Source organism: Venturia canescens, chromosome 8 (assembly GCF_019457755.1).
Source record: "Venturia canescens isolate UGA chromosome 8, ASM1945775v1, whole genome shotgun sequence".
In the NCBI taxonomy this organism is placed as follows: domain Eukaryota; kingdom Metazoa; phylum Arthropoda; class Insecta; order Hymenoptera; family Ichneumonidae; genus Venturia; species Venturia canescens.
In genome coordinates this window covers 10,718,061-10,967,851 of record NC_057428.1, presented here as the reverse complement: position 1 = coordinate 10,967,851, position 249,791 = coordinate 10,718,061, and the positions used below count along the sequence as shown (strand labels likewise).

At 39.2% G+C, this 249,791-nt stretch overlaps 12 protein-coding genes, 3 long non-coding RNA genes and 2 pseudogenes across 29 annotated transcripts; 9 read left to right on the top strand and 8 right to left on the bottom strand.

Moving 5' to 3' along the window:
• Window positions 1-20,474: 20,474 nt before the first annotated feature.
• Window positions 20,475-25,200, bottom strand: LOC122415012 (uncharacterized). Its single transcript, XR_006261846.1, has 2 exons — window positions 21,990-25,200; window positions 20,475-21,063 (listed from the first exon to the last, which is right to left on the bottom strand). It is a non-coding gene; the product is annotated as an uncharacterized lncRNA (long non-coding RNA).
• A 1,711-nt stretch (window positions 25,201-26,911) lies between these two features.
• On the top strand, window positions 26,912-29,633 carry LOC122415234 (uncharacterized; annotated as a pseudogene).
• A 13,781-nt stretch (window positions 29,634-43,414) lies between these two features.
• On the top strand, window positions 43,415-45,335 carry LOC122415003 (odorant receptor 67a-like). Its single transcript, XM_043426751.1, has 5 exons — window positions 43,415-43,674; window positions 43,739-43,838; window positions 43,924-44,034; window positions 44,735-44,890; window positions 44,954-45,335. Exons 1-5 carry the CDS (start codon window positions 43,532-43,534, stop codon window positions 45,017-45,019), a joined length of 576 nt encoding a protein of 191 aa, XP_043282686.1. The 5' UTR covers window positions 43,415-43,531; the 3' UTR covers window positions 45,020-45,335.
• A 13,023-nt stretch (window positions 45,336-58,358) lies between these two features.
• LOC122414933 (odorant receptor 49a-like) lies at window positions 58,359-60,247 on the top strand. Its single transcript, XM_043426607.1, is given in 5 exon segments — window positions 58,359-58,693; window positions 58,956-59,055; window positions 59,333-59,443; window positions 59,894-60,049; window positions 60,111-60,247. Coding segments are annotated over 5 exon segments (753 nt in total). The 3' UTR covers window positions 60,162-60,247.
• A 1,893-nt stretch (window positions 60,248-62,140) lies between these two features.
• Window positions 62,141-65,817, top strand: LOC122414932 (uncharacterized; annotated as a pseudogene).
• An 18,657-nt stretch (window positions 65,818-84,474) lies between these two features.
• On the bottom strand, window positions 84,475-87,959 carry LOC122415451 (uncharacterized). Of its 2 annotated transcripts, none has more exons than XR_006261925.1 (3): window positions 85,765-87,959; window positions 85,451-85,655; window positions 84,475-85,046 (listed from the first exon to the last, which is right to left on the bottom strand). It is a non-coding gene; the product is annotated as an uncharacterized lncRNA (long non-coding RNA). The 2 variants fall into 2 exon arrangements; XR_006261924.1 differs by having other exon boundaries at window positions 85,451-85,648; window positions 85,765-87,955.
• Window positions 87,960-89,474: 1,515 nt separating this feature from the next.
• EDTP (Egg-derived tyrosine phosphatase) lies at window positions 89,475-95,114 on the top strand. Its single transcript, XM_043427578.1, has 6 exons — window positions 89,475-90,995; window positions 91,901-92,457; window positions 92,740-93,059; window positions 93,216-93,678; window positions 93,967-94,308; window positions 94,475-95,114. Exons 1-6 carry the CDS (start codon window positions 90,909-90,911, stop codon window positions 94,641-94,643), a joined length of 1,938 nt encoding a protein of 645 aa, XP_043283513.1. The 5' UTR covers window positions 89,475-90,908; the 3' UTR covers window positions 94,644-95,114.
• Window positions 95,089-96,840, bottom strand: Pex10 (peroxin 10). The gene is made up of 3 exons (XM_043427581.1): window positions 96,144-96,840; window positions 95,801-96,052; window positions 95,089-95,520 (listed from the first exon to the last, which is right to left on the bottom strand). The coding sequence occupies exons 1-3, from the start codon at window positions 96,438-96,440 to the stop codon at window positions 95,203-95,205; spliced, it is 867 nt and encodes a 288-aa protein (XP_043283516.1). The 5' UTR covers window positions 96,441-96,840; the 3' UTR covers window positions 95,089-95,202.
• Window positions 96,841-97,571: 731 nt separating this feature from the next.
• On the top strand, window positions 97,572-141,928 carry Rap1 (RAS oncogene family member Rap1). The gene is made up of 4 exons (XM_043427582.1): window positions 97,572-99,043; window positions 139,352-139,657; window positions 140,205-140,486; window positions 141,077-141,928. Exons 2-4 carry the CDS (start codon window positions 139,475-139,477, stop codon window positions 141,164-141,166), a joined length of 555 nt encoding a protein of 184 aa, XP_043283517.1. The 5' UTR covers window positions 97,572-99,043; window positions 139,352-139,474; the 3' UTR covers window positions 141,167-141,928.
• Window positions 141,929-142,538: 610 nt separating this feature from the next.
• Window positions 142,539-154,805, bottom strand: LOC122415448 (carboxylesterase 5A-like). The gene is made up of 4 exons (XM_043427579.1): window positions 154,584-154,805; window positions 152,743-153,016; window positions 146,085-146,194; window positions 142,539-144,766 (listed from the first exon to the last, which is right to left on the bottom strand). Exons 1-4 carry the CDS (start codon window positions 154,746-154,748, stop codon window positions 143,429-143,431), a joined length of 1,887 nt encoding a protein of 628 aa, XP_043283514.1. The 5' UTR covers window positions 154,749-154,805; the 3' UTR covers window positions 142,539-143,428.
• Window positions 154,806-156,308: 1,503 nt separating this feature from the next.
• Window positions 156,309-161,356, top strand: Wsck (tyrosine-protein kinase Wsck). The gene is made up of 4 exons (XM_043426071.1): window positions 156,309-156,866; window positions 157,017-157,171; window positions 157,635-159,367; window positions 160,042-161,356. The coding sequence occupies exons 1-4, from the start codon at window positions 156,688-156,690 to the stop codon at window positions 160,108-160,110; spliced, it is 2,136 nt and encodes a 711-aa protein (XP_043282006.1). The 5' UTR covers window positions 156,309-156,687; the 3' UTR covers window positions 160,111-161,356.
• Tre1 (Trapped in endoderm 1) lies at window positions 159,789-166,884 on the bottom strand. The gene is made up of 3 exons (XM_043426072.1): window positions 165,023-166,884; window positions 163,711-163,957; window positions 159,789-162,260 (listed from the first exon to the last, which is right to left on the bottom strand). The coding sequence occupies exons 1-3, from the start codon at window positions 165,153-165,155 to the stop codon at window positions 161,615-161,617; spliced, it is 1,026 nt and encodes a 341-aa protein (XP_043282007.1). The 5' UTR covers window positions 165,156-166,884; the 3' UTR covers window positions 159,789-161,614.
• A 4,052-nt stretch (window positions 166,885-170,936) lies between these two features.
• On the bottom strand, window positions 170,937-189,224 carry LanB1 (laminin subunit beta-1). The gene is made up of 13 exons (XM_043426114.1): window positions 188,809-189,224; window positions 187,992-188,141; window positions 185,933-185,980; window positions 185,628-185,844; window positions 184,619-185,496; window positions 184,057-184,236; window positions 183,591-183,916; window positions 181,317-181,727; window positions 180,497-181,139; window positions 179,304-179,811; window positions 177,173-178,256; window positions 173,308-173,697; window positions 170,937-172,552 (listed from the first exon to the last, which is right to left on the bottom strand). The coding sequence occupies exons 2-13, from the start codon at window positions 188,053-188,055 to the stop codon at window positions 171,971-171,973; spliced, it is 5,331 nt and encodes a 1,776-aa protein (XP_043282049.1). The 5' UTR covers window positions 188,056-188,141; window positions 188,809-189,224; the 3' UTR covers window positions 170,937-171,970.
• Window positions 189,225-195,462: 6,238 nt separating this feature from the next.
• On the bottom strand, window positions 195,463-202,735 carry ort (ora transientless). Of its 5 annotated transcripts, none has more exons than XM_043426330.1 (9): window positions 202,232-202,735; window positions 201,562-201,706; window positions 201,391-201,473; window positions 201,170-201,313; window positions 200,963-201,045; window positions 199,384-199,518; window positions 198,998-199,098; window positions 198,394-198,717; window positions 195,463-197,003 (listed from the first exon to the last, which is right to left on the bottom strand). In XM_043426330.1, the coding sequence occupies exons 1-9, from the start codon at window positions 202,372-202,374 to the stop codon at window positions 196,851-196,853; spliced, it is 1,311 nt and encodes a 436-aa protein (XP_043282265.1). In that variant the 5' UTR covers window positions 202,375-202,735; the 3' UTR covers window positions 195,463-196,850. The 5 variants fall into 5 exon arrangements, with proteins under 5 accessions (XP_043282265.1, XP_043282263.1, XP_043282264.1 ...); XM_043426328.1 differs by having other exon boundaries at window positions 195,463-197,036; window positions 202,232-202,734; XM_043426329.1 differs by having other exon boundaries at window positions 195,463-197,036; window positions 202,241-202,734.
• Window positions 202,736-209,880: 7,145 nt separating this feature from the next.
• LOC122415328 (uncharacterized) lies at window positions 209,881-226,021 on the top strand. The gene is made up of 3 exons (XR_006261899.1): window positions 209,881-209,994; window positions 210,114-210,193; window positions 225,648-226,021. It is a non-coding gene; the product is annotated as an uncharacterized lncRNA (long non-coding RNA).
• Window positions 213,282-238,147, bottom strand: Ssdp (Sequence-specific single-stranded DNA-binding protein). 5 transcript variants are annotated; one of them, XM_043427354.1, is made up of 14 exons: window positions 237,656-238,147; window positions 234,558-234,630; window positions 233,692-233,753; window positions 233,364-233,448; window positions 233,158-233,199; window positions 232,081-232,167; window positions 229,888-229,995; window positions 228,467-228,541; window positions 228,295-228,343; window positions 227,468-227,497; window positions 225,039-225,250; window positions 224,465-224,635; window positions 223,921-224,121; window positions 213,282-216,302 (listed from the first exon to the last, which is right to left on the bottom strand). In XM_043427354.1, exons 1-14 carry the CDS (start codon window positions 237,709-237,711, stop codon window positions 216,198-216,200), a joined length of 1,356 nt encoding a protein of 451 aa, XP_043283289.1. In that variant the 5' UTR covers window positions 237,712-238,147; the 3' UTR covers window positions 213,282-216,197. The 5 variants fall into 5 exon arrangements, with proteins under 5 accessions (XP_043283289.1, XP_043283290.1, XP_043283292.1 ...); XM_043427356.1 differs by lacking the exon at window positions 213,282-216,302 and adding an exon at window positions 217,439-218,456; XM_043427355.1 differs by lacking the exon at window positions 227,468-227,497.
• Atg10 (Autophagy-related 10) lies at window positions 236,355-248,408 on the top strand. 6 transcript variants are annotated; one of them, XM_043427365.1, is made up of 5 exons: window positions 236,355-236,372; window positions 242,011-242,198; window positions 242,321-242,579; window positions 247,570-247,738; window positions 247,942-248,408. In XM_043427365.1, exons 2-5 carry the CDS (start codon window positions 242,091-242,093, stop codon window positions 248,066-248,068), a joined length of 663 nt encoding a protein of 220 aa, XP_043283300.1. In that variant the 5' UTR covers window positions 236,355-236,372; window positions 242,011-242,090; the 3' UTR covers window positions 248,069-248,408. The 6 variants fall into 6 exon arrangements, with proteins under 6 accessions (XP_043283300.1, XP_043283295.1, XP_043283296.1 ...); XM_043427360.1 differs by lacking the exon at window positions 236,355-236,372 and adding an exon at window positions 238,329-238,467; XM_043427361.1 differs by lacking the exon at window positions 236,355-236,372 and adding an exon at window positions 239,091-239,210.
• Window positions 248,409-249,791: the final 1,383 nt, after the last annotated feature.

Genomic DNA, 249,791 nt, shown 5'->3' with positions numbered 1-249,791 from the left:
GGGTTCTTACAGTCACACAGTGTCTTCAAATGGCACTCGAGTGATAAATGACGATCAGGTGGTTTGTACAAGCAGAGAACATAGATTTACATGGAAAAACAGGGCCCGTGTTCATTTTCGAATAATCTTTCACTTTTTGCAAGCTATTTTGATAGTAAAAAAATGCTGCAAATTAAAATTTGCAAAATGCTTCCTTAAGATGGTCAAGATGCACGGTGCTCAAGATGCACGATGCTCAAAGCTTACTCTATGAGGTGCTATATTTTTCATTTTGGCTTCCTCATAGAGGAAGCTTTGAGCATCGTGCATCTTGAGCACCGTGCATCTTGACCATCTTGAGGAAGCAATTTGCAAATTTTAATTTGCAGAATTTTTTTATATACAAGGAAATAATGTAATTTCTCTACCTTCTTTTACGAACTTTAATGTATCTCTTTGTTTAAATTCATAAAAAAAAAATTAAATGACGAGCCATCAGAAAAAACAGTTTGCAACTTTCAATTTTCATCGTTTTTCTATTTACATTGAAATTAAAGAAAATTCCGACAATTTTGCTGGAAAGTATAGAGGAAGTACAGACGTATACACTAGGGTGTGTCGAAAAAAATCGATATTTTTTTTTTCGGGCTCCACAAGCATTTTTCTTCTTATTATGCCAAACGATGAAGCTAGCCGAAAGGACAGCTCGAAATAAAATTATTTCGGCCGGCCCACCGCATACTTCAATTCTCCATAAGAATAACACGTGAAAAAAAAACTTCGGTGAACATTGTTCCATATCATCTTTAAAAAAAAATGCACAGATATTCTACTTACGTATTTTTGTAGAGAATTGAATTCCCTACAAAAAAAGTCCGTAGAGTCATTGGCCTAGAACCAACCGTTCAATGGCTACAGCAGTTTGAAGTTTCTGGCGTCACCTAACCAGATTTCGCATGTATCATTTCCTATTTTCGAGGTCGCTCCCTTTAACGGTGCTGTTTAAATTGGGCTAAAGCCTATGTTTTTTTATATTTAAAAAAAATTAAGATTGAAGCAGTTCGGCATTACGCCAACGTGTGCGCTTACAGCGCTCAAACGGTTCGTATTACGCCAACATGTAATTATAATAAGTTAATCAATTCAATAGTAAGCACGGGAAATAAATTGAACTGTTTTCTCTCTCTCTCTCTCTCTCTCTTTCTATGTATGTTTGTATCTGTGCATTTGGTTTGGTTATTTGAATTTCATAATTTATTCAAACAAATAGTGGAAAGACAAACAATTTATGTCGTTCGTTCAAACAAATGAGAACAGTATATGCCCGATATTTTTGCCTAGATAACGATCCTAGAAGCTATTTTTGAAAAACTATACTTAAAAATAGTTTTCAGTCCAATTTAAACAATACCATTAAAAGGAGCGACCTCGAAAATAGGGAATGATACATGCGAAATCTGGCTAGGTGACGTTAGAAACTTCAAACTGCTGTAATCGTTGAACGATTGGTTCTAGGCCAATGACTCTAAGGACTTTTTTTGTAGGGAATTCAATTTTCTATAAAAATACGTCAGTAGAATATCTGTGCAATTTTTTTTACAGATGATATGGAACAATGTTCACCGAAGTTTTTTTTTCACGTGTTATTCTTATGGAAAATTGAAGTATGCGGTGGACCGGCCGAAATAATTTTATTTTGAGCTGTCCTTTTGGCTAGCTTCATCGTTTGGCATAACAAGAAGAAAAATGCTTGTGAAGCCCGAAAAAAAAAATATCGATTTTTTTCGCCACACCCTAGTATACACAATATCTTACAAAATTTCCAAAAATTGAAGCGCGGTGGTCAGACGATTTTTTGAAAAACTCATGTTTTCGTAAAATTCAAAAAATCATAAAATTTAAACCGCTCAACCGATATTCCCCAAATTCAATACCAAACTTCCTATTATGATAGTCTATTTATAAAAAAAAAAATTATTAATAAATCTTAAAATTTTCGAAAGTTAGAGCGTCGACACCCTTTTTATGAAAATTTCAAAACGTCATAAGATTCGTAATTTTTTACAAATTCTGATAAAATTATCAGAGAATGAAGAGCTTGTATAGATTGACATCTGTGCAAAACGGTAGCCCTGTATCTCAAACCGTTTCCGAGTTATAATCGTTTGAATTTTGCAGTGCCATGACATACACACACACATACATCCGGACATTTTTTCTAGATATGATTTTTCGATGTTTTGGGACATTTTGAGCGCGTTGACATTGAAAACTAGAAGAAAAAAAATTTCTTCATCACAAAGCTTTCTCTATGAGGAAGCAAAATGAATGAAAATGATATACATTTATATTTGTATGGTTTTATACGATGCTGAAAGTTGCAACGTTGGCATCCAACGAAATTAACGAAAATAACATTTGTGGTTTTATTTCAGTGTCATGGTTTTATTTGAAAATAAAAATTGAAATGACTGATCTACAAAAATATCGATCAAACGTTCTCCCGGATACAAGAGCAAACTCTTTCATGCCATGTCATTTTTTCGTTCAAATATCATCCAATCTACCAAAATTTCATACTTAAATATCAATCTCAAATTTATTGTTGATCCGTGTAATTCGTCTGGGTAAATTGGAAAAAAAGTTCTTCAGAACCGTTTTATCGGATCTGGAATGCAGTTTTTTGAACGATGGGAAAACAGTTATATAAAGTAAGTAGAGTTCTGAATAAAAACTTGACGCTGGTCACATTTTAGTAGCTCCCACGAAAAAAAGAGGCAACAGAGAAGTCGGCGAAGGTTCCTGCATATTTTCAGCTTTTCATGCGCCCTCGCAGTGCCGCAGATACTCACACACGCGCATGTCATTTTCTCACAGACGCAGGCGCATTATTAATCGCTGTGTATGGAATGCACAAAATCGGAAAATATTTGAGCGCGGTCATAAGAGTGGAAGGCCCGCTCAAAGTCTATGGACGGTTGAACCTAACGGCGTTAGATTCACGCGAACTGCGCTTGCAGCGAAGAAAAAATTCTCTGGTTGAGGACTGTGTGCTTGTCGGCGACGAAGCTGGACCGACGCCGCGGGAGTGTATGACGTGAAATATATAGCGTGCATGAGGAACAACAATCACAGAATGGGGTGGAAAGTGGAGAGAAAGAAAAGGAGAATCGAAGTAAAAGACGGGGAAAAAAGTGGAGAGAAAATAGCGAAGAAAAAGGAAAGAGAAACGACGAAATTCGCGCTCGTACGTGAGACATAGTTCGCGAAACAAAAAGACGGATACGAGAGGAGTGCAATGGGAGGGAGGCAGCTCGAAAAATCCGTGTCCTCCGTCTCGTTCTCGTCGTTGGTCTCCCGTTTCCGAGGACATCGTCCCGATAAACCGGATTTCAAATCCGTGCATGGACGTGCACGGATTTTCCGAGAGAGATCAGCTCCATCGTGGCTAGCAACCATGCCAGCGCAGATTTTCGTGGGAGGAGAAATGTTTTCTTCGTCCTTTTCGACCCCCCTCCAACCTCTTCATATTCCCATCACCCTGGCTCTTATTGGACTTGGCTCAACCAAAGAGAGCACGTTAGAACTCTTGATGCAGTCTAACAATTGAGTTTTGCCTTCGTCCATCCCCCTCCCTATTTCATCTTCACTCTTCCACGGTGATACACATTCAGCAACCTCAAAGGAAACTACCATTCTCGAGTATGCATCCATTCGATATTTTCGTTGTTCGAACGAAATTTATTTTTCATGTTCAACAGCATGTTTGTGCTCACGGAAATCGTATCCGCACTGAGGCTTCAAAACAGCATGCAATTTACAGGAACAACACGACTCTCGGAACGGTAATCAAACCAAATTATTGACGTTCATTGAACGGTTAACGTTCTCAAATAAACAACAGTGACGTTTCTATTAGTGACTGAACGAACGGTGGATTCGGTGGATCAGGATTCCGGCTCGAACGTCAGAGCTCCGCAGAGTACGAATCTGCAACGAAGTTAATCGAAAACTGTAAATCGAAAAAATAAATCAAGCGTTTCGATACCTAAGGCTCAGATGGTAAGTCAACCTTCGTTAATCGAGGCCCAAAACTCACGCCGAAGTGCCTTAAAAATGCTGGCGAGGTTTTCTGCAGTTTCCCTTCGCCCAAACCAAATTCGGGACAAAAAAATGGTTGCGAATTACTCCCATTGGCAAAAATTTCTTTCGCAAAAAGATTTTCAGTATTTTTGTGATCGCATTTAAGGTAACTCCTGTACTGCATTGCTAGTCAAATGAGTGCTAAATTTTCAAAACGCTTTTAGACCAAGTTCAACGTACCGATTAAACTTATTGTTAGTAGATATGTATTCAAGCATATTTTATTAACGTGAAAAGATATTTAAAATGATAGTTTTGCAAAACTATCAACTGATAGATGCAAATTTCCATGATGACCCATTTTCACAGGTATTTTTCAAAGAATCATCTGTATTTTTTAACCGATTTTATTGCACCAGGTCTCATTTTGTTCCTCAACTGATCCTCTATGAATTCACCACGTAGATTTTCCTTTAAACTCATTCCTTCAGAAATTATGAATGAAAAAGTTTTTTCACTCAATGAACAATTAGCTGCAACAGTGAAACGATCAAGTTAAAAAAACAACTACATGGTGGATTCATAGAGGACCGGTTGACGGACAAAATGAGACTTGTTGCAATAAAATCGATGAAAAAACGCAGATAATTCTTTTAAAAATACCAGTGAAAATGTGTCAGCGTGGAAATTTGCATTTATCAGTTGATGGTTTTGCAAAACTAGCGTTTTTAATATTTTTACATGTTAATAAGATATGCTGTAATACAAATGCACTAACAATACATTTAATCGGTACGTTAAACTTGGTCTAAAAGCGTTTTGAAAATTTAAAAATAGTTTATTTTCAATTGGAGTGTATTTTGAATGAATTGCCTTTGAAAATAGATTCTTGTATTTGGAAATGAATAAATGGAATAAAACAAGTTTGCACAGCTTTTCTGACATGTTGCCTGATAATACAATTGCTTCGATGGTAACCATGAATTTCATAACAGTTTCTTCTCATGGCTGCTCGCGGTTTTCTTATTCTCACACTCTGTTTCAAGCTCTCGCCACACGCGCCAAATGAAATATAAAAGCCGTATTTTTGGAAGCTCGAAACTCTCTGCCGAGCTCGCTCGGAAACTCTACCATAGTTGAATTATCTTCGCGTATTCTGGATTCCCTTCTCTTTGCACCATGAGCTTCGTTTCCACTTTGGAAGCTGGAAGCACCCTTTTTACCGGACGGACCAAAAGCAACGAGGGAAAAAGTGAGATCTTATCTGGCAACAATATGTGCGTCTGTCTCGAACGTGCATACAGAAAATCCAATTTACGGCTCTGTAAAACATTTACGTTGAGGAAAATCAGGGCAAAAAGGATCGCCCGTTGCTGCGCTGCTTCTCCGGGCAACGCGATTAATTTCGTACTTTCTAAACTTGAACTTTCGTGTCAGCAACACGGATAGCACAATTATTCCGGATTTCGAGGTTTTTCGGTTCGGATAACTCTCTGTCGAAGTTGTCGAAATAAACCGTTGATTGCCAAGACAAAAAGTGGCTGACGTTTCACCTATTTCATGAGTTCTACAGAGACCTTTCAGAAAAATTTATTCAAAAAAGTAAATTACATTTTTTCCATCAATTTCAATCAATTTTCCATTATTTCTAATCGTTTTCATGCAATAAATCAGAATTTTTTTATCAGCCCCGATTTTGTATCGTTTCACACCACACTCAGAATATTCGTTGATCACGAGAACGAATTTTTTCCATAAAAATAATCTTTATCTTTTCGCATATATCAAAAATTCCAAAAGTATCCAAATTTCCCGAATTTTTCCAAACGATTAGCGATCCACGGTATCGACAGAAAAGCTCAAAAAAACATACGCGAATTCCCATTTCATAATGCCCCACAAATCCCATGAAAATCCAGCCCCTTCCTGGGGCGATTACTAAAACAAAGTAAAAACGTTGCTTAGTGAAATTTGAGAGAATCCTGTCTCGTATGAAAAAACATTTTCATTAGTGACTGGAGGTATTTACACATGCGTATATATAGAGCATCGGTAAGAGCACTGTTTATGAGGATATTACTTGACAATGGTACGCTCTGTATAGGATACAGTGTAATATTCACGATTTAATATCCGTCTGCGTACTTACCCAAGTTCAATCTCGACACGTTTCAGCCGAAAATACTAAAACACACAAGAGCCCGACGACTACCTTACTAGGCAGTATTTGCAATGCAATATATTTTACGTTAAGCACTTGTACGTGGTCTTTGAAAGGCGAGGGAATAAGAACATTCTTATGCATACACAAACACGCGCATTTATTCAGGTACACACAAGTATTTTTTATATTTATTTATTTATTTATATAGACGTAGCCAGCACGTGGCTGAGTAATAAAAATTCTACGAGGGGATAAACTACACTTTATTCCTCCGTATCTTTTCGCGCCCCTTTGGCAATGCAGCATTTTTTTCTTCGTCCTCTCCCCTCCCCCATATAATCGCACAATGCTTCACGACGTTGCGGGAGTATAACTTTGATCCCTCCTTGCTCTCCATCAGCCCTCGCTGCGAAGCCACATTCCCACACTCTTACTGCTGCATCAGGTAAGACACAATATGTATCGCGTATATGATATATAACAACATGCGGAAGCACATAACGCTCATCCGGCGGCGGGAAAAAAACAAAGCATAAAAGTAAAAAGGCTGTGCCAGAGAGCGAGGGAGAAACGAGGACGAGGGGAAAAACTATTTCGTGAAAGTGCAGGCGATATCACGAAGATCGCCATTCCGCACATTGGCTCGAGGGATATCCTGCGAACAACAGAGCCAATGGGAATTTCGAGATCCTGGGGAAAAACGAATCTCGGGAAAATTGTCATTACCGGATAGAGGCGAGCCTACATGCTCGCCTGCTACGAGGAGGAAACGAGTCGTCGAACACATTCCCCCAACTCGATCGGTTCGAAATTTTTCTTATTTTCTGATGGCGAGGAACGAACACATTTTGAGGATCGCACACGCTTGTTTCACCTTCCGAAAGCGACACTTTCGATGCGGGAATATCGATGACGATTTTCCGCACGTAAAATAAAGCGGCCACGTATTTTTGAGTCTCGCTATCGCCATTTTCACAGCTCATCGAATTTCCTGCTTCCCCCAATTCGAACCGTGACAGCTCCCGCATCATTCGAACTGGCAACATTTTCCCCTCGTCCCGCAAAACTATATTCCCGAACCAGCGCAATTTTCCGATGAGCTCGGAGCCCTCGATGACTGTATTTTCCGAGGAAAACTGTCGGGAAAAGGGCTCGCGCACGATATCACACGCTCTTGTTTTTTCTTTTCACCTGTACACGGACCGCCTCGTGTTTCACAGTCATGAGTATCAGCACGAAAAATGAGATGAGATAGGGCATGGGAATGAAGGGAGCAGGAAAAATACGCCTTCGGCAACAGAGTAAAACGCGAATTTATACTCATGGAGTTAAGAAAAGAGAAGACACACGCTGGCCCAAGATCGCGTCCCCACCCCTGCGCCAGTCTCTCTTCTTTCCTTCCTCAAATATGTATACAAGCACATACATACAGATATGAAGCAACGTATGTTTCGTAATAGAACTTTGTACGTCCGTGTACCGTGTAAGTGTGCGTGTCTATGTGTGTGCGAATAAGAAAATTCTCGTTCGCCAGAGTGCTCTTTGTTATACAATCTTTGGATAGAGAAAAAAATCCTTAAAAAAAAATAAGCCCGTAAGAAATTCTTCCTCAATATGTGCTCCCTCGTTCGAGAGCGGAGAAACGAATATTTTTGACGAATTACGACAGCGATTCTCATGAACGAAAAGTGAGAACGTTTGGCACTTTGAGAGAACAATGATGAGTTTGGAAAAAAAAAATGGAAATGAGTTCAAACGTATTATTTTGTTCTCTGGAAAAAGGACTCGGTAAATTTGTGAAATAAAAATGAGTGTGCACCGCGTCAGTCGCACGTTTTTCGATACCCCGTGCTTTTCATAATGTGTTTCATTGTCCGAATATTTGATAGCGTCGTAGATTAAGCGATGTTGGCAAACACCTGGAACTATTCGTTCTCGGGATTTTCGGAGGAGCGGAGGCTTTCTGATAGACGTGACGGGAAATTGGACGTTAGCCAACGTTCGATCGTTGTCTCAATTAACGCACCATCGGATTTCCGCGTATTATCATCGCAATTTCTCTATGAATACGAGCCAAATGATAAACCACCGGGTTTCACTTGTCAATGTTTATCGAGGGCTCAGACGAAACGTGGATACGGTTATAAATCAAAGAGAAAGTAACGAGACCGTGAACGAGCTTTTTTCAAGAAATTTGGCGAGCAGGCTGACTCGATACTTGGAAACTTCGAGTGGCAAAATTCTCTTCTCCGATTGCTTCTCACCGATGGCGCGAAAATCATTCAATTTTGAATATTTCAGAGTTTAAAAATTCTTCAATTCCTTCAAATTTCAAAATGTCGATGTTTTTTTTCCTCGCCGAAAAATATCGCGAAAAAGCCTCGAAAATTCCGGCTGCCACACGAGGATTCCCTATAATTAATTCCCCACAACTGTTATTAGGGGAAAATGGAGTAATTCCGAACAATAACTGACCACATAATGAAATTTCAAAATAAATTTTCGATGTATTTTACTCTCTGATATCTTGTTTACGATTTCCAAAATAAATTTTAGCAAATACATAACAAAATTGCTAGATATTTAACAAAAAACAACACTTTGTAAATTCGGATTTACCCCATACCTCCGGGGTAATTCCGGACGGCCCTTGGGCTGAATCTAGATTGGATTAGAAATTGCTACACATATCGCAAACATATTTTCGACTCGTACTTTCGCTTATGCAACTTTGTGAGCTCACGTTTCACACTCGATTCACATAATCCAGTCTTCGGATGGCGAATTTTCATATTTTTCAAAACAAAAATAACTCTTTTGTTTTCACATCGTTTACTGCTACACTTATGCACTCAATATCATACGTTGGTCTTTTCTTTCATATGTATTTACGACGTCACTGAAATTTGAAAAATTCAACCGATATGGAGTAAGAGCAGAACGTCCTGAATTCCCCCAAACAAGTCGTCCGAAATTACCCCAAACTGCAAAATTTGACAAATTAATTAATAATCCAAAAACCCAAGTTTGAGCTGCGTTAATGATTCGTATATGGAATAAGGATGTTAAATTCATTTTTTTAATAACATTGAAACCGTTTATCCCGTAGTTTTATCAATTTAATGTATAAGCAAAAATTAGATCAAAATGCACGAAATTTTATGATCGGTCTTACCCTCGAAGAAAATAAATCACTTCACGCCTTGAATAATGTGATAAAACTAAACATCGATAGGGCTATCGCATGAGTTCAAGTGCGTGAAAGTGGGGGTTTCAGAATATAAAGATATTGCAGTGTCCGTATTTACCCAACGTCCGATATTACCCCACTCTCCCCTATAACATAAAAAAAAATATATTTCCGATTTGAATTGCGAGAAATGATGTCAAATTTAACTTTTATTTGCAGTCCCACAATTTGTTGTGTTAATAAAATGCCTATTGTAATTTGATTTGAATTTCAAACGTTATTAATTTCCTGTGGTCATTTGGAGTTTCATTTCACTTTAATGACCAGTGAAATAACAAATCTGAACTGGCAACTTGGATCACATGAAATTGTTATAAATGTTCGAAAATTCATTCGTTTTCTACAACTTTCGTTATGAGAAGATATCTACGAACAGTATTTCTCATATTTTTTATACTTGATGACATTTTGTGATTTTACAAAACTCTGTATTCAAAATTGTTGTTCCTCTTATGAATCTAAAGCTGCAAGTACACGAGGCCTCGTTACCGTGCCCAAGTACGTGAAAGTGTAACAAAAATCATAAATCATTTATGCCACAATGATACAGCTTTACACCGTAATGTGAAGCCACGCCTTTGAACTCAACCAGTACTTTTGCTCCAAGTATAGAAAACCCTTCGTGTTTCACCTAACAGTAAAGTCTCGAACAACGATCACCGAAGAGTACTTGTTCGAAACTTACCAGCGTGTTTTATAAACGTTATGTATACATATTTATATCGATATACACGGAAATGTACGTGTATGAGGAAGGGTATAGCTCGGAGCACGATATAGCGATAGAGTTAAGTGGGACAGAAATGATCCGTCGGTCGGAAGTTTCCCGCCAGACCAGGTGGAAATCAATTTCGTTGGAATAACTTGGAAGTTGGCTACATCATCCTCCCTCATCGTCCCTTTTCACGCTCCCCTCTCCCTTCCTGTCGCTCCTTTTCCCTCGTGTTCCTCTCAGCTCATTCGTTAAGTTTACGAAGCCGCGCACTCACTATTTCGCAACAATCCAACCTTTAATGAAATCATGCTAATATATCTGGACAGAATATTCTGGCGTCCTTGGGAAATGCCTCGAATTATTCCTCTTGGGAAAACTGTGCATTTGCCTTTGTTCCTTTATCTATTATCCAAGCGGTTATGATCTGAGGCTCTGGAACACTTAACGGTTATATTAGTTGGGCAATAATTACTCATTTGCTTGATATGATTTACTTCCAGTTTTCGGCGTGCCACTGACGAGGCTTTTCACCATTTTAATTCATCGCGAAATAGCGATTAATAAACCCTTCTAATTTCAAATGCAGTTTGTCTTTTTCATAAGCGCAAAGAAATTGCGAGAAAACTCTTAAAAAATCGGGGTGCCACACGGGCTGACCCCCTTAAAAAGGGAGAAAAGAAATTTATCGTCGCTTTCATCAGGAAATCGCATCTCCTTAAATCTCGAGAAAACATACAATGATTCGACTTCAATTGCTCTACTTTGACCCCCTCCGTGTATCGTACTTACGTGCGGAGGAAGCAAATAAACGACTTTACACCGTGGCCGAAGGATATGCCATGCGGAATAATCTGTGAGTTTGTATTGCAATAACCCACCGTTCGGTCAGTTTTTACTGATGCCAATGGAAATGCCTCTGGCCAATATAGAAAAAAAAATCATTCGAGAAAAAATTGTTCAGCCGTTGCTAGTTCAGTGAATCCATCAGGGTTGTAAAAAATTCTTTTGAAGTCCATTTCATTTCGAGGCGCCAGTAAAAGGGTACGATCGTCACAATATCAAAAATATTCATCCAGAATGTTGGATTTTGATCATCCAACGGAACATTTATTCTGACCAAATGAGAAATTTTTTTCTCATTTTATACAAAATGTAATTAGGCCTGCTAACGAGTGATTTAAGGGGTTTGCCCTAATTATAGACGGGCGAAAAAAAAGACTATTTTCATGATTTTTTTTCACCGGTATAAATTATAAATATGGATATAAAAAGTGTTAGACCTAAAAAATACACTCTTAAAATACACAAAAAAACGAGTGTGCATTGCTGATATGGATAATCGAAGAAAAAAAATAAAAATGATTTGAGATTCAATAGGTAAATGTCTATAGCGCATATCACACGATTTTTAATTTTTTCAAAAATCACAAAATCGCGGCCATTTTTCCAAAAACTACGAAAAAGCACGTTTTTTTCATCGTTTTTTGCAAAAAAAAAATAGTTCCGCTCAAAATTTCAAATATAAAGAACATGTGATGAAATTTTGGTAAGGATCGGTTGAATTGTTTCGGAGATTTTATCAACGAAAAGGGCTAAATATGTATAGTTTCGAAAAATGCAGTTAAAAAAAATCGATTTTTTGAAAATTCTAATTAAGGTAGACCCCTTAATATAATTATACATTAGGCTGGATCTATGAATGCAAGAACAGACGTGATAGCACGAGAATGAAAGTTTGAGGAATGCATAAATCTACAACTTTTTGCTTCCTCTTCTTTCCACCCCGCAAGCCATGCAACGTGATCGCTTATTGTGAAATAATACGGATGATAAAGATGGATAGGGCGAACGGCTTATGGACGACCAGGCTCGGCGCATCTTTATAACGCGACGACCACACCAGGTTCCTGTAAAAATAAAACAAAGGTACAAATCCACGTAAATGCTCAGATACGATGATAAATGCGTCGCCACACCGATTCAATGCGACGAGAAAGCTCACATGTTAGCTCACAATAGTTCCATGCGCTCAGAAATAAAAATCTGTAAACTCGTGCGCTTACGACAATCCTCATTTGTCCTACAAATGTGGGATTTTTTCATTCCTTCGTTTGTTCGACAATGTCGTGTTAAAATTTTTCCACCTGTCGATAAATCCTCACGAAATTTCGCATAGAATTCAAGGAATTTCATGCATTACCGAAGAAAATAAAAAAATTTCGAGTTTTACTCTAGATTGTCTATCTCTGTAATGCAAATTCCAGATTTTCACATGAAATTTATTTCAATCGTATCTACGAAATAATATAATTCACAGCTCTGTTTCAAGAGACATTGTAGAGCTTCAAATTCGCTATAAAAAAATTCGTCCAAAAAGTATAACAGGATCGAAAATCGGAGCAAAGTGAGCGAGGCAGTGAGAGAAAAAAACTGTCACCGTATCGATTAAGGAAGTTGAGGCATTAAAATGAAAATGATGTCATCGCTTTTAAACCGATTGCATCTCATAAAGTGAAGTGTAAAAAAAAATCAGTTAAATTTTCAGACAGTTTAGGAGCGTCGTTGCTGAGAAAAATCAATAACAATTTCGGCCAAATAACATGTAACCTTATGGAAGTCAAGATACATTCGGTGATATCTCCGTTAAAAATGATGCTAAAAATGTTAAATTTTTTGGGCAACATGAGCAAGGCTTGCTGAATAATGTCAATTTTTTCAAATTTATTAGGAGATTTGCTGAGATTATATTAATAATCTGTTTCCCGTGCAGTTTTTTGAGGCTAGGATCGTCACCATTCGTGTTTTCGTCCTCTTTTCCCCAACTCTTCTTTAAGGAAGTTGAGGCTGTACAGTCATTTTTTTTACCCAAAAGTGATGACCTGTACCTTTCAAAAATTAGGCCAGTTTACAGTTTGGCAATGTTGCATACACTTTAAAGAAAAGTTGGGGAAAAAAAAGACAAAAAACTGGTGAAAGCTCAGTCGAAAACACGAACAGTGACGATCCTAGCCTCAAAAAACTGCACGGAAAACAGATTATTATTAATATAATCTCAGCAAATCTCCTAATAAATCTGAAAAAAATTGACATAATTCGGCAAGCCTCGTTCATGTTGCCCAAAAAATTTCATATTTTTAGCATCATTTTTAACGGAGATATCACCGAATGTGTCTTGACTTCCATAAGATTGCATGTTATTTGGCTCAAATTGTTATTGATTTTTCTCAGCAACGACGCTCCTAAACTGTCTGAAAATGTAACTGATTTTTTTTTACACTTCACTTTATAAGATGCAATCGGTTTAAAAGCGGTGACCTCATTTTTTCATTCTAATGCCTCAACTTCCTTAAAGTGTATGCAACATTGTCAACCCGTAAACTGGCCTAACTTTTCAAAGGTACAGGTAATGACTTTCGGCTAAAAAAATGACTGTACAGCCTCAACTTTCTTAAACAAAACTGCAGCACCGCTGTGCGAGTCTCAAATATTTATCGAGAGAACGTTCCGCAACGTGGAAACTGAAGATTTCTGGGGTGTGTAAGAAGCAGGGTTGGGCTGGACCGACAAAAGTGTAAGATAAAACGTGCTCATTAGTTACAGTGACGTGTAAGTTCCCCCGGATAATAAATTTTCTTCGACTCGGCAACGTGTGTACAGCGAAAGACGACTTCAACACGTCGAATAATCCGAGTCTATGATTCCTGTTTACTCGGTAGGTTGTCCGCAGGTTTACAGTGTAGATATACGTAGCAAAATGAGAGATACCGAAGTGCCTCTGCTTTGTTCCTGAGTGTAGGGAAACCGTGGGGTACCAACCAACCGGAAGTATCTATCAGTCCGTGCAAAGTGAGCCCATTACCACGGGGACGTATCCGACCGTTTTGTCGGGGATTTGCCGCTTTAAAGCGGAGCGATCCTCCGGCTGTTTAGGACGAGAAAGGAAGGACGAGCTATATACACCGGCGTATACATACGCGCAGAAACTCTTACGAGTTTGTACTTTCGTGTCTGTATACAGACACTGAAAACAAGCCACGAGCAGTATCTTCTGTTATCTTTCTCTCTCTCTTTCTCTTTCTTCCTCCCACGAGTCTGTTCGTCTATAGATCCACATTCAAGATTCCGAGAGAAATTCCTGAAGGGATTCCTCTCCGTTCGCGTGAGAAGTTCATATCTCTAGGCGAGAAACCCTGGGCGTCAGAGAATTCCTGTTCCGCGTCACGGCGGGTCGTGGGAGGGGCAGGGGAGGGAAGAGGGAAACGGTGAGAGATTGAACGAGACGAGGGAGAACGTGGCAGAAAGATCTCTCGCGTATCTCCCAACAAAACCGGATGGAACTCTTTGAATTTTATTTTTTATTTCGTCCGGATGCTGGTGGAAAAATGCATGGAGATAAAAAATCGCTGTCCTTGATTTTGCCCACCGATTTGTACAGGAGCCCGTGCTAAATGTCGACAATGAATCACAAGAGCGCGAGGAACGTCGCGTGATGCAGCTTTTTAAAAAAACTTGTTCGTTTCGATTTTTTATTGATGTAAAGTACCTGCCTGTTGTCGCCCTGCTCCCTTGTCTCGGAGGCTCTTCTTTCACCCTCTTTCTCTCCTCCTTTTGTATCGGCGTCCCCCGTCCCTTGGAGTAGAGAACACTGACACCGGGTCGCTTTCTCTTTTTTTCCCATTGCTTGGAAATATACGCGGAATGAAAATGCGGAAAGAAATAGCGACGGGGAGAAAAGGAGTCCCTGGTGTGCCGTGGTGAGTTTCGAGAAGTATGTATTTATTTTGCCAGCGGGGCGAATGAATTATTTATTTGTAAATGCCTAACGAGCCGTTCCCGACGTTCTACCCTTGGCGTTCGCTGCTCTTATAGCAAACGTCGCAATTGTCCCTCTCTCTCTCTCTCTCTCTTTTCTCGTTTGCCTAAACCTCTCCCCTAATTCTCTTTCCACTAGGTTCTCGTCGCGTAATTTACTTGCGCTGAGGGTTTATGGTGGAGAGAGTACACTCGAAAATGAGGGAGGAAGAGGAAAAAAGACGCTGAACGATGAAGAGAGACAACGGAGAGTGTAAGAAGTTGGGCGCACTAGCATAACACGCGATGTACCAAACCTCCCTTGGCGTTCGAGTCTCACTAGTAAAACTGACAAAGAAAAATAGAGATGGAGAGAGAAACTGAATCCAACTTTGATACTCATCTCTCTGCCCTGTCTCTCTCTCTCTCTCTCTTCGCTTCTTTTGTTCCTTGTCTCACTTCTGCAAATTCGCGCATCAGTGTTCTTCTTTCCTGTCTTGTTTTCATCTCCTGTAAGGTCAAAAGCTCTCGTTATCCAGGCCACCTAATCATCCGGGTTTGCACAATCACTGCACCCACGACGGGGAATGGTCCGATTATTTGGAGCGCTCTTGGAATCTCACTTTAACTATAAAAATACTTTTTTAGTCTCTCCATCTACAAGTATACGTGGTCGGACCTCAGATATGCAATGGGAACGTTTTTTCACTGACATTATGATAGAATTGTGAGGATAAAAATGCTCCTGAAAACGACCTAATTTCATTGATTCGGGCGTAGGCTTCAATGTGTCGAGTAGCCAAATTGTAAACCCGTCGATATTTCGAAATTTTTGAAGTTGTTTTATCATATTGGAGAAAAATAAGTTCGAAATTCTTATTTATGATCGACTATTTAGCAGACTACGTGTTTAACCGAATATTCCTTCTTCGAATTCGTATTTACTCGATAGTTTTCATTTCGAGTGCAATTCTAACGGACCGTACGAATGTCAAAAGTTCATATTTTCGAATTCAAAATGGAGAGTAGTTATTTTACAGAAAGACCAGAAAATAGAGTAGGAAAAAATCGAAAGTGAATTTTTCGAGCTTATAAAACTCGGATACGCAGAATAGCGATGGCTCGAAAAGGCGAAAGTCAAAATGGCGATGTTTTAAATCGGAGATCACCGGTCTGAGTAAGTGAGTGAGTGAGACGCGTGTATTTTGAGTTTTGCTGCATTTCTTTATTTCGACCTTTTGGTGTTTCAGTATTTCGACCTCAGTAATATTTAGTCTTTCGTTATTATATTTTCGAAATTGTAAATATTCACAGTACTGCTGATTCTAGTAACTTGTGAATCGAAAGAGTGATAATCGAATTTTCGGAAAACCGATATTTTAGTCATCGTTCTATGGGCGATTGTTACATTCCATTTTCCATGTAAACATCCTTCGAACCTTGAACTTACTACTTTATTTATTTTCGACATTGAAAGCTCTAGTCGAATTGATCTCTCTCCATATCATTATCCCCGGACTTTACAAACTCGAGATTGTAGCTGTTCGAAATCTTAGTCGTTCTGACATTTTATCCCCACCCGGGACGAAAGACAATTCCACGAAGATCGTCCAAAGTCCTTCGACTCATTAGATAGTCGTTTCTATTCATACGAGAAATCTCTTCATCCCAATCTGCCCCGTTGAATTAAGTCCAGAGAGAGAGGAAAACCAGGGAAATGGCTTTACGCAAAATTTCTTTTTCGTTTCATTCCCTCGATCTCCCTCTTCGTGTGTGTCTCAATAAATCTAATCACGTATCGTCCGGTCACATCAGTCGATAATTGCATTCAGATCGCGTGCAATCAGTTCTCTGTTTGCCATTACAGATGTAATGTACGACGAGATCTCCGCTCAAACGATATTAAGGACAGGAGCGAGAGAACAGGACGGAACGTTTTCGGTAGAAGGAAGGAGAAAGAACGAGATGAGATACCGATTTCAGGGGTATTTGTACCAAAACGCAGTATACGCATCAACACCTGGATCGAAATGGCGTAACGCTGAATATTCGTGAGCCAGAGAAATACGAGTTACGCCCTTCGCTCATCGCGAGCCGCTGATATTCCGGCTCCATTCATGCACATCCATGTACACAGAGAATCCGTGAAATTTGTCTCCCGTTGACATTGGGACCGCAAACCGGCGTCCACACGCCTCCAGCGTCAGTTGCGAGAGCCACGCGCGTTATCGACCCTCGTCTGACTACGCATTGCCTTTGCTACTGTAATTACCATTCCATATTTCCCTTTCTCTGTCTCCCTCGCATCTTTCGGGCTACGTTACATTTTGGAACGAGTGCCTGCTCCCGACGAGACGTTAACGGACTCGAACATGGAGGGCGACAAACGAAAGCTTACAAACGGGAGTGACTTCGTCGTGTTCCCAACGTTCTAAGACTCTCGAGACTCTTCGCATTGATTTTATCAATCGATCAGAAGGTCGAAGATTTTGCCAAAGGGTTTTCATCGATTTCCGTTGAACCCAGCACCCAGTTTTCGAAGTTTCAACCCCTGGAAATTTTGAGCATGTTCGTTAACAGAGTAATAGCAGGATTTTCGAGTACGCTCAACAGAAACTGAGAGAGTTATGGCGACGAGTGTTCCCCTAGTGCTCGCAGCACACCCAAACCAGTGATTATGGCCAGTAAATAATCAGACGCATTTCTCGGTAGCGAGTTTATGGCTTACCATCCTCGTACATAGCTATCGCTTATTTGTACGTGAGAGATAAGAGCAACAGAGGAACAAGACAGGAGGGCGATAATGGAAAAGTGGGAGGAAGAAAAGGAAGGAGAACATTCATCTCTCAGCGTGGCGAAAATCGTCAAGCGAAAACGTTGAATTCCCAGCGACTGGAGAGTGTGCAAAGCTCTCATTGTCAAGCTGAATTTCACCGGGTACACGTACGATCAAGGTTGGTAAATGACGATGACGTCTTCGTGCGAGAAGAGACGGAAATGGTGCGAGTTCAGCGAGTTACCAAACGCTCATATTTGCTACGTCACGTCTTGACGTCTTGCGTTGCTACAAAATATGTGCAACATAATACACACACAAATGTACGTATAGTAATAATATAAAGGACCCACGGAAAGTGAGAAATGCGGAAACGTGTAAACGTCACTCCTGCTCGCGCGAATATTTGCGCGAGGAGATTGACGAAATCGAATTTGTCGAGAGTGTTTTTCCTAACACGTTGTAAACGAGAATACCTGAATTTATCTTCAGATACATTGACCTCTACTGGGCTTGATACTTTCAAAACTTGTAGAGTGATTATTAGTACTGGTTTCATTGAAGAGAAATTTTAATTCTTATGATTTGTTGTGAATTATAACGTCAGTGCTGCAATGCCTCATTTTGGGGTGGACAGAGAGCGATGAATTTATTTTTGAGCCTTTTTTTGGAGTATTCATTTTACAAAATAATGTTGGAAAAGCTTTTGAATTCTCAGCGAGAACTCGAAAAGCATTAGAACTTGAATTTTTTCTTAATTGTAATATTCAATTTCGTAATAACTAAATTTTGTTAATTAAGTATTTTCAAATATTTTTTAGCTAACGAGAACCAGTTTAAAAGACCAGCAACGAAGAAAACCCGTTTTAATTACCGTTATATTTTGTGAAAAAAAAAGAAATTTAGACGAAAAGCCACGTCTGATGATAACCACGTATAAATATTGAAACTTTTCGGTTTTGTATGTAGAATAAAACTTCACCGGAATTTCGACGAGGCTATAAAAAGGACTTTTTTTAACGTCACACTGAAGCATATAACGTCGAAAATATTTAATATCATCCTGTGGAAATTAGTTTCGCAATGGTCGGATGACAATCTCAATGAATTTCCGTGGCCCGACCTTTAACCGATTAGTTATAATTGTAAAATAAATTCTGAAAATGAAAAGTCCGGTGACCCATCGCAGTTGCGTGTCTATTCAATATAATCAAAGAGAATCCAATTTTGAGTATTAAAAACGAGTACTAAAGTGTGCATTATTGTTCATATTTAATCGTGGTTCCATCAATGGAATAAGACAATTTGGAAGCTGAGCAGAAACAATGAAATAAGGCTTCGTACGTGGAGCGAGAATAACGAATATCTCGTGAATATCACTCTTTCGTAATTTTCTATGGGGCATTCCAGAGCAAATCGATTTTTTCTAATTTTTTGGAAAAACCTGAAATTTTTCCAATGATTACCGATTTTTATTTTTATAATTGTCATTGTTTTTCAACTTTTAAGGTTCTCGGTACATCTTAGAAGATTTTCAAAGTAGTGTGATGAGAAATAAGCTGGATGGAAATTTTTTTTTTTTTTTTGTAATAGAAAAAAAGAATACAAAGCTTGAAAATTTCACAGAACTTGTAAAAAATATCAAAGTTTCTTATGGCGAAAAGAAGAAACAATTAAAAATGGCAAACATTCCAAAATTTTCGTTTTTTATCTAAATTCTCGAAAAAAAAAAAAGTGTTGAAGATGGATTTGTATGACCTTTTGATATTTTTTTTTCCCCCGAAAAGTACATTCGAAGACAAAACTCTGAAAAAGAAACGTCCCAATAAGTCTTTGAATAAACATAACGCCATTTTTTTGAAAACTTCATAACTATTTTTGGGTCGGGAAAAAAAATTTGAAAAAATTCTTTGCTACAGTAGAGAAAAATTAAAAAATTCCGCCAAATCGAAAGGGGTCGGATTGAAAAGTGGTCGATTTGGCCTGAAATGCCCCATATAGAGGCACTAAATATATAGATATATGGAAAGAAATCGAAAGGAAGAAGGGAGTGAGGCAAAAGCATGGGTAGACTGAACGGAAGAGTTGATGAAATTAACAGAGCGGTATTTTCGCCGACATGAATATGAAACACACGACGAAGGGATTTCTACCTGGGACGTTTTGCTAAAATTAAAATCTTCGTCCTGCTCGGCACACATAAACCGAATATCGTTGTCGGATATGCGCATGGATGTGTGAACGATTGTCTGACAGTGTACAGAACCCAAAAAATATGTTACACTAGTGCGAGGAATATTGCGGAGAACGAAAATGACGCTGGTGCGTACGGGAGGGAAAAAATATCCACAATGACCGCAATTAAAAATAATTTCATCGTCTACATTTTATTCGATGAAAATTCAAATAAAAATAACCACGTTTCACGCTCGGAATAACATCAATGGATTTGCATTCGCTGGGACAAAAAGTGCGGGATTCTGATGAACTGTGATTTTCCGCTCCGACGAATGAGCTCGAGTGAGAATTTACAGAAACGTTGAAACGTCATGGACGTGCGATGGGGGGGGGGGGGGGGGGTTAAACGATGAAAAAAATTCATGATGGAACATCGTACAACGATTACCGACTCTCAACAATCCCATAATTAATTGTTGGCAAATGTTGTTGAACGAAGCGAACAAATAGTCCGGAGAACCGGAATGAATTTTCCTAATTAATAATCCAGTTACCAATACGTTTATACATACAAATATCGTGTTTTTACATTTGTGTGAGGCAAAAGAACACTCAGGAAAATTGGAATTCCGCCTCAAAAAGAGAGTGATATATTCCATTTGCTGTTTCACTTTCAATACAATTCTTATATCCATTTTTTCATGATTATTTTCGCAAAACTTTTCGCTCCATAAAGAGTTTTGCATGGTAAATCACGAGCGCGGGGAGTAAATAAGCCGCCCAGAAAAAGTCTATTCTTAATTTTCCACCTCGTCACTCGTTCAGGGAGTAACTGCGCTATGATCCCCGAGACGAGCCCGCCCGCGGGTCTTCGCTCCGCCGTTGTGTTGCCTTTTTGCCACGTTTTTTTCTTCCTCAACCACGTGGCTCCTACCTAATTTTCCAAGCCATCAATCACCCCCACTCCGAGGGTCGGGAAATCCTACCCACTCGAATACCTTCCCTTCAACCTTACCCCGTCGTCCTCTGTCGACATAGAAATAGGCCGGGGTATAGAAAAGTCGTCACGATGAAAAGACGAGGGACAAAACTCCGATAAACGTTAAATATCTCATGCTCCTCTGCAACTAAAAAAAAATATTAATTTTTAATTAATGACGTTTGAAGTCTGGTTATTAATGACACGAGAGTTTCGGAGCCCATTTTTAAGCTTGTTGCTAAATATTTTTAGACGGTGGGACTATGAGACGAAGCTTCTATGCTGATACACTGAGTGACGTCAGCAATTATAGATACTGAATAATTACTATTCGTTCGGATGAACAATGCGAACGTTTCCACGTGTGTGAATAATAATATTAACCCTTAATAGTCACACGGGGTATATTGGACCCCAGCCGTTTTTCGACCGACGATACCAAATAAAAATTTCGAGAAAATGGGACTTGTGGTGCCCTCGGTCGATAGTCCGAACCTTTGAGAAGAGAGCCTCATCGTTATTATTTGGAAGGGCCCGTTAGTTTAGTTTTGGTACTCGATCAAGTCAGACCGTGCGAAGATCTGGGGTCCGATCCACCCCAGCGTGACAAATTTAACAAATACTACCTGAAAGCGTGATTTCTCAGGTTTATAGAACGAGTTGATTTTTTTTTTTTATTGAAAATTACGATTTCTACATCAATTTTTGTGAAAAAGTCATTTTTCCTGCATTATTTTCTTTGAAATTTTTTTAAATATTAAAAATAACACGAATAGAATAAAAACGTCATTTCGTCGTCGTTTCTTAAAGGTCCAAAATACATTGCAGTATTTTTATTTTATTTTTTTTTTAACAGTTTTTCAATTATTTATCGTCCCGCAAGTTGAGTGGGGTACTTTGAACCCCGTGTGACTATTACGCCAGAAACTTGAGGTGTGACTAGTAAGGGTTAATTATTATTCGGAAATATGTTTATTTTAATCGCTTAAGGTTGATAGAAAATTTATTCTCGGTAATTGAAAATTGCGTTAGAATAAAGACAAAGTTTAACAACGTTGCGTAATTTCTTCGTACTCAGCTGTTGGATTGGATGCCTCTGTGTACGTGTTACTTGTTTCGCCCGACGTTTTAGGAGGTTATTATGTCAACGACTGCCTGTCAAGGAACTGCTCCCGTTGGTGTCGTAGTTGCAAAGTTGTCGCATTTCTACGCCGCAGTCTCAGTTAGCCCGATATGATCGTGATGCAGTCACATATATCTTCGGTGATTTCTGGTCATTCAAGTCGGTAAACTATCTGTTCTTTTTAGTGAAATCATTCTATATATCGTGCTGTTCCGAACTGTCGTTTTTCAAATGAATTTCTTCGATAATAAGAGTGATATAAGCAAAAAAGTGTGAAGGTAACGACTTCGGCTCATTCAATCGATGCAATGAAATGGCATTTTTACTCAACTTTGACATTGAATTTCTCCAAAATTCTCCGAAACTCAGGAGATATTATCAACAAATAGAAACATTTTTATAGACATCCATTCACCTCAAAAATGTTGAGCAACAACCTTAAGATTTATTTTGCAGTCGCGCTTCCTTTTTAGGGGGGACAAAATTTCAGCCTAATCTCGTGCAATGATGAAACAACGCTCAGCAATTTACGGGTGCACACTCCAATTAGCATATTTTTTGTTCCCAAATCGTTTATTCAAAAGGAAGAGTAAAATCAGCAAAAACTATGAAGAAGTAAAAAATTCCTGAAGAAAAATTTCTGAAAACGAAGCAATTCTTTCAGCCCCGAAGCAGCAATTATTTCGCATATTCCCGAAGGAATTGAAATGATTTTCTTTCCAAGGCATCCATTTTAATGTTTTTTCTAAATCATATGCCATAATGAAATTTATTTTAAGATTAAATTTAAGATTATTTAACGCGAAAGTAACGGAATCTAGAAATACGATCGAGATAGATCGTAACCGTGAAAATGGTTAAACACAAACACGAGACTGTCGGCGAAGGCGTGAATAAAAGGGAGGGGGGTGAAAAAACCATCCCCTTGCCGCAATTTCGCATAAGCACGACAGCATTGCCTTGATTTCCCCGTAGGGCAGTAGAGCCTTCTGTGAGCCCTGTCTCTTCTCTTCTAACCTCACTCCCCCGCTTTTCAACGCTCTCTTATTGTTCTTGTAGCCGCTGAACAGTGGCAACTTTTTTTCCATCGCACGGTGCCGCGGAGCAGCGTTTTGTGAGGAGCGTTAGCCAGACAAGCACAGGAAAGGGGGTGGAAGAATCCTCTAGGAAACCCAGAGACCCCTCCAAAAAACAGACTCAATTGCCGGAAGAATTCAAGGTCAAGGGAAACGACCAGCTTTTTCCGCCTAAATTTTCCGCGGCATTCGCAACAAATTACCCGATGAAAATCAATCCGACACCAATTATTCGTGTACATCAGTTTTTAGCTTCGTAATCGTTGAGAAACGTGGCTAAATCCGACGCGAATAATCGGAAATCAATTTTGGGATTTCAACCCACTATTATTTCTGAAATTATAACTTCCGGTGCGAGCTCAAACTCGATGTCACGCGAAAACGCGAATGTTACGATAGCACTCGAAATCGAAAATCGTACTAAAAAACACGCTTTCTATGACTAGAAAAACGTTGGATAATTGAAAATCACTTTTTACATGTTCACACTTGGAAATAAAGAAAAATTAGACGAACGTGAAGTAAAGCGGCGTAAACGATTATGGAGGAGCTGCAAACGTCGATTATTTCATCCTTTTTTCCAAAAATATTTCGACAACGACTCGTCATTTGTTCAAAATCGAATATGGCTATTCACGTATTAAGGGGCCCCAGATTCTGGTTGGAGGATCACTATTGCCATCGAAAAATATTAATATCGAGCATTTTGACGTGGAATTTTATTAATTTACTTGCGTATTGTCAAAACTTTTTCCAATATTGAAATTTTTGCTTTGTGACATTTCTTTTCAAGCTGCTGCTTTACAGCTACAAACCACTTTAAAAAAAAAACGCTCGTTGAAGTTTTTTTCAAGGTGCGTTTTTAATCGCAGGTAGCTTCGTCCAGTTGGTCGAAAAGTTTCGTAAAAACAACATTTTCCCAATAAAACATTTTTCACTGGTCGTTTTGTGAGCACCAGATCGATCCGAAATTCCCAAATTATTGACATAACTTTTAAATCATGCAAGCATGATTTTACACAACTGTATTTCGATTATTTCTTATTGTTTTTCGATCACTGAGGCGAAAAAAAAATATTAATTGAAAAAAATCAATTCGTGATAATTTTTTTTTTCTTTTAATACTGACAACAAATTTAACCGCCGGAACTTTGTAACACAAAAATTCAGTACCAGTTCGAACTTTCTAGCTCACTTCGCCGGTTGATCAAAGTTTCATAAATTTGGGACGAGCTGAGTAACTTCGATTCGGGAAAGTCTCTAAATTAATTCTGAATAAAACCCGCCCTGAGGCTGATTCGGCGTGTACGTTCAACAAGAACTTATTGAATGAAACACAGTTTTGTGGCGAGCTGCAGAATAAAATTTGGATGTTTCCTGCCGCAAAGAAAGCAAAAAAAAATTGCTCATTTCTCTAAAAAGTGAATGCCAACTGTCAATCAATCAACCGACCAACAGCGGTTATGCTCACTCCGAATTTATCAAATTCTCCATAATCACTCCAATCATTCGTAATGTTTGTGAAAAAGTTAGGATTTGGTTCGTAGTTTCAAACGGTATCAGGCTCAAGGTAAACAGCCAAAGGCAAGCAGCAGAAGGCTCCATCGATCAAATTTTTATGAGAAAAGATTGGAAATCGAAGCTCATCCGCGAGCAAAAGTTCAGAAGTGAAAGAGTGAAAGAAAAAGTTGTTATTTTTGTTAAAAGTACCGAGTGAACCGTGATGAGATATGTCATTGCAGTTTCGAGGTTGCGAGTCCGCGGGTTAATTTAGGCTCACCGACTCCAGCAGGATGAGCAGAGTCGTGGCTCGCTTTTCCTTTGCTACGTTCCTCCCTGTTTTTTCCTCGTTCACGCTTCCCACGAGGAACTTATATTTCTCAACATTACTCTTCCACGATCAGCGATAGCGATGAGTAAGAATGCGATTTATAAAACGGCTCGAAATAAAAGACTTCAAATTTATGAGGACACTCTGCTGCTTAAGGTATGCAGACTGAGAAAGAACTTGACAATGAAACTACACTCAGCTGCGTTAACTGTGCGATTCTGACGATGATGCAGAGCGAAAAAGCTCGGTGCGAAGCGATAATGCAACTGCGACTGACCATGTAAGACTTTTCGCGTCCTTTCCCCCTCCCCTCGCTCCCACCGAAGCCCCGGACTTAGGTGGACGATAAAAAAAGAATTGAGACATCTGCTCACCTCCCGAGTAATAATAATTCTTCGGTTCCGTGAGCTTCTACCCAGTCATTAAAATCTCCAGTGTCTATACTTTTAATCGTTTGATCCCTCGGCGATCGGTGAAAAAGTTTTTCTGTTCGGAAGAATATTATATTTTTTGAAAAAAAAAAAAAAAATATCAAATGAAACATATGACCGGTCAATGCCCGTGGAATAATAAACGACTAAAATAGAATGAGGGAACAAAAGAATATTATTTTATCTTCATACGAGTGAAAAACGATGAATTTATTACGCAGTGAAAATGCAAAAATGCTCGCATAAAATATCACATCGCCAAGGGAAGCGTCCCAGCTGTATAATTACTTCATACATTCGCAATAATGTCCAGGCGACGAACGATATTTTTTCTGCGATTCAAAACTTTACGAACCTGCGCAATACAAAATACTGTTCAATGACACTTCACACATTCGTAATAATGCCTCGGCGACGAACGATATTTTTTTCTACGATTAAAAACTTTACGAACCTGCGCAATACAAAATACTGTTCGACGATACGTGCTCGGTCTGTCAGTTCTACACGTACGATCATACGAGAGCCAGGAAACCTCGCAATGGCAGTTAGTATCATTGGACATTTGTTCAGACTCTAAGAAACCAATCATAATAAAATCGTTGTGAATTTTTTTCGGAAATTGTTGAAATTGAGCGCGCAGTATAATACGACAGTCGAGAATATCGCGCGGTCACAAAGTTTTCTTGAAACAAAAACATTGGAAGGAGCTTAAGGGAACTCCTGTACTGCATGCTAGTCAAATGAGTGCTAAATTTTGAAAACGCTTTTAGACCAAGTTCAACGTACCGATTAAACTCATTGTTCGTAGATATGTATTCAAGCATATCTTATTAACGTGAAAAAATATTTAAAATGATAGCTTTGCAAAATTATCAAGTGATAGATGCAAATTTCCATGATGAAACATTGTCACAGGTATTTTTCAAAGAATCATCTGTATTTTTTAACCGATTTTATTGCACCAAGTCTCATTTTGTTCCTCAACTGATCCTCTACGAATTCACCACGTAGATTTTCCTTTGAACTCATTCCTTAAGAAATTATGAATGAAAAAGTTTTTTCACTCAATGAACAATTAGCTGCAACAGTGAAACGATCGAGTTAAAAAAACAACTGCATGGTGGATTCATAGAGGACCGGTTGACGAACAAAATGAGACTTGCTGCAATAAAATCGATGAAAAAACGCAGATAATTCTTTGAAAAATACCAGTGAAAATTTGTCAGCGTGGAAATTTGCATTTATCAGTTGATGGTTTTGCAAAACTAGCGTTTTTAATATTTTTACATGTTAATAAGATATGCTGTAATACAAATCCACTGACAATACATTTAATCGGTACGTTAAACTTGGTCTAACAGCGTTTTGAAAATTTAGCACTCATTTGACTAGCATGCAGTACAAGAGTTACCTTAAAACATTAAAGTTCAATTTTTAAATTACAATTTTTCGTAGCAGTTCTGCTCGCTTAACTCAGAGCAGATTCTTTTTCCTGAAACTTAATGAAAGCATGCAGAGGTTGAAATATTTCAATGACGGTAATTCTTGTGGAAAAAAAAATTGTATTCAGGATTCTCATCGATTGGTAGTGTGTACTGAAAGAATTAAATGACTTTTGAAATAATCATTTTTTGACGCTTCCTATAATTCAGAATGAATACAAAGAGGCGAGAGAACTCTACGTGTGGGCAAAACATTTCTTTGTTGCTATGGGGAATTGGCCATTACGAGTGACGAACATCGGGTTCACCTTGTGAATTACTTATATGCCAATTCATTTATTTTTCTCGCAAGTCTATCTGTATTACGCGTTTGGTGACCTGCGAGCGATGGTTATAAATCTTGCGGACACCGGCTTGATGTTGATGGTGGCTTTCAGGCTGTTTAAATTGAAATTTTCACGACAACTAGGAAAAACGATACTACAAACAATCGATTTCATTGACGCCAAGCATTTTAGACATGAAGAAGAATGAAAATTGTATCTTCGCTACAACCATATTGCTAAAATTTATTTCAAAATTGTTGTCCCCATTGCACTATTCAGTATACAATTATGTTCTGGATGAAACCAATTCAGCTGCGACTTTTAGCCGGTACATGAATTTATAGTCATTAAAAAACGTTAAACGGTGTGCTCTAAATTCGATCATTTTCGTTGTATTGATTTTAGAGAATTTAAACAAACCACAATATGAAAATAATAGCAAAAAATTGTCTAAAGTGCGGACTTTTGGGAGTAACCATAGACGACATTTATCGAGATTTTTCACCTAACTGAACTATAATTTTTCGGTGATTCACTACTCAATTTATTAGCGCGGTTGGAAGTTTTAAGACAGGGACGTATTCAACTTCACTCGTGTACTGACTAACCGCAGCTATGCAAAACGAGACGAAGCCTTATCTTCTGGCGTACACGACGAATTACTTCATCTCGAAATCACCGATGATAGAACATTTTATCTCATTTGGTTTTATAATTTTCCAATGGTATTCTTCGCTCCATCGTTCACGGCATCAATCGAATTGGAAGTGTCTTTGGTATATATCTACTCCGGTGAGATATTCAATCCCCAATATCTCTACTCATGATGATTTCAGAACATAGCTCATGATGAGTAAAGATATATTGAAGATCATGGATTACAGATGAGGAGACATAGAGTTGTTATGAACTTCGGAGTGAAGATTTTAGAAGTAGAATTGTTTTCGAGTAGAGGCGTAAAGAGGATGGTTGTTTTTCTATTCCTTCGAGCAAAATAGCAAAAGACGTCAACTCGGTGTTCGGACCTCTTCTATTAAATGAACTTTGCATATCCACCATTACCATTGGTTTGGTAATTTATGCGACAATGACGGTACATAAAACGCGGACTATTTTCATTTATTTACTCAGTTCCAGTGACCTTGAATTTTTGTAAATTACAGAACATCGATGGCGACAATGCTGTCGAGATATTTTCATAATTCTCTTACGGTTTTTCGATGCTTTTGCTGATATACAGCAGCTGCGCTGCTGGCGAACATGTCGTTACTCAAGTACGCTGTGTTTTAGTGATTCTTCATTAATTTTCGTACATTTGGATTATTCGTATTCGGTGGATTTTTTACTCAGCTGAGCGCATGCAAAACTTGTTACGATGCAATTTGAATGAATCAATGAGATCGAACTTTGATCTTATTCCATTTTTTTTCTGAAGACAATTTAATTGAGACTTCAACAATTACGGCTGAGTAATCACTCACTCAATCGATGGTTAATCGAACGCTATCAGCTTTTTTTCGTGTCCAAATTCCTCGACAAAGTCAATTTTTTTTTTTAATTTAAAAATAAAAATATAATTTAAAAAAAAATAAACTCGTTTATCTACAAAATTGCAATTTGAATTTTTTTTTTTTTTAACTCAATACTCTGAACGCTACAGTCATTTGAACACAATTTTGTACACGAAATTAATTTCAAATTGATGTAAGAAGCCAAAAGGGTCAAGAAAATAGCGAGAAAAATATTTTTTTTTGTATCATTTAAACAAGAAACTTTAATTCTTGGAGCAATCTCGAAATAGTTTTTCACAAGACCCTCCGCTTCATTTTTTGGGGGCCAACTGACGATTTTTAGATTGGCATTATAAAAAATGTTCCCCGCAGAAATGCCATACCTTAAGACTTAATCAGTTTAACAACAAAACGAAAAATCACAATCAAAATACGGTTGTGAACTCTCTCGACGTGTCGATGTCGTCCGTCGAGAAGGCAAACCTTCACTGCCAGGCTTCCAACATTTCTGATCTCTCAAGATTATTGAAACGGCACTCTTGAGTAACCGCATCTTCGATAACTGATGCCTCTTTGAGCTTGCCAATATAGAATCAGAGTCAACTACCAAAGTTGTAGCGTCGGTCAAACCAATGAGCTTTTTTTCAACATTCTCACAGACTAAAAAATACATCGGATCACCCAAATTTTCATCGCGAATATGCCAGAAAACTTTTCAGGAGGTTGACATTAAGCATAAAATTTTATTTTTCATTGTGCTCAGAGTTCGAATCTTTACGCAGCACATTATGAGTACTTATGGTACGATAATATGTCAAGCTACTGCAAAAAACTGTTGATCATATGTATGATTGGTGCGAAAAAACCTATCCAATTGTCAGCGGCTAGCTTCAATAATTACTCGCGGGCTCTCTTCATCAATGTAAGTACGAGCATCGCGTCATACTGCCGGAACGGATGAAATTTCCAATCCATTTTTCCAAATGATCAAAACCGCAGGCGGCTATATAGCTCTGTTACGAACAATGAACGAGCAAGATGAATGAACGACATTCGGCCAGGACCAACATTGAAACAATTTTAGATTTTCCAAATGTAGCTTTCTGCATTTTTTTTGACACTCCACGATGGCAACTGTCTGTTTTATAAACGTGTGCAATAATTATTCAGGCAAAATAATTTATGTCTTGATTCATTTATATGCAAAACTGCCTAACATTATTCGTCAAATATTCAACTCCTTAATTATTTATTAACGTGAAATGAATCGAGGCCAATTTGCAAGCGAATGATTGATAATGTGTGACAAGAAAAATCACTTCGTGTATGAACTTTCTAGTTTGGTTTAGGTGCATGCATGAGTTTTATAAATTTACGGCGACGAATGTAACTTCAATTCCGTTTCCTATGGAACAGTGGCATGGAAAATTCAGCGTGTGCTTTTAACAAAACTTGGCTGAATGGACCACGATTCAATGCGAAATTGTAGAAAGAAAATTTCAAGGAAAATTCACTGCTGGGAGGAGAAATTTTTATTTTCAAGATTCAAATGCTTAGTGTGAAACGAAAAAAATAGGACCGAAAGCTTTCGCTCTCTCGAAACTTTTCCAAGTCTCGATAACTACTGCTAGCGTTGAAATGTCATGGAAGGTAGAATGAAATTTGTCGTTGCTTGAGGATTTCAAGAGAAAGGAGGAGATTATTATTTCAAAGAATTTTGTACTCTTATTTCCATGCGGAAGATCAGAGCGCAAAGAAGTGCCAGTTCGTAAGAAGGCCAAGTCATAGCCAGCGGTCTTAGCAAATCTTCTCAAAATTGAAGCTTATATCAGGAGAAAAGTTTAGAGATAAAAAGAGAAAGGTTTGCTGCAAAGTAAAAGTTTTCGCTGGAGGAGAAGTGAACGGGAACGATTAACTCGTTACGGTTTGGAAAATGAGATACGAAAGTTTTTATTTTCGTTAGAAGGAATGGGTAAACCAAAATGAGGTGTCGTCGAGGCCCGAGGGCTTCAAGTCCGCAGGCTAATGTAGGGTCAACACCTCTGCTCGGATGAACAAGGTCCCCAGCCATCTTGGCTTTTCCACTTCGTTTTTCTCAACGTTTTTTTCACCGGAGTTTCTTCAAAGTAACCAATTTCTTAACGACCCTTTTACGATTTACAACAAACGATAAATCTACGATGAGATTCATCATGAACTCGAAATTTTTTCCTGATTCGATAATGAGAAACCATGATTCATCATTTCGAGCTGATGATTTCTGTCGGTTTTCGCGCAAGCTGAATACGCGGTTTGAAATATTTCAATTCCGGCTTGACTCTTTTGAAGGAAAATACAATTTTATTGATACTAATTTTGGTAAATTTTGTATAACTTTCCTTCATCAAAAATATAGAATGGAAGTATTATATGAGCTTTCTGTTAAACTTGAAAAATATTTTGTCTCAGTATCTAAAGAAACTTATGTTTCAGGACAGATACGAGCAGGCGAAAAATATCTACGGCTGGATGGAGCGTTACTTTGATGTGCTCGGGACATGGCCATTGAAACGGACAACCGTCAGGTTCACCTTATGGATGATTTATTTGGCCATCCATTTTACTTTCGCTCAAGTCGATTTGTATTACGTGATTGGTGACCTCCAGCTGATGGTGCAAAATGTGACGGAAACCGGACTGTTATACGTGATGGTTTTTAGGCTCTTTTCAGCAAGATTTTCACGGAAATTACCAATGATTATTGAACGGGCAATGAATTATATCGATGCAAAACACTTCAGAGATGAAAAAGAATGGGAACTGTACCTGAGTTACAATCGAAAGGCTAAAAGCTTTTTCAGAGTTGTCGTTCCAATTGCTTTCGCGGTAACGATACTGTTTTGGTTCAAACCGATGCAACTGCGTATACTGGCTGGTATATGAGTTAGTCATAGATTCACGATAAGTTCCGTGCATTATTCCGACTGGAAGTTTTCATCAGGACTCGGTGAAGGCCAAATCGGAACCAGATCAGGTTGGCAAAATGATTAGCACCACAGGAACTGATCACGTTTTTGAGAAAGTTCATCTGGTACCGAGTTAGTCAAAAGAAAAATTATCGCGACTAGCGCAATCGGTCCAGTGAGTTTGGCCTTTGGTTTGGCAAACGCCGCGACCTCGTAGTCTGTATACTGTCTATTAGAAGGCTTAAAAAAAATCGAATTTTTTTTCGGGGGTGAAGAGGAAAGTTAGTAAATGAAAGTAAAAAAAGTAACTTTTCCAAAATTTGAGATGAAAAAAAAATATTTAGCGGTTCCTCAAACGACTTTTCTATGTTTTGTCCTATTTTGAGAAAAGTCATCGCGAAAACATTCTAAAAAAGTCATGAAACGTTATGCAAACATAAAATGCACGCAGACCATGTTTTTTCCATTGGAAATCTGCGAAATTTTGTTATTCGGCTGAGATCATGCTTCGAAATCTTAAAATTAAAAAAAAAAAATTTTTTTTTTGAAAATTGAATTTTTTTCTTAATCAACAAATTGATCCATCAGCCCAAGACCCGTGAAATAGTTATTATCCTTGAAAATATGGATATTTCCAACATATGTGATATTTATACAATTTTATCTCTTAAAAGAACGTGGGGCAAAAGGCATAAACAATTAAGGTAATTCACGGCTCTTGAGCTGATGGGTCAATTTATTGACTGAAAAAAAAAAAATTCAGTATTCAAAAAAAATTTTTTTTTAATTATGAGATTTGGGGATATTACGATATCTGTGGCCCCAAGTTTTGGCCATGTAGTCTTCATATTTGGCCGAATTTCGATTTTTGTCACTCTTGAAAAAAGTCTTATTTTGGGCCAAATATAAAGACTGCATAGTCAAAACTTGGGGCCACAGATATCGTAATACTGCCTGAGATTTTGAAGCACGATCTCAGCCGAATAACAAAATTTCGCAGATGTTCAATGGAAAAACATGGTCTGAATTTTGGGGGGGGGGGGGGGTCGCTTTGCCCGGCTGTTCCACCTTGCCCTACTCTCTCCTATTCAAGATAGAAAGTGCATTTCATGACTTTTTTAGAATTTTTCCGGAAAATAGGAAAAAAACAGAAAAGTCGTTTGAGGGACCACTAAATATTTTTTTTTTTAATCTCAAATTTTGGGAAAGTCACTTTTTTACATATACTAACATCCCCCTTCGGCCCACAAAAAAAGAAAAAAATTCGATTTTTTTAAGCACCCTCTTGTCTGTACGGCTGTTATTGACAGAATTGTTCACGCGCGTTCATGTCATAATCAGTGTTCAAACGATTGGCTTTATTAAAACATGGCAGAAATGTCGAAAAAAAAACAAGTTTTTATTAATTACATGAATATTTTCTCACCCTTTCTTCATATTTTATTGGAAGTCCTTCGTGTGAGTTGCGTCGAACGGAAAACGTAGTTTCCGGTTTCAAAAAACGCGCAGTTGGAACGTTGCCACCATCAAAGTAACGCATGGGTTAACCTTCCAACAATCACCATTTTTCGTAAAAAAAATCATTAACTGCGAACTTTATAAGTATTGAATGGATTTTAAGAAACTGTAAACATATTCTTCAGATATTTTTCTATCACTTATCTAAGTTTCCGTAAGACCTGTTTGCAATGCCTGCAAATTTCATATATGTGACAGGAAATCAGTCGAGAAATGCTCTTCCTCGACGTCAACACAGGCACCAATTCCTCGGGCGCGAAAACAAGAGACAGCGCGTATATAAATTTTAGTACTAAACGGGAAGGGATAATCCTTCTCCGTTGCGGCCTGATTACCCGGAGGACCGATACGAAAGGACACTTTTGCCCCGGATCTCGACTCGAATTATTGTTTGTAAAGACCGAGGGTAGGGTCCGCGAGCGAGGAATTGTGCTCTTGATAAGTAGTGATTATTGTCAGCAACTGTCGCGTCTTGTGCAGTTAACATTGTGAAAAAATAGTGCATTCCGGAATAAAGTGGGTTAACAGGAAATACATGTAAGTCTGTCAGCGAGTATTTTCTCTCCTTTCCGTGTGGCTTATATTTTGCTTCTCTTGGACCCCTTATTCCCGCTAAGTTACATTAATTAATAGGGTCGTTTCAATCGAACCTCCCCTCTTTCTACCGGGGCTAGCTTCTTTAACATATTACATATAGAGTACTCGTTCTCTCAAACGAGTTGGCGCCCTAAAATTAAATCGAAAGTACTAGTATATCTGGATGAGCCCTGGCAGCCTCTGACCCTGGCCGCGCCGGGTGACGGCTTAAAAAAGAAAAAAAAGAAAAATTTAAGGAAGCCTTTCTCATTTGGCGCCCGACGTGGGGCAAGTTGAAAATTTTGTTTAAATAAAACATGAAATCTTCGGGAATGAACCGTCGATGATATGAAAGTATCGAGAGGGCCATAAAACCTATTGTGCCCGTGACTGACCATCATAAATGAAAACAGCGTGTTCGCGAGTCCGATGTAAACCGGAGCTTGGTCAAGACATGCTATACCGCATACTCTTACACATAACACTTATACTTCACAGATAAGGTGGTGAGCTCTTGAAAATATATTCATTACCTGAGATGATTCATTCCATCATTATACGTTCGTCAAATATCTTCGTTTTCGTGAACGTTTATCGCCGTACATTTATACACGTTACAAACTATTCATAAGAGGTAGCCGGTCGTTTCGTAAAGATATTTAATCGACTGCCCGATATTTACTTACTTATCTAGTTATTTATCTCGTCCTGTTAGTGTATAATCGTTTGAATGTCATATGTGAAAATATACATATCCGAGTGATTTTGGCACGACCCCGCGCTAGATCTTAGCTCCTATGGTTCTCCCAACACAACAAAAAATGGTGACGAGGAGCGATAGTAAAAACAAACCAAAAACGACAAATCCGCCTGTCACTGGCGGTTCGGCCGTCCCGTTAAATATTCCGGGAGATCAAGGGGTGGGTGATTCTTTAACCGGTGTACAATTTCTTGAACCGGTTGGTCCGCGAACCGCGATTGATTTGGGGGATTCGCGAGAAGAGGTGGAGATATCGGGCCCTCAAACCTCCGTGGCTCATTCTGTGTCGACATTGCGTACAGATACAATAGTAACGCCTTCACCGGGTGGAACAATTATGTGGAGGGGAAGAGGCAGGCGATCAACACCAACTCCGACTCACCCGGGAGGGATAGAGTCGGAAATTGAAAAGAAACTCGATCACTTGATCCAGGCATTCGATAACATAAATACGAGATTAGCTAGAGTCGAAGCCCTCGAAGGAACAATTGAACAATTAACGCAAAGTAAAGAGAAAACCCCCCCTACACAAGGTAGTCAGGGTATCAATATTAGCACCGTCACGTCTCAGGTAGACCCAGCGTCTGAAGGGAGAAACCGAGCGGGACTTAATACTGGTGTTATAAACATAGAGAATACCGATGAGATGGGCGCTGAATCCCTAAATCGTCGGGTACCGGATAATCAGACATCAAGTCAATTCACTATACCCAACGAGGTGACGGAAAATCCTCAAGAGTTAACGAGCCAGCTCCGAGCATTTAGGCCACACTGTGAACGGGACAGAAGCGAATTACTCAATAACCGCTTAACATTGGAACCGGTACGACCGTCTGTTGTTGCACCGGAACAATTCCTGAATCGAAGTGCTAGGACGAATTTCCGAGCAGACCCCATAAATCAAATCGCTTTATTTAACTCAACCAGGCCGTCTGATGGCAGTGAAATGAATCTTTTTCCAGAAAGGATCCAAGAGCGAGCGTACGCTGGCCTTGGGGACCCCTCTGAACGTAGTATAGAAAATAGGAACCGGCAAGTAGATTCGAGATCGACCGAAACAATAGGACACCCGTTATATAGAGAGGGTTCAGTAGAAAGGGAAGTTCGTAGGGTCCATTTCGACAGAGTAAACGTAGATAATCGCGATACAATTCGTCGGGATACCTTCTGGAATGAAAATCGGTATTATCAGCCGAACAATGACTTCAATCGGAACCTACAATCAAACTCAACAGAAAAAAAAACTGATGATCTTCAGAATCAGCCATACGAAATAACAATAACGCACCGTTTGCCAGACGGTAGAATAGTCACAGAAAATAAAAATGTATCGCATGACTTATATTGCCAAATTGTGACCGGTAGTAATGAGTTAGAACAGAATACAGACCACACACAACAAATCCAGCATCAGGGATATATTCGCAAGGGGAATACACGCGCGGATCAAGGCGAATTTAGCTCCACCTCTAATGAGTACAATCGGAAATTATATAGAGATCGACGCGAGGAAAGACCTGTGACACCAAGGCGAGGGGCATTGTCGCGAAATAGCAGTGATTCAAGTGAAGACGAAGACTACGAACGATACCGAAATAGCAATCGCCATTTCCACTACCAAGATAGATGGGAACCGTATAGAAGCGATAGTGATCTAGTTATTAATCCCAGGGTAAACATCGGTCGAATCGTCAACACTTGGAAACTCAACTTCCCCAAATCGGAAAAGGATCCAGACCAATTCTTGATAATCCTGGAAGATAAATTAAGCACGTGCGGGATTGAAAAAAATTTATTTGTCCCATATTTGTCTGTAATCTTTGAAGGACCATACAAAGCTTGGTATTTACTTAACAAACAGTATTGGCGAACGTGGAAAGACTTCACCAGAAATTTTCGATTTCAATGGGGGGTACGTAAGAGTGACGGTGACCTCTATGTCGAGGCCCACGATCTAAAACTCGAAAAGGGCGAAACTTTGGCCGAATTCACTTGTCGGGCACGACTAATTTTCGAAAGAATGTTACACCCCCCCAAATTCAAACAACAACTCAGACAAATCCTGGTGAAGTTAAATCCCCGTTTAACTTGTGAGCTAGAGAATTTACGAATACAAAATTACGATGATTTCCTTCATTATATCAATAAGAGAAGCTACTTGTATAGTAGAACGACCGAAGCTCGAAAAGATCTACGGTACAAACCGAAGAGTACGGGACTAAATTTTATAGAGAACGAACTTTCTTCTTCTAACGACGAGGAAGAAGAGAGATCAATCCCGGACGAGGATAGCAAACCAGCAGAATTAGACGTAATGCAAAATAGAACCGCACGAACGGAAAAGAATGAATCAAAAAAGTCAAGCAACTCCAAACCACTAACAAAACAACGATTAGAGCAAAACCTCACAAAATACGAAAAAAAAGAAAGTCAACAAAAAAATAATAGTCAAAACCGAGACTGGAGTAATTATTTTTGCTTCAATTGTGGCGAGAGAGGACACAGTTCCCGTTCCTGCATCGCTCCCCGCCAAGATGTTTGCCATTTGTGTTTCAAAAAGGGCCACGTAAACGAGAATTGCCCAGATCGTTCGGGAAACGAGAAAAGCCCGCAGTAGCTTCGCTTCCAGTTACTGCCATGGAGGGCAAAGACGAAGAACTAAAAAAGAACAAAAACAATAGGTTACCCGAGGATAGTGGAAAATTTAAAATCGCACAAGTACTTGATTTAGATAAACCCTCTTCTAGTACACATAATACCCCTTTTTCTCAACTAGATGCCGATTTAACGACCGACGGGACCGTTTCCTCCTTCAAACTGGATGTCGTCGATGAAACTGACGATGAATTCGAGATGTCAGACGATGAAATAGGTGACCCCCTACAATCCTTAGCCTCAGAGAGCCTCCCTGGATTAAACATGATAAGCAGCAATACATCAAACAATGCCAGTAAAGTTGGACAAGACGACTTAGATAACGAAGCATTGAGGAATTGGCAGCCAGTTTCTATCCCTCCATGCTTCGTCCACCGGCTAACACGACGTCGGGTTTATTGCCCGGGTAATGGAGCTAAAGAACCAGAAAAATTCTCTAGAATACCAATCGAAATTTGTATTTTTGGGCAACGAATTCAGGGAATAATAGATAGCGGAAGCGAAAGATCCTACCTGAGCGAATCAGCTTACGAACGCGTCAGAGAACTGCAAATACGAGACTTGATACCAGATTCTTCGACGAGGAATGGGGTACGATTGGGTGACAGGTCTATCGTGAAGAGTTTAGGCGGGACGTGTTTTATAATAGATATCGGGGAAGTCTATGGACCGCAATGGTTTAGTATCTTTCCGGGTCTATCAAGCGAAGTAATCCTCGGTATGGACTTCTGGTTAGCTTTTAAGGTAAAAGTCGACCCCATTTCTGGGACGTGGAGTCTGGCGAACAGCAGAGAGTCGTACCCATGTTCACATAGATTTGTTCTCCCGAGCGAATTGAGAGCTCTGTCAATAGATCAATCTGAAAAGCTGAGGAAATTCTTGGACGAAGAATTTGCAAAACTAGATCGGGATTCTTCAGGCATGACAGACCGGATTAGACACATAATAGAACTAGACGACCCAACCCCCCACCGCCAAAAACCATACCGGCGTAGTGAGGCGGTTCGTGAATTCATCAATGAAGAAGTAGAGCGTTTATTAAAAAAAAAATACGTCACCTGGAGCAATAGCGAGTGGGCAAGTTCGCCCGTAGTTGCACCAAAGGCGAATGGAGGCCTGCGGTTCTGTATCGACTATCGGGTAGTCAATAAAAAAACTAAGAAACCAGCTTACCCGTTGCCACAAATGGGTTCGATTTTGTCTCAGCTCGGTCAAGCGAAAATAATATCAACCTTAGATATGAGCGAGGCATTCCACCAAATCCCCATGGACGAAAAGAGTAGGAAGTTTACAGCGTTTGTCGTGGAGGGGAAAGGGCTGCTGGAGTGGCTCAGAATGCCTTACGGGCTAACGGGAGCTCCCTCTACATTCCAGCGTCTGATGGACTCGTTGAAACGGAGAATAAACGAACTACTCATTGAACGAAAGTTGCCTAATAAATGGATTGATCAGGTTTTTGTCTATTTGGATGACTGGATCGTCGTAAGCCAGGATCTAGACGAACACCTATCTATTTTAATGCTACTATTCGAAGTACTACGTGAAGCAAAATTAATCATTAACCGTGAAAAAAGTCACTTCGCTTGCAAGGAGGTCAAATTTCTGGGATACATAATAGATGAAAAGGGAATGCGACCCAACCCCGAAAAAATTGAGCCTATTCTAAATTATCCAGTCCCAAAAGATAGAAGTCAGTTACGACAGTTCAATGGACTGGTGAATTGGTACCACCGCCATCTAAAAAATGTCGCTAGAATACAGGGTCCCTTGAACAAGCTGACGAGCGTAAAAGTCCCGTGGCGATGGACCGAGATTGAACAAGAGGCATTTGAAAAAGTAAAAACTGCGCTGGCTGACGCACCACGGTTATACACCCCGATACCGAAACAACCATTTGTTCTCTATACTGACGCGAGTGATTTCGGTCTTGGAGCGATCTTAGTCCAAAAAGATCCCTATTCGGATAAGGAACACTTGATAGAAGCCCTCAGTCGCCCGCTCAGAGGAGCGGAGTTATATTACACAACTACAGAGAAAGAGTGTCTCGCAGTCGTTTGGTCGGTCGAAAAATTACGATGTTACCTAGAAGGCATGCCGTTTACCGTCGTCACCGACCACCAAGCTCTACGTTGGTTACATGGTCTGAAAAACCCGGTAGGACGCCTCGCGAGGTGGGCTATCTATTTACTACAACATAATGTAACCGTAGAGCATAGGCGAGGAACACAAAATGAAGCACCCGATGCGTTGTCGAGAATGTTCGACGTAGATGTCGACCCCCTCGGGTGGGAAAAAACAATAGAAGAGGCGATCCAAAGCCGAATCCAACTGAATACAATTTGTGACTCAGATTGGTATAGTAAGAAGTACGAGCTCGTAAAGAAAAACCCGGAGAGATTCGAAGAATGGAAGATAGAGGGTGGCGAATTATTCTATTTTAGACCAGATTACGCGAAAGCATTAATTGACGACGAAAACCCCTGGAAAAAGGTAGTTAGACCCGAAGAGATCATGGAAATTATCACTGAAAACCATGAATCCCCAGCAGCCGGTCATTTAGGTAGAGATAAAACGTACGATCGTATCCGTCAGAACTACTATTGGCTCGGTATGTCACAAGACATAAAATCTTTCGTTGAAGACTGCGAAATCTGCGTGAAAGTTAAATACAACCAACGACCGTTAAAGGGACCAATGTCAAGTAGACTACTCATACGACCTTGGGCACAACTGTCGGTAGACACAATAGGCCCGTTCGCGCGCTCGAAAAGGGGTAATACTCACGCGATCATAATTCAGGATCTATACACAAAATATATTGAAATATTCCCAGTAAAAAAACAAACAGGTAGACTAGTTGCCGGAAGCCTCGATCAAGTCTTCGATAGATGGGGAGCGGCGAAATCAATCGTTACAGATAATGGAACTGAGTACATTAATAAAGATGTCAAAAGTCTCCTGACTGCAAGAAATATTACGCATATCACCACCCCGCTCGCGCATCCCCAGGCTAATCCGGTCGAACGGACCAATAGAACTATAAAGCCTATGATAGCCTCATTTATTAATGATAAACATAATGAATGGGATAAAAATTTATCAAAGCTTCAATTAGCGTACAACACCGTGCCGCATGCCGGTAGTAGGATTTCTCCATTCTTTTTAAATCATGGCAGAGAAGCGATCTTTAAAAATATTTCACGGGGTTACGGCGGAACTGAAACGGTGACACAGGATGAAGCGTTAAACGATTGGATAAAGCGGATTGATCAAATTATCGAACTACGTCATGAGGTAGAAAAACGCCTACAGAGGTACTCGTCAAATCGTCTTGCCAAAGTCAATGCGGATAAACCCCACCAAGTCGAAATTGAAATAGGCACAGAAGTTTACTACCCGAATAAAAAATTAAGCAAAAAATCCGAAGGTTATTCAGCTAAGCTAGGTCACCGTTATCTAGGCCCAGCCTTTGTAAAAAAAACCCATGGGCCAATGGTTGTAGAACTAGCGGATAAAAATAACAAAACTGTCGGAAAATATTATATCACCGATCTCAAAATACCACGAAGAAGCCTTAGATGTAAGTAACCCAAGCACAACGCCAGAACTGTACAAAACGCAATCCGCATCCCTGTTCAAACGCTAACTGAAGAAGAATGCATCAACGCGAAGCCGGACATACACAACAAGCTAAATACTTCCTAACACATACGAAGGCCCGGGGATTAAATCTGGATCTTAGTCTCAATAATATAAAAATATCAACGGAGGGAATGAAAAATACATCGAGCATCCCCCGGTGACAACGACGTTGTCTGACACGTAGCAACTATTATTCATCTTCAGAAACTATCATCCTGCCCGCTTCGCAGCTGGTGTTGTCAATGCGAACACAGTCACAACAACGCAGGTCTATGGTCTACGCAGAAAAAGTCGGAAACACTACTGGTTCACTAAGCAATTCTGGAGCACAAATAAAATGAAGTCAGCAGACGACTCGAAGAAACACCAACCCGCCCCAGCGCACTTTGTTCTAGGTCTTCCTCCAGTTAAGAATTCTTAAACCCGTCGATTTTGGAAGACCTGTATCAGAACAATTACGAGACGATCCATCCAATTAGATAAGCAAGATTGTTACTCTCGCCAAACTCGGAGGGAAACTCATTAATCCCACCGTGTGTATGTGGTAGGAAGTAAGACGAAAACCAAGCTCAAGGCCCGAGAACGAAAACAACAGTCCAGTTCAACCAAACGCACATTTCCGCCATCACCAGACTACAGTGATACCACCGCATGTTAATTGCGAACCACCGAGAGCTATAGTCGAACTTTCTTACAAAAATGTGTTAACTTGTGAAGCGGACTTTCATGAATTCGTTCCTACTCATACTTATATATATATATGCATGTAAAAGCAGTGAATATATATATAATAACAATAATAATAATAATAATAAATAAATGAATTAACAAATAAATAAACAGAATTGATAATAACAACAGTTATAATAGTAATAAGTAATAATAATGAGAAGAAAAGGAGAATCAAGAAACCCCCACGAGCATGACCTCGCGAGAATTATGCATGTACAAAATTTAGCTTAGGTAGTAAAATTAGGCGTGCAATAGCTTGAGTACGCCAGCGGAGTACCTTTTTTGGCGTACATATTTGATTTATTAATCACAAAGGATAGCGAGTAACTACACACAAGTCTTACCCCTGGCCGCTCACCTTTGAATCCAAGAGAAGCATAAATATGCCATGTTCATGTAAAATTTATTTAAGCAATTTCCCGGGGGAGAGACTATCAGCTGACAGGTAACGTATCAAAATCTACTCATGCATTACTGTTGACGTCAAGGCCAGAAGGGGGAGAATGTGACAGGAAATCAGTCGAGAAATGCTCTTCCTCGACGTCAACACAGGCACCAATTCCTCGGGCGCGAAAACAAGAGACAGCGCGTATATAAATTTTAGTACTAAACGGGAAGGGATAATCCTTCTCCGTTGCGGCCTGATTACCCGGAGGACCGATACGAAAGGACACTTTTGCCCCGGATCTCGACTCGAATTATTGTTTGTAAAGACCGAGGGTAGGGTCCGCGAGCGAGGAATTGTGCTCTTGATAAGTAGTGATTATTGTCAGCAACTGTCGCGTCTTGTGCAGTTAACATTGTGAAAAAATAGTGCATTCCGGAATAAAGTGGGTTAACAGGAAATACATGTAAGTCTGTCAGCGAGTATTTTCTCTCCTTTCCGTGTGGCTTATATTTTGCTTCTCTTGGACCCCTTATTCCCGCTAAGTTACATTAATTAATAGGGTCGTTTCAATCGAACCTCCCCTCTTTCTACCGGGGCTAGCTTCTTTAACATATTACATATAGAGTACTCGTTCTCTCAAACGAGTTGGCGCCCTAAAATTAAATCGAAAGTACTAGTATATCTGGATGAGCCCTGGCAGCCTCTGACCCTGGCCGCGCCGGGTGACGGCTTAAAAAAGAAAAAAAAGAAAAATTTAAGGAAGCCTTTCTCATATATAAAGACGGAAAAGCCACTGAAACCCGTAAAAGTTCATTTGGAGAATCCATTTCAATTTTTGGGCACGAACAAAGTATCCTCGGGCCTTAAAATTTTGACAGGACACTTTTTTATTATTCATAACTGTATTCAAAATATTTTCCCAAATAATCCCAAATTTTCCCAAAGAAAAAATCTTCACCAAAAATCGTTCCAGTGCGGTCCGCTTCATCGAGCGCCATCCAGATCTGATCTCGATCGAATCTCGATCACTGATACTCGAATATTTAAGATCCACGGTTACCTGGACCTGATTACAGATCGATGTTGATAAGAAAAATCTTGTAATTCGTCAAAGTTTGTAATCTTAGGTTAATCCAACTGAGTCCTGATCGAGTCTTGAGTAGAAAACCTTCTCGGATATGCTTTACTTTTATCTAGAGTCATGACATTCGAAGTAGTTTGACCACGTTACATAAACAAAATTTAAGTTTGTCTAGACAGAATATGTAAACACAAAAGTTGGAGATTTTATTAGACTGAATGCTCAAAAGTGAAAGTTCTTTCAAGTGGAACTCCATCCTAACAAAATTGCCAGTCACTAACTTCGTTCTTACACCGACCATTGATTGACAGACTGACTATTTGGTCATAACTTTTGGTGTTTTTCTGCACTATCCATTGCCTAACTTCGAGTCTTCACCGCTAAAATGTCTTCATCAATATACTGACTAAATAAAGGTCTACAGCTTTGCGGAATGAGACGAAGCCTTATACAATGGCCTATCGAGTTAACTATTTTATCGAAGTCAATGACGATAAAACGTTTTACTTCTTCTGGTTTTATCACGCTCCTCAAGTGTATTTCGCTCCATGGTATGTCGTGTCTGCTGGATTGTTAATGACCTTGGTGTACCACATGAGCGGACAGATGTCCGTTCTCTCTTTCAGAATAAGGAATCTGAGCATTGATGATCTTCAAAATGAGCTTGCTATCAAATTGATTTTCCAAGACCTGGCTCAGACACATCGTGACATTCTCGAGTACGGTTAACGATTCTTACATAATGTGCCTACAAAATGCTGATTTTTTTCTTTTTACAAACAGATTGTCGAAGAATGTAAATAGTGTGTTTGGACTTCTCCTGTTGAACGAACTTCTAATATTCACTATTCTCGTCGGTCTTACGATTTACACAACTATAGAGGTACTTAAATTTCGTAATTTTCAATCCCTACCATTCCTGTGCTTATTTTACGAAAATTCTGTTACATCGTTGTCCAATTTTTCAGAACTATGATATCACAGGCGCTGAGGATGTTTTCTCATCCTTTTCATACGGTATGTCGGTGCTGATGCTGGTATACATCAGCTGCTCTGCGGGCCAATATTTGTTCAACGAAGTACGCTCATTTTAGTATACTTCAATGATTCCCATAAATCTAGGTACTCTTTGTACCCTGTTAATAACTAACAGAAGCATCCTTCGTAATCGACATAACCGCCGATAAAGATTTTGTGTCAATTCATTTATTGGTTGCTAAATATGAACATATTAGACGAAAGTGTGAAGGGGGCCGAAGGTCACACACTGAGGTTTGTCGTGCTAAAAACCCTGCCAATTTTGAACTACAAATTCCAAAGTGACGGATCTTTGCAATAAGCTCCAGAAACCATTCGAACCAAAATCGAATACAACTTACAAATTCTTGGGAACAGTCTGTAGATTAGATTTTGGAATACCTTCGTATCGATACGAACAATAATGGCTGAAAAAATGAGTAAATATTTATAAACTAAAACTATCACGGGGCACAATTAAATCAATTGATGGATTCAAATTCAATACAACATGGTCACTAAAAGCACTGCTATGACGAAAAACACATACAATTAGTGAGAAGAGAATTTCAGTAGAAAAATATCACAAAAAAACCTCAAAATTATGCTTCATCTTTCTGTGGTATTATTGAAAAAATTATTAACGAAATTATTCAAAAATTCTGGTGACCACCAATGACCCTGACATCCAGCACAAACATGCTAGAATTAACTCCTCAAGCTTCGGATTGAAAACATGTAATTTTTTCGCTTTTCACCCAGAGTATGAACGTTTCTGAAGCATACTATGACTGTCTATGGTATGATATGCCAGCGTCGTGCAAGAAACAGTTGATAATATGTATGATAGGAACGAGCAAACCCATTTCCTTGTCAGCAGCTGGCTTCTACGATTATACGTTGCCGCTCTTCATCAGTGTAAGTACAACCGTATAATGTGATATTTTGAGAACAATTTGAAAGTTTAATTCATTTTTCTAGATAACTAAAACTGCAGGGGGCTACATATCCCTGTTACAAACGATGACAGAAAAACAAAATGAATGAAGGACCTTCAGCCATTGTAAATTCGGAATGTCCAATAGATATTTGTAGATTATAGTTTTGCATCATTATATTCTCTTCAGGCACGATAATGACGTCACTTTTTTTCCTGAATGTGTAACAGTCCGGCCTAAATAACCTCGCTCATCTATATCAACGAAAATAACCACACTGAGAAAAAAATTTCTTTCAATGGACTAAATCCATTTGGTTGAAAGGAAATTTAGTATGTTCAACTATTTTTTTTGTTGAATAGCGAATTGCGCAGTTGATTCAACTGAATTAGAAAAATGTCTTGCAGTTGAATCGACTAAAATACTCTAAGGATATCATTTAGTTGAAACAACTAATACCATTCATTTGCAATAATATGCTTTTTATTTGCTTCAAATAAAAATGTTCCTTTATATATACCATTCCGAATTGATTAAACAGTATCATTGTGATAAATAAATGAATTTGTGTATTCAAAGAAATGGTGAATCAATACAAAAAAAAAAATTGCTGAACGAAAACGATAAATTTGATTCATTTAAATTGCAAAAGCAACAAAAACTTTGGTTATATAAACAAATATTTGTTTATCTCAACAAATATTAACGAAGTTACATTTTGTCGATTGAATAAATATGGAAGTTTATTCGCTATCATGTGGCAGATCAACATTCATATAACTTTTGTTCATCAACAACTGAAAACATGTTTCAAATCACCGTTCGTTGAGTTATTTCAATTATCCCATTTGTTTCTTCAACTAAACGAAGATTTTATGTCTGTTTTTTGATTCTCAATCCTTAAGCCTTATTCCCTGACACGATTTTTGGTGCGCCAAAAATCAGCCAGAGGGCGACGGATAAAACGCTCTCACGCCAACAGAGCACCACCTATACGCCTATAAAACTCCCAATTTTTCCATTCAACTCCGTCCTATTAACGGGGCACATACAAATTATTTCTCGATTATCGAGAAGATTTGAGTACTAGATACTCACAAACCGTACGGGCGGGAGTATCCGTTCTCGAGGATCCAGTTCAAGATTCGAATAACAATTTGTTTACCACATTGACAAATTATTTTGTCTAAAATAATGAATATTTAGTTTAACGTATTGAACTAAATAATTTTCGTTCAACCAAATTTATTTTCAGTGCGGAGAAAATTTTAGTTGCTCCAACAGAATTCTAAACCGCCCAGAATAAAATGTTTTGTTCAACGAAGTACATCATGTATTGTTTGAATAAAATATTTTCCATAGACAGCAATGTGTTTGAGCGTCTCAATCACGAAAAATATTCGACGAATGACATCAATGAGTATACAATATGAGAAATCAGTTTACTTAACGAAATTTTTATTAGAATCAAGAGAATTTTTTGTTATTTCTACTTCCACTTTTGATACCGGATTTCACGTAACTTTGGTCAGAAATAAATTTTTGGATTTATTTAGTAAATGAGCCTACAATCAAAGAACTAAATTGCCATAGAAAATAAATATTTTGTTTGATAAACGATCATTTCTTTGAATTCACTGTAGTTTTTTTGAGATGAATAATTATTTGGTTGTCCCATTTACAAATTATTTTGTCTAAAATAATGAATATTTAGTTGAACGTATTCAACCAAATTTTTTTCTCAGTGCAACGAACAAAATAACTATGAACAAAAAAACCGATGAAAAACCATGAACAGATGTGACACGAACATTCAAATTTGCCCCCCCCCCCCCCGGATGGTGGAAAATAGATTTTGGAATTGAACCCGATGGTCACTCTATGACGTAGATATTTTTCTCCCACCTCGGTGAGGAGATCCGTGCTCACGTTGACTCGTCCTCTTTCGCTTCGGGACCATCATCCGATCAACAACTCAGAAATACGATAATATCTTTGGATTGGTCAACCAGTTTATTCATCAATACCGAGATTACAGTGCTCCGACTACAAACGTCGCAAGGAGATTGGAGGTCTCGGAGCAACGAAAGAGCCAACGAGAGACACATCATCGCACCTAAGATAAGTCGGCTCAGAATTAACATAATTATCGAGTGTCCCAATGTCCCAAGAACGTATGTAACTACGAAATAACGTTCTAGAAAAATTGTTATGAATGAGAGGTGAAATACTGAATACCGAAACTGACCGTTTATAATTAAATCTATATGTCCGAAAAATATAAATTGCGTAACATACCAAGAATAAATCAGTTTTGTTACACAGAATAACCACGAGAATAATAATCGTCATTTAAAATGACCTTTAAGTTCGTAATCACTGGAATATGAAGATTAATTGAAATATTCATTTGAAATATCGATTGCGGATAAATACGAAAGCCTATGCTGTATTTTCATTACTAGATTAGAAATGTTTGATTATAAATTTATTGTTTATTGTTTTTAATACGATTAACATCTAGAGATGTCTCGAGAACACCCTGCAATTTTTTTTTCTTTCGAATTGGTACGTTCGTGTGTGTGTATGTGTGTGTGCGAATTTTCTTTTGTTTGTGTGCCTCTGTTTTTATTTAGGTTTGTGTGTGTGTGTGTGCGTTTTTGTTTGCTTTAGGATATTAGAATTATTTTAAATATCGGTTATATCTATTCTGTTCATGGGTTACGTCGTTCGTCGGTTTTTCGTTCACGGTTATTTTGTTCGTTGATTACTTTGAGCGAGGTGATTTAGGATGAAAACCCGATCACGAATTCAAAAGACTTCAATCTTCACTTGATTCTTGAACTCACTCATTCAACAAACTCACCTCTCTACGACAATCTCCAACCCCAATGCGAATCCAAAGTGCCGTAACACAGTTGAAAGGACTTCAGTCATGCAAATTATTGGTTCGCTCACCCCTCTTCTGTGCACTGACGTTTTATAATGATGCTGACGCAACGTCACGTATTTGCGTCTCCATTCCTCAAGTAAGCACTGTAGTTTTGATGACGGTTTTGTTGCGACTGAGCGCAAATACAAAGGCACTGATTCCCTCCCCCATTGCTCCCCTGCCCTCGAGTTTTCTCGGATCACAAATGAAGACCTTCGGTCTTCCGCGTGCAGTAAACTTCAGCAAACTTTTTAAGAGCTCTTCTGTCTTCGCCTCCAATCACAGCTCAGCACGTGCTAATCGTAGCTGTTCGATTTTCAACAAAGTTGGAATTTCAACAAAGCTTTACTTTGACGGACGAAAGCATCTCAACTGCGCGATGATTTCATTCGTTTTTAGTGATAAATCAGTGCACATGGCGATCTCCCTTGAGATTTTAAATTCTCATGCAAACCTACACAATGCAAAATTTCAGATCACAGTAGATCCTTCCAGTGGATTGGTCATTAGATTTTTCCCTTTTGGAGCGAACTTTTTGCTCGGGTTTCACAACGGATTTGGTAATTTGATTAGTTCACGAGGAAAACAGAGCAGAAAAACTTTTCATCTTATAACCGTGAAGTTTGCCACGAACCCAATGCACTCTCTTCAGAGGTTTACAAACCACCTTGAGAAAGCAATCATTCCCATGACACAGCGACAAAGCTAGTCGCGAGTCTTCACGGTTAGTTTATCAACAATTCGGCAAGCAAACTCACGTGAATTCGTTAGCAGCAATCGTCACGATCACTCGTTCCATCCGACGTGAGTTCGAATTCTTCGAAATAATCGGATTGTTCAAAATTAAATTCGTTTGTTTACAGATTCTTCAAGGTATTCGTGGCCACGACTATTCAATCACTTCCACAATTTTCTTAGTCGCTACTCGTTCTGAATTATTTCGAACCCGTAGAATGGTTGCGCATACAAAAAAAATGTTCACCTCCATTTTATGAAAATTGACTTTTCAGTGGTTTCAACTTGGCACAAGAGCTTAAATTACCAATCGCAGTGATCCAATCAAAATAAATTGAAAAACCCAGGGCAGCGATCAATTGAACTGAGAAATGACAACCAGCAAGTGAATTTCTGCACAAACTGCATCACACGAAAACAATAATGCTCAACAAAATGTCTCGACGAGACTAATTTATCTCGTTCCCTTTCTCCAACCCTCGCTAATGTGCCACCACCAACAACAAGCAGGAACACAACACAAAGTTACACATACGAATGAATTTATTGGTCACCTGTTCATTGAGATATTTCCCCCAACAACGTCGAGTCGATCAGGAGTTTCTCAACTCGTGCATCCAATCAAAATTACGAAACAAAGTTGAAGACACACATCGAGAACGTTTAGGTCAATACCTGATCATCACGAATGTCAGGATGGCCATTTTCTTTGCTTGCTCGACCCATTTTTTCGATAGAATGGAATTATAAGCTCCCATCACTTTGTGCATTGTATTTGCATCGTGGAGATGGAAAGTTGTGTCTCACCGCGATGGTCGAACCGTGTCTGACCATAAGATCAAGAGTTGCTCGACTCCCCCCTCTCCCCGTACTCGATCTACCTGTGTTGATACGAATGAAGACTTCACGAGGGGTATACTCGTCCCCAACGCGAGGACGAGCGACCACTCAATCATTACGATCCCCCGGGGCTATTTTTTTAATTCTATTTAATTATGTGCCGATGCTGGTACCGCCGAGGAGAAGGATCGATCCGACGTTGTACAGCTGTTTGTATTCCATGAAACGTAATTTCACTGAGAAGAAGAAATGTAACATAAAGTAAGGGGGGGAAATATGCTTCATAGTTCGTACATTGAAAGCGGTGACTTTGGAACATCGCCGTATGAGGAAAAAGCGCATGGGAAAAAGTTCGTTGTCTACCTCATGAGCTCATACATTTACAATTACATGCTTGCTCACCGGCGATTTTTCTCTGGTAATTCGATAGAAATTTTACGATTTTGCGCAATGAATCGTCAGAGGAGCTTTGTACGCTCAGTTCCTCATGAACCGTCGAAGCGAAATCAGGCTTTTGTCATGGTAGTGAGTATAGCTGAGAACTCGATAAGGCTATGCGAGAAGCGACAAGGCAAGCAGAACGTTTTACTTTGTTTTAACTTTTTGGTAATGCATCGCAGGACGAAGAATTCAATAGGGCTAAAGATCTGCTCAAATGGAACGAGCGCTTTTTCGCTGTTGTCGGTGTTTGGCCACTCGAACGAAAATACGGAATATTTTCTGTGTGGGCAATTTATTACTTCATTCATATTGTTCTTCAAAGCGCTGATCTTATTTACGTTTTTGGAAATTTAGAACTCGTCATTCAAAACCTTTCAGAGAGCTCGTTACAAGTAATGATATTCATTAAATTGGTAGCTTTGAAATTTTCGCGAAAATCTAAAAGCCTTTTGAAACGAGTGATCGAGGATATCGATGCCAAGTGCCTGGACAACCGAGAGGAAAAACAAATTTATTTAAACTATAATCGAATTGCTAAAACTTTTTTCAAACTCTGGGTCTCGATGGGCATCACTTCGGCGGTTGGTTATTACTTGAAGCCCCTGCAACTTCGCATCGAAGGCGGTGAGCCTCCTCCGTGTACCAAAAGCACGATAAGATTTTCGTTGTTTCAAATAAAATCGCTTTATTTATGAACTCATCGTTTTCCGCGTTTCACTTCTGTTTTTTTCTTCACTTTAAGGTAGATCATGCCCGAAGGATCGCATTTAATGGGTATCTAAATTGGACCGAATTTTGCTTCCTAATTAAAGATATTGTAACAATTTTATTTATTTTTCGGTATTTCTTCAGCATAAAATTTGAAAAGAAACTAAGGATGGCGAATGACAGTTTTGATTCAATTATATTTTCGTATTGTCCTCGATCAAATATTCCAAGCGATCTCACATAAGTTAACCGTCGCGCTCACACTCTCACTCTCACTCCTCACACACACATATAGACACGCCTCACAATATTCGTGTTCGGGATCAAGTTTACAATTCGGAGAGAAACTTATCTTAATGTATCGCTCTCGGTGAATCGTTGGCTCCTTCCACTCCGGGACTCGGAAAAACCTCGATGACAGTAAAAATAGGCAGGATCTCGGAAGGATCGATCTCAGTTGATTTTATAGGCTGGCCACACCCGATATTTTACGTCTTGGATATTTCGTCCTTCGTCAGACAATCCTGTATTGTACACGTTAGTCCGATGACGGTCCCGGAGCGAAAGAGGACGAACGCTCGCTTATTCTCATTTTCTCGATGGGAGAGGAGCGCTAGCTTCCCCACTCTCATCTCAATGACGAGAACAAGATCAATACGATCGATGTCACAAACATCGATCAAGTTCAATGGGTCGAAACGTCGTCTGGCGCGAATACAAAATTTTCACATCTCACAATTTCCCCCCTTTTCGAGAGAGGGTCTCCCAGATAAGAACGAGAAAACTTGCAACGTATTTCGTTATTCAATTACATCAATTCATTACACCTTAATATCGAACTTCGGACGGTCCGAACCGGACGGGTCACTCGTCATTCATTGTCACACTCAACCACACACATACACACATAAAATCACAATGCTTAAACAAACTTTGAATCGCATACTTTTCACGTCATTCTTCACGAAATAATACAATAAACTTTCGTCGTAGGAGATCATCCATCATGAAACCCAGAGTGGAACCATCTTTAAAAGAAAAACTAAAACTTATGATTCAGATCATTGCACATCAACATCAATCATGGAGAATGTTCACGATACTTACGAAGATTCCACCGATTATAAGTTCCAATTTCTTGTAAATTTCTTTTTGGATCAGCGAGAATAAATGCATTCTCACCGATCTTTCGAATAATTTTATATGGCCCCTCATAGAGATGGAAAAATTTCTTCGTGACGCGATCTAAGGCGTTAGACAAATGTCGAACACGCAGTAGGACAAGGTCCCCTACGTTTAATACGATTTTGGACACGGGTCCTTGTTGCTTTGACCTGTTTCGGAAGGCCTTCGTCAAATTTTCCCTAGCTAACGTAATTAAATATTCGTAAGAGTGCTCAGGAGAGTCAGGAAAACCTACGATTTTTGCAATTCTGTCTTGCACCGGTCTTCCGAAGTGCAATTCAAGAGGAGAAATTCCGGTACTCTGATGAACCGTTACGTTAAGAATTTCTTCGATTTTTGGAATAAATTCTACCCATTTTGTGTGTTTCTCGGAACACCACGTACGAAAGAGCCGGCCTAACTCCCTCATGACTCTCTCCGTGGGATTCGATTGTGGGTGACGAATCGAACTGTACAAAACTTTAATTCCTGCCTGTTCAAGATCCCTCATCCAAATTCCGGAAGTAAATTGGGTACCGTGATCCGAGAGAATTCGATCCGGAGCCCCGACTTTCGGGACGAAATCTTTCAAAATTTTGTTTACGCACGTTTTAGCTGTTGCTTTTCGAATCGGATAAAGTTTGACATATTTAGAAAAAACATCCAGCGCAACAAAAACGTATTGCAACCCTCCTCGTCCAGTGGGAAGGGGACCATAAATATCCACGCTGATTAAATCCAGCACACCTTTGGAAACAACGCATTTATGCTCTCCTTCCATGGAAAACGTCAAATATTTGACGCGTTGACATAGGTCACATTCCATAACAAATTTTTTTATATGAATTCGCATTTTTTTCCAATAAAAGAATTGCTTTATATACGACAACGTTTTGAAGACTCCCGGATGTCCTAGCCTTACATGAATCTCCTCGAGGAGCATTTGCTGAACCTCCTTCGGGATCACGATCCTCCACGACGTCTTTTCATTCTCACGGTGAAACAATATATTATGGTACATAAGAAAATTGGATGAAGGAGCTCCAGAACGACATTTCTCAATAATTTTCACCAGAGCGTGATCTTTGACCTGCCATTCGCTCATTTTTTTGAAAATACGAACGAGACCCGAATCGTAGTCCAGCATGGCAACTGTGACTAGCAATGTCGCTTCGTCGTTTTTCTCAGGCAACAAATATTGAGATAAACTCGCAACAGTGAGCTTTCGCTCCTCTTCTTCATGGAAAGATCCATCCGGATTTCTACTGAAAAAATCCGCGACTACGTTATCCACCCCGCGACAGTGAGATATTGTAAATGAAAATTGCTGTAGAAATAAACACCATCGAGCGATACGTGAATTGCTAAAAGATATGGAATTTAGAAATGTCAGACACTGATGGTCTGTTATAATTTGAAAACTAGTTCCAATAAGATAAACGCGAAATTTGTTTACAGCGTAGACGATAGCAAGGAGCTCCTTCTCTGTCGTGGTGTAGTTCACTTCACATTTTGTAAGGCAACGCGAAACTACACTCACAACATTATGATTTCCTGCATCGTCAAGCTGATAAAGAATGCCGCTAATACCACGATCACTTGCATCTGTCTGAACTCGAAAAGACGAGTTCGGAAGGACATGTTTAAGCGCAATACATTTCGTAAAATCCGCTTTTAAATTCTCAAATGCGTTCGCATGAGAAGGGGTCCAATTCCACTCGACATCCTTCTTTAGCAATTCTCGCAACGGAGCGAGGGATTCACTGTGGCGAGGGTTGAACTGGCGGTAATAATTACAAACACCTAAAAATTGTTGTAAATGACGTTTGTTTTTCGGTTCCGAAAATTGAAAAATGGCAGACAATCGCGATGGATCAGGAACTACCCCACGTTCCGATAATATAAAACCCAAAAATGGAATTGATTCACAAAAAAATTGACATTTTGACATTTTCAACGTAAAATTATACTTCAACAACCGCGTGAAAATCTCTTTTAGTACTTCGAGATGTTTTTGTACCGTTTTAGTTCCTATCAGAATGTCGTCGATATAACACGAAATATTTTGATCCAAGTCTTTACCCAACGCGAAACTTAGCGATCGAATAAATCCACTTCCCGCCGTCTTAAGACCGAATGGAATTCTACAAAATTGATACAGGTTTGATTCAAATAAAAACGCGGTATAGGGCCGAGATTCCACATGCAACGGCACCTGCCAATAGCCATGTGTGAGATCAATTTTTGAAAAATACTTTGACCCATGGAATTTTTGTAACAATTCTGAAACTAGTGGCGGAGACTCTTGATCGTCGTTTATTACTCTGTTTAAATGTCGTGCATCAAGACAAATCCTCACTGACCCGTTGTCTTTTTTGACAATTCTAAGCGGGTTACAAAATTGACTCGCCGTCCTTTCAATAACGTTATTTTTCAGCATTTCGTCGATTTCTTTTGCGACCGCAGGACGTAATTGATGAGGGATCGGATATGTAAATCGAATCTTTGGTGACATACAATTTAGTTGAATTCTGTGCTCATATCCCCGAGCGCAGCCCGGTTTGTCCGAAAATAAAGGTCTATATTTTTCCAATAAGTTAACGAAACATCTCCTATCCTCATCTTCTAGTGATACAAGTTTACACGCGAACGAAACGGGGGCCTCGGAAACGTCGTTTGTACCCACGGAACTTACTCCAAAATCACCTGTCGGTTCTAATACATTACTATCATTTTTCGGAATATTTTTCGGCTCGATTTCGTTCAAATTCCCGACTATGTAATTCTCATCATTACCGAGATCCTCGACGTTTATAACATAAATGTGAGTTTTTTCGTTCGTCCGTGAGCACACCAACGCCTCCGGTGCTCCCCTCTCGAATATCACCGTCGACGGAGACAAGAGATTCCCGCCAACTTCGATTTGCACATTTTTATAATCTATAATTACGTCATTCCGTGACATCCAATCATGCCCGAGTATTATGTCAGAAGTTAAGAACGGGATTACCAGAAACAAAGATCCGATTATTTTATTTTCCAGGCGCAATGGTACATAAATTTGTTTTTTAATAACCGTTGCTTTTTTCCTAATCGCTGTCGAGACAATTATATTTGAGACCGGGAGTTCTTCGATTTTATGATGTTTCGTTAATCGTTGATATAGATTTTCTGAAATAGCGGTGACTTGACTACCCGTATCAAACATTGCCACAACATCGGTATTCAATATTCTCGTTTTTGCATGTGGGCTTTTCGCTATTGCCGTTCCCCCCTTGACTTGTAATTCCGCTCCTTTTTCAATACCCTCCTCCAGATCCTCGACGAAATCGAAATGTTTATGGCACGGTGCCGGACCGGAATACAACGCACCATTTCTCAGTTTAAAGGATTCGTGATATTTGTGTTATTATTCTGGTTATATGAATTTGGAAAATTATTTAGCGGTGGTGGGAATCGAGTGTCCGGTAGCGCGAACCCGTGTGGAGGTCTGGGCTCTAGACCGCCTGTATTTGTTGTCCAATAAGGATTATCGCGTCGCCGACTACGTCGCCTGTATCTTTCCTCTCTTGTTTTTCTGTCTTGGAATCTATTCGAACATTCGTTTGTATTGATGCTGTTTACTTTAATTTCGCCGTTTGGCCTGTGATAATAATTATTTCCCGCTCTTTTATTCTCACGATCTCTATCCCTACGTAAGACATCGAGATTTCCTAGAGTTTGTATAATCATATTAGTATCTGTAAAGTTTAGCGTTGCCAACGTTTCTTTTACCCACGGAGGATACTGTTGGACGATGTTATAATTAATCTCAAATTCTGAAAGTTTCGGGATGAAAAAGCGAGTTTCGGCCAGCTGTTCGTAGAAATAGGCTTGCAAAGATTTTATACTACTATCGCATCTTTTTTCAGACCACTGCTTTTTGAATCGTACTCGGATCGGAATTGAATAAAATTCCTCCAAAAATTTAGCTTTAAATTCATCAAAGTCTTGAAAACTCTCCTGCAATCTGAACCACGAGGCCGCCTTTCCCTCCAACGCATGCTCCACGAATACCATTTTTCGCCCTACTGGGACATTTTTTACCTTTAGAAATTTTTCCATATCCTCTAAAAATTGTACCGGGTGCACTTCTATTTCATTATCGAATTTGGGAATTTTCATATCAACTTGTATACTGTGAACATTACTCACGATCGCGCTGATGCCTTCCGTCATGCTTCGTGCGTTATTTTGAACTTGTTCTTCGTTTCTGACGGGAGTCGTTTGTTGTTGTTTTTGAGCCTCTAGGGTCGCCTTTAACTGTTCCAATCTTAACCTTTCTTGATGGATTTTCTCCCATTCGATCTCAATCTCATTTGGTTGAGATGAGTCATCTCGCCGTTCTCTGTCTTCACGCATTTTCTTATTAGCTGTAAAGTTCAATGAATTAAATTTTCTTTTCGACGCACGACCGGAATTTGTTATATAAATCGTGTCCGACGTATCTTCCATCAACTAAGATACTACTTTGTCGGTCTGTAACACTGTACTCTCATTACCAAAAGAAACCAAAAAGGAAACGAACGACGTAACGAACTATCTACTACATAAATTGACTTTTTACTGATTACTTGAACTGGTGTTTTATTATTAATTTCGTGAGGATTCAGGCCTCATTGTTGGGCGCCAATTGTAACAATTTTATTTATTTTTCGGTATTTCTTCAGCATAAAATTTGAAAAGAAACTAAGGATGGCGAATGACAGTTTTGATTCAATTATATTTTCGTATTGTCCTCGATCAAATATTCCAAGCGATCTCACATAAGTTAACCGTCGCGCTCACACTCTCACTCTCACTCCTCACACACACATATAGACACGCCTCACAATATTCGTGTTCGGGATCAAGTTTACAATTCGGAGAGAAACTTATCTTAATGTATCGCTCTCGGTGAATCGTTGGCTCCTTCCACTCCGGGACTCGGAAAAACCTCGATGACAGTAAAAATAGGCAGGATCTCGGAAGGATCGATCTCAGTTGATTTTATAGGCTGGCCACACCCGATATTTTACGTCTTGGATATTTCGTCCTTCGTCAGACAATCCTGTATTGTACACGTTAGTCCGATGACGGTCCCGGAGCGAAAGAGGACGAACGCTCGCTTATTCTCATTTTCTCGATGGGAGAGGAGCGCTAGCTTCCCCACTCTCATCTCAATGACGAGAACAAGATCAATACGATCGATGTCACAAACATCGATCAAGTTCAATGGGTCGAAACGTCGTCTGGCGCGAATACAAAATTTTCACATCTCACAATATTATTACTTTAATTAATGTCAGAGTTATTAATTTGAAATTGTAAATAGATTTTTTCAACTTGTCTTTTGGCGAATGAAATTACAAGCCGTTAATTAATCGGGGATTCATCAGTGACCGAACCCCAAATTTTATTCGTCCCTGGCTAAAATACTACAATTTTTTATGCGAAAAATCACTTTAAGGAGCGCGAAGGGAAAACACGAAGGGGAATGTATCAAGAAAAAAGTATTAATAAAAAGACAAGACTGTGACAGGAATGGCCCAAGCGAAGGAGAAATAAAATGCCGAAATATGCAAATGTGAAAATATTAGAGTGCTCATTACCAATTTCGTTCAATCTTTAAGGTAATATATCTTTATTACTAGTAAGACAATCGTCTCGAATTTTTTCCCAAACCTTCGTTATATATTTCAATGTTATTGTGTACTTTTTCATGAACTTCGTAAGAAGCGTTCATTCGTTATATGGAAAGATAAACGATTTTTTACACACAGTCCCCATAACCCTGTGTATTTTTCTTCATATGATAATGAGTTTGTTTGCATTGAGGCGTTTAGCCTATTACAAATTACCAAACTATTTATACAGCATTTATACAGCATTATGAGGTTTTACCACATTTTCCAATGTTTTACATATTTTGTTCTGTAACATTTTAAGGAGTTTCGGTACAGAAGTCTAAATATTAAGTAATTGATCAAATTTGGTGATAATATTCTTCAACATCAAGTGCGAAAACACAATTTTTTTCAAAATTTTCTTCTACTTAGTTATCGAGTAATTACGCATTAAAGCAGATTTCTTATGCCCGGAATGTATAACTATATACATGGAAACGCTATGCTTATACACGTGAACTTTAGTGATCGATTACTCGATAACTGTGTAGAAGAAGAATCTTTAAAAACTTGTATTGTCAAATTTGGCACTAAAGAATTAGTTCACCAAATTTTATAAAATTCTGAACTTTATGAATTTTTTTATGTTTTTAGCATGGTTTAGCATAGCAACATTGTATCGCCTGTATCGAAACTCCTTAAGCTTACGGTTACGAATAAAAATTGAACTTGAAATTAGAAGTGAAAATACAATTGTGTTTCGCTTATCGATTTTTTTGCAATATTTAAACACCTTTATCTCAATAACCAATAAGACGAGCACTTCAAAATTTGATGTGCGGGTAAGTCGACTATTTATTGAAACGCTGTGTAAATTTCAAGACTTTCTTAATAAAATCGTTTCGTGCATGAACTACCTTAAATAAAACAAGAATAATCGTTTTTTTTATTTGCTATTTTTACTGAAAAACTACGTTTAAGGAATGTGCCCATTCTTTTAATACATCTATCGAAGATCGACAGCTTTTCAAAACGAAACGGTGCCTTTTATTCTGGCCTATCGAGTGCATCTTTTCTTCGAAGTTAACGACACCACAACCTTTTATCTCGTGTGGATATACCAAGCTCCTGTTTTATACATGAGCATATGGCACACGGCAGCCATCGGCTTCCTATTTTCTCTGGTACTTCACGTTTGCGGCCAATTATCGGTCCTCTCGTTCAAAATAAGAAATCTTAATTTGGACGATCGGGGAAACAATGAAGCTTTCAGATCAATCTTCCAGGATATAGTTGTAAGGCATCGCAAAATTCTTGAGTAGGTTTTCAATTTGTCACACTCATTGAATTAAAAATTTTTGACTCGTACTTCATTCAATTCAATATTCAATTTCTTTTCTTCAATTTTTATCTTCGATTACTCTTTTTGTTTTTTTTTTCTGATTATTTATTTGATTTAACTTTTTTTAAATTAATTTGATAAAATAATTGATTAAAAAAATAATAAGATATTAAAACAATGTTTTTTTCAATTACTCAACTGCTTGCCTCGTTCTCATCTTGGTCTTCCTCAATGATAGATTAGCGAGGGATATAAACCATGTGTTCGGGTTGATTCTCCTGGAAGAACTTTTCTTGTCCACTATTCTCATCGGATTAACCTGTTACGCTGTCTTAGTGGTATACAGCACAGAATTATTAAGGTTCCATACTAAGAATAGGAATTCTTACTATTTCGCTGGGCTATTTTCAAACTCTTGAAACGTATTGATGAAATGACTCAGCATCGCAAAATTGGTTTTTTGTTCTCTATGAGAGTTGGATTAATTTTTTTTATTTGTTTGGATGTTGTACGAAAACGTAAGGATCCTTAATTCTGACGTCTGACTAGGCATTTTTCTTCATTGAATAAAAAATTATTTTCATTCATTATTGTGCATGACTGATTTTTTTTTAGAGCATCGACACTGCTGACAGCGCGCAGGTTTTCTCATTTTTACTTTACGGTTCAACGATGCTCTTACTGGTTTATGGCTATTGCGCTGCTGGTGAATATCTCGTAACCGAAGTACGCTAAATTTTTCTCGCCTCAAATTAATTCTTCATTTTGCTTTTAATTCCCATTTCACAATCCAATTTTCACCATCATGTTTCATGAACTATGACGGATTAATATTTTTTTGACCCGGAATACGAGTGCTCGTTGGTAAAAATCGATCTAGGAAGGACGAAATTGTGGGGAAAAATTAGTCAAAAGAAAAATTTGCATCTTAACTAGTTGATTTGTGGGAACAATTCTGAAGAAATTCGCACCCTGCTCACTTTTTCACTCACCCGTTGAAATCGAATGCCAAAATGGGAATTTCTGGATTGTTTTTGCAGAAAATATTTGGGATTTCATTAGAAAATAGTTTAGAAAATAGGAAACTATTCGTTGCGTGAGTTTATTTCATTTGTTTCATTTTAATCGAGAATCAAAAGTATTTTTTAATCGAAGCTACATTTTGACTGTGTTCAGAGTACGAATCTGTACACGGCGTATTATCAATGCTTATGGTACGACATGCCAGATTCCTTCAAAAAACAATTGATCATTTGTATGATCGGTGCGAGCAAACCGATACAACTGACAGCGGGTGGTGTCTACATTTTCTCGTTGTTCAACTTCATGAGTGTAAGTATACAATAACCCTATAACGATGAGAGAAAAAATCGAATGATTTTCGTTTTTTCAGATCGTCAAAACGGCAGCAGGTTACATATCTATGTTACGAAAGATGATTTAGAACTTGGTTTTCGTATGGTGCGATCTCGAACGATGTCGAAGAAAAAAACTATTGTTGACAAATAAAATAATCTTTGAATAACCTGATCAAATGCATGCTTCAAATTATTTTTTTTAAAGTATTCATTGATTAGTGATAAGTTTATCCAAAGGTAAGTTCCTAGTTTAATTTTTCAAAGTACAAAAGCTGAGTATCAATAAGACCACGCGAATCTAATGGAAATCAAAAATCCCAACTCTAAAAGTTGACATTTGGAAATATGCTAGAAATATACAGCATGCATCCATTCCCCGAATTATTATAGGATTTACCGTCTAGTTGTCCATTAAATCCTCCCAACTTTAGAGAGCCAAAAACGAGAATAAGAAAATAGAATGTTTTTAGATATCAATGATGTCTTGAGAATAAATTTAAATCGTTTCTTTAATCATGAAAAGAGCAAAAAAAATTTTTCGATCTTATAAAATTGATATTCTCGAAGAAAGAAAACGACAACGACTCTTAGCATTTCAAAGTTCGTAGCCCATTCTTTACGAACAGCTTCTTTAGACTTTTATTTGTTTCATTAATTTCGGTATTACATTCAAAGTTTGTGTCTTTTTCGTTACTTCAACGTTTGACAATACTTTTTTGCGTTCATTTACGACATGGTTTTTCAAACGTGGTGATAAGAAATCAACAGATTTTCGAAACCATAAAAAGTATTGAAAACAGACCAGTGCAAAGCAAACCAGAGAATCTACGATTCATGACGTGATTTCTTATCATTTTCAGAAAGAAAAAATTAGTAGCTAAAACGAATAGCCCACAAGAGTGTAAAATTTTTTGTTTACTTTTTTCACTTATTCATCAAACACTGATGATAATAAACGGAGTAGCTAACGAAATCTTAAATCAAGTCAAACTTTGATGCACAGCGTCTTACTCCTTTTTACATACGATCGAGAAGCTCATACTTTTTTAACATGAAAAAATCGAAAAAATGGGGAAAAATCTTAGCTTTTCCTATACTCCATTTTGTCCTGGTTCCCCCTAAATTCATGACAAAAAAATATCGTCAGAGTTCTTCATGAGTATTTTCTCTGATTTACCAAACAAATCACTCATAAATACTAACTCGTACTGAGATTTTTTCCAACGCGACGAATTTCAGTTCAGTGATCAACAGTTTCATAATCTTCAATGATATTCCGGCAGTTTCTTCAATAGTAAAAGAACACGGTAAAAGAATCGCTAAAAATTAACATTCCAATAATCCCTCGAAGCGATCAGATCATTCGAGTTTCCGGTTCTACCGTCAACATCATTACAACTTTACACAACGGAGACGTCAACCCGCCCAACAATGACACCACCAACAAGAAAATGACGAATTCACCTGCTTATTAAAATTATTGTCCCTTCGATGAGCCAACGAATAAGACTTCTACGTCGATTTGTCGTTACGTGACAATACTGGAAGCGGTGCCCCGATGATGATCTACTTGTGACTGAGTGTAAGCGCAAGAACGTGCGCCCTTTCCGTCCCCCCGACCTCCCCGTGCTCGGGCGCATTATGCACTTGCATCTGCGATATTAAGGATAAAGACTTTGCGAACCAGCGATCACGATCCCTTATGGCTTTGTTTTTAATTATATCTAATCATATGCCAGTCGAATCCACGGGGAAAGAGCACCGAGAAGCAACGTCTCGTAGGTGTGCATTTTTAACGAAGTGAAATAACGCGTAATTTGAAATAAGGGAAAGTGGACGTTCCATTGTTCGTACGGGGAAAGCGAGGACTCTGGGACACCGCCCGTGAAGAAAACGCGGATGGAAGAAACTTCGAGATGTGTTATTATTTTAAACGTTTTGCTTTACGTGCACAACGGCGATTTTCCTCTTTTAAATCGATTTAAAATTTCACGGTCTTGCGCAAAGAGCCGAGACACGAGGTCAGTTCTCTCAGTTCCTCATGAACCTTCGAAGTGGAGAAAACCTTTTGGTATGGCGGTAAGTATTATATGAAGGGAGTTCTGCGAAGGAAATCTCCAGGAGCGACGACAAGTGATTCGTGTGAATTTTATAGATATTTTTGCACTTTTTTTTTTTGGTAACGCGCCAGGACGAATTCGATAAGGCCAAAGATCTTTTCAAGTGGAACGAACGTTTCTTCTCCATCGTCGGCGTATGGCCACTCCAAACGTCACACGGAAAATTCTCTGTGTGGGTCACTTACTATCTGCTTCATATCATCCAGCAAATGGCTGATCTCATTCATGTCTCTAGTAATTTTGAGCTCGTAGTTACAAACCTATCGGAGAGCTCGTTACAAGTTATAATATTCGTCAAATTGGTAGTTTTGAAATTTTCAAGTAAATCGAAAACCCTCGTACGACGAGTCACCGAAGAAATTGATGCCAAGTCCCACTATAGTCCAGAGGAAAAAAAAATTTACCTCAGTTACAATCGCATGGCTAAAACTTTTTTCAAAATTTGGGTTACTATGGGCATTGCTTCAGCGACTGGTTATTACTTCAAGCCTCTGCAAGTTCGATTTGGAAGCGGTAAGTTCTCACTGTTCTCATAGCGTGAGCCCGAATTCTAAAATTATTCGGACGTTCCATTTGAACTGTGACAATCAAAATCGAATGATTGGCCTCCTGATTCAAATACTTTTTCTTCAAATGTAAAAGAGAAAACTTTGAAGAAATTTTCGCTCCACGATGACAAGATTTGACACAGTAATAAATCCAAATTTTTCTTTGAAAAATAGAATTTCATTGATTGAGTGTGGCAAAAAAACTAGATAATTAAAAAAAGCTCATCTTAGCTTCAATTAAAATTAGACCTTTGGAACTTCTTTTTGTTTCCAGTAGTGTCCAGTGATATCTGAATCCAGGACCCTTTCACTTGAGCTCCCTTCAACTCCTATTCTGCTCTCCAACATCTTCAACTTACCTCCATTTCACCAGCCCGAATTTGTTGTAGTGACTTGCACATTCTCAATGGAAACTTGACGTGAAAATGAATATTCAAGCGTCGCTTTTGCATTATCCCAATCATTCGGCTTTATCATTATAGCAGTAGAAAAAGTTGTAACATTTTTTTTTTTTTGTAAATATTCGGAAGTGCAGCTTTTCCCAAAAATGGTGATAAATTTTTTTTTTTCGTCTGGACTGCTTCAATTGGTCACCGCTAATGATATTCCGTCGGGGGAGGCTAACATTTTCCATAAAAACCATGAGTTGTGGGGTTTTGTATTTACCTTTTTTTTTAATTTCTTTTGAGAAACATATATTTGAATACTGATATTTTATCATAAATATAAATATAGATGAATTCTTTTTCGCTTAAACCATTCATCTAGCCCCTCTCATCATCGATGTTATATCGCACATCTCACACTTACGTACACACTCACGCATTCAACAGTTTTAGAGGCTACGTTTATAAATATATCGATAAAAAAAGAAAAAATTGCTTATCTCAATAATTAACGGTGTATCCCTCGTTGGCTCATTCATACGTTCCGGGGCTTGCTCACAGCTCTCAGATTTCTGAAATAAATGGCTCGGGGGTGGCCACACCGATGATGCCAGTTATTCAGGACGTCCTTGTAGTTTTTGGAACAGAGACGAGCGATATCGGAGGTGACCAGCATTTTGCTGACCAGCTCGTTTTTTGGTTCAATGTGTATGCATTTGAAGTTTTTTCAATCGAATTGCATGCCATTATTAGGGATTGCTATTATTCACCTTCACACGGTATTTCCTAAGCACGCTGCGTCTGAACGTGCCACAAAAAATGTGAATTTTTCTTAAATCCACCGATAAAACATCCACAGCTTCTGAAAACGAAACGATACCTTTCACTCTGGCCTATCGGGTGCGTCTTTTCTTCGAGATTAACGACACTACGACGTTTTATCTCATGTGGCTGTATCAGGCTCCGGTCATGTACATGGGCATATGGCACACTGCAGCGATTGGATTCCTTTTTTCTTTGGTACTCCACGTGTGCGGACAGTTGTCGATTCTTTCATTCAGGATTAAAAATCTCGATTTAGAGGGTGCTACAAATGATGAAACGCTAAAAACAATATTTCGAGATATTCTCTCGAAGCATTGCGGAATACTTGAGTGGGTCTGAACTTCTCACCGCATTCTTTATTCGTCCTGTTGTAGTCCTAACATTTTCGTTTTCATATTTAGATTAGCGAAGGATATCAACGAACTATTTGGATTAATTCTTGCAGAAGAACTCATCGTGTCCACTGTTCTCATCGGACTTACCGGTTACGCTGCTTTGATGGTACGTAACCCAAGATTATTGGAGTACAGATAAGATAAGACAGGACCAAAACTGCGTCATTCGATGAGATGCGATGAAGCACGGACTGCTCGTGCAGAGTCGAGTCGCTATGCGAATACTTTTTATGGTCATAAAATTGACTTTTCTTCTAATCTGGCTCATTAATTTTTTTCAGAGTCTCGATTCCGCCGCCGCTGCAGAAATTTTTTCTTTTTTCGTTTACGCCGCAACAATGCTCTTTTTGGTTTACGGCTATTGTGCTGCTGGCGAACATCTTGTTACTGAAGTACGCCGGATTTCAATTGTCCTTTAAATATTTCAATGTCGCTTCGAAATTACAGCTTTTTGAGTAAGATTTTCATTGGTGTTCAGTTTTTCATTTTTATCAGGTAAATCCGAATCTGAAAACATGGAAAGTTTCGGAAACTTTCAGAATCAAGTTCAAAGTAAAAAAAAAAAAACACATTTTTTGGAGAAATGGCACTCGGTTAAGGAAGCGAACGAAAGGAACGGAAAAACGAAGTTTGTGTAATTTTCAGTTTTAACAAATGCCAAATCAGCCCCTTGCTTAAACAATCGAATTTACAACGTTATTGCAATATAACATCGCGAATTAGTACTCCAAAGAGTACAAAAATATAGAAAAACCTTTTAGCGAGGCTTCCCATTTGAGTAGCAATTGAAAAAAGCCAGGAACTACCCTTCTTGCTCCGGACATTTTGATTCAACATTTCTCCGTCCAAGAACGTTTTTCCACTCAAACATTCAAGAGCAAAAATTGTGCATAATTTCTCCGTTTTTCAAAGCATACTCCCCAGAAGCTTGTGATCCGGACCCGAGTGAGTGGAACGTAAACTCAAAAGCTAGAAACTGCACAAAACTGAAGAGTAGTTTTATAAAAAAGCTCTAAATACTGATCTGCTTGTTTCTCTCACGAAAAAATATTCAAAAATAAAAATAGGCATGCAAAACCCAATTCGCAAAGCATCGATGACTGCAAGTACCAAAGTTACGTTCTTTTTGTATTCAGAGTACGAATCTCTACACAGCGTATTATCAATGCCTATGGTACGACATGCCAGATTCCTTTAAAAAACAACTGATCATTTGCATGATCGGTGCGAGCAAACCAATACAATTGACAGCGGCAGGTATCTACATTTTCTCGTTGGTCAACTTCATGGGTGTAAGTACACTATCACTCTGCAAAAGAGCACGAGGGAGCAATGGAACTAATTCCATTTTTACAGGTCGTCAAAACAGCAGCAGGCTACTTATCCATGTTGAGAACGATGATCTGAGTCTTGTGTTCCATTTCTATATTTCGAAGCAATGTCAAAAAAAACTTTTCTTCAATAAAACTTAACATTTTCTGCATTTCGTTACGAGTGCTGCTCTCGTATCGAGTTCTCATTTCGTACCTGGTGAAACTACCCAAAAGCCAATGACGAAAATGCAGCTCACGAGGCTGGCATTGAATATAAATTGATCGAATCGAAGCATTTTTTCGTATATTCTCTGACATTCATTGTGCATACGCATTTTTGTGTATCGATTGAAAGATTTTTATAAATTTCATCCCTCCACGTCGATTATGCATAATGCGGAATGCCAAAAACGTTGAGTAAAGTACCCTAATTTTTGGCTTCGCTGAGGTTCAGTAAAAATTGATTATTTTCCACCAAGTTTCATTGTTACCCTCGAAATCGTTTTGTACTTGCCAGTTTCAAATTTGTGTGCAGTCGTGGAGGAAGAATAATAATGAGTGTGAGCAAAGGGATGCGTAACTCGTCGGCGATTTGCTCGGCTGTATATCATATTCCCTTCACCAACATTATACACCGAGATTATATTTATTCCGGTCGACGATTTGAATTATCTCGTGGCCTGAGGGCGCTTGCGAAAGAGCGTAAAAAGGACGCTCTTTCTCCTTCTCTCATCTCCGCCCTTCCGTATAACACGACTTTCATCAGCCTGATATTCGTGATTGTTTCAGCATAATTAATATCCTGGAACTTTAATCTTGGAGCATTCGTTACTGTCGGACATTCAAATGAGTTTTGTGTTCAATTTATTCCGAACTTTTTCGACATTCATTCGCGGGGTTTACAAACATTTTGTGAACGGGAAAAGCACGTGCGATTACGAAGAATTGCGGAGTCCCTAAAAATACTCGAAGCACGACGAACACTCGATCGTAGTTCAAGAAAATGTGGAAAATTGATGAATCCAGCATGGCGATCTTTTTCAAATATTCGCTCCTTTGATCGATGAATCCAGATTAAAGTTGCTTTTCACAGGGTTCGTTTAAGGTACAGTAAAATCTATCGAAGTACATGCACCCCAAAAAATGGAAAATCATTGTCAGAATTCAATCGTACGCGATTGAGGGCAGTTCGGTGTGGTAAATACAACTCCAAAGCCAACAATTTTATCGAATTTTGCACTCTTAAATGAACTTGTAGCACTTGGAGAGCTTGTAGAACTTGTTATTCCGTTATTTCAGCTTTCTTTTTCAATATTCTTTAGCCAGCAGACGACGGGGCTGTCAATGTACTTGTCCCGAGACTCTACCGTATCTCTTGATAGTCGTGAATTTTTGGCACACGATCCTTGGCCGATTCTGCGATACTCTACCGACTCATATCGAAAAGTATCGCTTGCCAATCATTAAGGTATTCCTTTTGCATGAGCGTATTCTTTGGTGGCGCAAACCAGGGCTCTCTCGAAATTTGGGCGGATTCCTAACTTCTGAGCAGTCGTGTTTATATGGGAAAAGCTTCTGCTTTTACCATTTTTCCAAGTTCTATCCTTATCGACTAACCTGACTTGGAATTTAAGAGTATGGAGTATCGACTAACCTGACTTGGAATTTTCGAAATCGAAATTCTTTTACACGGTTTGACTGATTAAAAAAAGGCTCTGTCAGCCTACGCAGAACGATGGCAAAAATCGACTGACAGGGTCTGTTTTTAATCGGTTAAACTGTGTCAAAGAATTTCGATTTCGAAATTTGCAGCTATCTCTCTCGCACTCACGGTTCCGATATACCGACTGATCCATCCTCTTAACATCTCTTTCAAAGATTCGGTAACCCCTTATTTTTATCGTCACTATGGATGCTTTAGATTTTTTTCTATCTGTGAGGCAGTTTGTATCACAGTATGTTGCGTATCACGCTGAATGGACTTGCGTAAAATAGGATTTAAATTAGTAGTTCTCGAATGTCATCCCCAAATGCACTGGCTCAGATCAAAGGATCGATCTTCGGTGTGAGTGAGCGACGGATGGGGTTCGAGAGCCATCATGCTGACTGTCCACTACGTGGCGACCGCATGTATGGCTCATAATTTACTTTTTTTGTGTTGTATTCTTCTAAATCTTAAGAAATATGAATTTGCTGTGTACAATGACGAAAACCAAATGGCCTCCACTTGAAGGACCAAGCTTTCTTTACAGTTTTGCTAAAAGATGTTTAAATTTTTCATAATTCTCCCTCCTTCGGCTAAAGCAGTTGTTTGCTGGGCAAGAAGAAGTCAGTTAAAAATTGAATCTCTAAGAAGGCGGACATCCTCGACACGACAATTGAGTCCTGAATCGAGGTTGATTCTGCACAAATTTGATTGTAACATATGGTAGATTCCTAACTCACCAATTCACTCTATCAATAAAAGTACCGAAGTTTATTAATTCATAAATTGTCGATTGTTTATTTAAAAACGACGAAAAAACACTATTGCGAGTACCTGCGTCGTGAGAGTAGTACGAGTAAAGATCACCCCTACCTGAGATTTACAACCCCAGCTAAAAGGTCAGCTGCAAAAATTAAGCATCTCACCGTACATCAGGAATTTAGAATTCTTTAGTGCGTGAATTATTGAATAAAAATGTGGTGATGATGGAATCTCCAGAAGCTCCAGTATAAATTTTACGATTTTTGGAGTTTTAATTCTTTATTAATGAGATCATGGCCACTATTTAAAAATCTGCAGAAAAATCTGATTTTTTTACACAGCATAGAAAAATGTTCGAAAATTACGGTAAAAAAAATTGAGGGGAGGTTACCGAACATTTAAACAAGAAAATAAGTATTAAAAATTGGACATCGTAGTGGCAGTAAATGGATCGTGATTTTTCAATCAAATTTAAGGGATTGTAAATGCTGGAAAAAAAAAAATTAAATCATATACGTATTCGTTGAACATTTATCTTGTTAATGGCGTTATAAAAATATCAGGTCACCGAAACTTTAAGAATGAAATCATAAATTAACTACGATTATCGCTCACGATGAATCGTTGAATACTAGGTTCGGTACGACATCGGCAACACCGCTCTATCAGCTGTTTATATATATGTATATCGACGTATATCGTGTTTAGTTGTGACGTGCTTACATTAGTGTATCGGTACTGTACAGGCGTGTATACTTTCTCGGTATAATTAATAGAAAAATGTTTTTTGTTCATATTTATACAAATATTGTAATAACATAAATATTTGTAATCATAAATAATGACGTAACCTCAAATTCAAATAAATTGTTGGTTATGTGTATCAAGTCATATGTGAGTGATAAGCTATCAGTTTACCGTTGGCAAGGTAGATATATCTCTCCACCAACAACAAAGTTGCCAAATCAAAAAGTTAACTAGTCAAATTTTCACTAATAATGATATTTTTTTTATATAATTGATAATTACAACGGACTAATTGATTAGTTATGTTAATTTTTAAATCTATAAATTTTGAGAGAATATAATAGCACCAATCCCTTATCATGACAAAAAATTCAGTTGTTCAACGCTCGTGTGGTGGGCATGATCTCATTAAATGTTCGATAACCTGACCTGAAATTTCGCCAATCTATTCGCGTGCACTTTTACTTTACTGTAATTTAAATCATTAAAGCAGCTAAAATTAAACACTTTTGACCAATACCAATGATCGTAAACATTTTATAAAATGATAAAGGCTGGAACTCTTCAGGATTTTATACAGAGAAACTATTCTCATTATTTAGAACTCTTTTGCAGGCGAGAATTCGTCACAGTGTGACAGTGTCTCACTATCGTAAGGATTTTTCATTTACAATACTTTTTTTGTCCTCAGGCCGCAAAATGAATTTTTGCGGCTCGTATAGAGGCCGCGAAATGGTAAATGTAAAGCCTGAGCCACGAAAGAAGAAAGAGACCGAAACAAAACAAAAGAAAGCTCGCTTGCTTCTCTCACATAAGGCTATCTCTTTCTTACGCTCGCACTGCGCTATGAAAACTGCTGTATATTTATTTGATTAAACGAACTTACCTTAAGTGAAGTTCTATCAAAATTGTATGTAGCACCTCTTCCGAAGAGATTAGAGTGTAGTACCACCTATTTTATGCCGATATGTTCACATTCTTCAAAGTAAAATAAAAGATTTTACCTTAGCAACCGCTGTTACGTTGTTCATATATACGTCATTACTTCCAAGTTATGCCGTAACATTTCCACGGGTGTCCTTATTATTAAATATAATTTTAAGAAGAAGGATAATTGGGATTATGATAGGGCGAGAGTCTGATCTCTTCGGAAGAGGCGCTACATACAATTTTGATAGAACTTCACTTAAGGTAAGTTCGTTTAATCAAATAATTGTATTTCGCGCCTCTTCCTCGAGATCAGAGTGTAGTTGTGCAAAGTATGTCACGGCTATAAAGAAATAAATAACAGTCAACAGTTATTAACAGTAATTAAGCAACGTATGAACTATTAATCAGAATACAATAATCAACCGTACAAATTAAAATTTACGATCGATCATATGTGAATATTGTCTCTGTTATCCACGTAGAATAGAAAAAGCGAATTCATTATCGCTTGTAACAATCTCTCGCTGATAAAAACGTGCAAATGTTTTCGACTTCGATGTCCAGCCAGCAGTTTTCCGAATATAGTCTACACTAACACCTTTCTTGTAAGCTGACGATGTTGATGCATGTCTAGTGCTATACGCAGTAAATTTATTAGTATCAACGCCACTCTCGCCTAAAACATTTTTTATCCAGCGACTTAAACTTTGTGAAGAGACTGCTTTATGGGGTTTTTTCCACGAAATGAAGAGATTCTTTTCCTCGTTCCTTAAATTTCTAGTCTTTTCTATATAAATTTCCAACGTTGATGCAGGACAAATGATTTTTTCACTCTTCCAAAATGGTAACACAAGTAAAGGTTGAGCCCTGTTAATGCCTGATGTTTTAATTCATCAGGAATCATTATGTTAATAACATCCTGTGTTATATTTATATTTCTAATGTCTATCAACGACAAAGTTTGCATTCGATGGCCTGTTGTTATAGCCATAAGCGTGACTAATTTCAAAGAAATTTTTTCCAGCGTTAGCTCCTCACTTTGCCCCCATTTTCTGAAACAATCTAGAACCAATGATGGGTCCCATGTATAATTATATTTAGGTTTTTGAGGTCTGAGTCGAACCACTCCTTTAAAAAATCGCTTAATCTTTGGGTCTTCACCAATCTCTGGTCCACAAATTAGTGAAATAGCTGAACGAAAGCTGTTAATAGATCCATGAGACGCACCTTTGTTGAATTCTTCAGTAAGAAAAGAAAGTATATTTGAGATGCACCCCTCAAGAGGATTCAATTGGCGATCCTTGCAAAATAACCACCACTTTTTAAGTCCAACATCATACTGCTTTTTTGATGTTTCACTTAAAGATGAAATTATAATATCCATGGTCTCTGCGGAGACTTCTTTGTCTTGGAGAGCTATCCTGATAAGATTCCCGCAACCAGGGTAATCCTTTCCCACATTGAATGATTTTGACTATTCGAAGACAACATTAGGTCAATTTTAGGTTCGAAATATATTGGCTCTGACTCTAATATGGACATATAAATTGGATACCAAACTTGAGCTGGCCAGAGTGGTACCACCATAATTCCTCTACTGTTTTCTATCCTGATTTTTTCTAATACCCGCAGAATAATAGAGAAAGGAGGAAATGCGTAAAAGAAAAAAGGTTTCCAATCCTCTGTGAAAGCATCTACTTTCAATGCCCCTGGGTCTTTTTTCCAAGAAAAATATAATTCGCATTTCGCATTTGTACGTGATGCGAATAAATCTATATCTGGATTTCCCAATTTTCTCATAATGTAATTGAATGCTACTTCTGATAAAGAATACTCCGTTTCAGGTTCAAGACGACAAGATTCGAAGTCTGCTTCAATATTATCTTTAGAAGCAATGTACGAAGCAAAAATCCATAAATTCCTCATTTCACACCAGTTCCAAATCTTTTGCGCAATATCATTCAATCTTGGAAAACTTACACCACCCATCTTATTTACATATACAATTGCTGTAGTGTTATCTACTCTCAGCAATACATCTACGTTTTTTGAATTTTTTGTAAAGCACTTAAGAGCTAAAAGGACTGCTAATAACTCTTTTTCGTTAATGTGTAATTCTTGTTCACTTATGCTCCAATAACCATGGGTCCGACTGTTATTGCATACTGCCCCCCAGCCTGTCTGAGATGCATCGGAAAATATTTCCATAGAGGGTTTAAATGATTGAATTTTATTCGCTGCGAATTCTACATTTTTTACCCACCAATTAATGTCATCGTTGATTGATGCTGGGAAATCCATATATTTGTCGAAATCGTCATTATTAGATTTTAGGGCTAGCATTCGAGTCCTTTCAAATGATCTCATATGTGCTCGGCTATATTTTAGCGTTGCACAACACGATTCTAATGTCCCAATAATTGACGCAAAAGCTCTTATTCTGCATCTTTTTGTGTGTCTCATCTTGTGCACTAAACTCAATACTCTTCTTTTTTTATCATCAGGAAGCTCAACTGTCATTTTTGATGAGTCATAAATAAGTCCCAGAAATTTTTGTCTTAAATTTGGGAATAACTTACTCTTCTCGTAATTAATTAAAAAGCCTAATTTTTCCAATAGATTTTTAGTTCTGTCGATATTTTTTTTACAACTTTCGAATGATTTTCCAAGTAGAAGTATATCATCGAGATAAATGACTGACATGAATCCTCGTGATCTCAAAAAAGCTATCACTGGCTTCATCAGTTTCGTAAAAAAATAAGGAGCGATATTTAATCCAAATGGAAGACAAGTGAATTGGAATAGTTTTTTTCCGAAATAAAATCTGAGAAATATCCAATGATGCCATCAAACACCCTGGGAATAAAAGACGTCGTACCGTTTTTTGATCTTCTAACTTGAAATGGTCTGTATCGATGAATTTATTGAGGTTTTTAAGATTGATGATTAATCTATTACCTCCGTCCGGTTTTGGTACCGTAAAAATATTCGAAATAAATTGTCCCTCAACTGATTCAACTTCTTCAATTACCCCTTTTTGCATAAGTTTTGCCAGCTGATCAGAAATTATGTCCTTTTCTTTTGCAGTCCAGTGAGGTTTTTGTACCTGAATTGATTGAATTAGTGGTTCTCTAAAAGGAATTTTAACCCCACTAATCCAGCGACACACACACACACACACACACACGCGCGCGCACGCACACACTCATTGAAAGGGTTCTGAACCGACCCAACGATTTCGTACACATATCGGAAGTGTACTGAACCCACCCAACGATTTCGCAAACACGTCGATATACCCTATTACATTACACTTCTCCAATTTGTGCGCGCGCGCGTGTGTGTGTGTGTGTGTGTGTGTCCACTTGTCCTATCATGAATTCCAAAGTATTCAAATATACCCTATTTTATTACTTTTTTCTAATGACTTAAAAACCCCATAACTCATGGTTTTTATGGGAAATGTCAGCCTTCCTTGACGGAATTTCATTAATAGTGACTAATTGAAGCAATTCATGCTAAAAAAAAATTCGCAGCATCGATTTTCGCAAAAGTAAACAAACTGCATATTTACATTGTATTATCGCGATCCACCCTCCTTAAATATAAAATTCACATTAGCAGCCTTCAAACAAAAAAATAGTATATGCAACCGCGGACGCAATGTATCATTCGCGCTCATGCGACTTTGGCGCCTCGCTACGTTCGGCGGCCAAAGCTCGCACTCACCGCGAATTTTGCGTTCTTGGTGCAAAATGTACTATTTTTTAATTTTTTAAAAAGAGTTACAGATTGGAACTCTTAAGGAGTTTGTGCATAAGTATCTTCGACATTGGGTAATTGAATTTCCACAGCACTTCTAGGATCCGAGCATCAGAACCTAATCAGACCTAAAATTGAGGTTTTAAACAACGTTCTATCGTCAGAAATTAAAGATCCTTGTAACCAACGACTGAGACCACTTTGTAGCGTCAACCTTCGACACGCAGCTGATTAGCACTCGCGCTAGACTCCTGTCGTAGCTGAACGCCCTTGTCCAGTATTCGTTGTATCCATTACGACAGCGAGTGAGGTGGCAATCTAATGGAACATCGTTTCCAAATTTCACCCTCTCCTGGCATTGCATTCCTAGCATAATCTTTAAGACACCAGTTTCGGTGACCTCTAACGAAACTAGGCAGATGAATCTTGACAAAGGCACGTAATTAGTGCCTTCCAGTTTTTTTACAGAGACTCAGAAACCGCGGTATGAAGTACGTTGCAATTGTTGCCATTTGCTCCGAGGAATGGGAAGCAGTCGCCACGATGATGGCGACGGATGCATCCTGCCTCGAAATCATTTTTTATTTCGATTTTTGTCCACCCCCCGCAAGTCATTTCTTCTTCTCCTGAATATGATTATAAAAAAAAAATGCAAAAATACCAGTGTATATATTTTCTTTGTTAAATGCAAGTGTACGTCGATGTTTAAGCAGAGGCATCTCGAGTCCCCCAGTCTGCAATGTACACACGATGTTTTGAGCTGAGGAGCAAAGCTCAACGAATAGATTCGAATACTCGAGCAAACTGAATTCCTATTTGCATAGAATACCAAAGAGTTTCTGGTGATGGTGCTGGTGCTGCTGCTACGTCCAATTCGTGTTGCACGCCGAGACCGATCCTGGCCAACGAACGAGGGTGTCTTCGAATCCCCATAGTTCGCAACGTCCCATAGCTCTCTTTCTCCGTCTACCTTGATGCAGTAAATACCGAACTTTCTCTCTCTCCTCCTTCTCCTCTTCGTCTTTTATCCTCCATCTAACTAAGCGTCCTCGTCATTCGTCTCAGTCCTGATCCTCCTCCCCTCTGTTGAATTTCCAGCTTATCCCGTGTTCCTTAGTCCGCACGACTACACGCACACGGAAATACCTAAGTACATATCTGTGTATATTACGTTTGGAATCCCAAAACGAGAGAGGCACTTTCCTACGACCTCGAAGTTGCAATCAGGCGTGCGTAAAACACGATCCTTACCAAAGAGACTATAAAAAGGGAACTTCCAGCAGGGATTTTTACTATGAAACGTACGTACTTTCTTCTTAGTTCTGTTGGAAGAATTCCAACGTTTTTTTTAATACACTAATTATGAAAAATGTTGTTCAACCGAACGAATTATACGAAAATACCTAGCGAAGAACCCAACGAATGATGGATCGTGGGTGAGATTGAAAATCTTTGGAATCACAAAATCTTAAGGGGAGGCTACTGGTACTTGATTGCTTAGTGACACACTCGATTGCTATTGATTGTTGAGCCGAAATATCACATTTTCCAAATTTCTGGTTATTCGGAAGCAACCATCACAGTCGGTGAATGAGGTGAAAAAATGAACCCATTGGGGTGAAAAAATCAATGTGTGATCGTGACGATTTGACGACAACGAAGACGAAAAGTAAACAAGCACCATTTTTTCTGGGTCGTATGAACTGCAATTTCGAATTTCTAAGTATGAGTTCTTGAAGGATTTTACCTAACATGGTTTCCAACTACGTTGAAATCGGCTGAACGTTTTACTGTCAAATAATTGTTACCAAGTTCCTTCAATCCTGCAAATAGAAGCCGAAAGACAAATATTTTTTGCGTGATAATGTCTAATTCGATTGCTCTGCACCGATTTATTAGTATAAGAAGAATTTTTTAAGATAGAGGAATACAAATTTAGCAGAATAAGAACCGCTCTCTTTACGGCTCTACTCAATAACAACGCTGCTCCAAACAGCCCTATACTCTCAAATTTGCAAAATCAATTAAATCCAATATGTCTCCTCTTTTGTCATTAAGGAAGTTGAGGCCGTACACTCATTTTTTTACCCAAAAGTTATGACCTGTACCTTTCAAAAGTTAGGCCAGTTTACAGTTTGGCAATTTTACGTACACTTTAAAGAAGAGTTAGGAAAAAAAAGACGAAAAACTGGTGAAAGCTCAGTTAAAAACACGGACGGTGACGATCCTAGCTTCAAAAAACTGCACGGGAAACAGATTATTATTAATATAATTTCAGTAAATCTCCTAATAAATCTGAAAAAAATGACATTATTCAGCAAGCCTTGCTCATATTGCCCAAAAAATTTCATATTTTTAGCATCATTTTTAACGGAGATATCACCGAATGTGTCTTGACTTCCATAAGGTTACATGTTATTTGGCCCAAATTGTTATTGATTTTTCTCAGTAACGACGCTCCTAAACTTTCTAAAAATGTAACCGATTTTTTTTACACTTCACTATATAAGATGCGATCGGTTTAAAAGCGATGACATCATTTTCATTCTAACGCCTCAACTTCCTTAATAAATCTGTGTTATCCACCTATAGACATGTTAAAGAGTACAGACATTATTCATGCATAAAATAAAAATCTTTAAAGTGGAAATGTTATCGAATAGATTTATTAGAGTCGAGTTATGTTGCAGTGAGTCAACAATTCTACTCTCAGCAAACATATTCAACAACAGTTCTCCTCTAAATACATGTTTGAAGAGCGGAGTGTTATCGAGTAGAATTGTGATGAGTTTAGTTATAAATAGCTGCTCGTTAACAACTCTATCGGTCGCCATTCTCGATAATAACTCCGCTCCTTAATAACTGCGGATCTACGTAGAGAACGTCTACCCTGGTCTACCCTCCTTAACATATCTGCTTCGGTGTGGTATTTAATCCCCACTATCTCTATATACTCATGATGATTTCAGAACATATCTCATGATGAGTAGAGATATTGAAGATCATGGATTGTGCATGAGTAGACGTAGAGATGTTATGAATTGTGGAGTAAAGATTTTAGAAGCAGAGTTGTTTTCGAGTAGATGCGTAAAGAGGATGGTTGTTATTCTGCCAAAAATTTAAGCGCTTGATGCGGTAATTATCAACTGATCTCCTTAATCTCAAAGTAAAAAGACAAAATTTTTTCGGGACACTGTGTCCAATTTTGACAACTTTTGATCAACTTCATTAGGGATTGGGCTTTTTCTAGTTGGACACCTAATGATTCAGGTATAGATTAAAAATTGGAGCATCGCACACTCAAATAAGCAGCCAGCAAAGTCCAATGTACAGGAACACTACGCGATGGTTGATGCATAAAATGTTTTAAAACGTGCAAAGTCTTTCATTTCGACCGAAAATTTTTAACGGAAAAGTTTGTTCTAATACCGAGCTAATGAACCGAAGAATTTCGAAGCCAGGCCAAAAGATCAACGTTAGTTGTATTTTGTCAAGTTTCTATTAAGATGGATGCGCGTTTGTCGTTTTTTTCCATTTTTTTCGTTAGATATTTCGATATTTTTATTACCTGTTAAAAATTCGTTGTTACAAATCCCATTTTGTGAACAAATGTAAAAAAATATTTTGTCCCAGTAATGCGTCCCAGTTTCATCACTAAATTCGAGTGAAAAAGAACTGCTCTGAAAAGCTTAATTCTCGTGATTTCTCCTCTTTGCCAAGAGAATACGGCGAAAAAGCGTGTAAGACACGGAGCTAATTAGCGTTCACCGCGTCACTGAAATAGAACGTTAGATATTTCCCATTTAAATTTGCATATCACTCTGTGATCAGCCCTCGGATGAAGGGAAACTCTCGTTATCCGAACCAATATATCCCCTCGTACAACAACCTCCGTACTCTTGGGGCAAGAATAATGGAAGGCTGTCGAGCAATCTCAATCCAATTAAAAATAAATGAATATTTTTCTGCTTCCTTTGAAATTAATCAATCAGCCCAAAATTTCATTAGCCATTTTATTCATTTTCGAATCTTCTTAATACCGCCTTGTTAATTTCCATTCCCCATGCAAAATTTCACGTTTAATTTTTCATATCGTTCGAGCTTATAGGAGTGTACGAAATTTTTAATGAATTTTCATACCTCCAGGTACTCTGAAATGATGAGGTTTGCTCGTGGCAGCATTGGATAAGCGTCAGCATTCGCCTTCGGCGATTCCTCCGTCATAGGTTCGAAAACTTTCGTGCAAATCCGACAGCGGGACGCTGCAGGAAATGGTTTTGGCTACCGATCATGAAGTTGCCGCTACAGTCCAATGAAAATGGACGAAATTAAAAAACAAATAATCTTATAAAATGGCGAAAGTCAAAAAATTAAAAAAAAAATTTAAAAACTCAAAAAACCAAATGTTCTGAAACGATAAATATTGAAAAAAAGATCAAAAAAAGTCCGAAATCGTAGAATCAAAAATGTATGTTAATGAAATGTTCTGATCTGAACAATCCGGGAAAGCACTTTCGAAGAGCTATTCAAGATCGAAGGCCGGATAAACACACAAAAATGTAAGAAAGGAAGAGAACGCCTGGAGTTTTGAGCGAACCGAAAACGTCTGAGCAGCGGTAGCCATCAGGCCATTCCTGCGCGAGTTTATTGTCCGCAGTAATTTCGGAAACGGTTTTCTCGCTTCGCGTCTGAAGAATGCAGCGGCCATTGAGCACCATACAGGAATAGTTTTAGTGAGGGTAACTGCCGTTGTACGTAACTTTATCTGTAACAACGCTCGTATATCAGGTGAGGCGATGTACTGTGGTACACGTGCGTCACTTTCCATTCAAGATACCAGCCGGTTCAGAAAAAATTGCTCCGATCACACTTCTTCATTCGACCGACGTTACAAAATTTTTTAACGAATCCCTTAATTCCTCCCTTGAGAAATCGCTGAAGTAACCACAAATTTTGCAACTCCATTGCAGACTCGAGGTTCCCATTCGCTTTGTTCCCGAACTCAAATAAAAATTTATTTCGAAAACGATAATTTTTCGTTGTTCGTTTTCTATCGAAATTCATTTTATTTATATTTTTTTTAATTTAAAAATGTTTAAAATTTTTTTATTCATTTCGTGTTTCGTAGAGGAAAGGAAGCTAATTTGGAATACAAAAAAACGTGTATAATGCTATCCCAAATTAGCTGCACTTACTCTACTATAATTTTTCTCAATCGACGTTCTAGTATTCAGGCATTCACTGGTAATCAGTGCGGTAGAAAATTATTTGACAAAAACATGAGAGCTGAAGCGTGAAAAATCGAAAGTTCATTAGACGAGATTCAGATGAAAAAAAAAAACGGAAAACTTGAGCTTCTGGAAATGGTTAATCATGCAGTTAAATTCCACGTGAAAAAACTTTTCTGCGTTACGTTCGATTTTTATGCTTCGAGGCTTTCATCATTAATCGCAATGTTCTCTTGAACAAGCCTGTACAATAGAGCAGCATGTAAACTTAAAAGTAATACCCACTGCACACTCCATACTCTTAGTTTTTTATTTTCGTAGTCTTCGTACAAGGAAGAAACATTACCGTTGTGTTCACAACACATATTTGGAAGCACGTTATTTTACAGGTCCATTTCTCGTACACTCTGCCAATACGACTTTCCAAGTAGACACTCAAGACTATCCAGGGTAAGGGCGTCTCCGTGTATTCTTTTCCTTCGACGAGCAAGATTTTGAAATCCCAAAATAAAATTATTCATGAAAAAGTAATGTCATAATTACAAATTCTACTGAATTGAGAGGACGTAAGAAAATTGAAAGCTGAGAAAAAAAGGTCCCTATTTTAGTACGTTGAGAGAGAATGAGTCTAATTTCAGGACTTAGCACAAGAACACACGAACAGTCACAACAATGATGAAAATGCTCAATGCACTGAAAGAATCGAGGCTCTTCGAACGATATTCTCTTCTGAAGGGCACGAGGTTCAATCTCAACAAAATGGAGAATAATTGGAAAAAAGTTCATCGTAGATCTGGAGCTTTAAAAGCTCGAAGGCACAATTTTTCAGGGATGTGTACCGTACGAGCATTGACATACCACTCGTTTCCATCGCACGGTCGAAAGTTTGTTTTTTCCTCGATGTTTCACTTCTCGACTGTTCAACATCGTTGCTTCTCCCTCATGTATATATATAAATAATCCACATAATGTGCTCCCCTTTTTTCTTCTTCTCAGGTATACGCACGTACAAACTCCAGGTTATTTTCAGGCCAAGTTTACCTACGGAGAGGAAAAGAGAGAGAGAGAGAGAGAGAGAGCAGGTTCGTTTCAGTGACGAAGGAGAGCTGTACGTGATCTGTGAACCCTGCGAGAAAAGGCAACGAGAGCCTTCTGTTGCGAGGGTGAGAGCATCCGGACTCAAAGTAGTAACGTCGACTAACATGCCAGACGAGAAAATAAAGAAGGCGAACTTCTTTGTGAGAATCCCGACGGTTCTTTTACCGTTCGAAGGATAAGAAAAGAAATTTCCTCCGCTGCACCAGCAGATCTTGACTTTTCTCTAGATTGTACTTTTCTCATATGCTTCATTCTTGCCACTCTTCTTATTTCATCTTTACTATTTTGCATACATTTCAATCTTCGATCCATCCGATCCAAGGCCTTGAATAAACTCGTGTTCCTCCCGATTCGAGACTTTCAATCCTCGGCTCTCTCACATCATTTTCAATTTTTTTTTATCTTTCTTTTTTTATTCTACCAACGACTTTCTTCTCGTCGCACTCAACGCATAAGCTCTTTTAATGAGCAATTGAAAAGTTTTTGGGCATCGTTTTTTTTCAATATCGTGAACATTTTTAACAATAAATTCACACACTTTTTCACTTTTATTGGCAAACTCGATATAAAGTATCGAGAAAATAATTTGTTTTTTTAATTTATCGTCGTCGGTATGTCGTCGGATGGGAAAAAAATCCTCAAATCTTAAGAATTTTTTTGCACAACGAAATTTCTGGTCGTCACCGAGTCGTGAGGGAGTTTTGGCATGAGATTTATCTGAATCCCTCGCGGAGGAAGCGAACGAAAAAGAGAAAAAATGAGATTTTTTGAATTTTTTTCCCCCTCGAGAAAATTTGAATCTGAAATCGAATTTTTGTATCAAAATATTATTAATAAATCGAAGATTTTTCTGTCATGCAACGTTCGATCTCTGTTTGTCGACAAACCTCTCTCCGAAATGACTCCTACTCTGTAAAAAAGTACGTTGACGAAAAATTGTAAGATCGTACACTGAGATGAAGACCTAGTCAGCAGGTTTGTTGGTCGGGGAAACTCGCATTGTCATGGAACGCCAGTGAGAGAAAAAGATCGAGAAAAATGTTCTTTTTCCTTCATAGCTTTTTACTGCACTTATATCCCGTCTACTCGCGACTACTTGTTCATTTCTTTCTCCTTTTTCTCCTGACGGATATATATCACAGTAGAATAGACGATGTCCACAAACTTGGCCCGGTCGCGAGTCTATCTCGTTTTTCACGAAAAATTTATCTCCTCCTTTCGCCTCAATCAATGGGCAAGAGAGTTCAAAAGTTCGCTTCCCTCGTCGAATACAATTTTAATCTTCGTTTCAGAACCGGATAATCTCTTTGCGATCGATCAATCAGAAATAATCTAATAATCATAGACGCTGTAGAGAAACCTTAAAAGTGTGCACGTAACTTCATATGAAATTTTTAAAATTCAAATTTTTCGACACGGTTTAATCGGGTACAGAAAAGCTTTGATAACCCACGCAGCAGGATAGCAAAAAGTGAGTTGACGGAGGAGTGAATTCACACGAAAATTTCTGATAAAGAAGTTTGGGTTCTGAAATAACCGCATTTCTCTTCAAAATCCAAGTTACTTTCCCTCGCAACATCTCTCGAACTGGATTCTCAAAATTCTTGTAATTATCCGAAAAACTTGGTCACAGATTTCTCTATAAATGACGTATGTAAAAAAAAGTCTGTACGGAATTTCGGACCACGACCAAAGAGAGCAAAAAATGTTCAGTCATTCGCATTCTCAGAGACAAACAAAATATTTTGTTATTTTACAATGTTTCGTAAGAAACATACAAAACTTTAGTCTGAACAATAGAACGAAACTGATAAAAAGTTCAGTACAGTTAGTTCTGACTTATTTTGCTTCCTCATAGAGAAAGCTTTGTGACGATGAAAATTTTTTTTTTCCAGTTTTCAATGTCAATGTGCTCAAAATGTCCCAAAACATCGAAAAATCATATCTACAAAAAATGTCCGGATGTGCGTGCGTGTGCGTGTGTGTTATGGCACTGCAAAATTAAAACGCTTATAACTCGGAAACGGTTTGAAATACAGGGCTACCGTTTTGCACAAATGTTAATCTATACAAGCTCTTCATTCTCTGATAATTTTATCAGAATTTGTAAAAAATTACGAATCCTACGACGTTTTGAAATTTTCATAAAAAGGGTGTCGACGCTCTAACTTTCGAAAATTTCAAGATTTATTAATAATTTTTTTTTTTTATAAATAGACTATCATAATAGGAAGGTTGGTATTGAATTTGGGGAATGTCGGTTGAGCGGTTTAAATTTTATGAGTTTTTGAATTTTACGAAAATATGAGTTTTTCAAAAAATCGTCTAACCGCTTCAATTTTTGGAAATTTTGTCAGATATTGTGTACAAGTCTGTACTTCCTCTATACTTTCCAGTAAAGTTGTCAGAATTATTTAATTTCATTGTAAATAGAAAAACGATAAAAATTGAAAGTTGCAAACTGTTTTTTCTGATGGCTCGTCATTTAGTTTTTTTTTATGGATTTAAACAAAGAGATAAATTAAAGTTCGTAAAAGAAGGTAGAGAAAATACATTATTTCCTTGTATACAAAAAAAAATGCTGCAAATAAAAATTTGCAAATTGCTTCCTCAAGATGGTCAAGATGCACGATGCTCAAAGCTTCCTCTACGAGGAAGCCAAAATGAAAAATATAGCACCTCATAGAGTAAGCTTTGAGCATCGTGCATCTTGAGCACCGTGGATCTTGACCATCTTGAGAAAGCAATTTGCAAATTTTTTCTTTGGCAATTATTCAGTAGAACAGAAAAATGAATTTCAAACCGCATTTAGTTCAACGAAACATTTCATCGTAAAGTCGTATGCAATAATCGATGTGTTCATTTTATAATAAAATATAACGCAAATAAAACTTTGTCGCGCGAACTTCTCGCAATAATTTTGACCGTTCACCGGAAACGGAATTTTCAGTGAGCTCTCTTTGGAATCATTCGGAACCCAAACATTTGTATTTCGCGCGGACAATGCTTTTTTATAGTTGAATCAAGAGTTGTGCAGAAAACTGCAATGATCGTATCGAGAGCAGCTAATTGTTCAATGAAAGCACAGCAGCAGCAGAGAATAAACCGTGATTCCGAACGTCATTTGTCAAGATTTAAGAGGAAAACGAAGAGAGAACAATCGTCAGGAGCAAACGACAGGATCGTAAAAGTCTGAGGAGATTACACACGTATCTCATTGCTTCATATTCGAGGAAGTATGTGTACGTATCTGAATGATACGTGCGGGGTGAAGTGACCTGTTAAGCAGTGGAGTACCGATGCCGAAGATGCCCCGGGAGCGTGTACAGTTTTTCGTCGATTCTCTCTCCTCCTCCTGGTCCTTTTTCGTCGTAAGACTTCTGACGCGAATACATGCGGAGTGCAGTCGAAGCAAAAAATTCTGAAGAATGTCATTAAAGTAGATTGCAAGAGGGGTACAAAGATCGAATAAAATTGGAGTTAATCAAACTGCAAGAAAGAGGCAATCGACTCCGGATAATCCTGTCAAAGGGGTTCGCAGTGGATGAAGCGGACGTGAAAAATGACGAGGAGAAGCAGTCCCGAAAGCTTTTTTCATCGATGAACAAAATACGAATGGAAAATATCGGCTGCGCGAAGAGTATTTCGTCCCGGCGACGACAGATGTCGATAACACAAGCTGGCGACTCGGAGTCAAAATGCCCCCAGCGTTTCCCCGAGGGGTTTCCTCCTCACGAATGTGCCCAACGTCCTCATTGGCTTCCTCGGGTATCAGAACTGCCTCTACGAGCTTTCGACTAACGCCGCAGACCACCGGAAGCAGATAAGGAACGGGACGCTGGAGAGAAACCGAGCGCGCTCACGAGGGAGAGAAACAAACCCGAATGAAACTGTGTTCCCACTCCCGCTTCCTGCTACTCCCTTCCTTGTCTAGTCGGAGATATAATGCCACGGCACAGATGCCCCGGTAGCCAAAATCACCCCGCTCCCACGCTCCACACTGCAGCAATCCTTGCTCTCACTCTTCTGACCTCCATCCTGCCAGCAGGCCACCAAATTAATTACGAATAAGAAGCCACGGAACACGGAACCCACATTATACGTGCCTAGTCTCTCCCTCTCGCCGGCCCGCTAATTTCGGCCAACTTTTAAATACTGTTTACTACTTGGTGCTCTCTCTCTCTCTCCGCATCGGGAAGAAACCACTGCCGCGAGCAGAGTATCTACATGATGCATTCGTGCCAGCGATTATTCACTGTACATATAAATAAACGCGTGGCGCACCTATAAATATATAGAGGCGCAAATAAATATTTGGATTTTCGCCTTATGTGTATACACGCGATGGGAAACCGACTAAAAAAGCTCGACGTTCTGTAGTTCTTCCCGAGTTACATACCACGTTATATAAAACTGCGAGAAAAACGAGATTCTCGGCTGATTTATGGTTTTCGGAAGATGAAGAAAAAGGGAGTGCTCTCAAGCGCTCTCTGTGCCTCCTCTTCCCCGCAGCCTTCTCCCAAATTTATATCCTTCGAAGAGATGAGAATCTCCGCACTGAAATAACGACCAGCCTCGAGGACGAGCTTGATGTTTTAATAACACATCCATTTTTGAACGCAGTTCGTTACAATTTTGCAACTTTGAATCCCACCATAACCCATAATCATTCCTCCTCCCCGCCGCTTGCTTCTTCTGGCCTTTCGGATCTTTTGCACTTCGAATTCGAAGGAACGCCGGACAACGGTTCCAGTCGCTTTTTCTTAGCCTGCTAAACACGAAGGTTCCAGGCCGAATTACCACTTGCGCTCTATCTCGCCGGATCTTTGACGAACTTCATATCTTTCCGGAAGCCAAGAAGACAGTACCGCCCTATATATTAGCTGTACTACTGGCATGTTCGAGGAACGAGGAAACTTTGCTCCCTCGATAGGGTCTGTCTGCCATTGGTGAACTCCTGTCTTCAGAACATCGAGCCTCTTGCGTATAGGTATTCAGACATGCTCCTGTGGGCACAAGGGACTCGGAGAGTCGAACTCGCTGGTGCAAATGTTTCAGAAATATACTGAAAAGCTCATTAGTTCCTCCGTCTTTGGAAAATCGAATCGAATCTGCAGTCTTCCAATGTGCTTCTTGGTCAACCTGACGCAAACTGAGGAAAACAAAATTATTGATTCAATTAAAATTGATGTTACTGCAAGAGTTTTCTTCGTTCAAGTGCAATGTTTTCGGAGATAATTAATCTGCAGTTTGATCTTAAACTATTTTATTCGTTTAATCATGTTTAACCTTGTAACAATTCTGTTTGGTGTTCGGGAAAAATGACGATTTAAAGATCGAACAAAATTTATTCATTTATTCAATTATTTATATCACTCACAACACAATTCAAAAAAAAAAAAGACAGAAAACTTTTTCTTCGTTTCGAATAGTCGCTTTCAAGTTCTGTTCGTTTCATTGGACCTGTTCGTTCGATCGTTTGATCGCTACTCAAATGAATTCACAGATCTGACCGAAATGACGTTTTCCATTTCAAATGAATTAATGAATTCTTACCTTTTTGTAAAGCACGTAAAGAATCGACGAAAAGCTAAATCCGGTTCGTCGAAGAGATTCCATGCAGCCTTGGAGAGTGGGCGAAATGAAAACGATCGGGACATCGATGAAGTTTGAATTTTGCTATTTTTGAAAACTCCTTAAAATCCTGCTGGACCACTCCGAATCGATTGGCCCAACTTGGAAGGTGCCAAAACTCTGGAAACTCAAGTCGGTACGTACTTAAAGTATTCAGAAGACACGTATGTAAATGCAGACTCATAACACATGCATAAAACGCATATGCATTTATATGCGAAGTTTAAACAACGTACATTCGAGAAAGTGGTAAAGACAGTCGTCGTGAATTGGGCGACAGCGCAGAGTAGCTCGGAGCTGCTGGAATGCACTTCGCATTTGCTGGTTTTGCAAAAAGCCTCTTCGCCCAACACGTTGTTACGTGAACCCGTTAAGCGGAAACGAGGAAGCCCATTCGCGAAAACGTAACGTGCACATGTTGTCGGTTAATTGCTCCGTGCTTCTACCATTCAGTGATATATCTGTGTTTAGACTGTCCCAGCAGGGCCGAATCAACAATATCATTCGACCAGATGAGTCATTTTTATTTTTCTTTCATGATATGCGTCGCACGCTGAACTTTTGTGATCTTCAGCTCGAAAAGTGTCGAGCACCCAATTAAAACGATTGTTTCACTCGTTTCCGGCTTCGCAGTTTATTATTTTTTTTCTCAATTACCAATAAGCACATTTGAAGATTAAAACAACACTTTTAGAGGACCTGTTGCTTCTGTACATTCCAAAAATCCATTAAATTTCATAAATCATCAAAATTGTAAACTAATTTCACATTTTTTAACAATTTTTCGTCTATAAGAACACTTTTTATAATGGAATAATAAACTTTTCGTCTGTAATACTATTTTCGTGTATATTAAAATTATTTTCAAAACATATTAATAAACTGCTGATGAAAAACACGCGATCTACTTCTCAGTATAATAGCTGCACCAAAAATGATCAAAACTGTAGAAAAAAGAAAAAAATTTGAGATAAATTTCCTCTTTTTTAAATAAATAAAGTACGATGCTTCAGGCCTCGTTGTTAATTCAGTTTTGAAGAAAAATTAGTTCGATAATTGAGAAGAAATTGTCGATACAAAAAATTGAAAAAACATTTCGATAGGCTGTGGAAAAAATCTTCAAAATAAGAAAAATTGACTGAGCCATCGTGCTAACACTGTTTAAAAACGCAGCTCCTGAAAAGGAAGTGTGAAATTATTTCAAGATTTTATTTTTTGAATTTCCACAAGTACGAAAAATCGGGATCTTTTAAAAAATTGGATTTTTTCTAAATATCAAGAGAACGCGGCCCTTAAGCCGAGTCGTCTGCGAAACGACCTTAAAACTGCGTGACATGGACGCCCAATGTGCGTGAAAATGTAAAATGTGTGGTTTTGACCGAAATTCGCGGAGACCTTGAGGAATAAAATTTCAAGGAAATTAAAAAAAAATAACGCGGCCTGTTATCACGTGCTAATGAGATTCTGATGGATGCTGTCGGAAGTTGCGAATGACGAAATATGAGATCAAATTTAACCGGAGCTGTGCTTGTGTGTTCAACGAGGAACTGTCATTATTTACCGACGTTTTACTCGTTACATAATTTGTAGTCAGAAAGCCAGACGAGCACCTTCCTAATTACAGTTCTAATCAAGATTCTGTTACAATATCCGGTTGTAACGAAAGCAGGAAGAGAGGAAGGGAAACAACCACGGCGAGAATTTGCAGCAGCAAAGTCGAGGCAAATCCGTGTCCGTGTTTCGAGCACGGGGCAAGAACACTTGATTTTTTTGCAATTAGCTCTGCCGTCATGCTGAAAATCTCACGTATAAACGAGGGAGGGCGCGAGCAAGCGAATAAGCTTTTCTCTATCGTGTTTATATATGAGAAGGGGGAAGCTGAGTCTTGGAGCAGCTCAACAAAAATTCGTCTCATGCTAATTTCCCGGCACTCGCGATCAACGTTTACGAAACTTTGATTCGAAGACGCTTCCACGACTCACCATTTTCGGATCCATCCCATGAGAAAATGGTTAAAAATTATTTCCTCAAATCAACTCGTTTGGACGGTTCACGTACAATCGAACAATGAATTTTTAGGTTATTGCGATTCCGATCATGATGGAAAAACAATGATGAAAGGACCAAAGTTCGACCAAAAATCAAATTTCAATTTTGCAGCAGATCGTAAAACTGGTGATGATCAGTGATTGATACAAATTACAATTGAAAAAAAAGGAAATGAAAAATATATGACTGCAAATAAAAGATCACAGCCGATTGTTTCATTCGACCATACAAATAATTCATGACAAAAACATGAATTTCTAGCACGTATATAATTTCATGTTTACACAAACTAAAAAAAAAACTCAAAGAATCACTATAAAAAATTCTAGGCAAATTTCTACTTGAAAATGATCGACAATATTACTTGAAATCCATATTTCTAACCACAAAAGCCTGCATCCAACCGCTTGAGTCTTTATATACCTACAAAATTTCACTAACCTTTTTCATCCAAAGACAAAAAGTCCTTTTCGAAGCACCAAAATAAAAGTACATTATGGAATTTTCTGAAGAAAAGTCCTCGGATAAAAATCACTTCGATGCACGGTTAAAGAAATGTTGAGCATAATTAAAAACAGAAAATAGCCAAAGCGAACAGGGCGAACAGCATCCCCGAAGCGCCAACGCCTTTCGTGAGCTTCTATAGGCTTCCCCCACTATACCCGCTACTCGTTTTTCTGCACGATATACACGCACACCACTCAACTTCGCTACAAGTTCGAAGTATTCGAACCTGTCACTTCACTAATCACTTACGGCACAGTGGCACATCCTTCAACACGTTCCGTCCATCATTCGAAGACTCAATACCCAAAATTATATCGTAAAGAATTGAGAAAAGATTTCTTCTCGGCACAGGCCTCCGGAAGATGATAAAATATCTACGACGTATAGGCACAAGAACGACGTATGGTTGCGCAATGCGGTTAATTTAATTGCTTCTCTTCTTGCCGAGTTATAGTACAGGAAATGGAAGAAGGAAAAAAATGGACGAGCACACGCGTTGATATGAATCAAATTTATTGATATTGCTGTTCCCCTTCACCCATTTCTTGGATTAAATCTATATCCTTCTGTTTTTTTTATCTTTTTTTTCAGTCCAATCATTTATACCGAAAGACGCTTTGCTCGTACGCGCACACAAGACCGAATACAATCTCGATCCCAAGGGCATATTTCCACTTCCAATTAACTTTGTTATTGGTTATATATTAGTTTCTTGATGTATGTGAAAACAGCGTCTTATCGGTTCGACCGTAACATCGAACTCCCCAGTTTATTATGACCACAGAAATGCTTTATTAACATCCCCTAAAACAGGAAATCTTATATTTATGTAACTTTCACTTCACTGCATGTTACTTCAGGTATTGTCTCTTTTGCCGACTAACGGTAGCTTAGCAACGACAGAAAAGATAATATTTTTCATTCCAAGTTACCGACTGCGTTCGTTCAAGCTGTTTTGATATGTCCCGTAATGAAAATTTTGGACATGATTCGATGGTAGAGAACAAAGTTTGTTTTTGCCATTTTTCTGCGTGGGATTAAATTTTTCGATCCCAAACGGTCGAACGATGGCAAAAATATTCAATTTCGAAAATCAAAAACGGTTTACAATTGCTGAAACACGGCATCGAGAATGTGAATGAATGATAATCCACGGCAGATGGTAGTCGACCAACCAGACAACCAGACACACAAGTAGTTTGATAGAAAATGGAAGAACGTTTTTTAATAAATTTGAAAAAAGTAAAAAATTTTTTTTATATTCGCGGTTACATAACCAGTTGTTGCGCGAATTATTATAACTAATGGAATAGTTCAAAAATTTGCCGTCTGATGGAGATGTGACGGAGAAAAAAAAACAAGTTTGGTTTGCGCATATCGCAGTACTACCAAAGAGACAGTAGTAGCGTAGTAGCAAGAAGTCAACTGTCATTGACGCGTACGGGTGCGATTCAATTTGAAAAAAAAAATCTTTTTCGCCGAGACTTCGCGGACCTCATAGTAAAAAGAAAAAAACTAAATAAAAAACAAGATCGGTGGTGGCGAGAGAAGAAACAGAAGGAATGTGAATAATGTTGAATTTTCATTTCGAATAAGTCGCGCGTTTGAGCGATAGCCACGAATCACGTTTTTCTTTTCGATTCATACAATCTGAGAACTTCATTACAAGGATATACGGATAATCAATGAATGACCGGTGATAAAACGGCTTGGATAAGTGTCAAAATATTCGAGTGAATTTTTTGAATGGTTGAAAATGAAAAAAAATAAGAAAATAAACTCGAAGTAAAGCAACCCGAGATACACGCGGTGATGATTCGGGAAGTGAGGTTATGTCGGTCACTTGTCACACACGCGAGAACGAGCGCGCGCGCGCACCCGTGACTTTCTCCGACTGAGTGTTGTTTGTATACATATATATTTTATTATACATGCAAATATAAAATATACAGATCGCGTACGTACACGTATACGTCTACGGGGAGTGTTTTGTCTCCGTCGCCACGCGCTCGTGTCACGTCGCGTGCGAATCGTCTCGACACCCACGAGTTTAGCATTTATAGTTAAGAAAACACATATTGCGAAAACTATTCTCAGTGCCAGAGTGTAATAAATATAAAAACAACAACAGAAACACGTTAACGAAATTTATCGCACGCAGCCGAAACGTGCACGTTACTATTTTAGCACTCTTGTTTTTTTACCCACTTTTTCTCACCGTCAATGTTCAATATCCACGCTCCGAACATGACTTTCTCAAGTATCGCGTTTGACAAAAAATGCCACCGCGATTTTTATCCTCGAATTTTACGATCCTTATGCTTCTTTTCGTTCAGATTTTCGTAGCTCGGAAAAATCACAGTTAAACGTATTTTTATGGCTGTTGATTCTCATATTTTTGGTGAACCTTTCGATCGAAGAGAGCCGTCAATGGATCATCGATTTTTGAGAATATCGTTCGACTCCCTGCTGAGTAGAACTCTTGAAAATTTCAGTAGAAATACAGTAATTAACGGAATAAAAATATGGTCAAATAAAAGTTAAAATTGAGAATTTTACATCTATCCATAGTTTCTGAGAATCAAGTTTCCCCATACTTGCATTTTTACTGCCGAATCTATATCTTTGTTATTTTTTATTATTATTTATTTATTTTTCACTCTGCGTTTTGTCAACCTTATTTTACATACATTGACATGGACCGTTATTTCATTTACTTTCAATTACGTTCGTAATAACCTATTTTTCCTGAGTTTATCCTGTCAGAGCAAACTTTTTTATCCCTTCATCCCCCATCGAGAACTATTCACGTTTAAACTCAACTATGACCGACATCGATATTCAAGATTTGCACAACTTGCTCGTTTACTTTTCTAAAAATACTTACCGAGCCAAGGATCCGGACAATACGGTAATTACATTTTTTCTTTCATATTAAGAATAGCATTTTCTTAAATGCAATTCATTTTTTCATTTTGTGTACCACTGTTGGCTGGAACCCATTTACAGATGAATATATCACATGGTCAATTTTGTATTTGGGACTTCCAGACTTGTGAAGTAATGTTATTGAAATATGTGTAACAAATCAAAAAAAGCCTGAGTATACAGAAAAATTATATACTTCAGTAATTAAATTTAAAAAATATTCCTGAATTGAAGTAAAACAAACTTCAATTGCAGTTGTCAATTCTTTAGACAATTTTTTTGAGGAATTTCTGCTGGGGACCATCAATAACTAAAATACCTTCAGTGATTGAATTGAATTACCAAATTTGATTTCAGACTTCAATTCAGTTCACTAATAATTTTTCTCATCCCAAAATTTCAAAGTTGGAGTGCTGACGAGATTTTCCACATAAATATTCATCTACAATTAGATTCCAACACCACCAGATGTTGAACTTACAAAAGACAAAAACGATTTGTACAATGTGTATGAACGGAAATTTATGTTAATACAAATACCAAGTGTAAATAAACTGAATGTGATCAAAGTTTGTGTGTTTTAAAATAGAGGAAAAATTATTCAACAAAAAACTAGATGTAAAATAATTACATGCGATTCCAGATAATTGAAATCCCAGCAGAAATTTCTGAGAGTGTCAAAGTTTTTTTGCGTACTCAGTATTTAGTTTGCAGAAAATATTCCTATATTCAGAACTAAACCTGCAATGAAATTTCTATAAAGCGTGAAAAGCAAATTTTAACTTTACTCAATATTAAAATATTCAACGGAACAAAACTAAGAGAAACATGAATGCAATAAAATAATGCTGTCAATACTTGAAAATTTACATGAATTCATGTTTATAGAGTCAGGCGATAATGCAGCAATGTTTACTGCTAACGGATCTGGATTACGCTCATTCAGTGATAAACAACAACGGTGGAGATTTGAGCGCTCATTATCCAAGCCATTTGATAATCCTTGAGTACGAGAAGCACAAAAATCCACAAACGTGTGAAACACCGCCACCAATGCCACGAACGACTGAGACTATTTATGAGAGCATATACGATCCGAATAAATTGAAAGAATTGATAAAGAGCGCTAGATACGCGAGATGTCGTTCGAGATTTCCATTGCCGGTGATTTTATACAAAGGTCGACACATTTGTCGGAGCGCGACACTCTCCGGTGGACCTGAGATCTATGGCAGATCAGGATTGGATTTCTTATTCGCTGGCAACGAGACTGGTGTTTTGGAACAAGACGACGAAGCGAGAGCCGCTGGCGATACTGGTATTTTAAGCGACTGGCAATTATTCGATAAAGTACGAAATCAGGATATCAAATTGCTAAAAACTCTTAACGTTGGTAATATCGTCGATTTTATGGTCGAGAAGAAAAAAGTCAAATTCGGAATGAAGTAAGTTTTCTTTCCGTCTCATGTTTACAAGCACTATTTTAGCCTATTTTCTTTTAATTTTCAATTTAATCAAATTTTATTTCCAACTGATAATTAGTGAATCTAATTGGCATAGAAATAAAAAATCGCTTACTTCAAAGTTGATTTCTAAATGTTTTCCCTCCCTGAATACAGTTGGATTTAAATTTAACTCTGAAATTGTTTCCAAAGTGTTTTACAATTTCAAAATCCTGCATAAGATCGAAGAACGATTCTAACTTGAAAGTTCATTTCCATTCGAAGCGTAACGTCCTCCGAGAAAGTCGACAAGGCCAAAAGGTATTCGGATTTTACGATAATGTCACTGCCGTATCCGGGATGTGAATTCTTCAAGGAGTTCCGACACAACGATTACTTCGCAGCGGATCTCGTATTCGATTGGTCCCAGGGACACATCGACGCCGAAATAAGCGTTCCGGATGATCCGATTTCATTGCAATTGCGAATTAATTGGGAACAGTATCAGGTGTGGGATCTGGTACAGCTTACGCAAAACTACATGAAACTCATTCTAAAATATCTCACGGATAGCAGTAGTGGAATGTTGATCCACTGTATATCGGGTAAGTGTATACCGAAAATCATCTTTTACCTTAAAGCACGTGAATGTAGAAAAAATACAATTTTTTTCATTTTCAAAAAAATGTTGGAATAAAAAAGAAAATAAGAAAAAAATGTTAATTGATAATAAAATTCAAATTTGTTTTGTGTTTTTTCAGGATGGGACAGAACGCCGCTATTTGTTTCATTGTTAAGGCTAAGTCTGTGGGCTGACGGTGCAATTCATACGTCTCTAAATCCGTGTCAAATTCTCTATTTAACGATAGCTTATGATTGGATGTTATTTGGCCATGACCTAGCGGATCGCGTGAGCAAAGGCGAGGACATATTTTTCTTCTGTTTTCATTTTTTGAAACACCTGGAGGAAGATGAGTACAGCGTTTCGCCTCGTCATGGACGTACGAAACACTCGGTACTTCGTAACGACAGCGATTCGCACCTCGACAACGTCATGTTCGACAACGATTCCATCGTGACTCATAGCTCGGTCAGCTCCAACATCAGTCTAAACAGTTGTTGCAGCTCGTTCAGTCAAAACAGTCGCGACAGCCAAGACAATAATCCACCCTCGGTTTTTCCATGTTCTTCCACCGAACCCCAGGACGATTTTCACAGTAACGGGTCAGTGAAACTCATTTTCTCGTTCCTGCCACTTTTTAAAAATTATTATTTAGAGAAGAACGTGCGGGGAAGTTTTTCGAGAAAACGAAAAATGAAAATTGTGACAATTCAGCTTCAAGTTCACGAATTATGTAATATTATTTTCATTATTATTAATGCGGAAGAAAAATCATGCATGCACATTTCTGTAAGTCTAAATACGCATCGAGACGTTTTACTCGAAAGTTTTTACTCGTAGCACTAAGTCATGAGTGGAGTGATACATTTTCCATTTGTTTTTGAAAGCAGGAACGTCGTGCCATGGACTTTTCACACATCAAATAAGGAAACCGCTGCTGTTGGACACGGCTCTCGTTCGCCATTGCCAACGAACAGAACGTCGCCGGTCGCAGTGCCAATGCCGGGACGGCTTAGACAACGGAACGAGTCAACGTCTTCCGGTGGTTCTTGGCAAATGGTTTCGGGAACTGGAAGTTTTCGGGGCTCGACAACCGCGAACGGTGCACTTCCGGAATATTTGTCCTCGTCCGGTCTGTCGTCCAAGTCCAACTACGTCTCGTCCACGGGTCAAACTTCACAGGAATCGAGCACAACAATAATCGAAGACGATACAGAAATTCCATTGCCACAGTAAGATTTCAAAAGGATGAATTTTAAAAGTTGGAATTCGAGGTCGAAAGAATCTTGCTTTTCTTGAGTTGAAAATAAATTAATCGAAAAATATTTTAAAAACTTAGTGGGGAAAAAATGGAAGAAAATGTTGGTCATAAATTTTTTGTTGCTTTTTCGTTTACAGAAGTCGGAAGGAAAGACTTCATTGTTTGCGAACAGTTTTTTCAACGGCTTACGCTCATACGGTCGGTTTGCGAATGAAGGACAATTCGGAAGCGGCGAGTTTCAGCCAGTTACTCGGTAATTTTGCGGAAAAAGTTGGAATAATAACACCGCAGCGAACATCGTTGTGACCGTAGAAAGCGTTTATAAATATTTTTTATTACGTATGCGTTTTTGACTGGCCGTTGTTGTTATTGATTCGTCGACTCAACTGAGATTTTTATATTAAAAACTTGTAACAACGAGACAAAGAGACACGGGCGAAGAGAGCCAAACTGTAAATTATTGTTTAAACGTATGCTGAAACGTCGAGGATCTCGTTAATCGGAAAAAAAAAAATATCGAAAGAAAACTTATTGCAAACGTTTGCTGACGCCACGAAATCGCGTTACGTAATAAACTTGATATTTTTGTATATAATCGTGAGATTTAACGGGGAATTGACGATTGCCAAGGTATGCCTGTGCAAGAATATATTCAAAGCTCAAACGAGATTATTATATAACAAGAAAAAAAAGGTTTAAAAAACGAACAATTGAATAAGGAAAAATGAGTTAATAAAACGATTCACGACTGTTGGTGGTATTTACGACGACATGAAATAGCATTTTTTCTTTTCATTTTTATTTGACAAGCTGTTTTTAATGATACGTGCTTCTCTTTTATTCACAAAATTTCCAACGTTTCCACTCACAAATTCATAAGATAAACCATTCGAGAGGATTTTACAGGCTCTCGACAAAGAGGACATTGGGCTCTGGTTCTCAACCAATCTCCCAAACACTCCCAGCAGAACAAGTGACCGCATGGTGTTGTCGTCGTCGGTGATGCATCTAAGCATAAATTACACTTGTTTTCTATTTTACTCTCCGGCAGATCCACCTCCGTTTCACTCTTCTCGATTGTTCTGCTATTTTGCCACAATTGTAACAGACATTGTGCCAGTGTTGCTGCACCCAATAACCGTAATCCCCAACTCACTCCATCCGAAGAACTTTTTCCTTGTACCTTCAAAATAATCAATGACATTCGTTTTTACAGCTTCGCTTTCTTGTAGTGAAATTCACATTGGTAAATGGCATGAATCATTTTGTCATTCAATGACTTTGATTTTCATATTGAATCTGACAATTCGAAAAGGATTAATCTTTTCAATTTTTTTGATCTTTTGAAATGATCAATAGAATTCATGTTCTAAGAATAAAATGAAAAATTATGACTACATGGAATTTTTCTATGGAAACTGAATTGCTCTCTTCAATTTCCTCTTGAACAGAAAAAATAATACCTTAGCATAATCGACGCCTGCAATTCTCTTTCCCAAACTGTAATAACGTCCATAAATATAAAAAAGTCCTTTATGTAATAGCACGAAGACAGGAATTCCGGCTTTTAGTTTGGAAATGAATTTGTTGAAAAAAAGTATGGCTTCCGGCCTCAATTGACTATCAGGATTGTTTATCGATACCCTAAGCCTTTCGAGTATTCTGATCAAGCCTTGTTCACCAAAACATTCCAGAAGAGCTGACAAAATTCGAGCCTAAATAGGAAACAAAAGAATAGAATTTTTGTGTACTTGGGAACAACTCAATTGAAGGTTTGATTTTTGCATAACTGAGAAAGTTGCATACGCTCATGGAGGGGACATTTCGAGTGCCCAAATTAGCTTGAACAATTCCAGTGTACTCTTCGCCAAGCGTTTGATTCCCGAAACCAGAAGTAACGATGAAGTAAATGAGCTTGAATGGTACGTTTGACTGTAAAAATGGCAAAATAGATCGATATCCACCAAACCGATGCAGTAAATCGGAAAGTTTATCTTGCAAATGATTGATGAATTCGTCGTCACGCTGTCGAGCTCGTAAAATTTCTGCCTGACTCGCGATCGTTAGCGGATTTGATTTATTCCGCGATTGTGCGCTTCCCATGGTTGTTTTTTATCAGTTCAATTATCCGAATTTTGGAACGATCAGTTCAAAGGTCTACGAGTTTGATGGTCCATATAAAAAATATTTTTTCACTGTCATAACATGACAACTTAGTATTTCCGTTATTACATTATTTTCATACCACTTCATTCACGTGTCATTTCTCTTCGTTCACTATTTCGAAATATTCTACATTCGTAAAATAACTTGTTGGAATTCGCAAACATGACAATGTCAGGCTACACGGTAGATAACAAACACAATGTGGACCGGTAGTAGTCAAACTTCGCGTACTCACGTCATGTTTACATCACAGTCCTGTACTGTAACTAGAAACTAGAAACCAAGCTAGAAACCTCTAATATACCAAAAACAAAAAAGCTGGTACAAAATACGATCGTCGTGTCCTTTATCGAAATATCGTTAGTCGATAAAGCTGAGTAAAAGAAGCAGTCGAAAAAGAAGATCTCCCGTGCTTACGTAGCACAAAAACAGAACGAAAAAAAATCTTTTTTTGTTTGTTCTTCGCTAAACCGAATTTGACTCAACGACAAAGTAATGATAAAAGTAGACAAGCATTCATCGTACCAATCATATCATAGCTAAAACGTTGAAGTAAAGCCCAAACAAGGTTTTAACCGCCACAAATTATGGATTGGGAACGCTGTCTCGTTTCATGCAAATGAAATACAGCAAAATGTTTATTTGACACGGAATGAGCAGCCAAACAAATTTCCTTCAAATAAATTTCTTTCTTCAATATTCCAAGCTAAACAGCTTGGACTTCCCTTGAATATTTACTGACAACCATTAATTTGAAGGTTTGAATATTATATTAAAACTTGAAAAATGTCCTACTCCGAAATTCATCCTCGCATGAATCATTCGAATGTGAATAATTTACAATCAATTGAATGTCAATATTATTTAAGCTTCTCGAAACGAAAGTTTTGATCATTTTGGTTTGTTTTCAAACATCAAGATAAATGAAAATTCCCTACGTAAAACTCAAGCTCGCTTATATTGATTTCAAACAGTTCCCGCGTTGCGTTAGTTCAGTTGAGGTCCGCAGTAGAGGTAGATGGGAGTGTGAGCAACGGGTAGGGGTGACGCCCGGCGTCGAGTTAGCATTCTGGTCGAGGAGACCGTGCTGCGAGTTCGGCAGAGCGAAGTGAGCAAATCAGTGAGCGGAGAGGCATCGCCCTAGATAACGGTAGAGTTGTGTACAGTGTCGTCGTGGTGTCTTTTCTCTTGTTATACACACACAAAACACACACGCGAGGTCTTACACACAGTCAGACAGACATACCGACAAAAATACACATACGTGAAAGGAGAGAATACTATAAAAGAATACGGGCAAGAACGAAGAGATAGAGACAGGAAGGAGCAGTTTGTGGATTAGGTTTCTTGCTTAAAAAAACCGTTCTCACACTCTCAATAAATACACTCACATGGACACGAATAGATATATATATTGACATATATATATTTAACTGAACTGGAAATACACATTCGTGTAACGTCGTGAGATTAACGACAAGTATCGAAGAGAGGAAAGAGTGAGAGAGTCGATAGGAGGCGTTGTGTTAGTGGATACAACACTTTCGACAACGAGCAACACAGGACACAAAATTGAGACTCCCCGGGCGAGCAATCAGCTCGCTTTTTCCTTCACGAAATTTTATACAAAATTCTAGTTAAAAACTTACAATTGTTAAAACCATAGTTTTTTTAAATAATAGTGCGGTTCAACGAGAAAAAAAAGAAGTTGAAAAAGCACCAGTGTGACACACGCAGTCCGGTGCCTCAGTATCCCTCAACCCCTCCCTCACCTCTTTGCTTTCTCTCTCTGGCTCGTGCAGTTGCACCAGCGGTTTCTAACATAACGTGCGTTTCGTTACACGGTGAGAACACGCCAGCGTGCGCGGTGCTACTCAGTGCGACTTTTTGTTACGATAGTTCAATTTAATAAATTATTAATAAATAACGAAAAATTATAAAAACGAAGGTGTAAGTGGAGGAAAGTACGATTAAACTGTGTGTCTGAAACATCGATGAACTCATGGCCGTGCAGTGACGAGCCGGACGCGAGGGAACCATTACTTAGCTAATAAAGTACGAGAGAAAGAGAGACAAATCATTCACTCGGTTAACCGAGCTTTCAGTTTAAACAACGAAATAATCAATTTTTAAACTCGTTCGTTTTATTAATGTGCATTTACAAAAAATTTATGAATACTTCATAAACGTGTATATATATATATATATTTACACGCACATAAACGCGGACGTACTACTCCGAACAGCGTATAATCGCCGGGGATCGGGCGAGGCGCGAGCGCGACAGAGATAAACGTCGCCCTCTCTCTCTCTCTCTCAACGAGTGAAAGAAGAAAACGAGGCTCAAAGTTGTATATCTTTCTTTCGCGTGGGACGAGTTTGGTGCGTGTGACTACGATCCGTAACGAAATAAACGGGAATTAAGGAACGAGATACATTATAAAATACGGGGTTCGAGGCACACGAAGACACACGAATTTTTACGAAGAAAGGCCAAGTTTCAAGACTTTTTACTAAAAGTCTAGCGGGATAGGCAAAAGGTAAGCAAATCATGATTTTTTCCAAATTATTATTGTTATTGATTCTCTATCGTTATCACTCGGCACGAGAGCTCAACACGTTTTCTCGTTCTGCTGAGTTTCGAGAAAGCGAGAGGGAAAAAGCGGCGTTTTAGGCGCCCTGTGGGGGCCGCCGCGTGGCGTGGCTGTCTCATGGAACGTCGTTCGCTCCGGAAATCAGCTATCCTTTCCTCTCCTTCGCCACACCACACTCCCGGAGACTTGAAAAAATATGTATAATTTTCATCCCTCTCCAAATTCTTTTGCTCTGTCTCTTTTCCTCCGCAAACAAAATGGCGGATCTTTAATAAACGAAATTTTGAAATCCCGTAGTTTCCGTCAACTCGCTTTCGAAGAACTATTTTTTTTCAGTTAATTTTATTTCAAAACTCGCGCCTATTTCGACTAATTAGAAATTTAACTTTGGACAGCCGAATCGAAGTTAAGAGAAAGTTTAAATTACAATTCGATTGGTCCTTTGTCCTTCGACTTTGAACATTCTCAATTAAAATTACCACACTTGAGACAAAATCTAATTATTTCGTGTTTATTCGTTGTTCATTCTCGAATCTCATTGTTTTTGTATTCAACTGTCAGAACTCCGCCGTACACGTTCCAACTGTCAAAGCTCATAATCGGTGATCGTAAAGACTTGTTTTAGTTATTTTTCTGTAACGATTTAACACACGCATCGGCTGTTTGGAGGTTATGTATTTTCTTAATGATATCCCAGATACGGAATCTCGTACCACCGACTAACCTCTCCACCTCAGCATCGTGCCGTTTTTTCTTTTATCTCTCGCTCCCTCGGTCTTTCCCTGTTACAATATCTGCACCCATTGTCGACTTTGAAGACAATGAAGAGCGGGTGAATCTTATTTACTCCAACGTTTCCACTTAACTCGTGCCAATTGTCAAGCGAGTATATTTTTCTCTCGAGCCACGTACTTGAGCGAGGCTTGCGCGCACACGCGCACGTTTCACACACTAACACGAAGACATACATTTACTCGAACAGTGTAAATTACCCGCATCGAATTCCGCGCCGATAGTAACACGCGCTCCCTCCAAACGAATAATGGAGAAACGAGCGAGAGACAGCGAAACACAAAGCGAGAGAGAAAAGAGATATTGGGAAGCTCGCGTTTCTCCGCTGTCCGATCCACCGGCACGCGATTCCAACTGTCTTTCGCTGTACAGGGTGTCCGAAAAACCTCACCCAAATTTCGCACCAATCGATAGATCGCGAAATTCCAAAGAGAAAAGTCCTTAGCCATTTTTCCCGCCGATCCACCGATCAGGCGCTATTCAGCCGCCAATGGCCGAACGGCTCGGTTCGCGGATGGGACGAATATCTCGGAAACTACGAGCCTCAGAGGAAAACGGCTAAGGACTTTTCGTTTCGAAATCATCTCCTCCGTCGATGCCAATCGTTATTGGCCCCCACTTTTGGGACACCCTGTACATAATTTTTCTTGCTTTCTTCTTTACCCTCCGCACGGGCTATCGGACCCCGGCAAAACTTGTTGTCCGGCTTTTTCTCGACGAGGTGGATTCCCCTGAACTGACACTCTTCGCGCACATACGTGTACGTGTGTACAGGAATTCGTACGGATGCGCGTTCATATGTCGACACATGCACATGAGCACACGCACTTTACGTACATCGACACAAATTCCGCGAAGTACCAGCGAATTCTTCGTGCCCTTGGTAAAGACCGGAGTGTGTTCCAGTTACAACGTTCGATCGTTCGTTGACCATGCGTCGTGAAAAAAAAACTGACGCACAACTTCCGATAACCCATTGACAGTTGAGCTCCTTATTTTTTAACCTCTCGGCAAATCGCGATCTTCCCCTTCTCGTCGTGATTCATAATTTTTCATTAGTTTTCACAAAAACAAGGATTCCCAACCCGGAAACGGGGCTCGAACTCGAGTTTGGGGAAACTCTGAAAACCCTCGGTAAGTTTGAGCCTCGAGAAGCTCCGGGGACTCGAGAGCTCGACGACTCGAATCTAAACGCAAATTTTCCGCGCCACTTGCGGCTGATTAATACAGAAAAAGCGGCTCGATGGACTGCGAGAAAGAATGGCAATCGAGTGGCAACTTCTTGTCGGAGGAGCCTCGGAAAATTTAACAAATTCAGGCTCCGACCTTGAGGCTCGAACGGTCTTTGACAAACGTCGAAATGAGACTTTGCCAAGTCGCTTTTCGAAATGACTCGCAACGAATAAAACGTTCGTGAGAGGATCCCAGCACACGCCGCAGCAGCCCTCGAACCTCCGCTACGATTCCGGAGCTTTTTGCCATTGATATTAAGGAGGTCACTGACTGGGACACTTGTGACAGTCGGAAAGCACGTATAATGTAACTCCTCGCTCTTGCGAGCATGAGTCATCGCTCGACGGAGCCTCCGTCCTTGTCCCTCCCTCGTCGCTCTTCCCCCGCTCGACGATTCCTCCTTCTCTTTATTCACCGCGCGGCTACGAAAATATAACTAAGAAAGGGAAACTCTCAGCCGTTCAGTATTTTTGTCGCTGTACGTTCTCGAGTCGAAAATCTCTAACGCTCGCGCAGACAAAGATCTTTGCCTGGATGCGATGAATCTTTATTTCCATTATTTAATATGCGAGCGAACTTGAGAGTATGGATCAGTCGACTAAGCCCACTCGGAATTTTCTAAATCGATATTCTTCGACACAGTTTGACCGATTGAAAAAAGGCTCCGTCGGCCTACGCAGGACGATGGCAAAAATCGGTTGACAGAGCCTTTTTTCTATCGGTCAAACTGTGTCGAAGAATTTCGATTTGAAATTTGCAGCCATCTCTTTCGCCACTCACAGTTACGATATACGATCACGCACTCGAGGCACGAATCCATAAATAATGAATTTATGATTCAGGCCTCTTCGATCCCCAATTACAGATTTCGGTATAAACAGAAATGTACCGATTGACTTTCTCGTTTTATTCGTCGCCTCGAGTCCTCGCCGCGCGTCTTTCGACGATCTTCTCTCGCTTTTTCTCACTCCCCTTCGTCACCTCTCGCTACTCTCGCTCCTCTATACATGCACGCACACACACGCATATACGATTCCCCTTGTCATCTTTCGCGATGAGGATGTGCGAATGAAGGAAGGACCGGGGGGAGGGGGGGCGAAGGACAGAACCCTCGTGTTCGACGGGCGAGCAAATCGCGCAGATTATGCGCAAGGTCAATAAAACGCGTGTGCGCGCTCCCTCAATTCGATCGTCTCGTCTTGACTATATTTTATATCGTCAAGCCCGCAGCTTTACGTATATAAATAATACGAAATTTCGGTCCGGTCGTGCCCTCGTCGTTGGAGATCAACTGCCAGCCAATTCTCCGGTCTCGTGACGCTGGGTGGGGATCAAATGTTGGAATGACTTAAATTTCGAACAGCTAAAATCTCGAGTTTATAAACTTGGAATGATAATATGGGGACAGATAGATTCGACTGGAGCTTCGAATGGCTAAAATAAATAAAGCAGAAACTGCAAGGTTCGAAGCACGTTTACATCGAAAATAGAATGTAACGATCGCCCATAGGACGATGACTAAAATATCGATTTTTCGAAAATTCGACCATCACTCTTTCGATTCATAAATTACTACAGTCAGCGATACTGTGAAAATTCACAATTTTGAAAATATAATAACGAAAGACCAAATATTACTGAGGTTGAAATATACTGAAACGCCAAAAAATCGAACAGTCAAAATAGCGAAACGTTAGAAAGTCGATCGATCAAAATAAAGAAATGCAGCGGAGCTCCAAACACACGCGTCTCACTCACTCACTTACTCAGACCGGTGATCTCCGATTTAAAACATCGCCATTTTGACTTTCGCCTTTTCGAGCTATCGCTATTCTGCATTCTAAGTTTTATAGGCTCGAAAAATTCACTTTCGATTTTTTCTACTCTATATATTCCGGTCTGTCTGTAAAACAATAACTCTCCATTTTGAATTCGAAAATATGAACTTTTGACATTCGGATGGTCTGTTGAAATTGCATTCGAAATGAAAACTATTGAAATATATATATTTTCGGGTAAATACGAATTCAAAGAAGGAATTTTTAATTAAACACGCAATCTGCTGAATAGTCGATCGGGAATAAGAATTTCGAATTACTTATTTTTCTCCAAACTGATATCACAAGTTTTAAAATTTCGAAATATCGACCGTTCTACAATTCAGTTGTTCAACGTATTGAACCCCACCCGTGACGCTATTGTTGATTTTGCACTTTCGTTATTTCTGTTGCTTTCAGTTTTGAGCAGAGATTTTCTAGTGGTTCATGGAAAATAATCGCGAATTTTAGATTTTATCGTCGTTGCTATTTTAACTTTTGAATTTGTTAAATTTTTATCAAAATTCCAAGCTATTTCGTTCGAATTATGCGTCTACGAACAAACGAAAACGAAGCCAAGGACGCGGCCAGTTGTGCGAATGTTTGCGACCATAAAATACTCTCGGTATTGAAATATTTTTGTAAACAGAACTATTCAAACGTGTGTGAATCACGAAAGCTCGCTTCTCGTTACAACGACGATGCTGAAGTTTCCAACGTTGGAGCTCAACGAAATGATCTAAAAAACTGTCCAATAATTCCAGCAATTCTCCAATTTATTTCCAGTCGAATTTTTACTTTGTATTTTTTCAATCTACACAATTACGATTCGTGAAATAAAAAACTGATGGATAAATCATTTTATTTTCATTCATTTCGTTGGACTCCAACGTTGGAACGTCAGAGCTCGTAATTTTCGGTCTTTGAAGATTCGAGCTGAATAAATCAGTCGCAGAATATCGAAAAATGCTGCCAACTTTCTTGAGTTTGGTCTCCAGTTTGTGTTTTTCTTATTCCCAATAAACTTCGAATGAAAACAATTGATTTGGATGCAGCCTCGGTTCTATCGATTTCAAAACGTTTTAATTATTTAGTGAAAAGTTATGAGGGAAAAATGAAAATCGAAAAGAATCGGAACGGAAGAAATCTCAAAGTTTCTTCATAATCGCCAGTGTTTTTTTTTTTTTTTCGTTTTTTATTATTTATCATCCAATCGAGAACTCCCCTGGAAAATCTGAAGATCGTCGTCTGGACCAGGGAGTTAATTGGATTTTAAGCTATAATCGGACGAGTTAAGAGGGTGCTTCGAGCTTGAGCTTCGATTCCCTGCTCCGAGGGGCAGACTCCCCTCCGTTTCCATTAACCGACTCAACGCCGAGGTCTTCGATTGAAATGCTGATGAAAAGAATGTGGAGATGAAAAAAATGAAATTAATCGTAATCGCGAACGTTGAATGGTTTAATCCAAGCGATTTTTTTCCCGTTTGTCCACATATATTAAGGACAAATTTTCCAAAAAAATTCTCCAAGTCTTGTCAGTATGTTCGGCAGAGTTTTCAGACTGCTTTTCCCTTCTCAACTTCAAAGAGCGTCTATTTTTTTCCATCCTCGCTGTCCGGACCCCAAAGTGGAACGTAAGAAAACTGAGTTTTGACCTCTCGAGCCTTCGTCCCAATGCAGCGCAGTCGCTCATCCCGAAGGACAAGTTTCCGGGCAGCGTTTTTCAAAGTCAGGAAACGCGACGCAGTTCCAGACCCGGAAAACCGGCATAAACACACATTTTTGTACCTCACAGTCACAGCGTGAAATGAAATGGATTCAACGACATTTTTATCGAAACTGCAAATGCTGGAGATCGTTTAAATAATCGTTCGAACTCGCGAAATTTTCGTCCGCGAATGCCGATTTTATTTGATTTTTTTCTCACTGCATTTCGAGATCAAACGATCAATGAGTGTGAGGCGACAGGAAGGTCGAATCGATCTGCCGAAAACCCTGCTCGCGGTCAACCAATGCGAAAGCTTAAGGGGGTCCTACTGCTTCAGAAAGTCACGAAAAATCGATTGTTTTCTTCAATTTTTTTAGGATAGACGGAAATAACTCAGCATGGTGAACTTTTCAGTACAGTTTCAAAGATATTTCAAAAGTACAAAAACATTTTTTTAATCTGAGAAATACTAATTTGTACATAGTTTATGCGCCAAGCTGCGTGCAAGATTGCAAAAAACTACGCGTTCAATTAAAACGTAAAAAAGATTTTTGTCTTCAGAATTAAATTCTCTTCTATGTGAACCTATGAAAACGGAAAATTTGCAAAATTCTATTTTTCTAGCAAGTTTTAGAAAGAACAAGGTTTTTAAATAAAAATAATATCGCTTTGACGTGCCGGTTAAGTTGTTCAAACATCCAAGAGAATTTAATTCCAAACACAAAAATTCTTATTACGTTTCAATTGGACGTACAGTTTTTTTGCAACTTTCTACGCAGCTGAGAAACTACGAAAATGAGACTTGCGCATAAACCATGTCCATAATCCATCAGCATAGTGATGAAACTTTATATTAAACAATACACATGAGAGCGTGCTCGCAGTCCTATAAGTTTGTTTATAAAACGAATATACAGACGAAGAAAGAGGTCGACACACGAGGCCCTTTGTCGTTAGAGTTGAGTAACTTTTTCGACCACTGCAACGTTCAGTTAATCGATAGATCTCTTAAAGTTAATCGAATAAAATATATAATTGCTCTGCTTAAACTTTGTGCCATTTATTTCGAAACCTGCTTCCATAATCCAATACACATAAAAAAATATGTTCGTACTCTTAAGGAGGCTCGGTCGCGAATGCCTGCGCAACAGAAAAAAATAATTTTTTAATATCTCATATTTAGATTATCAATAATGACATGTGCAAAATTTCAGATGAGGTCATCGACCATTTAAGAACGAAAAAAATAGTGAAAGTTAGGATTTTTAACAGGGGTCTTATGGAAGAGTCACTCTCAAAACGCGTGTCCTAAGGGATATATATGCACTTACGCAACAGAAATAAACAAAAAAATAGAGTATTGTTCTCCAAATCGTAAGGATTCAGATTATATCAAAAAAGTTTGGAGTTATCGACCTATCTAAAAAGATATTGACTGTTAAAATGTCTACAAACTCGATGTTCTGGGACGTTTCGTGACGGTCAGACGATTCCGCAACGTCGCAGAAATCAGATGTTCAGCACAGCGCTGAAGCGCATGCGCGATATTTGAAACATCGACTGTCTAACCTGGAATTTGTGAAAAACACACGCACGTCCGGGCGTGTGTAGACGCGTACATAGAGGTTAAAAAACGAATTAATTGTATAAAAACGTCAAGTTTTAACGATTAACACAATTTATATATTTATTTTCCAACAATAATAAATAATGTTATAAATCACAGGTAATGAGACCGAAAAAAAATCGTAATAGATCGTTGAGTATTTCTGTATGAAATCAAGTCATTTTCAGCTGTTCAATTATTTTCTCTATATTTCGAAGTTGTCACTTTTTTGTGAGCAGGATCGTAATGTCAAACTGTACTTTTTTTCTGTTCTTTTTTTATTGATGTGCGACTGATTATTTCTGTTTTAAATGATTAATAATCGTTTTATAATGCATTGTGGTAATGCAAATATGCGCATTTAAAAAAAAACTGGGTGGCCCGTTCATACACCCACAGAACCCGGTCCTACGCGACCGAGCTTCCTTAAAATATAGTTGAAACTACACCGAAAATTTCGCTACATTGAGTTATTTCCCTCGATCCTAAAAGCATTCCCGAAAAGAATCGATTTTTGGACTTCCTAAAGCAGGACCCCCTTAAAAGAAGTTTTATTGTCCATCGACAATGGAAACTGGGAAGCTTGATCGACCGTCAGATTACTTCGTGTCACGATTGATCACGGTCGAGGCAATTAATATAAATGTGTGTCAACGTATCGCAATTAAAAAGTAAATCGACTTCCGGCTTCGAGGCTGAGGATTCAATTCATATTGCTACTCCCAAGGAGGTGGGGATACGGCGCTACGAAAGTTGGATATGCGAAAGCAGAGTGCAACCGAGAGAAAAGAGGGAGGAGCGAGCCCAAGAGCTCAAGTTATTCCGGATAAACGGATAAGGCTTAGGCCGATCGCGCGGATACGGCGAGAGTAAATTTCAACGAGAGTTGCTGCACTTTGTCGAAGTTTTGGGTGCTCGTGCGCCGTCTCCCCCCGCCCGCGATCTTCCTCGCTCCGTGTGACGAGGCTGGAGCTCGACTCGCTCGACCGAAATGGAAAGGATAACGAGAAAACAAGGGAGAAAGTGAAGAGATAGAGCGTGAAGGAGTGATAAGTGCGCGGAGCAAGTGTGCAGAGAATGCGGCTGCGGAACGAATGGAAAAATGGAGAGGGAAGCGAGACAAAGGGAATAACGATCGTGGAAAAAGGATGATTGAAGAAAATGAGGAACTGCGAAGAAATAAACAAGTGAAATACAAAGAAGGAGGGAGAGAGAAATTAGAGAGCGGGGCACAGCGAGGGGAAAGCGAGAACAAGAAAATTGTGCTCTTGTTGGCTCCTGCCGCGAGTTGTTTGAAGTGAGTCAAGGGAGATTTGAGGCTCGCGAGGGGGGGGGGATGTCAAGATGCCAAAGAACAAAGTGGAGGACCGAAGGTCTGCTTAGCTGATTTGCGCGCGCGCGCCCCCTTTTCGTGAAAACGAAACGGGGCGAGTGAGGAAAACGTTGTTTATTAGGCTTCCTACGGATCATGCAAATAAGTAGCGGATTCAGACTTTTCCTTCGTAAGACACGTCGAGATTAGCAAAGTTTGAGTCTCCAAAGTGCGAGCCCGAGTTTTCCTTGTTTTCGCCAAAGAATTTCCTCGCGATCAAAGTGACGATAACAATCAGCGAAATTTTCAATTCTAAGGTTCCTGGAAATGAAATTTTTTTCCTCGACGTCGCCTGGAAATAATTTCCCTCCAATTTCGAACGGGAGAAAAAACTTTTCTCAACGCACTGTCGACATGGGCACAACACACGCGCAGTCCGAGATCCCGCGGTAGTCACACCGGTAAGGTTCACCGAACCGATGTTTTATAAATGACTCACACTCGCCTCGCGACGTGTGTGTCACGCGACTGCCCCTTCCCCACCTCCACGACCTCCACGGAGGGTCTTTTTATTCGTTTCTTTATAACTATATTTACTCTTACACACGCTCGCACACTCACATTTGTGCGTTCACAGGGTGGGCCAACAGTTCCTCGTTCACGCGTCTGATTTAACCTTGCGTAGAATCGGAAGAAAAACTTTTGCGGTGACCCCACGCCGCTTAAGGTAACTCCTGTGCTGCATGCTAGTCAAATGAGTGCTAAATTTTCAAAAAACGCTTTTAGACCAAATTTAATGTACCGATTAAATGTATTGTTAGTGGATTGTTAGCATATCTTATTAAGATGTAAAAATATTAAAAACGCTAGTTTTGCAAAACCATCAACTCATAAATGCAAATTTCCACGCTGACACATTTTCACTGGTATTTTTCAAAGAATTATCTACATTTTTTCATCGATTTTATTGCAACAAGTCTCATTTTGTTCGTCAACTGGTCCTCCGTGAATCCACGATGTAATTTTTTTTTAACTTGATCGTTTCACTGTTGCAGCTAATTATTCATTAAGTGAATAAACTTTTTCATTCATAATTTCTGAAGGAATGAGTTTTCAAGGCAAATCTACGTGGTGAACTCGTAGAGGATCGGTTGAGGAACAAAATGATACTTGGTGCAATAAAATCGGTTAAAGAATGCAGATGATTCTTTGAAAAATACCTGCAAAAATGTGTCATCATGGAAATTTGCATCTATCAGTTGATAGTTTTGCAAAACTATCATTTTAAATATTTTTTCACATTAATAAAATATGCTTGAATGCATATCTACTAACAATAAGTTTAATCGGTACGTTGAACTTGGTCTAAAAGCGTTTTGAAAATTTAGCACTCATTTGACTAGCATGCAGTACAGGAGTTATCTTAATATCAATCTAAAAAGCCACGAAATCTTCGTTTTTCACGGAGAACGGTGAAAAGTAAAATTTTGGATCAGCTGTGCGTCCATTCCGTGGAATGTTGAAAATTGTTGATTCAACCGCGTTTTTGGCGTGGCGAGCAATATTTAAGCAATTGAATGACACCCAATTATTGTTGAACGAATTTCATTTTTATGCTACGATTCGCTGATTCAATAGAAAGTTTTGTTGACATTTTTTACTCTCAACGCGTTATGCAATCGTGACAATATAATGGAGAGCCAAACCATTAAGGTAGATCATGCCCGAAGGATCGTATTTCATGGGTGTCTAAATTGGATCGATTTTTTACTTTCTAATTAAAGATAGATCACTCTGAATTATTGGCATAGTTATTCATTCAGAAATTTAAATAGATTTTTTAAACTTTTTTTTTTGCGAATGAAATTACAAGCCATTAATTCAACCCCAAATTTCATTCGTCCCTGGCTAAAATACTATAGTTTTTTATGTAAAAAATCATTTTAGAGAGCACAACGGGAGATGGAAGAAAAAGTGTTAAGGAGGGTGGATCACGAAGTCAAAATAATCAGAATTTTATAAAATTTGGTAATAACATTCTTTGGCATCTTGTATACAAATACAATTTTTTTCAAATTTTTTTACCACATGGTTATCGAATAATTGAGCGTTAAATCGAAGTTCTTATCCACGAGATGTTAACTCCATGCTTATACACGTGAACTTTAGTGTTCAATTACTCGAGAGCTATGTGGTAGAAAAATCTAAAAAAAATCATATTGTCTTATATATTTTTAAAGAATACATTTACCAAAATTTATGAAATTCTAAATGTTTTTAACATGGCAACATTGTATCGTCGCAATCCACCCTCCTTAATAAAAAAAGACGGAAGACTGTGATAGAAATGGCCCGAACCAAGAAGAAACAAAACAAAATGCCGAAATAAGCAAATGTGACTTTACGAATGCTCGTTACCAATTTCATTCAATCTTTAACATAAAATATATCTTCATTACTAGTAAGACTATCGTCTCGAATTTTTTCTCAGACCTTCGTTATATACTTCATTGCTATTTTGGACTTTTTAATAAACTTCGTGAGAACCGGTCGTTCATTGTATGGAAAGATAAACGATTTTTTACGCACAGTCCCTATAACCCTGTGTATTTTTCTTCATATTTAAACACGTTTATCTAAATAGCCAATAAGACGAACCCTTTAAGGAAGTTGAGGCATTAGAATGAAAATGGTGTCATCGCTTTTAAACCAAATAACAATTTGGGCCAAATAACATGTAATCTTATGGAAGTCAAGACACATTCGGTGATATCTCCGTTAAAAATAATGCTAAAAATATGAAATTTTTTGGGCAACATGAGCAAGGCTTTGCTGAATATTGTGAATTTTTTTCAGATTTATTAGGAGATTTGCTGAGATTATATTAATAATAATCTGTTTCCCGTGCAGTTTTTTGAGGCTAGGATCGTCACCGTTCGTGTTTTCGACTGAGCTTTCACCAGTTTTTCGTCTTATTTCCCCCAACTTTTCTTTAAAGTGTATGCAACATTGCCAAACTGTAAACTGGCCTAACTTTTGAAAGGTACAGGTCATAACTTTTGTGTTAAAAAAATAATTGTACAGCCTCAACTTCCTTAAACTCTTTTGAAATTCCAAGACTTTTTTAAGAAAATCGTTTCGTGGATGAACTACCTCAAGTTGGGATTTTAATCCAACGAAACTTTTGCTCCGAGCAAGAAAACTGCGATCGATCGAATCGATGGAATCGATCGAGGCTTCCGATAGCATCGAATTCTCTAATGATTTTTTTCTCAGTTTAATACGATTTCTGTACACGTTCGATGCCTGCACGGACAGGACGGAAGACTTCCTCGCGGCGAGGCGCACAAAATCTTCGTTAAATTTTTCATGACGTCAACCGACAATCCAACAATTTACGCTTCCTCTCTCTACGAAATTGATCAATTATTCAGGTCCGTGAATACCTCGCGTTTTCCGGTATTTATCATTCCTCTCGTCTGTCAAATCGTGCTTGTTTATCGGATTTTATATTCGAGCTTTTCGTATCGAATAATGAAAATAAAACTTTTTATCGGCCGTCAAGATTCGCAGAAAAATCTCTTCCATTTTGTAAAAATCTACGAGTTTCGGAGCGAAACTCGAACGATTTCCGTTGTACATATTTTCAACACGGAACGTGAATATGAAATTCCTGGAAATTGTGATTTCGAGCACGACGAGAGCGATGACTCGGAAAACGTTTGATCACGAGTTTCTTTTCTGCGTGGGATGCTTGGGATAAAAGCCCGAAAAATTGCGAAATTCTATGTATATGTACAGCACACGTTGAAGTCATATCAACGGCCATTTTTCGCAATTTTCATCTATTTTCACAGTATTTTCGAATCCACTCCAAGTTTCGAAGTAATATTCGTCAATCTGACCCCAGATTCGGCTTCGGTATGTCAAAATACATAAAGAGAGATGGGTGTAGACGAATATGTAGACTGCTTTATTGTGTGATCAAATTTCAATTTCATGATCGTCGTATCAATTTTTCAATAAATCTCATAAAATTTCAGATTCAGAGTACATAAAAAGTCGTCAAATAAACCTGCAGCACAGCATTAATGCTGTAAAAAAATTAGAGACAAGTATATTTATGCCTTAAGGACAGTCGCCGGTAAAATCATGGAAATCAATGTTTGTAAGACTTATAATTCAAGAAACAAAACGTTGTCAAATAAATGCAGAAGTTGCCAAGCACATCGTATTATGAGAAGAACAAAAAAAAAGAAAGAAAAATTGTACGCAAAAAATTACAATCATAAAAAATACGAAGAAAAACGTTATAAAAGGAAATTGCGACCAAAAAAATTAAAATCACAAAAATTAAAAAAAAAAAAATTACAAATGAAAAAAAATTATAAACCATTAAATTGAAACAAAAATAATTTGGCCGTTTTACTGGACTATTGAATTCGTGAATGTAGGTAAATTAGATAATATTAACTAGAAAAAAGAACGGCAAGTATGAAGAAGGCCAAATTTTATTTGTTTCAATTTAGTGGTTTATAATTTTTTTTCGTTTGTCATTTTTTTTTTAATTTTCGCGATTTTAATTTTTTTGATCGTAATTTCCTTTGTATTTTTTGTGGTTATCATTTTCTGCGTACAATTTTTCTTCTTTCGTATTCTTTTTTTTCCTAATACGATGTGCTTGGCAACTTCGGCATTTATTTGACAACGTTTTGTTTCTTGAATTATAAATTTTACAAACATTGATTTCCGTGATTTTACCGGTGACTGCCCTCATAAGGTATAAATGTACTTTTGTCTCTAGTTTTTTTTAACAGCATTCATGCTGTGCTTCTATATTTACAGCACACGTTAAAGTGATATTCTTCTTCTTTCGAAGTTTTTTTTTATCAAACTCGCTAAAAACACAGAATTTCGCAATTTTTCGGGTTTTTATAAGTTAATTCATATGCGGAAAGAAATAACATGAAAACAATAGATTTTTTGACTTTCTAAAGCAGGACCCCCTTAAGGAGAGGATCGCGATGGGGCACTTGAACCATTTCCTCGCGCGGCAAGCATCGCCCTGGAAAGCAACCGCGAGCTTTTAATCAATATAAGCCCAGCTCTCAATCTCGGTGCGGTAACGTCTAATTGATTAATTTGAAACTGCGAAATCGCGGCGTTATTCGCGTGACTCAACAGCGGGATTCGCGGATCGTTTGTCCGAAGGAATCGCCGGGAGTTGAAAAATTTTCGGATTATAAAATAGCGAGAGTTTGGAAAACATTGACGCAGGAAAAATTCGCATCGGAAGCCCTCGTAAAGTCGCCATCGCGAGACCATTTTCGACTTTCATGAATGAACTTTTGTCCCGCGTACGCGCGCTCGTACGCTACCACCGAGCAGGGCCGACTCGCTCCGCGTTAATTCGTACCACGAGCACGCCGGTTCATGCACGCGTACGAATAGCGTCGAGTTACTTCGTCCAATAATGGCCACACGTCGTACCTTGCGTTCCGTAAAATTGAGCCGCGGATGTGTCGGATGTTTAGAGGCGCGTGTATCGTCGTGCCCTCACGTACGGAGCCGATAAGTCGATCTTGAAAGTTGCCGGGCGCGAGAGCAGCTCGACCAACGTCCGGTTTAAATTGCGTCGATGTCAGTCCTCCGGCTTCGTTTCCATCCTCGCGAGGAAGACGAATGTGCGGAAAGCGATAAATCGCTCGATGGGTGCGATAGCAATTTATCGGAGTCGAATATTTCGGTCAAGTTTTCCAATTCCGTCCATCAACCGCCATTCAAATGATTTTTACTAATAATTTCGCAATTCCCGACTCCACATCCTTCAAAAATGCTTTCCAATTTATTTACGACTCATCGCATCCCTCAAAATTTATTCAATTCCCATCAATTAATTCGCTGCTCACACTTATCTACTTGTTGGTTTAACTCAACGGAGATGGCGCCCGCTCTCTGGAAGCTCATTTTTTTTATTAAGTAGCCTCTAATTTATCGATTATTTCCTCCCCTCTGCCCTTTAAAAGGAGGAGAACGAAGGGGGCGTAAGATAGCGGACATGCTTCTAAAAATATTTATTTCGGCGTTTCGATTTGGTGCTCGGTGACCTCGTTGCCAGAGCTCTCTCTCTCTCTCTACTATCGTTGAATTCGCTCTGCTTATCGATCTGCTATATATACTGGAATATACGTACCGTACAGCCGGAATTTTTTATATTAAAGTACACAAAGAGTGTACGTGTGGGGTGTATACGTTTGTAGTGACGTTAGCCCGTGGCGGTGCGCTAAATCGCCACGAGAAAACCGCAGGCAAGCGTGTCTACACATAATTCTGGATTCTTACACTTTATTTATCGGCCTGGTGAATAAATATTTAAAAAAAGCTCCCACGGGCATTCGTAGGATGATTCACTCGACTCCAAGTTTTTGAAATTCTTCGGGCTCGGATATATTGAATCGCGCACAATCGAGAATGCGAATTCGCTCATTCGGAGGTTCGTTTTCGTCCTATTTTTTCTCTCGTTCTCATTCAAATGTTCACCACTATTTTGAATCAGATTTCGCGTTGAATTTTACGAGTGAATTTTCCTCGGCTGAATTGCCAGGAATTCAGTTCCATTGTTTATTGACGAGTACAATTTTCCGAATTATTTTGGAAGAAAGGAGATTTCTCTGGAATTAAATAATTAGGGCATTCCTCTATCCTGGTCCCTCCCACGTTTCATTAGCTTCTCTGATTCGTCGGACAAATTATTATCGCTGTGAGCCTCGTTAGCACAAACGCGCGATGGTTCATTTCGTGCAGCCACAATTTCCGCGTGTATATCCGCGCGCGCGCGCACGCGCGGGTTTCAACACTCATCTCTGCTTCTATGCACGTATATTCAGAGTCCCGCGCGAATCGAATTTTTTCGACAAAGCCTTTCACCAAAATCCGAAGCCACATTAATGTTTACCTAACTTCGCTGTTTCATGGCGAGAAGCTTCGTTATAAAGGCGAGCCTTATGGCTGTTCGGAACCCTCGCCATATCGATGTTTCACCTCGACGCATTTACACACGTTTGTAGAAAATTTATGTTTGAGACACGTAGAAGCTCTCGGAGAAGCTGCACACGAGGAACACTCGGCTCGAGGGCCTCGTTTCCAGATGGAAACTTCCGTTCAAATAATCGCAGTTTACCAATTTATGATCCCAACCGAAATTCTCATTCGTCAGGTTCGAATATTGACGGAGATCCGGAGACAGCGTTACTCGAAATTTGTGTCAATACTCTGGCAACATAAAAGAGCCGTTTTAAAAACAGCACCGTTTCCTTTTTTACAGCTTCGGTTTACCTGACGTACAACTTTCTTCGACACTCGTCATTTTTACGGTTCCGGAAGGTTTGCTTCGAAAAAGTGACCGTTTCGTGTCGCATTCCCATGCCCAGGAAGCTCGAAAGGAATTTTTGTAGATTTTAAAGTGAATTTTTTTAAACATTGTTCATGCCCGAAAGGATTTTCTTAAAAATATCTTGAAATTTACACAAAGTTTGAATGGGCAGTCGACTGACACGCATATCAAATTTTAAAGGGTTCCTCTTATTGGTTATTTAGATAAACGTGTTTGAATGAAAAACACACCAGGATTACAGGGACTGTGCGTAAAAAGTCGTTTTTTCCATATAACGAACGAACGCTTCTCACGAAGTTTGTGAAAAAGTCGACAATAACAATGAAGTTTATAACGAAGGTCTGGGAAAAAATTCGAAACGATTGTCTTACTAGTGATAAAGATAAATTACGTTAATGATTGAACGAAATTGGTAACGAGCACTCACATTTTCTTAATTCAGCATTTTGTTTCTTCTCAGCTCGGGCCATTTCTGCACTGAGAAAAAAATAATGTTGATTCCCTAGCATTGATGTTATAGAAAAAAAATGATTCATTCAAATCTAATGTTTTTGATCGAAATTAATGAAATATTGCTTCAAAGAAAATATGATTGTTGTCAACAGCAACGACGCTGAAGTTTCCAACGTTGAAGTCCAACGAAATGAACGAAAAAAACGTTTTTAATTCACCAATTTTTTATTTCACGAATCGTTGGTGCAGCTTGAAAAACTACGAATCGCAAATTTGGCAGGGAACAAAATAGGAGAATTACTGGAATTATTTAAGAGTTTTTTTTCGATCATTTCGTTGGACTCCAACGTTGGAAACTTCAGCGTCATTCAACAGCACGGTGATATTGAAATTTTTCATTGATTCAACCAGATATTTTGTCCATTGAATAACATATGTATAGATGAATTAATAAAATATTCAGTTGTTTCAAAAAGTATAGATGCAAAAAAATATGCGTTATTGGAATAACAACACATGCATGATCCAGCCATGCAAATATGACATGTTTTCTGTCTTTTTATTAACACTTTTTTCTTGATCCATTTCCCTTTGTATTCTCTCTTAGCGCTCTCTAAAGTGATTTTTTACATGAAAACTATAGTATTTTCGCCAGTGACGAATAAAATTTGGGGTTCAGTCAGTAACGGATCCCCGTTCAATTATAATGGCTTGTACTTTCATTCGCCAAAAAATAAGTTGAAAAAATGTATTTACAATTGCGAATTAATAACTCTGACATTAATTTAGAGTGATAATATCTTTAATTAGGAAGCAAAAATCGAGTCAATTTAGACACCCAAAAAAAACGATCGTACGGGCATGTCTACCTTAAATTTTCAATTTTTTTGCAAGTTTCTTGTTCGAAAACGTAAAAAAAAAATAGAATTGGATTTCGAGAAATCAGTCAATTAGAAACGAGCGATCCGAGCGATGGACACGTTCGCACTATGATTTTTGTTCGTATCGCGAGATTTCAATGAAGTTTTCCTCCGGTCACAGGAAGCTGCTGTACGTGCCCGAGAATAAGTTGTTGGCTTGCCGGGTTTATCCGAGATCCAATATGGCAAGGGATTAATTAGATTCGGTGGCGAGTATAGCTCACCAAACCTGATTTCGACGGGTCGGATGCGAGAGAGCGCGCAGCTCCAAAGTGCGTTTATCCTCCTACGTTATCTGAACCGAGAACTCTGAGATAAATATCTCCGGTTTCGGAGCGCTTGATCGAGCAGAATATGCGGATGAAAAAATGACGGCGAAAATGGGTTTGAACTTGCTCGAAATTCCCTTCAGCTTTCGCCACGTTTCACAATCCCGTTATAATAGTTGCGAAGCGAGTATTGAAAAGTTCACATTTTCGTTGGACGAGTATTGAAAAACGGAGGAAAAGGGAAGCGCTAATAATAATAATAATAATAATAATAATAATAATAATAATAATAATAATAATAATAATAATAATAATAAAAGTACTTCGGTTCTCGTACTATGTGTGAGCCGGCGAGCAACAGAGCCAGCGAGATAGAAATGAAACGTCGTTCCACCGCGGGGACACCGACCCAATTAGCGGCGGAGTTGATCATTAAGGGAATCGCGTTGGGATGTAGAAGAAAAAAGATTGCGAAGGAATATGAAAAGAAGGAAGGAAAAGGAACGGCCCGATGGAAGCCTCCTTTTTTCGAAGCTCATTTTCTCCCCCGGTTCGCACAATGCCCGGCAGCTTTTCAACCATTTTTCAAACCTATATCCATCCATCTTTTGACTTTGCTGGGCGCTAGGCGGTCTACATTATGCAGATGCCCCCGAGGAGCATTTTCAAGGCCGCGCTCATGGACGCACTCGCGGGAGCGATATCTCTAATTTTCTGGTACCTTTTCATGCTCGGCAAGTTTGAATCGTTGCTGCGTTACTACGATGTTTTTAAACTTTTTCATTCCCCAGGGAAATGAGCCAACTTTTTTCGCCGGTGTCCAGTGGACCGTCGATCCGTGCGGAGGCTACTGCGAAACAATAATTCTTCGCACCCGGGGAGAGTGTCCTGAAAAACGCGAACTTTCAGAGTCCCTCGGACTCGCCTTTTCACGAGGTTCTGCGACGATGGAATTTGCTTGGACGCGCTTCTTCGCGAACGAGGCTTCGGGAAAGACACTGAAAAACGGGGTGACACGTCCATTAAAACATCGATCGATTCCCCATACATATAATATTTCTTTGATAACGAAGTTTCGATGCTTTCAGCACGAGGAAACTGAATTTCTCTTCCTTCCTTTCCTCTCTTTCTTCGCTCCGATCTGCTCGCGTCGAACCTCGAGTTGTCAGCTCGGTAAAATGCGCCTGAGCTCCCAACTCTCCATGACCTTTTACGATCCTCCTTATGGCCGATTTTTTCCTGTTTTTCGGTCCACCAATCTTCCCCACGCTTGTGAATAATTTTAGAATCCATCGAGAAAAGTTTTCACTCGCCGCTTCCGAGCATAAATATCGGAGCATTGATTGAAGGGAATTCCCACGAGCCACAACGACCGAGAGAAAAACCGTTATCACGAGAATCGATGATAACGGACGTGCAGTCGATTGAAAAATACGTGCACAGTTCTCTCTCGCTGTCTATCGAGACGGCAGCCCACAACCCTCTCATCTCAATATCGATTTTCTTCGGCGCATTTGAAAATTTAATTTTCAACCCTCTCGTTCAAACTCCGCTTCGAATCTCGAGAGTCTATTTTTCCTACGCAATATTAAACACACTGTTTTCCGTTATTCCTTCCCGTGCCGAATGGTAAGCGCCTTTTTCGTTAGCTCCGAAAGCACTTTCGACTTCCATGTCAATTGGAACTGCACTAGCAATTATTTTGCACTAGCAATTGGCACCGGAGGAAAAAACCTTTCGTAAATCTCGAATTTTCTTTCCTCCTTCATTTGCAATTCGATGATTTCGAACCTACGCGAATGATTCGTTGAATACTAAAATTGGAGAATGAAAAATCACTTTTTCGCTCACTTCGTCGGGCCCCAAGTTGCATTCCTCAGCCTCACCAATTCCTTCATTTTTTCAGAAAGAAAAAATTCAATAATTTCACAAAGAAATGAATGAACCTTCGATGTAGTCGTTAAAAATTTGAATAACCTCCCCAACAAATTTTCCCATGTTTTTTCGTCCCTGCAGCTCTCGATTTTGTCTTCCCAAAAACGAAGATCAAATGCGGAAAGAAAACGACGAAAACATGTGCGAGGGAACAGTAAAAAGGAATGAAATGCAAAGTACAAATTTTCAGCTCAGAAAATTTGCTTTTGTGATAACGTGCTCGAACCTACCAAGGCAAATACGATTTGAAGAGACGTTTTTTTCCGCACCGTAGCCGAGATGTTTATCCATCCGGTGGGCTCTTTTCGTACATAATATGCGCGGAGAGCAATGGGGAAAATAGTCAGCATTGTTCTGCACACACGTGTGATTTTTTCCGTCTCTTTTTTTTATCGTCAATCTGCCTCTCTTCCTGCCTCTTTTTTTCTCTTTCGATAGTCCGCGCGTGCGCATACGGAGCTGCTCTGCGACACAGTGCGCGAGAGCTACTCGGCCCTGGTGCGGTCGCGGAGCAGCTCACGACGTCGGATAACGATGTGAATGGTGCCAGCCTCCCGTTCATTATCAGGAGTTACACCATATCCTGCCGACCTGTTATCTAATCAGGATATTGCTGCGTGCTCGCAGTACCAGAAACACAGCGTCCTCATACTTTGTGTACAAAGAAAATTCTTTTTTTTTTTTTTTTTTTTATTATTGAAACCAAAAAGCAGCGCATTTCTGCTTGGGATCGAAGATGCGAGCTGAGAGGCAATCGAGTTTGGTCATTCGGCTCGTTTTTAAACGTCGGTGAATAGTTTTTTTGAAATTTTTTCTACGAATTCCTCTGAGGAGGAAAAATCGAATTAAAAATGTGGTTTTCGGACTCAGTTTCGTGGCGATGAAACGTAAAAATATATTTTCCACTTTTATTCGAAACTGTAATGAAATTCGTACGGTTTCGAGGCTGGTTAAAATGAATTTAGGAATTTAAGGTAATTGCGTACTGTCTGCGGTTATTTTATGGGACGAATTTCGTAAATTAGAGTTTCTCTCGGTTCTCGTGAACATAAACTGAAAAAATCAGCGCATCCCCGGAAAGCCTATTTTTAGAAGCTCCGCGTATACTTTAATGTCGCTCGCAGGAGCGAGCGCACTTTTTTTTCTCGTTGTTTCACCGCCTCGCGGAAACGAGTTTTCTTTTTTCTTGCACCCTTTGAGCTGCGCTGCGTGTGTTCCGCAATTTTGACATTGTAACTGAGCGGAGAGCTTCGTGTTTTTGTACTCCTCGCCCGCGTATACTTTTGATATTCCAGTGAATACGACGACGCTCCGTAACCGGGGTAACGAACACGAAAAATCTTTCGAATGAGAGATATTTTAATGCGGATTTTCTACGGGGTGGCCCTCGAATTGCTGAATTATTCGAACCTCCATCGCTCAGAAAACGAATTCGTGGAAATCCGAAATCCGTCGGTTGATTCGATTTCTGGTGAATTCTTCCGGACATCGCATGCCTCTGGTTCTCCCAACTTCAATAATATTCCTCGCCAAGAATGACCCTGACCACGGAATGAAACTTATTTACGAAGCTCATTTCAGCGGAGAATTCGAATTCAAACGATTCAACATCGCGTCGTTGATACACGCTGTAGTACGTTGGAATATTTATAAAAAAGTATGAAACTCGTGTGTCGAGGCCCACCCGGAAATGCCAGACGAGACGATATCTATACGCGTAATGCACGTTAGCGAATGAGAAAAAGCGAATGAGAGAGAAAGAGGAGGAGCGAGGGGGGAGGGGGGGGGGAGGGATTGTACGCGGCAGAATAAAATAGTGGCGTGGTTTTTCCTCTGAAATTCCAGCCCGCGACGTCTCGACGGTAGAATTTAACGGTGTGACACTTTTCCACTGTTCCGTCCAACCGGACGGAGAAAACGAGTCGAGAATTTGCCCCATTTAATGTCTCATTCGAATTTCATCGGGGAAAAAAGAAAAAATCCTTTTCACCGCGCGACAGCACATTTTTAGAGATGGAAAAATATATTTCTTTCATATTCCTACAATTTATCTTTTGTCGGGATAAATTGAGTGGAAAAAGGAATACGCGAATACGAAGAATGATAAAAACTTTTCGAATGAAGCAGCCTTTTGGAAGCTCCCACGCGACGCCAGTGACGAAACAACCAATCGAGCGTTACGCAGCTCGTCCGATGAAATGTATAAAGTTACGATCAACAAACTTGAGCATTTGCTCCTTGTTCATTCGGCTCCGTCCCGATTAATGACGAATCGATAATTCGAGAACTTAAAAAACCAGAACCGTTCGTCGAGATTTACTGCCAATTATTTTGGTGTGTTTAAATTCGATAGCAAGAAAATGTGAAAATTCGTTTTAAAACGAAGCGATGAAGAGCCTAAATTCAGGGCCGATTATTTCAACCGTTTTTTATAAACCGCAAAAATTTCGTCGAAAAAAATCCAAACACTTGGCATTGATCGGCAATGAACGAAAAATATGGAAGCGAAGAAATGGAAGACGACGACGAAATTCACTCGCGTCGCCTTTTTCAGAGACTTTAAAAAGTAAAAGTGTGAGTCTGGCCGAACCAAAAAGTTTTCGTACAAGTTAACTTCGTTCCTCTCGTTTGGGCTGGGAGAACCTCCTTTATCACGTGACGGCGAGAGAGGTTCTCGACGAGAAAACTTTGGGTCGGTTTAAAGTCTGGAAAACGTTAATTTCCCTGCGTCACCGTTTCTTGACCCCCACTCAGTACGAAAGAAACGACGAGGTCGTATATTTTTCATATGTTTATGTGTGCGCGTCTGGCCCGACGAAGTGTAACGAGAATAATTAGCAACCGACGACGCTCTCTGCTCTCGGGTCACCAGACAACGTCGTCTAAGTTCTCCGGCGTAAGGACAACAGCGAGCATGTGCAAGCACACACACAAGACGGTCACGCGGCCACATAAGTTTGTGCATAAAACGATTTCGCTGCAAGAATGACGAACGTCCGAAATTTGCATATATTTTTAACCAAGTATCCTCCGCTCGATAACCATGCTCGAGTTCATTTCGAGAAAACCGTTTCAGCTGGAGGTGGATCAAACTATTTTTGGGGTTGAAAGATGAGCGATTTGATCGCTGTGGCAAAAGAATTGTGAGCTTTCCCATATTTTCTCGATCTTCGAATAAACGCTTGACGAAAAGCTGTGAAAAAGAATTTTCATCGAAACCAATTTCGCTTCTCTCAACCAGATTCGATGCGAACAACGAAAAACTTTTTAAACGAGACACAAAACTATTTGTAAATGCTGAATCAAGGTCGAGCCACGATGAAGCTGCGGTGCATCTGAACATGTGCTTGTGGAGGCAACAAAATATCGTCGAGTCGAACTCAATCCTAACTGACTGGTAATCCTAACAATATCTGTCCACTCGATTTCATCACTGCGCTTCAAACAAATATTCGTTGAATCGGCTAAAAAGTAAGCAAAGAAACGAGGTTCTAGTTATTGGAACAAAAACATTTAAATTCGCTCATTGGGTTGGATGATTCGATAGAAAATTTTCGCGATTCAGTTTTCCCGAACGAAATATTACTTTTGGCATTGAACAGAGAAAATTTATTAAATCCACTGAATATTCATCCAACGAAATGGATCCAGCTGAGCGAGCAAACTTCGTTTGCGAGTGGGTACGCAAAACGTACAAATTGGGGGCGTGACCTGGAAGAGAAAAAAAACAATTGAAATTATTACGAGAAAATGACAGATTCGAGGTCATTTTAATTGCGAAGGAATGTCATCGCGCAGTGTCTCAAATCGGCCAATAGATGTGTCAGCATATTTGGTAAGAACGAATGTGCTCGTCGGATCGCGGCGTATTAGCCAATAGCGGTTCGTGCACGAGAGCAATGCATACAAAGCTCGTGACTAATCCGCGGAACGCCCACGAAAATTGCTGCTTTTCACATACCGAGTTTTTTCGTTGCTACTGCGCCACACGAACGGGGGGCGCAGTTGGAAGAGAAACAGAGAATTTGAGACGCTCGAGAAAGTGGTCTGGAAAAGGGGCGGGGAGCAGAGGGAGAAAGAAGAAAAATTAACATCGAGAAAAACGTGGGCGTTTGAGGATCCATGTTCGTGGACGGTACGATTTTCATTCTCTGCGATTCCACTGACTCAGCGTGCTCTTTCTCTTTCGTTGCGCCTCCCAAAGCCCCTCGCTTTATCCCTCCCCCTCGAAGTACAAAAGAAATGTACTAAACCATCGCTCCGGCGCGCGGCAATCGTTTGAGATCAGCGACCAAAATATTATTCTCGTTGAATCGATCTGTCAATTCTTCTCCTCTTACGAGTCTCCACATTAGTCTTCGCTGGGCACGTGTCGGCCTTCCTTTTCTCGTACGATTTTTTAATTCACTTTTCCTTCCCTCTAAATCCACTCAACTATGAAAAGCCGCATTCCGAATGAACTCGGCTCTTTGGTCTCAAGCTCTTGTGCCTTTCCGCGTTTCACCCGTTCCTTCACTTTTTCCCACTGACTTTTCTCCCCCTTTCATAATTTCAGTGCCGAATTTCCACCGCGATCTCCGCCAAACCTCTTTTACTATCCCATCAACGATTTTACCTGTTCGTCCCGCAACGCTCCATTTTCCTCGACACACCTCTGCGAAATGTTCAACACGAATTTCAGCACCGACTGATGGCCCATCTTCGCAGCCCGAGTCTCTTCCTGCGCAGTTATTTCCTCAAATTTAACGCACTCGACTATTATTATTAATGTCTGCTACGAACATCTGCACACTCGTTCGCGTCTTGTGTTACAGTGCACGTGAACATAAATTGAACCTACACGATCTCTCCCTCTTTCTCTGTTGAGTCGCTGACCCACATTTGCACCCTCCTCTGTACCACGCTCGGATACGAAGTGCAAACGTTGTTTAGATTCTCAGCACGTACTGAAAAATCCCTCCCGCTACTTTTATTTTATTCGACGTTTTTCTTTTGTGTGTGCGCCTTCATTTTCGCACGACGCGCAACGTACAACACTTTTGCGTTACATTTTATGCGAGCTCTTTTTCTCACGTGCAAATATGCTGACCTACCTTCAATCACCTACGAGACTCTGACACTTTGAGCTCCTTCGACTCTCTCGCATCCTCCTTGCGTCCCTCTGCCGTCCCGGCGGCTCAACATTGTTGTGCTCTTTTCAACGACCCCCCCCCCCCCCCCCCCCCCCCCTCGCTCTCTGGGTTTGGAACGCAGCGCCATAACTTTTCGCACGTTACTGGATTCATGGCGGAAACTCCGGGAGGGAGCAGGAAGTTTGAGGCGACAAATAACGCCCCCTGCGCATGGGAGGCCATCCTCGCGAGTTTATTATTTTCGGATAAATTTTGCACGCAAAATCTCGTTCAATATTCGACGAAGGGTGGGGTTCAATATGTCGAATTGTAGAACGGTCGATATTTCGAAATTTTAAAAGTTGTGATATCAGTTTGGAGAAAAATAAGTAATTCGAAATTCTTATTCCCGATCGACTATTCAGCAGATTGCGTGTTTAATTAAAAATTCCTTCTTTGAATTCGTATTTACCCGAAAATATATATTTCAATAGTTTTCATTTCGAATGCAATTTCAACAGACCATCCGAATATCAAAAGTTCATATTTTCGAATTCAAAATGGAGAGTAATTGTTTTACAGACAGACCGGAATATAGAGTAGCAAAAAATCGAAAGTGAATTTTTCGAGCCTATAAAACTTAGAATGCAGAATAGCGATAGCTCGAAAAGGCGAAAGTCAAAATGGCGATGTTTTAAATCGGAGATCACCGGTCTGAGTAAGTGAGTGAGTGAGACTCGTGTATTTGGAGCTCCGCTGCATTTCTTTATTTTGATCGATCGACTTTCTAACGTTTCGCTATTTAGACTGTTCGTCGACTTTTTGGCGTTTCAGTATATTTCAACCTCAGTAATATTTGGTCTTTCGTTATTATATTTTCAAAATTGTGAATTTTCACAGTATCGCTGACTGTAGTAATTTATGAATCGAAAGAGTGATGGTCGAATTTTCGAAAAATCGATATTTTAGTCATCGTCCTATGGGCGATCGTTACATTCTATTTTCGATGTAAACGTGCTTCGAACCTTGCAGTTTCTGCTTTATTTATTTTCGGCATTCAAAGCTCTAGTCGAATCTATCTGTCTCCATATTATCATTCCAAGTTTATAAACTCGAGATTTTAGCTGTTCGAAATTTAAGTCATTCCAGCATTTGATCCCCACCATTCGACGAATGATAATCGGCTTCAGGCGAATTTTCACCGTCGGCATTGTCGCGGGGGTGCCGCGAAACACAATTTTCCAGTTTAATTATCGTGAATTTTTCAAAAGCAACGAAGAAGCCTGAGAATAGAAAATTGGGATTTTTTGGTGGTGCGCGTTCGAAGAATGCGAGCCAAAATACCGTGAAAATTTACCGATACGAGAAACCGGTCGACGCAGTTGCATAATTCTCACTGGATCCCCAGCACGTGTATATTCCTGCGTCTGCCTTATCGCGGCGAGCGACCTCGAGTTTCGCAGCGGAAATATACACGCGCGAGTCGTCGATTGCGCTAAATTTATATTCTCATTCGAGCCCTTCGTATCGAAATTACGATGAAGGACGTTGAATCGCAGCGCAGCGAAAACATGCGAGCACGAATTCACCGAGGCTCGGCCACATCATCACATTTTCGTGAATGAATAACGAAAAATGATCGTAATTCTCCGCAGAAACGACTCTATTAAGAACTCTCTCGTCATCATGTGTGTTTATATTTAGATGAGTATCCAAGCATGAACGCATATCGATCGTGGGACCGGTACGCGCGATGAGATATTCGATATAATCGTGGGAGGTCGTCGCCCACTATCAATTTATCGTCCCCTGCTTGTACGTACTACAATTCAATCGCGCCCGAAGTTCTGACCAGCCAGCGAGAATTCTATGCAGGCAGCGCGGGTCGAGTGTTGACGACCAGAATCAAGTATGAAACGCGTACTTCCTAATGGCACAGCGTAATTCAATATTTATAGTAATTGAAACTCGGTGTGTCGGGCATGAAAATGATGAAAGTAATTTTATGAAGAAAATCACTTGGGTTGTTAGTCGAAAACAATTGTTCGAGTTTTTATAATGTGCTCGTTTGTCTTGCAAAGAAGCGTCAATTTTTCAATCGATTATTCAACGAGAATAAAGAAATAGCGCTCTGGATTGAGGTTCCAACGAAAAAATCGTGACCGCATTAAAGTTTTTAATACAGACAAAAGTAATGATTGAAAATCGTTTTTTTGCCTCCGGCGCGTTCTCTCATGGTTTTTGTTGTTTGGTTAAAAAAAATTTTCCCCCCTTTGAATCTCCCTTCGAAAGGAGCGTGCGTATCGCCGCTCGGTTTGCGGTGGGACTCGCGATCCGTATCATCGTGACGGTTCGCGGTCGCACCCCGTTTGGGTTTCACCATCGTTCGTTACCATTGATGCTCCACCGCGAGGAGAGACTTTTTGTTTATACTCGAGCGCGGAAACACAGTCGGATCTCTTCCGACTGTGTTTTTATCGATGATGATTTTTTTGAAACGATGGAAATTCAACGGAGGTTGAAAAAAATTGGGAACAAATGGAAAAATCGTTTTGATTTTCACTCCGTGAAAAGAATGAGAGGATTCGTTTGAGCTTTACAGATATTTGATAACTTCGAGTGAGTTTTGACTGAGCAGTAGTAAAAATGATTCTCGCAGTTGGAAACTGGACGAGGATAGGACGAGTGAAAATGATAGAGAGCAATTGTGCACGGATCGAGTTCGATCTGGCTTTGGTGTGCGTGCGTATACCCGAGAAATGAAAGAACAAAACGAAAATGGGGGAAACAAAGGGCGAAGCTCTACGCCGAGAAAATTGACGTCAGAATACATTCAATCGTTCTCGAAGCTCTTTCATACGAAATCGATTTACACACAGCTATTGGTTCAGTTATCGGGAAAAGAGAAAAGAAAAAATTGTAAAAAAACTACGAGACGAGGAGAGAAAAAACGCCAGGACGAAACACCCGTACAAATACTCGCTAAAGGGAACAGAAGACGAGAAAGAAAAGTCTTCTCGCACGAGGCCAGCAGGGAGTGGCCCGGAAAGCCCGGGAACAAAAGATCAACAATGTGACAATTCGAAAGTTCGAGCCAAATCAAACGCGAGCGAGCGCGCGTAACGTTCTTAGAACGTGACGCAACAATGACGTTTTTTCAATGCCTCTGCCACAGCGAGTTCCAGCACATTTTTTATAGCCAATAATCCCCGATGCGTCCTACGAAAGAAAGTCACTCAACTGAGAAAAAACACCAGACTCACTTCATATTTCATCGACTTTCTCGTATTCGGATTGCAAGACGTGAACAAAACCATTCGAGAATCTTGAGAAGCGCTGAAGACAAAATTTCTTATCACACAGCACGATATTTTTATTCTAGAAACAAGATATAAAGATGAACGAAGCCAATTCGTCGTGACACCAAAATAAAGGGGGTGAGAAGCCGAACGGATCGAGCCTCGACACCGGCTTGTTTACATTTTTTGTCTTCGCCTCCCATTCTGTCTTTCTCTTTGCGTTCGCTCGTTTCGCTCGTCCCCAAACATCTCCAATGAAGATCGAACCTACGATTTGACAAACAAAACATAAGAACGCGAGACCAAAGAGCTGCCTCAAATTTACTGGGAAATCCTCTAGACTCGGACTAACCTCTAGAGGACCGGAAACCCGATATATCGGCTCGCCCTTGAAAAGTGCCCAAATTAGTATCTGGTATCGCGTATCAACTATATACAAAGTTCATATGTCACAGGACGAGCCGATATATCGGCTTTCCGGTCCTCTAAGGCTAAAAATGCACGGGAATAACGTGTGTGGGATGATTTTTATTCATCTTTTTCATCAGCGGAAACGAAATTCTTGTAATGACGAAACCGCCGATAATCCCCGGTGCTGCAGGGTAAAACACCTTATCGAGCTAATGAATTCTCGAGGATGAATAAAAATGCTAAACGCTCAGGCCCATCAAATTGCACAGTTTGAGCGGCAAAAGCGTCGAGTGCTGGGACTCGCGAATTCGTGGAATTCGAGGAGGGCTCGTGTCGTTCGGCGTCACGGATCGCGAGCAAGAAGAATGCACGCGGTGCTGGTAAAGCAGCATGTGAGGCTGTTAGCGCGAAGGGTCGGGCAAATATAGTTACCTGCTGCAGTTACGAGCTTCCCGTATATTTCTCTCGGGACGAAGCAGCAGAGCGCTCGCTCGTGTTCGCGGAATGACCGAGACACAAGAATCCTTCGCGACGGGACACACCCATCCTGCACTATTTTCCGCAAGTTCTCGAGTACGCTGTTCGAGAAAGAAGCACTCGAGATGAAGACGCATATCGGTGGCAGCGAGTTGCTTCCGGATGCGCAGGTTTTACGTTCAATCTCCTCCGGGGAGACTAAAATTGAGAAATATTCAATTTGTAAGAAAAATCAGTCGAGGGCTCCTTCACGAAGAAATTAGCTAAATCTGGCTAGGTAACGTTAGAAACTTCAAACTGCTGTAGCCGTTGAACGGTTGGTTCTAGGCCAATGACTCTAAGGACTTTTTTTGTAGGGAATTCAATTTTCTACAAAAATACTTCAGTAGAATATCTGTGCAATTTTTTTTACAGATGATATGGAACAATGTTCACCGAAGTTTTTTTTCACGTGTTATTCTTATGGAAAATTGAAGTATGCGGTAGGCCGGCCGAAATAATTTTATTTTGAGCTGTCCTTTCGGCTAGCTTCATCGTTTGGCATAATAAGAAGAAAAATGCTCGTGGAGCCTTGTGTTTCTCGGAATAAAAGGTTCAGTCACTTTTTGCAGTTAATTGATCCAAATTTAAGGCTGCAAAGTCGGATTTACAAAGAAATCTTTTTTCATCGTTCAAAAACGTGCTCAAAATTGATAGTGCGCGTAAAAAGCACTTTTTCGGTTAAATCTCTCGTAGAAAATTAAATTTGAGTTTTTAAAAAAATCCTTACAGAGTTTTACAGACAAGGGTCCATGCTTTAAGGGAAAAATAGTCCACTTTGCAACCGTTCTAAAAAGTGTATTTATTTTGGAGTATGAAGTTGGCTATGCTCCCTACTTTTAGAGAAGGGATAACGATTTCTTAATATTGGGCGTTTTACTTATGAGATGCTCATCTGTAAATGCTATTCATGTGAGAAAAAAATGTTGGGGTCAACCTGACCCCAAAATTTGTCAAATTTGAAAGAGTTCGTCTTATTGGTCATTGAAATAAACGTGCTTAAATATGAAGAAAAATACACAGGACTGTGCGTAAAAATCGTTTATTTTTTCACATAAAGAACGAACGCTTCTCACGAAGTTTATGAAAAAGTCCACAATAACAATAAAGTATATAACGAAGGTTTGGGAAAAAATTCGAGACGATTGTCTCACTAGTAATAAAGATATATGACGTTGAAGATTGAACGAAATTGGTAATGAGCACTTGTAACCTCACATTTGCTTATTTCAGCATTTTCTTTCTTCTTGGCTTGGTCCATTCCTGTCACGGTCTTCTTTCTTTTTATTAATACTTTTTTCTTGATACATTTCCCTTTGCGCTCCCTAAAGTGATTTTTTGCATAAAAAATTGTAGTATTTTAGCCAGGGACGAATAAAATTTGGGATTCAGTCAGTGATGGATCCCCGATCAATTAACGGCTTGTAATTTCATTCGCCAAAAGATAAATTGAAAAAATGTATTTACAATTTCGAATCAATGACTCTGAGATTAATTTAAAGTGATAATATCATTAATTAGGAAGTAAAAATCGATCCAGTTTAGATTCCCATAAAATCGGATCCTTCAGGCATGATCTACCTTAACCACTTAACTGGTAAGCGAGTGAATCCATTCCCATGCCAAATCTGGTACGATCGAGTACGCTACGAAAATCGTCATAACTGTTCTTGATATTTCTGATTTTCAATGCTCAACGCTTCAATCAAATCGAAATGTAAAGAAGAAAATTAAAATGCATAAAAGGAAATAAAAATGCAAAAAGGGGAAAAAAGTTCTGCAAGAATTCATCTCAAGGCTAAAATCAACACAGAACAAAACGAAAAATAGGGAAAAATCAAAATCAAAATTCAAAACAAAAAAACATTGAAAAAAGGGAGTGTAAAATCCTATCGCAGCCTCCACGTGGCGCACTCTGGAGTCGTAACTTACGCACTCATCAAGCTAATAGCGGGGGAATTTTGTTGAAAATATATCATCGAAATTAAATAATCATTTACATGTCAGTCCGCCTTCTTGGATCCACCATTCCGAATTTTCAAAATCAGACTTTAGATTCGGATTCAGCGGCCCAGAAAACCTTCGGATACCGAGTTTCATCGAAATTCATCTAAATTTGGAAAAAACGCATATATATGCGTCATTACCAGTTTTGGCACTGAAATTTTCGACCAGTTAACTGGTTGAAAGATCCACTTATCCCCTATCATTGAGAATTGAAAGAAGATTTTTCGAGAATCGTAAGTGCGGAGATGAAGAGGGAAAGAGAAAAAGGCAGAGAGAGAGAGCGACTAAAAGCTCTCTCCACTTTTTTCTCTGAGAATAAGGAACGGAGAGTAACTCCGTGACACACTTTTTCGTGTACAATGGATCTCTTGGGCCGACTGCGATGCTTGGGTTTCGCTCCTTGCAAACATGCAATCAATATAGCGAGCGCAACCGGTAGACCTACGCGAGATATTCGCGTCTCTATTCACCTATAATTCGCCTGGCGCCGCGTATTCTCCTCTCGTTCATTCAAGCTCTCTCGACTTATAAGAGTCCGATTACTCTGCTGCACACACTCCAATCTCTATCTATTTTTCTCTTTCATTTGATCCAGGGACGCGGAAGTCCTTCGCAAAAGCACCGTGCGCGAATCACGTTGCGATACAAAGCTACAAGTATTTACTCTCGAAGCGCTCTGATCCTCTTCGCCAACAATTAACATGCTAAAAACTCCAAAGTCCCATCGAGTTATGGGATCGAATTTCATTGGAATAAAATTCCAGTTTTTTTCCTTTCACTTGAAAGAAACTAAAGAAAATTCGGATTCTCGCTCGTTCCTCGATCCTTCATGACCTCGCAGAGCTTCCCCGTGTAATCGGTGACTGCGACGAGCCCCCTCGAAGAGCGGAACGTCAACTCTCCGGGAGCAAAACTTTCGCAGCAATTTGGGCTGGACCTAAGCCTGGTTTAGGGCCTTGGTCCGAGTGTAGCGGGAAAAAAATGGCGCGAAGCATCCTCACGATCATCATTGTCGGGAGACGAGCGAGCGAGCACCGGCACTCGGAGATCATCGTTCGCATTCGTTTTCTCTCTCCGTATTTCTTTGGCGTTATTACTGACGGAGAGACGGAGATATGGGGATGTTGAGTGACAGAGGTCGGCGAGCGAGAGAAAACTCTCGCGCTCCAATTGCTTACGGTGTCGATGACCACGTTGACCCAACGACCTTTCCTCGGCGCAATATCTTTCGTTACTCGCCTGCGAGCTTCATAATTCTCTTCCCTTCCTCCGCTCGTGCTTCGTCGTCCGACGTTTCCGTCTTTAGATTCGAGCCAAAATCTCATTTTTCTTTTCTCTCCCGGCGAATATCCTCCGCGGAAATGGAAAACGCACGAATCCGTATGATTAGTAACGAGATATTTTCTCGGATGCTCCAGACGAAAAATCGACGCGACTCGAGAGCTCCGGGTCCCCCTCGCGACCGAGATAAAAACGTCGAACACACTTCCATCCAGGATTTATTCTCAAAAAGCCCGGAGGAACGCGCTCGCTTCTATGAATAAAAGACACTCCGCGCTCGTCGTGAAAATCGAACGATAAAGTATCCAATGGATATGAGAAATACCCAGCAAGGGATGATGGAACAAAAGGGGGTGAAGTCTCTCGACACTGAGGCGCGACGAGTGCTATCAAGTGTGTCGAAATTCAATGGAGCAGATAACGTATTTACAGCTCAAAGTGGACATCCAACATCTAGGCGATGTTGCTTTTCGCCTACGTACAAAAGTTAGGACCGTGAAGAAGCAGGCGGCTTTCCAATCGCGGGACGATTCAACGTCCTTAAACTCATCGCTGTATTTCGAGCTTTTCTATATCAGGGCTGTCGATTTTTTATTCCGATTTCACGACGCTGAAATTTGCAACGTTGGAGTCCAACGAAACGAGGGGAAAAAAAATTTATAATTTACCAATTTTTTTTTTCACGAAGTGTCGGTGCAGATTGAAGAACTTTGAATCGCAAATTCAGCAGGGGACGAAATTGAAAAATTACTGGAATTGTTGGAGGGTTTTTTATATCGTTTTATTGGACTTCAACGTTGCAAACTTCAACGTCATCAAATTCGCACGAAAAACTGTATCGAGGAAAGTACTAGAGATATAATCTCGGGGACAGTACACACAAACCGGATTGTAGCATTAATTCGAAGAGCAGTTATAACAATTATTTTATTCACCACAGTAAAAAAAACCGATGAGACCTTTTATTCAACAGACTCAAGAGCGTTTTTTCTCTATAATCATAGTAAAAATGCTGAAAATTAAAATTTGCAAATTGCTTCCTCAAAATGGTCAAGATGCACGATGCTCAAAGCTTAGTCTATGAGGTGCTATATTTTTCATTTTGACTTCCTCAAAGAGGAAGTTTTCAGCATTGTTCTGAAAGCTTGAGAAAACAATTTGTTACTTTTTTAGGCTTACGTACTGCTCCTAAAACTGAATGACGAGCCATCAGAAAAAACCGTTTGCATCTTTCAATTTTCATCGTTTTTCTATTTACGTTTAAATTAAATAATTCCGACAACTTTGCTGAAAAGTATAGAGGAAGTACAGACTTATTGAGATCTAACATGGAGGCGTGGCCTAAATTTAAGATATTACTGGATGGATAGCCCAGCAGCCGATAAATTGTACCTGATCGGAATTTCCGTACTTCGTGATGCAATAAAAATCTGAAAAAATTCAGCAACATTTGGAAAGTTATGAACTACAATTATCAATAATAATATTGCCTAAAAGTTATTAATAAATTGTTTAAATAAATAATTTTTTAACAATTTTACAGTAAACCCTTGTTTTTTTTTTTACCAATCGAATGTGCGCATTTTTCTGATTGCTCATGATTATTTTTCAGAATTTTCGTGGATTTTTGAAATTCCCTTTTTTAAATTTTTTAAGTGGCTCTATTTGTACATTTTTGATCTAGTAACCTTGAGACTTTTCAAAACTGATGGTAAATATGTCTTCTAAAACATATCCAAAGTTCAAATTTTTTCAAAAAATTTCAAAAATCCACGAAAATTCTGAATGAATTCATGAGCATTCGGAAAAATACGCACATTTGATTCGTAAAAAAAAACAATAGGTTACCCCAAAATTATTGAATAATTAATTGTTTAAACAATTTGTTATTAACTTTTGGGCAATATTATTATTGATAATTGTTGTTCATAGCTTTCCAAATGTTGTTGAATTTTTTCAAATTTTTATTGCATCACGAAGTACGGAAATTCCAATCAGATATAATTTTTGGTCGAGCTATCCATCCAGTTATATACCTTAATATGGCGCAGACGGGGGTGTAATCGTCGTGTTAAGTCCGTGTGTGGTATAGGCTTATTGAGTAAATATAGCATTAGTTATAAATATTCAGGATAGATAATGCTAGTTTTAGCAATACGTGATATTTGCTGATGGTCCGGTCCAACTTTTAGTCATCGAAACTTCTTTTTTCTTTCGTTTTTTTTCCTCTTTTTGTTATTTTATTTTATTTTTTTTATTTTTTGCGAGGTGTAAACGCAAATACTTCCATTTTTTGTTTAATTTTATGCAAAAAAACACTAATGATAATTGATATGTATTAATGAACAATGCACCTCGGTTATAGTTAGAAAATTCAACACCAGATGTCTCGCAAATTTTGTCAGATCCCATATGCACAATATCTTGCAAAATTTCCAAAAATTAAAGCGGTTAGACGATTTTTCGAAAAACTCATATTTTCCTAAAATTCCAAAAATCATAAAATTTAAACCACTCCATCGATATATTTCCCAAATTCAATACCAACCTTCCTATCATGATAATCTATTTATAAAAAAAAAAAAATCAATAAAAAATCAAATCTTAAAAATTTTGATGTTAGAGCGTCGACACCCTTTTTTTGAAAATTTCAAAACGTAGGATTCGTATTTTTTTTACAAATTCTGACAAAATTATCAGAGAATGAAGAGCTTGTGTAGATTAACATCTGTGCAAAACGGTAGCCCTGTATCTCAAATCGTTTTCGAGTTATATAAGCGTCTTAATTTTGCAGTGCCATCACACGCACGCACGCACACACACATCCGGATATTTTTTCTAGATATGATTTTTCGATGTTTTGGGACATTTTGAGCAAATTGACATTGAAAACTGGAAAAAAAATTTCATTGTCACATAGCTTCCTCTATGAGACAGCAAAAATATTTTCAGTCACTTCAAATATTTATATTGTAAAGTATGCTGAGGCAACCCTGAAATAAAAACTATGTGCATGGTAAAATCTCACCCGTATTCGGTGTATTTTACTCCTTTGCTCTTAAAGGCATGTATTTTTATTGGCATTCGCTGCCTCTCGACATTTCATCATCGTTTACACATTCTACTTTTAAATTAAAGCCATTCAAATATCTGCTTAAACTTGATTTGTAATGATCATGTTCATCAATTCACGTTTTACTCGATCGTAGCTTTCTGTGCTCGTTTATTCAGGTTGTGTGTACCACAACAAATTTTATAGCATATTTAAACTTATATTCAAATATTCAATTTCTTTCTCCTGTTCTTATATCTACTGCGTTGTTCTCTAGTGATTCTATCCCAGCGATTCACTCACTCGTTATTTTTCTAGTTTTGTAACCAGTTTAGCCTCAGTTTATTTTAAGCCACTCTTAGTTTTTGCGCGCTTCCATTTCTTTCTTGCCGCATAACCCAACTTATCTTCTCATCTAATTGTGTCCTGTCAATCTATCTCGTTCTCTATCTAGTTATTTTTAGTCTACTCGCTGTTTGTGCTTTTTCTTCTTTATAATCCAAGTTTTTTCGTTATATTTACTTTGCATACTGCCCTATTGCGGCAGTAAATTTATGCGGCAGTAAATAATATGCTGTGGCATATTTATTTATGCCACAGCCTCGCTAGGGCATAAATAAATAAATAATCAATCAATCATTCAATATTCATGTATTTATCATAGAATTTACTATGCTCACAGTCAAAATTTGTGATTTACAATACATCTCCACTCATCAGCAAGTGCTAAAACAAAAGTAGAAAAATTATAAAAATACTGTTATTCGTTATATTTACTTTGCATAGTGCCCACAGCATCGCTAGGGCATAAATAAATAATCAGTCAATCAATCAATCAATCAATCAATATTCATGTATTTATCATAGAATTTACTGTGCTGAGAGTCAAAATTTGTGATTTACAATACATATCCACTCATCAGCAAGTGCTAAAACAAAAATAGGAAAATTCTAAAAATACTGTGCTGTTTGTAATCGGTGCCTAGATACTAGGAAAATTCTTGAAAAATAATATATTCCTTACAATACAAAACGAATCTGTTTTCTCTGTGAAGAAAACGTTTTGTTTCATCATCATTCCGACTTACATCGAAACTTTTATGAACGTTTCGAATATCATTGGATTTCTGGCCATAAGAACAATGAATGAATAAACCGTTCGTTGCATTCCCCACAGGAAAATTTCGCTTCTATAATAAAATCATTCCCGAGTAATCGATTCAATCGACCGTGGCAACGAACGTTTCTAACTTGGTCGTGCATTCAAGAACATTTGGCCGAAGCTTTCTTATGAAAGGGTTCGAGGGAATTCGCTAATTCGAGCTCGAAGACAATTGATTATATTCGTCTCGCAGCAGGGAACTTCTCAGGGCGATTGAATAATCCTTGGACCAATGAAAATCGAGATAATCTCGTTTTCCATGCAGAGCCAGCATTTACGTTTTTTGTAATATTCAATGCGTCGTAGAATTTGGCTAATTTGTTTGTCTCCCGGTACATATTGCGCGTGTTCGTGTCGGCTATTCTCTTTGCGCCTGTGAACGCTCAGATACGAGAGGCAGACGAGAAGCGGGAGGAGGCTGTGACAGCCTCGATATCGGCGTCTGCCTAACCCGAATGATAATAAACTCGAGACGTGGAGGGACAAAAGCTGTGGCTTGCTTCGACAACATCCCGAAGCTCGCACACACGTTCGATCCGAACACGATTTTTCGCCGGAAATACATCGCCGAATTCGTTATCAAAATCTTTTTATCTCCGTACGCATTTCTCTTCAAAAAGTTTGAGGAGAGCTGAAATTTTACTGATTTTTTGTGTACAAAAATGTCACTTTTTCTTGTGACGTTGAATCGCAATTTGAAGAATCGGAAAACAAACACTCGGGATGCGAGTGAGACACATTTTTTAGAGTGCAACTCCCATTGGGACTAAAGAGTTCGTTGGAATTTTCGTTTTGGTGTAAAAACTGTAATTTCGAGAATAAAAAAAACACTTTTTAATTAGAATTTTAAGATTTCTCGGCTCCGAGATCAAGAGAAACACATTTGAAGTTTTCCGGAGAACGAAATTCGTTTTCATCCCTTTTCGTTCGTTGTCATCGTGAAAATCTTCTCAGGCAGTGTGCGTCGAGTGTTTATAGCTTCGTGAAGCTTTGAGCATCGTGCATCTTGACCATCTCGAGGAAGCAATTTGCAAATTTTAATTTGCAGCATTTTTTTTTGTATACAAAGAAATAGTGGATTTTCTCTACCTTCTTTTACGAACTTAAATTTATCCCTTTGTTTAAATTCATAAAAAAAAAACTAAATGACGAGCCATCAGAAAAAACAGTTTGCAATTTTCAATTTTCATCGTTTTTCTATTTACATTGAAATTCAATAATTCCGACAACTTTGCTGGAAAGTATAGAGGAATTACAGACTTATACACGATATCTTACAAAATTTCCAAAAATTGAAGCGTTTGGACGATTTTTTGAAAAACTCATATTTTCGTAAAATTCAAAAAATCATAAAATTTAAACCGCTCAACCGATATTCCCCGAATTCAATACCAACCTTCCTAATAGTCTATTTATAAAAAAAAAAAAAAAAAAAAAAATTATTAATAAATCTTGAAATTTTCGAAAGTTAGAGCGTCGACACCCTTTTTTATGAAAATTTCAAAACATCGTCAGATTCGTAATTTTTTACAAATTCTGACAAAAGTATCAGAGAATAAAGAGCTTGTTTAGATTAACATCTGTGCAAAACGGTAGCCCTGTATCTCAAACCGTTTCCGAGTTATAAGCGTTTTAATTTTGCAGTGCCATCACACGCACGCACGCACACACACATCCGGATATTTTTTCTAGATATGATTTTTCGATGTTTTGGAACATTTTGAGGAGATTGACATTGAAAACTGGAAAAAAAAAATTTTTCATCGTCACAAAGCTTCCTCGATGAGGAAGCAAAAAAAACGACAAAAGTACGAGAAACGTGAGTAATGAGATGAGCTAATAATGAAGTCATTAACGTCGTTGGTGGGAACAGCATCGCGATGGGGAGGCCCATCGGTGACGAGCACAATGGAAAAGTGTGCTGGACCGTTGGATCGAGTCATGCTTAAAATTGATATTTTCGCGATGTATCACGTCGCCGGGTGAGTCAATCGAGAACAAAAATAATTGCGCATGTTTTCTGTCGCGAAAGATTAACGCGGAGCTGAAACGGCGGTGATATTGTAAGGAAAACAACGGGGCTGGAGCAAATCCGTCGCCTCTGACGCGACTCCGCCCTCCCCGAGGTATGAATCACTGCAGTTTTTTCATCTTCTATTTCATTATTCTAATGACTCATGCGGAATTAAAAAGTGCGAGGAAACGAATGCTCGCTCGTGTCTGTCCGTTGCTCTGATAATACCGGAAGTGGCCTTTCGCAGGCTTCCCAGCTGCTCGGACGTTACCTCGCTGCTCGAGGACCCTTTTTCTACCAACTTCCACCTCCCCCTCCTCCAGCTTCGTACACAATACAAATATATGCGGGGACGCTTAAAAATGAAAAATGAGTGGCCACCTTTGCGCTCTAATTAGCATCGCGCCACGACGCAATTAATGATAAAACAAAAATATAACAAAATCGGAATTCATTAATTACTTTTCATATGCGCCACGAAAGATTTCATTTCGTTGTTTCCGTGCGTGAGTCGATGGCGGAATCTCGCGTCGAAGGCGACAGCGAAAGAGGATTTTTTTTTTCTCCGATAATTTCGGTATTCCGAGAGAATAAAAATTACGTTTTGTTCTCCCGATGACAAAACGGGAAACTCGATTGTACCGAAGAAAAGCGAGCGGCAGGATCATTCCGGCTGCCGCGGTAGCTTCGTTCAGCCTAATTCAGGGAAGCTGGCCACGCACGCGGGAGAATTTACCGCTGGCAGAAAAACCAAGTACAAAATCCGATGAAAACGGAGTCGAGTCCTGTAACGAGGAAGCGTTGTTCCGCAACAGCGAGCTTCTTTCCAACGATTGAAACTCACGAGACCCTCTCATCAATGGCCTCGAGCCTTCTCATATCCTGACCGAGAGGTGGAGCGAGAGAAAAAAAAAATTCCTCGATAGCGAAATCCCGCATTTCCAGAGCGAGTCCGCAGAGAACGACGAAAAGGAAAAGTCAATTGCGAGCAAAAAAAGAGCGCGCTTTTTGGCCCTCTAATTCTGTTGAACTCTGCACCGAGAGCGAAAAATATTTCGTTCGGACAAATTTGGCCTATTTTCTCGTATTGATGCACTTTATTGCGGATATTGTGATTTCACTCCCGACACTTTTGTCTCTTTATGCCCTGCGAGAAAAATTCGTCGTTGCTCCGATCCAATTCTCCGGTTGCAAGCCCGAGGCTAAAATTCGTACTCTCTTATAAAGAATATAAAACGTAACCCATTTTCTTCGTGTGGTGCCAAGAGACAAGAGAGAAGAAATGGAAGGATGAAAAACGAGGTCAATATCACAAGAGAGTTGACAACAAATGCTAAAAGCTTTCGGAGCCTCCTACACTTCGATGAATCTTCCACTTTTTTCTTCCTCGAATCCCCCCAAAGCTTCCACTTCCTTTTTACATGACAATGCCACACGGCCTAAATTTATCATAATACATCCAGCACGACGTGCTTTCAGCTTTTCGTGTCATTGAGCGTTTGCCTTTTTATTGGAAACGAGAATAAAAATTTTAACGAAATGTCGAGCAGCTTGAGTGCGTCTCGAAAAATTATCAGATTCGTGAGTTCTTTTCTTCATTAAAAAAATCAATCTAAATTTCCCCGCAGAACAATCATTCGCGTAACAACAAAAATGAACTGTCGAATAAGTGAAATTTTTAAAAGTTTCTATTATTCAATTGAAAGAAATACGAAATCTAAAATTCGATACAAAATCAATGAAACTAGAAACAACTTTAATGGCGTTGACATCGATCGAATAATTTGTCAGCAAAAATCTTCTAAAATCGTCGATTTCCATTTTTAACCGAAATTTACTTATTTTTTTTAATTGGAAAAAACAGGAAACGGAAAAATTGAATTTCTGAACTGCCATTGCTACCAATATTGGGACAATATTTAAGAGTGAATTTAAAGTTTTTTTCTTCAATTTTTTGATTACAGATCTATCTCGCTGAAAGAGAAAGACGACAAGACGTGGCGGATTCGGTGACCCATCGGCTGTGACGACGAGCACAGATAGATAGATAAAGAGAGAGAGAGAGAGAGAGTGAGAGACTGAGAGAAATGCGTGAATATAAGATAGTAGTTTTGGGAAGCGGAGGTGTCGGCAAATCTGCCCTCACGGTACAGTTCGTACAGGGTATTTTCGTCGAGAAATATGACCCAACGATCGAGGACAGCTATCGCAAGCAGGTCGAAGTTGACGGACAACAGTGCATGCTGGAAATTCTGGATACAGCTGGCACGGTGAGGAATTAGCAAATTAACGTGAAACTGTGGATACATTTTTTCGAAAGAATTATCTTCAGTTCATTCGTATCTAAAGAGAGCTCGATGGGAGTTGCTTCAACTGTTTCAAATTATCGCCTCATTCTGCGAGGAATATCGAAACTTGAAGCTTTTAATAATGACGTTTCACTTTATTTCAGCAACCTGATTTTAACGTACTTTGAGATATTTTTATCAATTTTACCTAAATTTTTAATGAGCAAAATAAACTGGAAACGATTGCGATTGAAATGAAAGTCTATTCGAAGAAAAAAGTTCTTTCACAGTCAACTCGAAATAGAATAAATTCACAAGTCGCTGAATTCTTGCACGCTATTTCCTCTTATTGTGAGAAATGAATAATTGTCATTTCACAGGAGCTATTTTAATATTTTAAAATTAAATTATCTCTCGAGAGAAAAATCCGAAGAATGCACATTAAAGTTTTAATCGAAATTGTCCCGCGATGCTGAAGTCTGGCGAGTTTTTCTGTGACAATCGACTCACTTGCATATTTATTTTTCAGGAACAATTCACAGCCATGAGGGACCTTTACATGAAAAATGGCCAGGGTTTCGTTCTCGTGTACTCGATAACGGCGCAATCGACGTTCAACGATCTTCAGGATCTCAGGGAACAGATATTACGAGTGAAAGACACGGACGACGTGCCGATGGTCTTAGTCGGTAACAAATGTGACTTGGAGGATGAAAGGGTAGTCGGCAAAGACCAGGGTGTCAATCTTGCCCGGCAATTCAATTGCGCCTTTATGGAGACCTCTGCCAAAGCTAAAATAAATGTTCATGACGTAAGTTGAATCGATTCCGTTTAATTGCCATTTTATCGAGAGACCGAAAGACAAAAGAAACTGAAACGCCCCCGCTAACTCACTATTGGTCAATTAGCCTGGTCACAGAGGAACATTGTGTCAATTTATTGACTGTTGAGAAAGTGTCTCTCTGATGAAATACTGATCGAAAGTTCGTCGTCGTCCATTCACTTCTTCCAACAAAAAGTCTCAATATTCTGTGTTGACACGAAGAAAGAAAAATTTTGATTGTGTGTACGAAAACTATGTCTGTAAATTACGTAGCTAGAAATTGTTCTCGAATTCGTGCTTTTCCAAAGTTCATGAAAAATGCATTTTGGTCGTTGAAGCTCGAAAAGTCTTAAGTTTGTTCTAACTTTTAGTGCGTTCAACAGTCACATTTTACAAATGAATTGTCGAGTTTGTTCCTCTGTGAACAAAGTCACGCTTTCAGTAACCGTTCATCGGATATTTTATTCGAGTACTTTCTGCGACAAGAAATAATGAATTAGATAAAATGAGAAGAAGAATCAGAGCTAAAATTCTGTGCATCAGCCCAACCATGAGGTAATTGATTTTCAAAATTTCAGATTTTCTACGACCTCGTACGACAAATCAACAAAAAATCACCGGAGAAGAAGATAAAGCAAAAAAAGAGAGGGATGTGCCTGCTGTTGTAAGGTGTGAAATACGGCGGTGGCCGTATGAAGCCGGACATCATAATAATTCAACAACCATGTGTGTGACGAAAAGCCTGACGTTCGAGAAAGCGATGAAGGACGAGTTAAAAGGATTGAAGAAAAAAACAAACATGAGATTAAATATGACATGAAAAACAAACGGAAACAATAAAATAAGTTTAGCAGAAGGGAGTTTGGAGAGAAGAGATGAGCCGAGAAAAGTGGTTAAACAATTGGACCAGCGATTTCAAAGCCACTAAATAAAATCGCGACCGAATCAAATTTCATTAACACAATAAATTGAATGAAAAAAATCGATCGATTAAAACGATGCGAAATAACACAAAATCGTTTGAAGCAAAGAGAGCGAAACTAGTGACTGAACGAGGGCTGAAAATGTATAACAAATGAGTTCGAAGAGAGATAATAAATATCGCGATTCAACAAAACTAATGCGAAAGAATAAATAATTAAAACGATGTGAAACGAGAGGAAAACTTGCATATGTAGAACGACCCTGAACGACGAGGATATCGTCATCTCGGGGGAAAAAGAAGAGAGAGAGAGGGGGGGGGAGATGGAAATGTTGTATATAAGTTGGTCCTGGGGTGGCTCGTGTGCACGCGCAACAAACAGCGCACAAAGAATACGAGATTCACCCCCGCGACGTCGGTTATCAATGTAGGAGTTTTTGCATTAAAGAAGGGACGAGTAAAAAAAACATGAAAAAAAAAACAAACAAAATAAAATTAAAAAAACAAATTGATTGATTAATATTATATATTTAGGAGAGAAAGAAAGAATGGTGAGAAATGCGGGGGGAAAAAATACAAAAAAAAGAAATGAAAAAACAAAAACGAGGAGAAATGTTCGGACGTGCGCGTGTGCAGGCCACCAGCCCCTAGCACACTCGCCGCGCACCTCTCTTATATAATATAATTATTATTATATATAGACCGTAAATACATTATTATTATTATTATTATTAATTATTAATTATTATGATTATTATCAAAGCATCAAAATATTCATAAGTTATCAACCGTTTGTTTCCCAAACAATATATGTTTTTCTATATCTCTCCGTATTGAAACGAATAATAAAAAATTCAGTAAATGTTGAAACGTTCATAAACCGATGATCTTTTTTGATTTTCTTTCTTTTTTTTTTATATTGCGTAAAAACCATTCCCTGTTTCTTTATCGTTACAATAGTTAACGCTCCTTCAATAGGTTAAATTGATTTTTTTTCTGGTACTACGAGTTCGGAATGTTGAAAAATTGATTGATTACAGCTGTTGAAACGCTGACATGTCCGATGGAATTCTGTAATTTTTAAGCGACGACGGGGAAATCGAGGAATACAGTCAATCAACGTTGGTCAACTATTTTATTGTTGAAATATTTTTCGCAATAATTATTTGAAACTTAATATTTAAACGTTCATGTTCAATCATCAGAATACAGAGCTTTCCACGCGTTTCGAAAATTCCAACTCGATTCTCAATGGACCCTTATACCTACGGACTTAAACTTTCGAAGAAAACGTGCAACGTTACAAATTTTTTGTACAATCGCTTGAAACTAAACTACGCTTTATAAATTTATCACTTTTTTGTTTGTTTTTTTTTAAATTCAAGGACACTTTGCTCAACTGGAATTAACATCTATCGACTTATTCCATTCGCTTAGTTACGTAACTCGAGGAATTTATAAGCAATGATGTCAAGGAAAGTTTATAACAGATTCCCAGGGATTTGAATCGTCTTTTTCCACGCAAATAACCAAATTGGATGTTTTTCAATAAAAAATTTCGAAATTCAAGCGAATATCTGTGAAGAATTTCTGAACTTTGTTCAATTTTGCACTCGTTACAAACTTTTTTACGCATCATTCCCTCAAGCGGGAAGGAAATAGTTAACAAAATTGGGATGGAAACTTCTCTACGTTCGATCGGAAAATTTGTTAATTTCTCACAATTTCCTGAGTGGGTTGTTTTTTTTAAATTCCGATCAGACCAAAAAATGTTGATAATTGGAAACCAATGAATAAGAGGTTCGACGGTGGAAGTACGTGGAAAACATTCCAAAGTAAGAATCTCACGATTTGTCAATCTTCGACCGATTAATACGAATTTTTGTAACTTCCTCTTTGCGAGTCTTTCATATCTGCGAATGGAATGAAACTATGAATAAAGAAGTATTTGGATCTCTTACAGATGCAACGGGAAGGAATCGTTGGAAAAGGCGATGGAATAAAATGATCAGAGCTTCGGGGATTGCAAGACTCTCGCAGCGATGAAGCTGGTAGCCAAGCAGAATTGAAGAGATCCCGTGGTCGTGGAAGCGAGAGCGGAGCTAGTAGCGTTGCAGCAATTGTTAGTAGCTTCGATGACAACGCGCGGATAATATTCGTTCCAGAAGGCAAGAGCGCGAAAATCGACGGCGTGGGATTCGCTCATGTTGATGGTACGATCGATTATGAGAATGCCAGGATTGTCTTCGGTGTAGGGCTCCCATCTGACGTTGTTGAGCGAGGGGCTCCCGACTCTGAGAAAGTTGGCCATCATCATCATCATGACGTCAGCGAGTTTTTTGTCGCTGGTGTTCCAGAGAATTTGATTGGAGAAGAAATGAGGCAGGCCCCAGAAAAAGGGGAGTTCGAACATGTGAGGGACGTTTACCCATTCGGGTAAGTCGCGAGTGACGGAAGGAGTCCTCGGTCGATAATCGAATCGATAAACGAACGTTTTAACCATTTTTGATAATTTTCCAGCGAGTAAGACGAGCCCGGCGGCATAATTTTTTTCGGTTTGCAGATCGAGGAAGCGGTCTCGGAGCGCGGCTTCGTCGAGGCTCGGCGGATGAGGTCTGTAGAAGAAAAGAATCGCTTCCGCGACCATTTCCGGTTTGGAGTCGCACATCGTCGCGTTATCGTTCGGGCTCTGGACCGCTGCGATTGCGTCCTCGGTGATCATCGTTTCGAACTTAGCCATCGACATTTTTCCGTCCTCGTCCCCGGAGCCGAGACTCTCTTTGTAAACGAGCGCTTGCTCGTTGTTGACGTAGCCCGCGATCAACGGGACGCCGTTGAAATTACCGTTCTCCAAAATTACCTTCGGATCCGCCGGGAGAAACGGCTCCGTCGTGTTCGTCGTTTCCGCGTCTATGATCGGCCCCCAAGTCTCTATGTCCGATGTTTCTTTCACCAGGAGCTCACCGTCCACGTGACGCAAACAATCCATTAAATCCGACGTCGGACGACGGTTGCAACCGAAACGACTCGCTATCGTATCGATTATCGGCAATTCCAATTCCGGTGTACGCACCGAACTTATCGCATCACCGCTCATCGCTATCGCCTTACCAAATTTTCCCTTGCTCAACGGGCTCACCAAATGCAAGCCCACGCTTATCGCTCCGGAACTGTGACCCGCTATCGCCACGTTTCTTGGCGAACCCTCGAACGATTCTATGTTCTTTTGTATCCAATCCAATGCTGCTATCTGATCCAACATTCCGTAATTACCCGATGCCTCCGCATCGGCTGTCGTGAAAAAACCCAATATGTTCAATCTGTAAGCCACTGTCACCACCAAAATCTGCAACACAAACGAAATTCCCACTTCTTTTATCGAAACTATTGTCAACCCTAGAACCCCAAGAATCCCTTTCTCGACATAAATCCAACTCCAACTTTCAAGGAGCATTTCTACAGCATTAAATATTCCTTGTATGATGCACTGCAGAAGTTCAATCGTACATGATTCCATTTGTTTTCTATGAAGGAGAAAGAAATGAGATTTTGAAAGAAGAACGTTCAGAAAGGAATTTTGCCATTTTTTAACTTTTTAGACGTCAGAAACTGAAGTTTATTTTAAAAACCGAATAATCTTTGGTATTTTAAACTGAGATAAGAAACGTCTGTGAAATGGTTTTGATCGGTACATCAATAAAGGGAATGAAAACAAATAGGAAATTGGGATACTTTTTCATTCGTTGGAAACTCAAATGAATTCTTTTCCGACTTGATTGAATTTCAAGAGTAGAAAAGCCATTGGAATTCCATTACAGAAAGTGCTAATATCATTCCTGCAATAACGAATGCAGAATTTGTTAATGGAATTTATTAACTCGAGGCTCAAAGTCACTCCGAAGGTCGGAAGTATTTTTCTGTTCTAACGATCATGCAGTTTGAACACGCGAATAATTTTCAAGAAAATTCGACCCCAAAATCGCGCCATAAAAGTTACCGGATGCACTTGAATGTGGAGTCGAGCGGGTAAATTTTGTTCATGACTAGGCATAATTGCAAATTTTACTGCGCGTACTTGAGGATTTCATGCCACGCGGTAGCCGAAGGTAACACGAGTCCAGGGGAATGTGAACGAAACTGAAGTAGCGTTTGTTCCAAGTTCGAATACGAATCGTCATAGAATCCAATTTTTTTAATTAACGAATCAAGTGCTCAAATTCCCCCCAATTCGATTTTCTCGTCGCCACAAACGTAGCAATCTCGATTCTACGTTCGAAAATTTCATCTGTCGAGTTACGCTACCGCTCCGACATAGAAACTGCAAAGTTCCCAAACACTAAAAAGCGTTTCGCGTCTGTAATTCGGACGAGCCTGTAATTCGGAAGGCCATAAAATTCCTCCGCAATCCTTCCGAATTTAATATTCTTTGTTCACGATTCAAAAATCCCGGTATCTTCCTTTCTCCGCTCGGCGTAAGAGCCCAAGGTCCTTGGCTCTCGTTCAACTTTTCGAGTAATATGATAAATCTCTGTAAATAAATGACCGTTATTCTTCGCTGAATAAACGACAAATGAAATCAGCGTGGAACGAATGAAAAAGCTGCGGACACGTGTGAAGGAGCGCGAAGAAAATAGTCTCGTGACATTGACGTTGATGGGACTGACCTTCTGTTTATTGACGAAGACGGTGGCGTCCCAAATGGCGGGTGTGCCGGTGTTGAAGTCGCCGCCGTGAAACCATACCATCACCGGCCATCCATCGGGGGGTGGACTTCCTGAATTAATCATACATTAATCATACAGTTCGAAGGAGTTGTTCGGTGCTTTAAGGGGGGGGGGGGGGGACGAGAGGGAGGGGTTCAAGGTCTTTTCGAGTATCGTTTACGAAACTGGAGGGATCGTAAACCGAAGAGCAGGGTGACGTAACTCCCTTTTTTCGCGGATTAGAAGCCAGCCCTTGGGGGTGAGAAGAAACGCGTTTCGAATGTTCCGAGACGTTGGCAAATGACGTATGTAAATGGTGGCAAGTTCCGCTGGTTAGCAATCGGTTCTGCACGAGTTTATAAGAGACTCGACGGTGTAGTTTCCTCGTGAATTTGTGCCCGGCCGAGGAAGCGTCTCCGAAAGCCCATTTTCCTCGTTTTTCGAGTCCTTTTTTCCTCGGCCTGCTAACTGTTGGGCGAAATAGTTGGGTCATGCGACCGCGGGCCGTGCTGCACACGTGCTCGCATGTGCATTGACCCACGGACGAACGAAATGGGCTGGAGTCCACGTGGCTGATAAGGATCGGGACTCGGAGGAGCGAAAAAAGTGCGGCGCATTCCCATGCTCGAGGTAAACGCCTCCGCATTCCTCTCTCATTGGACTTTCCGAGTTAAAGAGCTTGCAGGGCTAGAGAAAAAAGTGGGTCAGTAGCCGACGCGTTGGAGGAAAGTGCGACGAATGAGAAAATTCCCCTCGCGGTCGGTCTCGCTCCACGGGGCTCTCAAAATCCTTCCGATACCCTCGTTATTTATTTATTGAAATATTTATTCTCACTCGCAGGCCCGCGAGGCAACAGTGCTTTCCGGATTGCTGGTCATCCGGATCGACGCTCAGATACCATCTCGCATCGGCGATTAGACTGGCCTCCTTTTTTTCTCACTGCTCGCGCAATTAATTTAACGACTCGGCACGAGGATCGACGGCGAATGGTCATGGATACGTACCGGAGGGTCCGACCAGCGGGATTCTCATCCCTTATTGACTGGAGCTCGACTCTCCTCCTCTCTCTCTCTGCCTCTCACCCCTCTCCGTACGTTTTCCTCTCGCGTTTACGGACGCTCGCGACGCGCTCTCGTACAGAAGTCTATCGCTCTCCTGCTCTCTCCTTTTCTCCCATTGCGGTCGGCCTGGCCCCCGTCGCGGAGGCGAATCGAAAGCACAGAGACCTTCGTGACTGGCGTCGTAATCTCGACATCTCCCTCGGCCCTAAAAGATCGCGTGCCGCCAGCGCGGAGCTGCACCAGTTACCGTTACCTCCCTCGGACTACGTATCGACCGAAACAACCGGGGGTTGTCCCCCTTTTTCTTATTCTTCTCAGGCCTCTGCGGGACGCTCGGGGCCCCGATTCCTCCTTCGATTGCGTAGGCGCATTGTTCCTTTCGATTCACTTTGCTTTTCGAGCCTATCGATCAGTCAATTGCGCTTGGAATCGGGCGATTTTTTAATTGACGAAATGCTTTCGAAGCCCGAGAAAATGCTGCTGTTGGGGACCCGGGCTCGAGAAGTTCCGGCGGATTTTTCGGCTCTTGGAATGATCGGGAAGGCGAGTCCAAATCTTTGACTCTCGAGCCGAAGTCCGAAGGATGGGAACGACCGCGGTCCGGGCTCGGTTTGAGCCCCCTCAATCCGGGACTCGCTTTGGGGAGTTCGAGCTTCCGTTCGGGAGCACTTTGTTGCGAGATCTTGGGCTGATTTCAGCGGGAGAACGTCGCCAAGGAGTGAAACAAAAAATACGGTTTATCTGGCGCGATAGCGACTCGCTGACGCTGATGGATGGAAGCGGCGTTTGTTTTTTTTAATGATCAGAAGCCGAGATAAAATTCTCCGCGTTCACCACACTCCGCACGGAGAAAACGGATTCGTTTTCGATTTATTCGAATATTTTTTTTCAAGAATTTTCAAAGTATTTACGCATCGGCTACAAACAGCATAGTATTTTTTGAATTTTCCAATTTTTCATCCCTTCCATTCTAAACAGCTTCATAGCAAAAAGTGATGCACGCCCGAGAACTATATTTCGTTTTGTCTTCGAGCGTTATTCATCATGTCCAGACTAGCAATTACTGACGAGTGGAAATGTATTTTGTAAATCACTAATTTTCACTGTCAGCACAGTAAATTCTATGATAAATACACGAATATACACCGAATACGTGTGACATTTTACCATGCATATCGTTTTTTTTTCAGGGTTGCCCGAGCACACTTTACTATATAAACGCATTCGAAGTGACTGAAAAGATTTTTTACTATGCTTATGGAGAAAAACACTCTTAAGGAGTTTCGGTACAGGCGATACAATGTTGCCATGCTAATCCATGCTAAAAAAATTAAAAAATTCAAAAAGTTCAGAATTTTATAAAATTTGGTGAACATATTCTTTAGTGCCAAATTTGACTATACAATTTTTTTAAGATTTTTCTTCTACACAGTTATCGAGTAATTGGTCACTAAAGTTGACGTGTATAAGCATAGCGTTTCCATATATATAGGTATACATTCCGGGCATAAGAAATCTGCTTTAATGCGTAATTACTCGATAATTAAGTAGAAGAAAATTTTGAAAAAATTTGTGTTTTCGCACTTGATGTTGAAGAACATTATCACCAAATTTGATCAATTTCTTAACATTTAGACTTTTGTACCGAAACTCCTTAAGTCTTTCGAATAAAAGGGATGAGTATTGGTCTTTTTATTGTGGTGGATTCTTACAAACAAATAAACATCAAAAATGTGTGCGAAAATCCGAGACCATTTTTTGATGCAATTAAAAAACAAATAATTAATATTTCTTCAACGCATATTAAGCTACAGAGTTCGAAGAGGTCGCAATCGAAAGAAAAAAAAAATAAAATAAAAAATATGTCAACTTATAATCTTCTCCGGAATGCTATAATTAATGAATTATTGAAGAAACAAATTTTGAAAATTTTCGAAAACAATTGGAAACGCTATCGCTCCGGTAAAGAGTCTCTGGCAGCAACTCGTCATATATATAAATGTACTTGTCTCAGAGTCTCTGCCGCGACTCTAGATTACTGCTCTTTGAAGTAATGCTGCAATCCAGTTCTACACTGTCCCCGAGATGCTGTATTTTTAGTACTTTCCTCTAGAATTTTCGGCCTCCTTTTCTTCGGCACCGTATTTACTGCTCCTGCTGCCCGCGTCGCAAGAGAAACAATTGTAAAGACTTTTGACATCTCTTCGCAGAGCGTTTTCGCAGTCGACCTCCGGCCACGTTTTTCTGACTCTCCTCCTCCTGCTTTTTTGCCAGCTCGTATCAGCCACTGAAATCTATAATTCTTTGGTCCTATCGCGCCGCGCCACGCACGGTTTATCAGAAAAGCATGCTCGTTACACGTTCTTTCCCTCTCGATATAAAACGCCTGCTTCGAAAAGTCGCCAAGTTCGCGCCCACAGACTATAAATAAACTTGGAACCTTCGACCACTAAAACGGGGATGGGGCTGGCCAGGACCGTTATTACAACGCTTTGACATTGCGTGCTCCTGCTGCTGGCCCCAGTTTCCTGTCGACGATTCTACGAAAAGGAAAACACGAAAAGAAAAATCGAATTTTGCCGCTTCGACTTTTGCGGCGCGCGGCTTCCCGGATCACAATCGTATTTAAAATCGACCATTTCCTGGAACAGTTTTCCCTCCCGCAAAACGCAAACTTTCGCTTTCCCGAAGCATCCTGGAATGAGGAGTGATTTTTGGATCGTTGCGCGGTGGAGTAATTTGCAAACGAGAGAACTAACGAATCTTTTGTTCGAGGATCTTTCAACGGGGAATTCCATTCGAGCTTTTCTGTTGAGTGGGAAAGTACAGAGTTTCTTGACAACGCCGTTTCGTCTCGGCCGCAATCCAAACGGAATTTTTCCCTCGAAATTATCTCCGCAGAGTCAGGCAGAAAAAGTTTTTTGCGAATTCTCGACATTCGAATGTAAATTATTGTTTCTGGAATTTTTGGTTCCGCCGCTCTCTCACGAGGGTACAAGCTTCGATCGCTTTCCTACAACAAAAATTGAAGCATTCTTAAAAATTGTTTCGATTTAACACGATTTTCGAACCATCAGCAGCGTCAATTTCAAACAATCAGCCGATCCCTCTTCGCTCTGACGAATTTTCCATCGAGCCGAACGGACCCTCCGCGCGGACGACAAACCGACGAGGCGGCTCTTCAATTCCGAATAATTAAGATTCGCATCGTTGTTGCTTATCGAACAGCGAGGGCTGAGACGTCAGCGACGACTTTGTGCTTATCGAACAACGTCAAGGACGCGTCGCGAGCGACTCCTTCGTCCTCGTCGATTCCGATGCATACGAAGGATATCAACGTCTCGTTTATGCTCGCCGGGAGCGTCTCTCTCTCCCTCTTTCGATATTTCGTACCTTTTGTACATTTGGTTTTAAAATACGAATGGAAGGTGGCTCAAAACGATTCCATTCGAGCCTTATGAGTCACGCGATATCCTAAACCACGCGCACACGCTTTCTCTCTCTTCCTCGTTCTCCTCCCTGTAACGCTTATCTCATTACACTATGTTTTATAGAAGGAGCATTTCGAACGATTCGGACACTCCTTTCCTCACTAAATAGCAGCGCCGGATTCCTGAATACCGTTAACTCATTTCCGACGTTGAAAATTTGTGGAAAATTGGCACTATTTGTAATGCAATCGTGACGAATCGATCTCAGCACACGTTTTCCGACTTACGGCTTAAATCAAGGGTCAAAAAACGATTTCTCAGGCACTCTGATTCAAAAAACCCCTCAATAGTTCGTTGCTTCCATTTCCATTGGGGTAGAGTCAAATAACCAAAATGCAGAACGGTCGATATTTGGAAATTTTTAAGCAAGTCGAGGCCGTACAGTCATTTTTTTAATCCAAAAGTTATGACCTCTACCTTTCAAAAGTTAGGTCAGTTCACAGTTTGGCAATGTTGACTTTAAGGAGTTTCGGTACAAAAGTCTAAATATTAAGAAATTGATCAAACTTGGTGATAATGTTGTTCAACATCGAGTGCAAAAACACAATTTTTTTCAAAATTTTCTTCTACTTAGTTATCGAGTAATTACGCATTAAAGCAGATTTCTTATGCCCGGAATGTATACCTATATATATATGGAAACGCTATGCTTATACACGTGAACTTTAGTGATCAATTACTCGATAACTGTGTAGAAGAAAAATCTTAAAAAATTTGTATTCCCAAATTTGGCACTAAAGAATATGTTCACCAAATTTTATAAAATTCTAAACTTTTTGAAATTTTTTATGTTTTTAGCATGGTTTAGCATGGCAACATTGTATTGCCTGTACCGAAACTCCTTAAAGAAGAGTTGGAAAAAAAAGACAAAAAACTGGTGAAAGCTCAGTCGAAAACACGGACGGTGACGATCCTAGCTTCGAAAAACTGCACGGGAAACAGATTATTATTAATATAATCTCAGCAAATCTCCTAATAAATCTGAAAAAAATTCACAGTATTCAGCAAGCCTTGCTCATGTTGCCCAAAAAATTTCACATTTTTAGCATCATTTTTAACGGAGATATCACCGAATGCGTCTTGACTTCCACAAAATTACATGTTATTTGGTCCAAATTGTTATTGATTTTTCTCAACAACGACGCTCCTAAACTGTGTGAAAATTGAACTGATTTTTTTTTACACTTCGCTGTTCAAAAGCGATGACATCATTTTTATTTTAATGCCTCAACTTCCGTAAAGTTGTAATATCAGATTGGAGAAAAATAGGGAATTCGAAATTCTTATTTCCGGTCGACTTTTAACCGAATATTCCTTCTTCGAATTCGTATTTTCTCGAGAATATATATTTCGATAGTTTTCATTTGGGATGCAATTTCAACAGACCATGCAAACGTCAGAAGTTGACATTTTCGAATTCATTCGAAGTTTTATAGACAGACCAGAATATGGAGTAGCAAAAAATCGAAAGGGAATTTTCGGAGCCTATAAAACTTGGATACGCAGAATAGCGATGGCCCGAAAAGGCGAAAGTCAAAATGGCGAAGTTTAAAATCGGAGGTCACTGAGTAAGTGGAGTGAGTGAGACGAGTTTTGCTGCGTTTCTTTATTTTGATCGGTCGACTTTATCGAGTTTCAGTATTTCAATCTCAGTAATATTTTATTCTTTCGTTATTATATTTTCGAACTTGTGAATCGAAATAGCGATATAGTCGAATTTTCGGAAAATCGATATTTTAGTCGTCGTTCTGTGGGCGGTTGTTAAATTCCATTTTCGACGTAAACCTGCTTCGAACCTTCTCATTTCTCCTTTATTTATTTTCGACATTCGAAGCTTGCAAACTGGAGATTTGAGCTGTTTGAAATTTTACTAATTATAACATTGTATCCGTACCCTTTTCATCGTCAATTTGATAAAAAAAAAAAAAAAGAAAATGATCTTTTCAGTATTTCTTTGATCTTTGACAGCGAGAAACGAATAGAAAAAAATTTTTAATGCGACAGTTTTCTTACATACGAAAATTAGAGGATAAAATTTCTGTAAAATCACATTATCAAAAGACTCACCGTCCGGTACGTAAAGGTTGAGATAAAGGCAATCTTCGCTGACCCCTGGATCCTGTTGATCCGGTGGCAAAAGTCGACGATAAAGTTTTTCATGGAGTTTCGTGCGGTTAGACACTTGCTGGCAGGAAGGAGCGAATTGCGTTGCATTTCTTGTTCCGCTCCACGAGGGTAGTGGATCGGTGACCGGGGCGGAAAAACGCAAATTACCGAGGGGTGCTTGGGCGTACGGAACTCCGAGGTAAACCGTCACTTTTTGAGGTCGAGCTAGAGGAATCTGTTGTAGAAAAAAAAAAAAAAAACAAAGAATAACCCATTTTTTCTACTCGCACGCACACGTTCGTTAATATCCGGTCGAATTGGACTCGTTCTCTTTCCTTCCATTTTTCTTCACATTCTTTTGTCACAATTTCTTGTTAATGGAGCCTCGAAACGATATTTTTCTCTTTGAATAAGTAAAAAGCGTTTAATGAGCTTCGCATTTGTTGTTATTCTTTCTGACATTAGTGCCGTTGACATTTTCATTTTCTTTATTTCCATAAAATTTATGTCGTTCACGGAGCCTCGAAAAGCTTCGTCGCAACTGCTTCGAATTCGTTGCCATTCTTGGCTTCATTCCGTGCCCATTTTTCCAAAAAAACTGTACGAGAATCAGTTTCGTTGAATTTTAGTTTACTTTTTACGATTTGACTTCACTCGCGATCATCAAAACGTTCCCGTCAATGCTTCTCCGTCATCGGTAAATAAAAAAATATTTTAAAAAACTGGAAAAACCTGATATTTCTATCATCGACGTTTGTTTTCGTTTTACGTCAATTTTTCCGTCCATTTTGTTTTCATGGTTTTGCAGAATTTTCACGCATTTTTCGCCAGTGCACTGAAATAATGTACGCAAACTTTCGTCCTCAGTCGTCGAAACTCGGGAAGCGATGAAGAGAGAAAAAAAAACATGAAAAGCAATATCAAAATCGTTTTTGGAACGAATGCGTCAATGTTGATGAGAATAAAAAAAAAAATTCGAAACTTCCATCGTTTTTTGCACTCTTCAGTCAATTGGAATCGCCGTTAAAAATGTACGTCGAAAGGGATTTTTCATTCCTGTAAAAAGTTTTATCGGGTCTTGTATTTGGAGGCAGAAAAAAAATTCTGTACAGCTAATTTTATGCAATCTATAAAAGCATATAAAACTTGTGTTTTCACACGAATCATGTGAGCTCCAGGAACTTCGTAATTTGAAGAAAAAAACTCTAATTTATGCACCAGTTTTAACTTTTAACCGTACCGCCGCATTCGCCAATGTCAATTCCAACGACAAACGAAACTGAAACGTACAGCTGCGGCAATGACAAAACGACCCGACTAAAGGCTCAACTGACGAGCGCAGGGTTCGGGAGCATCGAACAGTTTCCTGAATCATGAATATCGATTTCAATCAATTTTTCCATCATTTTTTTTCTATTCAATCAAATACACTTTCGTGATACCCTGTCAAAAAAAAAAAAAAAAAAAAAAAACAATAAAATATTGACGTTTTTATATTTTTGGAAAACAATCCACAGCCATTTTTCTTGATGGAACACCGAAAATTTACGAGCAATAAAGTTTACGTTGCTTCACATAAAATGTGGCAAATTCTCAATTTTTATGGATATTTTGAGGAAACATAAATCAAATATTTTGACGTTAACGATGAGCTTACTCGAAACGGCTAGAAAAAAAAATTCGCGAGATTTATTGAGCGAGGAAAAACAATTTTGTCGCTGCCCTCCCCAATCGGTGATTATTAATGAGTTTCATAGTCAGTTGAAATAAAAGTGAGAAAGAAAAAGCAGAAAAATATTTACGTCTCTGCCGAGGATCGTTCCTTGATTATTTATTGTGACAGTCGGTGGTTCGCGAGGAATTCCTTGTCGCGCGTTAGTCCTCTGCGAGTACGTGAACGGGACCGTGCCGAGGAACAATAGTTCCTGGAGAAAAGCGACCGCCACCAACGCCGGGTACTTCATCATGCCGACTGACTGATTGCGACGAACAATCCCGGTACCACTGAACCTTTCTGATGTTTGATCCTCGCGTGACTTACCTGCTTCGATATACCTCGGAAACCTCCTCCAGCAGGTGGAGAAGGCGAAAAACGAACTGAGGCATTATCACAGGGACCTGCGCCTTGGCACAAACCCCTTCTTCCATTATTTCCTCCTTTTCATACACCTTAAATACTCATTTGATACAATTTTCATTTTTTTGCCTCAATTTGGTAGAGTTTGTAGAATCATCACTTTTTTTAGCCAATTTTTCATTTTTCATTTTATATTTTAATGGAAATCGAAAAATTTCATTCTCAGCTCGCCACGGATGAGTTTGGAGCGAGAAAAGACTCTTTGGCTGCTACGCGAAGCCAATAAAGTCATCTGACTTCTTTGGCGAAGCGGAGAATTCCGTGGCCTTTCCGCCGTTTCTTGGCGACATAAAAGTGTTTTCGACTTCTGCTGTAGTGCGATAAATTCAAATAAATATCGACATCGGGTCCTCAGGAAGGAATAATAAAATCCCTGTTTTCAAACACTTCAAAGCTTGCGCTAACAATTCGACAGTTTCGTCTGAAAACGACCAGTTGAACGGGACTGTATTTTCAATTCGCATGATATTCGTGCTTCGGTTGCCGAACTTTGGATAAAATGAAGAAAAAAAACGTAATTTCACAAATATTAGGAAAGTTTTATGTAAAATGTTTTTCCGATCGCGAAATTTTCTTGAGATAGAAATGTCGGTATACGCTATGAACGACAAATGTTTGGCCATTTTTCGTTGAAATTTGATCCTATATATAACCTGAAAAACTTTGTTTTATCTTTTCCCTCGCACGAGATTCTCAATCTACTATTATTCTTTCTGTGCTCCAATTAAAAATTCGTCCACAGGAATATAAATCGTAAAACGCATATGGTAGAACAACAGCATGTACTTCATCGCCTTCGATAGAAAAATCCCCCTTACGAAGCGTACTGTTTAGCATTACAACCGAATACTAAATTACACTTGATTATACGAACAGTCACGTGCCCTCTCTTCACGCTCCACTTTAAATTCCTTTTCTAGTCTAAATTGCCTCGCCACCGCGGATCCACGAGCTTTTTTCCATTATTTTTTGTTTTCTTTTTCTTCGCTCGGTAAAATATTGCATGACACCGCATTTTATTCGGATCAGGGCTTATTTCATAATGAGAAACGATCATTTTACAGTCCTTGACCTTGCGACAGTTCCGTACGTGCAGCATATATGCGAGGGTTTACGAAAAATATTGAGAAACGAAGTATGATTCTACCCGATAAAATTTTAATAGCCTCTCGATAATATCATTTTCTAGATTTAAATTTTTTATTTGAAAGTTGAGGTGCTGAAGGAAATTTTTTCACTGGAATTGAACATTTAAATTTTGAAGAAAGGCTGCCTGCATGGAATTGGTTTTGTTTACTGATTTTTTTCGTTGGCCGCTGTATAGGCGATTCACGGGAGATTCAATGTATAAACGTCACTGCACATGCTGCACCCTCGCGTGCGTCGATGCGTAACCGCGGAGTCTTTGTTTTTTCAACAAATGAACACAACACTGCACCGTGTTTCGAATGAGAAATAAATTCAAATGGACTGCTCAACACGAGCCAATACGAAAAATAATACGATTAATCATAAATTCGGATTAAAACTCGTGAAAAATATAAAATCCGATAGGAATTAAAGTTTGTAGAGTGAAAACCTGTTCTAACCTCGAAATCACGAGAATCCTGTCAACGCCTATCCCCCGCGTTGACTCATTCGATCGAGCGACTCATTCGACAACGATTCATCATGATTTTCGTTATGTTTCGATCGATAGGCAGAGGAAGGCAAATGAATTAAACACCCCTGACACCTTGTTTTATTCATTAATTAAGATCGTGGGAAATATGAAGTGCGCGGCCTTTTTTTGGGCGTTTCTCGCTTTTGCTGTAACTTTTTCAAGAACTCAGGATTACCTCGGATGTTTTAAGAGCACGAACAATGAGTCCGATTTTTTGACCTTGGTTCAGGCATGGCCCAGCAGTCCGAACCAATGTGCTGCTGAATGTCGTCGTCGATATTTTATGTGAGCTATTCACCAGTCCTTTTTCAAATGATTAGATGTTCTGTTATTATTTATTCAATTATTTTCCATTTTTATTGAATTTAGAATTCTTCTCTGTCCAATTCCTTCACAAGAAAATATGCACTTGCCAAAAACTACCTCAACTTTCAGGTACGCCGGGCTTATGCACGGACAACAATGTTATTGCGGCAGTCATTACGGGAGAAACGGCCCGTCTCATGCTTGTACCCTGCCCTGCAATTCTGATCCAGGAAATTATTGCGGATCGGATGAATCCATAAGTGTATATACCACTGGTCAAAAAGGTACAATAAATACTGTAAATTTTTTTCAATTTTACGTTTCATCACTCGATAGAATCAGCACAGTTGGAAAATGAATAATTTCCATTAACTTTTGCATAAAGTTTGAATATTGCAGGGAATTATTGAGGAGAGTGATTACAGAATTTTTTTTATCTTTGTTAATCTATCAAGAGGACACGTAAAATCATCACTAAACGAGTTTTTCAATTGTTGCTGAATCAAAACCAGTGCTTAACATAATTTGAGTGCTCTGAGCGGTTCCTAAAGCGACAAATATGTTTTAACAATGAGTAAACGAACCTAGTATACTCTAAATATTTATTAATATAGAAAACTTGTTAGTAGTTTTAAGGTGAAATCATATTCACGTTGTTTCAAATTCTTATTTTCATCAAAGTTCCAACTGCTTAAAACGCTGTCGTATAAGTGTAATAAAAACGATGAATTTGGGATGATTCAACAGGTCCAAGTCCACCTCGGAGATTGCAAGTACTGGAAAGTAAATCGTCAAGTTTGTTTGTAACATGGGAGCCTCCGGACTTGCACAATGGAAATTTGACATCGTACGCTGTGACAGCAATGGTAGTCTCAACATACGCATCTTACAAAATTTCTCCAAGCCAGACGATAGTTCAGGGCGGTAGTTCGAATAGTACAACTTTGATCAGTCTTCATCCGGGAAGTAAGTACAACGTTTCGATAACGGCGTGGAACAGCAATGGGGAGAGTGATCCAGCTTCGGTATTGGGCTGGACATTAATCGGAGCGCCGGAGAAGCCGGAAAAGCCGAAGATTATTGAAGAGAGTGGGAAAACAATGACGATACAATTGTTCAAAGGGCGAAGTGAGAACGGTCCCGTAACTGCTTATCAAATAATAATCGTCGAGCGATTCTTAATCCCACCAAAGGACGATAAATTCGTGTACACGAATTACAATCGCGCAGTCGAAGAATCTTTGGGTTATTACGTAACAGGACAATTCGATGCAGTGGATTTTCCGCGATACGAAAAATTCGTGATCGGCGATGGGAAACCGATCGGGGGATTTTACAACGCGCCCCTAAAAGATCGTTTTCTGGACCCTCAAATCGGCTTCGTTGTTATTTCTCGATTGGGTCGAGAATCCCGTTCCAGCTACTCCGATCTCGCGACCGCAAGAGTGTATTCCTTGGGCTCTCAGAATAGTAATGCAAATTTGGGACTGCGTATCGCCATTGCGATACTCTCGATCGCACTCGTAGTTTCTGTCGTCGGTTACTTCGTCATTCGAAAGCGGCACCTCCAGAATCGCATGAGGAAACTGCCCGAACAACAGGAATTGACGCTCCAAGGACCGATCCACGAGGTTGACAACATGGCGTACATCCCCGAGGACGTGCCCGAGCGAATAAATCATTATCAAAACTTGAAGGAAAAGGTTTGGAGCATACCCAAAAATTTCCTCACCATCGATTCAAATGTTTTACGACGCGGAAGATTCGGCAGCGTGCACACGGGTACAGTGCAAAAAAATGGGACGACTTCGAGTGCCGTGGTCCATTGCATAGCTGACAACACGCTTCGACAATCGGAGAAACGAAACATGCTGAGAGATTTGGATGTCTGCATAAAAGCTGGCTCGATGAAGTATCTCGCGAGTCTCGTTGGTACTTGCGAAACTCCAGAAATTCTATACGTCGTCCTTGAGATGCCAGAGCGGACATTAAAAAATCGACTTCTGGCCGCACGCTCCGGGGAGTCTTTCCCAAACGATCAAATCCTCAAGATTGGTGCTTCGATTGCTTCCGCTCTTCGACATCTCGAATCCCTCAAAATTCTTCACACTCGATTGTGCGCCAGAAGCGTCGGGCTTTCCGATGATTTTACTCCGAAACTCATGGGCTTTGGTATTGGAAAATATGCCCTCGAAGATATCAAATACACGAGATGGATGGCCGTTGAGTGTTTCACCAAACAAAAGAAAAGTCCACAAGCCGTTGTCTGGGCGTTCGGTGTTCTCATCTGGGAAATGCTTAGCATGGGTGGAACCCCATATGGACATTTAGTCAACGACATTGACGTCGAGGAAGCTGTCGATCAAGGACTCAAATTGCCTCAACTCGTCGATACACCCGATCCCCTTTACGAAGTTTTGCTCTCTTGTTGGCAAACTGATCAGCAAGAGAGACCAACTTTTGACGAACTCGTGAGATTAGTGAGTTTTACCATTTTCTTCAAAACTACGACGCTGAAGTTTCCAACGTTGGAGTCCAACGAAATGGACGAAAAAAACGTTTTTAATTCACCAATTTTTTACTTCACGAATCGTTGGTGCAGCTTGAAAAACTACGAATCGCAAATTTGGCAGGGAACAAAATAGGAGAATTACTGGAATTATTTAAGAGTTTTTTTCGATCATTTCGTTGGACTCCAACGTTGGAAACTTCAGCGTCATTTCAAAACTCATTTACTTGAAAACGTTTCGAACATTTTTTCTTACTATTTGATCAAAATTGATCTCCGAAAATACCATTTGAATCAGTCTTCTTGTAATCTCATTAGTTTCTAATTGATAAATTAACAAATTCATTTCTCGAGGGTTCCACTTATGAAATTGTAAAATGACAAAACAAAAATTTCGATCACAGAACGAATACTTCCATACATTTTATTAAATATTCAAAAGTTCACAATTTTTCACATGAATCATAATAATGGCGACAATGACGTCATTTTATTTACAACAAAAACCATTAAAATCAGTATATTGGATGTAAATTGAGATAACGAAATCTATTTTTTATTAAGTTCGCAAAGTATCCCCATAACATTTATTTCTTTCGTTCTGACAATTCGATTACAGATGATCAGTGTTTTTTTTCCTTTCAGAATACCTTGAGTCTTTGTCCGATCACTGCCATCACTGAGCCATACGTTGCCGAATTGGAAGTGAATTAAGGGCGTGAATGAGCCAATAAACAATTCAGCACATTCCATTTATCTCGTATATCGTAAGCCCGAAGAGTACGAGACAAAAATTATATGTAAAATATTTCCTGAAGCGGTTCGTTTCTCATAGATTTTTTAAAAATCCTTTTTTTTTACTGGGACGAGGAAGAGAAGAAAATAGTACTTGACCGCGGCAGAGTTACCACGCGTGTGAACACATAAATATTGATATTTTATTATTTTATTTTATATAACTTATATATAGTCGAGAACAGAGTTTCTCAAAAAAAAAACGTTGGATTCTCTGGCGTGAATTGAAACGCACGTAAGACCAACCACTCACTATTCTCCGTCCAAGCTCAATATACAAATCAGTATATCAAGCTCTAAGAAAATAAAATTTTTGTTTTTTCTTCTTTTTTTTTTTTACTATTTTATACAAATATATACATCAATTTATGTGTATATAAACATAGATTAGTACTCTTTTTACATTTTTTTGTTAGCAGCTAAAACGAATACGACTTTTTTAAAATCATGAAACGAAAATTTACTCTCCTCCGTCGAATTATAGGAGAACAAGAAACACCACTTTCGCATTTAAAGTTTTTTCGATTTTTTCCAATAACTTTTTCATACGTTTCTCGTTAGTATATTTAATGGGAAGACTCACCAAACTTTAGGTTTACTCTTCACTTACCAATCGAAGTACAAAAAACGAAGCCTAAGTTTAACCAAATGAATAAAATAACGCTCGCAAACAATTATAAGGATGTGACAAGCGAAACATTCGCAAAATTTTTACAATTTTTTGGCTCTTTCGTGTCAAAAAGATCTCTCATTTATATTTGGACTTGAAGATCTCGTGGAGCGATTTTTTTTTCTAATCGTCTTGAATCTCAATTCTCATGTATCTTGTAAAAAAAAACGACGATTTCGATGTTACTTTTTTAAGTACTGTATACATTAGTTCGAAATTAATTGAAAAATTTTAATACTTTTGTACATTTCATACATCGTTTTCTCATCGTTTGAATTCTTCCTCGTGTCGTAGAGATTGTATGTAAAATTGAATTGTACAAAAAAGTAAAGTCAAATTTTACAAAATTTGACTTTCATTTCTACGACGACGTTTCAACAAGTTTTGTGAACATTGCCAAATTGACATTAAACCAAAATGATTTTTTTTCTCCAATGCGAGAGAATTGGACAAAACGATTCGTCAATAAATAGTACTTTCTATGAAATTATAAAACATGGTTCTCCCTACTTTGTTTTATTCGTGAAAACTAAAATTAAAATAATAATCGTAAAGGAGGCTCGAAGCTGAATCAATCGATTTTACCCAACGAAAGTTCATTTTCCTTGAAATGCATATTCTTTCATGAAATTCCACTGAACTTCCAGTTTGCTAATTTCCGCAAATGAGCCCTGCTAGCAACAAAACGTGAATTTCTCCAAATTTATTGATTTTCGTTCCGAGACTCTTTTTTCAATAAAACATTACAAAGAACTACGTTGCTTGTGGAGTGGAAACTTTACTCGAGTGTGAACAAGTCGGTCTGACACCGATCGATGGTTGCTTTCTCGAGACTGGACAGAAAATTTGTCTGTATGCTTCTCTATAAAGTTTGTTAGTTCCAGCATAAATGAAGGGATTCACGACGGAAGATGCCCACGCCAGGATGGAAGCGACAACGTGCAATATCGGTATCCTAATTTTGTCATCGATAACATTGACGAGCATGAGAGGCATGAAGCACAGGAGAAAGCACAGGAATATGGTAAGCATCAATCTTGTGACCCTTGAATCTTCTCGTTTTTGAAAGCCCCCGCCTTTTTTACGTCCCCCCGAATGCGCCTCGAGATTCTTACGGCTTTTTCGTACTTTCCAGTAAATGCAGAGATAAGAAATGATAATAACGATGCAGGGAACGATGATGCCGACGACGAAGAGGAGCTTCTTGGGACTCCTGCCATTTTTCTTGAGTATCGTGCAGGAAAATGTAGCTCGATCGAGTCCAAGGGTTCCCCAAACTCCTAGCAACGGTGGAACCAACAGCGAAAAACTGAGTCCCCAGATGGCGATCAGCATCAGTGTGATTCCTCGCGTCGTGTACAAACGCGCGTAAATATCAGATTTCGATATGAGAACGTATCTGAAAGAGAGAGAGAGAGAAAACAGAGAAATTCGTTATTTCGGTATTCCTGGAACCGTGAGTTCTTATCAATTTCATTAAACTCATTGTACGTGCCGATCCGCGAAATTTCAACTCTTTTAACTACTCTCCCTGCCCTCAACTCTTTCTTCTACTATCTGTTTGCCATTATAAGCCGAGGGTTAAAACAACATAAAAAGAGCAGCGGTTTCTCATCTGGAAAGTCTCAAAGAGACCGCACGGAAGCTCGATAAAAAATATGAGAAAAATATAATGATGTAGCAACGAGAGACCAGGGAGAGAGAAGAGAGTATGACTCATCGGACAAGGAGTCGTTTGTAGTCGATTAGATCACTCCGAGGGGAGAGAAACCATCTCGTTTTTAATTCGAGCATTCGTCCGAGTATAACGTCAATTATTTCTTTCACATGCATTCTTCTCATTATCATTCGATTTCACTCCTCAATATTATTTTGTTACATCCGAATTCTCTTTCGCTTTTTTTTTTTATCTCTTCAGCTGTGTCTCCGTATCAAGAAGCAAAGGGGACATTTCTATCACGCTTCTTCATTTAAAATTGCCGCATAGAAACATTACGCATTCAAGGCTGTGTTGCCATTCATGTACCAACGACGAAACACAATTAGATTAAAACTCTAATCGTTAGTTATGGCTCAGAAATGAGGCCTCGTTTCATTCTAACAGCATTGGTGTTTTTCTTCTGGAGTAAAATTTTCAATTCAAATATAAATTTCAATATTTATAAAACCATGAACGAAACTTTAGATTTTTGAGGCTAAAAACCAAAAATTTCTTGTTTGTCATTCCTCCTTCGAAAGCATTATCGTTATCGGAAGGTTGCTTAGGGCATTCGATGATGCCACTCCTTCGTGACAACAAACAAAATATAAATTCATGAGAACTCGTCAGCTTTAGGCATGCGATACGAAAAATGATTCGTGGTGTGGATTTCCATGATTAAAATCGAATACGAATCTGAACACAAAAGTTTTAAACAATAATTTCGTTAATTTGAGTTCAATTGGGTCTAATAAAAATATTATTGAAACTTTTTTTCAACAAAAATGGTATAAAAGAACGAAAAGTGTCTGTGGTATACTTTGGAGTACTCTGAACTTTCAGAAAAACTTGTTTTTTGATTCTCTTAATGATTCGGTGGAAATTTATTTTGTTTTGTAAAAAGACACGAGTTTAGACTGCTCCACTGAACACGACATTTTTGAAGGCAATAATTTATGATAATTTCAACTTTATTGCGCTCGTTCATAGTTCCACGGATTGTCCTGAAATACATTTTGCCCAAAATCTAATCTTGTACACAATTCATCGAAGTTTCGTGTTGCGTGAAAATAATTGATGAAATTCAATCGTCACAAACTCAATGAATTTCGACTTGGCTAAATAAGATTTTCTACCATTACACACAAACCTGTTAATCGTAATTGCCACCATACTGAGCAGCGAAACTGCCACGTTGCCATAAAAAAAGAGGGGAAATATTTGACAGAGTGTCTCGCCGAGAACCCAGGCCTCGTTCAAATATCTGCTTGCGGTCAACGGCAGATTTACAGCTGAGAATATTAGGTCGGAAATACTCAAACTTATGACGAACGCCGTCGTCGCGTGTCTACGCAATCTCGTGTACTTCAAAAGTGCAATGACCGTCACTAAATTACCTGGAACAAGACACAATTTATAAAACACTTTAATCAGCGAATTTGATTTTTTGGCACAATTTTATTCAAAGACAATTGAAGGATTTTCAACTTTTAGTTTCTCTCTTGTAGTAAAAAAATCTTTCTAAACTTCGAAGTGACGTAGAAATCTAACAAAACGTTTCATTTAATATTTCTGAAGCTCTCTGACTAATGAATATTCAGCATTTTTTATCGCTCAAATGTTTTCCAATGACAAACAAGGAGACTCGTTAACCCGCACCACCCATCAAATTTATGTTCGTTAGGTCTTAAGTGCTCAGGCTTCTAAGAATCGTGGGAATCCTCGCTGAATCGTGATGCTAGTTGAGTTATATGCACTCGGGAAGTTCACCAAGGCGTTTCCGAAGCGATGTGACATGCATAATTGCTCTCAGGCGTGCCAGATCTTTTTTTCTCTGTCAGTTTTTTCTGTCCCTCAATTAATTGGCAAAAACAGTATGTTCGTGATGCGTGAGCTTTCTGTGTCTGATGAAGTTGGAAAAAAGGAGAATTTTCTTGATTTTTTCAACTGTTCAAGAGCTTTTTATTGAGTTTTTACTCAATTCAACAAAATCGATTCGTTATTGAAAATCAAAAGGATTCGTGTGTTCGCGAGTTTTTTTCCCTCAACCGATTCTATGAACGGATGAAGAAAGCCAATCCAAAATGTTTGCTGCATAAGATTGAGAGTCCGTTTCAAAGAAATTGAAAAATTTCTAAATGCCTTGAACCCAGAAAGCTCAATGTTTTTTTCTAGAATCGATGAATTAAGCAGTGGCAAATTGAAGAAAAAAAAATAAAATAAATTTTCTTTACTTGAACGAAGGAAGATTCGATTCAGAAATTTTTCATTTTTCAAGAAATTTATTCCAACGAGACCCAGATAATGAGTAAATAAATCAATCATCAAAATCGACGAAGAATTCAGCGAAAAAACATCTAAATAAACATCCGAGCGATCCATTGAAAAAATGCCCGATCGATAATACCATTAGTACAAACAATTCGTAATAATTGATGAGAGGAAGTTGGCCATAAGCTCACCGAGAATGCCTACGATGCTGAAAATAATGGCGCAAGCAGCGGCGATAATGGTAACCGATCGAGGAAACGGTCTTCCTTCTTCATCGTCCTGAATCATCTCGATAATCGACTCGTTTCTTCCGATATTATCCATTTTATCAACAATGGTAAAAACCACTTAATTTCACGTTTAGTTTTACTAGTGTGCGTGCACAGCCTCGTAAAATTCACCTTCCTTGACCCCTTCGATTCGACGGATCGATCAATGAGAGTTATTGTTGAAAGAACAAATACAGCGGGACGCACGTGTGCCCCCGATGAATCACACTGAACAGCCACCCCGATAATTCTTCTCTCTTAGCTCTCGTCTCTTTTTATTATCCTCCGATAAACGTTGCTGCTGCACTTTTAAAAGATAATTAACTGTAATTATTATTCAAGATCAGCGCGCACTCTTCGTTCCACTCCCACGAAATCAAAACTGTTCCGCATCACAACATACTTTTTATCGTGTTTCCGACCGAATTTAAAATCGACGTAAATATTCATGTCAGATCAGCTTTCAGTGTCCTCGGTGACGGTGATTTATTTATCGAGTCTCCGGAGTTTATTGGCGGGAAAAAGGAGACGGGGATTAAAACATTTTAAAATTAGAACCAACTCGTTTGACGAAGCACCGATTATTCTAAATCCTTTTTCATTTTTTTTCTAGGAAGCCTGACGAAAAATTCTTCACGACGTTCCGAAGATTCGCCGCAGCAAACGTTTCCTCAAGTTTTTTCAACGGGAGATGAAGATCGCTAATAAATCATTTCTTCCGAGTTGCGAATTTTCATTGATGAAGATGTTAAATTCTTCACTGAGGGCGTTCAAACCGATGACGTCTCGGGGTATCAACATCCGAACCGCTCTTAAGAGACTGTCGACCCGAAGCGTTCGTTTTACGATCTTTATTCCTTCTCTTTTTCTTCCTCCCTCTCTCTCCCTCGTCTTCGTCTTTCGGAGCGTATACCGGATGATGTACGCACGAGCTGCTTATCTCAGAAGCACTCGACTCAAACTTACGCCTTTACTTTCGGTCTCTCGTCCGTGCTGCTGTTTCTCCTCGAACGCGATCTCTGGCGTTCCGGCGCTCTTTACTCCCGTCTACGCGCGTGTGTTCCTCCACCACATCCTCGTGGGTTTATCCTGGTACGTCAGAATTAACCAAACTCACAATCGTGTATATTTAGTGGCCATATTTGTGGGGAACTTCATTTTCGTTCGAGACTTTATCAAACTCTCTCTCTCTCTCTCTAACGGCCTCGTTAATTTAATTTTTCTTACTTACACGCCACGATTTAAGGCCTTTTCTCAAACGTTCTCCCTCCCCTCGATCTTTTTTATTCCAATTCACTTCCAAGCCCAGCCTTCGTTGCGCACGTCAGTAATTTCTTTCATTCGAACCGTAAATTCAACCCCTTTTCGTATCGAACATAAACGAGTTCCGTTTGAACGTCAAATTTCGATTCTCTTACAATTCCTTTTGAATCGAAATATTCGTCGATTTACTTTCAACCGATTTTTCCATGTCCATCAATGTTGCTCTTTTTAATCCTCCGATGAGTTTTAAATTTGATGAATTTTAAATATCGTTGAGCCTCCGAAAGTTTCGTCGTAAAATAATTCCGACAATTCGATACTCGAATCTCGTGGGTTTGAAAAATAATAAAATAATAAAAAGTCCAGAGTTTTGTTTATAGAAACTAGAAATTGTTGGAGAGCGAGCTCGAGCAGCGGTCCGTTGCCGTCCCTTGACTCGTGTAGACTGCGATACACCCGGCACATTTTGTTCTCTGGCTCCGCCAGTTCGAACGCTCTTCCTTTCTCTGTTACAACGTTCGCCAGGGGTGTTCTACGTTCCACCTTTCTTTTTCCACCTTTTTTTTCTTTCTCGTATTCTCACCTTCTTCCGGTAAGCGGCTGAGGTAAGAAAAAGAGAGAAATGAGAGCTCAGCGATCGGCGCTTTCGTGGCGGTTTGAAGGGCAGCTGTCAACCCCTCCTGAGCAGACGAGAGAGCATGGAAGTACGAGGGAGGGAGAAGGGACTTTGGAGGGCCGAACAATCGTCTCTGAAACGCTCCGAAATTGCACATTATCCTCGCAGGTACGAAAAGAACGACTTCCGCCGCGCGTTCCTCAAAAGTTCACCCCGCTGACAAACTTTTATTGAAAGAACCAACCGGTTCGTAATGCGAAGTCGATGAATGATGAATTAATGGCCGTTTTTTTCTCGACGAGGTGCTCGAGACTGGCCAACTTTTTGATTCGAGATCTCCTCTTTCAAACTCCTTTTTTCACGTTGGAAAAAAGGGAGGATGAAAACACAGGGCAAATAGGCAGGGAATGCTGAACGATTCTTGTTTTCTTTCAATTCCCTTTTTACTTCTTTTACCATTAATTTACCAACAAAAATAAAATTTCCTGCCCGTTTTGACTTGCTAGAATTTTTCCAGCATCGTTATTCTCAATCCAAATAATACTTCGTCATTGATTCCTTCGCTTGGCTTCCCAGTTAACAATGTGCCAGTTATGCAGAAGTCGGACTCCACCCCAAAACTGCTCCAAATATTTTTTTATCAGCTCAGAACTGTACTGTGCCATAGAAACGTGTGCTTTGTGGTGGCGGAAGGTGGCGATAATAATCAAAATTTTGATAAATTCAAAATTTATGGAATTATGAAAAATTAAAAAAAAAAAAAGCTCCTGATATGTCAACATAATATTGCTTGTTATCACATCTCTCGTTCGTCAAGAACGTAAATAAAGAATCGGTCCGATTATAGGTGGAGCCTCGCTTCTGCATAATTACCGACAATGTTTCCCGTGTCAAAAATATATCAGAAGTCGTAACTCGTCGCGGAGCTGTTTATTCGAAGATTGTCGTTTCTTCGAGTACATTCGGCGTCTAACAATCTCAAATTTCCATAGAAACAATAAAATAAATATATTTTTTTAAATTAACACCGATTTCTCGAAGATCTTTTTAAACAATTTTGTTCGATATTTTTCGATCGAAATCGAGCAAAGTAATAATGAAACGAGCGAGTAGAAAGATGAACTTTGAGGGTGAAAAAAAATCATTTTTATCCAGTAGAAAGTTGGAGTCCGATGGTGAAAACGTTTAAATTTTATTGAATGACGTTGATTCGTCGCATAAACTGTTTTCAAAAGATTCTCGGTAATTTAAAGTTGCGCAATATGTAAACAGGTTATTTATGAATCTTCCACATCTTGAGACGCGCAGTGAGAAAAGAAAAGTTTTCTCGGTGCGCAGCATGTTTTCTTTTGGTCAGAAAGAAATATAAACTAGACCCACGTGTGGCGGATTTTTTAGAAATGTTATCGTGCCCCGTTGAAACCTGAGATGCATTTTGGGGTTGAAGAAAAAGTAAATAAATTAGTAGTTGGCCGTGTGACGCGGCGAGGCCGGAAGGGAGACGAGAAAAGAGAGAAAGTGAAAAATTTTATGGGCTCCGTCTAATCAAGCTGAGCACACAACGAGAACTCTTTATCTCTGACCATGGCAATGAGACTTGGCTCCCGGAAGACGGTCCATTGTGTCTCTTGTGTGCGTCCGTGAATATTTATTTTCTTCGAATAGAAATTCATTCCAGTAGGCCGCTATCGCAATTAATGGCGTGTTAGATTCGTTATTCGAGAGCATAAAAAAATATTCATAACTCGTGACCTCATATCCACCGCTCGATGCACATTATTGAATCCCATATTTTTTTTTAACGAACCGATTACACTCCGCTTCGTGGAACTTGTACTTATGACTTTTTTATGCAAGCGATTTATCAGGCGGTTTTAAAAGAACCGGAAGGAATTGAGGCCGCGCTTTTCCGTGTGATTGCGGTGAGAAACACATTTTTTTCAGCGACCAAAAGCGATTCAGTTTGATGAAAATGTGCTATATCGAATCACGCTTTTTTCGAAATACCAAACGATTTGTTTCGGGGGACGAAAAACAGTTGAAATTCACCAGCTTTTCTTTTCTTGACGCGGGATAAAAAAAAAAAAAATCACAAAAATTACGATAATGTGGAGAATTGAAATTACTCCGAAATTGGCAAACTCAATTCTCCGACAGTTTGATAGCACGAGTGACTTTTGACGAGTGATTTTTTCATCAACAATGAGACTCGAATTTTTTAGTCCCTCTTACTTTTGATGATTATTTGCTTTCGAACGGCGCGCTAACGATCGTTGGGAACTCGTCGATCTCTCGTTGCTGATGGTTTTCCAAGACAAACTTATCGTGACTACAATTGGAAAGAGTGACAGAAATTGATGGGAAATTCTAGAGCTTTTTATTCCGTTTTGTAGTCTAAAATGAATTCGTATGTGAAGATGTAAAAATGTTTTCCAATGCCGTCTCTAGAGTGGAATCTAGTCGTTTATTCTATTGTTCCGTCTGACGGTGAACGATCCAGACATGCGAGAGCCTCCGAGAGGAGCTTGAATGAGCGCATTGTACGTATTCATCGCTATGCAAACTTCACATTCGTACGTGTATGCGTTCGGCCGGAGCGCTCATTCGGACTCAACAGAGCCCGTCATTCACAAATCCGTAAACGATTATTCATTTACGGCTGTAAACACGCATTATCATGGACGAGAAAAAAGGACGATCCAAGGGTCGTTCTTTGCCTGGGACGAATGCACGTGAATAAACTTCGTCGCTTTTCTTTTTCAAGAAAAGGGAAAAAGGAAAAGGGCAAAAGTATTAGCGCCGAAAAAAACATCGGCCAACAAATTAATGACCAAAATGAGAGTTTTGTTCGAGAAAATTGCGCAATTCAGGTGCTTGCCAATCTTGCATTCAATTCTGTGGATAACTCAAATGAACCTTCCAACGAGGTCACACACTCACCAGACTGGTGCAAATGTGCACTTGGACTTTTCAAAACTTTTTATTTCGCATCGATTAATGCATGGAATTAACCTTACAACGAGACTTTTTAGGGGTAACGATTCCTTAGCGATCGAGTACAATCATTAAAAAAGTTCAAATTAAACTTTTATTTTCATTTATTTTTATTTTAGAAAAAAAGGAATTTTGAAGTTGTTGAAATTTTCGTGGGTGCAAATTTGCACCAGTGTGATGTCCACAGAATGAAATGAAAATTTGACTTTTTTTTGTAATTTCACCATTCTTTGTGAGTATTTATTTTGAGCATACGTAGTCAGTAGTAAAATTCACTTTTCAATACCAAATTTCACGATCCCTAAGAATTGAGAGTTTTCGAGGTTCAATGTCGAATTAGAGAACTCAAAATGTCTGTCTCACGCATTTTTTTGTAGAAAGAAGCAGATTTCTCTCTATTCAAAATATTCTAAGAGGCAAAAATACTCTGGAAAGAGTCCGCGCATATATCTTAGGTTTTGAAAACCTCAATATAATTTTTGTAGATTTTTCCAACAGGAAAACGTGCTTGAGTGAAGTTGGGTCCGGTGACGAAGGTTTGGTCCTCAGAAATACTTGCAACAAACTTGTTGAAAATAATGCTCTTTCATTCGAAACGTGTACGTACTTTGAGATGACACAGTTTCGATCTCAGCATAAGAAGTAAAAATGATGCATCGCTTTACTTACGAGAGTATGGTTTGAATGAAAGTCTTATCGTCCTCGGGGCTATCTCGCTTCCTGTGTATTTCTAGTCGCATTATCTCGCTGCAAACCGCAATGCACCAGACGATACGAAACGAAAAAAAAAAAAAATGGTGCCACAGTGATTTTTCTTGCGACATTAAAATCCTTTGTTTTCCTTTTATCGATGTTTTATTACGTTTTTTTTTCACTCTATAACATATTTTATTATAATATATAAATCTTGGCTCGTATAAATCGTAACAAAGTGGTATGAAATTATTCACGATAAAAAGAAGGTTTGGTTGAAGCGTATTAAAATTATTGCATTTTTCTTATCGTTACATATTCCTACGTTTAATATATAAATTTTGTCTCCTTTTTTCGTTGCTTTTTCTCCTTCTCTCGAGAAATACACTATTTATTACTACAGTACTGGGTAATGCATAATGAAGACTGTGTCCTTTGAATTTGGTCCTCTTTTCGTTTCCTTATTTACCTTTATTTTTGTAAAACTTTATTTTCAGTTTAAGCTCAAATCAATTGATCCCTCTACGTTGAATGCTCGATTCCAAAATAATTTGTATCCGACACAGATTTTTGTGAACTGTTTTTATTTACAGACTTGGGTGTACGTGTGCTTCGTAATAATCTCAAGAACTTTCATTATTTTTCAAACTCAATAACTTGCTCGCTATTTCCAAGTTTAATTGAGGCTTCGTATTTATAAAATTTAAGTATCTTAGCCTCTTGAAAATAAAATGAGACGCATTATTTTTTTGGAAAGAAAAGTTGAAGGTTTTCGTTCGCTGGAGCGAAAAAGTAGAGCGACTCCCTCGAACTCGACATTCTAATTCGTATGGTGAGATTAATTGTAAAATAATTAAAGGCGAATGGTGAGTTTGAGGTTTATCGGAGGCTTGCAACTTCGTTGCAGTGGCTCACAAAATTTTATAATTTTTTGAAATTTCAATAAAACCGATCGGAGTGAGGGAGAAAAAGAATGAAAATAGCTTCTTCGCAGCCCTCAAAATGTTTTTCACTGCTGAAGAGAGTCGAGGTCCGTTCGAATGGGTGGTAAAAAAATGTCGAGGGTTCACGAGGCTTCTGGACTACTCGGTCCGAATTATGGCACGTTTATTCAGTAGTTTTCTTTTTCCTAATTGTTATACGCTCCTTTTTTTCATCTAATATTCAGAGGAGCCTCTCCGTAGCATTGAAATTAGTCGCAGGCACGAAAAATTCGACGTTCGAATAGTAAAAAGCTCGAATTGTGCTGCGATGTATTCCTCTGTGAAAAAGGTTGTTTCGTAAAAAATGAACTGGCTCGCCCATCAGACCTGGCAGTGACGAGAGAACTGGGATTTCCGCTCGATCTCAGCGAGATGGCGTTCCATCTGGGCCGTCAGAGCGTCGACTTCGCCCATGAGATCGCCCAGCAGTCTGTCGTTGTCTCGATAAACGCTTTCCATACCGTCGAGGTCCTTAAATTTGGTCGATGTGTCGGCGGTCAGCTCGGATGCTCGTTGCAACAATTGTTTCGCTCTTTGAATATCGTCTTTGCTCTTGGTCACTCGATAGTTCAACGAATCTCCGGCTCGCTTGTACTCGCTGCCCAAACGATCACTTTTGTTCTTAACGATCGTCGCGTTGTTGGCGACTTTCAATAACTCGTTTCGGATCTCGTCCTTTAGAACGAAATCGTTTCTCACCGATTGTCCCTGAAGTTGGGTCAAAAGGGCTTCCAAAGCATCCACCGAGGCCGTCGTGTTCGCGGCCTTCTTTCCCGCTTCCTTCGTCACCTCGTTGATGTCTTTCAAATCTTTCTCCGACAGAGCGATGTCGTGCTCGGCCTGGTCGATCGCCGATTCGGCTTTGCCCTGCGCCTCTTGAGTATCGGCCAATAATTCGACGACCTGCGAACCACGGAAATTAGTTGTGAGTGCTGTCAAAAGTACTCGAAATAAATTCAGAATTCAGCTTGCTCTTAAGGCTCTGCACTTGTGATGGCCGGAAAAATCGAAATTTTTTTTTATCACTACAAAAGTACGATGCCTGAAGAATATTCTCACCAAATTTCGTTAAGATCGGAGCACTAAATTCGTAGCTATGGACATTTCCACCGATCGCCCTTGCGATGGAGACGATTACTAAAACACTGTTTATCCGATCCATACCAAATTTATTTGTTGGAAAAAAAAATGTAACAAAAAAACCGAAAAATGAGTTTTTTGTTAAAATTGTCGGTATTTTTTTAAAATCAACACTTTTACAAAACCTGCGTCCAGGTCCAAGCTACTATTATAATAAATAAGTGGTATAAATTTGGTATGGATCGGATTAATAGTTTTTAGCTTCGTGTCCACCGCAGAATACACCTGGAGTTGGGCCATTTTGATAAATTTTTTCATGAAAAAAATTGTACAAGTGCACATATATATTTACTAATGAATATCGTTCAGAGTTTTTCAATAAACATTTATTTTCTTGTCGAAAAAAAAAATCACGAAAATCACGTTTTTTTCGCCCTTTTGTTTTTCCGCCATTTTTAATGGATTGACCAAAAAACATTTTTTGTAATACAAATTTGAAAAAATCTAGTGCAATCGAGAAAATCTTTTTAGTGGAGAAAGGAGATGAGAATGGACCATCAAAAGCTCTTGCTCATTACCTTTCCTGCCTGCGTCTGCTTTTCCAGGGCTGCTTCTTTGGCCCTCTTCGCACGAACTTCAAGGTCATGAGCATTTTTCCTGTCGTTGGCCGTGTCGGCGAGAATTCTGTCGGAATCGGTTAGAGATCCGACGATGTCCTTGATCTTGTCAGCGAGTTTCTTTATCTCGTCGGGTTGGAGGTGGATGTTTTTGCTCAAAACTTCTTCAGCGAGATCGCGCACCATTACCGGAGTCGGTTGATCCTCGTTGAGCATGCTCCAAATTCTTTCGGTAGCTTCGGTCACCGATTTGGCTACGGCGTCGGAGCGATTTCTCGCGTCCCAAGCTGCGTTGAACGCGTCCTGAGCGTTCCCACGAGCGGCTGTCGCGTCTTGTTTAATGTCCAACATCTGAAAAGCCGGAAAAGAGTTTTCCAAAGTTTTCAATTGGAGCAGTTTTTATTTATACTTTCGTCAGATTTTTTCTTTAGTGAATTGAGAAAAAAAAATACATTTTTTCATCGAAATCGATTGAAGAGTGTCAGAATTTTGTTAATTGAGGTTTATTCGAAGAAACGACGGAACAACAATCATCCTCTTTACGCATCTACTCGATAACAACTCTGCTTCTAAAATCTTTACTCAGAAATTCATAACAACTCTACGTCTACTCATGCATAATCCAAGATCTTCAATATCTCTACTCATGATGAGAAATGTTCTGAAATCATCATGGATTAAGGTGTTCCTTTCGCATGATCGTATTTTTCGGTGGCGCTAACTCGGGCATTCGGAATGATTCCAAACCTCTGAGGAGTCGCGATTATATGGGAAAGGCTTCTGCTTCTCCCATTTTTCCAACTTCTATTCTTGATGTCTCTTTTAAGGAAGTTGAGGCATTAGAATGAAAATGATGTCACCGCTTTTAAACCGATTGCATCTTATAAAGTGAAGTGTAAAAAAAAATCAGTTAAATTTTCAGACAGTTTAGGAGCGTCGTTGCTGAGAAAAATCAATAACAATTTCGGCCAAATAACATGTAATCTTATGGAAGTCAAGACACATTCGGTGATATCTCCGTTAAGGAAGCTCGGTCGCGTAGGGCCGGGTTCTGTGGGTGCATGAACGGGGCACCCCGTTTTTTTTTTAAATGCGCATATTTGCATTACCACAATGCATTATAAAACGATTATTAATCATTTAAAACAGAAATAATCAGTCACACATCAATCAAAAAAGAACAGAAAAAAGGTACAGTTTGACGTTACGATCCTGCTCACAAAAAAGTGGCAATGTCGAAATATAGAGAAAATAATTCAACAGCTGAAAATGACTTGATTCATACAGAAATACTCAACGATCTATTACGATTTTTTTTCGGTCTCATTACCTGTGATATATAACATTATTTATTATTGTTGAAAAATAAGTATATAAATTGTGTGTTAATCGTTAAAACTTGACGTTTTTATACAATTAATTCGTTTTTTAACCTCTATGTACGCGTATACACACGCCCGGACGTGCGTGTGTTTTTCACAAATTCCAGGTTAGACAGTCGATGCTTCAAATATCGCGCATGCGCTTCAGCGCTGTGCTGAACATCTGATTTCTGCGACGTTGCGGAATCGTCTCACCGTCACGAAACGTCCCAGAACATCGAGTTTGTAGACATTTTAACAGTCAATATCTTTTTAGATAGGTCGATAACTCCAAACTTTTTTGATATATTCTGAATCCTTGCTATTTGGAGAACAATACTCTATTTTTTTGTTTATTTCTGTTGCGTAAGTGCATATATATCCCTTAGGACACGCGTTTTGAGAGTGACTCTTCCATAAGACCCGTGTTAAAAATCCTAACTTTCACTATTTTTTTCGTTCTTAAATGGTCGATGACCCCATCTGAAATTTTGCACATGTCATTATTGATAATCTAACTATGAGATATTAAAAAATTATTTTTTTCTGTTGCGCAGGCATTCGCGACCGAGCCTCCTTAAAAATGATGCTAAAAATATGAAATTTTTTGGGCAACATGAGCAAGGCTTGCCGAATAATGTCAATTATTTTCAGATTTATTAGGAGATTTACTGAGATTATATTAATAATAATCTGTTTTCCGTGCAGTTTTTTGAGGCTAGGATCGTCACTGTTCGTGTTTTCGACTGAGCTTTCACCAGTTTTTCGTCATTTTTTCCCCAACTTTTCTTTAAAGTGTATGCAACATTGCCAAACTGTAAACTGGCCTAACTTTTGAAAGGTACAGGTCATCACTTTTGGGTAAAAAAAATGACTGTACAGCCTCAACTTCCTTAACGATGTATAAGTATTAAGCTCCATTTCAGATGGCACTCTAATTTTTTTCTATATTATAATCCAAGCTTAAAACTTAATCTCTGTGAAATTTCAAAGTCTCTTAACGACTGTTTTTAAGGTAACTCCTGTACGCCATGCTAGTCAAATGAGTGCTAAATTTTCAAAACGCTTTTAGACCAAGTTTGACGTACCGATAAAATATATTGTTAGTGGATTTGTATTACAGCATATCTTATTAAGATGTAAAAATATTAAAAACGCTAGTTTTGCAAAACCATCAACTGATAAATGCAAATTTCCCCGCTGACACATTTTCACTGGTATTTTTCAAAGAATTATCTGCGTTTTTTCATCGATTTTATTGCAACAAGTCTAATTTTGTTCGTCAACCGGTCCTCTGTCAATCCACCATGTAGTTGTTTTTTTAACTTGATCGTTTCACTGTTGCAGCTAATTGTTCATTGAGTGAAAAAACTTTTTCATTCATTATTTCTGAAGGAATGAGTTCAAAGGAAAATCTACGTGGTGAATTCATAGAGGATCATCAAATTTGGTAAATGTATTCTTCAAAAATACATAAGACAATATAAATATTTTTAGATTTTTCTACCACACAAGCTCTCGAGTAATTGAACATTGAAGCTCACGTGTATAAGCATAGAGTTTACACATGTACAGTTATACATCTCGCCCATAAGAACTTCGATTTAACCCTACACCTCATGTGCCTTTTTTCATACCCTCAACCTCATGACCGGGGTTTGAACGCACCCCACTCTTTTTCTGCTTATAAATCCGGTCCTACGATTCTAAACTGACTTTATCCTACACCATTTTCTTCGTTTTTTTATAACGAAAAGAATGATGTACGATAAAACTAATTTCAATTGAATTTATATATAAAAAAATCCGTCGATAATCAGTCGATAATGTCGCTTGTTAGGACGGGAGCGTAGTTTGAAGTTCGCGTGGGGTGAGCTCACACCCCAGTCATGCGTTCTAGGGTTAATGCTCAATTATTCGATAACGATGTGGTAAAGAAAATTGAAAAAAATTGTATCTGTATACTCGATTCCAAAGAATGTTATCACCCAATTTTATCAAATTTTGATTATTTTGATTTCGTGATCCACCCTCCTTAAGGAGCGGAGTTGTTATCGAGAATGACTACCGTTAGAGTTGTTAACTAGCAGCTATTTATGACTAAACTCGTCACAGTTCTAAACGATAACAACTCCGCTCTTCAAACATGTATTTAAAGGAGAACTGTTGTTGAATACATTTACTGAGAGCAGAATTGTCGACTCGCTGCAACATAGCTCGACTCTTATAAATCTACTCGACAATACTTCCACTCTAAAGATTTTTATTTTATGCATGAATGGCGTTTCTGGTCTTTAACATGCCTAGGCGCATAACGCGGATTATTAATGACAAAATAGGAGACATATTGAATTATATAGATTTTGCAAAATTGAGAGTAGGGCTGTTTGGAGTAGCGTTGTTTTTGAGTAGAGCCGTAAAGAGAAGGGTTGTTTGTTATTCTGCCGAATAAACGAGTGACTCACATTTCGCAAAAGTTGTTCAGCTTCGTCCCTGTGCAATTTGATTTTGGCGGCTTGTTTTTTGGCGACGTCAAGGGCTTGATTGGCTTTGGTGATGGCGCCGGCGTCGCAGGAAAGTCCGCCGCATGATCCGCAGCCGGCGCCTCCGCAGACGTTGCTGCAATCGGTAACGTTGTCGCCGCACATGCCGAGATTGAGGTTGGGCATTTCGTCATCGAATTCCTTGAGTTTCCTGTCCAGTTTCTGGAGAGACTCGATGCTGCGTTCTTGCGCGTCGTTGACGGCGGCGCTGTTCTTGGCTAGGAATGTTTCGGTGTGTTTTCTGTACCTTTCGGCGTCGCCGAGGACGTTGGTCGTTTCGTTGGCCATTTTCTCAGCTTGTTTCGATTGCTCCGCCATTTGTTGAGTGACGTTGAGTGCTCCTTGGACGTTTGCTTCTTGGAGCCTCATCGCGTCCTCGCTCAACAGTGCCGCGCCCTGGTGGAGGTTATTCGTACGGTTTTTCAACCCCTTAAGAGAAACGTCGTCGAGATTGACCCGGTTGCTGACCAGCTCCAATTCGTTCTGAACATTCTTCAAAGTTTTTTCCGATTCGGTGATGTTGCTCGCGAGATTCTCGGCCAAATCGTTGAGCACGTCGAGATCTTGACTCCGGACCGATGTGCTCGTAATCAGGCCTCGAACCTGGTCCAAATTATCGATCATCTCGTCAAACTGCTGACTGTAAACTCCGGTCGTACCGACTTTTTGAATTCTGGAGGCTTCCTCGATCACGAGATTCGTCTTGTTCCTCAAACCGTCAAGAATCAAGTCCCAATTGTCGAAACACTCGCCGCAAGGACTGCAAGACGGCGCGTCCCCGATGTAGCCACGGTCGCACCGGTCGCACTTCTCACCTCCGATGCCTTTGTGGCACACGCAGGAACCCGTCACACGGTCACATTGCTGACTCGCCGAACCAATCTCGTCGCAAAGACAAGGCAAACACTCCAAGTTCGGATTTCCATAGTAATTCGCTTGGCACTCGTTGCAACGACGCCCACCGAAACCGGATCGACACTCGCAGGTCCCATCGAACGGATTGCACCTGCGATTACGGCCAATTCAATGTACTCATCATTCTCAAATCATCAACGAATCATTCGTAAGAACGAAAGATTTCAGTGGCGGATTATCTTTGATCTTAATCACGATCATATTTTTTAATCAAATGTTTTTTTTTCTCTTTCATGTTTAGTCGTAAAGAATTCATTATTCATTCATTCAAGATTTTAAATTCACCGGTTTATTTGTGAAAAACCAACAATTTCGGTTATTTTTTTATATTTTTTTTTTTTATTTCTGATGTTTAGTTGAAAAGAATGACTTGTTTGTTCATTTGAAATTTTAAATTCAGTGATTTATTTGTAAAAAACCAATAATTTTGGTTATTTGTTTATATTTTTATTTTTTTATTTTTGACCTTTAGTTGAAAAGAATTGATTATTCGTTCATTTAAGATTTTAAATTCGGTGACTTATTTGTGAGAAACCAATGATTTTGACTATTCGTTTATATTTTTTTGATTAACTAAACACTTGTTTTTCAGTCAAAGGAATTCATTTGAATTTTGCAATCTGGGGAAGAGTCCCCAGTTTATGACTGCAGAATCTCGAGGAGTTTCTCTCTCTCTCTCTCGTACGTCTTTACGAGAACCATGCAAAGAAATTTTCAATTGGGTCTTCAGTGACTCGAGTACTTGATCTTGTCGAGCTCCGTTTTTATTCACTCGGTCACGCAGGCAACTTACAAATAGAAATTTTGAGATCTTCAAAAAAACGAGTTTCATGATTCCAAGATAAATTGGATTTTTGAGTCTGGATGTCAAACTTTCGTTAATGGAATTCAATATTTAAGGTACGGAGACGTGCAGTTTTGTGCTGCGACGACATCGTAACGTGACAGGAAAAAAATGTGAAAAAAGGCGAAGCTGCTTTGACGCACGTTCCAAAACTTTAGATTCACAATTCCTGAGTGATGCGTGCCAAAGTTCGTTTCAGGGCGAAAAAAATGAGGGCGGAGCTCTCAGAAATTGGACTTTTGCACACACCTTCAAAATCGGTCTACGTAAAATATCAAAATCGTGAATACTTACGTGTCTGATATGCTTCCGACCGGGTCGCACTCGCAGGGATCGCAGCCCTGTCCGCTCGCGATTCTCCAGTGATTTTCTTCACAAGCGTCGCAGAGCTTGCCCACGACGTGAGGGAGGCAGGGACACTGCCCGTTGCGGTGGTTGCAGGGCCCAGCGCTGGCGTCGGTTCCCAAAACGTCGCACATGCAATCATGGCAATCCTTTTCCAGAGCGTTACCGTAAAAGCCTGGTTTGCAATACTGGCAATTGGGCCCGTCGCTGTCGTAGAGACACTGGAGGCACCTTCCCGTGCTGGGGTCGCAATTTCCAGGCCTCGCGAGATCCGTGTTGTTGCTGCAATTACAAGGCGAACAGCCGCCGTCCGACTCCTCCGGATTGCCGAAGTAATTCTCGGCGCAGGTTTCACATCGAGGCCCCGAGTAACCTTCGTAGCATTCGCAAATTACGTCGTGCGTCACAGAATCGAGGCTGCAACTGTCCGCGTACGAATGTCCCGAATCCCTGGTGCCTTTGACAGAAAATAAACTTCAATTTTTTCCACGGGAATTCAAAATTACGGCAAACATTTAAATCACAGCCTTCCAGGAAAATAATAATATTTTTGACGATTAGAACTTCGAAGATGCTCGTGAATTTGAAGTATTCACAAAAAAAAGCATTAAAAAGATTTTGTAGAATTAAATGAAACGGTGAAGCGAAAAAAAAACGATATTCTGACGACGGAAAAGAGCTTTTTCGAAACAATTTTAAGGAGCGAATATAAAAAGTGATTTGGTGCCCGAATATCATTGATTTCAAATATTCTCAGGAATAAAATTCCAAATTTAAACTTCCCATTTACTGCAAATTTAATTCCAGTTAGATAATACGTTTATCCGTAAATATATTTTGTTTGAGCGTCTCCAAAATTGGCTGCCTCGAAGATAGTTCTCGATATACCGGAGAGCCAAAAAATAAGCCATAATTTTTTAAATTTTCGCAGCGCAAAAAAATCGTTCCCTCCCATCCGTTTCGTACGTCCATATAATTGAATCGATCGTGAAGCAAACAAAAAGGAAAAAGGAAATTACGAATTTGCTTCAACGCATGCACGTTCGTTCGAAGATTTTGGGTCACAGGATTCTTTGAGATGCTTCAAAAATATTTCGTCCTGATTGATTTGGCCGTAGAATTAGTAAATCGTAAAATGAGACCTGGACACGGGCAGGCTCTGCACGGAATGTCGACTCCGATTCGTGGATCGCCGTAGAACGTTTCGACGCATCGATCGCAGTTGTGGCCGGTAGTGTAATCGCGGCAGTTGATGCAAGCGCCAGTTTTGGAGTCGCACGACTCGGCGTGTCCGTTGCATTCGCAGCGTTTGCAGTGTGGGAAGTTCCAGAACCCGGGGTTGCACTCGCCGCAACTGCGGCCGTAAGTGTTCGGTCGACATTTGCAGCGTCCGGTTTCAACGTCGCAGAAATTGTCCAGAGCCCCGACCGCGTTGCAGTCGCAGGCGACGCAGCCCTCCGGACCGAACCCGTAAGTTCCTGGCGCACAGTGATCGCAGCGCCTGCCAACAACGTTCGTTTTACACGGGCACAGGCCGCCGTAGTTCTCGCAGAGGAGACTGTGCGAACCGGTTCGGTTGCACTCGCAGGAATGGGCGCCGTCGAAAACGTAGTAACCGATGCTGTTTCTGTACTTTTCGCAGATTTCCGCCTCCCGGGAGCTGTAGCGAGCAACGTCGTTGAATATCTCGTTACAACGGTTCCTGTCGTACTCCTTGCGACGCATTTCACCGGGGCCAGAACCGCTGAAGAATGGAATCGCTTCGATCCTCGGCCTTAAAACGATCTGGAATAAAGTGCCCGCGAGTCTTTGATTTTCGACTTCTCGAAGGTGAGACGAGGGGCTTGAAATTCTGTTCGAAATCACACGCCGAGAAAAAACGTATTTCGAGCAAACGAAAGCGCGTTTGCTTTCGACATTTTCTCACAACGAATCTTCTCCCTTGATTTTTATTTAACTCACCGAATCGACGAGTATCGACGCCGTCGGAGTGTCGACTTGGCTGTCGAATTTCCGGAACTGAATGAAAACCTTGTAAACCTTGCCAGCTTCGAGGCAGATCGCTGGATCAGCAACGGCACTGCGAGCCGTGTGAGGCAACTGCACCCACAGCCGATCGTTTTCGGGATGCCAGTCGGCGCACGGACCCTCCGGCTCGACGGGACCGTCTCGCTCAACAATTATTTCAACGTCTTGCCAGATACCAGGATGCAAAGTTTCGTAACGCAAGACGACGTCGTACCACATCGATCTTCGGATGTCATTTATGGTGAAATTCATCGTTGCACCTTCCGAAGCTTTCATGAAACCCGTTCCCGTCCACGTGTTGTCTCTGCCATCTCTGTAAGGCTCCCTTATCACGACCTGACAATTCTGTAACCCGAAAAAATCGTCTTTCAGTCAGTTCTCAACAAGAACATATTGTTACGTCAGAAAAAAAACAATTTCCAATCAACGATTATGGGACTAAAGAGAAAAATCGATTTTTTTACATCATTTCGGAAATCTTTGCAGTTTACGGTATAAAACTGGATGGATAGCTCGACCAAAAATTATATTTGATTGGAATTTCCGTACTTCGTGATGCAATAAAAATCTGAAAAAATTCAACAACATTTGGAAAGCTATGAACAACAATTATATCAATAATAATATTGCCCAAAAGTTAATAACGAATTATTTAAACAATTAATTATTCAATAATTTTGTGGTGACCTATTGTTTTTTTTTACGAATCAAATGTGTGTATTTTTCCGAATGCTCATGAAATTTTTCAGAATTTTCGTGGATTTTTGAAATTTCTTTTGGATTTTTGAAAAATTTGAATTTTGGATATGTTAGAAGACATATTTACCATCAGTTTTGAAAAGTCTCAAGGTTACTGGATCAAAAATGTACAAATAGAGACACTTAAAAAATTTAAAAAAGGGAATTTCAAAAATCCACGAAAATTCGGAAAAAAATCATGAGCATTCAGAAAAATGCGCACATTCGATTCGTAAAAAAAAAATAAGGGTTTACTGTAAAATTGTTAAAAAATTATTCATTTAAATAATTTATTAATAACTTTTGGGCAATATTATTATTGATAATTGTAGTTCATAACTTTCCAAATGTTGCTGAATTTTTTCAGATTTTTATTGCATCACGAAGTACGGAAATTCCGATCAGGTACAATTTATTGGCTGCGGGCTATCCATCCAGTAATACCTTAATCTAAGAAAACTTTGTTTTTTAAGGCTGCCGTGTGGCAGCCCGATTTATTGGAGTTTTTTCGAGATTTTTTTGTGTCTAGACTTTTGAAATTTAAGGGTTTATTTAATTATTGGTATTTCAGCTCTATGAAAGGATTTTTGAACTCTGGTATCTCGGGTAGAATCGGTGTAAAACTACTCCATAGGAACCCAATTTTTCTCCATGGTCTCCGCGACTCTGGAGGATTGGTTGATCCGAGATCGATAAACCAAAGAGCGTCTCGATATGCAACGCAGTGGCTATCACTTGAACTAAAATTATACAGAAATATTCAAAATTGAGCTATTTTTGCGTTATGAAACATTTTTGAAATTTCAAATTTTGTGTTCGAAAGTGCAAAAATCCTTCAATTTTGAATATTTCTTTACGATTTTAGTTCAAGCCACTGCCTCACAAACCGAGACACTCTTCGGTTTTTTGATCTCAGCGATAAACGATGAAGCAATTCCTCGAAATCGTGGAGACCATGGAAACACCGAATTTGCGCGAGAAACGAGAGTTCAAAAATTCTATCATAGAGTTGAAATACCAATAAACCAACCCTTAAAACTTCAAAAATCTGTTTTTTTCTCGCCACAAAAAAATCGCGAAGAACCCCAAAAAGTTGGGCTGCCACACGGGGTGACCCCGTTGAGTAAAAAACTTTTCATCTCCACTCTAACTCCGTTCCAAGCACTTTTTCAGAATCAATTTTTCTCCAATAATTTCGTATTTTTTTGTCGAAAAACTAAGCAAATAGTGTATTGTAAAAATGATTGAACTTTTTGATCGACTAGAGAATCCCTTTGGACTAGAGAGCAGTTCGGGATTCGATTTCGACCCAGTTGCAAGGTTCTCATTCGTCGAAATGAATTGAAGGTGCCTCAAGTTAAATTGTATTTGAAACTTGGTCTTCCTTTGCTTCATTTCCTCGCTTTTGGAGTGAAAAATTCTTGTTCGCGGTGTATCGGTGAGGTTTTTTCCGAACCGAAAAAAACTTACGTCACTGCCTCTCGAAAGTTCGCCCTCATAAATCAGGAAATCCAAAGCTCCTGTGTAGTAACTCTGCTCAGGTTGGTTGCAGTTTCTGCCGGTGACGTGGGGTCGACAACGGCACTGTCCAGTTACAACGTCACAAGTAGCATCGTAGGAGCCACCCGGGTCGCAGTCGCAAGGCTTGCAACCGTCGTGATCGTCGCTCAGTCCCCAATATTGCGGCAAACACTGATTACAGTCACGGGCCGTGACGTAACGTTTGCAGGTACATTCGCCCGTGACCATGTTGCAGCCTTGATTGTCGATGGTCCCGAGAGGGTTGCAAGTGCAAGCTGCGAGGAAAATAAATTTTGAATTGGATCAAGGGACGCTTCATTTTACATTTTTGCACTTTTCCCTTCGGAATCGTGGATTTGAACGGGAGCAAATTGTGCTTGCGAGTATTCAGAGCTCGCAGAATGTTTTTTCGCACCTTCGCAACCGTCTGGATTGTTGGCGTCGAAATTCCAGAATCCATTTTTGCACACGTCGCAACGACGTCCCTCGACGTTCGTTTTGCAATGGCAACGACCAGACACCTCGCCACTCAGCACGTCCGTCCTCGAATCGCAAATTCCGTCGTCCAACGAACCACCGGGATCACAGTCGCACGCTGAACAAAAGAGGTTCGAATTCGTAGAGAAATCATTTCGAAATCAGCATTTTATTGGATTTTTTCAAAAAGGGTTCTTCAAAAATAATATAATTGGGTGGTTTGTACAACTTTTTTCAAGCCGCAGAACGGAGAATCGATACTTGTTCGAGTGAGCCAACGAGCGCTTTCCCGAATCCGATATTTTTGTCTCAAAAAAATTTAAAATTGGATTCAAATTGTGCAGGAGTTTATCCAGAGAATGGGAAGACTCGTTTCCTGCGTTGTTCGCGTTAGGTAAAAAGCGTTTTTTTTTCAAGTCGACCGATTCGTCGACGATTCCCGAATTGACTAATTCGCGCGTCGTGAATTCTGTCGCTGGAGTAAAGAGAAAAATTCTTACGTTGACAGGCATCCTGATCGGTGATATTTCTCCGAACGTCATGATAGAAAAAGGGTTTGCACTGTTCGCAGTTTCGGCCTCTGGTGTTGTGTTGGCAATCGTCGCAGACGCCGCCGGAAACGCGTCCCGATTTTTCGTAGACAGCTTCGTCGAAGTGGCAAGAGGTTGCGTGGTCGTTGCAGTTGCAGGGTCTGCAGGCGTTGGTTTGTTTGCCGACGGCGGGTTTCCACGGGCCGTCGTTGAACATGTCTTGGCAGTTTTCGCAGTTGAGACCCTTCGTGTTGTGGGTACACTCGCAGCGTCCGTGAACCATTTCTTCCTCGTTCTGTACGCCCGGAAGTGCGAGGCAGGCGGACGCGTGGCCGTAGCAAGAGCAGGATCCGCGGATGACCATGTCCTTGACGGCGTAGTAATATTTCTCTCGAATTTCGGGTCGATCGTCCAAGAGGTCGTCGCCGAGGGTGTGCAGTTTGGTGAAGTTGATGCGGAGGTTCGTCATTTTCATGAGATTCTGCACTTCCTTCGAGTACGGATTGTCGATGACGGATTGCAAGTTCGGAGGCAAAACGCGGAAAATGGTTTCACCGCCTTCGGAAGGCGCGACGTTCGAGTAGTGGGAATCGCAAACAACGTCCGTCAGCTTTTTCGACCCGAAGGTCGGCACGCCCGGGAACGATTGTTCGCAGTCGTGAGCAAAGTAACGATAGACTTGCCAGCTTTTTCCGAAATCGTGGGACCTCTCGATCAGCATCGCCGCCGGTCTGAACGTCTGGAAGCGGATTATCAAGTGGGTGAAGTGGAATTCGGCCTCGAGGTCCAGCTGGATGTACACGTTTTCCACCCCGTTCTCCGCCTGCCACCAAGAGTTCCTGCCCGACCTGGAATCCGCGAGGGAAATAATTGCGCCGCGTCACTACCGAACTCCGATCGAGCCGCGAATCGATTTTCACCGATCGCGCGTTCAACGAAAAATCGATGAGTGATCAATTTCCCTGAAAGTTAAACTCACCCGCTCACGATGTTCGTGATGTTGTGCTGCTGCTTCGGCGACGAAGCATCGCAGAAGAAACATTTCTTCCTCTCCCTCAAATGGGAAACGATGCAATATCTTTCAGGCCCGTGGAGACCACACGTCGAGGAGGCGGTCAAATGGTGCTTCCGGCCTATGAGCAAATCCCCCGTTGCCGGATAACAAGATCCTTGCTCACAGGGGTGTCTTCTTTTCGCTGTTAGAAAATAATTACTAAATTAGAAGCGATTTCTGAGGGAAGCTTTCTCGTCTTCGCGACCACTAAAGAAACTTAATTGGCGTACCTTTCGGCGCGATTCGCGGGTCTCTTCCGTATTGTGCATCTCCAAAATCTGTGATTCAAGATAAATCATTAAAATTTATAAGAACAACGACGAAAGTGGAACAAAGACGAGCGTTGATGAGGCGAACAGTCGCCAAAGATCGAAGCAACCTCAATCGGCTTTCTCAGAAACGAACATTTCAACGTCCAAATGGCTCTGAGCATCTTCGATAATGAAGAAAATTTATGTGCATCGAAGAGCCTTTCACGTTCGAGAGAAAAATTTTTTAAAAATGTTTATGGCTATCATAATATTGCGGAGGTCTGTAAACGAGGCGGATGTTTGCGAGCATTTTGTACGAGAATCTTTCTGACTTTCATCGCGTATGGAGAGTGTAGTCGAGATATGAGATAGCGAGAAAAAGCTTATAATCTCATTTACGACGAATTAAGCTCTCGACGCGTGTCCGCACGCACTCGCTTCATCGAGTTGGTCAACCGCAAATCGAGTTATATTCCGTGCCCAGTGAGCCAGACACGTCTTTTTCGATAGACGACGAATCGCCCTGGCAGTTTTAATTTCATCGGCATCCAACAATTTAATATTCGCCTAATGCTTATTCAACTTCGAATAAATGTCAAATCGACTAATTTAAGAAACAATCGTAAATCTTGCCACGTTTTTCCATTAATCGCTCGTCAATTTTTTCCCGAAATTTCGATCGTTTAAGTGAAATGTCGTGGAAAATATTTTTCAATATTTGTCGACGTTGGTCACGCGAATATTTTCTGATTCTTAATGAAACTTGTAATTCATGGAAAATTGGATTCGTCAGGGTCCCATCGAGATCGCAAATTCGAGTTTTTTTCGATTCTTGTCGTTTAATTGATTGTCATTTTTTTTGAGAATCTTTCAGATGCTCTTCGTTCCAATTTTCTTGAAATCAGTTAATTTCATGTCGAAGTATTTTCAGCGGAATCGGTCACTGAGAAACGATTAAATTTGGCTTTTCATCCAGCTCTTAATTTATCGTCCTGAGAAATTGCTCGGTGGATTGTGGTTCGTTTGATAATTCTTGAAGAAGCCATTCATTCGGATATGCACGACGCCCGCGATCAATGGAACGCTTCTTCGTTGATTTTGTTGAACGTGCAATTAATTTGAAAAGCTTCGATTGAAACGACGTGACTTTAAGCACACGCGGTGAGAGCATTTTGACTGAATCGCGAGCGAGGGAAATGCTCGAATTATCGGCATCTTGGAAAATTATAACGAGTGACTCGACTTTGTTCACTATTTTTTCTCGTCCCCTCGTTTTCAACGTGTTACGTGGCTTTTCGTTGGCCCGAGCACGTTTTTGATCTCCGTGACGGCGTTGGTGCGAGCGACACATGGGTCATAACATGATTTTTCGGTACTGAAATAAACTCGTCGCGGGAGAGAAAGAGAGCGGCAAACTCTCGAGAACGGAAGACGCGGGTCAGGGGGTCGACGCGGTATCTAATCTGACGTGGATAAAGGCACTTCTTGTCACGAGGGTAGAACGCGGATGCGGAGAGACGATTTTTTCCATGTATGCGCGAGGGCGCGAGATTTCTCAATTTTTCGTTATAATGTCGCTGCTTTTTGGTTGGCACGAAAAAGTGGGAAAAACGAAGGAAAAATGAATGGGCAACGGAGATAAAGGGGCCTTGGGTCGGGCGATTTTGGCTGCTGGCAGATCTGGAAATTCTGTCGAATTATTTGAGGCTCTTCGAGACCACGCGATGTCCAATTATTTTTCTTTCTTAATTAGCAAACGCTGAATTACGGAATAACGAATTCGTTTGAAAAGAAGCCTGAATTAGCAGGGTCCGATTTCGTTCAGCTGGAATTTTCCCTCGAAAACACTTCGCTCGATTATTCAAACGACCGTTCGTCGCATCACGATTATTTCATAATATCAAATATCGAGTTTCGATAATTACTCGAATGGATTCAAAGTGCTTTCGGTCGTTTCGTCAAATCGTCGCTAAAACTTGACCCAACGAATCGAGTCCCCTCTGAGCATTGGACGTTCGCAGAGAAAGTTGTAACTCACCTGTTAAAAAAACGATAATAATGGCGGCTGTCAGGGCCGCCCGATAACAAGAAGCAAGGACCATTTCGACTCAATATTCCGCTGCCCTTTCTTCTTCGTTTCCTCTCTATGACTTGGTCGAGATTCCCTCAACACGATGGAGCCATTTATCTGGGAAATGAATCGTTCCAAAACCCTTTAAAAATGAGCTTTTTTCATTGATTTTTACCATAAAAACTACTCCAAATTAATGAAACATTTTGCCCCCTCGTTACAGGGCCACCGACGACCAAATTCTCTTTTCCGACCCACCGAATCGTTACACAACAAAAGATCGAATCTCTGTCCCAGCATCCGCGTGGTAAAAAATAACCAAATCGATGCAAAGCCATTCAACGAAGTAATTTCGGCAATCGTGTCAAAAACATTTTGAAAAACAGTGAAATCAAATATCGACAGGAACTCGAACTCAATTTTTTTTCACTTTTTTCATTCGGAGCAGCTTCAATTTGAAATCAATTTTGTTTATCACTCCCGTCATTCCTTATCGAACTATTTTTTTTTCACATTTTCGTTGAACCGTGCCAATGTAATCGCAGTGTCAATAATAATCGATTACAAATTAATAATCGATGCTCCGAACGACAGTGTATGCTCGTATATACAGAGAGACACAAACGTAAGCGACAGAAGGAAATGGACCTCTGCGTTCTTCGAACCCTCGGAAGGAGGCTGACAGAGACAGAGCTAATGATATACATAGACATGAAAGGCATGCACGTACACGAGTGTTACGCGTCTGTATGGCTCATTCGAGATTTCTCGTGGGTTGTTTTACCTCAGATTCTCACGTCCGAGTTCCTCGGCTCTCCGATGAAGTTTCCTCGATTTTAGTGCCCGATCGTGGCCCACCGTTTCATTGATTCACAAGTAAAACAACGACGACGAGAAGGAAAAAACACTGTAAAAGTGGCCGCACTTGGAGGATCGTGAGGGCATTAATCCTCGTAAAAATAGCGCGAAAGAACGAGCGAAAATCCCACGTCGAGGCTCAGCACGGCGAACGAAAAATTTGCGCTTCAACGAGGAAATTTTTTTCGAATTTTTCTTCAAAAATACACCGCACGAATCCGCTGGGAAACGAACGCAAAGACGGAGACTCGGACGCGCCTCTTTCCTCAATATACAGACTCACGAGAGTGCCGTGCTCTCACAGACAGCGGCTGCAGCACTCGGCACACACTGCTCGGCTCCTCGATGCTTCTCGGCACTGCCGGTCGAGCTCGTCGTCACGGGGAACACGGGGAACTCCGGGGGCTCCTACATATATATGTATATTGCCAGTAGGAGGGATTAAATCTCTCTCAGGACTGTAAATGCTGCGGGCGAGACACTTAACTCACTCGGGAAAAAATATGACCGGCGAGGTTTTTCAACTGCCTGAAAATTAAACTTGGAAAAAACGAAGACTCGGTGCTCCCACTGATTGTTTTTACTTCCGGATATATTTTCCTTGGGATCGCATCGAAATGGGGCAAAAAAAGGAGCAAAAATCTCTTCAATTTTTTTCGTCTTTCAACCAATTGCTGCTCCTATCGCTCTGAGGGCTTTTTCCAAGTTTTGTTTTGACTTGTTTATCCCGCTCCTGGGAAACGGGCTTTGCGTACTTTCGATAAAACGGAGGAGAATCCTACCGGGGGATCAGGTATAGTTTTCCGGGAATCAGCCTCTTTTCCCACAACGTCCATTCCTTTTTCTCTGCCTTTTCACGTTCTTCCGAGTCTCCCAAGACGCGTTTTATGGGGACCTTGGGAAGAGGAACGAGAGAGATGGAAAGTGAGAGAGTGCCAGATGATGTTCTAAAACGAAACGCAGCTCTTGTGTACGCGCTTCTACCCTTGCTTATGGGACAAATGTAAAAACGGCTCTGATTTACCGACCCAGCGTTGAGAGCGCGTTGACCGAAGATTTAAAATGAAACAAATAAACTCGATAAGAAGAAATGGAAACTCTTTCTTGAGTCCATTTTGTTGTGAAATTCAAAATGAAAATTTGATGCTTCGGAAGGTCAAGCTGAGAGTGAAACTTGAACGGAGTCTTGTTGCTTAAGATGATGGATCAGTCGGTGATCACAACCGTGAGTGCGAGAGAGATAGCTGCAAATTTTGAAAAGGAATTTTATCCACATCGTTCGTCTGATCGAAAAAATAAAAATGTCATCGGATTTTTGCGATCGTGCTGCGTACGATGACATTTTTATTATTTTAATCGGACGAACGATGTCAAAGAGTTTCAATTTCAAAAATTCGAGGTGTGATTACCGACTGATCCATCATCTTAAATTTGACTTTTGTTTGAGGGGGATAAATGTCGACTGATCCATCATCTTAAATTTGACTTTTGTTTGAGGGGGATAAATGTCAAAGGGCATTAAATCCTTGGACTCTTTGGGAGAGGCAAATTCACACTGGAGCTTTGTATTGCTACGAAAAGTGCGATCGTGTCACACAATTGTCGAATTCATGATCGATATTCCGCTCCGAAAATATGTTTGTACGAAGCCCCTTTCTGAACAATTGATCTTACAAAAACCAAACGATCCGCGGAAGTCACGAAATTTTGTAACGGTAACGATGCTCGGAGCTTCTGAACTCGAAACAATATTTTGTCATTATATTTTAAATTCAAATATTTAAAAAAACTCCAAAAATAATCCGTTTCGTGTAGCATGAAATTATTAGTTCCCTGATTTTCCGATCACAAGCTCCGACATATAATTTTCATTCGGCTAGAGAAAATGATGAAACATGAGAAAAGTGAGATTTTCGAATTTCCTGACGATTCGATACTGCAGCTGTCTCGTTCGTCGGGAGAGTTTATCGTTCCTTTATCATTTTCTGGCTGCTGGAAGGGATAAATGAACGATTATTTCCCTACGCAGAGTGTGTTCCTTTCATAAGCAAATTGTTGAGCTTCATTCACGAAATAATCAAGTTTCTTCGTCTCTTTTTTTCTCCCGGTCTCGTTAGTGAGGAACTTTTTTCTTACGAAACGAGCTTCGTTTATCTCATTGAAGGCGAATCACTTTTGGTCACTTGGGCTGGGTGGTTACGTAACGAATATGTGGAGTGGAACTCCGAGGCGATTAAATGACTCAAGTCCCAAAACGAATTACATCGAGCTCATTAGCTCGTATAGGAATATTTTCGAATAATCTCAAGTTACGTTAATAACTGGGGCGTGGCCTGTTCGCTTCGCGCAATAAGATTAATCCAATTTTGAGTAAACAAATTCGTGCAAGCGAGCGAGCGCCGGTCGTTGGCATTTGCAACAAAGCTTCGCCTTGAAAGCGAAGCAAATGTTGACCGAATAAGGACTCAGCGAGACTGACGACGAGACTTCTCGAGCCACGCGACTGCACGGAGGGTGTCTCCATATTTATTTCGTCGTCGGGAATTAAGCTCGGGTAATCGCAACGAGAAAATAAAGGATCGACGAGCCAACGAAGCATCCAGGAAATTCAAATCAGCTGACCTCGGAAATAATCAGTTCGGAAAACTCACGAAATTATGAAAAACTGATGCAAATATTGGAGCAAGAATTTCCCTGTTGGACACCCGCTATATCGAGTATGGTCGGTGGTCTTGATTCACACGTGGAGCACACTTGCATTCTCTTACACTCGCCTCTTGCCTCGTTTCATATTTTCTTTCTTCGCTTCATTTGCCCGTGAGTCGAGCACTCGCACGATTCGAATTTTATTGCTTCTCGCACTATTTCCGTTTCGCTTCATTCATTTTTTTTCTCCATTCGATAAAATGCGTTGAACAATTTAATCGGATTCTCTCATTATCTTGACCGATCCATACTTAATGAAAATCAAGTGGAGCTTCGGACTAAGTCGCTTTTCTTTTTTTGTTTCAACTCGAAACAAAATTTTCTTAACGCACGAAAAGATTTTTTTGAGAAAGCCTTGAGATTTACACAGATTTAAGGAAGTTGAGGCATTAGAATGAATATTATGTCATCGCTTTTAAACCGATGGCATCTTATAAAGTAAAGTGTAAAAAAAAATCAGTTACATTTTCAGACAGTTTAGGAGCGTCGTTGCTGAGAAAAATCAATAACAATTTCGGCCAAATAACATGTAATCTTATGGAAGTCAAGACACATTCGGTGATATCTTCGTTAATAATGATTCTAAAAATATGAAATTTTTTGGGCAACATGAGCTGAATAATGTTAATTTTTTCAGATTTATTAGGAGATTTGCTGAGATTATATCAGTAATAATCGGTTTTCCATGCAATTTTTTGAGGCTAAGATCGTCACCGTCCGTGGTTTCGACTGAGCTTTCACCAATTTTTCGTCTTTTTTTTCCCAACTCTTCTTCAAAGTGTATGCAACAATGCCAAACTGTAAACTGGTCTAACTTTTGAAAGGTACAGGTCATCACTTTTGGGTAAAAAAAATGACTGTACTTATTGGTTATTCAGATAAACGTGCTTAAATATGAAGAAAAATACACAGTATAGTAATAAAGAATTACGTTAAAGATTGAACGAAATTGGTAAAATGAACATTCTTAACCTCACATTTGCTTATTCCAGCATTTTGCATCTTCTTGGCTTGACCCATTCCTGTTATAGCCTTCTGTCTTTATATAAATACTTTTTTCTTGATCCATTTCCCGTTGTGTTTTCTAAAACGGTTTTTTACATAAAAAACGATGGTATTTTCGCCAGGGACGAATGAAAATTGGGGTTCAGGCAGTGATGGATCCCTGTTTAATTAATGACTTGTAATTTCATTCGCCAAAAAATAAGTTGAAAAAATGTATTTACAATTTTGAGTTAATAACTCTAACATTAATTTAGAGTGATAATATCTTTAATTAAGAAGTAAAAATCGAGCCAATTTAGACACCCATAAAATACGATCCTACGGGCATGAATCTACCTTAAAACCTCGGAATTCTTTGTCGAGCGTATTCAACGAAATTATTTCGTTTAAAAATATATTTTTGTTTCTCTTCGAAAGTTCCGTTTGAAAATTGGTTTTGGTATGCTACTAAAATTCTCGTTTCGCAATTTCGATACTCGGACGAAGTAAATTCGTTGGATTCAACAAAATATTTTGATGTTTCAATCGAATTCTGTTTTCAGATGTTGAACAAAGTGAATAATCGAATCAATTGCGCTGCATCAAGAAAACTTAGTTGAATTTTACTTCTCAGTGCAACTCAAACGATTTTTGTTTTCATTTTATTACATTCGAATCCTTTTATTAGGGAAAATCGAACGAAAATTTGAATTCTCGTGCTCGAATATCTTCAAAGTTTTATCACGATGCAGGGATATTTGAACACACGCGTATCAAGATCTCGAAGTCTGTTGACCCGCTCCCAAGCACAAGGTTCATCGCTTGCCCTCGATTCGATCACATCGAGTGTTCAAGAAGCTCTGAAAATTAGAGAAAATAAAAAGAAACTGTAACTCTTCTCAGCTCGATAAAAACCTCGGAAACGTAAAAACGTCGAACGAAATTTCTTTGCTCATTAAAAAATAATTGAATTTACGTAGCATAGACTTTGCCACGTCAAACCGGAAGGAAGTAGAGTGAGCTGAACAATCTCACGTCAAAATTTCGGTTTACTAATAACAATTTTTCCCAATCGAAGAATGTGAGTGAGGATAGAAAAAGTTGGCGGTACAATCGTGCAATAATTTGAAATAATATTCAACGTGTGCATCGGCGATGGAGTCTGGTTCTGATGTCGTGACTCCCGGAGAGGAAGCGTGAGAGAAACGCGTGGGTCGCGTATCTTCGTTTGTAACCCCGGTCACGATAGTGTTAGCACGCTGTTGCCTCCTCTTTTCCTCACTTTCCCTCCTTCGCTCTTTTTCTATTCTCTCGAAATTCCACGAGGAACGATAAAGATAGACACATACGAAGTTAACGAGAGCAGGAAACGGAAGGCCGAATTGCGCATGTTCGAGCAGGGCTCATCGAAGACTCCATTTTATTCGATAGTGCGACCGATGCGAACAAGTTCGGGAGGAAAAAATTGTGGCCTAAAAACGGGAAATTAAGGGGTCTACCCCAATTAGACGGGCAAAAAAAAGATTATTTTCACGAATTTTTTTGACCGGTATAAATTATAAATGTGAATATAAAGAGTGTCGGGCCTAAAAGATACACTCTTAAAATACACAAAAAAATTTTTTTATATTTATTTTAGCAAGTTTTCGTACAGAAAAATGGAGGAGAAGACAGATCCAAAAAAATGATCGAAGAAAAAAAGTAAAAATGCTTTTAGATTCAGCAGGTAAATGGCTACAGCGCATATCACACGATTTTTTCAAATATCACAAAATGACGGTCATTTTTCCAAAAACTACGAAAAAAGCACGTTTTTTCATCGTTTTTTTTTTTAAAAAAAAAAAAAGAAATTTTGGTACGGAAACTATTTAGTTTCGAAGATTTTGTCAACGAGCCATCGAAAAACGTAATTTCGAGGGAAAGGCGTTCAAACAAAGGCAAATGTCGTATTAAAGTTTTATAAAGATCCGAGCAGTCCAAGTGTACCTTTGAGCGACGTTAGCTTGGCTGTCTGAGCGCGCTGATACGCACCGTCCAGTACGGTACCGCGTACTTAACTTTTAAATATGTATATTTTTGAAAAATGCAATAAAAGAAATCGATTTATTGAAAATTCTCATTAGGCTAGAGCCCTTAAAGAAAAAAAAACACAAAAACAATACGAACGAAGAAACTCGTAACACACGGAGAAACTTTTGTAGCAACAATTACTATGTTTTTATAGTAACGTCGGACCACATCGGTATTATAATAATAATCGCTACAGAGTGTGCCAAATTATGCAAAAGATTGGGGAACCATTACCTCAGTTCACAGTAAATAACGCGCTGTACTATATAAAAAATGAACAGCGAGCGAATTTTTATTAAAAACGTAGTAAATATAATGAAATGATTTGATGAAAATTTAGGAGATAAGATAGCAATCGTTTCTCTGTGCTATACCAAAAATTGCATACTTTCATATTTTCCCTTTTACCGCACTGAATTTTGTTCAATAACGTAGCAAAATTCATGCGCCTACCAATTCTATATGCGGCGTTGCGAGTATAAATATGAAAATTAACCAGTGGCACATAGTAAAATTTCAAGCAATTTGTCCAGTCCGATTCACCAATTTTTAACAATTCGCGAAAGAGACGAGTGACATTCAGATATCGATACATCGTTCGATGTAAGAGCGTCGCAGACCTATATTTTGCCTGTATGTTATTTATTATTAATTATTATGCACTTTTTGGTGAAACGTAATAGAACAGCACTGCTATAAAACGTAGCAAATTTTTCTAGCGAATTCATCCGAAATATTCGTATAAAAGTCTCTCCGTGCAGAATGGAAGGACAAAAAGGGGGAGTGAACCTCAAAAAAATGTGGACGAGAACAAAAATCATTAGTCGTTGACGTATTTATTGTTAATTTGATAATTACCCGATATATAATTAACGATCCCACTGGTCAATGGCAGCCCGCACGGCGAAGCATTGTTCGTGAGATTTCTACCTCGTATTTCATGACCCATTTTATACTTAGATTAATTCTTATTGTTTCATAATAACGTTACAATTATTCATTATTTTAGTATACAAAGTGTGTTTCGAGTCGAGAGTAATGATCGCGCGAGCATCGATATTTCGAATGTATACGCGTGCGTATATATATATTGAAGCGCGATGAAGTTGACAGAGGGAACGATCGATTCTCAATCCATTTCTCCCTTTCCAATGATTCGCTTCGCTTGTACGCACAATTCACCGCTATTCAGAGGCTCTTTTAATAACGCTCATCATAGTATTATAACAATATTATTCGATAGGACTGCCCAAGCAATATTGGCGAGCGAAAGTTCGATTCGTTATTCGTCATTTGAAAAACCACGATACAAGACAAGCCTGATATGGACAACGGCGCGTGTGTATCCGCGTCTGCAAAAATTTCACTCGTTCTAACATCGCTTCGACCCTCGACTATTTTTAATCACGACAGAGTAAGAGAGAAGAATTTTTAATTAGAATTTCCATTTTCTCATCGCCTCGGATCTCTCGATCATTCGTTTTTTCTCGACCAAGCGATCATTGGTATTCTTCGTACTCGATTTTTTGTCGTATTTTACAAGAATATGTGAATAAAAAGTGGTCGCTCGATGTATGCATGTGTTGATGTACTCCATCGCGTCATTTAGAACACACGAAAACATGCACGCATCGGGAGCTCTCTCTCGCAAAGAACACAATTAATTTGACGTTAATTACGATCTTTGAATCTCTGTGGACTCGATCTGATTTTTCTTCATCCCAAAGCGTTAATCGCTCTCGTTGAACGAGACAGCGATATATATTCTAATGAAATTACGATCTAAGAATTTTAGTTATCTGTACAGTGGCCAGAATATTTTTTCGATATTATCCTTATCGACCGCATGCACTATCGAGAGATCTTTCGTATGAGGTTTCACTGGAGTGAGACGAAGCGAAATAATCGATCGTCGATCGCTTTCGGAGAGCATGTTTTCCGATAAAATCTGCTTCAAGTTTTCGTGCTCGCAATGAAAATTGAATTAAAGATTGCAGGGGGGTTCGTAAATTGCTCGAGGAAATGGTGAAACTACGAGTAAAGGGAATTAACATTTCGGGGCATTTGGAAATGAAATAAACGGGGGGAGGACTGCGAAAAAGGTAATAATGAGGCTCGAAAAAATAATGAATTCGACATCGCCTCAATGTCGCGTTTTTGCTTCACTCGATTTGCCAAATTTGAACGAAACACTCGATCGGCACAAGTCTAAATGTATTTAGCGAACATGCACCAATAAGTGATGTTGAGTACGGCGAAGAGAAAGGGAAAGAAAACCCGGGAGAAACGGTCGATGTTGAGTGCTCGCATTCTCCGACGTTGAGCAAGCGTCGGCCCCGGCGGTGGTCCAGTCGTCGATTTCTGCGATCGCCCGGACAACAGCATTGCGTTCTCCTGCGTGAAAACAATCACAACTTGAACGCCCTCGCGAATCGGGACTTCTGTGCCTCCGGGAAAACCCGGAATCGAAGTATCGTTATCCTCGCTCATCGTCGATGCGTGAGACACCTCGCTCTCGGAGTCAGCATCGTCAGCCTCCCAAAATCATCGGGCATCAAAAACTAAATGAATCAATCGGCAGTACTTGCATATACACGAGCGTCAGGCTATTTGGAAATCTCATTTTCTATACGTTGCTCTAATTTTTTAAAACCGTGACCAATGTGACGTTTCGTTGATTCAAATTTTTCATAGTTTCATTAAAAAAGACCACGTAATCTCAGTGTTTTCTCGACAAATGCGTTCGTGGACGGAGCGGTCGAGTGAAAAAACTGATAAAAAAATTCTCGTCAAAAACTTGACCTCCGACTTGAAAGCGTCGTACAAAATTCATGACGAATTCGTGCAAAATTGAAGTTTCTCCATCGTAAGAATAAAACTGTCATTGACTGATCGAATTTAAAAAAAAAATATGAAAATTCATCGAGTAAACGAAATAAATTTAGTCAAGTTAACACGTTTCTTTCAAACCCCACAAAATTATTCCTCCGAAGATCGACGAGTGTCAACATCATTATTATTTGTAAAAAAAAAAGCTTAAGAGGACGGATCAGTCGGTATATCGCAACCGTGAGTACGAGGAGAGACAGCTGCAAATTTCGAAATCGAAGTTCCTTGACACAGTTACACCGATCAAAAAAGGCTCCGTCAGCCGACTTTAGCCATCGTCCTGCGCAGACTGACAGAGCTTTTTCTAAAGGGTCAAACTGTGTCAAAGAATTTCGATTTCGAAAATTTCTACTGAGCTAAGTCGACTGATGCGTACTCTCAAACGCGAGATTTGGATTCTAAAATCTGTTAAAAACATTTTCAGCTCTTTCGTTCGGAGCATTCCTCGTTTCCTGCAGTGCTAATCCGAACGCAAATCAGAACTTCCAACTTCCCAAAGCTAGTGTATACGTGGAACGTCAATTTTAGAGACGATGCGAGAGGATTTGACAATTCGATTTCCGCGATTAAGTGATTTTGAGTCTCTAAATATCGTTATTGAGAGGAGAAAAAACGATGAGGAGCGATCGATTCAAATGAAAATAGCAATGGACTCGAGGATTGGAATTTCGTTGAGGAAATACGAGAAGCTTCTCGAGAAACGTGACGTTCGAAAACGCGATATTTGTGACTGAAATCATTATTCATTGATTGAGTCCTCCGCATCGCTCCGGTGTGAACAAAAATGTGTAAAAAGCTCCACGACCCGCGGAGGCACAGAAGTACGAATTGCCAACGTTAATATCTTCAGTCCAGGCGTTACCTTTGTCGCTATGTCGAAGATCTTGTCGAGTTTGCTCGAGTCGTTTGGACCCCCCGCGGAGGCTGCGGGTGCCGGCGGAGGAGGCGGTTTCGCCGGCGGCGCATCGGAATCACCGAGGACGATATTAACCAGACAATATTCCATTAACGCCATGAACACGAAAATCGTACATATGGACATGAAAGCGTCGACGGCTTTGAGGTACGAAACGGGCGGCAAAGATGCTTGGCTTTTCGCGTGCTGAGTCGAAAGTGTCAGCAACGAGGTTACTCCCAAAGTCACACGAGCTGGGGCGGCTTCCGGTTTTATCCAAAATGACACCCACTGGAAAAGTGTTTTTTAGTGAACTGTTGGAAATTCAAATGATAAAAATCAAGGAATCACAATTTTTTCCACAAATTTCGATGTTTTTCGATTGGAATGTACTTTTGAGGTAGCGAACCCGCGAGTGGGAGGGCTGTCCCGTTTACTTTTCAGGTATTTCGACGGATTATAAAAGCTCCCGGAAAATTTGAGTTCAGATGAAAACGCCAAAAGTTCTAGTTTCAAAAACTTCGGAAATCGTGATTCAGCCAATTAAATATTCCATGATTGAGGTACCCACGGACATAATGACGATCAGACAAGTCGGCACGTATGTGTGGAAAAGATAGTAACCGAGACGTCGCTTCAGGATGAATATCACTTCGAGACAAGTGAAGTTACCTGGAGACAGAAAATGCTCAATTTTAATAAAGTTCGTAAGAAAATTGAAGAGATGATTGCAATGATATTTTACAAAGAGAAGATAGTTTCAGTTTCCAAAAGTATTCAATGGAATAACCCAAAAATTGATGACGCAAGGAGCGTTTAAAATGGAGAAATGATACGTGGGAACTCACAATGTGATCAGCAGAGCGTGAATCTTTGTTCGTCAACAACGCAGTGATGACGAAGGAGCTCGAAAAACGAATGAAATCGCAAAGATAAAAATCCGTCGAGAGTGGTTACCTGTGGAATAAACCTGGGTGCAGTCAGCCGTGTAATTTTTGATGAGCTGCAACTGGGGCAACTCGATGTTCTCGTCAACGACGAGTGGCACGTCAGGATCCCACTGGAAGATCATTTCATCGGTCGTGTGGGACACTGTTGACCGAGTTTTGTTTGCTCAATAAAGTCCTTTTATCCACATATTTAGAATTGAAATTGTAAAGATTTCGAAGAGCTGTTGTGGTTCTGTAAACCGACGATAAATAGGCGGGGACGCTCGTATTACACGAGCGCTTCGTATATTTAGCCCTTGGATTATGGATTGCCGTTTTTCTCTCTGCCTCCCATCATTTTTCTCGTTTTCGAGGTTGACGTCGTCGACGTCGTTTTCGTCCATAATAAAAGGAACGAACGAGGCGCGCTGGCGCGCACGAGATGATGATGCACCCTCACAAGAGCTTCATCTTTCTCATTCGAGGCTTATCGACTTTCACTTGAGTCGAAAACCACCCCCGATCTCGCGCCTACGTGAACTTTCTCTCTATCCCTCCCCCCAACCCCCCATTTCTTACTTTCTTTACTGCTTTCCACCTCGCGTTATCAGCCTCTCGAATTCCCCAGCGTAGTCCATTCGATTATCAAATATTTAACATCGAATGGACCAAAACACCTTCTATAATGCACCGCACACGGGGAACACGGATTCGCTCCGTGTTGTAAAAAATCTTATTATTTTTCAAGAATTTTTCAAGTATTTTTAGACATCGATTACAAACAGCATGATAGTTTTTGAATTTTCCTATTTTTCATCCCTTGAATTATAAACAGCTTTATGTCGATAGCAAAAAGTGATGGACGTGAGAACTATATTTCGCTTTTTTTTCGAGTGTTATTCGTCATGTCAGAGTAGCACTTACGGATAAGTGGACATTTATTGTAAATCACAAATTTCGAATTTCAGCATAGTAAATTCTATGATAAATACACGAATATACACCCCGAAGACGTGTGACATTTTACCATAAATAGAGTTTTTTCAGAGTTGCTCGAGCATACTTTGCAATATAAAGATTCGAAGTGCGACCAAAAAGATTTTTTACTATGATTACAGAGAAAAAGACTCTTGAGTCTTTTGAATAAAAGGTATGGGTGTTGGTCTTTTTATTGTGGTGGCTAGAACAATTCTTATTACTGTTCTTCGAATTAATGTTGCAATCCAGTCCGTATATATACTGTCCCCGAGATAATAAATTTCTTGTACTTTTCTCTAGAATTTTCGGCCTCGTTTTCTTCGTGCATTTTTCAATCAAGGATTTCTCAAATGTACTGTGATTTAATTACAGTTGAAACGAGTCGACAGTGGAATTAAGGACACTTAATTGAGATCGAAATGAAATCGAAATGGAAAATTTGACAGTTGGAAATTCTTCGTTCGCTCAAATAGCCGAAAAGTATTTTTTGATTCAAAGCTTTTTTTGTCTGACGTTTGCCACAATGGATTTAGCTCAACGATAACGGTCAATCGATTTTTAGGAATCAAATCCTGTCGGATTTGAATGGTGTTAAGGTGAATGAGAAAGGAAAATTTGGATTTACTCACGACTCTCCATTTGCAACTTGCATTCCTGCGTGTCGTGAGGATAAATGAGAAAATTCATGGCACAAGAGAGCTTGAGAGTGAGTCTGAAACGGAGTAGAATTAGACACAGAATTTATCGGATTTTTTCGTTCAATCAGTTTAAAATGAATTGGAAAATTCTTGAATTTGTAGAGGAAAATTACACTTGGTTATGAGGGAATTACGTACTTGACCATGTACAGTATTGTTTTGTCTTTGTAAAGCCACAAATAGTGATTCGGTATCGTCATAGTTTGGAAAGTAACGGATTTGGCATTCTTGAAGAAAGAATCCGGTCTCCACATTTGTTTCAACCAATCGACTTCCAGCAATCTTCAAAAGTGCGTAAAATTGAGCACCGCGAGACGATTTTTCGTCGATCGATAAAAGTAAGATTCTCCAATTCGTACCTGTACTCGGAGGTCATATTTTCCGGAAGTCTCAGCCTATTGTCCTTCCACGTTTGCGCAAAAAATATGTCAGCGGCGTAAGTCTAGAGGGCGACGAAAAAATCGATCGTTTCGTATTTCCTATAATTCGTAATTCGTTATCGATTCGGATGACTGTGAAAATGAATTTACCATCGATGTCTCGTCGATGGAATCGAGACCCATGACCGTGACGTGAAAATATACGACCGTCGCTTGCCCGTCTTTCTTGGGCGGTCTCATTTTGTCGTAGAGCTTTGGATCTTCGGGCAGCAGATCGTAAAATTCCAAACTTCGCCTGCAATGTTCGTCGAATCCTGAGAAATATTTAGTGCACTTCTCGATACAACCCTAATGGATCCTCTAGGAGAATACGTTTATAGTAAAAACTAATCTCCCCGACTGATGACGAAAGTTTATTCAAATTTGGATTTTTACCTCGAAAATCTTAGCAAAAGTTTGACAGAATTGAGTTATTTTTCATATAGCGACTAAAAATTCTAAAACTATTAAGACTAACGTGGCCTGATGAAGCGGAAAGTCTGTGTGTACTAAAAATGCTTGTAGCGGGGTGCACAGCTTTGGAAGCATTCAAGCTCTTTTTTCAAGACCATTTATTAGAAGCCTATTAAGACTGAATAATAAAAAAATAATGAATTCGATGCCGAGAACATCGTTCGAGCGGACTTTCTCTCGTTCTCATTCCTTCAGATTTTCCTTGTTTAAACAACAAACTTCTTTTTGGTGGAGGTTTGTATTCGAGTGCGCTCTCGACAAGTCCAATTCCACTAGTCGGTGGAGAAATCTACAACGATAAGCTTACTGGGCGTACGCGTCGTTGACGAGATGAAGAAAAAGCAGGAGAAGAAGAAGTTGGTGGAAGGGCGATCGGGCGCAGGGCGGTGCGGTTACGCGCTCGGTGGACGAGTCGAAACGATCGCCACGATATTCTCGTGACCCGAGCATCGTGACGGCACACGATTTCTTTCCTCGTCCCTGTTTTACAGCATTTCTTTCCTCGCTGAAGCTCGAGCCGGCGAGCTCAAAATGCTCGAGGGAATATCGCGTTTGTTTATCCGCGGAAGTCTGTAATTTTTGGTTTGATTTTTCGAGCACAAACTAGCGGGGCGGGGAGGTCGAATAAAATGCACTCGGAAGCTCAAAAATCAGAGGTTCATCCTGACGAAATGAAAAGCAAAAAAACGTTGCCTTCCCTCTCGATTTTTCCTTCGAATGTGCCACGAAAAAAAAGTGTCTAATTGCTCCTCGGGCACGCTCCAAGGGGAACGAAGACGAGAGCGCGACGTGTACCGAACGACTGATCTTCTCGTCCCAGTGATTTTGCCAAAGTTGCAGAAACTCAAAGTCTCCGAGTGGCAGCCATGCAAGAGGAGGGGCGCGGAGGTGAGGTCGAAGGGGAAGCTTTAAAGAGGAGGACAACGCAGGAGGAAGAGGTGGATGAGAAAAAAAGGTGGTGGCTTCGAGGGGCTCGGTACAGCAAAGCTGACAAAGTGAGAAACTGAGAAATAGAAAGGGTGCGAACGGCGGAGAGGGAAGAGAGGCCGAGAAAGTGCTGGCGGTAACATCGCTGCAAATCTGGGGGTTGCAGCCTCCGCTACCATTTCTACCACCACCGCCTCCACTTTCCTCTTCCCTGTACGTTTACCCCCTCTGGTAGCGCACTCTCGTTCGCTATCGAATAATAGTTAACTTCGTCTCTCTGACGTAAATACGATCCAGTGCATTTCCACGCCTATTTTTAATCTCCTTGTTTGCTTTACCGCGTTCACACTTTTTTCACTGCTTCTTATCCTTAATTAGGGAAAATCCCCGGCATTGGAACGCTCCTGAAGTTGCATTTTTTTTTCATCCTTGCGTCGGACGATTCGAGGGAAAGAACGAACGATTGAATTTCTTCGTTGAACCATTTTTTTAACAATTTCGTTCGTTTCATTCGGTTTTTTATTCAATACTTACAAAAAGCGTGAAAAAATGAAGGGGATTGAATCTCAGTTTAGGGTAAGAGAAACATTTTGTGTTAAAAAATTCTTTGTTTTGAAAAATATTTAATTTTTTATTCAAATTCTATTTTATTTACAGTCGGGAATGAGGATGAGAAAAAGTGCACGATTCGTTGTCCTTTCCACTTACATTGACCATAGAAGAACATGAAATTAATCTATTTGAGTTTGACGAAGAAATTGGAATGATGAATCGAATGAGAGTCGGCAATTTGGCAGTTTCATCGATCTCCTGAGCGATTTCAGGCGGATAAAAATCTTAAAAAAAAAGTTTTTTCCCCAATTCTACTCTTTTAATTCGTATTGTTAAGCCGGAACTAAATAAAAAATATTTTTCATTTTTGTGGATAATATAAACGGAAATTTGAAAGAAAATGAAAAAAAAGCGATAGGAAAAGCGAAGAGATAATAAACCCTCGCGGCTCCACTCGTCTCCCCTCTTATTCCCAATTCATATCTCAATGCGGCAATCTCTGCGTCGTTTCCGATACTTGTAACTTTCTACATCCGCATTTTTTCGAGTTCCCAGCAAAACAAGCAATTCCGAAATTTCGAATCGAGGAAAAATCCAACGGTGACAAAATTTCCGTCGGAAAAAATGCCTGCCGGATGTGCTGGGAGGAAAGTCGAAAGAGAGAGGAAAAGCAAACACAATATGCGCCAGCACCGGAGACCTCTCTCTGGCCGCTCCGGTAATCTCAATGCTCGACTTGGGTACACCGTCGCTACTCGAGAGTATATCGTGCATATACAACGATTCGCAACGATTTTTTCACAGGTACGAGAGCTTGATATCGTCACTGAACGTTTTCGTTAGCAGGTTTTCGCAGCTTCCGTTTTTCTCTCCACGTTGAGTCGTCCTGCGAAGATTTTTCGGTGGTTCCTCGAGCAGCAATCGAAGACAATAAACTTTCTGATTCCGAATCAGAAAATGCAGGAAAAATAGACGCAAAACTTCGGCGAGGCTCTCGACTCAACAGCCCCAAGAGTTTGTACCCCAAAATTTGAATCTCATTGCGAATAAACGAGACAGAACCAACTTAATAAAGGTGAAACGATCTAAAGTCACTGCAGCCACTCACAGACGAGTACAATCAAAAAGTCTGTTCGCTCCCGGAGACTCTACAGGAGCCATCGCGTTTCCAAGCTTTCGAAAACTTTCAAAATTTCTCTCTTTAAGGTAGTTCATGCACGGAACGATTTTCTTAAGAAAGTCTTGAAATTAACTCAGAGCTACAATGGATATATAACGAAAGTCTGGGAAAACATTCGAGACGATTGTCTTATTAGTAATAAAGATATATTATCTTAAAGATTGAACGAAATTGATAATGAACACATTTGCTTATTTCGTGCTCTCTAAAGCGGTTTTTTACATAAAAAAACAATAGTATTTTCATCAAGGACGAATGAAATTTCGGGTATTTAGTCAGTGATGAATCCTCGATTAAATAATGACTTGAAATTTCAATTGTCAAAAAATAAGTTGAAAAAATTTATTTACAATTTTGAATGAAGAGTGATCGTATCTTTAATTAGGCAGTAAAAATCGAGCCAATTTAAACACCCATAAAATACGATCCTACCGGCATGATCTACCTTAAACCATTGAAATAGTTCAATTTCTCCATGTATTTTTTTATTTTTTATTCAATTGATCGCGACTTCTCGGAAGTCTGCGTAGCTTAACCGAGGAGAAATTAATCATTTATTTTTCAATTGTATTAAAAAATTGTGCAAATTTTTGACGTTTTTGAATTGGCCAGAAACCCTAGAAAATCGAAATCCAGCTGATGCGAAAAGATTTATCGAAAAAGATCGATAAAAAAAACGCAAGAAAAATTGGATCCCAACTTTTGTGTTTGGGCAATAAAGAAAAAGAGGACTTTTAATTAGTGTGTAATGAAGGAGGAGAAAAAGAGTCTTTGACGTTACGATGCAGCAGTTGCCAGAACAGAGAGTATGCGCTCGATACATCGATCCTGAAAATTGTGCCGCGGATGGAGAGCTCCAAGGAGAAGGGGCGAGAAGTAAGGTAGTAGGGTAGATCGTCGAGTGGTCGCTCGCTCTCGAAGGAGAGGATGCTCGAACGACCGGAGTGACGACGACGACGAAGTCGACGTCGTCGACGTCGTCGTCATCGTCATCGATGCGGAGCTCGCATTTGAGCTAACGATGATGATCCTTCGAATTTATTTTGCCATTTTTTTCAAAATTCTTATTATATTTACTTTTATTTTCACGAAGCTTTGGCCTTTGTTCCGAAATTTGCTCGATTTTGAATGGAGCTCGTTACGAAACAGGCATTAAGGACTTCCGTCATCTCTCATGCTTATAGCAGAAGGTCGATCTTTGCCCCTGGCTCCAAATTTGCCTCTTTTATTTGAGGTTTCTTGGCTCTCTCGAGCGAGAACGAGTGCGTAACGAAAATCAGAGCACGATTTTCGATTGGGTTGTAAGAAATGTGAAAAATTGGAGAAACGTTTGGAAGGATTTTCAGTTGGTTCTCGAGCCTCCTCATTCCAACGGAATGATCGTTTTTTCAATTGTTTTAAAAAAAAGTATTTTTCCCATATATTGATAATTTAAAGTTGGAAATAGAGACGATGAAATGTCTATTTTCATCGACGTGTCAGACGAGCAAGTTTCAGGGTTACGACCCTGACAGGTTTACCTTCACTCCTAGGAAGCTTACAGTCTCGTCGCAAAGCTCTCTCATCCCTTTGGCTCTCGTTCTTTATCTGCCTTCTTTCGCATGAAATGGTGAGGGTATCCAGACGCCACGAGAAAGCCCGTTTCCGATTACATGGACAACACAATGCATCACTAATTGTTGAGTGTGCGAATGGGACGTGAGAATTCGGGCTTCCAATGAAAAACGTTTCTGTGTGAATTCCCAATTTTGCTATTGAGTACCTATACGTAAACTGGAACGACGATTGACCCAAAATCAGGAGCCTTTAATCCATTTTCAATTTAATCAATTTAATCCTCGATCGGCCAATATTTTCGATTAAATTATTGCAAATTTGAGCATTTCAGCCTGATTTAACAAAAAAATGCTGGAAACGTTCGAAAAGCCATGTTTCGAAATATTTCAACGATTTTCAACAAAAATCATTTTTCTTCATTTTTCTTCGTCCAAAAAACTTCAAGAGCTTCATTTGTTTCCTGACGCCGATTGTTATCGATGCGCAATCTTTCGATAATTCGTTCTATTCACGGTGCCTCAATATTATTCAAGACAATAGTGTTTTTTATATATTTCCTCGATTTCGTTGCTGCAATCGACGGACCGACTCCGCCGAGAGGCCTCGAGATCGAAACAATGAGAGAGAGAAAGAGAGAGAGGAAGTCTCGTCTGCAGCCCGGAATGCTCGAGCCGACTTCGCAGTCTCATCCCTTTGGACCGCACCGGGGGATGCACCAACTTATTTCCAGCTATCTTCGAGTATTTCCAGTTACCACTCGACTATTCCCGTGACTACGATGAGGAGCGTGTACCCGGCACTACTACCCCTTCCTACTCACACTCGATTTTTTCCAATATACAAAGGGCTTTTGAGGCCGAATAACCGATTCTCGCTTCTCAAAATATTTAAACAAGAAAACTATGAAAACACACGATTTCGTAGATCGAAATCAGTCCGGGAAAATGGAAGAAAACCTAAAAAAATTTGCCCGCTAACCCAAAACTTAATTAGAAAATCCAGCAATTTCCAAAAAAAAATCGTTGATCAACGCCACGTTTTTTTTCTTTCATTTCGTCAGATACTTTGGAAAAGGCTTTTTCGAACCCGAATCGAAGAGCCGTTCATTTAAAAAATTCGTCAAAACAGCTGGTACCGCGAAAATAGGAAATGAAATTGTACCCCGAGGCTGCAAAAACAAGGGAAAAGGAAGTAGACGAGGAGTCAAGGAAGTTCATGCGAATCTAATGGAAATCGAGAATTCCAACTTTAAGAGTTGAAATTTGAAAATATGCTAAAAATATACACCGCGCATCTATTCCCAGAGTTATTATAGGATTTACCGTCTATAGTTGTCGAGAAAACAATAACAAAAATCACATTTTTTGAAGGGTTGTACACAGGCTCTTATGGCAGGTTCACTTCCTGTGGGACGATTTGAATTTTAAGTCAAAAACGACAATAAAAAAATAGAATGTTTGTAGTTATCAATGATGCCTTGAGAAAACCTTGTTACCGATGAAAATGACTTGGGAATGGAAAAAGAAAAACACTTATTTCCGAAGTTAACGAGTAATAACGACATAAACGTACGCATATAAATAGAAAATGGCTGTTGTCACATTTTGTTTGATGATTTTAGTACGAAAGTATTTTAACCGCTATCATTATATTAAACATTTATCAAATTTCAACAAATAAGTTACATATAATTTTAATAATTGCGAGAACAAATTTTAATCGTGTTTTTGATCGTGAAAAGAGCAAAAAATTTCAGTTGCTTTTTTAAATCACAAGAAACGCATGATCCTCCTTAAGCTAGTTCATGCACGAAACGATTTTCTTTAAGAAAGTCTTGAAATTTACACAGAGTTTCAATGGGTAGTCGACTGACACGCATACCAAATTTTAAAGATTTCGTCAAGAAAAATAGACAGAGGGTTTCAGGGACTATGTGTAAAAAATCGTTTACTTTTCCATATAACGAATGAACGCTTCTTACGAAGTTTATGAAAAGCGTACACAATAACAATGAAGTATGTAATGAAAGTCTGGGAAAAAATTCGAGACGATTGTCTTATTAGTAATAAAGATATATTATCTTAAGGTATTACTGGATGGAATAGCCCAGCCGATAAATTGTACCTGATCGGAATTTCCGTACTTCGTGATGCAATAAAAATCTGAAAAAATTCAGCAACATTTGGAAAGTTATGAACTACAATTATCAATAATAATATTGCCCAAAAGTTATTAATAAATTGTTTAATAAAATAATTTTTTAACAATTTTACGGTAAACCCTTGTTTTTTTTTACAAATCGAATGTGCGCATTTTTCTGAATGCTCATGATTTTTTTCAAAATTTTCGTGGTTTTTTGAAATTCCCTTTTTTCAATTTTTTAAGTGGCTCTATTTGTACATTTTTGATCCAGTAACCGTGATACTTTTCAAAACTGATTGTAAATATGTCTTCTAAAACATATCCAAAATTCAAATGTTTTAAAATTTTTTTCAAAATTTTTTCAAGAAATTTCAAAAATCCACGAAAATTCTGAAAAAACTCATGAGCATTCGGAAAAATACACACATTTGATTCGTAAAAAAAACAATAGGTCACCATAAAATTATTGAATAATTAATTGTTTAAACAATTTGTTATCAACTTTTGGGCAATATTATTATTGATAATTGTTGTTCATAGCTTTCCAAATGTTGTTGAATTTTTTAAGATTTTTATTGCATCACGAAGTACGGAAATTCCAATCAGATATAATATTTGGTCGAGCTATCCATCCAGTTATACCTTAAAGATTGAACAAAATTGATAACTAGCACATTTGCTTATTTCGGCATTTCGTTTATTCTTAGCTTGGCCATTCCGGTCGTAGCCTTCTCTCTTTTTATTAATACTTTTTTCTCGATCCATTTCCCTTTGTGTTTTCCCTTCACGCTCTCTAAGCGATTTTTCACATAAAAAACTAGAGTATTTTCGCCAGGAACGAATGAAATTTCGGGTTTAATCAGTGATGGATCCCCGATCAAATAATCGCTTGTAATTTCATTCGCCAATAAATAAGTTGAACAAATTCATTCGCAATAAAATCGATCCAATTTAGACAGCCATAAAATACGATCCTTCGAGCATGATCTACCTTAAAGGAAGCGAAGATCGATGCTGTCGATTCGGTCTGAAAAGACTCATGCACATCCGGCATTTTCAACCCCTATGACGTCAGTCGTCCCGAGAGAAAAGAGACTCGAGAATCTGCTATATATCGTTTTGCTTTCGTACGTGGTTGCGCTCGATTATATATGTACATAGACACAGAGATGGTGCCAGAAGGGAATGAAGCGTCTCATGAAATCAGGTGATTAAGCAGAGTACCTCTCGAGGCCTTGGATCACGACTCATCTGTGCCTTACCTCTCTCTCTCTCACTCTTTCTCTTGCCCCTTAATTGTTTAGAATTCGAAAGACGCAGAAACCCCTGGGCGAAGCGGACGAGTCCAAAATAACGATGAGAGTTGATCGCATTAATGAGAAATCCATGATTGAATCGGGGATTTTATACCAAGAGAAATTTCGAAATATGTTAAGCTTTGGAAACTGGATAGTGTCGAAGATTCGCTCGAACGTCGCTCAAGATTGCTTAACTTTTTTTTCACTCCGAGTTCTGGTCCTCGAACGCAAATTAGATTGCCAAAACTTGGCGTCACGTTCGACTCTGACGAAATAGAATAAGGCAAGAAGCGGGTCTCTAGAGGTCAAACCGATGAGCTTTTTCGTATACGTCAGCCGTTCTCGACTAAACCTCCCGGGGATGGCACATCGAAGGATCGAATCTTGAAACGTGGCTTCGCATCCTCACAGACGGTTCGAAAATATTTTCATTTTATTCGTAAAACACATTTTTTCAGGTTCGATTCGAAAATACTTTTATGGACGCTGATTATCGAAACCTCGATCAATCGCTCGATTATAAACGTCTCCAGGTTTTCACTCGGATTCCTTCGACTTAAACCTTCAAACACCAAAAACATCGACTTGGACCTCCAAATCGTACGCAGCGCAGGTACCCATTCTAATTTTTTTTACTTTTCAATTCACGTTTTCCTATGCTCAAGCAACTCGTTTAAAATCGAATGAAAAATTTGCATGAATCACAGTTGCATTGAAACGTTCGATCATTCCTTAAAAGATTTTTTGAGTTTAAAAATCCGTAGGAAATATTTGAAAGGCGAGTGCTTTTAGGAGCAATTTTTCATTTTCCAATAAAATGCTGACTTTTGCAATTCCCACTGAAAACTTGATGGAAATCAAAATTTGAGTTGCTTCCAACACGCGTTTGCATCCAAGTTTGAATCTCCAAAATGCAGATAATTTAGGATAACGCACTGGATCCGGTTCCATTTCGTGACGAGTTTCTGCACTGAGAAAAAAAAATTTGGTTGAAAATGTTCAATTTAACTGAAATATTTATTCCCATACGAACGACAAAATATTTATTCATTTTCACAAAATATTTAGATAACGATTCAATTAGATAGCGATTTGAATTGACCGGTTGACTGGTATTCATATATGTACAAAAAAAAGTTGGGCCCATTCTGGTTTTGTATATGTGTACATATTGAAATAACTTTTTCAATTTTCAACCGATTTGGACAAAAATTCGTATACAATGGTTTTTTGGGTCGCTGAGCCGATTTTTGAACTTAATTTTCACCTCACTACTCTTGGAAATGGGGAAAATCGAAGGTTGAGGGTGAAATTTTTCGTTCTTTCAATGGATTTTCATGCTATATGGCATGAAAATTTTTAGTTTTTTAGCACACTGGACTCTTTCATCGAAATCAAACAAAATTCGCTACCCCCAAAAATGTGAAAAATAAGGGTTCAGGGTGAAATTTGTTAATTTCTCACTGCGAAAATTTCATGCTTTATCACATGAAAATGGAATCGGCAACCTCGAAAACCCTCAGAAATAAATTATCGTGATTTTCGGTAACATATTGGCTCGTACCAGTTTTGGCACAAAAACTGGAAAAAAGCTCACCAGTCAACCGGTTAACGAAATTGACCGCTATGTGACGATATTTGGGTTAATATAACGTCATATTTTGTTGCTACGAAAGTAATCGTATATTGAATCTCCGTAGATTGTGTTATGGTAGGAAAACCTTCAGCTGAATTAACAAAATGATATAAAATATACTGAACTTTTCTTTCGAGGTAGACATTTGTATGGACAATTTATTTGGTTCGTCATCGATAAAATTTAGTTAAGCGACTATCAAAATTATTTGTCATTTTCCACAAATCGTATTAGTTGATATAATAATACATTTCGGGTTATACTGAACTGACCAGTATGATTCGATTTACAAAATATTTATCATTCTCAATAAAACCGTTTAGATACTTCAGTACTTGATATGCGAATAAATAAAAGCGTACGTCAATTAAGTAGAAATAAACAAATGTTTCGAGTTCTTCGAACAAAATATTTGGTTTCACTCGTTTACTTAATTCACATAAACAAAAATTAAGTGATTCGTATAAATGAACTTATTTATCGCAAGCGGATGTTAGTTAGATTAAGCAGCAAAAATATAAACTAAAGTTTTAACCAAATTTACAACTAAATTTAGTTGTTACGATTTTTTTTCTCGGGGTGGGGTGGTGAAGAGTCCGAGGAAAGGGAAGAGACCTCGTTGACAAGAAATGTCCCATGTAATAAGGCTACGACGAATCTGTAAGGTGGACACGTATTTGGCGGCGACATTGTTTCGGAGCGTTTGAAAAGGGTTTGGGTGTAAAAAAGGGGAAGGGCGACACTGCTTCGGGAAAGATGCCCCGAGGAAGAGCGAGGCAGTGTTCGAGGTGATTCGAGACGATGCACGATAAGCACGCTCGTCCCTCTTTTCCTCTTCTAACCTCATCCTACTTTATTCTCCTTCTTTGCTTCCACCAAAGCGTCACTGTATACGGACATAATCGTCGCCTCTTTTCTTTTTTTAACACCGCAGTTCTGTCCTCGAGCTGGTTTCTTACGATGACCGAAAAAACAAGCTCGACGAACGGCTCTCACCCCTCATCATTTTCGTCAATTCGAATCAAGCGTTGAATCCCGGTTGAGACGAAACGAATTTTAACTGTTTTTGGCTAAAGTTTTATCATTTTTTCAATCATTTGCTTAAAGAGCGAATTGCTGGGAGGAGTTTTCGTAATTAGACGAAAAATGGTTTTTTTTTTTTTTTTTTTTTATAGAATGCTCTCGTTTCTCGTGCCAAAAACTGGGAGCACCGCTGCCTGACAGACAAGCAGGAACGTCATTTTTCTGCATCCTCGAACCGATTGCCAATTTTCGTTCACACGATTGCCGAGGTTGTCTCTTTTTATCGGTACGTGACGTCTATTTATAGCTACGACGATACGGTGCCAAAGGAGCGAGCTTCCGCGATTGCGACATTCGATGCCATCCAATCGAGCAATCCAAACTCTCAGAGGACAATTCGGTAGAATATTTAAATATTTATCTTCCAACTGACAATACTAATGTTTCCAAATCTTTCCAAAAAAAAAAAAAAACATTTTTCCAAACTAGTTTCATTCCCCAAATTGAATTAGGAGAAAAAAAGTTCACCGACGAGACTCGATTGATGTCACATTTATTCATACAAAAATTCACTTCACTCGAATGAATTTCAATGCAAAATGGTTCATTGATTTTTGTTAATTTTCAAACATTTTGTATGTCGAACAAAAAATAACCAACAGACAGAAATTGATTTTATAAAATTCATTCCGCGAACTTGTTCAAGTTTCAAAGTTTGAGATTAGAATGTATCCATAAATTTTCATCGTAGCAATTTAATTATGATCTCGGGTTTATCACAATGAAAATAATTCCACGAGAGAAAACAGCCACGTGGATGAGTTTCAGGATTTCAAAAACGGATTTAAAATTGTAGAATCATCCTCGGGAAATGGATGAAAAAAGTGTAAAAAGTCTTACTCACCTTCGATTTTGTCACCGTAGTTAAGAGCATGAATGTCGAAAAGTGTGAAAGAACAGACGAGTCAACAGATTTTTGTTGTATCTTACGTCATGTTTTTTTTTTTTTTTTTGGTAGGATAGATGACATTTATTTACTTTGTTTGTTTGTTGTTTTTTTTTCATAATTATTAATTGTATTTGTTTTTAATTACGCTAATGTTTGCTATACTCGTACAGGATACCTACAATTATGTCATTATTAATTATGCGTGGATACGAAGAGCGAATGCGTGAAAATTCACGCTCACGTTGGGCCATTTCTCTCTCTCTCTCTCTCTCTCTCTCTCGCTCTCTCATTCTCTCTTTCATCTATTGCTCATTATCCTCTTCGTATATTTCCATAAAACAATCTGTCCTTCGTGCTCCATTTTTCACATTGGAACGAGATAAATATGTACGTCGATTGATTGAACCGCTTCGATATTTCGTCGTGAGATTTCTCATTTAGTTTTCTTTTTTCATTATTTTTGCGCCACGAGAGTAGAGAGAATTCAACGATCACAAAGATACATCTCAAACAGGGAGGTACGATTTATTGGTATTTGGATTGATCTTTCTAGTCGACGAAGAAGAGAAAATAAAACAGGAAAAAAAAGGGAAAAAAAAGAAAAGAAAAATACCGTATCTAACTGGCGTTCGATCGAGCGATATTTTTGCTCGACCGATCGACTACCAATCTTTGGCCCCCTTATCAACAATACACTGTTTAACGATTAACCGAGATAATAAAATAATAATAATAATATTTACTTCACATCCTAAATTGATTTGCGAATGCCCTGGAATAATTTACACAATTCTCGATCAAAATTTTCTAATATTAAAAAACGTGAGTCTCGCCCGATCTTTCCTTTTCGCCGTTATTTTCATTTATCGTAACGATGATAATAATAATGATAATATTATAATAATAGTAATAATATAATAATAATAGTAATATTGATGATCGATGAATGTTGAAGAAGCAACATTTTCGTTTCGCAGTCGTTCGAAAATTTCCTTCGTTTAGCTCGGACGCCCGAAAATAATTTCACAAAGAAACGACAAATTAGCGGTTCCTGTTTCGAGGGATTTTAGTGGAAGTCAACTTAAAATGGATGACTAAAAAAAATCGAGACTTTACGTTGAACAGGGAAATCGAGAATAAGTATTTTACGAATGTTTTCTTTCGCCGTCGAGGTCTCGATCTCGCATTGACTTTCGTCTCATTCTTATTCTCTCGCATCGCTGAGAATTCAGCTCGTCCTGACGCGGTTTTATCCGCAACACTGGCCAATTTTTTTCATCTCTTTTTTTCCTCACCCGTCCCCGAAAAAAGAAGACAGGAAAGAAGGGAGGTGATGAAAGAACGAGGAAACTCGAGAGACAGGACAGCGGAAGAGAGAAAGAGAAAGTTCTACCCTCGTCAAGGATTCGCTCTCTCGACACTTGGCACGAATCGAGCCCAAATCTTTTTTTCACCCTTGCCCAGATAGGTACGGCTACAAAAAAGGATCTTTGCTGAAAAGCAGCGAGAACCCTGTGCACTTTCCTTCGCGTGTCGTCCTCTCTCTTCCTCAATGTTTCTCATCCCTCTCGCTCCTTCAATTTCTCTTTCGTTCACTCCTGACTGATAGTCTCCTAAGATAGAACGGAAGAAAGAACGCCGGTACGTGAGAAAACGAGTACGATGCTCGACAGTTCGCGACGACAAAGTGCAACGAATTTTTCTTTCGACTTTTCAATTATTCCAAAATCAACGACTTCTGCGTGACTCTAATACGCATATAAAAATTTCGTACACCTAATATTGTAAGAAAAACTGTTGCATTTCAGAGACGCAAACTTCGACGCCGATATTCCGCCACGTAGTTTTGCGCGATGCGCTTGGATCGGGCTTCTCTTTATCACCTTTTTCTCATCCAAACTGTGAAACATTATTTTTTCATTACTTGCGGGGGAAGAAAAATTTCTATTCGCGTGTGCGTATGGGTCATTTTCTTTCCATGTATACATGTGTATATTTCTAACTACACGCACACACAGTGCGCATGTTAATTCATTCGTATCGAACCCCGAATATTGGTATAATCGATATTCTCTCGATTTACAATCCCAATATTTCATCTCGAGCCTCAAAAAACTCGAAGCTAAATAAATTCTTCTTTAATTTCATCGCTATGAATGAAGAATAATGGAATTTATTGATAAATTAATGAACACGTAATTCATAAATATATTTTTTTTCCAACGAAAAATATTGGCAACCGAAATATTTTTATTCTCGATTATTCGCGTCAATTTTCCACTCCCGATAAATTTTTATTTGTCCCATCCATGATATAATCCCCGCAGTATTTCAATGTCGGACGATGAATTCCAAAAGTTGATAAACGGACAAATATAAAATGTGAAATAAATTTCATTCAGTTTAGTCGCGTCAAGATTTTTCGAATTGTTCTCTCGCGAGCTGGCTTTTCATTCGACCATTAGTCGTAGAGGGGCCAATATTGTAAAATTGGGAGGCGAGAAGTGACGTCGCACCAGGCGAGTCGCTTGCGCAATTCCCCATTCGCAATTGAATTTTGTCGTTGCGCGTATATATACACACACATACACAGAGCACATTCAGGGGCGGAGGCGAACCCACGCACACAACACTCGTATAAATATTATCGTGTAAGAAAAATCGGAGATCGATCGCGACGAAGGAAGAAGTGCGAGGCGCGATCGTGGAAAGTTTTACGAAATCGTTTCTCTCTTTCTCTCGTTTATCCCAATCTTTGTTTTAAACGCTCTTCTCATTTTCTTGCTCTTTACGTAGTCCGAGCTACGTATTTTCATCGGACGATTTCAGCCCCCTCCCTCGGCTCTACTCTCCTCCGGTGTCTTTTAATCCTCCTCCGTGTGTGTGTGTGTGTGTCTATTTCTCGTGTATGCATGTGTGTGTGTGTGTCGATTTGCTTCTTGTTTTTGGTCACAGATCCGCGTAAGCGTTCGTCACGTGTGTCGCTCGGTCCGACGACACGGGGACGAGTTATTGCATGAAATAATCCGGATGGTCCGAGTCCTTCTCAAACCTCTTGGCCTCTTCTTGCATGCTCTCCTTGATCTTCAAAATGGCAGCTGACTCGTTCTGATCCTGTGAACCAACCAACAACTCGAGCCGGTTACAAGTTTCAATCTCATCCCCTTTCCCAAGCGGACTCAAAGTCCTCTCGGGAAAAGGAAACAATAATTGGGAATCGGAGTTACACACGGGAAGTGTTGCGCTCAAATTTCAGTAACAACAACACTTTTGGGTTACAGGGAACGCGAAGAGAAATTCAACCGAAAAATTCAAGTCTCAATGACTTTTTATTCTCGTTTGATTTCCTCGACACGGGGTCGTTTCTCATATTTTTATTTGCTTTTCTAAATATACTCTCGTAGAATCGTAACAGCCAAACCGTCGGTGAAGATTCTCGAAGCAGCTTCAAAGCCGTTACTTCCATTTGTGTGATTGAAACAGTGAAAAAAAATTGGTAAGCAGTGCTGAAGAAAAAAAACGTTTTTCATATTCTGCACGTTTATGGTTTCTCGTAACATGGCCGCATTGCTGCTTCAAGAATCTTAAAACGGGTGGCTGGAGACTCACGATTATTGGAAAAACAAGTTTCACTTCGACGACAAAATATTAAAAACTTATTTACTCCGCTTTTCGAATATGTAATTTAAAACATTTTGGCGATTGAGTGCGGCAAAAATGCACCGAAGGCGACAAAAAAATATTGATTTTGTATGTACACGGCATGAAAATGTGCAACGAAAAAGCTCGAGACTGTTCGAGGAATCGAAAAAAGAAAACGAACGAATTTTCGACTTTGTATCGAATAAAATCACTCCAAATGAACAAACCTCTCTAGAGACGCTGATCTCTATCGATGGAATAAAAGCCTATCGCGATATTTTCAAAAATTAAGTAATTCGTGCATGTTAAATCAGTAGCAAAAGTATACCGTTAATTATGGAGCTCTCCAATTCTCCGAAATGCCTCGAGAACCAAATGAGAGAAACATTTACGTATTTTGTGATCGCCCGAAGGAGCACCAGAAATTCAACAAAATAGCATGATCGAATACGTGTTTGTCCAATAAGCGTGAAAAGCAACAATTGGGACATAGTATATACATACGCAGTGGGTGGTGTGGTGGTGCATCGGTAGGGGGGGCCAGGCTCGGTCAAAGAAATCCACGTTCGGTCGTTCGATTGATTCCGGGTTATAGATACTATTTTTTCTTTCGTTTTTTTTTCTCTTTTTTTTTTTGCTCTCTTTATTTATTTATTTATTTATTGTTTTCGTTTTTTTTTTCCGTACGATCAAAGACGAGTTTCATATTCGTTGCGAAACAATTGGATCGTTTCCTCGTCCTTACTTTTATATAAATATATGTGCGTATATTTTTTTAAAAAATTCTATTCATTCATTAAAAATCTTTATCTCATTGTCTCGTCATTATCGTTATTAGTAATAAAATTATTTCAGGGTGCTCTGACCCACAACACATGGACGTTAAGAGGATCAAGCAAGTTTCAACGACCGGAACGGCGGACGACGATTTTTATTAACTTTATTCGTTATTCCACGTTTTCTATCTTTCGTCATCAATCGTCACAACAGTTGTTTCATTCGAATGTAATTCAAAAGAACATCACGAGATTTTACGGACGATTGAAACACGATTTCGCCTACGATCCCCCAACCCCCGACACGCACCCACACCTCACTGATTTTTTGTTCCATTATTATTCTTTTTTTCCACAAATAACGTAAGAAGAGAAAGCAACTATCGAACCGTTGCTTCTTTTTCATTTTCTTTGTCTCGATAGATTTTTTTTTTATTTTTTCAATCTCGTTTCGTCATATTTACTTTCAGGTTCGTTTTCTCTACTTGTTCCTTTACTCTCGTTTTTTCTTTTCTTTTCTTTTTTTTTTTGCTTTTTTCTCTTGTATGTGCATATTTTCTTATTTATTTTTGACTTTTTCATCAATCTGGAACGTTACAACGCTAATTCGCAATCCACAATCGCAATCCGGCTCACGCATCCATGTGCTACAGGTCAGTAACAGCCTATTCTAAATTACTACTATATAGTTAAACTAATTGAAAACTATACAAACATCGTTTACTTTATAAATGTAATTATTCATCGATCGAAGTGTATGAACATCGTGTATTCGAAGCATTCTGGGATTCTTCCACCATTTTCAGTCTCCTCAAATCTCTTCGTAACAAATTCCTCATCGTCTGTACAACTAAAAAATTGCATTTTTTCTCATATTTTCTCGCACTTCAAGTCCGAATGCATATTATTTTTTTTTTTTCCCCCAAACTGACGAAATGCTCATTTTCCCTCGGTAAGACGATTGATCAATGAAATAATGTCGAAAGAATGAAAACTGAAAATTAGTGACAATGAAATTCGAGTCAAAATGGTGAGAGATCCATTGCGAGAAGAATTGACAAACTGGAAACGGTGATTGAATGAATGAAAAAATGCTTCGTAATGAGAAATTCAATTGTTTAATTTCGTTTGAGTTTTATCTCAATCGAAGTACGAGTGTTTCAGTGGATTCAAGTGTAGATCGGAAGGGGGATGTGCCTCGTTTGAAGTGAAGAAATATCAATCAATGTGCTGACAGGACACAGAAGAAGAGTTAAAAAGTCCCAGAACAAACTCTCGTTTGTGGGACGTGCCGGACACACGAGACCATGAAACACGCGTCTCCGATTATTCTGCGAAATTAAACAAATGAGAAAAAAAAAAAGAAAAACTGTGTAACAAAAAGCGTGAAAAATATTAACGATAACGCGATAACGACGAAACAGATAGAGACTAATAATAACTACCATTGAGAAATTACAACAACAACAACAACATCAACAACAACAACAAAAAGAAACAAAGAATTAAATAAACACAAAAACAACAAAATTATAGAAAATATATGTAATAAACTTCGTTATCCAGCACCTTGCGGGTATTTTTTTAATACAAATAAAAAGAACAAAACTCAGTATTCTCGGTGTAACAGAATTACATTTTATTGTCTCGATCCTCTCCCTTGTTTCATTATTTTTCCCTCTCTTTCTCTCTCTCTCTCTCTCCCTCTCTCCTTCTCCCTCTTTTATTTTCCTCTTCTCGTCTTGCGTAGGCATATATTATTATTTTTCATTTGTGATCGTTCGGTAGTTAATGCAGCTTACAACGTTGGTTAGAAATTTGTTTGATCATTTATTTGAATTAACGATAAATATATATATGCATCTATATATATACTCAAACCAAGGTGCATTTACACTTTGAAGATAAAAAGACATTCTTTCCCCTTTCCGTTTGTTCTATTTGTTTTTTTCGTTTTTTTTTGTTATTTTTTATTTTCCATTTTATTCGTTGATTTCTTTCGCATTTCGCGCGGTTTTATTGTTGTACACACGCTCTTTCACTCTCATCGCTAAAAATCCCGTCAAACTTTATCATAACGTTGTCAAAGTTTTCTCTTCGCACCGGACTTTTCGTAGATTTCCGCTGAAGAGAGATGACGATAAGAGAAACAATACGTGAGTTTCGATCAAAATTCACTGGATTGAGCTGCCCAAAAGCGAGAAAAAAAAGGAAAAAAAAAAGACAATAAAAATAAATAAATATGAACGCCTCTTTTAGTAACCGCTTTCATCCATCCTTCTCAAATCTTCGTTCTTTTTTTTTATGAATTATTTTTTTTGTGTCTGACTTTTCGCCTGTTGAAGCCTCTCGAGAGTTTTCGTGCTTTTTCCATTATTAATTTTGTCTGTACACAAATCTCGGGTATACCATTCTCGTTTTCTCTGTTTGACCATAAAATTTGAGAGTTTCGATTATTATAAAATATATCCGGAACGAACGCAACGAACGTTGAGCGATCATGAGCGTATGAATGAATTCAATAAAAACAAAAACAAAAACAAAAACGAAAAAGAAACGAGTACTAAAGGAAGAAAACAAACGAAAAATCGATCGCTCTTTTCCCCATCTTCGTATGCATTTTCTTCCGGTTTCGCGTACATCGATTCGTCAATGAATTATATTAATATTCATAAATCTGTTGCTCACTTAAAAAAAAAAAAAAAAACTCTGTTCAATTAGTTAATGAAGTTTTACACGAAATAATCGCGTCTTTTCCAGCCAACAGACATAAATACTCGTTTTGCCTTAAATTTTCGTCTCCTTTTCTTCTTCTTTTCTCATTTATTTTCTCGAAGTTTAAGAATAACTAAATAGCAGCACAGCATAGTCTGGTACTGACCTATAACCACCTGCGGACGGATGGATTCCATATATATAAATTTTTCTTTTCGCGTTATGACTTATATTCGGTCACTCTCGTTTATTTATTTTACGAAAAGAAACAAAAGACATTTCTTTTCTCGAGGGGAAAAAAATTAAAAGAATAAAATTTAAAAAAAACGCCTCACGAGTCTGCTCGAAATCTCGTTCTTAGTCACTTTTCAGGCTCATTACGGCCTATACGTATCCTTAAATTCATACAAAAATAGTAACGTTTTTTGTGTTTCTTTTTTCGTTGTTTTCGTTTCATTATTTCCCATCTTTCTCTCCCCTTTTTTTTATTTTTATTTTCGTTTTCTTTTACGTTTTCTTTTATTATTAACATTCATCGAGTGTTTGAGGTATGCTTCAAACCAAAGAGGAACGCTTTTCATGAACCTCCTCCAGAAATATACGATTGAAAAAAAACTCGAGAGAAAAAACATTTCGAATCTTTGAGAGGTTGCGTGAGAGAGAAAAATTTAAAAAAAAAAAGAAATCACAAAAAACAGTGAGTTAAAAAGAAACGATTGCACGAACGTGTACGCTCGTGAACCGGACGCCAGTGTGAATCCGCTATTATCTACGTATATAATTATAATAATATTAACAATAATAATATTAATAATAATGATGATAATAATAATAATAATAATAATTAATAATAGTATATTTACACACGATTATATATTTGTATTTTTTTTTTCATAGGGCATTTCGTTCGAGGATCGATAAATCGATTAACGCGTTACGAGAATATTCATACTGTCACCCCAAAAAGCCTTGATTAATCATTGAGCAAGCCAGGCAAAATGCGTCAAAAATAAAAGCGTTAAGAGAATCGTGTAAAAAGAAACGAAAATAGAGTAGAAGAAGTTAAAACATATATTTACAATTTGTCAAAAAGAAAAAGAAAAAAAAAAGTGTCGCGATTTGAAAGTTCGCTTCGACGAGTATTTTGTATCCTTAAAGATAAAGATGAAAGTAGAAATTTGCGACGATCGCACGGGTTGGTGTAAAAAAAAAAAAAAAAAAAAAAATGCAAGTTACAAAGGTAAAAAGGCGAAACAAAATTTGAGAAATATTTCGGACGCCATTATCCTTCGTTCCGCGAATGAGACTACTCCCGCGCGGTCAGTCGATCGCTTATTGAACCGTCCCCAGAATAAAAAAAGGGCTGCGTCAACAAGCAAAGCTCTTTTTGCTGAATTAATATTTACAATGAGAAGAGAAATTGGGGGAGGCTGCGGGAAATTCGATATCGTTCGATTGAGCAATTGTTTGAAGCGTCCAAGCGGTTGAATTTACACGAATTACGTCGCGAATTATCTACCGGTCGAGTTTCATCGATGGCGCTTTCACTCTATGCGGGTGTGTGTGTGTGTGTGTTTGTGTGTTTTTTTTCCGTGGAGCAATGAAAAATGAGCTTTCTCACACTTTTTCAGTTAAAGTTTTATTTTCACCACGCGAATGATGAGATATTATGAAATTGGCAAGATTCGTCGACGATGCAGAACACGATGAAAGATGAAAAATGAAAGAAAACTCATCGGAAATTTCATACTCCGAAATAAACCCATTTGGACAAGGTTGACTATCGATTTTTCAAGAAACAAAATCAACACACAAGAAAAAGACACACAGACGCATAGCGTACATATTATCAATAATTTTTTTGTTATATTTATATAAAATATGTATAAAAAGGGAATTGAAATGAGAGCGAAAAAATTATGCGACCGAATCACAGTGGTGAATAATTACCAGTAACGAGCTTGATTAGTACCCGAGGCTTCTTCACTTTAAATCTAATTTATGCTTTAATTGGCTTCTTCGTTTTGTGTAAATAAATAATTTGAGGGCCAGAAGGAGCTAATGAAATAATCATCGGACGAGTAATTTAGTAAGAGGTAAGTAAAAAATTTCAATTGCAAAGATGATAAAGAGTATAAAAAAAAAAATGAAATTAGTTTCGAAGGATACGAGTTCGAGCGAAATGTACGCATATTTCGAAAGGCGTTTCCGTTCGTTTTTTTCTATGGCGGCGTTGGCAATTAAGTAACTTTAATGCGTTACGAGCTTAAATACAAAAATGAAACTTAAGTTCTACGTGTCTACTTAGTTTTATGAAATTTCGAAGCGAATAGAGTCGAAACGACGGACAAAAAGTGACAAAAAAGCTGTTGAGTTAAAAGCAAGTAAACGCGACATCGTTTAACGTGACAATCACGAGCGTAGTTGAAAATAATGGGAAAAAAAATGTTTCGATTTTAATTTTTCTCTTGATGGAGCCGAGGATTATAAAACGTGCATATTAACGTGACTTTTCAATCGTCTCGAGTTAAAACTTAAGAGTTGTGCCGAATTCGACGACGAGCTTACAAAGTTTCAAACAAAAATCACGTCGCACAGACTTTTTCTATTTTCTTTGTATTTTTTCTTTTTTTTTTTCAAGATGGAGCTCGAGGGCTCCGATACAAAAAGATTCTGAAAAGTTTGATGGCGTTCAAAACGAAGATATATTTCTTTAAATACGTCGAGCGAGAATTTGATGGCGTTAAATTCATCGACGTCCGGAGCCCGAGCCCTAACTCGAATTCGAAAATAGTAACAATTGTCCAGTTAATTGAAAATGTTTACGAAAAACAAAGAGATTAACGTAGCGACTATGTACAGGTTATTCGAGAAGGGTCGTCAAAAAAGCCGACATATCCAGAGTCGAGAAAGCTAAGAAATTTTTCCGTTTAAATGGAAAAGAATATTTGAGTTTTCGACGAGACGAGCGTTGAAGACGATTGTCATTGCCACGTTCACTGGAATCAGTGAGACTTTTCCAATAGAAAATAAGCTTTCGAAAAGGATATTATCGGCAGCTTTTGGGAGCCTTCTCGTTCAATAAGTGTCCGAAGGAACAATACGAGGCCTAAGACAGTCTTTTTCTACAAAGAAAACAAAGGTATGATGACGTAGCGCCATATGGAATGAGTCGAAGATTGAGAATTAGCGTCGCGCAATATAGTAAGACAAAATACTCTCGCAGTCAATGTAATAATTCTTATGTTGTTGTTGTTTCTTTCAAATAGTATGTCCATTTTGAAAAGAGACCTGAGTATTCGTCGTAGATGAAATAGTTGCACGATTCGGATAACATGCTTTTCTTCTTTTTCGTTATAATAATGAGCTTCCTCGATTGAGCTTTCGCGGACGTTTCGAAGCAACTCGAAGATGTTTATAGTTCATCTCGCTAATCGTTATCCCCGTAGCTACAATATTCTCTTTTCACTTTTCTCGTATCTCCTCCCTCACTCTTGCTTTCTTTTCTTCATGTATTTTCTCTTTTGCTTTTTCTCCCTTTCTATCGTGAATAATCACTGGCTGTACAGTGATTCGTTAAAGAACCTGCTCATACTCACATTCTCGCCGGGACCGCCGAAACCACCGAGATTATAGTCACCCATTCCGCTACCACTGTCTTCCCTCGGTGTACCGGGGCCGCCGTTCGCCGGACTATTCTTCATACCGTCGAGACCGTCGCCGTTCAATACCGGACCCATCGTGTTCGGTCCCATCGGACCCATTGGGCCGCCTTCTGGTCCTCCGCTCATTGGGAAATCCTGCGGAATCGTTGTTTTTGTTTTAATAAATATCAAGGATTGCTTTTCTCGTTCGACTCGATAAATGATCATGGTTTTTTTATGTTCGGTCATTTAATAATTCAATAAAATTTTTTCGTTTTTTCATTCCTATTTTCACGTGTATTTAACGTGACTTTATAAATTAATGTGGAAAATCGTTTATTGCTACGGAAAAACAACCATTTTGTCGCCTTCACTTTCCTCATCTCTTTGACCAATCAATGATAAAATTGAAAAACTGTTTGTCACGCGGTTCAAAAAAACGACCCTTACTTTATTTATTATTTACTTTCAGTCATTCAATCATTCAAACGATATTTACCCCGGGCATATTTCCACCGGGTACAGGTTTCATCATGGTGTACATATTTTCACCACCGCTGTTACTGCTGTCCTGTGGGCTTGGCATTATAGGTGTGCCAGGCCCGGGTGGACCCGTCGAACCTGGTGGACCGCCGTAATTACCCGGCGACGATGACGAGTAGTTCATTGGCTGAAAATGCAAATTGACGGATCGAATGATTTTTTTTCAATGTTAGACAACTCGGAAGAATAATGAATCATGTTCATTGTCGAAGAACAAAGCGAATCAAATTCCAAGATCAGAAATACTTGATGGCCGAGAACAGCCATGATCGCGTATTGAAAGGTGAAAAAAGGGGGCTTGACTTCACTATTTTGGAAAATATCACGATTTCCAACAAATACTTCTGAGTTTCTTCATTCGATGTTTCGCGATCATTTGAGTTTATTTAAGAACACGAAACGATCCTGATTGACGTTGATTCCTTGGTCATCTCGCGTCCGATGAAAATAATTGTTCGTTGATGGGCAACAACTTGATCCGAATTGTATTTCCTAGGAGCAATAATTACAGAGACAAAAGATCAACGTACTGTCGATGTGTTCGGTTGCCACTGCGGCCTTCCTCCAGGTCCTGTCATACTCATAGGAGGCATACCAGGACCGCCAGGTCCACCAGGACCTAAACTACTGTTGGGTGGTGGTCCTCGCATACCTGGACCGTAATTACCGGGTCCCATGGGGCCCATACCAGGTCCTCGTGGTGGATTCATCCTCGGATTCATAGGGTTCATTCCAGGCGGTCCTACAAAACAAATATTGCTTTAATAACACCCGACTGATAAATCATCACGTGTATTGTTTCAGAGCTGTTTCTTTTGCTCAACGGTTAATCACTAGTTTGCTAATTGTTTGTTTATTACAATTGGCTGAAAAGCGTGACTGGAGCGCAAAATAACTGGGAGAAAGAGAAAGAAGGTGGAAGGGGGTGGTCGAGTGTTGTTTTTTTTTTTCATTTTTCTATACTGTTTGGTAATGGATAATTTCGGTATAATTGATAATTGCGAATGAAATGTAGAAACAATCCATGATGTTAACTACAATTGAGAGGAAATTGGATAATCTGAATTCTTACTAAAGCGACAAACTCACTGATATTCACATAAGATTGCTAACAATAATTGTATTATGTCAAATTACAGTATTTTTCATTCGATTGAAATTGGACATCGATGCTTCAAATCCGAGGCAAGTTCCTCCACTTATAATTGGAACATGGAAGAAGCAATCGAAGGGAATGCACGAGACCTGGGATGACGGAAGGAAACTTTGTGAGGGTGGATCAAAAAGCATGCTTCAATATTAGCGCGAAAATGATGGGTAAACACACACAATGTAACACGGCAGGAGGCACATGCTGGAGAGACATGGGAACGGCACGGAACGACACGTAATTTTTGTTGTTATTCCCCCAACACCCCTGATGTTTTATCGCAACGTTTCGGAAACGAATAAGCACAGGAGGAAGTTTGAAATAAAACAAAGTAATGAGTTTTAGCTGAGAAATAAATTTGAGGAAGGAATTTTCGGTTTTATTTAACCTCGAAAAACCCTGACGTCTCGTTTTGCCCGACGAAATTTCATTTTTCTATAATATCAATTGTATCTCTTTTGAAAATAATCGGCCATTCCCATTGTTAAACGAACGTACACCCGAATCACAAAATTTTCATAACAAAAGTTTGCTCACATCATGACTAAGACTTTTTCTTGATATGAGAAACACGTGTTTTTGGTTTTTTTTTCACATTCCTAACGAACAATATTTCAGCACTGAACGAAAATTGTCGCTTAATCTTTTGACCGAATCCATTTTTTTTGTTCTATTTCACTTCAAATTCAACATTCAACTGCGAGAACGCGAGAGTCAAGAGAACACACGATTTTTGGCGGCGCAAGATAAAAGCTTGAGTGACTCGCCGTTGGCTATGTAGAAGAGACGAACGATAAAGAGGGCGCCCAAAAGAAAAAACAAATGTGCGTATATAAACAAACATCGTGTCGCAAGTTGCATGATCAATAAAAACAAACTCAAATTCAAAACCAAATTTCGCATGGAAAATAACAATACCATTTTTTGAGAAAAAAAAATCCTTTCTTGAAGAACTCTGACGCTTCCGTCGAAATAAAATGGTTTTCAATATATTCTTATGACGAATCTCGTACACGAGAAATTCTCTATAAGAATGAACATCCATCAATGATTCGAACTACTAGCCCATCGAACGTTTAAGGGGGGAGATACCTTTGCAATGGTAAAAAATTGTCGATTTTGCCTAATACTTTTCGGGAGGTAAATAATTATCCCACGATTCGCGAATTCTGTCACTTATTGAAAGGTACTTTAATATAGCAACGAGCACCAGAGTGGCCGCCGTTTTGGAATCTTCGAATTGACCTGTTCCGAGTCAATTCGCGAGTCAATTTTTATAAAAATTAAAAAATACGCTATGGTACATTAAAGTACACTTCAATAAGTGAGAGTTGGCAAATCGTGGGATAACTAATTACCTCCCGAAAAGCATTAAGCAAAATCAACGATTTTTTACTATTGCAAAGGTATTCTTCCCCTTAATAAAACTGTACAACAAAATACTAACAATTTTAGTTGCCAAAATGATAATTTCCTATTCAAAATTGAGCTGAGTTCTCAAATAAAAATGGCAAAAACTTGGAAGTTTAGATTACTCGTGATGGTTGCGAACGTTCTCTTTTCATTGGCATTTTTTATTTCCATCACAAAATTCGGTTCCCCATTGAATTTTACATTGAAGCACGCTTAGACTGCAACATCCCGTTAATACGAACGTATGTACAGATATTTAATCACAAAATGAGAAAAGAGGTCGAAAATTAATAACGAAAGAAAAAATATGGAGGTAAAAAAAAACAAATTTATTGAGAAGTTTAGGCTTGACTAAGTCATGTGAGTGTGATTCGGTTGCTGGGTTTTGCTTCCTACCTTGCCACCCTACAAACTCTCCGGCTTCGCCTGAGGAACACAAGAGCACACATTAGTACGGCAGGTAGGTAAGGTCAAAGTTTATGGCAGCAGAGCCAAGTTATCCAGCAGTGGTACAGAAAAAAAACTCAACATTTTGTTCCCAGGAAACGTTCAATTTTGAAAACCCCCATTCAATGATACCAAAGAAGAATGTTTAATCACTTTTCCCTGTAAATTACCAAAATAATCCTCCCAAAATTCTACCACTGCTCGTAACTGGATTCCAAGTTCAAAAACCAATCCACTCCACATCACAGCAATCCAATCCAATTTATAATTAATTTGATTAATTTAACATAACAAAATATAATACGTATACACGCATATGCTTGGGGCATTTTGGGTCTAATTCATCAAAATGGAATTCGATTGTCGCAATCATATTTCTTGGCGAATGACTGTACTTTGGATTATTCAAAAAATTGACTGGAAACAAAGTACGAAATGAAAATGGTTGATTCGCTGAATCATTCGAAGAGCGGAATGCACCGATTATTATTTTAAAATACCAAAAAACATGAAAAGTATTTGATTATTGTCCATTTCATAGTCAACGAAAACTTTTCTGGTTCGCAGACCCTGAAATGTTTAGACCGCAAATGCCCCATTACTATATTCGTATTTAACTCGTTCATTTAATTATTTTATTTGCTGTGTGGTTTTTGATACTCATGCGTCTAAGTCATTCTCCTTTCGAAATGCTTGCCAATACCAATAAAGAAACGAAATAAAGACGTAGTAGATGATTTTCGTTTTGAAAATAGCAAGCAAACGCATTGCCTCACCTTGTCTCGTTGGATCCATACTGTTTGGCATCATGGGTTGTCCAGGGGGCTGGAAAAAAGTCGAGGAATTTGTAAGATTACACTGAAATTGAACGATTTCTATGGAATTTGGAGACTCTTCATGTTTCTCCTGTTCTTCGATATTTTCGAGTGGAAAATCAAGGAAACTTACCCCATTAAACTCGTTGCCCATTTGTGGCATTCGTACCCCTGGCCTTGGTCCTGCAGGATACCTCGGCCCCATAAACTGAAACAAGAAAACGTATTTTTCAATTTTGTTCATTCAAATAATCTCTCGGATCAAACGAATCGAGGGCTGGTTCATTTTACGCTCAGGTCAAAATTGGTTACGTAATTAGAGAACGCGAAAGGAATTTCGATTACTATGCCTCATATTAAAGCCATAATTAGTGAAATATTTTTAGAATCGACATTAATTTGAAGCAAACAATCATCGATTCGAAAACATGTTAATTCTGTTTTCACTATTGGGATCCAACTAATTTTTCAAATAACAAAAAAAAACCACATTTTTCAAATGATTTACGAGCGTGTCGTGACTTAAAGTTTTATCCTTACCTGATGGGTCGAATATTAAAATCTGATATTTCGATGAATGATTGTCATTTTTTTACGTAAATTTGAATCGTCGCTTGACCGAATTTCTTACCTTAATAGAGTGTACGTAATCACGAGAACTCGTTCTAAAACCGAATCATGCTTAATATCTCTATCAGGTTAAAACGAAGTAAATCAAATCCGGAAAAGAGATTCGTGTAGAGATTTACATTTGGCAGGAAATATAGAAAATATTCGAAAAAAGACAGTGTTGAAAGTGTTTCGGGCGATTGGACTTGCAGATTCGCATGCAACGTCAATCGTCACAATTTACTTTACAAATGGCACGTTTATTTGATAAGAAATGAAGAACGATAAGCCAACAGGTAAATTCCTTTTGCTGGATCGCAAAAGATCGTTGTTTTTAAAACATTGTATTAAAAAAATGGACCCGGAAAAAACATAAAAAGGAAGACAGATAGAGACGATAAAAGAATGAAAAATAGAGAGAGAGAGAGAGAGAGAGAAAGGACACGACATAATTAACGATTCACAAATGTACGATTATGAAATTGTGACGGATTGATGAAAGAGCGGAACGATTGAGTTCTTGGTGTAACTGAGTGTGTTTGTGTTCGAAAAATGCTCGATCGACCAATTCTTATTTTCCTGAGAAAAATCGTCATGCTTTGATGCAAAAACGATCAATGGAAATTTGACAGGAAAAATGTCAATTTATTCGAAAATTCGAGTCTTCAAAAATGGAGAAGCAAGTATTCAACGAAATATTGAAAATTTACAAAAATGAGGTAAATTATTGGAGTAACTGAAATTCGCGTGTAAAACCGAATCGGCTGAAATTGAAAGAATTGAATTGACCGAAAAATAGTGAGATTAATGATTAAACTGAAAACGTAGAAAAATCTTGGTAAATAAGAGAAAAAGACGAACCAATGGAATAAGAAAATCGACAAAATTCATTCACCCGGATCGTTTCTTTCGTGTTTGCGTGTGTGTGTGTTTAATGATGCTTACCTGGGTGGACATCATCTGCGAGTGTGGGGGCGGGGGTGGCTGGGGGTGCTGGGGGGATGGCTGTGATGAGGGGTGTGTGGGCGGAGATGGTCGCATTGTCGAGTTGTTCTGCAACAAGCAACGCAAACGACAGACATGTAGCAACACTGCGAACCAGGCAACAACTATAGTAAACTAATGTTCGAAAAAGAGAGGCACGGGAAAAAGTATAACGATTATGGTTAATGAAATATCAGAGAGCGAGAAAAGCCAAATTTTCGAGCTGAATCGAGCAGGAAGTGTGAAAACATGGTGAAACAGAATTTCCAACCAAAAATCCCACAAACAATGATGCTTACGAACTTCGCGGTATTTTATTAAACATTTACGAAAAGCTACTCAAAAACTTGGATTTTCTCGATCCCCGATAAATTTTCATTGATTCGTGGCAGTTTGAAAATTTACCAAAATTTTTTCCCCAGGACAACACATAGATTCTTTCCGAAACGTGGAAAAAAAAGGTTCACGAATTCACCCATGACTTTTTGTTTGTACACACATTCATTTGGACGAACACAGAAATCGATGAATGACGTAAATATGACCGGAAGTGATTGTTATTATTGTTTTTCTAACAGACACACGCACACACAAATGATTTTTTTTCTTTTCTTTTGACAATGCAATGATTTTATGCTCATCTAGTGTCTAAGCAGGCTGTTTTTTTGTTCCCAATTATTTTTTTTTTTTCCCCGTTATGTCAGAACAGTGCAGGGATTTTTTCACATACTGTATGCCAAATCGATCGCCTAATCGACGTTTCATCGATCTTTCATTTTTCTAATTATATGCAGTGGTTTTAACAGGGCTAAATCTATTCGGTACAACTAATTGGTTAATTCACATGAAGGAAGGTACACAACGATCGATGTTGCGCGACGAGTGTTACAAATGTTGTGATAAAAGATCGAATATATACAGAAGTACACTGAAAGAATTGTAACGTTGAAATTAACTCGAATAATCGTAGAACCGGATGGAGGAACGGAGCTCGTTGAATCGTCGTCAGTAAGCATTTGAACTGTGATTAACATATTTATGTACAAATTGCCCTGAATCGACGAGCCAAGTTTTTTCTTTGATAATAAAATTTAAAAAATAAACACTGTGCAGCAACGAACGAGAATTTAATGTCCAAATTCGTGCTCGTACTTATCGAGAATTTGAACAAAAAATGTTGTAAACTAAAGCAGACTTTTGTAACTGTACATACTCATCGGACTTTACTCAAATTTTATGCTGCTCGACGGTATTTATTAAATAAAGATTTCGAAGAAATTTAACTCGAAGACGAAGAAGCTTCGTCATTCGTCAAGGAAATGATTTTCACAGTCGTTGCTTCGTTTTCGTCAACTTTAAATTGTTTTTCAATTCTTTCCGCGCGGCTATACAATTTCTCGGTTTTGCAGCTCCCATTCGAGATTTTGGGATGCTGTTACGATATCTTTGGATATTGGAAGGAAATGCCTTGAGCGATACTCCATCGTTTCTTAGGTTTCAAAAAGCTTTGAGTACGTCTCAATAAAAACTGGATTGAATCTTTAGAGGATGATTTCCAGAACACATTCTCGAATCTGGTAAAATAGGAAACGTTCGTTTATCTGTTCATTACAATATTCTTTTTCCGAGAAAGATTTCACGACATTTTTCAACAAACGTCAAACTTCCTTGGACATTTTTCATGTAAAAGTTTAGTGTACATTTAAATGAAAAACTGTACCGGAATTTATGCTCGTTTTCAACACAAAATTCATAAAAATCTGCAGCTTCTCAAACCTTTAAAAGTTCAGTGCTTAGTTTCGTCGAATGCTTCGTAAGAAAAAGAACATTCGCTCACATTTATGTACAGCGTGCATCGTATGATAGATTGAATCGTTGAAAAAAAGTACCTGCGCTTCGTCCGTTCAGTGCGAGTCTCAGCCCGCCAAAGTTTATATCGTTTCTCTGTCATTCGATTATCGTTTTTTATTTTGGACTGTCCGAAAGATTGATTTTTAAAAATTCAGTTACGAAGGCAAGCTATTTTGGAGGCCATCATTGATTTGTTTGAGAGTTTTGAAAGTTGTGAAAATAACTTTGTTGTCGTTGCGTTCCAAATCGATTAAAAGAAAATCGTCGCAGACTATAAGGACGAAGACTTTTTCTGTCACTTACTGGGAAGAATCCGGGTGGCATTGGTCCACCAGGCATTCCGTCGTTCGGAGGCATTTGTCCGAGTGGAGATGGTGCTGGTCCAGCATTCTGAAATTATTTCAAATATTTTCTTTTATCTTTCTTTTTTTTACTTAACTATACGAAAGCCAAAGATTCTCCTCCTCATTTCGTCTTCACTACTGACAATCTTTACAGCTACCATTGTGCCATGGTAAGAACGAATTTAATTACTTGTTCACTCGTTTCGTTGGAAATGAAAATTCTTCTTGCTACTGTAATTCTCTTAATAGGGTATTTTACACCATGTTAAAAAATATATAAAAATGCATGATTATGATAGATTTCGTAAAAAGTAAACGAGAACACTCTAGATTCTTGTTGTGTGCGCTTTGTTATTTTGAAATTTTACAAGTTATTATGCACGTTTGTGGACTTTTATCATTAATTTGATTAAAATCGCATTATGGAAAACGGTTTTGTGAAAGCAGAAAGTACGAATCTACCAATGATAAATATGTTGATGGTGGCGATGAATCCACAATTTTTGTGGCATTTTTACACTTGTATTATTGCATTCAGGCACGAGACACCAATGATGTACCATTATAACTCATTATTTTCACAACTCTTGTTACTTGGTCTTTCGCAATTGTATTGTTTACTAACGGAGTGACGTCACAAACCGAAGCAACACGGCGGCTAGCGTTTCCGCGCGAAAATTGAAAATCATAAATAAAAAATTGTTTTCAAGACAGTTTTCAGTGTTATAAAATTGAAATAAAAATTTTACTGATTTATTACGATCTCAGGATTATTTTAAAACAATTTTCAAAAAAAGGTGTAATAACCTATTGTGACAAAAATTCCACGTGATTAGAATCGAAGTAACAAAAATTCGAATATTCCATTCTCTTTCTAGTTCGGGATCGATCTTTATATAGGAGTATTTCCCTTTTTTCCCACTCTATGAGATTTTATTCAACAAGTATTTTCGTTAGAATTTCCAAATGGGAATGAATACGAATGGAAGGCTAAAGAGAAACACGTCGAGATCTTCATTCTCGAGTTTATACTTACGTGTGTAATACCATTAACGCCGTATCCGCTGTTCACGAATCCCTGTGAGAAAAGCATCATTTTAATCGGACGTTGAATGATTTTATCAACCGGTTCGGATCGAGCGTAGCGATTCAATTGAATTTGCGAATGAATGATTTTTCATTGCGTTTCATCTGTTTTCGCAACCTCTGTTTTTCCTGTGTATGCACCAAGCAGATACTTACGTAGTCGTGGAAAGCTTTGGCTTCGCTGCTGTGATCACAAGAATCACGTCTTTCCGGTGCTGCGCAATACAAATCCCAGAAAACACTGAAAACACACGCGGATCGACGAAATATCAGAATTTATTTCACTTTTTTTATATTTTATTGGACAGTGCGAATTTTAAGAATGAAATTTTTCGAAATTTTATTATTACCAAACGACTCAACGAGGCTTTACTGAAAATTAGGTTTTCCTCATCGAATTTATCGCCAAATTTCTCTTCTAACGTCGTACACGATACGGTAATTGCTTCCCAAATGATGGATTTGTAAAAAAAGATCAACTCACCACCACCACGAATGTAGAAACCCAGGTGGCTCGCCCAAAGTTATGTTTTTCTCCCATCGGATCTGTAGAAATAAAATTCAGTTTTCCATACAGCGAAATGCAAGAAAATATCAAAATATTATCGAGTACAATGGAAGTGAAGAAAACTGATTCGAGTAAAATTAAAAAACTTTGAAATATCGAATAAAACGAGCTTCAATTATTCTGTAAATTTAGCAAATACTTATAGGAAAGAAAAAAAGACGAATTCGGTGCTACTCGAAAATTTTCCAAATTCGTCAACAGGGTGTCTAATTTTGACCAGAACAGAAATTTCATGACTTTTAAGGCTTTTTAAGTCAAGGAACAGGAATTTTTCATGACTTTTCTTATGGTTCTGATACTTTTTATTCATCTTTTAATTATAAAAAAATTCAATAAAAATAACAAAGAAATGATATTTTATTTTGAAATAAAGAATCTTTTTTTCTTACAAACTATTCATTCGATATTCGTTTTTATATCGATGATGAGTATTGACGAACCAGGCATTGTCGGCACCCCGCGAATTTTGAAATCATGTTGAAGAAAACCAAAAAATCGACAATGACAATGAGCGTTGCAGAGATCTTTAAAAATCAGGTTGTTTGGTCATTTTTCATGACATTTAATGATTTTTTCAGGTCCGAGTGTAATTTCATGACATTTAAGAATTTTCATGACTTTTCAGGTCGTTAGACACCCTGGTCAAAAAAAGTGCGTAACATCTTTGCAAGCTTGAAAGAAACGTGAACCAAATGTCAAGGACCCTAAACTGGTCGAAAAAAAGCATTATTCGAAAATAACGAGAAAAAGAATCGAAAAATATATAATTACGATGGAATTACCTCTGACAGGAATGTTTGGGCTGCTTTTTGTGCTCCAACGTGAAGCAGATACTCGTAAACGTAAAGTGCCAATCTGAAACGCAAACAGTGCTGTTGCAATATTGGAAACGCACGTTGTGCAATCTTCCTCAATTTTTTTCGTGAGCATGAAGCAATGAGCGTTCCCTCCTCGTTTTGTTTGTTCTTTCTTGTTTCATCGAGCTCAAATGATCGTGAATTTCGGAAAGCGAATGAAAAAAGTGAAAATTCGATAGAACGATTTTCACAATCGTGAAAATTGGCGAGCTCTCAACCCAGTTGGAAAAGCGTCTTTGCTCCTAAAATACATTGCGATGAAATTCGTCAGATTTCATAAGATTCTCACGTCCTGCAAGTGAACACAAACTTTTTCAGGCGACTGAAATGTACCGAATCATCGAACGGTCAACTTTTTCGCCACAAAATCTTTCCAAAAACGTTTTATCGAGTTGCTTCATCCTTCGAAACACTTCCAAATCATTTTACCAACAATCTTCCCCAATTTACCGAGGTAACGAAATTTCAGGAGACCCTCATTGACGCAAAACCAACTTTTTAGCGCCCTCAAACTAAAAAGAAGCGCGCGAACTGCACGAGCCCCCAAGAAGATACGAAAGCCACGGAATCCGAAGCTCCACAAGACTGCCAAAACGAAGAACCCAGAGAAAAACGATCGAAAACGTGGAGCTCAACAAAAAAATGTTCCCCCTTCCTCCTGCGCGTTTTGCTAAAGTTTGCAACGTCGGAGTCCAACGAAATGATGTAAAAAAACTCTCCAATAATTCCAGTAATTCTCCAATTCTGCAACCTGCCTAATTTGCAATTCGTAGTTTTTCAATCTTCACCAACGATTCGTGAAACAAAAAATGAGCGAATGTAAATGTTATTTTCGTAAATTTCGTTGGACCCCAACGTTGCGAACTTCAGCGTCGTGCCAATCCTGTTTCCAGGCCAATCGAGAAGGCACAATTTCCAAAAACACCTTCGTACATGGACTGGTGTACGCGAGCTCTTGTTTCTCACAGTGTACATTCGATTATTTCCGCTCTGCTTGAGATGCATTAATCGGCATCGTGTCAACGACCCGGCGTTATTTCTAACGGAATATCCCGCTCGAACGAGAAGAATGGTTGCTCTTTGTGTGTATCCCTCGAGTCGTACAAGTGTGAGTGGTACAAGTGAATACACGTATAATTGTAACTATATAGAAAAACGCGTACACACGGAGAGGAGGAGAGCACAGTGATAAAGGGGTATAAACACGGGGAGAGAGGCAAGCCCAAGTTGCTTAGCACGTAAGGGCACGTAAAATCATGTAAAACAAAGTAAAAAATATAAATACATAAGCCTATGTTTATATGTATCGCACATACGACCGTATAACACGGATGTAGGAACGGATCGAGCGAGAGCGTGTACGTTCGGTAGGAAGAGGACGACGAAGGTGAAGAGACGAAAACAGTGACGAGAGACGAAGAGAGAGAGAGAGAGAGAGAGAGAGAGAGAAGAATAATCTTGGAAGAAGGAAGGTTTTAGGGTGTAGGTAGACACGTATAGTTCTCCCGTCTTCCTCGTGTTCTTCTGCTTCTTCTACTCGTTCGTCTCTCTGCTCTCGTAGTGTGCAGTGTGTGTTGTGTCGCGTGTGATTCTGGAACGTAGCCAGGGGTTCTCATTTCGACGTTTAGACGTCACGTGTGTATTTACGTGACTGACAGTACCGCACACTGGTCCGACACTGTGTTTTACATAGCCGTGCATGTACGCAGAGGCACACTTGGACGCGAATGGACGAGGAAGGTGTGTATTAACCGGTGGGTATGTGTACAAACGAAACGGTCGCTTATGGCTCTCGGTACGTTGGTACGGATACGCGATAATACGAAGAAACGGACGAGATGACGAGAAAGTTCGTTTTTCGACGCCTATTTTCATTCCTATTGAGCATAACTTGGCGAATGCGTGAGTGCGTTTGTTTTTGTGTGGATAGTTGGTAGTCTCGTGTGCATGGATTCTCGGGCACATTGTTTTACGTATTTACGGACTATTTATAACGACCGTGGCACACTTTCGTTGAATTTGGGGGAATATTTAATCGCGGGGTCGGGACTATTTCGTTTGGAATTATCATTACTTTGTGGGGACACTGGATTCACAAAAGTCCTCTCGATTCCTCGGGACTCGCGATCTCTGCGATTTGAGAACCCGAACTTTATGTTTCGTGGCATGTTCTCGATACGACAATGCTCATTCGGTCGCTCAAACATTCTATCGATTTTTTCAAACTTTTTTCAAGCGATTCTGTCACTCGACTTTTTGCGGTTAATGTGACAGCACGTTCGGCCCCGGGTTTTTCGAAATTGCCGGCGCTCTCCAAGGTTCGCGAACGTGAATAATGATCCGCACCTGCGGCCTCACGGACGCGGGTCGAGCACAGCTCAATTTTTTTAACGAATATCATCACAAACGTCAATTCGATCCATCGAGAGAGACCGATTGATCGATTACTGATCGAATGATGTAATTTTAAGGATTTACTCGCATGCAGTCTAAATGATAACTTGAAGTCTGTAAAATTTCTCTAGATTCTCTTGTTTCCATGTGATTTTGACGTTTGACTGTCAAGAAGAGAAAAACCTTCCACGAACCCTTTTGCATCCAGTCTCAAAATTCTCATCAATTTTTCTCGGAAACGTTAAATATTCCGGTTATGCGGAGATGAAAAAAAAATCCTCGCGTCAATGAGCTGTCAACCGTCGCGATCACGAATTCGTAGATCGCATGCTTTTCGGAACCCCAACGTTTTCTAAAGTCTTGGAACAGTGAGTGACTATTTTTGTAAATCGATAGATCGATACCCCGAGCAAAGCGACAACACGAAATAAACGCTGGTAGCAGCCATTCTTGTATATAGTCACCGAAAGCATGTAAACACGAGATTTAACGCAGGAGCTTCTCGTTATAAATTTGTCGAAAAATTAGTATAACTGACATGTGGTAGATTCGGCAAGAAGATAATGCGAATTGATAACTGGTTAGACTGTAATTCTCGAAATATTATGATTGCAAGAAAATATACGTACTTTTCTCTGGCTTGACCATCCGAAGGTACAGCCGACGCTTTTCCCTTAGCGTACATAGCCGCAGATTACTTCGCGGACAAGAGAGCCTCGTCACCAAAGTTGTATTTTTTTTATTTCTTCTCCGCACCGTTGAAATATCGCGTTTTATCACTTATCCGCGGTTCAACGTTTGAAGCACATGTATATGTATATTTTGACCATATATTTATAGGAATATTTATGCACAAACCGAGTGCACACACATGTATCTGTATGTATACAATAAATATATGTATATTCTCTTTAATCCTTGGGCGCTAAACCGTGGTATCTGTGGCCGGTGATAGCGAGTGTAAAACGTCGCCGATCTGGCCGAGTCTCGAAGCTAGAGCGCCTCGAAAAGACGCGAGTGATGTTAGGGGGAAAGGGAAGAGAAGAGAGGGGGGGCGGACGGGCGGGCGAGGGAGAGGGGGAAGGGTGGCAGGAGGTGTAAGAATGCTTCGCGCGAGTTAGCCGATGGTGCGTGGACAATACACGCGGAGCAGCGAAGAACGAGAAGATAAAAAGGGAGAAAGAGAGGAAAAAGTCAACTACGGTGGAGTACGAGCTGAAGGCTCCGGATGCTCGAACGTGAAAAAAAATCACGAATTTTTGAGATCCACCGCTGTGAGAATACGAATAGTAGGAGGGAGCGGGGGTACAGAAGAGGAAAGTAAGAAAGGTCGGAATACGAAAAACAATTGAAAAGAAAAAAAAAAGCGGAGAATTCAATAACGGAACCGGCGCGTTGGAGTTGAACCAAACGCGAAAAAAATAATCACGCCTCGGCCCAGGTACGTCGATAATTTTTTTATTTTGTACTGCGCCTCCGACTTCTCCGATTGGTTGTTTTTTTTTTTTCAGAAGAATTAGATGCGAATTGTTGAGATTCTAGAGTATCGTGACAAGTCCGCGTGGCTTCGTTCGCGGACACGAGACCGCACGACAGGCGACGAGCGTCGTCATCGCAGGACGACGACGACGTCGGCTACGACGTCGACGTTTACGCTGTTTTATTTCACTTACACGGACACGCACGCACGAGCTTAGTCTCTTTTGCTCTCTCTTTCTTTCTCGCACACCCGCACACCGTTCTTTATTTTGGGCGCACGCGCAACGCTCTCTTGCGGTTCTTACCGGCGACGCGATTTCTCGATGCAATTCAACAGAACATTACTATCATAAACGATATTTATTTTTCTTAACATTCACGTTTATTCATCGCAACTCGACCCTTATCCTCCTCACTGTTCTATCTCCGTATCTATTTCAAATTCTCCGTTTTTTTGAGTCAACCTCGCACATTTGAGTCCCGATTTAGTTTCACGTACACAACTCTGTGTACTTATTCGCATACGCGTGTGTGCGCAATTTAATAGACGTTCGATTTTTTTCCCCGAGTTCGTAAAGTCGGCTTCGGCTCGCGATTCTTGAAGCACGAACTGAATTCACTCTCACGGGTATTCACGGAAAGAAGATTTTTGTTCTTTCTTTTTATTCCTATGGCTTTTCGACAATTAACCAACACTGAAATCAAGTACGTTTACTTCACTCCGTCGCACCTTACTTCACCGAGAGACTCGCTTTGCCTCACTCCGTCTCTTCTCTTCTCTCCCCTTCTCTCACCAACTCCACTTCACTGCTCAATTTTCGTCCGTCTCTCTTACTTTTTAATTCGTCTCTTCACCGCTTGGTACGCCACTGAACGCGACCCAATCCCTCGATACACCTCTCGACGCGTTCTCGTCTCCCTCGCCTCTCTCCCTATAGTCGTAATAAACCTCCTTTCCCCGCTCTGCTCCTGAAACCCCTCACTCTATCCTTCTTGCACTCTCTCCTCGCACACCGATACAATCGTTCCCGCGAGCTACAGGGTCACTTGCCCTGTTGCGAGAACGCGCACACACGGCACATCGCAATCCTACATTTACGTGTTCGACGACACCGCACACACTCGCACAATATGGCCGACACTCGTGTTCTGTTTTGGTTTTCTCTCTCTATATTTACGAGAGTATAAGGCCTGCGCATGCGCGCTTACTCACCAAGAGACGCGCACGTACAGGACGCTCGCGTTGGCATGCGCGCGCAACCATCAACTCGATTCAGGGAAGTAATTACAGGGGGAGCTGCGTCCCCCCCTCACACCCCGTGAATGTTTTCAAATGATGCGAGAATTCAATCGAAGTATATATTTCATCTTATGATTTTAATATCCTCATTTTTTTCGGTGATAACACGAGTACGTTTTCCACTGAAATTCAAACAGTAATTGAGGCAATTCTCGTTTTGTGAATCTCGCAATTTGCAACAATTGTTTTCCGAATTTTTGTTTCAGCAACGCAAAATTGCAGTGAAATCACTAATCGTATAGCAAGGGGGGATACACATTCATAAATGTAATTGTTGGATGAGACAAAACGATCGAAAAGATTTAGATTTATTTTTAACGATTTTTCTTTTCATCAATGAAATTTCATGAAAGTTGCAAATGGTCGCGATGGGCGCGAGTGAAAAAAACGCGAGCCGTATTTGCTGTCTGCATTTCATTACCCGCGATCGATTTAAAAAAAGATAGAACAGTTTTTCTCGTCTGGATTTCGCTTCTCCACTAGATACAGCGTTCGGCGTTCATTTGACTAACGCCGTACCTACTGAATTCAATATCGCGTTTGAATTAGATGAAAATTAAACTGACAATCAACATTGAACGTCAACCAAAAATCACAATTGAAAAGAAAACGAGCTTCGAATATGTACTCGGTGTATTAGAAGCTGAAACGAATAAGCTCGTCAATCATTAAATTATGCGAACGTGGAAACGGGATTTAAAAACAGCTAAAAAAAAATCGATGTTTCGAAATCCCAATATTATACGCACATGCGGCAGTGCGAAAAATATAAATTACGAAGAATTATCACAACGCATTTCTTTCGAAAACTCCGCTTCAATTTTGCTCTACATAATATTGATTTCCCACAAAATCCAACACAAAAAAGCCGTCGAAAAAATGGCTCTTTTTTCTCGAAAGAGAAAACATAGTTCGCTGAAGATTTTTTTGTAATCGCATTTTGCGGAGGAACCCAAGATCTCTACGTTCCTGCGATGCAGCGTGAAATACGATTGGCTGGAAAACTGAAGACATACACGCGCATCGATGACCCACGCGACTGCACCGACGCGTACAAATAAAAAGATACGAACGCGCGCACACGAACGTGTGACACACGGTCACAAGAAAAGTCGGCAGTGGGGGGCGGGCCGCGAGAGAAGGGAAGAGACCGAAGCCTGTCGAACGTGACCGAATAATGCCGAGGTGAAATAGCCGACAATTGACGAGTACGACGAAGGGGTCGGATAGGGAGACGTTCTGGCTGTTCTACCAGGTGAACAGCGTCCCCTTTTTCATTTTTATTATGAAACGGAGCCGTCCTTGTATTCAGCATATATGTATATACGGACACATAAATTCCTATGTCTATCGAATATTGATAAATAAAAAGAGCTCATCACTTATCCGTATACTAATTTTACAGTCTCGTACTGAATTCTATATCGTTACGAACCATTTCACAACAAATTCAAAGCAAAAATAAGTACTTCGAGATGAATTCGCATGGACGATATTCGTCTCTAAATTCGATTCTTTATCCCTTAAAGTTCCGCATAGCAACGTGAAAATTACACAGGGTCGCGATGCCCCCAGCGTCGCTGAACTGTTGACAAGTTGAAAGTAACGGATTTTAAGAAAAAAAATTGCGCATCTTTTGCGCGACGAGAACTTCTAGCCCTGGGTATTCCAGACCCCGGGGATACTTCAAGGGTTAAGGTCGTCATCTCGCTGCAGCCGTGTGGACAAGTTTTATGACTCGTGTGAAAATTCATGGAACAATGAATATCAGCTGAAATTTAAAAAAGTAAAGAAAATCCCAAAGAAACAACTTTTTCCATACATTTTATGAATATTTTTATTTCGGTTATCATTGTTCCTGAATTAGGTTATAAAATTTCTCTACTTTTGCTCATCGGCCACGTATTTTTCGTCAAGAATATAATACAGAGTGTGCACGGCAGTTTTTACGATACAGGGAAAAATGCGAAATTCCTGCGCTCCTCACGCACGTCAAATCACCGAATGCTTGACAACAAATATCTCAATTATGAAACGCCCGTCAATTCTGTCGAACAGACTCGAACGCAAACTGCTTTATTCGCCGATGCTGAGTGGGTCCTCGAAAATTGAGACTTTTTTCTGCGACAAAAGTGCCTCAAGCGGTTTCCATCGAATATTCATGCGCACGTGTATTTTCTTTCTCGGAATTTTATTTTGTTTCAGGAATATCAGAAATCCATTGAAAGGTTCGAAACTGAGTAGCACTTTGGAGGAGAGAAACATGTGGAAATAAAATAATCGACATGGATGGTCCGGGGACAATGAGTTGGGAAGAGTTCGTAGAAAATGCAGAAAGTTTTGTTCGCGTGTCTGACGAAATATCTGACGGTTGGGAGCTCCGAGGAGAAAAGGTATGCGCTACGATCGATATAGCACATATATACGTGCCTGAATAAAATTTCCACAAAATATAGTCGATCCGAGTTCGATTGAAAAACAAAAGGTTGATTTATATGTGAAATTTTGACACCAGTCGATTCCTGGCGAGGCTTATTTGTATCGACAAATAAAAACGTTCGTACCGTGCGATTATTTGGAAGAATTTCCGGAAATCGATGCCAAAATAAACGTTAAGAAAGCAATGGGAAGCGACGAATTCATGGAGAGAGAAGTTGAAGGTGACCCGTACGAAGCTACTTGCCAAACTGAGCAACCTCTCGTGACGGAACATCACGTTTTGTGGCACATGAGCTATGGAGTTCCGGTTATTTACTTCAACGCTTGGTTTTCCGGCAAGTTTATTTTCAAAAATTTAATATATCCGTTCGTCATTTGCCGGAGATAAATCGAGTCTTATCTCGTGCCAAAAGTACCTCGAAAAATTATCGATTCCTCTTTGTTGGTGGCGTAACTTCCGATTCTTTAAAATTTTAAGCTATTGAAACTAAGGTCGACGATCGACTACCTTTTCACTCCAAGTTGCAATCGTTTTACGATTTTTTGTCACTTTTTCAATGCGAAAATATTTTTTCCTTACTTTCGTGCACGTACGTAAATTTCTATACAATAGAATATTACACCTTTTTTTGAAAACTCTTTCAAAATAATCCTGAGATCGTAATAAACCAGTGGAATTTTTATTTAAATTTTATAAGACCGAAAAGTGTCTTAAAAACTATTTTTTATTTATAATTTTCAATTTTCGCGCGGAAACGCTAGCCGCCATGTTGTTTCGGTTTGTGACGTCACTCCGTTAGTAAACAATACGATTGCGAAAGACCAAGTAACAAGATTTGTGAATATAATGAGTTATAATAGTACCCGAGACGACTCTACCGAGTTTCTTGATATCATTGGTGTCTCTCGTTCCTGAAAGTGATAATACAAGTGTAAAAATGCCACAAAAATTGTGGATTCATCGCCACCATCAACATATTTATCATTGGTAGATTTGTACTTTTTGCTTTCACAAAACCGTCTTCCATGATGCGTTTTTAATAAAATTAATGATAAAAGTCCACAAACGTACATAATAACTTGTAAAATTTCAAAATAACACAGAACGCGCGATAAGAATCTAGATTGTTTACTATCGGAGTGACGTCACGTTGGAATCCAATATGGCGGATGGCGTTTTAGACATTTGAAAAAGGACGATTTTTAAAATTGCATTATAAACATTTACATTGCATTTTTATGAATAAATATTGACGTTTCTCGTTTACTTTTTCGAAATCTATCATAAACATGCATTTTTATATATTTTTTTACATGGTGTAAAATAGCCTATTTCATCTCACGGCTCAAAAGAAAGATACACGGAGAGACGTTTGAAGGGGTGGGGATCAAATGTTGGAATGACTAAAATTTCGAAGACAAATAGATTCGACTAGAGCTTTGAATGCCGAAAATAAATAAAGCAGAAACTGCAAGGTTCGAAGCACGTTTACATCGAAAATAGAATGTAACGATCGCCCACAGGACGATGACTAAAATATCGATTTTTCAAAAATTCGACTATCACTCTTTCGATTCATAAATTACTACAGTCAGCGATACTGTGAAAATTCACAATTTTGAAAATATAATAACGAAAGACTAAATATTACTGAGGTTGAAATACTGAAACACCAAAAAGTCGACGAACAGTCAAAATAGCGAATCGTTAGAAAATCGATCGACCAAAATAAAGAAATGCAGCGGAGCTCCAAATACACGCGTCTCACTCACTCACTTACTCAGACCGGTGATCTCCAATTTTAAACATCGCCATTTTGACTTTCGCCTTTTCGAGCTATCGCTATTCCGCATATCTAAGTTTTATAGGCTCGAAAAATTCACTTTCGATTTTTTGCTACTCTATATTCTGGTCTGTCTGTAAAACAATAACTCTCCATTTTGAATTCGAAAATATGAACTTTTGACATTCGGATGGTCTGTTAAAATTGCATTCGAAATGAAAACTATTGAAATATATATTTTCGGGTAAATACGAAGGATTCAAAGAAGGAATTTTTGATTAAACACGCTATCAGCTGAATAGTCGATCGGGAATAAGAATTTCGAATTACTTATTTTTCTCCAAACTGATATCACAACTTTTAAAATTTCGAAATATCGACCGTTCTACAATTCAGTTATTTGACATATTGAACCCCACCCTTTTATACGAATATTTCGGATGAATACATAGAAAAATTTGCCATGTTTTGTAGCAGCGCTGTTGGATGTCACTATTCTATTACATTTCACCAAAGTGCATTGTAATTTTGATGCCGAAAGCAGTTCTCTCAAGTTTTACTATGCACGACAGGCAAAATTTAGGTCTGTGACAATCTTACGTCGAACGACGTATCGATATCCGAGTGTCACTCGTGTCTTTGGTGAAATGTTATTAAAAATTGGTGAATTGGACTGGACAAATTGGTGAAATGTTGAAAATTTTTGTATCGTTGACTCGCACCGTCCAAAAAGAAATAAATTTTCTTTTCGACAAAGATTTACTTGACAAAGTCCGCTTATGAACGAAGCGATTGCTTGAAATTTTACTATGGGCCACTAGTTTATTTTCATGTGTATACTCGCAACGCCTCATATAATAATTGGTGGGCGCATGAATTTTGCTGTGTTATCGAGCAAAATTCAGTGCGGTAAAAAGGAAAACACGAAACTATGCAATTTTTCGTATAGCACAGAGAAACGATCTCCTAAATTTTTATCAAATCGTTTCATTATTTACTATGTTTTTAATAAAAATTCGCTCGGTGTTGATTTTTGATATAGTACAGCGCGTTATTTCTTATGGACTGTGGCAATGGTTCCCCAAACTTTTGCATTATTTGACACACTCTGTAGCGATTATTATTATAATATCGATATGGTCCGACGTTTTACACTATAAAAACATAATAATTTTTGCTATAAAAGTCTCTCCGTGCGTATATGATTGAGAAAAGCTGGCTAAATATATTGTACAATGGAAATGATGAAAACTATACGATTTTCGATAAAATTGGCACCTTTCCATTTTTATTAATCTAATTAAAAAAAAAAATTACAATTAGCATGAAAATCGACAAGCCCATCATCCTTCGAGGAAATTTTAGGTCTCGAATCTAAAATTTGTCTAAAAATTTTTTGTTATTTCGTGAAATATCGTGAATGCTAGTTTTACCGTGTACATAAAAATCACTCAAAAATACTACACCGAAGCTAAATTACGTCAAATGATTTTTAATACTTCAGTAGAGAGTCGATCCGTCTGCCGTATCTCGAGCGTTCTGTTTTACCCTGAATCAAGAGAATCCCTTCTTATCCTCAATAAATCGTGTTGCCAAGTCTTCCAGTGAAAATCCCGGCGCTCTCTCGGCTGAACTTGAAATCACCCAAGACTTTCTCCCTCCATCAATCTCTTTCACTTCATTGGATACGAATGTCCTGAGCATCGTGTCAAAAGCACTGTGAGACAATTGACTTTTTCGCCGTAAGTAACGCGAACGTCGGAGTTCCGACGCACAGGTAGAATCCGATGGTAAGTTATCGACCGAGTCATGAGTTGTCAATAATTTACAATTTTCGTCTATCCTCCCGAATTCCTCCAGCTTCAAAACGCAGAAATCATTATTAAAATGATTATTGCTGACGTAGAACAAGGAATTTATTACCCGTTCTAAAGCCACGATTCGAATCCTTTAAAAATATGATCGACGAAATATTGAAGAATTCCTGTCAGTCTCGGCCTCCGAAAAACGTCCAAAAATCATATTACAAAATTTCATCCTTCCCCGAGTCAAGTTCGAAGCTCGAGCTCCTGGCTGCGTACACAACTGTCACGAACGTTGTCGTCGAAAACTTCAGTTTTAACGTCCCAGTTCGAGAGATTAAAGTTGTAGAGAATCGTGTGAAATTGAAGGTTAAAAACTCGAGTTTCGTCGCATAAGAAAATCGACAAATTTGATGTAACAATTCGACAGTGAGACACCACGGAACGGTGGGGCAGACAAAAAGTGAGAAAGTGAGAAAGAAAGAAGCAGCAGCAGTCCCGGAGAGACTTTTTCGAATTGGCGTCTGATCGCCACTAGACCTTAATCCGCTCTCCAGAGAGAGAGAGAGAGAGCGGCCCAGTAGTGCTGATTGTTCCTCTTTATCGATTGTGTCGTGCACGCTCATCCTCGAACTGGGCTAAGATGTTGGACTGTTCGTTCAGAATTCTCGTATATAATACACCTCGCCATAAATCCGAGTGTATTTAGCGTCTGCACTTTATTCTTCGTGTGTACGTGCATGATACACGCTTGTGTAATTCGGCCCGCGGGCATGCCGCTTGTAAGAGAGTGTGAAGGGTGAGGGGAGAAAAACCGGAAACGGAAAAGAGAGCCTCACAGTTCGGGGCTGCTCGAACGAACGCGCCACTCTTTCAATGTGTGTCTTTTGTGTTGGTGTACCTCAAATTTTATGTATATCTCTGTGCCAAGACAAAAGGTGCATCGCCTTCGCGAGCGTATTCACCGCGGGAGAACAGAAATCAACGGCGGCAACTGAATTCTCAGAGATTTCATTTTTCTCTCCTCGTTACTATTTTTTTCCTCGAACCTTCTCATCTTCACTTCTCAAACTTCCAGCTCTCTCATCCTCCATTCAGCCACGACTACTCGCGCTCCTTTCGTCCCAGAAATTACTTGTGCACCGTTTTTTTCAGACTCGATGCCAGAGTCTATTTTATTTCATGCGAAAGTCTGTAAACATTTTTTTTTTTTTCATATTCGTCCTCGCGCATTTCAATGAACATTTTTTTTCTAGAATCTCAAAATTCAATTGAACTCTGCTCAAAGAAAATCTTTTTTAACGAGGAAAACTGGCTCTTCCACAAACGACTATTTTTTTTCCTGCGTTCGGATCGCTTCTGTCATTCGAAAACCGACGAAAAAAACTTTACAGGAATAGAAACCGGGGACGAGGTCGAATGCTTTGAAATTTTTGTTTGAAAAATTTTGACAGTGGAGGGTAAAAATTTTCATAAAAATCCCATAAAATCTCTTGCACGTTGGAACTGCAATATTTATTTTCATGAAAATGTCAATTTCTGACGGTAAACGTTTCAGGGATATTCGAGGTTGTCCCTAGTTTTATTACTCTAACGGTGATTTCGACACTCCGGGTTTGCCGGTTGAACGAATTTTTGCGAATGTTTATCTTTGACGTTTGCATGCGGAGGCTTTGATTTTTCTGTGACGGAGTGCGACGACGAAGTTAACATTAAAATTTCGATTCTCTTTTGTGCAGATTTTCCGGGAGTGAACCAAATCAGCGTGACGAAAGCTCAACGTGCGATTCCTCGTGATACTCTCGGCTACGACGAACTCTCCCAAGCGATTCATCCGATCGTTGGCACTACTTTTTTGTACCTTCATCCCTGCAAGTCCCAAGAACTGTTGAGCAGCATGTGCGAGAGGTGAGGAAACTACCTTACCGACGTGCGCAAGGCTTGGATCGGTTGACCAGTCCCAGCAGGAACGTCAGAAGCTTTCGTCACTGGAATTAATAATTCTTGTCGACCGTCGACAGAAAAATGCTCGAGTAGCAAGAAAAGGGAATTTTCGATAGCGTTTTCCTCGGGCAAAATTCGCAGCCTCATATTTTTTCTTTCTTTTCCAGCACCAACAAACTCGCGAGCTGGCTCAGCGCCGTATCGCCAGCTGCGTTGAATCTCAAATTGAGTTTGAAATATTTCGAGTTGACCAGAAGGAAAAACTCGCTGGGAACCGATCCATCGATCAATTAGCACTCAAATTAATTGCTCTTCCAGATGGAGGTTCTGGAAATTCTGCGGCTGCGCTACGAGCGTCTAATGAAATTGTTTTACGACTCCACTCGAGTTTTATCGGAATTATTGAAAATTCAATGGCTAATCGGGAGACACCGATGACGAGAGCAGGGGAAGAGAGAAAGAAAAAGAGAAATGGAGCTATGGTGTGTGGCCTGGTCAAACCGATCGATGTAGCTCGACATTTGGGATACTAATTGGGCGCGGGCTTCTCGACGTCTCATCCAATATCCCATGGCAGTTTATCCGTCGTGTACAAATTATCTTTATAACTGCGAATAAAACTTCATAAAAATCACCATTTTTCATGTTATTCGATCCACGAATCCAAACACCGAACACCATTGAATCGGTCGATCAAGTTTTTCGAAAAAACGATCTAGAAGTTCAATTGATAATCGACTGGACAGTTCAGTGGGTTTTTCCCTATTTCTAAGTGGTCAAGTACTGAGAAAAAAATGCTTTGAATAAAGGCCATGGGAGCTGGACGAAAATACAGTGGATTGAACTCGTTTTTTTAAATAGCAAATAATTCTGTTCATTCAAGCAAAAAAACAGTTGAATCGACCATATTTTCGTCCAATTTAACGGGACCTTGTTCGCTGCTAACTAGGCCAGGAAACGAAGCTACAAAATCATCGGATTTTAACAAAAGTAGTAACAGGTAAGAGCGAGTGCCATCACACGCGGAAAGATCCTCTGATGTTATGTTTATAGTTTTGGACACGAGATTCTGAGTGCCTTGTTTATTATTACAAATTAGTGAAAAAACGCACTTTTTATTTCCTCATTGAGGAAGCCATGTGATGATGAGAATCTTTTTTTTCCAGTTTTCAATGTCAATGTGCTCAAAATGTCCCAAAACATCGAAAAATCATATCTAGAAAAAATGTCCCGATGTGTGTGTGCGCGTGTGTGTGTGTGTGTGTGTGTGTGTGTGTGTGTGTTTTTTGGCACTGCAAAATTAAAACGCTTATAACTCGAAAACGGTTTGAGATACAGGGCTACCCTTTTGCACATCATTCTCTGATAATTTTGTCAGAATTTGTAAAAAATTACGAATCCTACGACGTTTTGAAATTTTCAAAAAAAGGATGTCGACGCTCTAACTTTCGAAAATTTTAAGATTTATTAATAATTTTTTTTTTATAAATAGACTATTACAATAGGAAGGTTGGTATTGAATTTGGGGAATATCGATTGAGCGGTTTAAATTTTATGATTTTTTAAATTTCACGAAAATATGAGTTTTTCAAAAAATCGTCTAACCGCTTCAATTTTTGGAAATTTTGTAAGATATCGTGTATAAAAGTCTGTACTTCCTCTATACTTTCCAGCAAAGTTGTCGGAATCATTTAATTTCAATGTAAATAGAGAAACGATGAAAATTGAAAATTGCATACTGTTTTTTCTGATGGCTCGTCATTCAGTTTTTTTTTATGAATTTAAACAAAGAAATAAATTTATGTTCGGAAAAGAAGGTAGAGAAAATACATTATTTCCTTGTGTACGAAAAAAATTCTGAAAATTAAAATTTGCAAATTGCTTTTTCAAGATCGTCAAGATGCACGATGCTCAAAGCTTCCTCTATGAGGAAGCCAAAATACAAAATATAGCACCATCTTGAGGAAGCAATTTGCAGCATTTTTTTAGTTTACCGCTTAAAAAACGAAAACCAATG

Bases quoted from the DNA above. Each gene is read 5' to 3' on its own strand.
- LOC122415003 (XM_043426751.1), top strand. From the start codon at position 43,532: ATGACCTTGGTGTACCACATGAGCGGACAGATGTCCGTTCTCTCTTTC. The intron at 43,839-43,923 runs GTACTTAAATTT...CCAATTTTTCAG, and splicing joins CGATTTACACAACTATAGAG to AACTATGATATCACAGGCGC. The intron at 44,891-44,953 runs GTAAGTACAACC...TCATTTTTCTAG, and splicing joins CGTTGCCGCTCTTCATCAGT to ATAACTAAAACTGCAGGGGG.
- EDTP (XM_043427578.1), top strand. From the start codon at position 90,909: ATGACCGACATCGATATTCAAGATTTGCACAACTTGCTCGTTTACTTT. The intron at 92,458-92,739 runs GTAAGTTTTCTT...TTCCATTCGAAG, and splicing joins AAAGTCAAATTCGGAATGAA to CGTAACGTCCTCCGAGAAAG. The intron at 93,060-93,215 runs GTAAGTGTATAC...GTGTTTTTTCAG, and splicing joins GTTGATCCACTGTATATCGG to GATGGGACAGAACGCCGCTA.
- Pex10 (XM_043427581.1), bottom strand. From the start codon at position 96,440: ATGGGAAGCGCACAATCGCGGAATAAATCAAATCCGCTAACGATCGCG. The intron at 96,053-96,143 runs GTATGCAACTTT...TTTCCTATTTAG, and splicing joins GAAATGTCCCCTCCATGAGC to GCTCGAATTTTGTCAGCTCT. The intron at 95,521-95,800 runs GTATTATTTTTT...ATTATTTTGAAG, and splicing joins CAGGCGTCGATTATGCTAAG to GTACAAGGAAAAAGTTCTTC.
- Rap1 (XM_043427582.1), top strand. From the start codon at position 139,475: ATGCGTGAATATAAGATAGTAGTTTTGGGAAGCGGAGGTGTCGGCAAA. The intron at 139,658-140,204 runs GTGAGGAATTAG...TTTATTTTTCAG, and splicing joins TTCTGGATACAGCTGGCACG to GAACAATTCACAGCCATGAG. The intron at 140,487-141,076 runs GTAAGTTGAATC...TCAAAATTTCAG, and splicing joins CTAAAATAAATGTTCATGAC to ATTTTCTACGACCTCGTACG.
- LOC122415448 (XM_043427579.1), bottom strand. From the start codon at position 154,748: ATGATGAAGTACCCGGCGTTGGTGGCGGTCGCTTTTCTCCAGGAACTA. The intron at 146,195-152,742 runs GTGAGTCTTTTG...TGATTAATTCAG, and splicing joins CAACCTTTACGTACCGGACG to GAAGTCCACCCCCCGATGGA. The intron at 144,767-146,084 runs GTCAGTCCCATC...TTTGTGTTGCAG, and splicing joins TCTTCGTCAATAAACAGAAG to ATTTTGGTGGTGACAGTGGC.
- Wsck (XM_043426071.1), top strand. From the start codon at position 156,688: ATGAAGTGCGCGGCCTTTTTTTGGGCGTTTCTCGCTTTTGCTGTAACT. The intron at 156,867-157,016 runs GTGAGCTATTCA...CTCAACTTTCAG, and splicing joins TGTCGTCGTCGATATTTTAT to GTACGCCGGGCTTATGCACG. The intron at 159,368-160,041 runs GTGAGTTTTACC...TTTTCCTTTCAG, and splicing joins TTGACGAACTCGTGAGATTA to AATACCTTGAGTCTTTGTCC.
- Tre1 (XM_043426072.1), bottom strand. From the start codon at position 165,155: ATGGATAATATCGGAAGAAACGAGTCGATTATCGAGATGATTCAGGAC. The intron at 163,958-165,022 runs GTGAGCTTATGG...GTCTTGTTCCAG, and splicing joins CAGCATCGTAGGCATTCTCG to GTAATTTAGTGACGGTCATT. The intron at 162,261-163,710 runs GTTTGTGTGTAA...TCTCTCTTTCAG, and splicing joins GTGGCAATTACGATTAACAG to ATACGTTCTCATATCGAAAT.
- LanB1 (XM_043426114.1), bottom strand. From the start codon at position 188,055: ATGGTCCTTGCTTCTTGTTATCGGGCGGCCCTGACAGCCGCCATTATT. The intron at 185,845-185,932 runs GTACGCCAATTA...ATTTTCTAACAG, and splicing joins CCCGCGAATCGCGCCGAAAG to CGAAAAGAAGACACCCCTGT. The intron at 184,237-184,618 runs GTAAGAATTTTT...TCTTTTGTTCAG, and splicing joins CGATCAGGATGCCTGTCAAC to CGTGCGACTGTGATCCCGGT.
- ort (XM_043426328.1), bottom strand. From the start codon at position 202,374: ATGCTCGGGTCACGAGAATATCGTGGCGATCGTTTCGACTCGTCCACC. The intron at 201,707-202,231 runs GTAAGCTTATCG...CGAACATTGCAG, and splicing joins GTCAACGACGCGTACGCCCA to GCGAAGTTTGGAATTTTACG. The intron at 198,718-198,997 runs GTGGGTACCTCA...ACACTTTTCCAG, and splicing joins GTCTGATCGTCATTATGTCC to TGGGTGTCATTTTGGATAAA.
- Ssdp (XM_043427354.1), bottom strand. From the start codon at position 237,711: ATGTACGCTAAGGGAAAAGCGTCGGCTGTACCTTCGGATGGTCAAGCC. The intron at 229,996-232,080 runs GTAAGTGACAGA...TGCTTGTTGCAG, and splicing joins TGCCACCCGGATTCTTCCCA to AACAACTCGACAATGCGACC. The intron at 224,636-225,038 runs GTACGTTGATCT...TTGCATTTTCAG, and splicing joins GGCAACCGAACACATCGACA to CCAATGAACTACTCGTCATC.
- Atg10 (XM_043427365.1), top strand. From the start codon at position 242,091: ATGGATGGTCCGGGGACAATGAGTTGGGAAGAGTTCGTAGAAAATGCA. The intron at 242,199-242,320 runs GTATGCGCTACG...TTTTGACACCAG, and splicing joins GGGAGCTCCGAGGAGAAAAG to TCGATTCCTGGCGAGGCTTA. The intron at 247,739-247,941 runs GTGAGGAAACTA...TTTCTTTTCCAG, and splicing joins TTGAGCAGCATGTGCGAGAG to CACCAACAAACTCGCGAGCT.